This window comes from Anguilla anguilla, chromosome 7 (assembly GCF_013347855.1).
Source record: "Anguilla anguilla isolate fAngAng1 chromosome 7, fAngAng1.pri, whole genome shotgun sequence".
NCBI classification, from domain to species: Eukaryota; Metazoa; Chordata; class Actinopteri; order Anguilliformes; family Anguillidae; genus Anguilla; species Anguilla anguilla.
The window spans coordinates 25,543,455-25,787,247 of record NC_049207.1 but is presented as its reverse complement, the minus strand read 5'-3'; the positions used below and the strand labels follow the sequence as shown (position 1 = coordinate 25,787,247).

General features: G+C 43.1%; 4 protein-coding genes across 13 annotated transcripts; 1 reads left to right on the top strand and 3 right to left on the bottom strand.

Moving 5' to 3' along the window:
* Positions 1-575: 575 nt before the first annotated feature.
* LOC118231043 (DNA damage-inducible transcript 4-like protein) lies at positions 576-3,997 on the bottom strand. Its single transcript, XM_035424471.1, has 3 exons — positions 3,835-3,997; positions 3,366-3,487; positions 576-2,556 (listed from the first exon to the last, which is right to left on the bottom strand). The coding sequence occupies exons 2-3, from the start codon at positions 3,454-3,456 to the stop codon at positions 2,063-2,065; spliced, it is 585 nt and encodes a 194-aa protein (XP_035280362.1). The 5' UTR covers positions 3,457-3,487; positions 3,835-3,997; the 3' UTR covers positions 576-2,062.
* Positions 3,998-15,060: 11,063 nt separating this feature from the next.
* Positions 15,061-32,192, bottom strand: LOC118232383 (mucin-5AC-like). 3 transcript variants are annotated; one of them, XM_035427335.1, is made up of 12 exons: positions 31,890-32,192; positions 27,040-27,153; positions 26,058-26,123; positions 25,404-25,463; positions 24,278-24,361; positions 23,946-24,002; positions 22,659-22,751; positions 21,670-21,738; positions 21,133-21,231; positions 20,820-20,844; positions 18,629-18,711; positions 15,061-17,013 (listed from the first exon to the last, which is right to left on the bottom strand). In XM_035427335.1, the coding sequence occupies exons 1-12, from the start codon at positions 31,948-31,950 to the stop codon at positions 17,003-17,005; spliced, it is 822 nt and encodes a 273-aa protein (XP_035283226.1). In that variant the 5' UTR covers positions 31,951-32,192; the 3' UTR covers positions 15,061-17,002. The 3 variants fall into 3 exon arrangements, with proteins under 3 accessions (XP_035283226.1, XP_035283225.1, XP_035283227.1); XM_035427334.1 differs by having other exon boundaries at positions 15,061-17,016; positions 31,890-32,191; XM_035427336.1 differs by lacking the exon at positions 21,670-21,738 and having other exon boundaries at positions 15,061-17,016; positions 31,890-32,190.
* Positions 32,193-42,103: 9,911 nt separating this feature from the next.
* LOC118231624 (serine/threonine-protein phosphatase 2B catalytic subunit alpha isoform) lies at positions 42,104-163,879 on the bottom strand. Of its 4 annotated transcripts, XM_035425637.1 has the most exons (15): positions 163,567-163,879; positions 97,986-98,186; positions 76,351-76,475; positions 75,773-75,884; positions 74,860-75,005; positions 72,267-72,406; positions 68,084-68,161; positions 66,529-66,623; positions 58,453-58,578; positions 56,795-56,866; positions 55,652-55,678; positions 51,825-51,909; positions 50,927-51,024; positions 47,038-47,067; positions 42,104-43,934 (listed from the first exon to the last, which is right to left on the bottom strand). In XM_035425637.1, exons 1-15 carry the CDS (start codon positions 163,625-163,627, stop codon positions 43,738-43,740), a joined length of 1,593 nt encoding a protein of 530 aa, XP_035281528.1. In that variant the 5' UTR covers positions 163,628-163,879; the 3' UTR covers positions 42,104-43,737. The 4 variants fall into 4 exon arrangements, with proteins under 4 accessions (XP_035281528.1, XP_035281530.1, XP_035281529.1 ...); XM_035425639.1 differs by lacking the exon at positions 47,038-47,067; XM_035425638.1 differs by lacking the exon at positions 55,652-55,678 and having other exon boundaries at positions 163,567-163,878.
* Positions 163,880-185,035: 21,156 nt separating this feature from the next.
* LOC118231226 (B-cell scaffold protein with ankyrin repeats-like) lies at positions 185,036-237,759 on the top strand. 5 transcript variants are annotated; one of them, XM_035424866.1, is made up of 17 exons: positions 185,036-185,119; positions 185,275-185,341; positions 189,875-190,264; positions 196,953-197,089; positions 199,552-199,690; positions 200,009-200,151; positions 202,656-202,770; positions 207,940-208,136; positions 224,521-224,590; positions 225,227-225,457; positions 231,365-231,427; positions 232,479-232,654; positions 233,750-233,813; positions 234,679-234,708; positions 236,487-236,566; positions 236,781-236,812; positions 237,287-237,759. In XM_035424866.1, exons 1-16 carry the CDS (start codon positions 185,117-185,119, stop codon positions 236,808-236,810), a joined length of 1,935 nt encoding a protein of 644 aa, XP_035280757.1. In that variant the 5' UTR covers positions 185,036-185,116; the 3' UTR covers positions 236,811-236,812; positions 237,287-237,759. The 5 variants fall into 5 exon arrangements, with proteins under 5 accessions (XP_035280757.1, XP_035280755.1, XP_035280760.1 ...); XM_035424864.1 differs by having other exon boundaries at positions 189,872-190,264; XM_035424869.1 differs by lacking the exon at positions 236,487-236,566 and having other exon boundaries at positions 189,872-190,264.
* Positions 237,760-243,793: the final 6,034 nt, after the last annotated feature.

Genomic DNA, 243,793 nt, shown 5'->3' with positions numbered 1-243,793 from the left:
ACGCACACACATGCGTACATACACACACACACACACACGCATACACACACACATACACACACATATGCGCATACACACACACATGCACACACACACATACGCGCATACACACACACACACGCATGCATACACACAGGTGAATAGATTTTTCAGTACAGGTTTGCAGCTGTGTTGTGGGCATGGTTGTGCATATGCAAGCCTGGGAGAGGAGTTCTGCAGAGTTCTACTGGGGTTCAAATCAGCACCCCACATCAGTTGACCTACAGTGCAGACAACCCCATACACTAAAGAGTGTGTAAAACTTGTTCTGGTAGGCTATATCTTGTGGGGGTAAGAGATCCCAATCAGACAAGTACTAAGGATCCATTAGACTTCTTGCTAATCCAAGTAGGCTACATTTCCTTCAAGATAAAGAGAAATTCTGAAAAGGCTGTTAAAATTGTGAAACAATCTTTAGCTTTTACCAGCTTGAGTTAAACATTTTTTTTTTTTTTTTTTTTTACTTGCTCATGATAGTGAACATCTCTGAAAAAAATCAAAGCTATAAAATAAAAAATGCAACAATGACCACAAGAGATTGTTTAAAAAATATTTTATTGTCAAATAGACAAGGATTTCCACTTCCTATAACAGGAATTCTCATTAAAAAAAATAACCAACAGTTGCTGATGGACAGCACTGCCGCTTAAGAACATCCAAGAGAGGCATCGCAATGACCAAACATGGAGAAAGAAAATACAAAATGCTTTGATCTCTGCTTTAAGCATTTTAAACTGAACAGACAAACATACGCCAAAACTCCCGTAGTGCAATGATCTCCAACAAAACGAAACAAACGTGCAAAGTGCAAACAGATTAAATAGGCAGATGGAATCCCATTCCTGTTCATATTACAGACTCCGATGTGTGTATACATAGCCAGAAAAGAGAATGGAACCAATCTTGCAAAATGGGCGGAGCTATCATCGCCATCTGTGACTCGCTGATCAGATCCAATTGTAGTTCTGCGGTGGAAGGACCATTTTTGATTGGTTGAAGAGAGTCAATGACTGCTAGCTTAACTATAGCTCCACTCATTATGGGGGTAAAAGGCACTCTTGAGGTGCTGGTTTGACGACCCTTCAAGAGACCCCTGTCCCTCTAATAAAAAGCAGCAGATTTGCTCAGACAGATGTTTCATGGCTAGTTACCAAAAAAATATACACACACACAAGCATTCTTTTGACAGTTCTACTCATCTAAAAATATGGCCCCAAACACCTTCAAATTTGATCCCTCCCCCCAAAAACTGAAAGTGTTAAATAGTTCACAGAACATCAGTGGACAAAAGTGGAACATAACATCCCAAATGTCACAATACAAAACAAAAAAAAAAAAAGCTGGCAATCACATGCCATGGTGTACCTGGTAAATAAGTGTGTAAACTGCAAAATATGATAATTTGCTCATTTTGACTGGAATAAAAGGGAGAAAAATACAACATATGTGCAAGAACACCATCTTTAACTAAAGCAAACACTGGGCCTCAAAATAGATAGGGCTGATTTAAGAGAAACCAAGTATCTGTTGACAGGAATTGTGGGTTTACCAAAATTATCTGAGGGGCTTAAAAAAAATAAAAAAAATAAAAATGGGGACAATATGAACTAGAATGCAAAACTAACATTCAGACATAACACCTGCATCTCTGCCACCAATCCTGAACCTACTGCCCTTTCATCCACTTTCAATAATACCAAATACACAAATCACCTAAACACCTGACCTGCTCTCTACTTTTCCAATAAAAAACAAGCGGACATTCAGTTGGAGTGTTTACATTCAGGTACTGTACAGGTGTAGGAGTGAAGTGCGGCTTGCGCTGAACACCTCACCCAAACCACCCCAGCCCCCCCTTACCCCCCACCCAATGCTCCAATCTCTACTCCTCCACTACATTTACCCAACCCAACCCACCCCTCCCCACCAGTCTCACCTCCTCAGCCACATTCACCCAAACCCCTCCACAACTCTCCAGTCTCCCCTCCTCCGCCACATTCCCCCTCTTCCTCAGTACTCTTCCTCAGTACTCTTCCACGACGGTCCCGGCCGAGGACGAGTACAGCTTCCTCTTGATAAGGCGGAAGCCCGGGCTGAGCTTGAGGGCGTGGCGGAAGCCGGGCGCGAAGCAGGTGCCGATGAGGAAGAAGTCCCGCAGGCTGGGCCAGGCGCTGCCGTCCTGCTTGAAGACCAGCGTCAGCTCGAAGGTGGGCACCACGCTGGGGTCGTAGGCCACGCGCTCCAGCCGCTTGCAGCCGCCCTCGGCCTCCAGGAGCACGTGCAGGACGCAGCCCCGCAGGCCGCAGGGCTCGCCCGCCGACAGCCGCACCACGTCGCGCGCTATCCTTCGCGTCAGCTTCTCCGGGACCAGCACCTCCGAGCAGTTCAGCGTGGTCTTCTTGGCCCGCGACAGGCAGCTCTCCAGCATCTTGACCAGCTGCTGGCACGTCCGGTCCTCGAACACCGCCTCCGTGTTCAACGCCGGCTCGGCCAGGCTGTGGTCCCAGTAGTCCAACTCTGCAACAGGGAAAGAAAGAGAAAGACGCTTGAAACCACGCAGTGTTTTTTCACCGCACGGACACTCAATCACGTCACCGTTAAGGGAAACATCCACATGCGTGGGTTTCATTTCATCTTTGGTGGAGATGCACAGACGGACCGCCTAGTCTCAAATAGTCAAAAGTCATACTAGCCAATTATCTATTCACTAGCTAGTTAATTCATATGAAAATATTTGGGGCGACATGTCTCCCTGACGCCCCCAAACCTACGCCTATGCAACCATCCCAGCATAGCAAGACATTCATGAGCTGACAATTGACATCTCGTCGCTGTAATGCAACATTTTCACATCGGACATCCTCCAATATCCATTTTATAGATCTTCGATGACCCTTTACGACCGAATAACCCGACGTTTGACCCGTGTTTTCCATCGTCACTTCGAGAGAAAAAATTGTTTACGCTCAAATTTCTAATCCAATCACAACAGAATGACTCGCCAAAAGACACAACACGACAACCCGTGTACAAAGACCACGTCTTTATATTCTGGAAAACCGAGCTGGAAGAGAACAAAGACTGAAATTGTAGGATTGCCTACACAAGCCAGCATGCAGCATCTACAGAAGTTAGCTAAGAGATGACTTCATCGCTGTGTTGCTTTCTCCCCCCTCCCACCCCCACATCTATCTGCGCAAGGGCTCTGCACCAAGACTAGCAAATATGCGCTCTTGCACAAAGCCGACGTAGAGACCTCAAGGACAATAACAATATTTTTGTACCACAACAAAATATTTAATATTTAAGTAGGGGAAAACACTTACCATCTTCGATGCAAGCCTGATCATGTCTACGGTCTATCAGTTCCGAGAAACATTCCGTGTTTTTGTTTTTCAGTGTGCTTGTTGCAACCATTGTGCAAATTTCAGTATGATCGTTGTCCTTACTGCAAATATAGAGAGAAACCATTCAAGAACTTTATAAATCAGCTTGTTTGTTTTCGACGTCTATTGCCAGTTAACAATGGTTGTAACAGCTACCGTTAGTAAAATTTGATGCAAGACACCGCTTGTAAAGCTCAGATAAAATAAAAAAAGAAATCCACAAAATATTAGTTAGCCAGCGAACAGGCTGCTTTATACAATTACTCTGAGCCAGTTTAACGTGAACAAATCCTACTTTAAGACAATTTAGATTTTATGGTTGGGTGGCTAGTTCGACAACGTTACTTCAAACCTGCGGTAACTAACATGTAGCTACGTTAAGATGACATTAAAATCATAGGCAGCTTACCTTAAAAAACTGCGTGTGGCCTAAAATAAATAAAGTTTGATGAACGTTTAGTTCAACTTAAACACACACACACACATTCAGAGTTGACCCTTCCACCCTCTTGCATTCGCCCACATTCACACAAAGTGAGGCGACGTCGGCTGCAGCTGTGAAAGTTTATAGTCTCCTCATTCGCAGCTGACTGAGGGAGCTCGACCAATGGCAGCAGGTGTAACATTCTGGAAATTGCTCGAAATTCACCGAGCAACTTGCACAGAACACAACGACTGTTGGATTCAAGACATATGATTGGCTGCTACAGAAAGATTGGTAGCCAATTACTGAAGGGCATTATTTTTGTTGCTATCTAGCCCGATCCCCGAATCTTCTTATTAGAGCTGGATCTCTCTTTGTTATGTTCCAAGAAAATATACACCCAGGTGGCCCGATAATTTATACGTAACCTCCGTTTGTTCGCTTGTGGATGTTTTTTTGTGACAATATAGTATTTCAACCTGTCTGTCTGTTTCACCGGAAAAAGAAAACGAAATGTGGCTGCAATCAGCCACTGGTTGACTGCATAAAATCACCTCACAGATAGAAAACACTTGCATGGATGTGTGAAAATATTTTATTCATCAAATGCCCTCTTTTGTTTTACTAAAAAAATAACTAAACACTGTCGCTCGAACATGGAGGTGGTATCATGGAAAGACAGGACTGCTAATTATTACAAAAACAATGCACATTTTAACTACTGCGTGGATTCCCATCAATAAAAACTAAACATAAATGTCTGGAATGGGCAGTTATGCTTTCCGAATTTAATACAGTACAGGCATAAAACGAGCGTTTTGCACGGTTGTTGTTTTAGACCGAAATGCTTCGGGAATAACTGCGATGGTTCAAAGCCGTATCGAGGCTATTGTCATTTTTAAAGCATCCTTTACATTTTGCTCCTCACATGAACGGATGCAAATGTTCCATGAAAACCACGACAGTAATTTAAAAAAAAGTAATTTAGTTCCTGAAGTTCAGCTGTAGCCTATATCAGAAATTGTCTTTAAAAGGTGAAGGAGAAAAACGTGACTTACATGATATATGCTTTTTGAGTGACAGATAATTGATCCCTAGATAACATGAATCATGTAGCCTGTATCTTAAATATAATACTAAAAATTCAGTGTATATATCATTATCATTTTTGATATGTCTTGAGAAACAGTTAATACCAAAAGTCATGTCACATGCAGAGATTTTATGGCCTTTAGACTGGCTCTGGAAACACAATCTGGACATGTGCCAGTGCCCCCCCCCCCCCCCCCCCCCCCCCCATTTCAGGGAATCACAATGTTTGGGACAGATGTCACATGTTTCTGATTTGTGATGTATTCAGTTGCTTTCTTAGTGCTTGTAAAAGACAATGTTCAGTATCTAGTTTTGATTCTGGCCTTCAGATTTCCTTTGGAGTCTGTTATTGGCATTTGTCAACATGAGAACCAGAGTGGTGCCAATAAAAGTCAAAGAAGCCGTTATGAGGTGGTGAAATAAAAAAATATCATTAAGATGAAAGAGAGCACTGGTGAGCTCAGAATTCATAAAGAGCCTGGTAAGCCAAGGAAGAAAACCTCCTGTTCAACAGATCAGAAACACTCTTCAGGAGGTTGTGTGTTGATGTGTCAGTGAGTACAATCCACAGAAGAGTTCACAAACAGAAATGCAGAGGCTACACTGCAAGGTGCAAACTAGCACTAGTTTGCTGCAAAGACAGGATGGCCAGGTTGCAGTTTGCTTAGAAGCACCTAAAGGAGCCTGCAGAGTTCTGGAAATAGGTCTTGTGGACAAATCAGACCAAGATACACGTGTATCAGAGTGATGGCAAGAGCAAAGTATGGAGGCCAAAACAAACTACCCAAGAATAGATTGGGTTGGGGTGTGGGATATAAAATGCTGCAAAAATAATTACATAATCATTAGATGATGATTCTGCCAGATCATCATTTGTCAAGCATTATAAATATTTTTATTACAGTGACTATGCTGGATACAGTTGTATTCAGTAATATAATTACAAGACAACCAAGATAATTACACCCAGCTCTTATTGGGCTGGTTGATCTCTAATCAAAATTTCTGAGGATCTCTCGATGGCTGGGGTTGCACGAGACACACAGTCACGTGCATTCGCCTGTTTTTGTATGTCTGGGTGCCTGAGTCATGGGGCACAGCTGACATTAAAACCTCCTACAGGAATGAGGCTCACAAGAGCTAGGGTTTCAGCAACACTATAACTAACATACAGGAGAGACACCAACCCATACATGTGCTTCCAAAGTGAACTTTCTCATGATAACTTAACAAGAAAAGTATTTAATGCCCTTAAGCATGTAGCCAATTCAGCCCATTATTAGCCAGATAAAAAGGACCACACGCAGTTCTTTCATGATTTGCTCTCTTTGATTCACATAAGCTGATCTACACAACGTTGTAAGCATTTGTTCGTAAAATGTTTCCCAACCTCTGCTGCAGAAATAAATTCTACAAAAAAGCAATTACATGTGTATGTGTAACATTCGCACAACAGTCTTGAAACTATAATCTGCAATAAAATGAAATAAATATGATAAAACCGATTGTGTGTACTTGCATAGTGCACCTAAGAAATCACCCCAAGTGACACTGGTTCACCCTCATTATAATGGTATAGATCTTGTTTCTTTTCATCTAGTTTAGTTTTTTGTTTCACAGTCTTGGCTGGGAAACAGCATTCTGATGAGCGAACGGGGGTTGGAGTAAAATGGAATTGAGCAGTCTTTGAGATCTGTGGGTGCACTTCTTGACAGATGCCAGCACGTGCATTTGGAAGATGAAGCCAAGTTATTTATAGGAACCAGGGCAATTTTTTCTCAGGTCAGTCAGCTAATTCATCGATGTGAATGAACTACAAAGTAATACCAATCCATACCATGCCAGAGGTAATGCAATAGGAATGCTTATGCTGGTCTGGCTTTGTGTTTCATTGCTGTGGATGTTGTTTGTACTTTTGTAACCCTCAGGGGATAATTGCATTATAAAGCATTTGGATACTCAAATAATTAAACTTTGTGCTGTACAAGTATTTAATGGGAACATTAAATACTTGTACTGGTTGTAAATTTTGATGACCGTGGATGCTATGTGTAACTGTGAAGCTAATAGATGATACTTGTAAAGCATTTTGAACTGTTAAAAATGCAGTAATTGCATATCCTGTACAGTGGGAGTAATCAGAATTTTAATGTTTAAGTCTGTTCACCCCCGGGGAACTGTTCATAATTTTTGTAATTCACTTGTTAACCTTTTCGTGACAGAAACATAAAACAACTCATTAGAATTTCGTAGAGTACCTCTCTCTCCCAATGGAGTTTGCTCCGAGTTCTGTTGGAAGGACTTATGATCATATAAAATATGAGGTGATACACAATCTGTCTGTTATCACCTGGCAACAGCTACTTAAAAACATGAACAAAACCATCCGACTAGAGCAGCACAACTTGTTGGCCCTCCTCTACTCTGCCAACCAATCAGCAGCTGCCCCATGCATATGTGCATGAAGGTGCATAGAACAGCAGGATGACAAAAGAAATTTGAGCTTTGAGCCTCCACAGTTCATTTGACGACAAGAGATGATAGGCTAAGAGTTTACAGCACGGTGGTTGTCACCAAGGAAACTGTGTGGGGCACTGTATGCACGAAGTCACATTCTTAACATTCATTGGTCCGTACTGAGAGAGTAACCCTGTGACACATGGTCCTGCTGCCCAGAGGAAGGTGGAGGTGGCTAGTTCTGTCAGCACAGCATTAGGAAGTTATGCTAGGTTAAAGGGGAATACGGAGGGCCGACAGTGTCAGCGATTTTGCAGTGTGTTTCAGCACTTAAATGTTCAATTTATGATGATGATGATGATGATGATGATTATTATTATTATTATTATTATTATTAATAATAATAATAATAATAATAATAATAATAATAATAATAATAATAATGAGTTATTCAAGCCATTGATTGTCCAGAGATTCCTCAGACCTTCTTTCCAGTGTGTAGTTTGACTGCTGCTTTATAGGAAACCACAAAAACCTTCAGACATCACAACACTACTGGACTCCAAGCACTTCAGACTTCAGCTGTGTCACAAGACCCTCAACTGACCTCAGCTGATGATAACTGCTATGTTCAAAACAAACTGTTCAACCAGTATTTCTGAATCCTGCAGCATTTCCACCATGGGGTACAGATTGGTTTACATTTCCCAGGTTAAATTATTAAACAATTTCCCCCACTTTTTTGTACCCCAGTTTAGGAAACCACTGTTGTGGCTCTTGGGTTTCTTGCTGCTACTGAAGCTCTAACACCCCAGTGACTGGGGCATACCGTGGTGCTTCACATGGTCCTTTCCAGAGAACATTTTACTTGAAGATTCTACCTTATATCAGATAAGTATTATAGAAGTAAACAAGACAGTGAACAATAAAAACCCTGTCTCAGAGATATGAATGCATGGACAAAGGCAGTGTAATATCTTTGTTAAGTCATGTGATGAGTTTGGTTTGGTTATGTGGTAGCTTGGCTTGGTTATGTGATAAGTTTGGTTTGGTTATGGGGAAGCTTGGCTTGGTTATGTGATAAGTTTGGTTTGGTTATGTGGAAGCTTGGCTTGGTTATGTGATAAGTTTGGTTTGGTTCTGTGGTAAGCTTGGTTTGGTTACCTGGATAGTTTGGTTTGGCTATATGGTTAGTTTAGTTTGGTTATGTGGTAAGGTTTGGTTTGGTTATGGATTGGTTTGGTTATGTGGTAATCCACATCCTGGGAACATCTTTTTCTCTGATATGCGGTTCTGGTGGCTTATTGCCAAGAGATTATCATTGTGCATAACACACCAAAGTAACAAGTAACAAGAAAAGAATATCATCCTTTGTCCCCTCCCGGCGAGGTCATTTCACTGTAACTTGGGCCTTCATAAGACTTATGCGCAACGTCCTTGTTTGAGAGGCTGAATCAGAGCAGGTTGTTTTCCTGTAATGGAGGTGTTGTGTCTGCCGCTCCTTTATGGCTTTCTGTTTAATGTCCCAGTGACCCCGGCAGCCCCCTCGCCCCTTCTCTTCTGCACCTTCTCTTTATCTCTGCCTTGGGTTTTCGCCCGGTGTCCCAGGACAGCCCCGTGGGCGATTAGCCCGCGCAAGTTGCCTAGGTAACGCCTCCTACACAGAGAGCTTCAATCCGGCGAGCGATTTCTCCTGTCCACCATTAGGGCCTCTTGGGCCTCCTGCTTTGAATATGCATCCGCGCTCCTTTAACTCCTTTAACCCCTCCTGTATGGGCAGAATGCTAATTTCGCCAGCGCGCGAACGCCCCCCCTTTTCCCAGGTTCGACTGTCGAACAGCTCGAGCAGCGATACGTCAGGCAGGAGGGGGTGGCATAATCCATCTGCTTTTATCTCATCCCCCTCCTCTCTTTCTTAAGTCCTGTTTTTTCCCCCGGTGATGATGGAACTGTATGTTTTGTACTGTGGTTGTTTTCTGAGTCATTGTCGTCATTACCAGAGCACAGGAGATTGGCAGAAGATTGCCAGCCCCGAAGCCCTGACACACTTTCGTATGTGGAGACTGGGAAGAGTATCTGAAAGTGCCCTCCTTATGTAGTTTTCACTTTACTCAGACAGGAGAAAAGCAAAAGGATGGGGCGACAGAAAAGAAATTGCATGGTGGGGAATCAAACCCCCGGCTGCACGGATGAATGGGCTGATATATGAATTTAGAGTTGCCCCCCCCCCCCACGGACTGTGCCATAATCTCTCGTAACCCCTTTGAAGGTTTTCATACTAGGAGACCAAAGAAAAAAAAACAGTAGTTTAATAGTTTAATAGTCAGATGAAATGTGTGTTTGCTGGTGCGTTCTCCAGCAGGGTGGCGGTGTATAGACACTTAATCTGAACTACTTCTGTAAAGTATCCAGCTGTCTAAATGGATTGTATGTAAAAAGACTGCAATGAGTGCATGCTGCTCTGAAAAAGAGAATCTGAAGAGTAGGTTTTTTGAAATGTTTTGTTCAAAATTCTAAGTCAGTGTTCTACAACTCCTTGAATTCTATAGAATTGCTTTCAATTACCAGCAGTGATTGTTACATCAGCATTAGAACGTCCAGTTAAGAACATTCTAATCAAATAATTGTGATTTTACGCCTTAAAGGGTGAAATGCTGGAAAAAACATTTGTAAAATGGCTGCCAGCTGAGTGTAGGCCAGGTGCGAGCACGGAGGGCAGTATCTGTTTCTGACCTTAGGTGAGAGCACCCTCGTTCTCTTACATTGTGATTACCCCCCTGCACGTTTGTACATTCCCCACTTGGGTGGCGGTGTGATAAGGAAGGAGACAGGAGTGAACAAGGTTCTCTTCTTTGTTTGCTATTTGAAGTGCATTGTCCTGTAGCCCTGAGGCGGTGAGGGTTTGCAGTCCCACACCAGTGAGCACAGACAAGGAATGCATTTGTAGGTGTGTGCTGACCACACAGAGGGAGTGGAACTAGAGCGCAGGGTTTGGGGGAACGAAACCAGTATCTGAATAATCATACATATCGTTTCCTTTTTTATTCTCCTCCCCCAATTTTGAATGACCAATCATGTTCACGCTGCAGCACTCCGCAAAGCACCATCTATAGAACTGTGAGAGCCAGGAAGAGCACGCTCTTTTCTCCGAAGCACGACATGTCAGCCGCCGCTTCGCAACACGCCGCAGTTCACAAGTTCACGGCCTCGCATGTGCAGGAGTCGGAGGAAGCCGTTACGCTCAGCAGGCAATGCGTCCCATTGACCAGAGGGGGGCGCTGGTGAATGATGGGATGGTGCAATCCCAGCCGAGTGAAACCCTCCCATCCCTGGCCGACACTGGAGCCAGCTGTGCATCACACTGTTGGGCTGCCGGGCACAGTCGTCACGGTTACAGTCCAGAACCCGTAACACACATGTGGGGCCCGTGCATGCACGAGGGCAGTGCCTTAACAGGATGAGCCATCCTGCTGTCCCTGGTAGAGGACATGGAGGAGAGCCAGACAGCCTCTGAGAGACTTTAATTCTGAAATTACATAAATATTTGGTTGCACCTTGTGGAATCTGTGGGTTCCACTTCTTACAATTGCTCATTTGAGTACATCTATGTGGAGCTGCAATATGGCGTGTAGGTGTGTATCTCTGGAGAGCTTAATTATTCTCATAAATACCTAATATAATTACATAATTATGTATATCAAATGCTTTGGAACAAAGTTTATGCAATACGCATTAAATCGGTTACTTCAGAATGTCAGGTTTTCACCCCACTAATTTTGATTTACATACTCACATATAAACTAAATCATTATTACTTTCCATGCTGAAAGTTGCATGTGCATGTAGGCCAACTCAGCCTGCACACACCTTCTAGTACACACACACACACACACACACATACATTAAATCACTACAATATATAATATCTGATACCTCAAATTCAACAGGACGGAATTTGGAAAAACGAATACATGAATAAATATTGGAGGAAAAATGTAAACTCTTCTCCTCTGTTTATTTGAAAATCAGGTCACTAGGCTAGTGGACATATGGTGGCTGCTCACTCCTCTGCCAGGCGCGCTTGGTGCATAAATCATGACAGCAACACAGTGCCCCCCCCCCCCCCCCCTACCCCATGGACAGAGCTGTCTCAGAGCGCAGATCTGGTGATTTGCTTGGCCCCCGCCCCGCCTCCCCCTAAATCCCAATCCCAGAGTGGCCCCCCACCAACCAGCCAAATTGAAATGTGACACAGAGTGGAAGGCTGCCAACTTCTCCCAGTTAAAAGTTTTCCATCAGCCACTTTTTTTTGCTGGGGGGGGGGGGGTCTTCTTGTTGTTAAATACAAGGACAGTGGTGGTGGTGGTGTGGGGGGGGGGGGGGGGGGGGGGGGGTTGAGGAGTAGGCCGTCTCCTACTCATCCATCCCGGCTGCCCCCCTTCCCTTGTTAAATGGCAAACACATCCACCCTCTTCCATTTCAATGTAAGAAACTATTGGACCACGGCCAGAGGCACAAAAGGTGGGAGAGGCTCATGGCCCTCTCCTCAAGACCAAGGTTGTGATGTACTGTTCTTGGTGTACTGTTCCTGACATCACATGTTCTGACATGAGAGGCAGGTGTTCTGGCACTTCCTGTTTATTTGGCTCAGCACACTATGAGGAGGTACTTTATTTTATTTTACTTATTTGAATTTTTCTGCAAGGATGTTTGTACTTCTAAGTGTTATTGTATGAGTGATAGCTCAGGGGTTAATTTCCATAATATAGATCGTATAGAATCATCAAAATACATAAATAATAGGCTATAAATGCATACACTGTATACAGTGCCCTGAAATACAGTGGCTATATATAAATAGTGCTGTAATTTCTACATGGTGAAACCAAAATTAATAAACATACCCATTAATAAAATCTGAGAATCTGCACTTTAACCACACGTGAATTGTTTTATTACAAATCTAAAATTGTGGAGTACAGACAAAAAAAAGTCCTTGTCCCAAACGTTATGGAGCTCTCTGTATGTGCATGTAATATATAAATGTACAACAACTATTAAGAGACGAGACATAATCACCATTTGCAATGTTGATAAATAAAGGGCGATATAGGAGCGCAGCTCATAGGGGGACCTCCAGTGAAACTGAATACGAAAGTAAAATGGAAGTGCTTTACCGCTGGCCCCGAGCCCACTGGCTTTTTCTGTCAACGCGATTAAAACGCACCCAAATGCATAAACCATCGCCACATCTCATATTTCGAAGGAGACTGAGAAGGCCCTAGGAACTGTGGAATTGAAGAGCACATGACCCAGGGATCGTAGTGAGTCAGATCCTCTCTCTCGCTACGAGGGGTAAACGCAGACCTGTTTTTATCGGTCTGTACTGGATTACTAATTTGCCTTTTAACACTGCGTGCGCTCGAATACATTAAGAAAAATAGTCATTCACCCCTAAACTGCAGCAAGATTCTAAAGAGGCTTCTTGTTAAATACCGCCGTGGGCTAATCGCTTTTTTGCCGCCCTGTTGCCGAGGCTTTTTGGGCATTATATTTATTGAATGGCGACGGCCGCTCAGTCATTTTGTATGGGTGGAAGTAAAGAAAATTACTAAATAAATGCTGAATCAATTAAACTGCAATCAAATATTGAATCAAGTAAGATGCAATGAAATGAAACGGTGCATTAAATAAAATGCAATACAACTGTTAACGCTATTTAATTAAAAATAGTCTACCTCTATGATTAAATGAAATTATTTAAAAAGTAGCCTGCTTTGTTGTTATATCTGATCGCCTTGACATTTATTTATTAACTAGCAGATTAATACATTCGATTCACTGGCATTCCAATCTCCACCACTTTTATATCAATTCACTGCCGCTTCGCTTATCAATTCAAGTGCAGTTTCAATATAAGTCAATCAAATTATCCCACCCACCGACGTAGCCTACATCTATGCACTTGGCACTTGCACCGTTTGGACTATGGACTGCAGCAGAGCTGCCAAATCCGTTCAAAATACGCAAGTTTGGGACTGTTATTTGAAAACATCCGATGTAGCGGGCTGCGGTTTTTTGGGCTTAAAAAAACTGGGTGCTTGTTTGGAAATGTAACGTTTTTTTTCTCATTTAGGGTTAGGCTGCTACTTTTCAGGGGCACTAGCTATCTTATTAATTTAACTATTTCACCTTCCCAGTACACAATCGCAAAACCCAACAACACTGGAAGAAACACGGGTTTTCTATGAGAAATTACACGTTGGAGTGGGTTGTCAACCCTCCATGTGGGATTGCAGTGACTGTGTGTGGACTCGTCCACTGAAATGAAGCAGCGGTCTGAGGAGGTCACGGCAAACACGTGAGAAAGATGAGACCGCATCTGTTATCGGTGTTGCGCTCGCATTGACTCCAGACAAATTACCAAAATTCAAATATGGTTTTCTTTCAGAATTCAGATATGAAAAAAAGAACCGCTTTGCAGCTAGAGCAGCAGCACATGCGTCCGAATATCCGCTTCCCATAAGTGTGGGTGTGTGCGCCACCTACAGGCTAAGGAAAATCTTCCTCAGAGATATTCACTCGTTTTACTGAAGGGTGGTCTTACTCTGAGAGAGTTCCCTAGAGAGATTGAAAGGCTGTGTGTAGTTAAGTTGCTTGATGGATTCTTACCATTCACATTTATTATCAGTTTGCTACTAAATGAGATTCGACGATCAGTAGTTCCATGAATTTCAGTGTGAAACAAACTAACTGCAAACTCTCTGGTGACAGATGCATTGTGACTACAAAAACAAAAAATCAGGTGTAGGACTGGTTAATTATAGGATGCTATGCTCTCTTCATTAGGGGTAATGACAGGATATCCCTCATGCTTTGACCGGGTGCGTATAACGTCAAAGGAATCTAAAGGAACCCGGTCCAATACTTCCATTTGAACCTTGCTGATTGTCACAGCGAAGATTTTGCTATCAATTCTACTGCAATGATAATTTGCTTCTTAATACACAGGGGAGCTCCAAACTCAGACAGGACATAAACATGATGTGCCTTTTTGGTTGCCATTGTTTTGGCAGGGGTCAAACCTGGGGCACATGATTTAGATGACACCAGAATTTTGAAAATGGTCTCAAAAAAGAAGTTGTGGTTCAGGACAGGCACATGACAGAGCTTCCCTTCATCCTGCAAAAGGGAACAAAAAATCAAAAAAACAAAACAAACAAACAAAAAAGAAAAAGGTGCCGGCCTACGAGCTTTATCTAGCTGTTACGTCAAAAACGCAAAATAATCAGATGCACAACATGTCCATCCATTCCAGAAATCTATTTCCTCAAGGATGCAGTCTGGCCTTATCTGTTCCGTTTTTTGAAAAGTAGATAACAAATTCTAGATGTAGCGGTTACATCATGGAAAATGACAGGCAGTTTTTTTGGTAGCCATTTTGGAAATGATATGTGTCCTGTGCGATGTTTTAAATACAATTTTGTTTTTAGTTATATATCCACCTCAGTTTTAGGGTGTGTCATGAATCATCAATTTTATATTTCTGCTTTATGATATACATAGAGATGCCAGGAACTGTATTTCAGAGAGTCTGCAGAATTTGGGATCATTTGCTTTAAGTCACAGTGTGTTGAAAGCAAGTAGACCTTTTGATAATCATAGGAAAAATTATGAGAACTTTAATGAAACATGATTTAAAAAAGAAAAAGATTTGCTGTTTGCACAAAACTGGTTCAAAAACTAAGACAAATATTCACAAATATTCTAAGAATGAAAACACAAAACATCAAAAGCAAAGAAAACAGTGACAAAAACGTTTTAAACCATCTCTTGGGATGGTATAACAAAGTGAATCCAAAAGCAAAAGACTGAATTGATAGGACACCAAAATTTTACCTCATTTCTAAAAGCTTTTCAGTGTGGGGGGAGGGTCAGTTATATTTATTACAATTATTGTCAATTATTTAAAACAGAAGTTCATAAGCTTATTTCTTATTGTTCCTATTGTATGATCAGTTGTGACAGATGATTGTTACGGAGCAATAACTGGAAGGAGGGTTTAATATGGACTGTGGTGTGGAGGTATAGTATGCCATTTTATTTTTAAATTAAACAACAGTCCACAATTCTAACATCAGACATATAAAGTATATGTCCCCTCATTTTCTTTGATTCTAGAATCATTTGATTCTAATGACATTCGGTATTAAAGGAATCCTTTATGCAAACCCAGCAGAGCAGTGCTCAGTACGTTTATGCCTGCTTTTTGCCATCTGAAATATTTCCCTTTGACATATGAAACATTCCACTAAAAAACTTTGCCACAATATTTGGCTCTGGTTCAAGGATTTCACTGGTCACAATTCACAAAACGTTATGAGGAATGAGGGGCTTGGATTGATTTTTCCTTGAGATTACACATACAAACATAATAATAAAATTATCTTTAAGCATATTTGTACAACTACTGAATTTATCAGAAAATGAATATAATATTCTTTATTGCATAGAATGGACAATCAAGACTGATTCTTATAGCCAAATGAAAGGAAAAAACACAACAAAATAAAACAGTGTGTAATCAATCGCCGGCAGAAATTATTTGGCTCAAAAGACTCTTCCTTGTGCAATTTCTAAAAATATACATTTTAACCACTGTGTAACAATCTTTTCAGTGATCTGCTGTTTGTGCATGCACTTGTATGTTTGTTTGCATGTGTGTGTGCATGCATGTGTGTGAGTATGCGTGTGTGTGTTTGTGTGAGTGCGTGTATGTGTGTGCCCATGTGTACGTGTGTGCATGTTAATGCTTTACTTAATTTTTTTACATCTCAAATTTACTAATGTTCCCTATAGGCTTATAACATGTCTTACGTACACATGCAGAAGCTTCCAGAAAGTTCAGCATCATTGTTTGTTTTCACTCAGTGTTCCAATGGCAGCTTCTGTCTCTCAACCCTTGGTTCTGGCCTAGTCTCACTGTACGCAACAGCTTCATTTACCCGTTTAGCCTGTAGCTCACTAGACACATCAGGGTATAAAAGCACTCCGTTGCTTTCCATTCATTTTTTTAAAAAAAGGTCTTTTCTCCATATTTCAAATATTCAACTTCCAGTCTTTTTTTTAAATGACTGCCACATGTCTCTGGATGAGATTCCTTGTTTCTTTTCTTCAGTCAGTGACATCATTTCCTCTTGCACCTGACAGCACATCACTCAGGCAATGTAGTTTGTTTCCAAATAACTGTTTATGTGTAATAGATTTAATGTGACATTTGTAACAATGGGGCAAATGCAATCAACTGAGCAGGAGTTTCAAGTTAAACCTCTAGTCCATATAGAAGTGGAACTTCTGTATAAAAGTGGAATAGCTACTCTCAATCTGAGAATAGTAGTAGCTGTTCCAGTATTAATGCAGTTCTGTGTCCTAGGGGATTAAACATGAGGTTTAAACTCCTGCTAGTCTGGTTGCAGTTGCCCCATTGTGTTTAAGTGTAACAAAAAAAGCCAAATAATCAAACAGTGCAAGACTTGGAACCCTTTTTTCCTGGTCATAGCACTGGCCTGTCTCTTGGTCCACTCAGTAGTATGTTGGTTCTTCCTTATCTTGCAGCTGCTGAGATATAGAAAAAAGGTGGGATAGGGGTGATTTTAAAAATTCCAACAAAGTCAGATACATGCCTTGTCATACTGTGATGCAATACAGCTGAAGTAATGCAACACTGTTAATACATGTGCTGCTAACCCACAATGTGTTGCTCAACTGCAGTACTGGATAGTTACATGGCCTACTGGTTTTTGCTGTTACTCAGTGCTTGATCTAACACTTGAAGCTGATTACACAGTTGACTCAGCTCCGCTCCTTATTTCCGTCTGAACTAGTTCCTGAATTGAGGATGAAAATAAAAACCAGCAGAACCCTTATGACATAAGCGCTGAAGAGTTCATATTTTGACAGTGTAATTGTCCTTATTACCACTAGAGAGCAGTACTGCCCATTAAAAATACTTGTGTGAGCATGAACAGTGCAGAAGGAAAACAAAGTTTAGGTAATTCTATCAACAGTGTCGATCCTGAATTGGTTACGTTGTTTGGATTAGCATTATGTTTGGAGAAGTTATTCCTGGACTAGCCATTGTGGGCAGAAGGATACTTTCAAATGGATTCAACAAAATTTAGTTCTAAACTTCTGAATGATAATCTCATTCTAAACATTTACATTGTGATTTTACTATGCAGTAAAAATATACACAAAGTAATTTAATAATAATAATAACAACAACAACAACAACAACAACAACAACAACAACAACATAATAAGATTAAAGATGCAATATTGATGCAAACGCAACAATACTTGTTGAGCCGACACTAAGGTTATGTTAAACCAAGCATCCAGTTGCCTTTTTCCTTTTCATATTCTTAAACCCTGATGTCATTTCCCAGTGTATGCACAGACAGGCTGATATCAGTCATGGGTGGGGGTGGGGGTAGGGGGGGGTGGCGGGTTGAGATCCTCGCATTCCACTGCCTGTGTTTCTTTTTTTTATTTGTTTATCGCCTGGTCGTAGGACTGTGACATTTCCAAGACCGGGGCACACAATGAGCGCGTTTAAAATAGCCTGTGTTTGTGCAAGGAAGTCTCTATCTTTCGGCTCCTGCTGGCATTTCCAGCGAGGGGGGGAAGGGGGGGGGGGGGGGGGCGGGTGCGCTAAATCGCAGGAAACACCTTCTCTGCAATGGGGGCCATAAGAACCCCAGCACAATGGGGAACATTAAAAGCTGGAATCTTCCCCTCAATGATTGCGAGCCCACGCCTGAGGACCGAGGTGGTCAGCGAATGTTGGAAAACAAAACGTCTCCGGGAAACTCAGGCTGAGTCGACCCGTCAGACCAGATTCAGCTCATTTACTTTAAGTCGTTCAGTCCTTATTTCATTTTACTCAGCTTACGCTAGAATTGTTACGCAAAAAGAAAAGTCCACACAAAACCCGAAAGACAAACCTCTGCATTCCCCTGAAACGCGTGCTCCTGTGTCGCTTTAAATGTTTTACCCCAATACTCTCATTGTCAAAACAGGAGAACATCGCAGCTATATACATGCTGCTTCTGAGCCTTGAGTTATCTCATTTTGTTGGACATCCTTCAGTTTTCTCATTCGAATGAGGTGAACGGGACAGTCAGAAAAGTCGTTTTGTACATTAGAGATGTAAAGAAAGCACACCTACCGTTTCCCTCCCCTTCTGATGTTTTCACCCCCAGAAGCATCACCCCGTCTTTATTGCTCTCAGATCTGCTTTGAAAGGAAGCGCTGCGTTTTCAAGAGAGAGACATTCTTTATTTAACCCTTTCTCCCAAAGCATTTATAAAGGCCATTTTCACCTGGATGCACTACTCTTCAATAAAGCCTTACGATAAAGCTTTGGCAACACACAGCAGGGAGTTTATGGCATTATTTTAAGGGCACATGTGTGCCATCAGGACTATGTCTCAAAATTGAGGAAATATGTGAAGAATTATTCATGGTGAACACATTAATGTACACAAAATTGCAACAAAATTCACATGAGCTAGCATCAAAAGTATTATGCAATGTTCACCCCCAACCTCTTTCCCACCACTGCAAAATTAATTGTGTTGATAACTAAAAGCAGTAAAATTTTGCAAGGGTTTTTTCAATATGTCCCAAAACCTCTCCAAATTGCACATTTTTGATAATGTTTTGAACACATAATTTACACCACAAAAACAAATTTTCTTTTTGGTGAACTATTATCCAAACTTATTAGGTCTTGCTGAAAAGCTGCTGGACAAGTGATGTACAGAATGTTGATGTGGAGTAAGAAGAAATAATAAGGAGAACGCTGAACAGATCCACCATAATTATAAATACATTTTATTGCACAGTGGCTAGTTGTTAGGAGAACTAGCTGGCTTTTTGGTTGCGCATTCACTCACTATCAGGCCATCTTCACGACGCAGAACCCCCAGGCAGTACGCAGTTAGATTACTTGGGAATGGGCTGTACCCATTGCCACCAATGAGGGCTCATTTGAAAGGTTACAGCCTTGTCTAATTCATTCTGTAACTTGATTGACTTAAAACTAAACCTATCGCTGTTCAGATAAGGTACTGTACTAAAAAGAGCATGGGCTGGTCAGATAAACCAGCTGTGTTCTAAACGGATTCCTGTGGATTGACCTGAAAATAGCACCTGACCTAGCTAACAGTGTTAGCCTGCGTACGAGCAGAAGCATTTTGGATTACAGTCACATGTACATAGACAAAGGAGCCAGTATTGTATATCCCGAAAGTAAATGCAATATAAGTACATTACACAAGGACATTTAAAACTTTTTCTGAATGATTTATTTGGTGATCTGAGGGGTATATCTGAATGGGTGTACGACTTTTTTCATGCAAAATTAAATGAGACCTGGTAACTGTAGAAAGTACAGATACTAAGTTTTATGATGTGGGTTACTGTGTAATGAGTGATTGAGGGATGGGGAGGCTCCTTTATTTTATTGCCATTTATTGCCCTGTGTGCTGATAAGGGAATGAGTGGCGTTTTTGGCCAGAAAGGAGTTTGTTGCAGGTGCTGACCTCAAATTTGTGATGTGCTTGTGGCCCATTTTTTAAATAAATTGTGGATATTTGCTTTATCACCATTCTCTGGGTGCTGGCACGCATATCGCTAGGGTGCAGGAGGGATAGTTAATTAGCAGATTTTATTAGCAAAGGCCACAACCTCTGTTAGCTTTAAAAAAAAAAGTTTTTACATATTTTTTCTCCCAGTTTTTATTTCTTCTCAATTTGGAATGCCCCGTGACCAATTTTTCATTGCCCCACCAATTTGGGCGGGCAAATGCAAGCATGCACATATTTGCAAAGTGTGTGCTGCCAGTCACCACCTCTAGGCCTCCACAGTCTGCTAGCGGAGCTTCTTAGCCATTGGGTTGCAGTGTACGCTTTGTGCAGTTTCCCAGCAGGAACCTCATCAGTTTGAGGATGTTGCTTTCATAAGAAATCCAGCGGACCGCAAGACTGGTCTTAAGTTACAATAAATTTTGAACCTGAACTTGATTGCTGTGGTGGTGGCGTATCACAGATGTTCACTCTGAGGGGGTGTTGTGTCACAGCTGCATGAAAATGTAGCGGGGACTTAGCTGGTGGAACAGGAGGGTGTCTGTGACTGTCAAATGACGGTGTTGTGTTCTAATGTGTAATAATAAGCACTAATGTAGGTTAATGTGTAGTAACATGTGCTAACGTGCTTATATAGGCTAACGTGCTAATGAAGGCTAATGTGCGCTAATGGTGGCTAATATGTGCTAATGCGTGCAAATGTGTGGTGTTAGACACTAATGTGTGTCAATGTACGCAAAAAAATAACTGAAATGAAGGCTTCACACTCACTTTTCTGTTCCGTTTTCTGCCGTGCCTGTGGAGTAGAGGACACAACATAGGCAGTGATCAGATTATTTCACATTTCTGTTACATTTTCCATCTGGTTTCTTTCTTTAGCATTTTAAGATATTTTAGCAATGTAATTTTTTGGACACAAGCCCAGTAGAACTTAGTAATAGTCCAAAAACTGCTAGTTGACTATACTATTGGATATGATTTTCTTCATTAAGGCTTCATCTTAGCAGGAGATAATAGAGTAGCACAGATGAAAGTCATGAGTTGGCACAGACTTTCAGCCTACCCATGTATTAGTCACATTTACCTGTGTGTCCGTGGCCCTTCGTGTACTTTTTCAGAACAAAGATGACCCCTGCTACCAGAACCCCCAATACAGGCAACAGAATCCAAAGCATCTTCTTGTCTGTAGGGCAGAGACATTTCACTTTCAGGAGGACTAAGCTTGATATGGCCTGGCCAAATAGAGCTCCCTCACAGACACACATGCTCACACATGCACACAGACACACACACTCACTCAGCGACACACACACACACACACACACACATACACACACACACGCACACATACTCACTCACCGACATACACTCACACACACAGTTACACACACACACTCACAAACATACCATTTTACGTTTAAGGGATTTAAAAGACACACAGCTTACATTCTTTACATACAATCCCTCTATACCAGTTGCTTTTACTGAAGCAATCAAACCTACAGCCTCAAGATTTGCTAGCCTAATGCTACACTGCCACCTGTATATTCAGATATAAAATTCGACCCTCCAGGGCAGTGCACACAGTGTACAGCAGGACTGTATAACATATTGTCTGCACCTTTGGGAGGCTCGGTTGTCGGTCCCTTATGTTTATCGGATCCATTATTCACTATTAATTTTTCTTTATCTGAAAAAATATGTAAAACATATATGATTGTGTTATTGTTTAATGCACACAAAAAACACTGTATGATATAATGTACAAATTAAAATAATTACAATAAAATTACAATAATTAAACAGATGCACAGAAAACCCCCAAAAGCACATAATGGTAAATGGTAATGGTAAATTACAATTAAATATACAGTGAGCTTACCATAATGTTTGGGACCAATGCATTTTTTTTTTCTTGATTTCACTCTGTACAATTTTAGGTTTGTAATCAAAAATTCACATGCATTTCAAGTTCAGATTCTTAGTTCTTATTAAAGGGTGTTTTTAAATACATTTTGGTTTCACCATGAATTGTTTGCACTTTAACCACATGTGAATGTAAACATAAAATTGTGGAGTACAGAGCCAAATCAAGAAAACATAAGCTCACTGTGTTTAATATCTAACATTTTTCTGATAAATAACTATGTAATGTATAGGTGTATGTGAGCATCAGGCAACGACTGAAAATTAACTCAGAAATCGCTATGGAGCATTATGGGAAATTTTCGATGTATTAATTGAATTTCAAATAATTTCCTAACTGAATTGGATTGTTTCTGCAGAGACACAATTTTTGGCCAGGAATAAAGGATAATGATACATAGATGCGGGATAATAAGTTGATGATTTCACACATGATTTGCATGATTTTTGTGGCACACTATGAGCACTATGGTAAGGCCCACATTTACCTGTGTTTACGGGAGGTACATGGTAAATGGTAAATGGACTGCATTTATATAGCGCTTTTATCCAAAGCGCTTTACAATTGATGCCTCTCATTCGCCAGAGCAGTTAGGGGTTAGGTGTCTTGCTCAAGGACACTTCAACATGCCCAGGGCGGGGTTTGAACCGGCAACCCTCCGACTGCCAGACAATCGGTCTTACCTCCTGAGCTCTTTGGCATAGGTACATCTGGCTTTGGTGCAGGTGTGCCTGATATGGCCACTGTCGTGTTTGGAGCTTTTGATGACTTTGGTCCTAGAATAATGAGGTATATAAGAACACAAATCAGTTTTCAGAGATTCCATCTATACTCTGGTGAGCCACTCTACTCATAGAATCTGGTACTTGCCTCCAGAGCACGCCATGCTACCCACAATGTTTTTTATCTCAGCCAAGGTCAGGCCGCAGACACCTGATTGAGCTGGAGAGGTTGCTGGTAAGTGATGGGATGCAGTCATCCCTCCCATCCATGAGGGGTGCTATTCCAACAGTGCAACGTCCTCAGAGACTGGAGACTTCAAAACCAGGCCGTGGGGCCCATCCATTCACTCGAACAGTGCCTCCCAGCTATCCCCATTGAAATGTATTTGAATAATACTTTATCCTCTTTCTTTCTCATTTTTCAGTGTTAAATGAGAACTGTTACACAGTACTATACATAACTATGTTATGTGCATTGCTGATCAGCCCTGTAAGAAATTGTCCCAAGGGGATAAATAAAGTAGTAGCGTATCGTATCATATCGCAAAAATCTTCTTTTTTTGTTACACTGAATGGGTTTTAGAAATGCACCAGTGTTATTTACTTCCTCTTATCCTTTGTAACTGCTGGAATCCTTGGAGTGTATGTGTAATTCACAGTTCAATTAAGAATCAGATTATTGAGGGGGTGATTATTTCTAACTTTAGATTTAAAAAAAAAACAAAACAACAAAAAAAAAAAACAGCAAACATTGTTCCCATAAAGATCTCTAGGACCTTTAAGTCGTAATTAGCAGAAAGTGTTGAAGGTTACTGCAGCTGTTTAGGAAGATCATGAATCACGCATCACTCTGTTCTGCCTTTGTGTATGGGCAGTGAGGTAGCTCATATTCCTGTGGAAAGGACATGAGCTAATTTAACAACTGTGGACAGGCGATATTGGCTTGAGGTCTCAGAAGCTGATGACCTGAGACACCTTTATTTTGCCTCATGCTTTATAATTAAAACACAAGCTTTTTATGCCGACAAAAATCTTCTTTAACTCGAGTTTCATCCCACAGTACAAAGACACATAAATTGTCCTTGGTGTATGTATGAGTGAGTGCATGGTGTGTACACCCTGGGATGGATTGGTGGCCTGTCTAGGGTGTGTGCTCCTGCCTTTCACCCAATGTCAGCTGGGATAGGCACCCCCACTCCACAACCCTGACCAAAAGTAAGCGGTTTATAAAATGGATGGATGGTGTACCTGCCGTAGTGGGTCCTGTCTCCTTTGGCTTGCTGGTGATGGTGGTATCTGGGAGATCTGCGCAAATGAAAACCATTACAGTTGTGCCACGCTTTTGTAAGGAACTTGTACGATTGCTCTTGCAGTTCGGACAGCACGCCCAACGTGTGGATGTGCTGAGCGGGAAAGTCAGCGCCATTCCCATCCCAACCGAAACTTTCACATTTTCATTAAAACTGCGATTTAAAAGTGCATCGAGTGAAATACTGGCCTTCACGTCGAGTGATGCTGTGGTGCAACGGCTAGTTTGCCAAATGTTTTAATCTGACTAAGTAAATAAAAGCTGTTCCTACCTGCTGAATTGGTCATGTTCTCAGTTTGGCCATCATTTCCCTCAATTTGTCCTGTCTCGTTTGCCGAGGGGGTAGTCATAGGTGCTTCAAAGAAACAAGAAATATTGTGTGAAACATGGCAGGACACCCTTTCCTCAGCCGAATTATGCCGTTTCTGGTCACCATAGCAACCTTAACCCCACTGTGTTGGTTTCTGTTTGCAGTAAATAAGAACAATACTTAAGTGTGCTTAACAATATTTAATACATACCTGAATTATGTATGTTTTATTGGCCCAAATCTGTGCCTTTTCAAAAACAATGCCCTACACAATAAATAAGCTTTCCTTGGCTCCTACTACCAACTGCACTGTCTAGCTGTGTTTGTGTCTGAATGTAACTCTTTCTTCTGACTCCTATCTCAGAGCACTGTTGAAATGCATATAATTTGCGCTGCAGTGCTTTTGTATCTTGGTTGCCTGCCTCTCTCTTCGTTTGCATAACCCCTGAATCTACAGACTACCTCGTGTTGCCAAATTCCAGGCTGGAATTATAACCCTCCAAAACACTGGTCCAATAATGCACAATAATCATTATGTAACAGTTATTCATAGCCATGAACACATTAAGTTCAGTTCAGAAAGTAAGCATAGGCTAGGTCAGAAAGTTATGGTAAGTCAAACTGGGCGACCCAACGACAAGCTACAATGTCAAGATAACGCTACAGTATAAGCGCTGGATGGAGATACAAGCATCACATAAAAGTGCTACAGGAACAAATTAGGATTCAAATGATAAGAGCAATTCTTGTTTGATAGTGCCCTGCAGAGTAGTGATAGTTAGTCCAGGTATAGTCTGAAGAGATGCGTCTTCAGACCACGGCGGAAAATGAGCAATGACTGAGTGGTTTGTAGAGGAACCCCTTCCTCCCCATATATTCACTCTAAATTCCCTTGTCTATCACTGACACCTGTATATTTTTACCCTGAAACTTCCCCCCATGATTGTTTATCTACTCAGCTACATTTTGGGGTTGTCAACTATGGCTGTCTGGCAACCTTAAGCATGATGGTGACCTCCTTTGACCCTTGAAGCAGAAGGAGGGATGAACTGCAATGGAAATAGCCTGAAATGTGGTCCCCTCCTACCTGTTTCTAGGGTACTGCCCGGTGCTGAGGTGACTGTGGCTGCATCAGTTGGCTTTGTTTCTGAAATGTGGAAAAACTCTGTATTACCGTGGGGGTGAGATTTGCACAAAAACTGCTGTCGACTAACACTTAGTAGGAAAATTCCAGTGGTTTTGACTTTGACTTATGAAATTGAAAGGCAGTGAATGTGTTCACACTTGTGAGACCCTAAGGAATAGTTTTTGTATTTCAGGTCATCATAACACACCCATGACACACTGGCACTCTAACAGTAAATGCGATCACAATGCTTACTTGTACACATGAGGGTGTTTACAAATGAACAAAGGGGAAAATAAACAAAAATAACATTTCGATCAGGGCTGTCAAACTGAATCCCAAGGGGGCTGCAGTGTCTGTGGGGTTTTGTGGTTTTCTTTCAATCAGCTGCTAATTAAGGCCTAGAGAACAAGGTGTGTGGATTCCTTAGCCAATAAATTACTTAAATGAACCACTGATGCTGGGAACACCCTGAAAACCAGCAGACACTGTAGCCCACCAGGACTGGAGTTTGACACCTGTGATTTAGATCAATGGAACAAATTTAGCCAGAGTTGCCTGACAGGCTTTTATTTAGAAATACACCGAAAATAAGGTCGCGAGAGTTGAACCCACTTGGAGAGTCTTCTTTCGGATTTAGTGTTGATCCTGTTTGGGTTACACTTGAAGTTGCATTTGAATCTGAAAAGATAGTGTCATCCATTAAATTAGTCATTAAATTAGCCTCTCAACACTTACTGTTTGTCTAATGTATACATTGTGAATATTAGCTTGTCTTAAGTAGTGTGTACAGAATGCAAAATAACACAGCGAGAGGCTTGCCTATTAATATCATAAAGTGGCACAACACACTGGAAAATTTGACAAAAAATTCAGGTCACTTCAGCGTGGAGAAAAGCTTTCATTCTTTTTTGTGGCATTATGATTATGGAATCCAAACATAAAGTTGGAACAGGTGGCAATGTGATTCTAGAATCCAAGCTTCAAGTTTAGTTGAAACAGATGACAGTGTGATTCAAGAATCCAAGTTTCAATTTTAGTTAAAATGGATGACCGGGTGATTATAGCATACAAACTTAAATGTTTCATTGAAACAGATGACACTGTGATTCTAGAATTCAAACTTAAATGTTCAGTTGAAACGACATGCAAATGTAATTATAATGAGCCACAGTACTTTGCATGGTCTTAGAATGTACATATTTTAAAAAAAATACTATAGTATGTCTATAAGTTCTTTGAAAAGGCTTTAACAGTTCTTAATATTTATGTGTAGTGCTGGGAACAACTATTTTGAAGGGGTTGTTATAAACCTATGTAGCTAAAAAAACAGATAACAGTTTAATTCCAAACACCACGGCAAAATTCCTAGTGTTAAATCAACTTTCACAAATGTTTTTATTAGTCCAGGGTGAGTAGTTACTCTATTGGAATGAAAAGTACTCTAACTGAGTTTATTTGCCATGAAGTGATAATTGAAAATGTTACTTTTTTGCATTGAGAATCAGGATATAGCGCCAGTATTTTCCTGAATAACTCACTCGTTGGGAATTCTTTGTGAAAGGTCCAAAATAAATGTTTCATTTTCGTGACTCACCTCCGCCTATGTCTGTTGTTGTGTTATTATTTGGAGTTGTTGGAGTTGTTGTTGGGATTGATTGTCCACCTGGTCCTGGAACTGTACTTGGCGACGGATCTGTTGTATTTGATTCTAAACAGGGAACAGAAACAATTTCAATAAAAATGTGAACAGTTAACAACAAAGGAAAGATGTATTGGGGGTCTCGGGGAGAATTGTGAGTGGACTATCATAGATATTTCACATTCCATTTTCGAAGGGGGCATAACAGGAGATTCAAAAAAGGTAAAATTTGCACTGATATTGAGTTGTATCCCTTGCTCAGAGTTGTTGTGTGGAATGTGTGGAACAGCTTGCCAGGTCATGTAGAAGAATCAGAGACATTCTGGCTGTTCAAGTCCAGTTCTGACACAGTGCTGGATCCTCTTTCAATTTGGGGGGGAGGGGTGATATGGTGAGCCTAGATGGGCTGAATAGTCTGTTCTGATTGAACACTCTTCTATTCAAACATTTTTATGCCTGTAATTGTTGGTGTGCATGCTGTTCTGCCCCAGTGGAAGGAAGGCTAGGGGATCACAGAGATGTGCAGTCAGTGTGGGCAGGGACTCCCTGTGGAAGGAAGGCTAACAGATCACAGAGATGTGCAGTCATTGAGTCTTCTCATTTCACTCATTTCGGTGCACAGGGTATATTAACATGTGTACTTATTTACTGAAAAAATACCCTACATGCTGTATCCCACCGCATGTTACTGACATTTATATGACCCAACAACCTTTTATATTACACTTAAAATGTCTTATGTCAAATAATACTTAGCAAACAATAAATGTTAATCTATTGGTTATATATTATTTCAGTTTGGTAAAGTGTTAGCCTTGAATGGGCAAAAATGTGTTTTTTACAAGAAACAAAACATTAATTCAACAAAATGTGTTCATAAACTACAATCAAAATGGTGGATGTATGGGCTGCTTTGCAGGTGCTGAAACAGTGAAATTCAGCAGACACTGTCGCCCTTCAGGAATGTGATATATGTACATTAAATGCATGGCTAGTTCTTCAGTAAATAATCCAGCTGTTTAAACATGGTTATTTATTTTAGCATGTTAATTTTCAAACATAATAATGTGTGGAAATGTGGCCTGCAGGGCTGCAGGCTGACTGAATGGACAGCATAATTCACCCAGTTCTTCTTCACTGTTCTGGTAAGCTGGAGGGGGAACGGTGCCAGGGTACCCACCTCTAACGCTAACGCTGACACTGTGCCGGGGATCCCCTTTTATGTGAGCGAACTTGTGCAAAGCTGTATCCTGTCTGAGCCTTGCTATTGCACCCCCCCCCCCCACGAGGCCGCCCCATCCTAACCAGCCATTAAACCCTTCCTGTTGCTGTCGCTACCGAAGATGAATGCTGCCTCCTCCCTGCCATTTTCCCCTTCCCCTCGGCTGCGTACGAGCGTGTTTGTGTGTGTGTGTGTGTGAGTGGCAGCGGGTGAGGCTGCATACATTCACGTGTGTGCGCATGTGTACCCACAAGAGCCAGAGGCTGCAGTTTTAGCGACAGCACCGGTAATTCCACAGCTGCGCTGTAAACTTAGCAGACCTTTCATTGTTAGCGTATTTTTACATGTCCATGTCAGTATCCGTGGCACGCCAGCCACTAGCATGACCTGAAACATGCAGTCCTGTAAAGTCAATGGGGGAGGGGGGAGCTGATTTCAGATTTGCTGCCAAACTTTTTGTACCTGATAGTGTAATGCATTTAAAAAGCTAATACGCCATAGCATTTTACTAATCAGTAGTTTTTAAACATTTCCCACGTATATCACAAAAAGTAAAGAGGCAAACAAAAAAGTCTAATTCATTCCATCTATGGGTACGCAGTGACTCAGATTTGATGTGACATTGAGCGTTTACTGCCCCAGATTTGTGGGGCGCGGAGTAGTCGAACAGTAATTGTCCGCACTGTGAGAAAGGGGGGCGGTCTGGTTCCCACTGCATATCTCTGGAGAGATCGGTCCTCCAGGCACACACTGCAGTACAATTTTTCTCAGGGCGACGCCCACAGTTAGGAAACATAAACAGATGAAAGCCACTCCTCTTTTACTTTTCCGTGATCCAATCAGAGATCAAATTCTTCTCTGACCATTCAGGGCCTAAACCTGTAGTTGATTCTATTGTCGCCAAATATGTGTTCCCAAAGTTGCTTTGTTCATGTACTTGCATAACATTTAAAAATGATTTAGTACATTCCTTTGCCCCGCATGATAAAATCTGGAGCCATGTTGGTACTAGGCATTAGTCTAACTGACAAACTTACTTACTGACTATCAGTACAGTGAGTTAGAAGAGGTAGTGAAGTCACATTATCACTATAGTTCTATATACACACAAAATAAACTTTGGGAACAAATGTGTTATTTTTCACTTATTTCTGCATATTAACTGCTCAGGTCTGGGTCTGTAATTATCTTCCTTGCTGTTTGGTTCAGCTAGAGAATGCCCTGCATCTGAAAATTCTGTGGGATTAGACAGAATACCCTGTATCACAGAGTTCTATGTGAACAGCACAGTATGCCCTTTGTCTCAATATTCTATGTGAACAGCACAGAATGCCCTTTGTCTCAATATTCTATGTGAACAGCACAGAATGCCATTTGTCTCAATATTCTATGTGAACAGCACAGAATGCCCTGTGTCTTAGTGTCCTATGGGAACAGCACAGAATGCCCTGTCTCTGGGTTCTAGAGGAACAACACATAATTCAATTTATCTCAGTGTTCTATGGGAACAGAACAGAATGCCCTTTGTCTCAGTGTTCTATGGTAACAGCACAGAATTCCCTTTGTCTCAGTGTTCTATGGGAACAGCACAGAATGCTCCATGTCTCAGTGTTCTATGGTAACAGCACATAATTCCCTTTGTCTCATTGTTCTATGGGAACAGCACAGAATGCTCCATGTCTCAGTGTTCTATAGGAACAGCACAGAATGCTCCATGTCTCAGTGTTCTATGGGAACAGCACAGAATGCTCCATGTCTCAGTGTACTACAGGGACAGCACAAAATTCCCTTTGTCTCAGTGTTCTATGGGAACAGCACAGAATGCTCCATGTCTCAGTGTACTACAGGGACAGCACAGAATTCCCTTTGTCTCAGTGTTCTATGGGGACATTTAGAATACCCTGGGTCTCAGTGTTCCATGGGAACAGCACAGAATGCCCCATTTCTAAGTGTTCTATGGGACTATCACTGAGAGCACCAAAAATACACTGTCCAAAAAAGTGCTGTTCATACTGTGAATTCTGTATGTTACTCACAGCCCACTCACAGATGCTGATTTTGGCCTCTTAAGGGCATACACTTAACTTAATAACACACTTAATACGTTTTTTTACAATACATTTTTACAATATAAGCGGGCTGTAGCATACTTTTGTTCTTTTTCCTTTTAGTTTGGAAAGTAATTTGCCATGCCAGTATCACATTTCACGATAGCTTGAGAGCTGAACATTTAAACCTTTTAAAATGACTTACTTACTGTATATCATTAAACAATAAGAAATTGTTTCCATGTGTGTAAACTATTGAGAGATACTGCATGGAACAGCTTATCACTGAAACTTCCATTAAAAGCCATACTTTCCATTCGAAATCATATTCTACAATCATTTTAAGCACACGACATAACAACACCATCAGCCTCTTTCATCTCCTACCCCTGTTTCTTTCCCAGTGAGGGTCTCAACGTGGCAGTACTGTGAAGGAAAAAGCACAGAGCGGAGGGCGAAGCGCAGACACAGAGCAGCAATCTCGCCGCGTTCCACGCAATAAAAAAAAAACACCTCCCAGCGCCAAGCGCCAACTCCTCCGCGAATCAGGCCGGACACAGTCGCCAGAGCCGAAAGGCACCGGCTCCCGAGCACCACTTCGGCCGGCCCGCCTCATCACCGCCCGGGGAATGGTTCGCTACCACTAGATCCGCGCCGGAAAGGCTGCGTGCGCGTAACTCGGGATGCGATGCGGAGAACCCGCGGGACGGAAAGATCGGCGGCTCTCATCGCCAGCTCAAAGCCGCCGCTAACCGCGGAAGGGGCTCGTTTAGTCGTCTTTTGATGCGGCCGAAAGAGCGGTCAGAAAGCCTCTCCGAACTTGCTTTTGTGGTGTTGCTTAAAATGAACATCGATACCGTCACCGCAGATGTGATTTATTGGGGTTCTCGAACCTGTATTGCCAGCTGCTGCTGAACTGCTGGCATCTTACATGCTGTTAAAAAAAATGACTGTGAGCTCAGTTAAAGCACAATCTGGTAAAATGTTCATGTTGTACTGATGTGTTTATCATTCATATGAATGGGCTTTAGAGTCATTAAGAGGACAGTACTATGAAGATAAACTAATCGGAATAAACCAATTAATTATATATTCGATATTGAGTTTATCGAGTTAATTGAGAATATTGGGGTCTACTTCTGAAAAACCAAGCCCACTGCCCCATAAGACCTCTTAGTGCCAGGATTTCAGATATAAAAAGAATAAAAATGCACACAAACACAAACTGTCTGAGACAAGACCTAATATGTAAAATATCCACAACCCCAAATCACGAATAAATGTGCGTATAAAAGTTGGACCACAAAAAGTAAAGAAAAATCCGCTTTGAAGGTAGTGAAACCACAGAAATCCACCCACGCACCCACGTACATGTACCATTACAAAGCACTGTAGACGAGAGGAACCTGGCCTCGTTTCCACTGCAATTGGGGAACACAGAGAGCGGGTTCCCGGTCTGCGAGGTGCACTCTGCGCACATCAGGTCTCCGTTTAGCGGCCGGCGGCAGGGAGGAGGGAGGTAAGCGGAGGAGTACCTGTCCTGATCAGCAGGAGAGAGAGGAGGAGAAGAAGAGAAGGTAGTCCGGCGGTCTTCATGGCGCGGGGCACGGGGGGGACTGCAAGGCTTTTTCGGGAGGGAGGGTCCTGCTCAGAGCTGCTCGCTGCGGTCACTGAGCGAAAGAGGTGTCTGCGGGCGGGCAGGTCACTCCACCCCACCGCCGCAGGCTTGGCGAGACTTCCTCAGATGTGGGAGGGGAGGAAGCCGTCTGGCTCCCGTGGGACGGGCCCAGCCAGTGGGGGCGCTCCTAGGGCTGCCCACAGGAACTCTGTCCCAACAGGCTTCTGGGGTCTGTTTGTGTTCCATTGCAAGATTCTTTCTCTTATTTTTTTCCGTGCCACCCCCAACTCCCCCCACTCCCTCCCCCCCAACCCCCCCAAGCATCCTGCTGCAGAACGTCCCATTTGAGGTCGCAGCCAGAGGCAGTGGCATGGCGCTGAGCTGCAGCAAGCTCAGTGAATTAAGGGATTCGCATTTATAGGCAACGCTAAACCCAGTGCGGAGGGGTCCGTGGTGGCATCCGGAAGCTTCTGGGATCTGGTCCCCAGTGGATCCTGCTACAGTGCCCTGGCAATTGTCCCTTTAAGGCATTGCATGCTACCTGTTGCAAAGCATGCTGCAGAGCTGGAATCATGTGCATCACGGAATGCGGAATGTGGAAGGCATGAGGATTTCAGTTTCCAGATATAACTGCATCATTAAAGTAGAAACATTAAAGCAGCATTATATATTGTCCTGTACATGTTTTTTTTTCTCACATGACCCTAACCCTAACCATAATCCAACCCCCATTCACCCACACCATGCAGAAAAAACACACTCCAGAGTACTTAACGTTGATATAATTATATTTCATAATTATACCAATTACACTTCATGAAACATAGTTTTTCTTCCGTATGAGCTTCTATGCACTTTTGAACACAGGCCCCGTTGATTGTGCAGAGATGGTGAACATCCATAGATGTTACAGGGGTGAGCAGTCTTTCATGTGATGAGTACATCTGCTAAAAATTGCACTGTGTTGTTATTGCTGCTTAACCTAGCAGGGAAAATGTGTGCCAGCAAGCGTTTATTAATGCATCATGCTAAATGCCTAGCTTTGCACAGTCATTTTGTTCAGCATTATTTCTTTCATTATGGTTCAGCGGGATCTGCCTGCTCATCCACAGGCTCTCAAGATGGCAAACCTGTACCCCCAGCAATTTTATATCTCCTATATGTCACACAGAGAGATTTGAGAGCTCGTCCTTGCCCTGCTTGGTCAGGCATAAAAAAAATGAAAGACGAATAACTCCAGGGCAACCGTTTAAATATCAAAATTGCACTCTACATCATGACCTTTTTAGAATGTTATCTTTATTTACTGATACCAATGTCTAATACTGTGACAGCTTCATGATATATGCTACATGAGGCCAGGGAGTGCTAGCAGGTATTGCTGGATGATGTGGCTTAAAAAGCACGACCTTGATTCTTTGATTGCCCTTTCCATTAGCAATCAAGAAGACCTTTCTCCTTTCTTCACATTGTTAGCGCGGCCAACTTCCTGTCCGACCCCGTGTGACAGGAAGGACTGTAAACCCCCCCTTGAAAAACACTCCAGTGATTACAAAGCCAGGTGACTATTGTTCTGAGTTGTTATGCAGCAAAAAAACAAAACAAGAAACAGAATAATAAAGAGAAACAAGAAACAATAAGAAGAACCACCGTGTGCATTCTAAGGAAAGTTAAGAGATAAAAAAACACCTGAGAGAGTGCTGTTGGAGAGAGTGCCTGCACCACTCGACCTCATGAGGTGTTTGCTTTGAACGAGCTAGCACAATTCATGGAAGGAGTGCTTCCCTTCCATACAGCATGACTAGGCAACAGCCGATAAGGCCGTACCCAGCATTGGAATCCTAGTCAACAGGACCCTTATCCATCCATGGACAATGCGTCATGCATTGCATATGATGCATATGATGCATGCATGCATCATAATTGTTTAATTGTGGCACTTCCTGGGCTTTGATTACGGTGGGGGATTTGTGCAGCGAGGTTGGAGACTCGGGGCTGATGATGTGTGTAATCAGAGATTCCGCTGCAGCTGTGATGCTGCAGCCGCGATTGGCTACCCCAGGGATGTGCCAGCTCAACCACTGGTCGGATTACTCGAGGACAGTGTTGAAAGAGCGACATGTTCGGCACGCTCCTCTCACTATTCAGCCACTTCCCTCTGTGTCATAGTTTATGTTTGATTCAGCAGTTTGATTTGCTGGCTTCAGAACAGACCCCGCCTTCTATGAGTTGATGTGATTGGTTAGAAAATATTTACACTGCAGCCTGAGGATGTTTAGTGCTGTACAATGTTCAATGGCTGACTGAACCCCCCCACTAGCATGAGCAGAAACTATGACTGTTTTCAGTTGCAAACCGATGACCTGTGGACCTATGGATGACCATTTGGTCTGAGTCTTGGCTTCTTTGACTTTTAGTTTAAAATTTTAAATGCTCATTCCCTTTCTTTCTGTCGAGTTTGGGTTACCCGATACCCCTTGACTTTTTCTAGCAGTCTTTGCATCTCATCTCAGTAGATTCTATGCCACGCTAGTTGAATAGCTTCACCATGATGGCTGCATCTGGTAACCAAGTCTGAAATGGATTCTAGCTCCTTTTGGAACACTGTTACCGACTATGAAGTGTTGCCTCAGCAAACAAGCATACAGCGGCCTATTAACGGCCCACTGTTAGCAAGGCGTTGGTCAGCCGACATTTTTTAAATAGGCACTACAGCGGCCTGCCAGTAGTCATTTGAGGTCAGGCAGTTGACATGAGGATCAGCTGTTAAGAGAATCAGAAATAGTTGATGAGGGGTCCTGTCCCCAGTAAGCTGCCATAGCGGGGATTTGCAGAACGCTTGCTGACCATCAGTTGGCATCCGGGATGGCACGACACACGCTTGCTAATCAGTACCAGGAGTTACTGCTGCTCTTGGTGAGCCTTTTTTTAAAGAAATACGCTAATGCACTTTGTATTTGTAAGCTGTTCCGGATAAGAGAGTCTGCTAAATGAATGGGATGCATGTGGACACCATGGCAAAGGCTATTTGATAGGCTTTCCTCAGCCCAGCCCCTGTTAGGAGGAGATGGGGCTGTATCTTCGGTGTGCAGCAGCTCAGGAGCTGGAATAAACCACAGAGTAAGAATCACAGTGAGAGGAGAAGCGCCCTCCACCCTGTCTGCATCTGGGAGGACTGCAATGTTCTAAAGGGGAAACGTGAAGATGTAAGAGTGATGGAAACGATACACACGTGTGCGTATGCACATGTGCACACACACACACACACACACACGCACAAACAGCACATATTTAACTCATCCATACACTCAAAAAATGAAAAATCATTACAAGTCAGATTACTTAATTTTTTTCTGTTTGAATTAATTAATATTTATTCTACTGTGTATGTTTCTACTTCTACCTTATTTCCTGGGGGCAGCAAGGTTGGTAGCACTCTGGCACTTGACTTTGACTGATTAAATACATGTAAAAGTATAGTGAATTTCAAGAAGGTGCTGGGTTTGAATCCCGGTCTGGGCCTCTCTGCGTGGATTTCTACCCGTGTCCACGTGGGTTTCCTCCGGGTACTCAACTTTCATGCATGTAGGCTAATCGGAGACTCTAAATTGCCCATAGGTATGAGTATGTGAGTCATTGGTGTAATGGAAGAAGAAGCCACAGCACACGGCTCTTGTAAAGCCCTACAGACTTAGGTAAAAATATCACATTTGCAAATACAAATTACTGGTCTAAATGTAGATTTTCTGTAATTTGCTTCTTAGGTTTCAGCTACATGAAGATATTATTAATGGATAGCCTATTGTTATCGTTTTTATATATTGTGTGGTGTTACCACTCAAGACATGAAATCCATTATTTGAAGCTAATGCTTTGGTTTCGAACGTTCACAAAAAACAAACAGTAGTGTGAAACACATAAATTTTGGATTATTGTATTAATTTAATGAGACATTTATAAGTTATATTCTTCACTAATTATAGAGCTCTTACCATTAATTGTGTAAATGTGTAAACAAAGCATATAGAAATTAAAGGATCAATTGCAGTGTGCTTAGCTGGAGTTTAAACCTCAAGTTTAAACCAACCGCAGAACTGCATTACAATTGGAACGGCTCAACCTCATTTCACAGATTTGGATCATTATTTCAGTAACAGTTTGTCTGTAAAAACAGTTACTTTTTTTTTTTTACAGTGGTACCAAATGTGATTTGCACATTTGCTTATGCAGGCTGCTTACATTTGAAAATATGGGTGCATGCAATATTGTTAAAAAATTTGTACCATGTAGAAATCAGTGTTTTAAACATAGATGAAGTACATTGAACTTACACACAGAGATTAGTTTTGTATTACCTAAAATAAATGTCATTTTTAAGTAATACAAACAACTGAGCATGCTTAATAAAAGCCAGTTTGATCAACAAGAGAAAGTTTAAATAATCTGTTTGAGTCACAAATATTACATGAACACGTTTAATAAAATTGTGTTTTATTAACAAGGGAAGTTGTCTAGTTAATCTGTTGAAGTCACTTACACTTAATATACAAATAATTAATTAAAGTAAATCCAACAATTGATTTTTCAGAGTTTATGTATCACATTCCATGAGTTGAGATTCAGCGCTGGAACAGATCTCTGCTGAGGTGGGGGAAGTGACTTAGCGTTTTTTTACACTCATCCGCACGGAGCTTCCTGAACAATGGTCTCTTCCATTCATGGTCTCCACTCCTGAGCTGAAGATTGGTATCAATACATGGGCTTGCCTCTGACTAATACCTCAGCCATCATGTTTGTGTGTAAACTAATTAAACCGATTCCTCATCAGTCTGAGTCACCAGAAGGAAGGAGGCACTTATGCGATGTGCCACTGACAAATTTCACACATTCCACAGCACGGCCACCAGGGCTCTGCTTATTGTGTAAAAGAGAGATTTATATGGATATAGACTGATTTGCATTTGATTTAGCTTTTATTACCTAACTTATTACTTTGTGTACAATGAGTGTAGGCTGGAAACGAACTGGAGTTTGTTCTTTATGTCGTATAATAAATTGCAATTAAAAAAAAAATTGGAGTTCATATAGGACATCACAATATGGCAAGAAACAAAACAAATTTTTCAAAGGTTCAATTGTCTGTCCATCCATCCATTGTCTATACCCACTTATCCTGGGCATGGTCACGGGGGGTGCTGTAGCCTATCCCAGTGTGCATTGGGCAAGAGGCAGGAATACACCCTGGACAGGCTGCCAATCTATCATAGGGCACACACACCATTCACTGACACACTCATACCTATTGGCAATTTGGAGTCTCCAATTAACCTACCAGCATGTCTTTGGACTGTGGGAGGAAACTGGAGTACCTAGAGGAAACCCACCCAGACACAGGGAGAACATGCAAACTCCACACAGAAAGGTTTTAAACTCAGTACCTCCTTGCTGCGAGGCAACAGTGCTACCCACTGCCCCACCTCCATTGGTGGATGGAGGCTGTCCATGGCTGCGCCATTGGCAGATGAAGCCTATGCCTGGTTGTAGCATTGGCGGAGGGAGGCTGTTCTTGTCTATAGTGTTAGTAGATGGAAGCTGTTCTGGGCAGGGGTTGGTAGGGGGCGGCTATTCTTGACTGTAGTCTTAGTGGATGGAAGCTGTTTTTGACTGTAGTCTTAGTGGATGAAAGCTGTTCTTGACTGTAGTGTTAGTGGATGGAGGCTGTTCCTGACTGTAGTCTTAGTGGATGTAAGCTGTTTTTGACTGTAGTCTTAGTAGATGAAAGCTGTTCTTGACTGTAGTGTTTGTGGATGGAGGCTGTTCCTGACTGTAGTCTTAGTGGATGGAAGCTGTTCTTGACTGTAGTGTTTGTGGATGGAGGCTGTTCCTGACTGTAGTCTTAGTGGATAGAAGCTGTTCTTGACAGGCTTTGGTGGAGGGAGGCTGACTGTTTCAGGTCACTGGAGTGCTAATGTGTGGAGGTCAGGACCAAAGCTTCCTGTCTAATGTACAAAAAAGGCAGGCAGACCGGAGGAGCACTCACCTACAGGAAGGAAGAGTATCTTGTGCGCTTCTATATCGAGTCATACCCAAGAGGATGTGCTGCAGAGGATGTACAGTTGTTCCTCGTGCCCTTTTTTTTTTTTACATTTTACATATGCTAATTCACATTTTTATATTATATTTCACATTTGGTATCACACATAAGGACATATTGTTAATTTTAATAGCAATGGCCTGTAAGCAAAGTTATTTTCTTTTTCATAGGAAGCTTTATGATTATTTATGCTTTTTTATTGAATGTACTTTTGCCTTTGTGTTGTTCTAGTCTATTACTGCTCTGTACTTTGTCATATTTGCATGGTTTTTGAAGACCTTGACAAGCTGCTGTAACAGCCAATGGGGACCCAGCTAAAGAAATATCAATGTGTCACTTCTGGGGTTTATGAGGGAAATCCTCAAACGTACTGATTGAGCAGCTGTTTGAAAGTGAATGCAAACAATTGGCAGACTGCTTCAACGGAGGACAATCTGCTATCTGTTAAGACACTGTTCCAGTGTGTGGATAGGCCCCACGGTTTGGTATCTGTTCAGGCACTGCTCCAGTGTGTGGATAGGCCCCATGATTAGGTATCTGCTAAGGCACTGTTCCAGTGTGTGGATGGGCCCCATGGTCTAGTATCTGCTAATGCACTGTTCCTGTGCGGATGGGTCCCAGCCACACACTCTATTTTGTAGCAGTGAGAGAATTACTTTTGACTGGGAATTTGAAACTGGGAGAAAGTAATCTTTGGACTACAAGTTGTTTTTTTAAAATCTTGTCTGATTGTACTTTAATTGTATAGATAGGTCTACTGTGGACACAACATTGACTTCAAGAGAAACCACACTAAAATGTTTGCTTTCCTTTACTCCCCACATTCTCCTGGCAGGAAGCTTTTAATCAAAATGGAGCGATTTGAATGAGATTGAATTACTAAAAAGACGTAAAGTTGAGCCCTCCGTGGAACTGCAGAAGCCATGGGGAGCCACGGAGATACACAGAATACGTCTCAACCGCTATCTCTGCAGACCTCCGCTTTTTTTTTTTCCTCGCCCGTCCGAGCTGTTTTCATAGGTGTGTCATGCACGCTGATGACCACTCATTGTTTACTTTGGAGTGTTATTGTTAGCAGATTGCGGACATGGAAGTTTACTTCCCCAGGCAAGATTGTGCCAAGCATGTGAAGCTCGCGGAGGTTAAAAAGACGGTCGGACTCTTCAGCGAAGAGCCATTACCAGATGTCACCTCGTCAGCGCCACCCATCTTGTGTTTCGGTAATAAAGGAAAATCGATTTTCACATTTCAGCATAAAAAAAACTATGTGCAGTAATGACTGCATGTACCTGGGTTGCGCTAGCTAATCAGCCCAGGTGCTTAAAGGTGTGTTTCTCTCCGCAGTTCAGGGTCGAGAGCACACACACCGAGAGAGCGTCTGTTTTTGTGTTTCGTTCGGCAGAACACGAAAAGACAAATAAACCGGTCAACTGATAAGTTGGCTAGCAGATCCCAGCAGCGAGCTGAAAAGCTGTGGCTGGGTTTTACATTCTTTGGTCTTTGTTATTTTAGTTGGTTGTTTCAGTTTATTATTTTCGCCTGGAACACGTGAGGGGGAAAGGGTGAAGGTGTTTATGTGTTTTCTTGTTTGTGTGGGTGTGCTCTCTCTCTCCATACGGCAACCAACAATGCACACCCGGAACTGCCGCATCTCCCTCCCAGACGTGTCACACCAGCACGTGACACATATATTCCTTTAAAATCCCCATCTGGCGACCCAGCATGCACTGCTGAGCTTGACTCCCGGACTGTGCAGGAACACACCTTGGTTTGTTCAATATCTCAACTTTCTAGACTTTAAACAAACCATATATATATACATATATCTCTACTTTCTGTAGGTTTTCAGAAAATCAATGGGGAAGCGAACTTCAAAAAGTTCAAATCCCCAGTTTTGTTTGTGCAATGTTTTCCTTTTCTATTTATCAAAAGTTTCGTAATAAGACAAAAGGCTTTTCACAGAGCTAGATTTTGTTATCACGTTTTTTATCATTGTGCACTTATGTACGCTCTTGACTGCAGATAAAATGTCTAGCCTAGTTGGGCTGAATGAGCTGTGGTTGTCACCAAACAATCGCATGCTCATATATGCATTCGATCCCGCGTCGATTTGGCTGTTTGGACAAAGCCTCACCTCTGGAATCTCTCTGGAGAAGTTGGCCCAGCTCCTTCCCAAATGTGGAGGTGCGGAACCTCCCAAAAACAGGATGCGAAACGAACCGCTTCCTTCCAGCAGCCATTGTGATACGTGTACACAGAGCCGCTCGAACGGGACTGGTGACATTTCCTGACAAACACGGCTATGGCTCCCCCCCCCCCCCCCCCCCAGTTTGGACCCCGCCCTGCCAAGAGCTGCCAGGAGCCATGGAACGAGTTCAAGAAAAAATGCGAGAGGGGGCGGCTGGGGTGGGGGGATCTGCAGGGCAGCCCTCTACAGAACGTTTAGAGGAGCTCCTGTGGAAATCTCATAACCTTCCCACAGTCAGTGCATCACGTCTCCGTAAAAGGGGCGCTGCCCAGAAATGTGCCTAAGCGTGGGTTTTGGGGGAAAAACCGACTGCATCCCAGATCGCATTTACCCCGAGTAAGCCGGGGTACGTGACACACAAAGTGCGATCGCCCCAGCGAAACAGGCTTCCTCTGCTGCAAAAAAAAACAAAACTTATCCGCAGTTTACAGTGAAAACAGCAGCGATTTTCCCACACATTCTCTCTTGCTGGCCTGAGGACAAACATAGTCTGGCGCATTTCAGCAGTTAAAGCAGGACTTTTCCACACTACGCAGGAACAAGGCTGATGGCTTTGTAATGTTCAGAAAACCAAATAGCCTGTCCACCAACCACAATTGAGGCGTGGCTCTCAAAAAAATTGACATATATATCTTCATATATGATGAAAACTGACGTCAGCCTGATGCGGTGTGTGTGGATTCAAGGAGCAATGCAAACTAACGGGAGACCAAACACTAAGGATCCTATAAGAAAGTGATTTCTAGAAATGGATTACATTTCTCCAATGTGTATTCACATCTTCCCTAGTTCCTAACCAGAAAAAAAAGACACATTTATCTGAGTTTATTTAATGGCTTTCCCTAAAGGTAGGGTGGGTGTGCCATTGAGAAAAACATCTTCAGAAAATAACAGAAAGTGATTAATTTGTTTGGATAATGTTACACTTGTTTTTCAAGAGGCTATTCAAAGAACCTCTGATTGCGTTCCAATAGAAACATCTCACACTCTAGCACTGCTAATCCTGTTTTCCCCACAGCTGCGATAGCTATTAAGATATTAGACTATAAATCTACAACACTGGAGGTTAAAATAAAGCTTTATCTCAGTCTGCCACAGTGAAAGGGGGCTTTAGCACTGGCCTCTTATAAATGACGTCACTTCTTTTATTTAAAATCATGCCTGACCAATAGCATCGCTACTGAACAAAGACTCCACCTCCCAGCATTGTCTCCTGCAAGGTTTCACCATCAGTTAATGAATTAAGAACATAAAACTACAGACACTGTGGCCCTCCAGGACTGGATTTAAACCTGTAGACACTGTGGCCCTCCAGGACTGCAGTTAAACCAGCAGACACCTCCAGGACTGGAGTTAAACCAGCAGATACTGTTGTCCTCCAGGACTGGAGTTAAACCTGCAGACACTGCAGCCCTCCAGGACTGGAGTAAAACCAAAAGACACTGCGGTGCTCCAGAACTGGAGTTAAACCTGCAGATATAATACTGCAGCTCTACAGGATTGGAATTTAACACCTCTGCAAAACGGGACAACATTTAAAAATCATTAAAGGCATTAATTGTTGCTTAACTCCAGCTGTGTGTACCTTTATTGATAAAATGGTCTTGGTTGAAGGGATGTTTTCCGAGATAGCGTATTTCCCAAGAGAAATATTTCAGAAGAATTAGCACCAGAAGTTGGATCCTACAACATCTTGTCATTTTATTCAGATTTTATTTTCAAGACTGGTGAACTGGGCGTGGGTTGCTTGTGTTTCAGGGGCACAAAAAAGACAACCATTTAGATTGGATATAATTTCATGCACATTTTTATTGAACAGTAATATAAAATACTTTTCATCGCTGCAAGTGCATGCTTTGTCTGCCAACAGTTTTGAAGTCAAATTATAAAAGCAAGGCTTCATGTTGTAGTGAATTACTTGGGCACTTAAACAGGAGTTAAAAAAGATGAATGGAGCTTTTTTCAATTCTATCTTAAAGTATGGAGCAGTTACAAACCTTGTAACTGATATACAAAGCAAGAGATCCAAATAAGAATAATAATCATAGTAATAATAAACTTACACTTTTTTTGTGGCACGTTACGAAACAGAAGGAAAAATGACTAAACCATTATATGACACTAACAGCTATCATGCATTTTGAGTTCCACATGTAACCACAAACTTATCTCACAAGAGTTGCTAAACATGCTAAATCGGACTACGTGTGCAGTTACAAGCTTGTGTTAAAAATATTATGAATCCTCTTCTGTCTTAAATATCTCAATGTTTTACTTACAAAAGAAGGCATGAAGAAATCTCATGGAGCAAATATAGAGAATGCTAGTATACATTTCCAGTATATCTCCACTAAGCCCACTACAGCACCCAAATGGGTCACTGCAGCCACGTTAATTGAATCCATAAATTTACTTAATTTATATTTCATTAATTATAAAACATGCATAGGCAGATTCTTTTAGCTATTCCATTTTCATACAGAATATAGATGCTTTTCCACTGAACCTTTAGTGTTTTTTTTTTGCTCTCTATCTTTAAATGAAAAAAGAGAAAAAGTCGCCACTCATCAATACAGAATTCCAGCAAGCCACAACCGATCATAAAATCTCCCAAAAAAACAAAATGAAACAAAAACAAAATAAATGATAAATGTAAAATTCCAGTTATTAAACTCCAAGAAAGAAAGGTATTCATTGCCAAGCTATTTAGACATTAAACAGAAAAGAGGACCAAAGCACACACCAAATAAACCTGAGGTCAGCATATCTGTACAAAAACCATAAAACTTTCCTTTTTTTTTGGCATTTTAACAATGTTGCAACATTCTTTTAAGACTGCCTAATTTATTTTAGAGCTATTTTCATGATAAGAGTAGCAAAAAAAAAAAGTTATCAATAAATAGTCCTCATTTAGTTTGTACACCCTTATATGTTAAAAACCTTTTTAATGTACTGTCCATTTTTAGTGCTGTATTTTGTAAACGTACAAGTTAGTAAGAAGTTAGACAAAATTTTTCATATCCAGTAACTGAACAAAGGCCTTTGTTACAACAAATCATTTAAGATCTCCCTCTCTCTCCTCTCCCTCTTTCTCCTGGTGCAAATGGATAACCAACCAAATCCCCAACGATTCATAAGAGTTAACCAGCCTTACCTTTTTCTTATTTCTACAAGCATTTTTTTAAAGGCATAACCCAGGGAGACTAGGAAGTGACACATCACCAAATCGTACTTTTTTCATTCATAACCCTAGTCCACGCCATCCTTGTCTCCTTCTCCGTCCTCTCCCACCAAAACCGGATCCCCCCCCCTCCCCCCTCAACCTTGTAGCGAGCTGGGAGGAGGAGAGGACGAGAGCCCCCCACCCCCACCTCCCCCGGGCAGCTTCTCGCTAGCGCCCCCTAGCCTAGCGGCAGGCGCGGATCACTGTATGTTGCTGCTGGGGCCGCCCTTGCCGTCGGTGCCGTTGGTCTCGGAGGACAGGGCCCGGTTGAGCGAGTTCAGGCTGGCGTCGCTGGGCAGGGCATCCCGCCGCGGGGGCATCCGCTCGTTAATGCGATCCAGGCCCTTGGCCTCCTCGAAGCTGCTGATCCGGTGCTGAGGGGAGAAGCCCTTGATGGCTGGAGGAGGAGTGGTGGAGGGGTGGGGCAAGGGGGGCAGAGAGACAGACAGATGGAACAGGGCGTTAAAAAACAATCTCTCGAAACCCACTTTTGTACCCAACTGCCTGCCTGCTCATCTCTGTGGCACTTGTTGCTGAGAGTTTGTTGGGCACAAAACCAAGAAGGAGTGAGGGCTGGGGGGGTGGGTGTGGTTGTTGCTTTGGATGGATCAATGGGAATCACTCTAAGGGTATCAATAATTTTGAGCAAATGCAAACAACGTGTGTAAACTGAAGGCCGTTTTAAATGTAAGTGTCCAAACAACATGTGTAAACGGAAGGCCGTTTTAAATGGGGGGGGGGGGGGGGGGGGGTTGTTCATTAATCAAACAATGTTAATAATACAAAATAATAGACTTTAAACCCATGAGTAAAAATATGAATACATCCTGTGAGTTGAAGTTTCTGTTCTTCCTCTACTAAGCGGTCCACCATTATAAAGCCTCCCTTTCCTAATTACGGGACAGTCTTCAGCATGCAACTCCACTGGGGCCAGGAAATCCAGGAGGGAAAAATAGAGCAAAAAAGAAAGGGAGAGAGAGAAAGAGAGCAGAGCAGCCCTTCAGCTCTGAGGGAATGTACTGTAAGAAGAAGACCTTTCCTTCTCCCCCATCAAATATAGCTTAGCTCTTCCACTGACATCAGCCACTTGTAGAAACAGCACATGAGCTGCATAGAAGTATCATGTCTTACGAGGGTATTTAAAGTTTTAAGAACGATTTAAAGATCCTGCATAGTCATTTTCTATTTGCATTTGAAGTGTTTGTTTAGCCACCAGGTAAAGCTGCATGCTTACTTTTTCCAAATCTATAAATGGGGGAAAAATAAAAATGTCGTTTTGATATCATTTTTAAAACTTGAGCGGGAGGACTGACATGGTGTGTCTGTTCTGTAATGGATATTCACTTCCGATTGGCAGCCCACTAAACAGACAAACTACCGATCGGTTAAATTGTTATGTTGTGAGACCTTCAAGATAAAAAAAAAAAACCTCTGTTAAAATCGCAACTTAATAAGCTTAATATCATAGTATTTATTTTCTGTATTTGTTTATATATATATATATACAACATTCCAAAATTATGATTTTGATTGCAAAGGAAGAAAGATCTGGAGTGACTGTGTGCACACTGATCTTCTTAAATCCTGACGTCTGCATCTTAAAACAGACCAAGAGTACATGATAAACTGCTCTCAGTAAAGTCCAAGAAAACCTCCTAATCTAAATTAATTACTCCATGACTATTATCATCAGATTTAAACAGGCTAAAGGTTACTAAACAGACCTATAAAATATCCACATTATAACAAAAAGCAAAGAAGATCAAGCTAAGGCAAAACATGTTGATGGGATTTTATACAAATCTCTCATAATAAATGAAAAACACAACACCACCATCACCAGCATATTTACCGCAATTATATATCCCGACTGAAGAGGGGATTACATAATTCTTTGCTAAACAAAAGCAGTACGGAAAAACGGAGGGAAAAAAAACAACAACAAATACCAAACATGTAAAGTAAACAGAGGAGACCACTGATACAGAGCACACAGATAAGAGTACTTTCACATAATGACTGAGCTGCTACACCAGCAGCATGGAGAACAGGACGGACGGGCTGGGTGCTAACCACTTGTTAGCCTGCTTGGAGCATGCAGCAAACCACTGGAGATAAGCGACGGATTCTGGAGATCACTCTTTTTCTGGATCTGCCCATTTTGACTTTTATGCAGTTATCCGTTTTTTTTTTTGCCCCCAGTCACAAATTGGTGTCTTAGACCTAATGAAAAGTCATAAGAGGGGTGGAGAGGAGTGTGTTGCTGCATAGCGCCGGTCAGAGACAGGTTATTAGCAGCTCACGATAGAGAACACCACACAGCAGAAGTCACATGACCCACATGGAAAAGCCAAAAACAAAAAAAAAAAGAAAAGAAAAGAAATGTCCAACACGAATGCACACTGTCCGTCAGAGTCGGTTAGGAGGATTTCACCAATTCTAAGGTAAATAGCAGAGCTCTTCCACTGCTATTTAGTGTGCATTTGATGTTGTTCTTGCAGATTCTTTTTATTATTTGGGGAGGGGGGGGGGTTAAATTCTTTCTTTATTTTTTCCATCCAATTGGAATTTTGCCAGGCCAATCATTGACTATATGCAAATATTTGTCCAATAAACACTTTCTTTCCTACCGGACTTGTATTTTCGTGCGAAAACAAAGAACAACTGTTGTGTCTTTTGTTTTAAAAGGGAACAATTTTGAGCGTTTCACGGGCAAATCATGGGTGTGTGTGAATATGTGGTGTGAGCGCTATAGGTTGAAGCTGCGTTCATGTGACACGCTGAACATGTCCCCAGATGAGTGTAATAGTACTAGTGGACGTTGAGAGAGAAGTAAAACTCAATCAATACCTTTAAGAGCCACAGGAACTGTGATAACCTGTGAAGTTTGAAGGTTAAACCATACAGGCTCACATAGCCATTGGATAGCTAGCAGTATAATAATAATTATTAATAATAATAATAATAATAATAATAATAATAATAATAATAATAATAATAATAATAATACACATGTGCACTCATTGGGCTGGAAGTCAGCAAACAGGAGCCTAATGTATTACTTCTGACTGGATGTTGTACATGTTGAGAAGCTTCAGGTTGGATGTGGTGCACGTAGTGAAGTTCTGATTGGATGTGCTGCACATCCTGAAGCGTTCTCTTAGATGTGATGCATGTAGTGAAGCAGGTGGGTCGGCCTTGTTAGCTCTGAAGGGAGGGAGAGACACACGGCTGCCATCTGTCATCGACCCATCTGTTTCCGTGCTGAGACTACATGTCCCTGGCCCGCCACCAAAACTGTTCCCCCATAAAACAAGCACAGCCTTTTCTTTTACATGTTTCTGTTTTTTTTCTCAAAAATGTGATTAATGCTATGGCGCATTTCAGTTAGCCCAACACCCACACACTCTGTACAAGCTACGGCAAAGGAAATGAACGAACCCAGTGGAGCCCTTGTCTATTGCCAAAAAAGCAAAAGAAAGGGAGACTGGCCTATTTACCTTCGTCAGCCTCAATAGCTTCAACAGTAGCTGAAGAGAAGAAGAGGGGTAGCAAAACGAGTGAGAAGAGTAAACAGAGGAATTCAGTTTCGGAGAACAAAGTCAACCAACAGCAAGAGAGCTAATGCAGACCCACGATACACACTCTCCACACTCTGACACACAGGGACACACATGAATGTTAGTTGGAGAAGAAACAGCAGTTGTGAGGCGGGGGGACTGTAGCTAAACATGAGTTGAGATAGACCCCCTGTAAAACAAAATGATTTTGCAGTTGAACTGGGTGCAGAAGCAGAGGTACTTGGTGTTCATTAAAAACATGTTTGGAACTTTAGCCTCTTAGCCTTTTTTGAGTAAAAAAAAAAAAAAAAACTAAAACCTAAAACAAAAAACACAATGTTTGGCATACAAAGATGAAGCAAGTTGTGACTGACAGGCAGCAGTACCTGAAGGAGGTTCAACTGAAGATGTGATCGTTAAAAAGTAGGCTTCTGGAATGTTTTTCTAAATTCTAAATCAGTGTTCTAGAACTCTGTTGCTTTCAATTACCAGTAGTGATTGTGACATCAGTGTTAGAACGTTCAGTTAAGAACATTCTAATCACATATTTGCGAAGAAACTGCCTGCCAGTTCTATTCTATACATCTGTCTTTGGGTTGACTTATTGCAGGTAGAAGCACAACCAGAAGCAATAAATCACGCATGGTGAGCGAGATGTGACACCAGGAAACAAAGTCAAAATTTGTGAGAAAACACAATAGAAGGTAACGCCAAGAACTCCAGAACCCCAAGAGTTCCAAAGTGCAAGTTTCATTCCAATGAATGAGAACTTGATAGCAGCACGGACAAAAAAACAGGAACAAGAGCCCTCACAATTTCCAAAGGAGAAAGAGTAGCTCCATAGAACAATTGCTTATTAGTTATATAATGCCCTTAATCCACACATCATTGGTCTCTATCAGTAATCCACAGCACTGAAGAAGCTATAGCACCTCAAGATAACAAGTACCTTCTTGCACACAAAATGTACCTTTGGGACACTTACCGTATGGAGATTGCTATTGAATGTAATGACTGAGTAACTAGGAATATATATCTTTATTCTACATAAACAAGAATATTAAAACTGTGGCCAAATGTTTTACCCATACATATACATATATCCTCATATATACTGCATATACAGTGAGCCCCATAATGTTTGGGACAAAGACACATTTAAAAAAAAATCGATTTGGTTCTGTACTCCACAATTTTAGATTGGTTATCAAACAATTCATATGTACACATTCTCAGCTTTTATTTAAGGGCACTGTTATACATTTTGATTTCACCATGTATAAATTACAACACATTTTATAAATATTCCCTCTATTTCAGGGCACAATAATGTTCGGGATCACAGGTGTTTCTGTTTCCTTAGTGCAGGTACAAGAGAGCTTTCAGAATGTGATTTGCTTTCTAGGCTTTTGATTGCCTTTGGAGTCTATTATTGGCGTTTGTCAACATGAGGACCTGAGTGGTGCCAATGAAAGTCAAGAAAGCCATTATGATGCTTAAAAAGAAGAAATAATTGAGACATACTGCAGGCCAAACCGTAGGCTACCCAAAAGCAACATTATTATGAAGAAAGAGAGCACTGGTTAGCTCAGAAATCACAGAGCCTGGCAAGCCAAGGAAGACAATGTATAAAAGTATAAAAAGTGCTGTAATTCCTACATGGTGAGACCAAAATGTATAAAAGATACAGTTAAATGAAAGCTGAGAAGGTGCACTTTAACCACACGTGAAGTGTTTGATTACAAATCTAAAATCATGGAGCACATAGCCAAATCACGAAAACATGTCTTCATCCCAAACGTTCTGGAGCTCTATAAACACAAATATTGAGCAGCTAGCCCTCCACGAGACAAAACGCCTTCCATCACAAGGGAAAGCGAAACACAACACGGGAGCACGCACAAAAATAAAATGAAATAATCAAAATAATAAGAAAAGGGCAATGGCGGAGGGTGCAACATTGTCATAGAAACACGTCGGTGTGTGTAGGCGGAGAGCCTGCAGCCAGCGCCAAGCCCCCCTGTGATTCTACCAATGTTGCAACAGTAATCTCAGTAACGTCACCCCCCTCCCCTCAGACATGCTTCCAGTCCCGGGCTACCGGCTAAAGGGGGATTCGTTTAGCACCTTACACTGTGGACAGGGCACCAAATTTCTTCTGCATATATCAGCTGCATAAAAAGATGCTATGTGTAAATTGCTCTAGATAAGAGTGTAATGCCTGTAATGTTTTCCCTGTTAAATGTTAATAAATGAGCAAGCCAAAGAATTTAGTAGCTTTCAGTGGAAGGCGCCAGTCCCATTGTCTATTCCTTAAAAACAGAGGATGGGAGGGGGGGAGGGCAAAAGCATGTCATTAGGAGAGTGATGTTATTCTGATTTCTGTCCAGTTTTTGTGGATGGTGAGGTGAACTCAGGTTATCCCCTTTCATACACAGTTTATGTCAGATACAAATTCAGGAGCTGATTGGGGGTACAGACCCCTTGCCTTGACAGAAGCTAAAAATTCAAAACTGGAATTTAAAAAATGCATCAAAATAAAAAAGATTGCATAAAAGAGGCATTTCATGCTACAGAATATTACTACAGTTCTAGTGTAATTTCTTGCCTCTTTCTTCCCTCTAGAGAGATTTTTTCCGGATCCAAAAGAGAAATAAAAACTCGCAGACACTACTCTGTGATGTAAAGGAGATAGAATGTGAACTCCAGGAGCATCAGTAATTTGACATGGGAGGGGAAAATCTACATTTGTCTCACAAAACACATCTGAGAGAATACTTGCGGAAGAGATTATACCTGCAGTTTCCAGAGAGAAAGGAGAAGGGAAGGAAACAGATAGTATTTGAGATAACCAAATGACTGCAGAGACTGAAAACATAGAGTGGACAGAGAGAGAGAGAGAGAGACAGAGAGAACTAGACAGAGAGAGAGTTTGGTACAATTGGACAGCTTCATAAGTCAACAGCACCACAAAAACACATACAGTGTGCTTTGTCACTGAAACAATGGTCTGAACTTTACGGACTGTGAAAACAGAGGAGAAAATAGCTGACAGAAAAGGCAGCTAAGGTAAATAAAACATAAAACACGCTAGGAGAGAAAACAGCCCAAATGTTAATATTACATACACAGATGGGGGTCTCACAGTTCAATAGATCTGTACACAGGCAGTACTGTCCATTAATATAAACAATGTAATAAAGTAATATAGTGTCCACAGTTATCACATTAAAAAATAGTTTTCAGCTTGTGTAATAAGATTTTAAAGGTTTCTGAAGTAAAATAATTAGTAGGATATTCCATTAACTCCACATACAGGAGGGGCTCTAAACTGTCCGAATGGTTTGTGGACTGTTAATGTTACCCTTCAGTAAATATGGTAAGCCTGACTTTTCAATGCGCTTACGGTGCAGCGCAGTTTTCACAGTCGGCCCAAATGTGCTGCTCTAGCCTTGATGAACATCATTTAAAATGGCAGTTCTCATCCCTTTGGATGCCATGAGTCACAACGCAATGTGAAGTGGGCCACATTTAAGAAAAATCAGCACTCAAAACGTTTCCCACAAAACAGCAGGTCATCTCAATTTCGATCTCCGACATTTCAGTTGTACACGTGTATGCGTCTACTGACATTTGTTCCAAAAAAATAAATGATCTACAAACGAAATGCATTCATGAAATTTTTCTGTGCACTGAGATCTGAGCCCCACAATTAAGGAGGTTGGGTTGCAGGTTCAGAGACAGTAAAAAGTAAACTGGCTGCCATGGTAACGGAGATTGAGTGACAGGGAGACTGAAGGGCGGGGCTCAGGGGAGGCACGGTTCTTACCGTTCTGCAGTTTCTCCTTCCCTCCGGACAGCACTCCGCTGGGGAGCATCCCGGTGGGGGTCAGTCCCTTCAGGGTCAGCACGCTCTCACTCTCCTCTCTGGTCAATACATGAGGCGGGGGGGGGGGGGGAGAGTTACAGTGGTCAGCTCCAGGGACAGGAAAATAACCCTTCGCCATGCCTGAAATTACTTCAAAGAGCTGCATTAAAACAAAAACAAATGAGCTGAAACTGTCAGATTCCAAGGTAAGACCAGGAATGTGACCTTTCGCTATATAACAAGTTAAACACCTGAAATGACAAAAAATGTATAGAAAATGGGAAAGGTGTTCAAACTGCCAAATTCCATGACGTGGCCAGGGATGTTAGATCTTTCCGCACAACTGGCTGAACACCTGAAGAGATTACAGACGCGCCGAGACTAGCGGAGACGGAGCACAGAGCAAGGCTACGAGGCAGGACCTGAAATCCCACCCAGCCTTCCCTGTGCGGCGCACTGGGCCGAGAGATCTGAGGGGTGACCCTCCAGGTCAAACAGAACTTCCCGAGGAAAGTCACGTTTTTCTGTCTCCAGCAGAGCTCTGCATTTCCAGCATTGTAAATGAAACATTGTTCAGAGAGGAAACAACACACGAACCCTAAAAATATCAGGCATGTGATTAAAAAAAAAAAAAAAAACGGACAGACGAACTCTCCAGCAGCCTTTGTGAGGGAGGAGGGGGTGTTTTTCCCTCTTTTGAAAATAAAAGGAAAAAAGACATTCATTGTGCCTTGAAGGAAAATAGCTTCTGTGGGTCACAACAAGCCGTGCATGGTGTGTCCGGTGCGGCTATGCACTCAAGCCCCACCAACACACAGTAATCACATTAACGTGCAACACTGCAACGTGCAACACTTACCTGAGGACTGAGAACACCCTGGCCATCTTACCAATGGCTCTGATCTTGTTCCGGATCACCTCTTTGCGTGCGGAGGCAGTGGCACCTGTGTGGATGGGAGGGGCAGAGGAACAGAGTGAAGCGGCAGGGCCTGACATCATCACACGTCTAGCCTACTGTCACACAACACCCTTATGGCCTACTGTGACTTCATCCTGATAGCCAACTGTGACTCAACAAGCCTAAGACCTACTGTCACACAACACCCTTATGGCCTACCGTGACTTCATCCTGATAGCCTACTGTGACTCAACAAGACTAAGACCGACAGTCACACAATACTTTCATGCCCTACTGTGACATTGTCCCTATGGCCTTAATCAAGCTGTGATTCATGTAGGTTTTTTCTTTGTCTCAGAAATATAGAGAAGACTGTGGGGTTACGTAGGTAACCTCGGTCAACACGCCACTGCATGGGTCATCCTTGCCGAGAGATTGAGCTACTAGGAGACAGCCACCACTACGGGGCAGACAAGACATCACGCAAGAAGCATTGCCACCTGTCCACCTCCAAACCCTCTTTTTGCCTCTTCAAGACAGGCAAGAGCTCTGAGACCGACTGAGTCCTGCTTTTGCACATGTATCACCACGGCTCTTGTTTCCAGACTTTGCCCTAAACTCCCGCCCACCGAGCAGAGCCTCTTCTCCTGATAAGGAGAGGCAGTTTTCACTCCCACGCAGTGATACCGCATTGGTTGTTGTGATTCATCTGCTGACTGAAAGCACACCTTCACATACAGTATCTGGTTGTTTAAAGCAGTCTTCTGCAATGTCCTTTTGGAATTATAGTAGTTTTATTACTGATATTTTTATATTTTGAGTACATAAATATAATACCGTTTCCTCTTGGCAAGGATGGCCCATGCAGCGGCATGTTGACCTGATGAAATGGAACAATCCTAAAACAGGTCCTTATTAAGCGTGACTTTAGTCTGGTTCCAAATTAAGCAAAGCGACTACAGAGATAATGCCTGAACAGTATGGCCACTCTCAGTGTATGTTGCATCGTCCAAAACAGAATCCTCCCTGCCTCAATGACCTGCGCTCTGAGCTTTGTAAGCTTTCTTACAAAGGTCTTCACTGTACTTGGCCACTACCTAAAGCTTAAATGGTTCAGTAAAAAAACAGCAATGCTGGATTCAGTGTTTTCTGTTATGTGCTTGGACTTGACGAACAGATACGGTTCCAAGGCAGTCTGAGTTCAGGCTGATGTGAAAAGCATGCGGATCTAATGCAAATGATAAAAACACACTTTAGCCTGTGCAGTGCTGCATACTGTGCATACCTCACAATATCATTTTATTTAAACAATAAAATGCTACTCATGTCTACTGATAAATCAGAAACATGTCACTGACTATCACTGATCTCATTGGTCATTCCAAATCACTTCACAATGGACTTTTTCCAGATTTGCTCTATTATTGCATATGTTTCACACTAAACGGTTTCACATCTTTAGACACAATGTAATATTAGACAAAGGGGACTTGAGTAAACACAAAACACATTTAAAAAATGATTTCATTTAATTAAAAAAGTTGTCAAACACCTATATCACCCATGTGAAAAGGTCATTGCCCCCTTGAACCTAATAACTGGTTGCACCACCTTCAGCAGCAATAACTGCAACCAAAAGCTTCCTATAATTTGTTATCTTTCACATCACTGTGGAGGAATTTTATCCCACTCTTTTTTACAGAACTGCTTTAATTCAGACAAATTGGTAGGTCTTTGAACATGAATTGGTTGTTTCAGGTCTTGCCACAGCAGCTCTATTGGGTTCACGTCAGTGACTTGGCCACTCCAAAACTTTTATTTTGTTTCTTTTCATCCAGTCAGATGTGGACTTGCTTTTATGTTTAGGATCATTGTCTTGCTGGATAACCCAATTATGCTTCAGCTTCAGCTCATGGACAGATGACTGAACATTCTCTTAAATAGTTTTCTGGTGCAGAGCTGAATTCATGGTTCCTTAAATAATGGCAAGCCGTACTGGTCCACACCATCACACTACAACCACAATGTTTGACCGTTTGACAGTATGATGTCCTTAATGTGAAATGCTGCATTTTCTTTTACGCCAGACATAATTGGACCTGCGTTGTCCAAAAAGTTCCACTTTTGACTCATCTGTCTGTAGAAAATTATCGCAATAATCATCCAAGCATTTTTTTTCATGTGAGATAAGCATTGATGTTTCTCTTGGTTAGCAATGGTTTTCACCTCGTTACTCTCCTATGAATCCCATTTTTTCCCAGTCTCTTTCTTATTGTGGAGTCATGAACACTGACCTTAGCTGAGGCCAGAGAGCCCTGAAGTTCTTTGGATGTTCTTCTGGGATCTACTGTGACTTCCTGGATGAGTTGTTACTCTGCCCTTGGAGAAATTTTGGCAGGCCGGCCACACCTGGTAAGATTCACCACTGTTCCAAGTGTTCTCCGTTTTGAGAAAATGGCTCTCACTGCGGTTTGATGAAGTCCCAGAGCCTTAGAAATGGCTTTGTAATTCTTTCCGGATTGATACAACTTTTTTTCTAATCTTCTTGAATTTGCTTTCATAATGGCATAATGTTGTGGCGACTGCTTCACTCTGATGGTAAGATTCAATATGAGTGAGCTCATATTTAACAGGGCTGGTTGCAATCAAGCCTGGCTGTGTTTAATAAAATCAACTGCACCTAATTACTAATTAAATGTGGTTAATTGGTTGATTGAGTAACAAAGGGGGAAATTACTTTTTCACATGGGTGATATGGGTGTTTGATTACATTTTCTATTAAATAACTGAAATATTAATTTTAAAAAAATGTGTTTTGCGTTTACTCAGTTTCCCTTTGCTAATATTACATTTTGTCTAAAGATCTGAAACCATTCAGTGTGACAATAATAGGGAAAATCAGCAACGGGGCAAACATTTTTTCACGGCACTGTGTTTAGATTGTCACAGATTGTGTTTAATAGTATTAATGACAGTATAATTACCACTAATATTATATATACCCATGAGTCTATATCCCTATTATACATAACAGGTTTGTCAATAGCAGTTTTTAGATACAGTGCCACAGAGGTGAAAAGAAGTGCACAGAGATGGAGATGAATGAGAAGTACAGCCTCATGGCAAATGTACTGCAGAGGGCAACAAACGCTAACAAGGCAAGGTCCAGGCAACTGCATACTGGTGATTGGCCCCACACTATCTGACATGCACTCTGCCGGCTGATCTTTCAGCTAGGCTTCTTCTCCAGAGACCACTGTTGTGCTCAGTAACATTAATATTTTGTTTGGTAACGCTAATGTTCCGTTCAGCAATATTAACATTCCACTCTCTAACATTAACGTTTCTGGTCAGTAATATTACAGTCTCGCTCAGTAACCTCAGTAATATGAATGCTCTGTTACATTAACGTTCTGTTCAGTAACATTAATGTTCCGCTCTGTAGCATTAACGTTCCACTCAGTGACGTTAATGTTCTGCTTAGCAACGTCAACATTCTGCTCCGCAACATTAATTTTTCACTCATATTACAGGTCCAAATATTACAGGTCCTGACAGTTAGTACAGTACTTATTAGTAGCACTGCAAGAAGCCAAGAGAGGTCAGTCACACAGTTTGTTACTCCCCTCAAATTGATTTACATCTTACAGGACAGTCAATGCAAACACCAGACCATCACTGCTTTCATGTGCCTTGCATTATCCAGCTGCTTTCAGATGGTTACGTGTGCGGGGTTAAGCACTGTTGTGCATACTGTAGTACATTCAGTGGCAGTTTGGTAGCTGTACCTTTCTTAGGGGGATAAATTAGCTGTCCTTCTCAAGAAAATCCCAGAAGAGAAAAACAAAAGAAAGATCAGAAGATGGTTGAATGATGGAAAGCAGAAAAGCAGAGGAGAGAGAGAAAGAGAGAGAGAAGCAAATGTACACCCCATGGAAAAGAAAAGCAATGCCTAAATGAAATAAGAAACAAAGAAACCAATTAGACAGTGGCATCCACAGCGAGAAAAGAGCAGAGAGACAGAGCAGATTACAATAGCACAATGGAAATGGAATCAACATAATCGGAGTGAAACAGAAGGGAGGAAATAAGCAAAAACAGAGGAAATGACATCATGAGATGTTAGTGTGCTAATGTTAGATGAAAGGCTAAGACACAGAGGCTAATTTCCACCGTGCATTTTCAGTGCGGTCCCACAGGAAGTTTCTGCTAAGGGTGACACTCCAGTTGCTGTGGGGTGAGCAAGTTCGCCCACCACATGCCTTGATCAAACACGAGGAAGCATGTTTTTCTCTTTCGTTACACGACAGCGCAAGATCGTGTTGTACGGTCTGGATTCTGCTTCCAGTAAGAAGAGGCAAAAACGGTCTTGAGGCAAGCAAACGGCTGCTTCAATATCTCTGTTGCAGTACAGGAGCTGGTGGGGCTGAGCATTTCCTGCAAGGGTGCGCCACCAGAGCTCAGCCTCTAGAGGGCAGCATCGCCTCATAGGCCAAATGAGTCGACGTCCGCTCGGCAGCTCCCTGGCGCTCAGAGTGCTTTTCCAGGAGCAGCAGGTGAGGTGCAGTCTGACGGGCAGTGGCTCATTTTACTCAGTTACCCATGGAGGCATGGGTAGGGGGACTCCTCTCGATCCCAGGAAATATTTTTAGTAAACAGTCATAGTGCCCTCCCCCTGGCCCCACAGCAAGGATGACTAAGCGGGTAGTTCCTGGCTATACTGCTGGGTGAGGCCTTAGTGACATTCGCTAACTCTTGCATACTTTTGATGTAAACCGTGCCCCCTTGTGGAACACTACAGTAACTATTATTTCAAGTTTCGAGCATTCAAGCATTGCCCCTATATTCCTAACGTTACGACTGTATGTGTGCGAGTAGCAGCGAGCCCTTATAGCGGTGACTCGGCGTGCCGGAGACGACGGCTCCCTTACCGTCAATCTCCTCGTCCGTCATCAGCTCGTCGTTGGAACAGATGCTTAAGACGTTGACCAGCATCTCGGTCACTGTGAGGACAGAGGCGAGAGAGGGGCTTGAGAGGCCAGCGACCGTACCCCGATACTCGGGGTCACACAGATTTCTGAAACACTTTTAACCCTGTACATGCTGGTGAAATCAGAAAACACAGACAATCTCTGAGGGTGATTAATGAAACATTACTGACCAATTACACGAAAGATCTTTCTGAGTACCGGTGGTAGCTGAAGTTTTACAATGACAGTATTTCAAATAGTAGAAATATAAATATATTACATGACCCAGGAGTCTTTGCATTGGCATTTATGCATTATGCATAAATTAAATAAATCAATTGAAAAAACAGGGATCTCATTCTCAAAGCAGAGGTAGCACAGAAAAGCATTTTATGTCAGGCAGATAAAGAATTTAAAAACTGAACGGACCACAGAGAGATAGTAAGTGAGTGAGGGAGAAAGAGAGAGGGAGAAGAAGAAGAAGGTAGAGAAAGAGAGAGACATTGGCATACACTGTGACAGGCAATTCCCTGGGGGGGTGGGGGTATGGAGGACATAGGGTTATACCCCACAGCCCCCTCCCCACCTTGCGAGAGAGGACTCCTCTTAATTAACCTGGGCATCCATGAATAGAACACAGAACCTGAGACACCTCAGTGGGGAGTTTCAGCAGGCTGCCGTGGCAACAGGGGAAGGACCACCCTCTTCTAATTGCCAGCCTTTTCTGCATCCACACATAAAATATTCATGAGGGGGAGGAGCCCTGGCAAAACGAAGCAGCCGGTGGTGACCAAAGAGGCCAGGTATCAGGTGTTACAAAGACAACATTGACAACACAAAGACGTTAAGCTCTCCATAAATATTTGGAAGGTGCCGTCCGGCATCTTTGCCAGGCTGGAGGTACGAACGCGGGCTCATGGATGAACGTGCGATCCTCACGACCGGGAAACCGTAGGTTAAGGTTACAGTGAAACGCCATTGGTGCAGGGGTCCTCGCACCTGCGTCTCACACCTGCCCTTTGGGCTATGCCCACGCTCACCTTCTCAAGCTTTAAACTTTAAACTGTAAACTTTCCTAGTGCAACGCAGTTACAAACAGACTGTATATCTTTCAATACAGTAACACTTGCTACTTAAATCAGTACATTTGCAATCTGCTGCTAGCTCATATTGTAGCTTTTAACTTTATGTTGCAGACTTAAATGATGACAGCAGATATTAGCACTGACACACAGGACTTAGCATCCTCTCTCTTCATTGCCTAAACCGTTATGTCTGCACTTTTGTAAGTTGCTCTGGATAAGAGCGCCAGCCAAATGCCTAAAATGTAAAGACCTTTTTTTAAATGGATGCACTTTTGCCAGTAAATTGGCTAGCTTCTCCTAGTTGCGGGGGGAGAAACACTGATGATTATGCACTTTTTCTAACTCGATTACATTTGGGTAGACTTGATTGGTAATGTACCAGTGTAACAATAGTCTGCCACATTAGTAACATTTTTATTGTCAGAATTCCATCTGATGGCCTTGCATGCATTGGCAGATATCGAATGGGCTTCCTCCTCATGGGGAAGTGCAGCCTACTCTCCTGTAGGCTCTGTGCATTCAGGTAAACCTCACCTTTCTCTCCAACAAACGGCAAAGACCAGGTGAAGACGTCCATGAAGTTTGGGAGCCAGTAGGGGTGGGGGGAGCAGTTGAACTGTCGGATATTCATTACGTTGTTCTCATATTTCAGTACGGCAGCTGTGTGGGGGTGGGGGTGGGGTGGGGGAGGAGGAGCCACAGAGAGTGAGAGGGGAGGGAAAACAGAAGGAGCTTTATTGTATCACCCACTCACTGAGAATCAGCATCATCATACTTCCAAGCAAGACCTGGAAAAACAATAGAAAAATCCTCTCTGCACACCACTGCAGGCACAAAACTTCTAAGAAACTTTGAAAAGCAAAAAAGCATTTTAAACAGTCATCACTCACTCCTCTGCGGGAGACCCGCGTATTGATCACAGTCCGCCTCTGCAGCCGCGGCGCCCAAAAAACTACGCCCCCCCCCGAATGATTTAAGAGGAATTCAGAAACATAAAACACCTGGCTCAGCATGTGGGTCCGATAAGGCCTGCTACTTCTGTCACTGGCACGAGAAACACCGGCTCATGGGGGTTTGTGGGGGGGGGGGGGGGTATGGGCGGGGGCAGAACGCTGGCCTATCGATCAGAAAACCCCAGCGAGTAAAAACATTTCCGTGGATGTTTAACTGCCCTGGTTTCCCCGGAGGTTGTTTTATTAGAACAGAACAGGCAGTAAATCCCATTCAAAGTTCCTAAAGAAATGAGAGAAGGCCGTATATACTGAAAGCTGTCCAATATGCTCCAGCATTACCCAGCATCCTCAGGGGCAGGAGGTTCCCCTTAAGTGTCAAACATGGGTCTCCTATCAACAACCGGGCAATCTTTTTGGCTTGGGAATTCAACATTTTTGGACAGGGTTTCTTATAAACTACTGCAACAAGGCAATAGTAATAACCCTACTTTATAATTACAGATATGTCACATTCTGTCAAAAAACTAAATTTAAAAATGCCCATGTCCCTTAAAATTTTGCCTGCAGGACATTGTTCAAAGAGGGAAAATCCGCTCCTTTCCCACAGCTGTGAGAGAGAGAGAGATTATTCTAGGATAGCACCTGGACTAATGTATGCACACTGGGGTTTTATTGCTTTTCCGGACTCTGGGCCCCACAGAGCCATGCTGGGGAGAATCTTTCCCGCTGTACCGTATCGCGACGATCTTTCCCGCTGTACTCTACCGTGAGGGTCTCTCCCACTGTACTCCACTGCGAGGGTCTTTCCCACTGTACTCTACTGTGAGGGTCTTTCCCACTGTACTCTACCGTGAGGGTCTCTCCCACTGTACTTCACTGCGAGGGTCTTTCCCACTGTACTCTATTGCGAGGGTCTTTCCCGCTGTACTCTACTGCGAGGGTCTTTCCCGCTGTACTCTACTGTGAGGGTCTTTCCCACTGTACTCTACCGCGAGGGTCTTTCCCACTGTACTCTACTGCGAAGGTCTTTCCCACTGTACTCTACCGCGAGGGTCTCTCCCGCTGTACTCCACTGCAAGGGTCTTTCCCACTGTGCTCTACCGCAAGGATCTTTCCCACTGTACTCTACTGCCAGGGTCTTTCCCACTGAGCTCTACTGCGAGGATCTTTCCTTCCACATTCCGTCTCTTCGTGAGCTGTGAAGGGGCAGAGCCACCATAACCACTGCAGGAGCAGCCCACCGCTCGTAAATCCAGCTCCAGCGCTGCATTCCACTGCAGCTTGGCCCTGCGGAGTAAGCAAGGCCCCCCCCCCCCCCGCACCCACCCCCACCCCCCAACCCGCTCCGATAGCGAGATAAAACACCAGCCCACACACGCCTGGGACGAGGCGTCCGCTCCTGGCAGCCTGTAATCTTCCCAGCGCGAAAAAAGCCCCCGTTACGCTTTCTGCTTCTGTTGGAACAACAGATTTCATGGGGGGGGGGGGACAAACAAAAGCGTAGAAGGTGGCGGGCGACCCTTACGACTGAACGCGGAGAACACGACCGCTCAGCAGACCACGCCCTTTACCGCCAGGCAACGGCAGCGATGTATCTCATCGGTCAGACGGTCATCAATGTGTGGAGAGGCCTTACACGTCATGCACCAGAGGCAGAGAACCTCAGGGGTTTCAAGCCCAGGCTTGATGCAGTGCTGGACACTCTCTTAGACAACAGGTAAATGGTCAGCTAAGAAGGGCCAAGCCTGTTTGGTCCATGATGCATTCTTTCGCATCTTGTCACGCGGATGAGCACGCACCTTAGTTTTCCCTTTTGTAGCACGGCAAATTCACCTTCAGGAATAATGAAGTTTGTTTTATATATTGTTTAAGGAGACAGCATAGGTACATTTGCTGCATTGCAATATGGGAGAGATTAACAGGAAAGGGTGCATGTAGTCAAGTGCAGAATCACTAGCAATCTGCCGATCTATGGTACAAAAAAGAAAACAGAGGTGTGTTCTTTACCGTGTGGAAGTTGTAATGTGACCATAGAGACTGTCACTAATTTGGCCTCAGAGAACAGAATCATCTTTGTCTGACCGAAACAGTCTTTGTCACTGTCACTTAAGACAAAAGTTCACCTCAGTCAGAAAGAGTCCTATCACTCATCTGTCTATCCTGCCATTCATCTATCTGTCTATCCTGCCATTCGTCTATCTGTCTATCCTGCCACTCATCTATCTTTCTATCCTGTCATTCATCTATCTGTCAATCATTTATCCATCTATCCTGCCATTCATTGATCCATCTATCCTGTTATTCATTGATCCATCAATCCTGTCATTCATTAATCCATGTATCCTGTCACTCATCTATCTGTCTATACTGGCAATAATCTATCTGTCTATCTTATCACTCATCTGTCTATCCTGGCAATCATCTATCTGTATCCTGTCAATCATCTATTCATCTGTCCTTTCATTCACTCTGCAGCTGCTCTGGCCTCAGATGATGTCACAAGAAGGAAATCGAAAGGAAACAGATCGCGTGCCCCTGCCGACCTTTGACTCAGGGGTCGACCGGCTGCCTCCCTCTGATATACCGCCAGTACGAGTGGTGGGGTCTTGGGGGCGGGGGCGAGGGGGGGGGGGGGGGGGGGGGGGGGTCGGGGATTGAGAGTGAGAGGTTTTCGAGGACCCCAGAGATGGACGGGACAGGAAGATGCCAAACAATAACTCCTGCACTTTCCCACAGCCTTCCTCCCGCCATTGGCAACGGCAGAGTTCCATCAGGCTCAGCGTTCACGGAGAGGGGAAATGGGGTGGAGGAGCGCGATAAGAGGAAACGCACCGCGCAAAAGGATGACTAGCGCCGCCGCTGCTCCCTGGAGGGATAGACAGACGTACGGATGGACGGGCTTCGCTCCACCTCAGACACAGCTTAAAGGCCGCGGGAATTTTACTGCTAACTGGTCACGTGGTATCGGGAAAAGTTTAAACTGTGGGATGGAACCCGGGGAAACCTCCTTCCCAGGGGTTTAAAGTGAGCTGGAAAAGAAACGAACGCAGCCGTTGTTAACTTCCATTTTCAAGAGAGAGAGAAAAAACAAAAAAAAACTAAAAGAGCTCTGAGCTCACACACACAAAGTAAAAACACTGAGCCCTTCCGCGGGGGGTGGAGGGGGGGGGGCAAGAATTCTTGTGGCGACTTGAAGCTCGTTTGAAGTCGTAGATCGACAGGTTGATGGATGGATGAAGGGGGAGGCCGTGTCGTGTGTTCAGGGAGTCTCAAATGACATCATGCTTAATGTAGGAGGGAGGGAGGTGCTGTTGACTGGGCCTGCTGGCTTTCATCCAGCACATCTCCCCAGGCCTTCAGTCAACACATGGAGCATGTGGATAGCCCAGTGGTGATCCCCTTTCCTGCCTCAGGGCATGCTGGCAGCTGTAGTTCTAAGCTGGAGGCAGGACACTACTGTGGAGGCTCATATACCAGATGCCGTATATATATATATACAAGTATATTTCCACTCCCACTGCACAGAAAGGCAGTGTCGGGCTATGAGAGCCCTATGCTGGACACAGCTGTGTACTGGTCAAGAGCTCCCAAACCCTGGTCCTGGAAAACCTCGGGATTGCTATATTAACACCCTCATGGCTGGATAAACACCATACCAGATGTATAAACACCAAGTATGACCATGATGGGATTCATTCCTGGATGACAATTAAGACACCCTGAATACTGTTTTAATGCCCTAATGGCAGTATAAATTGTCTGATTATAGTAAATGATTTAGTCACATTAGACACAATATTAAGTTTGGCGAGACGACAATGAGGGTCTGAGGGACGGAAGTAGCCCATCCAACATGTTGTGTTGTTGTGTACATGGGTGTCGGCCGTCGGAAACCATGAGAAACACATCTTTATACATGATGCCGGTGGATAAACATGGATTGTGAAAATTAGACAGGACTTAGAAGGAGCCAGATTTCCAGGTAGGAACACCGAAATGCCTCAATTTCGTATCGCGAAATTTAGTATGCCGGCTAAGCGTATATATACCCTAACTGCAGTCTTAATGCCCTAATATCTGCATAAATGGTCTGACTGTAGTACTGTATACAGTATGTGCCCTAACTGCAGTCTTAATTCTCTAATATCTGTATAAAGGTCTGTTTGTAGTATACACAGTATACCCTAACTGCAGTCTTAATGCCCAAATATCTGCATAAATGGTCTGTTTGTATTATATACAGTATACCCTAACTGCAGTCTTAATGCCCTAATATCTGTATAAATGGTCTGTTTGTAGTATATACAGTATACCCTAACTGCAGTCTTAATGCCCTAATATCTGTATAAATGGTCTGTTTGTAGTATATACAGTATACCCTAACTGCAGTCTTAATGCCCTAATATCTGTATAAAGGTCTGTTTGTAGTATACACAGTATACCCTAACTGCAGTCTTAATGCCCTAATATCTGTATAAAGGTCTGTTTGTAGTATACACAGTATACCCTAACTGCAGTCTTAATGCCCTAATATCTGTATAAATGGTCTGTTTGTAGTATATACAGTATACCCTAACTGCAGTCTTAATGCCCTAATATCTGTATAAATGGTCTGTTTGTAGTATATACAGTATACCCTAACTGCAGTCTTAATGCCCTAATATCTGTATAAAGGTCTGTTTGTAGTATACACAGTATACCCTAACTGCAGTCTTAATGCCCTAATATCTGTATAAAGGTCTGTTTGTAGTATACACAGTATACCCTAACCGCAGTCGTAATGCCCTAATATCTGTATAAATGGTCTGTTTGTAGTATACACAGTATACCCTAACTGCAGTCTTAATGCCCTAATATCTGTATAAAGGTCTGTTTGTAGTATATACAGTATACCCTAACCAAAGTCTTCATGCCCAAATATCTGTATAAATGGTCTGTTTGTAGTATACACAGTATACCCTAACCGCAGTCTTAATGCCCTAATATCTGTATAAATGGTCTGTTTGTAATATATACAGTATACCCTAACTGCAGTCTTAATGCCCTAATATAAAGTGCTGTATTAACACTCAGATGAGATCTGGCACACTTGCCAGTTTCTCTGGACTCCTGGAGCTGCAGAAACAAACAGATCTGTTATCGGTTTGATTAATAAGACGCTTCCTGATTAATGTAAAGGAAAACAAAAAAAAACTAAATAAACAAACAAACAAAAAAAAAGACCAGCGTTTCCCCTCCCCCCTCTCCCTTCGGATTTCGGTCGTGACTGCGGCCGGAAGCCAGAGAGCGAGAGACGCTCGCTCAGATCACCCGACTCAGCGAGATCGGTAATATCTGTTATCCATTTATTTATTTTTTCGCTGACCCATGTAAATTAGATTTCCTGGCAACCCCCTCCTCCCCCACAGTAAAGGCCTGAAGGGGTTCTTTTTTTAAATTTTATACTGGCATTCTGCAGTACTGCAAGCTGGTGGCCTCATCAGTGACTACAGAGCAAGATTGATATCTCTCATTCAGGACCGCGCTCCGAAAGGCGCATCGATCTGAGGCTGTCCGAAGGGCTTAATTCAGAGCCCCAGAACCTCAATAAATAAAGCGCGGAAGTGTCGGGGAGCGCGGGCCCGCCGTAAATCCAGCGCATGAACACTTCGTGCGCTCGCTCCCGAGAAACACGCGACCGGCGCTCAGGCTAAAATAAAGCGCGGCTCGCTGCAGCGCCGCAGCTGAATCTAGGCACGGGAACCCGGACTGTAGGACACGCGTAATCGCAGCAAAATGACGGAATGTAATTGGCTTATTTCTCTCGTTCAGCCAGGGGAGTTATTTTAAGCTCTTTACCCTTGAAGTGCAGGCCAGCCTGTGCGGGATTTTGATCAGATATTAAACCGCTGGGAGATCAGAAAATGAGGGGAAAAAAATTGAATTCCCCAAGTGATAAAAATGCCGGGACAGCAGCTTTAATCATATGCTCATCAAAACACAAGGTAGAAAAAAAAACAACGTGTCAGTCAGAATGCTGCAATTTATTTTGTGTGTTATCCTTTTTCAGAAAATAAAAGCATTCTTGAGCTCTTGCATAACAGTTCTAATCACTTTGCACTGCAGCACTGTAGCATAACAAATCCCTATAATAAGTAAGCATATATTTTTCTACGATATCTGCATCTGTGATTTCTTTGTACTTTTTTTGGGGGGGGGAGGGGGGGCAGGGGTCCCTTTTTGAGTTAAGTGGTCAGCGTGAGAATGTTTTTTTTTTTATCTTGAGGACTCCGCATGCGGTGCTGAGAAATTAACCACTGTATGCAATGTGCCTCTACATGTACACACTACGAACCTGAAATATTAGGCCCCACCCCGTCCTAAGCTGGAGGGAGGCAGTTGAGGAGGCGCAAAGAGGAGGGAGAAGGAGTTACTCCTGACTGGGCAGAGGGTCCCTCTCCAGTCTCCTACCGTAGCAGTTGTAGGAGATAAAAGGACGCTATAAATGTAGGCTAGCCGAGCTCCTTGCTGTAGGGCAGACTCATTAAACGGGGTTGGACTTAACTGGGACACTCGGTGATTGTTCCTGTGCTCAGATGTGCTCAGAGACTGCGCTGATAGGCTGTCTCAGCTTAAGTATCATCGGCTTCACCAGAGCCTGAACAGTTTGCGTATCTTGGAGTTTGGATGTGTGCTCATTCTGCTAGCTTCACAGCTGCTAACAAGTTTCAGCCAGAGAGTTGGCTAAGTTGGCTAAATTCATTCGGCAAGTGAATTTACCGATGCATCCGCCAGATCATTTTCTGGTCAGAAATGCTGCATCCAGGTGCAGTTCCACCTAGAGGGAGATTCTGATTCACCAGAACAAGAAGCAGACCGTTATTTAATTAGCAAAGCACATCCCCAGAATTCACACTGATCTCATACCAGAGCGCCAACCTTGTTAAGCTCACAGTACCACAAGGTTATGAACCTGACAAATGTGGCTATCACCCAAGACCTTCTGGGATTCACAGCCTTTCACTTAACAAACATACTGCAACATGTACTGGGACTGCTGTTGTAGAGCTGAAATATCTTGCTGCGAAAGAAGCTAAACTGTCGCAATCACAACAATGGTGAAGATAAGCAGTACTGGCGTTGGCACTGAGCGAGTTCCCCAGTGGAGCATGCGGACCCAGGGGAAGAGCAGCGAGGGGGAACGTTGCTGAGGGAAAGCCAGGCTGGTCACGGTTTAATGATTCACCACCCTGCTCCCAGGCCTACTGAGAGAGGCTGACATATGCATCTGCTGATCAAGCATACACGCACACACACATTCACACACACACACACACACACACACTCACGCACGCACACACACACAGACACACATACCTCACGCACAGGGCTGCAGCTATGAATTCTCAGGCCCAGGACTAAATATATTGGGAGCCCCCCCCCCCCTATATACTCTGTAGCAGATTAAAAATAGTTACATCCCTTATCTTGGGCCCCCCTAGGGCCTAGGACACGGCGTCCCAGTTGCCCCCCCCAACTGCGGCCCTGCACACATAAGCAAGCATACACACACAGACACACGCTCACACTCAAGCACACGCACACGCACTCACACTTACACCAACACCTACACTCACACTCACACACACACACAATGTACAGCTGTTAGAAGGCTTACCTTTGTTATTATACACGTCTAGGTAGTTGGGCGCTGAAAAGATGGTGATTAGTGAAGGGAACCCAGTGGTCTGGCTCTTCCTGTACATGCGATATCTGCAATGACAGATCACAGCAGGAGAAATGACTGACCGCGGGCAACAGCCCAGGCCCCCGGAACCCGGAGCAGCCGTCTGATTTACAAATGTCTTTTTAATGGAAAACTCCCCTCGCATTCCACCTCCTCGGCTACGTTCTTTGAGCCGCGGGGGGCCCGCAGTGCATAATAATACCCATAATGCACACGGGCTATTTAATCTCAGTAATGGAAGTTGGACTGCTTGTGCTGACGCCCGGGCCTTTCCTTCGGGAAAAGATATTCTGAGAGACAATTTCACCATTACGTGGAGAGACAGAACATTAATACTCAGCACAGGGCCTCAGAAATAATACCGTAAATCATCGCATGCAAATAAAGATGTTTATTGAGAAAACTGCTGGTGGCAGTTCCCTTTGTGTGGGTAATCGGAGGAGGCGGGAGAAGGGGAGTGGAGCGACATCTTCGTCTTAATGAACTGCTTGTTTCTGGCCAAGCAGGAAGTCGCGGGGAGCTGGGACTCTGAAGTGCCCACGGATGTAAAACCGAGGCCCTGCCCTCCCTGCACCATTGGCCCTCGGCTGGTCTGAGATTAGACTTTGGGTTCCTCTCCGCCCACTTTTTCTCCCAGAATTCCTCACAGCTGATGACACTCCTGAGAGAGGGGTTTGAGCTCACAATGACCCCCAGTCTAATCGGCTGTTCCCTACCCAGATGGATTAAAGGGTCTTACACGTGAAACCACAGCATTCAAACAACCCCCCTTCTGCTCCGAATGTGGACACCAGGGGTAATGGGAAAAGCCAATCCAGGGCACAGCGATGTGGGCTTGGGAAAGAACTCTATACAGAACGATTCCTGGGCAGGAAGTAATTTGCTGTCCTTTACTTTCTACATTAAATTTTCCACAGAATCAATGCCCTACAGTTACCCTTTAGAGTAAAACAAAATGAGGTTTATTATCTTGTTTTGGTCTGGAAAGAACTCAAAAACTGCAATGTTTGTGTTTAGTGAGCTCTTCTTTCCTGCATCCCACCATTTTCCACAATCCTGTTAAGGGATCAGGAGACACATTTTCCGGTTTTGCCCAAATTGCATCAGTTGGGATTTTATCTGCCCAAGCATTTCTGATTCCATCTGGAAAACACCATGTGACAGCCTGTTTGTCAATTCCCCTATGCAAAAACAAATACACACTAAAATAATGCTTCACTGGATATAACTGAAATTCAATTTGTTAGGTTTTCTCAAATGAAAAATTTTAGGGTCATATTTTTTTCTGTGTGCATAGACTGATAGATTGAAATGACTGATTGATTAAACATGCTCAGCCAATGAGCTGATTGATTGATTGATTAAACATGCTCAGCCAGAGCTCCCTCTGAAGCATGTCAAAGGTGCAGAAGCCTCGCTGGAGATTTTCCCCGTGGCACTGTCCTGTCGAAAGCTCCGATCGCCCTGGCTGAGCGGTCATCCTTACCCAGCGTCCTGCGCTTCGTGTGCCCGGATCACCGATAACAAGTTATTGTGCTGCAGGAAGTCACAGACGGCAGGGTAACTGCAGAGAGAGGAGAGGGGACAGCTCAGTACCTCAGAGGCCAGCCAGAACAAGAATGGCTGTGCGCTTTCTGCTGTTAGCTAATAAACCTGTAATAACAATTCATACACGTGTAATAACGACATAGCTCTTCTGTGCATGTACATTTGTACTGCATGTTTATACATCAAGAGTGCCAAGTTGGTGAGTGTGTGTGTGTGTGTGTGTGTGTGTGTGTGTACGTGTGTGCATGTGTGTGTATGCTGTTAGAGAGAGAATGTGTGTGTGTGTGTGTGTGTGAGTATAATTCATCACAGATTTTTCTATTCACAATGGGAGGAGTAGAGAAGGAAATCTCACCTCTGATGAGATCAGACCAGGAATGAAGAGGCCAAAAAATTCCCTGTCACCATTTCAAGGCTGTAACGTTTACAGGTTTTCCACGCGGTAACCTTTCCTCTACTTTTTCAGAGGAATCAAGCAGAATATAATTTTCCGATATTATCTAATTGCCCCAGCACCGGGCACAAGGTTTGAGGTCTCCAAGGGTTCATCAAAGCCAGACAACCCAGCCTCAATGGCTGTTCAGATTTTAAAAAGTCATGTGGCTTTGGTGATCTGCTAGTCTGGATTTCCATGGCAGCTCCAAGGCAATTGTAGACCACAGTGTGCCTTCCGTCCAGCAAAACAGAGCTAAAATGATGTCACAGCTTTAACTTTTCACAACTGACACAACACTAGCCAAGAGAGGATGGTCACCCCCGCTATTACCTCTATCATTGAGGGTTTCCTTACTGTTTGAGGGTTCTTTTTTTCTTCCCACTGGGGAGTTTTTTTTTAATTTTTTTACCTCAATTACTAGTTTTTTCAAGTGTGGTTTTCCCAATATTTTCCCAAGTGAACGACCGCGCAGAAAGGTCTGTCTCAGTTGGGGCGTGCGGCTGAGTCATCTTGGGTTCAAGCCCCAGTTACTGTCATTATCCTATAACTATGACTGGGAATTGGTACCACAGCTACGGTATAAGACCGGTGTCTTCCCTGGAGAGACAGGGTGGGTTTAAATTGGCCACCGCGCCTCAGACTATTGCTACATTAGTTCCTCTCAGCAATGTGCCAGACCCTCCCTCAGGCCACTAAACTGACCGCATCCCCAAAGCCTTTCTCAAAGCAGCTTTTGGACGTTTCTGCTATGAATTACATGGATCCATTTGTGTGCGTACATGTTTTTTTTCTTTAATAAGGAGCACCACATCTGTAACTTCCACTGGGTAATGATATGAACACCCCATGCCACAGCTAACAATGGCACTGCGGAGCTCACAGTCCTGCGTGAACTGGGTCAGAGATTTCAGGTCAGGATTCATTAATCAGAACCTGCAAAGAGCTACACTATTATAGAGGCCTACTGTGTCATCTCTGATTCTGTACGTATCCCATTCTATCAACTTTCTCCTCATTGTCTTTTCCTAGGGTCTGGAAATCATTTTGTTCCAGCTGTTCCCCAAACCCTCCCCCCTTCCAGTTTTTGCAGACTGCAGAGTTTTTGTTCCCCCTCCCCACTTCCCCCTGAATAGAAAGCTCCCGTCCAGGGCTGTAATGGTACAGTTGTGAAAATGCACCATGGCGAGTGAATTTTGATTGATTGACTGGCTAATTTAGGTCAAAGGGAAACGCCTGCCACTCATTCCAGTTCCCGCCAGATGAGGACAGTGCTCTCACTCAATGCACACTCAACACGTTCAACGGATCGTCCCTGAAGTGTCAGGTAGAGCAAGCGGACCAATCACGTAATATTTTGGCGGTTCGTAGGACTACACAGCCTCTTACACCCTCTTAAGTTACCTCTTACCCCATTCAATATAGATGCATATACTAAAGGGCCTGAAGGATTGAGTGTGGAGACCATGTGACAGCATTTAGACAATAAAGCCTTCCACTGGCTGAAGCCCATCACTAATCAGCCACTCACACTGCATATTTCCTCAGGTAATTATCTAAAACCATTCCCATGGCCTCACCCGGATCACAAACCCTGCTGTCGCCATTTGGGTCCCTTCAAAATGGCGGCAATTACACGCCTCGACTGCGCCTGTAATAGAGTACTGAGGGATCCCGCCATTCTAGGAGTCGGGTGGCAGTAGCAAACTCTGAGGTTCGGACCGCTCTCTCAGGGAGCTGCGGCACGTTCCCTCATGAAAGCCAGCGCGCTAGCGTGTCTGTCGTCATGAACAGCCGGGCACGGACACACACACACACACACACACACACATGTCCGCTGTGACGCAGTGTGACATCCACAACTGTATGAGAGAGGGCATGTGAGCAAGAAAAGGAAGAGGGAGTGAAGCAGAGGAAGTAGGAAGACACACCAGATGCTCAGGAGCTAAAGACCGTAGCATGTTTGTATGCGTCTGTGCTCAATTTAAATAAAAGCATTAAAACAGTAACCATGCAACATGATTAAAACCAATGCAAGCTGTCCTACACAAGCTACAAGCTGTGCATAGAAACATATGTATGAACACTAATAGTGAATGCAGACACACTATCATGACAAGCTTACGCAATGGGTTAAACTCATCATGACATTACAACAAGATGCAAAATCTAAACTGTCTCGTCATGACAAACACATGCACTGGGTCAAACCTGGGTCATGTACTGGGTCAAACATGTACTGGATCAAACATGATAGCCAAATACCTGTCTCAACATGAAAAAACACAAGTACTACGTCAAACGTGTGAAGACATTGACAAAACAGCACTGGAGTCACTTTCTCAACATCTAGGCATTTGATGGCGGTTAAAATCCCGCTATATGTCATGTGGTCTTGATGTAAATGGGTGTCCTCCAGGACTGATGCAAGCCCTTTGGCTATGTTTTCTCCATTTCTTGATCGTACACGACCGCATTTAAATCCAAATGCCAACGTACCCGTAGCCTGTCTTTCCAGTGTTTCGCGGCCGAGATTATTTCCCTTACTACAGGCATGTGATGTACTGTCTCCCTGAGGCCAACGGGAATACATGAATCCATAAAATGTAGGATTAAAAAAAATGTGGAAAGACCTCATGGCAACCAGGAGGGGGCGGGAAATGGAATCCACTGGGGAGATAGCAACGGCGTGCGCTGATACCGCCCATCTTTTTCCAATTATATGATATGGATTCATCCATTTATCAACCCACCCGACAAAAGAGCCTGGAGGTCACGATGAAAAATCTGCTGTACTGGTTGCCTATTTACCCAGAATTCATTTTTGTTCTGAGAAGGGTACATGTATCCCCTCTTACAGATGCCCTATGTCCACAGACACTTCTAAGCCCCCTTATCAACCCACATAGATCTTTAAGTGGTTATCTAAAATAACCGCTGACACCAGAAGTGTTTGCAAGCAGCAAGCACATATAAATTCAGCAGGTGGGGGTGTTGGGGGGGTGGGTAACATTTGACGTCAATTATCAGCAGTGGCCACAAAAAAAAATCTCCCCACTGTGAGAGAACTACAGTACAAAGCATAAAGCAGAACTCCATCGAACCGCTAACTTATGTTCTTCAGAGATGCTGGTAATCGCCCACATCCACGTTCCTCACCCCTCAGTCCCACCCCCCCCACGGGGATAATTTATGGGGTTGTCCAGTGCCTCCACCTCGGCACGCGGCCAGATCCATTACACGAAAAGGTCACGAGGGCTCAACCGCCAACGCCTCACCTTGGCCAGAGGTAAATCACCATCGATCCGCCACAGATGGCCAAAGGACACCCCAGCCCACAGGGGGGATGTTATGGTCGCAAGCACCAATTAAGGGACCGGACAAATGTTTACTGCAGTAGCAAGGGGAACCTATTCGGTCATCATAATGATTCCATAGATCTTTGGGAGTAATGGATGATAACTGGGTAACAGCCCAGTCAGATTCAGGCTATATCATTACTAACCATCCTAGGTCATGCAGAAACAGTCTGGTCTGAGCAATTAGCCAATCGTCTCGAACTGCAGACGTGACATCCTGCCACATTCCGCTGTGAGTGCTCTAACGAGGTCATTTGCCATGCAGGTGATGGGTGAAGGATGAGGGCGCCAGGTGCGCTGCGTTGGCATGGTAACGGGAAGCAGCCTACCTGTAGAAGTAGGAGCAGCCTCGCACAGTGTTGTGGGTGAAGTGTTCCTGGGTTTTCTCATTCCCGAAATCCTCCAGGGGGTCAGACCATAGGAGGTCGCACATGGGACCGTACGCGGGTGGCTCTTTGAACCTGTCTAACTGGAGGGGGATAGGGTGGACAAAGAGGCGGACGGACAGACGGAGGGAAGGTATTAGGCCCATGTTTCTCAGTGATGATTGGATGCGAGCAGGTTTTTTTTTGAAGAACAGGTGGTTAACCAAATCCAGCCTGGTTATCTGCTGCCATTGTCAGTCACAATGGCTTGGACTCAATTCAACACTTGACTAACAAATAAAGGCGAGTGTTACTTACACATACACAACATTTGTCTCATTAATTCCGATCTGGGGAAAATGCATTTGAGAATTTCTTGTGCTTGTCACAGTTTCAGGTTTGCCTGCGGCTTTATCGATTTACTAGGTCTATAGTGGTTCTTCTTGCCTTTGTATTTGTGCTTGCTTGTGAGTCATTTCAGATAAGAGCATGTCCTCCGTTTCTATAGGTACGAATGTAAATGCATTTATCTTTCATTGGCAGATTCTCTCCTGAAGACACAGCTTGCAGGAACAGCCCGGTATAAGCATGTGCTATAGATTCTTTAAGTCCCGCCCACGACAAAAAAACGACTGGACCTAGGAAGTGGTTTGGCACTATTGGATTTCCCAAAGAGGAAAACTTCATATAAAAATCATATCTTCTCCTCAGCAAACAATTACACAATCACTTGCTCCAAATGACGTTTTTCACATATCGGTTGATTGTAAAAAAAATATATATATTTAAAAAATGTGATCCTATCCATCTTATTTTTTGTTGGACAAAACAACAGTCTGAGGAAAGTGGGTTTTCCGGATATTTTGCGATAAATCAATCACAGACCCGCACAACCAGTCAGTCAGCGCTGTCTCCTCCTTTGATATGAAATCGATGTGTCGCTCAATCTGTTGTGATGGGTTAGCGAAAGGAAAGCTCCCCTGCCGGCGTCTGACGCGCACGCTAAGCGCTCAGCGAGTCGGAGGCCCGAGGCGCCGGGAACGTGAGCGAACAGCAGATTACGCTCTTTTGCCAGCAGTCCTGTGCCGGAGAGGGGCGCGTACCGCCATCCGCTAAATAAGAGCATTTCCTGCGTCCCCTCCCAAACCCTTTCATGCCCAAATCTCACATTCTAAAAGCGGAAAACAGTTATCTCATCCTTAAACGCGAAAAACACTGTCACATGAAAAAAACTTTCATCCTTCCATCCTTTCCTCACAACCCATCCTGCAATTCCCTAGACGAACAGTGGCCTTGTCAGCTATGCGTAAAATAGTTCAACGTGTGCGTTTATTTAAGCTTCTTAAAGTTTGTAAAGGTTTAAAAATATATTCACACGAGCAATTTCTAAGCAAAACATTTTTCTTTCATTTCTGAAGGAAGGAATAAAAATAATTCTAATGAAAACAAGTGTACGCTCAAAATTGCCCCAAGGGATCCCTGTCAGGGACAGCATAATGCCCAGTGATACTGACCATATTCAATTAGAAAGGCTCCGTAATTGCAGTGGCCAAATCCAATTTGCTTTATTGAATTCAGGGGACTGCGAAACCTGACTCTCACGCATTTCATTTATTTCTTTCTTTAAACGGCAAAGGACCGAATCCCTCTCGGATCCGCACGCTGGCATTCTTCCTGTGCCTCAGCTGGCCCAGTTTAATAACCAAGCTCAATGTTTACAAAGGAAATATTTGAAGGGAAATAAACTCCTCCATTTCAGCTGCCAGCAAAAAGGGACGATGAGGGAAAAAATATGCATATATTCCACAATATAGTGAATTCTTGACTACATTACTGTATTCCTCTTTAACAGTTTCAAATCCTTGTCAAATAAATCGTTCAGCAGAATATAAAACAATGCACGATTTGTCATTCAGTGATCAGACCTGTGATAAAAAGAAAGAAAATGGGACTGCGGGCTGCAGCTGCGGTGTTTCGCAAATTAGCATTTTGATTCAAACGAAAGGAAAACAAAACAGCTCATTACTGTAAAAATAAAATCACTTCTTAAATCGCTTCTTAAAACGTTTTGTCTCCTGTCTAGAACAGATAAAGAGTCCTGAAATTAAACTGCCATTATTGTAGAGGCTAAGGTTCAATTCAAAGTACACAACTGAATTTAAATTGAAATATTTGGGAAAAGGTTCCAAATGAGATTCAAAGAGAGAGAACAAAACTTATCATATAAGGATGGGACGGCACCCACAAAGCCATCCACTTCAGATTTAGATTTTTTTTAAGTTAAATGAATTGTGGGAATACAGCCTACTACGAATAACCTGGGCAGTGGTGCCCCCTGGCTGTATGCAGAGTACACATGGGGTGTACCCCAGCTACATTCAAATTTTGAAAATCAACTTCCACATAAAAAATAAAAAACTGTCAATGTCTAAGCATGCCAACAAAACAAAAACTCAAATACCTTGATTTCATTGGTTACGGATGAGCCTAACTGTACAAACCTGGGTGTGAGTACTAACACTGGGAGATCGGGGACAGGTTTTGGGGTGACACATACTTTCCTTATGTCTTCGAGGTTTGTTATTTCTGGGGACAGTCCTCCGTGTACGCACAGGAACTGTTGGTTCATGAGGGCAGCCAGGGGAAGGCAGTCGAAGGCGTCCATACAGGCGTCATACACCCTCTCCGAATACTTAATTCTACCTGCCGGGGACAGACAAGCGACACCGCAGCGCTCAGCTAACGAGCTAACGAGCTACCAAGCTAACGGACCAAGCCAAACATCGCTCCCTCCCTTATTCACTCACACTCGTCTCAAGACAGGCTGAGTGGGAGATGCTGCATTTTATGTACATCACTTTTCATTTGCAACGATGGCCTTCTAAAATAAGCGCCTCATTGTCGATAAAAAATATATTTTACTTTTATTTGGGGAAGGGGGGGTATGTTAGTTCAAGCAAACTTTGTACTTCTATTGGACAGTTCTATGGACAGATTAGTCAAAAGTCTCAAAAAAACTTTTTGGACGACACAGGTTCCATTATGTTTGCAGGCAGCTGATTTAATAAACTTTTTTATTAAATGAAATAACAATTAAACATTTGTTTTGTGTTTAATCAGGTTCCCTTTTGTCCGATATTACATTTTGTAACAAAGTGTGCAAATCAGGAATAAACATTAGCAGGGTGAAAAACTTAAATATGACATCCAGAAAAATCTTTACATCTAAAATTACACATATCTTCAACCTAGGTTTTTTCAGTATGTAAAATGCACAAAACAAAACTCCCCTGCGGTCTACTTAAACATGCACTGGCACAATGGCTCCTGTGTATCCATTTCCTTTTCATAAACCATGCACACAAATATCAAACATTCGCATTATTAGATTGAGCCATTTCTTTGCACATTTCTCATAACACAGGATCACTCTAAAGCACACAAGCACACCAGTCAAGAGCCATACTTACATTCCTGTTTAAAGGTGAAATACTCTGTTAAGTGTCTACATTCATGGTTCCCACGGAGCAGAAACAGTGTTTTGGGATAAAGGATTTTTAAGGCCCATAGGTACAGCACACACTAGAATGGAATGAAACAGAACAGAGTCAGACACACACGGCAATTCACCGAGCGGTTCTAAGAGGGGTTTTCCCCTTGCTTACAGTACACTAACGCAAAACGTCTGTCCGCACTGCCATGAGACACACAGGGTTTGAGATAAACTTCCGCAGAGTGTTGACAGCTCTGTGGTCGACTGATTGATTAATCTGTGCATGACAGAAAGCTATCACGGTATGAAAAAACATATTTTATTAAAAATAGCCTTAAACAAAAACAAACCACTAGCTTATTCTACTGAGCCTAGGGACAGAATGTGCTGAAAGTGTTCTGGAATTTTCCTTGCAACAGATAATTGCACAAAAAGATACATTCACGTTCCAAAAGGAACCAGTAATGTTCCACTTGTGGATTACGAACAGGGGTAAACAATACAAGATGACGCTGTCAACGGAACAGAAGAAGTGGGAGAATGGTGCGCACTTACTTCAATGCTAAAATAGCCTCTGTCCACATAATCCCCTAAAAAAAGGTAGCGCGTGCTGGCTGGAGATCCGCCCACTTCGAAGAGCTTCATCAGGTCGAAGAACTGCCCGTGGATGTCCCCACAAACTGCAGGGATCACACACAGAGAAATGGTTTTCAAACATAGGGACACAGATACAAGACACTACTCTATCTACAGATACACACACGCAACATACACAGACACACACACACACACACATACATGCGCAGACACACAAGGACACGCACACACATGTCATAATGTTCACAGATGAGTTACAGCTCACAGTGTACATATAGCAAATATGCCTTTATTTTCAAAAGCGAGCTGAATAAAAAAGAACATAATAGCACTTATACTAGCGTGGCTGTACAGCGAAACATGCTATTAACCAAAACAGCAATCATGGGAAAGAGGAATTTAGTTTCGAATACAGGGGAAGAAAATGAATCCTTCTTTTAAAAATGTCATTGAACTGCACAGTATTACTGGTATCTATAGGGCTAAAGTAATTATTTGACCCAGGTCGTTTACTGAAAAAAAACAAAAAAATGTATTCCATACTTTATTCTGCTCAAACAGAAGCCTACAGATGACCAATGATAACGCCCTTCTGCCAGAAATCTGAGTGAATGAGGGTATGCTTCACGATTAAGGATGTTCTGTACACAACCAAAACCTGCCCACTGTCTTTCAACTCAACATCAGCACCCACCAACCAGGAAACAGAGGCATGGCCTGGCTGCTGTATGAATAATTAATGAAATGGTGTGTTATTACACTGTACTCTGTGTGTGCAGCCATAACACTGTGTGTGTGTGTGTGTACGTGAGAGCATGTGTGTGTGTACATGAGAGCATGTGTGCGTGTGTGTGTGTGAGAGAGTTAGCATGTGTGCATGTGTGTGTGTGAGAGAGAGAGAGATAGCATGTGTGTGTGTGTGCGAGTGTGAGAGAGAGAGCATGTGTGTGTGTGAGAGACAGCATGTGAGTGTGTATGTGAGACAGCATGTGTGTGTGTGAGAGAAAGCATGTGAGCGTGTGTGTGTGAGAGAGAGCATGTGTGTGTGTGTGAGAGCGTGTGTGTGACAGAGTGTGTGCGTGCGTGTGTGTGTGAAAAAGAGCATGTGTGTGTGTGAGCGTGTGTGTGAGAGAGCATGTGCGTGTGTGTGAGAGAGTGTGCGTGTGTGAGAGAGAGAGCATGTGTGTGTGTGTTTGTGTGTGCGTGTGTGAGCACGTTTGTGTGAGTGAGAGCATGTGTGTGTGTGTTTGTGTGTGTGTGAGAGAGAGCATGTGTGTGTGTCTGTGTGAGCGTATGTGTGCGTGAGAGACAGCATGTGTGTGTGTGTTTGTATGTGTGTGCATGTGTGAGTGTGTGTGTATGTGTGTGAGTGAGAGCATGTGTGTGTGTGTGTGTGTGTGTGTGTGCGTGTGTGTGTGTGTGAGCGTATGTGTGTGCATGTGTATGTACCCAGGATGTGGTGTTAATGGGATGAAAGTGATGGGCAGGGGAGTAACAGCACTGAAGTTGTGCTCTGCTCTGCTGAATTCAGCTCACATCCAGCAGAGCTGCCCCAGAAAATCAATGGCTGCTCTACGCGTATGGATCGCTGACAGCGCCGGACGCCACGCCCGGGCCACCACGCGCGCATCATTTCCTGTCTGAGGCCAAAACAAACAAGCGAGACTCGCTTCTAGTGACAAGAATGCGCTCATCGCTCAAATCATCAAACCATAAAACCATAAAACCATAAAACCATAAATGAGTAAAGCATGGCCCTCTCCAGCAGGTAAGGGTTGTGAAAATAACACTAATATTCTCTCTGACTGTACAGTAAGTCTCCATTATTTTATCGGTTAATGCCCTTGCAATGTGTACACAGATTTAGCACATGCCTCTCCAGCTGACAGCTTTTAAAGGGTTGCTTCGTCTTGGAGAAGGCGAGCCAGTCCTTTTTAATTTATTTTGGCGTTTTCACTGCCTTCCCAAATGTTCCTATAGTTTTCAATTTAGTCATTTGGCAGAAGCTTTTAGCCAGAATGACTTACAGGAGTGCCTTTAACCGGGTAAGCAAAGAGCAGCAGACAGAGATAGTCTAAGCTACAGTGAAATAAATGGCACCATCAGGGTGCGTGACTCAAGACATGCCACATAAAAGGATAGTTATTTTCAGAGCAACACAGCGTCACTGTCTCCACAACAAAACTTTAAAAGACCATTGAAATGCGTCTCAGACACAAGTACACAAGCACGCACGCACACGCACGCACGCACACACACGCCCTGTGGTCCCAGGACAGCCAGTCCTCCAGGCCCGATCTGCGTGCCACGCACACAGAAGTTCAGTCCGAACAGCACACGAGGCGAAACCATCGAGTGAGTCACGCGCAGCTCCACACCACTGGGTCTCGGTGCGCAGGGGAAACAAAACATAAATAATAAAAAAACAGATCTCACGCGCACATTGTATACGGTCACGGCGACCTTTTTCTCCTCTCCAAACGGAACTTTCGTTCACCGCTACGCCGTAATGTTTACCGCAGACCCCCCCCCCCCCCCACATAAAGGCACTGTTAATAATGCCTTTATGTATTTACATTGGCTTTCCCGTCCAAACGTCAGCACGCACTCGCTCCGTAGGCTTTCGCTAGCTAGCCTCTGGACAGCACATCACTCAACCTGTCTGTGGCACCGCAGCTCGGCGCTCCCCCTTCATTTGGTATTCATAGAATGGTAATTGGATTCTTTGAAAAGGGACTTCGCCCATTACAGCTCAATACTTATTTTCAAGTTTTGATCTTTTAAGCTACGGCCATTTTTACATTGGACTCGCACAGACATTACTAGATTAGCTGATAAATCGAGCACCCTCCAGCCACCGTTATCGCACACTTCATGGAAATTTCCCTCGGTGCCCACAGAATGCAGCGCGGTGACATCACGCCGTATCGAACACATATGACTGCATATCGCACCCGGGTCTTTTTTCACATCAATCCTATTCTGTGGACAGGGTGCTCAATCTCTGATTCGCCAGGACCGAAATGACAACGTCCTCTGCACTGCTTGTCCTCCGCTAGTACTGAGTAGCGGTGGAAGTGAAACGACATCTGAATCCTTGTCTCCTTATATGAAACCTATCTATCTGACTGCCATATGTAATGATGTGGACCCTTCTCCACTTCCTCTGTATTTGAGAGGTGAAATGGAACCATCTCCAGAAACCGTCAATGGCAAAACGATGATGTCGGCAATGGCGACAGGATCACGCTCTCCCTTTACCAAGACACCACATCAGGGAAACAGAGCCTGTTTCAGCATCCATGATGGGGGGGCTCCCATCTCCGCCTGGATTCAGCCCAAAAGCTGCCCTCTCCGGCTCTTAATCCTTAAGAAAAAAAAATCCTCTTAATTTTTTAGTTATCAAGGTGTGGAACAGCTTCCATCTCATGTAGTAGTGGCAAAAAATCTTCAGAGTGTTCAAGTGTAAGCTGGATATTGAGCTGGATACTCTCCAGTTTGTAGGTAAAGAATCAGCCTAGGTGGGCTGAATGGCCTGTTCTTCTCATTGTATCTTCTTACGTTCTTATGTTTGCATGTTCTTAAAGTAGGCTTGCATGAGCATGACCGGGCTGCAATACCAAGCACTTTACCCCGAAACCTCAAGCCTGTGTAACAAGGTACAAGAGAGTACAACCCCATTACTTCCTGTTAGTCCAGCAACTGCTAGCAATGCTTATGAAATATTAATTCACACAGACTCCCCCATTCTTACTCCTGACCTTGAATTGGAACTATTATCGCGTTCCCCTGGATCCGAGCGCTGGGCTCTTTCAAATCTCAAACCCGCCGTGATTTGAAAAGGGGGGGGAGGGAGGATTTGGAAGAAATTGCACGAGGGAACATCATTCAGGGACCCAAAAACAGGGAGCCCGCTCCGAGGCTCCACCAGGAAACAATTAGCGGAGCTATTAGCCTCCCGGGACGGCCTTTGACTGCGAATCTGCTCGCCACAAACGGAACGCGCAGTCCGGCACAATCCTACGCTAAGCCTGTGATTTATCTCTCTGCTTTAAACTCACTTCACAAGTGACTCATTTATTGTTAAGTACTTAGTCCCCTGAACACCCTGCCCCCCTTCCTCCGCCGCCACCCCCCCCCTCTGCATTTTGATGCATGGTGTGTAATTGGGATGCATTCGCAACATGATTAAAAGGTTCTGCTTCTCTGTGCGCTAAAGTGTGTTTGCTGGGGGGGGGGGGGGGGGGGAGGGAGGGAGTAAGGGGAGGGGGGGGGCTGCGTCAGTCCATTATTGAGTCATTTGTCATCCAGAAAACAACCAAACAGTTGTCACCAACAGAGCCTGGAACACCAGTAATTAGTTGCAACTGCATTAGGGAGAGGAAGACCACGCTCACGCAGGGCCTACAGGTTCTGGGTGCGCTGACAGACAGAGAGAGAGAGAGAGAGAGAGAGAGAGAACCAGGGAGAGAGAGAGAGAGAAAGCAAGAGAACCAGAGAGAGAGAGAGAGAGAGAGAGAGAGAACCAGGGAGAGAGAGAAAGCAAGAGAACCAGGGAGAGAGAGAAAGCAAGAGAACCAGGGAGAGAGAGAGCGAGTGAGCGAGGGAGGGCGAGGGAGGAAAAGAAAAAGAAAGATTTTCAGAGTGGGGGAGGCTGAACTGACAGTATGGAGGCAGGATGTTTTTGGAATTTACTTTACCCACGCTGAAGTTACAGGGACTGAGATACACAGGCGTATTAGCTCAAACCCGACTCATTATCAGTGGAATAACCCATATGGAAATAGAATATATGGCACTATTTGGCAAATATATAGACACTTTCGAAAAATATTGATAAATATATTTTTCCGCAGTGCATTGCAAAAACAATATATACTGCAATATCAAAAAGTTGATATCATTTGCATTTCCCCATATACTGTGCATCATTCCTATAATTCAATAATATACTTAATTTCCAAATATTTACAGTATGTTCCAATTCTAAGCAACTTTAATCTGTGCTATTGACATTGTGAAGATGGTCGAGTCACAGGATGGACAATCATGATGTATATGTTTTTGGGAAGGAAGGAGGGTGGTTTTACTCGATTGGAAAGTTTGAATAAATAGACCAGTGATCTACAGGATACAGCGCAGTAGTACGTTCACCAATGGCCCCCCATGACAAAGGTGCACGTGCCGGCGGTTGACCATCGCCATGGAAACCTGGAACACTGGCATGGAAACAGGATTCTCAAGGACAGTGGACTGCATATGACTAGTGGGGTAGCTGGCGGGATTTCGACATGGCATGAGGAGGGCGCGGGTATTGGTTAGCTGAAGAAGGACAGGGGGTGGGGGGTGGGGGGGGGGGGTCATGGGTCTGTGGAGCTCCACTGTGGAGGCCATCCCACACTGTGCCCCCAGAATCTCGTCTGTGCTCAACAGATCCGCACGAAAATAGCAGCATTTCAGAAATAGTTAAAGATAGCCCTTCATACCAGACACTGCAATGCTACGTAATCTGACTTGCCTAAACAGGGACAGGGATTGTAAATTAGCCTTGGCTGTAAAGCACTGATGTACCACATTGGTATCTTGTTTTTTTAAGTACATTACAATGTCCCTAAAAGAATAAATTAATAAAATGAATGCATAAGGTTTATTACTACAGGCTTAGTGTTTTATGTCTACATTTTTTGTTTTTATGTTGTGACCTATGATTAGGCTTTACAATTAATAGCCCATTAGGGACAATATCAAAATGTAGAAAAAAAGATTTATTGATGGATGGGTTGGTTGATTGTTTTATTGATTGGTTGCCTGGTTGATCTGCTGATACACTGACTGACTGATTGATAGGATGGATGGTTGTTTTACTGATTGATTGGTTGCTTAGTGGGCTGATTGTCTGATACATTGATTGACTGATTGATTGATTAATTAGTAGAGAGACATAGACACACAGACAGGACGATAGATAGACAGATAGACACAGACCGATAGAGAGATATAGATAGATAGATAGATAGATACATACATACATATATACATAAATACTTACATATAGGTTTACTGAATGACTGATACATTGATTGATTGGCTGACTGACAGACGGAGCAGCAATGGGCCTTACCCATGTAGAGCTGTCATTAGTATAACTAATACAGTAGGCAGGACGGGGGAGTGTGGGGGGAGGGGGGGGGGGATGGTTCACCAAACGCTCAGCAAAAAGGTCACTGAATTATTCAAATAACCGACCGTAAAACCTGTTGGGCTCTGTCAGGTATTAACTGACAGGAAGTGCAGGAGATCCCTCCCCCGTCTCATCGCACACAGGTGTCTGGTGACAGGGCGTCACACACACACACACACACACACGCAGTCTCACCGCGTTACACCTGCCTTCACGCTGGCGCGACATCTCCTGGGACGACAGCCCGCCCCCTTCGATTTAAAAGGTTATTTCTGATCGTACGTGTGGGCAGGCTAACGCTCTTCTGCAGTTGGAATGGAGTTGTAGCCTTCGGTGGCTCTTCTGCCCTCCAACAACGCGGTCCGTTTTTAACCTGCCTCAGACGGCCCGCGCGTACGAAACGTCACGTCAGGAGAGACGCCGAAGCACGATTCCTTTCCTGGCATCCGCAGATGGTAAAACGCAAACCAAGGCTTATGTGCTGTAAGTACTTCAGTTATACCGCTCACTGTGTGTTACCCAGGTGGGGGGTTACACGTTGGTGGTGAATGAGGTGAGCCCCACTCCATTCCCCATGATCTAAATAACTTTTAGATTAAGAGACGAAAGGCGCAATGCTTTATTTTCAATGCCATCGTCACCATCATCAACAGTGTGGTTTCCCAAGCGGCATACACTGATAAGAAACAATTTATAAGCACTGCACAGTGTCATATCCTCCCAGCAATACCGAGCAATTAATGTTTCAGGACATAATCTCAAGAACCATATATTCTACTATACTGAAAACCACACACTACAGGGAACATTAAATTTAAATTTTAAAAATACATATTTTTGAAAACATTTTCACAGCAGCATGTTTTTTTCATTCCACCTGTATTATGCCAAAAAGATTTTATACTTCTAATTTTCTTCCGCTGGGTCTCCCTAGGGGAATATCACCAGGGGGATTATTTCACCCTGTTTGCACAAATCCAACATTAAAAACAATAAGCAGTTTACAGGAAACGAGGACGCATGAATAATACTTTCAAGTAATGATGTGCTGTCGGTAAAAACCCCCCTTCCGCTATGGAAGTAGATTAGCCTTTAGCCTCAGTCTGGAAGGAAACTGCCATTAGCTTGCTGTATGTACACCCAGCGCCAGCCAAAAAGCCCATGGGGGGGTTGCAGTAAAGTGATGAAATGCACAAACAATTACAGGGAGAAGGCAGGAAAATAAGAAAGGAAAAATAAAAGAGAAAAAGCACAGGGTTTATTGAGCGGGACGGTCTGCCAGCGCTAAACGCCTGCTCTTTCTGCAAGATTCTGCCATCAATTTAAGGCAAACCGAACAGCACTGAGTGCACAGTGAATTTTTAACAGAACGGTCTGGCCAATAAATCCTTTTGTAAAAACATCACCTTGAAACATCTTGGGTTTTTTTTTTGTTTTTTTTTTTTGCAGTAATTCTAAGTGAAGCAACTGAAAGAGGATCTTGGGATGGCGTCCATAATATTGCATTACTTCTGAAAACCGCAGCGCGAGTCTTGGCTGAGGCTTGGCTACGACAGTTAAACGCAAGGGTAAGATCTGAAGGCACAGTCGGCTGGAGGGTTACGGTGGCCCTAAACAAGAATCCTGTGGCCCCAAAGTGCTCCAACATAAATCACACCCATCACTTGAATTGTGTGGCCCAGGGATGGATGTGCTCCTTAACAACTGCATAGAGCGTTTATGGCAGTGACAAGCTCAGTGTAAAGGTCTTAAAGATGAACTGGGCCTGTATTTATAAAGCATCTTAGAGAAGGAATACTGACCTAGGATCAGTTTTGCCTTTTAGCACAAAATGTATAAGGTTAGGATACGGACAGGGAGAAACCTGAACCTAGATCAGCTCTCCTACTCTGAGAAGCTTCAGGAACACACGCCCCGTTTAGCAGGTAGATTTGACATGCTTTTGAAGGTGCGGATAGAGAGGTGGTGGTGTGGGTCGAGGGGGGGCTGACTGGGGTCGACTGCCAAGAGCAGCGAAGACGGCAGTGCGGACCGCCACTCTTTACTGGATTACAGCGTGTTCAGAGGGGAGCGGCTCTGAGCACAGCTGCTCCCTCTCACAGGCACCGGCGCGTTCCACCGCGATGCGTTTGTGAGCGGGACCAGCGGATCACTCAACACGCCAGGCCATGGTTTTCCGTCCGCAGATCTGCAATTAACTGCGACAACGTGTGTGTGTGTGTGTGTGTGAGAGAGAGAGAGAGAGAGAAAGCATTTCTATAGCGATAGCATAAACTGCCCCACATCCATCTCCTTGGGGCAATTTGAGCTATTTGTCCCAGCTTTGATATCAACAGTTTTTAACCCCCCCGGGTTCACTTCCTGGAAGGAGCGAGTGACACATCTCTCCTGACTCCAGTGCATTCTCCTGCACTCTCTCCTGACACATCGCTAATGAAGCGCGCAGAAAACAAACGGTGGGCGCTGGGTTCCAGACAATGACAGGGGGGCTCAATTTGGGGCTTCGCCCACTAACGAAGGCTGCGCCTGGTGGTTAATTACCCACCCGCTTATGTCGCGGGGAAGATAAGGGTGGAGAGTGAGAGAGAGGGGGGGGAGAGAGAGAGAGAGAGAGAGAGAGATGGGAATATAGAAAGGACAGAAAAAGCAGGAGAGGAAGGGGAGAAAGCAAGAGAGATGGGGAGAGAGACAGAGAAAGTGTGTGTGTGAGAGAGAGAGCAGTCTCATAAATAAATAATTGTACAACCAGTGTATTCCTTCTGGTGTGCTTCTGTCTCCAGTCCTCTCAGAAAGAACAGTGCGCACCTGAACGCTCACAAACGACGATCGAAGCTGATGCGGGATGTAGGGGGGAGTCAGTGTGTGAGAGTCACGGTCAAGGCGCTGGAGAGAGAGACGTTGGCCAGTGTTTATAACAGCGCTCTGGAAAACTGAACAGCCGAGGGGAAATGTTAATCTGCCTTACGACGGTGTTCCACTGGAAACTTTCCCCTGCGCTTCCAGCACGGCCAATCAGAGCCCAAGCCTGCAGCTGTGGTGTAACAAACGACAAAATAAAGGTCAACCCGAAAGCTTCAGTTTCCAAAGTCAGCACCGTGATATCAATCTACTACAACAAAAAAAAAAAACAACTTAAAAACACGGTTCAATAGCTTCACACCAGCAGGGAAATGAACGAAACGCAGCCAAAAACGCAGGCGAACGTCGTGGCGCCGGGCCACTTTCAGACTCTCAACGCGGCTCTGAAAACGCTAGCGCTGACAGGCGAGTACCCGCAGAGCTGCGCCGGGCGCGAGCGCGGAGAACAAACAAACGCCAGGGAAACCGTTAAAGGAAAAGGAACACATAATATCTGGAGGTGTATCAGAGCGGCCTACGCGCGATGAACTGGTGGGAATACATTATCTGGAGTGCGCTGGCAATCGATCAAACCCGCGGCGGTGGCGGAGTTATCTTCCTGCGCGGATAGACGCGAGGATGGGGGGCGGGGGGGATGGGGGGGGGGAGAGGGGCGTTAGGCAGGGGAGTGGGCGACCGTGTTACACGACTGCGATCCCTCGCCCACGCGGGGTCAGGCCGGAACGAGGACGGGGGGGACGCAGAGGCTACCGACCGCACGGCCGTCCGAACCCCTGGGCTTTTCCGGCAAACGCTCTGGCAGGACCGTTTCACTGGGCAAAAAGTGGTGGACAGGATCCCGCTTCGCAAGCTCTTCCTGTTTTGCTTCTGTGCTCACACGATGTAGCGCACCCCTCCAGTTCTACTCAGACACATTTAGCTAATCAGGCTCATTTACTGCATCGGGCTGCAATTGTGTCTTATCGTTTTTTTGGTTTTGCCACCTTTTTCCTCACAATTTGGATGCGAATCGTACTGGCCAGCCATGGTGTCAGTGTGAGAGAGTGCGGTCCAAGGCACAAGCTGAGTGGGCTTCCCTGGTAGACTGTGGGTACCCGAACTGACTGGCAGGGGACAACAGTGAGCGATGTGACACGGCCATCCTGCACGAACTAAATTGCTCCCTCCCTACCGGCAGTTATGTGTTGCCCTGTGGGCCAGTTGGCCACACACTGGAACTGTGCTTTAACAGATACCAGACCATGGGGCCCATCCACACATTGGAACAGTGCCTTAACAGATACCAGAATGTGTGGCCCATCCACACACGGGAAAAGTGCCTTAACATATACCAGACTATGGGGCCCATCCACACACTGGAACTGTGCTTTAACAGATACCAGACCATGGGGCCCATCCACACACTGGAACTGTGCTTTAACAGATACCAGACCATGGGGCCCATCCACACACTGGAACTGTGCCTTAACAGATAGCAGAATGTGTGGCCCAACCACACACTGGAACAGTGCCTTAACAGATACCAGAATGTGTGGCCCATCCACACACGGGAAAAGTGCCTTAACAGATACCAGACTATGGGGCCCATCCACACACTGAAACAGTGCCTTAACATATACCAGACTATGGGGCCCATCCACACACTGGAACTGTGCTTTAACAGATACCAGAATGTGTGGCCCATCCATACACTGGAACAGTGCTTTAACACATCCACACACTGAAACAGTGCCTTAACAGATACCAGAATGTGTGGCCCATCCATACACTGGAACATTGCCTTAACATATACCAGACTATGGGGCCCATCCACACACTGGAACTGTGCTTTAACAGATACCAGAATGTGTGGCCCATCCATACACTGGAACAGTGCTTTAACACATCCACACATTGGAACAGTGCCTTAACAGATCAAGCCCCAGCAGCACATTCCGTCAGTCACAGTGATGCAGCTGCTTGAAATGCAATAGCTTGAGGCCTTTGCATTAGGGGCACAGATGAGGGGAGGGGCTCGACTTCCAAACAGTAATCAATTACATTTGGTGAACTATCTGGTAGAGACCTTCCTGTTACTATGGTAAATAAATGCAAACGATGTGCCGTCTAGTAGGGCAGCAGAGCACACCGTGGGCTTAACGCATGCAGCGCGAGCGGGGAGTAGGTGGCGAGCGACGAGGCGCACGCGCTCTTCACTCAACGCAGGTGAAACAGCACTGCTGCGGCGCTTCACTGGCTCTTCCCACAGCGTGCGCAAACACAGCAGTCCCCGGAGAAGGCCACTCTTCCGTCAGGGAGGTAGCTGTTATACGTGCGAAGAGTAAATGAAAAAACACCCTTCTCACAGCCATAAAACAGCTCCCAAACACAGCTCTCACTCACCCTGTATCATTTCCTTTGAGTGCAGTTTTAACATGGTTGCCCGTATCAAGAAAAATGAGTTTTTGCTAATAATTTATAAGTAACAAAAATGCCATATGAACAAGCGGACAGCTGGCTATGAACACAATCTATGATTAATTCAACAAACCAGAGTGTGGGGCACACTCCCCTCTTTCTCCAAGTACAGACGCAAACCCACTGCTGTCGGTATAGCACCGTCTGTAGCCATGGCTACCTTTTTTCTGTGCCAGTTTGGTATCAGTTGCTGATTGACGAATGGGCAATTTTAGTTTTGGTGATAACAACAGTATGTGGTTACGAGAAGTGGGCTGGAGCAAAAGGGGGGGGGGGGGGGATGAGCAGATCCTGAGGGGTGTCCTGTCGTCCTCCCCCACTCCACCCCTCGTGAGTCTCCATCTGTCCCACTAGCCCCATGTGCCAGCTGGGTGTGTATGTGTGTGTGTGTGTGTGATGGGGGGGGGGGGGGGCAGGAATCTTCAGTGTGCCCAGAACTGTAGTCTGTAGCATCTCATTGTCAAGGGGGTCCTATAGTCCAAGGGGGTCCTTGGTGTGCCCAGACTGGATAATGTCCCACATATTCTCTCCAAAAAAGGCTAAAATAAACAACATTTCTTCTCTCCGCCCCACGCATGCCCACAAAACACTTAAGAATTAATAACAACTTTATAGTTCATCACTCAGCTCACACAGCACTTAATTATACTCTATAATAAATACTATGGAGGGCACAGTTACCCTGGGCCATAGCAGAGCCTGCCCATGCCTCACAAGAGAGACCCCAGGAGGCCACCTAGAACATGTGTGAGTGTGTGTGTGTGTGTGTGTGTGCACGTATGTGTGAGAAAATGTGTGTGTGTGTCTATGCATGCACGTGTGAGTGAGATAATGAGTGTATGTGCGTATGTGTGTGTGTGTGTGTGTGTATGAGCATGTGTGTACTTCTTGGTGTGTGGGCATGTACAGTTAAGAAAAAAAGTATTGGGAGAGCGGCAAAATTATTGTTCTTTTGACTTTGTACTCCAGCACATTGGATTTGAAATAAAACAAGGAATATGAGGTAAAAGTGTAGAGTCAGCTTTTCATTTGAGGGCATTTACATCAATATTGGGTGATTCATGTAGGTCCCCCCATTTTAGGGGTAATTGGCTGCTCAGCTGTTTCTAGGCCAGCTGTGTGCCTTTGAATCCTTAGTCCATGCACAATAAAGCTAAGAGTTGATTCTAGGTGTGGAATATACATTTGGAGTTGGTTGCTGTGGTCTGATGAGGCCCAAATACTTACCATTGCCAGTAAAGGTCGTCATGAGGCTGAGAAATCAAAATAAATCGATCATAGAGACATAGATGCAACATTTGGTGCCTCAAAATCTACTGTTCGACACATTGTGAGGACAGAAGAACGCACAGGTGAGCTCAACAATAGCAAATAACCTGGTAAACCATGGGACCCCACTATAGTGGATGGCTGAAGAATACTTTCAATTATGAAGAGAAACCTCTTTTCAACTGTTGAACGGATCAGGAACATTCTCCAGGATGTAGGCACAAATGAGTCACAGACTACCACAAAGAGAAGTCTGCATCAGCATAGCCTCAGGGGTTCACTGCAAGACGCACGGCACTGGGAAAGCCTCAAGAACAGAGTGGTCAGGTTAGAGTTTTCATTAAAAAAGCTCATTTTAAAAACTGTAGAGTTCTGCAAAAAAAATTTTCTGGACAGACAAGTATTAATCTGTACCAAAATGATGTAATGAGGAAAGTGTGGAGAAATAAAGGAAGTGCTCACAATCCAAAGCACCCCCCTCATCTGTGAAGTGCGGTGGAGGCAGTGTTATTGCCACTGGAACTGGTTCAATTGTAATTCCGATGATGTAACTGCTGACGGCAGCAGCAGGATGAATTCTGAAGTGCACAGGAACAGCTTATCTGTGCAGATCCAACCAAATTCCTCAAAACCCACTGGACAGCACATCATCTTGCAGCAGGAAATGTCCTTACACATACTGCTAAATCAACCAAGTTCTTCAGGGCCAAAAAGTGGCCTCATTCCAAGGTTTGAGATTGCTGTGACTCCCCAAGTGAGTCCTCTCTTACCTAGGCTTTCTGTGTGCTGTGACTCCCTGAGTGAGTTTTTTCTTACCCACAGACACTCTCTGTGATGTGACTCCCTTTATGAGTCCTCTCTTTCTGATAACTCTGGGCAGTGTAAAAGCCCTTCTAATGAGCAGTTTTCAACTTTTGCCCAATTCTCCTGAGCTGGACCGGTGTGCGTTACAGGGTCAGTGGAGCCTTGCAAACAGACAGACAGACACACAGACACACACACAAACACACAGCCTGAATTTCAAAGATGCCTTGCAGCCCAACTGCTTAGTTTCCCAATTCAATTCTCTGCACTCCATTAAGCCCCATGCAAGTTTAATGCCACGGAAATGAGAGAGAAGGCAGAATTTGCGAAACAGGCAAACAAAACACCGCCTTTGTTTCTGGCCTAAGGGAATGTTGCCGAATATTCTCAAAATGTTTATCGTATCGACAGACGCCATAAAAGATTACCAGAAATTAGAAACTGACACTCCTTTAGTAATAATTAACATCTCCCCTGCAGTCGCTAGACTCACTCATGTGGTCTCTCTGCTTCCCTCTCATAACCTCCTTAACTTCCTACATCAGAGCCGTATATTATGTTATGTACATACCCAGCATATGTATTTGAATAAATTACATCAGCGATTGTCTTGACAGTAATGGTCATTTTAACAGTGACGGTCCTTCTAAGGCCCTTTTCCAGATTTGGTTAGGCTGGTCACTCGGTTTCATTCTCACTTTTACAATGATGAATCATTTCATCTTTCGATCCAAAGCATTAGGTATTATTAGTTGTTAGACAACAGTTGTGTAGAAATCTCTAAATAATCTGTTGTATTTAATAAATTGTATGTAAATAGAGGTCTGAGAGATGGCAACTCTTCGACAGGCAGCAGAGGTAGTAGCAGCAGTCACTGAAAAACCCCACCTTACAGCAATAAAGACAGATAAAGGGGAGGAGTTTCATGCACATCTTGGTCTTCCCAAACTGTATTTTTTATAGGCCATTCATTAACAGTCAGAGTGGGGGGGGGGGGGGCAAGTTGTGATGGCAGACAATCTTCCCATCTGTGCCTTTTGTATAACTAATTAAAAATTAATGAAACCTTGATCTGGAAAAGAAAAGAAGCATGGGGTGGGGGGTGGAGGGGGCGGGGGGGGAGTTGATGGTTCCAAGCCGTCACAGAGCAGGACAGATGAGGCTCGGCTAACTTGGCAAAGTTCTCCGAAGCAGGTCTGCGATTCAAACTGGGCTCGCGCCGCGCGAACCGCCCGGCCTCTTCTGACAGATAAAAATGGCCGCACATGACTGCTGGGCTGACTGATTGGCTCCCCAGCGGCCTGTCCTGCTGATGGAATGGGGTTTCTGCCAGCAGTAGCTACAGTATGGCCTGGAGTACTATGGAGCAGCCCTTCCAAAAAAGGAATACACTGAAATATGATTAAATATATGGGTTTTTAAAGACAAACATATTTATTAGAAATGCATTTAAATACACACACACACACATATATATATATATATATATATATATATATATATATATATATATATACTTTATTATATAATCATAATAATTTTCTTGCCCATATATTGTGAAAAATACGGTCCTGATCTAGAAAATGAATGTAATTTGGATGTAGAGCAGTAGTCCATGTCTATAAGGGGTTGCGTAATCGGCCAGTGTCACTCTGTCAGGAAGGGCTTAATTCGGCAGGGCATCCCCTGTGACGTTGCTCAGTAGTGCCCCCTGTGGCGGACTTGTGGACTAACTGCACCGGCTGCACCAGGTAGACTTGCTGACACTCGAAGGGACAGGCCAGTGAGTCTGGGTCCCTATTCATAAAGCGCTGATCCAGGATCAGTTTTGCGGTCAGGATACAGAAAGCGGAAATGCAAAATTATTCTTTCTTTTCTCTCTCAGAGTGACAGGGGACGGAGGTTTGAAAAAAAAAAAATCTAAATCTAATTTGCAACTTGAAACAGGTTCTCCCAGTTCTCGCCATTTGGATTTAGAACAGGCTGCGCTGATAAGCTTTCGGCAGTACATTACTATTATTACGAAGCTCTTGAGGCTAGGAGAGGCTAATGGGTAAAATATAATGACCTGATTCTGAACCAGAAAAACTAATGGTGTCAGTCAAGCTGTTGTGCGTAAGCCCTGCTTAACGGTAACGGAGGAGTCAGAACAACACGACGATGATTACCGCTACGTGCGTTCGCTCAGGACGGGCATGCGGGGGATTATGGGAGCGCTGTCACCGACGGGCAGAGAGAAAAGCACGGCAATTCTGTGGCTCGGCATCCCTGAGACCGGGGTTGCCGATTTAGGCCAGTCTATTTTTAATGTTCTCTCTTCAACGCCAAATCCATCTACGCTTCCAATAAATGCGCTGCACTGCCTGACATGAAAAATAGGTATGATTTCAATTATTTAAATATATTTGTATGTTGTATTTGGCTATTGCACATGAAACACTGATCATTAAGAATGGCTTCCTCACGATCAGGTAGAGGCCCGTGTCTGTCTGTCCTTTCACCATATAATTACCGTCATGTTATAGAAGACCCTTCCGGAAAAGCAGCCTAACCTGTGCATATGCAGACATACTTTACACAACAGCATCTGTGCCATGGGCAAACAGGCTCTGGAATAAATGGGAGGAGTAGGATCTGTATGGAACACTAAATTATTATGATTATATGTTCAATGCGTATGCTATTACTGTTTATAAATATGATAATGCATTACCACAGTGTATAAACAGAGTATAATACAATATCATATGATAAGAATATTATAATATAATGAGGTAAAATTCTGAGCAGTAGCGAGGACCAATGAGAGTGCAGGCACACAGCATCCAACCAATTGCAGGCTGTTACTGGCCAGCAGCAAGCCAATAAAAGGGGCACTTAAATAGAGAGCTGAGGAGGGCTGTTTATGGGCACTGAAGGCTAATGGCCAACTATGCCTGACAGTAAGCTGTCTATCCTGACAGACTATGTACACTGTGACAAAGGGAAGGGTTTGATTGGAATATGAGAGTTCAGCTTAGTCTAGTTCCAGGCCATAAAATCAGGCCAGAAACAGGTCAGAAATGACCCTTAATCTGGCCTGATGTAGTGCAGCACACACACACACACACACACAAAGACATAAAAAAAGATTTTAAAAAGTACAGTCAGACTAAACTGTAGATGGTACAAACTGACATGTATTAAAAAACACAGAAGCCACAAACTCATAAGAAACATCTTTTTTTGAAAGTCATAAAAACCCTGGGCTGCAGCGATGTTGCAGCCTTCCCATGCCAGTCACTGGGGCTGAATCCAGTGATGGTCTGTAAACTTGGCCAAAGTCCCGACAGTCCTGAGAAAGCCCAGCTGTACAAACAGCGAGCAACAGAAACGAGTCAGATGGCAGTTACAAAACAATGGCATTCATAATGGAAGGAGTAAGAGCAAGACCGGCGTAGGGCAGCACCTGGGATGGGATGGCTGAATGGAAGACGAAAGCACCCCACCCAATTTAACCCCCCACCCCCCCCCCCCCCTTTCAATTAATCAGAGAAAATACTGAACAAAAATTCTGCCCTTTGTGCAATGAAGAATACAGCCTACTGCACAGGAGTGGGAAGAACTCCCACCCCAACACGCAAGAGAGTAAGTAAAACGTTGTGGGATTTCAGGCGCGTTTTAAAGTGTTTTCTGCGTGCTGCTCAGACGCAAAGTCTATGCAACAAAAACCATGATTGAATATGTAAGAAAACATGATTGCGTTTATTCAATCTCCTTGTTCATGAAATGTGACAATACACACCCAGAGACACCAGTAGGGTTCAGCGTGTTGAACACGACCGAGGAAAATCAGGTTAGGTAGAAACGTCCGCGATTGGCTGATCTGCACACACCTACAGTCCGCACCTGAGGACCGAGCCGCAGCCGAGGTGAATGAGATGAATAATGTGTGGGACTGTCAACTGGTGTGTAAAACTAAATCACTCATTCTAGCCTGCGCTCTGCCCAACTGACACATGATCGGACAGGTCTGTAGAAAAGGCAAGGCATTCCGGTAATGGGGTATAAAAATATGCTTAAAAAACAAATGTGCAGCGATTATTATTTTAAACATTTTTTTTTTATTTTTACAGGCATCAGTGGATGATCAGTTTTGATAAATTAAAAGGGGGGATTTTTTACTGCCGAAATTCATGTTAAAAATTGCACATTGTCCCCAACAAATAAACTGAAAGAAGAAAGATTAAAAAAAGCACTACGTGAGGAAGAAGAAACAAGTGTGGGGCAGAAAAGGATATAAAGGGTGACTGTAATGGATTCCAATTTATATGGTGAAAGGAAAAATAAGGTTTCTGAACTGAAACATGGCTAATTTTAAAAAAGTAGCTCTGATCACTGTGCCCTGAGTAAGGAAACAAAAAAATCACGGATCCCAATATCAAAAACCCACAATGATCCACTGCCACTGGCATGTTCTGGTAGCATGTGGCCTTTTTTCTGTTGATCTGGTCCATTATTAACGATAGTAGTCTATGTGTACTGTATGTGGATGCGCTTAGTTTCGCTTTCTGCACCAGCCGGCATCATTGTCTTTTGTGTTTGGCCTTGTTAAGTGACCTAGGTCCCCAGAAAGGTACTTAAAACAACATTTATCATCATTATTATTATAATTACATCCTGAATATTGATTGACAGGCACTAGTCAGGTAAGATAATTAGAGATGGAGACAGCCAAACTCTCTCCCATCAAAAAAGAAGCCTGTTACAGTAAAGATCTTCACATTTTGAAACCATTTCCCGGAGCAAAACAGGTTTTACTCCCATTCTGGGTCATGCTATGACTCAATCCCATTACAGAACAATCAAATTTTGTGTAAATTGTGAAACACCAAAGCAAAATAATTGCAATCTTGATAGGATTTTTTAAAATGTGGTGAATAAAAGAAGATTGAATACAGCTCACTGAGCGGTCTTCTAGTGCAGGGGCAGGGTGCCAGATTGGAAAACAGTCAACCTACTCAAATCAAGGCCTGAAACTTGAAATCTTGAAAAAATAGCTAAAAAATATGAAAAAAATTACACATATGTAAAGTCTTGGATAGAAAAGGCAGCACTTTTTATACATACTCCCCATTTCAGGGCACCATAATGTATGGGACAAATGGCTTCACAGGTTCTGAATAGTTTCTGTTCAATTGCTTCTTTCTGCAAGTATAAGAGAGTTTTCAGTATCTAGTCTTGATTCTAGGCTTTTGATTGCCCTTGGAGTCTGTTATTGCCATTTGTCAGCATAAGGACCAGAGTTGTGCCAATGAAAATAAAGGAAACCATTATGAGGCCTAGAAATACAAAAAAAAAAAACCAAAAAAAAACAGCCAGAGACATGGGCCAAATCTTAGACTTACCAAAATCAACATTGGAAACATCATTAAGAAGAAAGAGAGCACTGGTGAGTGTAGTAATCATAAAGGGCACAGTAGGCCAAGGATCAGTTTATGACTGATCCTTATGTTGACAAATTCCAGTAACAGACTCCAAAGGCAATCAAAAGCCTATAATCAAGACTAGATACTGAACGCGCTCTTATACTTGTAGTAAATAAGCAAGAGAACACACCTAATCAGAAACACCTGTGAAGCCATTTGTCATGAATATTATGGCACCCTGAATGGGAGCCAAAACATAAAGTGCTGCTATTTCTACACGGTGAAACCAAACTGTATAAAAATACTCTTTAGTAAAAGCTGATAATCTGCACTTTAAACACATATGAATTGTTTGACTAGACACACAAACACACATTTTAATTCTTTATTTAGGCATTTATAAAATACAGCATAAAGGCCCAAATATATTTCAGTTGCTGTCTGATGTCCTTCACTTGAGTTGCAGAAAGCATACCAGTAGGGATAAAGCAAACAAAATGCAGGTTAGACATTTGCATCCCAATTGCACCGACAGGAAACATTATGGGTACAAGAACACATACACACACACACACACACACACACATATATATATTCTATATGCACAAGCTTTGCACTAGCCTAAACCAAAGACATGGCAGCCAACACCGCAGGCTTTGCATTCAGTAATAGGCCTTCATCTTTTCCATGCTCGGTATTATGCATTCGAAGATAAAATACATGGTGGTGAGCAGCCTCTTTAACAGGGAAGTTTTGATAAATCCACCATCTGATGATAAATGGAGCCACTATCTGACAAGCTTCAGGTACAATGACAACCGAGGAACAGGCGGAAGAGGGACAAACTGCACCAGCGCCAAAGAATGTAAATGATTGGCAGAAAGAGGTAGATTAAAAAACCACCCAGTATAGCAAAAAATAGCCCAAATTATGACAAGTCGCCCAAAGCCATTTTTCCCCACACAATAGCGTAAAAAATAGCCCAACTGGGCGGGAAAACACCCAATCTGGCAACACGGTGCAGGGGTCTCAACCGTTATTGAACCAGGGACTCCCCCACCTCCCAAGCTCAAAGGCACCCAGGGAACCCTCATACATCATAAGTTAAAAAGGGTTATGAAGGGGTTTGAAATACACTACATGGCCAACAGTATGTGCACACCTGACATCCAACATCTCATCCTAAATTACGGGCATTAATACGGAGTTGGTCCACCCTTTGCTGCTATAACAACCTCCACTCTTCTGGGAAGACTTCATACTAGATTTTGGAGCATTGCTGCAGGGAATTGCTTCCATTCAGCCAGAAGCGCATTGGTCGGGTCGGGAACTGATTTGGAGATTAGGCCTGGCTCGCAGTTGGCTTTTCAGCTGATACCAAAGGTGTTGGATGAGGTTGAGGTCAGGGCTCTGTGCAGGCCAGTCAAGTTCTTCCACACTGTTCTCGACAAAACCATTTCTATATGAACCTCACTGTGTGCCCGGGGGCATTGTCATACTGAAACAGGACTTCCCCAAACTGTTGTCATCTAGCTGTAGCATTAAGACTTAAGACACTGGAACTAAGGGGCCCAGCCCAAACCATGAAAAACTGCTCCAAACCAAGGGGTGTCCAGATACTTTTGGACTTTTAGCCATATGGTTTATTTTCCCAAAACTATGTATAGTCATTACATATCAAGTCCGCCTAGGGTACCCCTACAGGTCCTTCAAGGACCCCCAGGGGTCTGTGGACCCCCTGTTGAAAACCTATGCACTTTCCAGCACAGCAAGTGTTTTGTGTAAAATCATCTCTAATAGAGCACATAGTGCCCCTAATGGACTCCAATAAACTCTGTTAGAGTTGATTTAGTACTGACAATTTTACCTTTACACTACAAACTGCAAAGTGCACAATCATAAAATGCACAGATGAAGTGGGGGCGCATTGTGTGTATCTGAATGTGTGTGTGTGTGTGTCTGCTCAAAAGAAGTCTGATTGAGCCTTGCAGTGCAGTACAGAGCAGGAAATACAGACGAGGTTAGGGTTGGGGTTAAGTCTAAAAAAAATAAAAGGGAGTGAGTCAGGCAGGGGGACCGTGTCCTGCTCCATCAATCTCTACCCGTGGGATGCTTATCGACCCCGCTGGGACCTGCATGCCTATGCCTGGTGACTCATAGCCGGGAGTGTGTGTGTGTGTGTCATGCATGTGTGTGTGTGTGTGTGTGTGTGTGTGTGTGTGCGTGTGTGTGTGTGTATGTGCGTATGTGTGTGTGTGTGTGTGTGTGTGCGTGTGTGTGTGTGAATGTGTGTGTGTGTGGGGGGGGGGGGGTACATGACACAGTGGGTAACTCACAACCACAGAGGACAGAGATGAGGGGGTATAGGGGGATGTTGGGGTGGAGGCAGTGACAGTGACTCAGGCTGACCTGTGATGGGGAGGATAACGGGGGGAAGGGAGTGGAGGGGAGAGGGGAGTAATGGGAGAATGGGGTGGGATACGGGGGGCAGTGACTCGGCCTGACCTGTGGTGGGGAGGGTAAGAGGTGGGATGGGAGTGGAGGGGAGATGGGAGAATGGGGTGTGACACGGGGGGCTGTTGGGGTGGAGGCAGCGAGCAGCGACTCGGCCTGACCTGTGACGGGCGCATCGATGTCCAGCAGGTTCTTCTCGGCGCGCAAGATGGCCGCCCCGTCGCCGATGAGCCGCAGGGCCACGCCTTCCTCCACGCGCCCCTCCTTGGTCAGGTGGGCCTTCAGCACGTCCACTCTGGGCTTCCCCTCGCTGTCGAACAGCTCCTTGACGGTCAGCTTGTGGCTCGGCGGGAAGGGGACGGCTGCGGGGAGGAGAACATCGCTGTGACTCCTGCAGCACAGTCGGCCTGTAATGCCCTCCCTCCCATACAGAAGAACGCCGCGTTTCCGTCACAACGCATTACTAACACATCTCCTATGGACACAGCGGAGGGCGTTGGATGGCACGTTTCCACAGAAGAACGGCTCTGCGTTGGACCCAGAGAGATGTCCACTACATAGTACCGTAGGAGGCTGCAAATCCCAGACATTGGGGGTGTCTCGTGGCTTGGCCTAGTGCAGGACAGTCCACATGCTCATTGCGAGCTGCGATGTTGGCGGTTCAAATCATACCACGCAACCTTTGCCGCATGTCTCCCTCTCTCTCCCCATTATTCCTGTATCGCTGTATCGCTATACACTGTCCTATACAATAAAGCTGAAAAAGCCCATATACGGTATATATTTTAAAACCCAGATGTTGTATTTTGTGTGCATATATGCATGCCTGCACACACAATCCGAATGGCAGACTGTTGCAGTAAATAATGATTCCTAAACTGTGCACATCGTGGCCACTTCTGCCACATCTGTGGAGGGGATGTGTAGCGTTCACATGGCAACGCTTGGCAAAACGCCCCTCTCTGACCCCCGGAAAGCACTGCCTGCCACTGCATTTATACTCAATTAGTTTAATTAGGCTTCTGAAAAGGACTTATTTTGCGTTCATTAAATTTGAGAAATGCTGTCGCCTCGGGGAACAATCAGAGCACTCTATCCTTTTTTCGTTGCCATGATTTCATCTGGATGCTGTCCCCCTGCTCTGAATGGTTAGCTTTCAAACCCCCCCCCCCCCCCCCCCATGTCTGCTTAATAAACACACCATGGAAAACCAATGTGTATAGGAAATATAGGTTTGGGCTTTTAGAAAAATTTATAAAAAATGTACTGATCTTCGTGGCTGAAGTGTAAAAGAATAAAATAATTGAAGTTAAAAATGCCTTTAAAAATTTGTACTGTCAGATACACGCTCTTAGACATAAAACCCCAATAGAATATAATTTAGCTTTATAAAAGGACACTGCTTCAAGAAATAGCAAATATTTATCTTTGTTAGGATGGAAATGAGAACGTATTAATACTTTATGGAAGCATACAACTGTACTGCACATAAACTACCAGTTTGTAACAGAAATTAATTAGCACTCAGGATTTGGAGGATTTGACATGGCAATTTAGCTCAAAGTGAGGATATCGATTATACTCCCATACCTAAGAGTGCATATCAGACTTCCAGTAATTGCAAAGACAGTTTAGCATCTGGTTCCAAATTTTAAATGGGGCTGTTGTCTCCACCACCAAATTAATGTACACAGAATCTATTCAAACTGATCTCTGGGTAGCCTTTGTGCATATGGAGTGGCTAATGCTACAATATGTTCCTGAGCTAACGTTCTGAGCTAATGGAGTTGATTTCTCTTTGAAGTTCTGGGCACACCGTTTCATGTTTTTAGCCAAGCTGACATCACGATACGGATCCTATTTAATGAGTGCATACAATGCATTCTTAGTGGCCATCTCTGAACTGCTTGACAGCGGACAGCAATGACAGGAAGGCTGACGGGATCACCCCAAATTGACATTGCTGAGTCTGTAGTTCTTTCCCCCTATCTATGGGCATGTGTTGGTGATTGACATGTGCAAAGCTTGTCACCTCTTGTCTTCTTTAGTTTTACAAGCAACCCTCAGGACCTGTCAGCCATGCCCTCATTCACATCTCCTCCAGGCTTTGTGTGAAGAAGCAGCACCTTCTCACACAGCATGCACTTTTCAGCACTCCCCCCCCCCCAAGCTCCTATTGGCCAAACCTCTGACAACAGCCTGCTCAGCTCAGCCACGCCTTTGCGTACCGATTATACAGCTATGGCCTGAAGGTTGATTGGCTGCCGCTTCAGCGGTAACTCACAGGGTCCTCAGCACTTACAACGGGCTACTTGACAAACATCTCCTACTTTCGATAAGTCACCCATGTATTATTCAGATTTGGTCAACTTTTAAATAACATGTTATTTTGCTGAAGGTCTTTGTCTACCATTCATGATCAAATACCGAAGAAGGACACACATCCTTGTATCACTGGAGACATGATGAGAAGGAGAAATGGAAGGAGTAAAGAAATAAGTAATCCTGCATGCAGACATCTTGTTCTCACATTATATTCACAGGACATTCTTTCAGTTATTGCTGGCTTTCAAAATCACACTCTGAAAACTGGGAAGAATGAGAATTTATTAGGTATTAACAGCCTCACAGTCATTCTCAGAAAATTAAATCTGAAGGCATATTTCTCAGGATTATGACCAATACTTCAGAGTGATACTTTGATACTGATGTGGATTGAGCCGATATCTGCCAGGCGAAAGAAAGAGCTCAGAGCGATGCTTCATCCTGGAAAATATGCACTAATGGCCACACTTCTCAAACAACAAATCTCAAGGACTTCAAAAGAGGTATTCCCGTGACATCACACTTCAGACTGAAATATGAACTTGGAAACCTCTTGCTCTGCAGAATGGCTGCTGACCAAAGTCAGTCTCTGTCTCCCAACCTGGCTCTGTCTGCTCATTTCTTGAGCAGGAGTTCTGGGGGTCTTAACACTTATGGAGGGCCGCCCAACCTGGGTCTGGGATCTATCTTGGGGTCCTCATTCCAACTGAAAATGCAATTCTCCAATTAAACCAAGACTTGGGTGAATTAGTCAGTTTAAGATGAGCTGCCCTCAAAGACCCTCAAGTCTTATGTATAACTGTGATATAACGCATCTATTCAAAGTTCACACTGCAATAAATCGGGTAAGTTTTCGGGTTACCAAAGCGATGTTCTCCGTGGCCAGACTGACAGCTTTGACTGACAGACACGATTAGAATAATGTCCTAAACACTGAGAGTGGGGGTAGATGCGTGGTCACGGAAACCAACAGGAGCAATCAAAGTGTTTTTGCAAAACCGTGAAATGTAAGCTCTGTGTGTTCCACACGGCAGGGCCCAGTGCATGCGAGTACGCGGTGTGGTCACTTGAATTTTTGACCATTCGGGGAGAGTGGAATGTGGCATTCAAAGGTCCGGAAACTAACCCAGAATTAACAGGAAAACCCAGTTCCAACAGGCCTGGAACAAATGCTTGACCTAAGTACCTTTATATCTTTCTGCACCACTAAAACTCTTATAGAATAAAAACTGTCTGCTTAAAAGAGAAACATTTACTTTCACCAGTATTCAGAATGGAATTCTTCTTTTGTGTGTACAGATTTCATCAAATGTTTTCAAGGCCAGCTGAGCTGCTGTGGAATGTCAGTGGCATCTGAAGAGGTAAAGTATTCCAAAATGAGCATTTGACCCAGGCCTGGCCTCCAGAAGCCTTCACACCTCTGAAACCCGCCAGTGGAGAACCCTATGGAGCGGACCATTCTGAGCAACTGGGCGTAAGACCCCCGAAAATCCATCCCTCCCCAGCCCTGCCCCAGGTTCAAGGCTTGAGCGCCGATGCACGCCAGTGACCTTGCTCCCGCGGTTTACACGGCTGGTTCCCGTGGCGATACGCTGTGACTCCCGGGGCTTCACACGTGAGGTAGAAGTGGAAAAACTGAGGACCGTTTCCTGAGGCAGATTTTTTTCAAAGGGTGATTTTCATTTCTCTCTCGCTCTCTCGCTCGCTCTCGCTCTCCGTCTATTTAGTCTACACTACTCCTCCCTGGGCAAACACGTGTGGTCATTAAGAATATAAAAAAACTATAATAAATTTGAGAAAGGGTTTGACTGCATGAATTCACAGTCTCTAACGACTGCAATCCATTCTGAGGCAAACTGATGTTTTCCCATCTTGCTTCTGTGCCAGACTGCCTGCCTAAGAGTTGATTTGCCTGTAGAGAAAATGACAAAAACACCACCTAAACTGACCCAAACTTTTGCGATTATAACAAATTTATAAATCCTGAAAACTTTTAATGGTGTTTGTGTGTGTGCGTCTGTGCGACCACACTGATCTGAACATGCTTATATAAAAGAGAGGCAGCAGAAGGAGAGTGAGAGAAGGGGATTGTAGGGTTTGTAAGGTGTAAGGCATGGCTTCATGAGACATGTTTCCAAAACTTGCCAGTATCTGGAAGCAGAGTGTGGAGGTAGAACCACACAAACCAATGGCTGCCTGTCACAACCAGAAAGTAAAGCAATCGTTTGCTGAGGATGGGAAAGCATTTTGATTGGTTCAAAAAGTCAGTAGTCGACATCATGGCCCCACCTTCCATCCTCAGGAAGCAGGCATACCTAGCCAATACTTCAGTGAGAGGGGTTCCAGACTTCAACATGTAGCTTGTGCAAAACATAGAAAAAATAACTTGCTTGCATAAGTGACAGTGGCAACCATCTGGCAAAGTGGGTAAGGGGTATGTAGCAGCTAAACAGAAGTATTAACCTCAAGTGGGAGAGAGATATCATTCCCTACTTGGATCATGGATAAGATTCAGCCATTTTTTCCTGCTGCCAACAAAGTTTTAGACAAAATGTAAAAACACATATCCCAATATAAATGGAAGGCTAGCAAAACACACTGTACATACTGTAGTTATTCTATCTAAGCCAAAGCCATTTGCTTTAGCAACTTACAGTAAAAATGATAGATTATTTGGATCTGATGCTTTCTCAGTCCTAAACATGCCAAATTAATAGCTAAAAGGAAACATTTTTCCCTTGCTAACTGACTATGAGGAAATGGGTATGTGTTGATGGGATCTCATTATTTCACAAATGGAGACAATGATAAAAGGATTTTAAAGTAATATAATAATTTCAGTATGCCATGCTGTGAAATATATTTATTATATTCTGAATCGGTTACTGCAGTTACAGTGAAGCAGTGCTTCTTAAACTATGGATCGGGACCCAACAGGGGTCGTGAGAGATTATTAGGTCGGTCCCAGAGTCGGTAGTCCACTAGGCTAAGTGTATCTGAAGGGTCCCTGAATGGTACGACATCTCTAACTTGGGTTCCAATATTAAAAGATATCTCTTATTTGCATCCCAATATTAAAAAGTTCATGAACTAGTGCTGTAAAAGGTACCTTGTTTGTGTTTTAAAGACTACAAGCAAGTAGAGCCTAATTACTCTGTGACTAAAGCACAGGGCTCTGTTAGCAGACAGCCATTATACGAAAATTAGCCTCCCCAGCCTCGCAGGTGTAAACTTGGTGGGCAAAGAGGACAGCCACAGAAGTCGAAGTCTGAACCTTCCATCTGTGTAGATGCAGCGAGTTCGGACACACCCATAGAGGGAGTTCCCTTTCTCCAAACGAGGACGCAAGGCGCTCTGATGAGGTGGTTTTCAACGAAAATGCTCCGAAACTGTCAAGATGCCACCAGCCTCCTTATGTTCCGGCGGGTGCATTCAGGGAGAGTCCCTGGCTCCCTGGCAATGTCTCTGATTCTCCGAGGGAGGAGATGGGCTATGAGCCGGAATGACTGACAAAAGAGACAACTAAAACTGCCTTTTTATTGGAGATGGATGGGGCCTCAGATTTAATGTCATCGCAGCTCCGAATAATGTCGGGGGGGCGGTGGGGAGGCACAAAATGGTTTTGCTCCCATCCTGTCACAGAGGAGAGGGGAATACAGCAGAGATGCTGATAATAAAAGAAAAGCAATAAAAACTTTGGCTGCCTGAGATTCCACTGATTTGATTAGGGGAAGCGGAGCACCTGGCAGCTGAATCCACTGCATGGCTGTGCCTGGAGAGGAATGAACGCTGCCTCTCTCTCTTACACGAAGGGGGTTTATTATGAAGGCAAAGGGTGTTTTGGGGGTGCTCTGTATCCAAAATCCATTCTACTTGCCCAGTGTTTATCTCTACATGAAACCGCATGAAAAACACTAAAAAATATGCAAAAATTTTTTTAAGATTGGCTAGGTGACAAGTGACAGTGAACCTATCATAAAGCTAACAAGAATTTAAAACCCGGTTTCAGAGGGTCTTTGAAAGATACACTGTCTGTCTACAGTACGTGACCGCACCATTTTAAGGTGAATTTGATTGAGTTGTTGTTTTTTTTACTTTTTAAAAATAATGTAATGACCAAAATTGGTACTAATTGTATGGTATAATACGAGAAGGAACTATTTTTTCTTGATAGAATCATTGTTTTCATAGAATTAACGACCAGAGGTTTTTGAATAGCAACGGTCCAAATAGAACTACCAACGAGAGTTTTGCTTGACAACGTTAAATTAATATGCCCAAACGGCCACGGAAGAATATTTCACTTTCAGCTGATTAAGTTGATAAAAATCAATTCGCCTCGGCCGCATCACCACCCCCGTCGTACATTATTTTCCAATAACGGGACAGCCCGTTGTGGTTTATTCCTTACATATTGTATTAGTACAGTTATGAAGAGTAAGTGTGGTATTGGATTCTACTGGCTGATTGGCTGTAAGAATTCTGTTGTCAAAACATGATGAAGGAGGTGATGGAGCAGACAGCTTCATGTTTGAAAAAAACCTTAACCCTTTCAGACACCACAAAAATTTCTACACTTGACTTACAATTTTCAAAAGACATGCAGAAAATTTCAGTTTGTGGTTACATTATAGGCATTTAGCAGACGCTCTTATCCAGAGCGACGTACAACAAGTGCATAGGTTTCATGATGTAGAGGCGCAAAAGAAACACTAGAGTAAAGTAAGGATCGTAGTGCCAGAAGTGACCACATCGATCAGGACTCCAACCCTGTAGAGTAAGCTTGTTCAGCAAGCAAGAATCCTACCAAGTACAAACTAGCACTGGAATCACACCTAATCATACAAAAACAATCCTGCCAGATACACTAACATAATCAAATTATCCTAGCTAGATACAGTGAGCTGAACTATAGGCTAGAGAGGGGTGGGGAGAGGTGCAGCCTGAAGAGATGAGTCTTCAGTCTGCGTTTGAAAGTGGTGAGATTCTCTGCTGTTCTGACCGTCACGGGGAGGTCATTCCACCAGCGAGGGGCCAGGACAGACAGCAGACGGGAGCGGGAAGTGCAGACGCGGAGAGGGGGAGGTGCCAAGCGTCCAGAGGTGGCCGAACGGAGAGGTCTGGCTGGTGTGTAGGGTCTGATGATCCTCTGAATGTACCCTGGTGCTGACCCCTTAGCTGCCTGGTATGCAAGCACCAAGGACTTAAATTTGATGCGAGCCATAACAGGCAGCCAGTGGAGGTCAGTGAGCAGGGGGGTGACATGGGAATGTCTGGGGAGGTTGTAGACCAGACGCGCTGCAGCATTCTGGATGAGCTGCAGGGGTCTGATGGCGGATGCTGGCAGACCAGCCAGTAGCGAGTTGCAGTAGTCCAAGCGGGACAGGACCATCGCTTGAACCAGGAGCTGGGTTGCGTAGGTGGTGAGGAAGGGGCGGATTCTCCGGATGTTGTACAGGAAGAACCTGCACGTTCGACTCACCGCCGTGATGTTCTGGGAGAGGGACAGTCTGTTGTCCATCACCACTCCAAGGTTTTTTGCGGTGGGTGATGATGACACCACAGTGTCCCCCAGGGAAATAGAAAAGTCGAGAAGGTTAGAGGATGGAGCAGGGATGAAGATCATCTCCGTCTTGCCTGGGTTCAGCTTAAGATGGTGGTTATCCATCCAGCTCTGGATGTCCCTCAGGCAAGCAGAGATGCGAGCAGAGACCCGAGTGTCAGAGGGCGGGAAGGAGAGAAAGAGTTGGGTGTCATCGGCATAACAATGATAGGACAACCCATGGGCAGAGATTACAGGACCAAGAGATTGGGTGTACAGGGAGAATAGGAGGGGACCAAGGACAGAGCCCTGGGGCTTGGGCTAGGGTTAGTAACATGGTTCATTAAAAGTTCTCAAGGATCTAAAGCAGTGGTATCAATGGAAATGACACTTCATCGTGCTTGGCCACGGAGAGCATTACCTATTGACCGGCCAGTAACGGCAAGAGATTGGTAGGCTCCACCCACTGTGTTAAGATGAGGAAGTCTCCAACAGCTAGCCAATGCACAGATATGAAGCCACGCCAAACCTGAGACTTACATCAATGCCTAATGAGATCGGGGAGGGGGCTGGATGAGAAAAAATAAAATCAATCTGTTGCAGCTAATCCTCTCATTTGCAGAAATGAGGTCACAAGTTGATGTATTGTTATATAAAGGGATTTTTTCTAGGTCCCGAGGGGCCAAAGAGAGGGTAAGAGTGATTGTACTGAGAGAGTGTTAGCCCAAGGCACAGGACACTCTTCACTTCACTTCTTCAGCAAAATGGCTTCCGTTTCCTTCCATTTATACGCCACATTTGTCTCCAATGACAATAAGAACAAAAGCTGCCCACAGCCCACAACATTCCAAAAACATTTCTTCAGAACATTGCCATCACATGTCCTTAACAAAGTTAATAAATTTGTTTAAGCTGCACCAGGAGGGTCAGTGTAGTGACTGAGCGAGTCTATCTCACCATTAAATTGTTATTCTTAGAATGAGAGAAAGCATAATTTAATAGGTAGAGATTTGGTGAATCAGTTTAGGGTGCTCTATTTATAGTGAAGACAATATTTTTAGTAAATACGTCATTTAATTGAGGGGAGACAGGAAACTTTCTATTTCACACAACAAAAAATGGCCTTTTAAAAAATTTTATAAATAATAATAACTCTTAACCAAGCCAATTACTGTAGGTGAATATAAGACAGCTAAGCTAACACGGTCTCCTTAATTGTTAGAAGGTGAGAACTAAAGACAGAGGGTCCTTTCGCATGGCCTATTTTTGTTCATGTAACCTGAGGACAGCTTGTTTCACACAGCAGAGTGTCGCACATCTCTGAAAACCACCCCTTTAACAGGACAAGACTGTTCACATGGAGTACAGCAGAGGGGTACCTTTCTTTTAATGAAAGAAGAATGGACACTGAAATTAGCCCTACAGACGCAGAAAAGACCAGGAAACAAGGCACCTCTTCCTCCCTCCTGTCAGTGGTGCCAGATGGCACTAACAGGAACTCAATTGCTCTTGTCAAACCTATATGTTCTTGTCTGGTGTTCTATTGTGCAACATTAGCTGATGGTCATTTAAAAACCTAAAAGGGACTGTTCGGGTGTGGGAGCAGGGGGAAGGGGGGGGGGGCAGGTCGGGAGAATCTGCATTCAATCTAGTCTTTTTTTCTTTTGACAACTGCTTTCGATTCAGGGCTGTTAGTGAGCATCCACAGTAAATCAAAACCTGCACTTTGCAAAAGAAACCCGGTTACTGATAAAGGTAACTCTGTGAGCTCTTGAGCTCTTTTCTGGAAGCAGGGCACCATTAATAACTACAGTTGCATCAGACAAATTAGGAGTTTGGAAGACCTACTGCATTAAACCACACTGAACTACATTTAACCAGACTGAGCCAGGTTGAACCAGATAAAACCAGGCTGAACTATTACATTACATTACCTTTATTTGGCAGAAAATAATGAATAATGAACCAGGTTTTACTGGGCTTAACCAGACGGAACCAGGTACAGAGCCAGGCTGAAGTAAATGGACATAACAGGGTTCAGAAGAGGCTGTGCTGTGCTGGATTACTTTTACACTCCAGTTCACAAATTTTTCTCCAATTGTTCCTGCAAGAAAGAAAAATTGGTGGACATTTTGGTGGGAAATTGGCTTCCTATACTGCCAAAATAAGCACTCCTATATGTCTGACACTGATCTTACAATTCAGAAGGTACATTTTCTTTAATGTTGTCCTGCTCTTGTGTGACAGCTAGATGGTATAGCCCATGGCTTTCCAGGGAAGCAAAGCTAATTTGTTTAGCCAAAATTCTGATGCCATAGTGCACCAATCCAGAACAACAGTGCTCACCATCGTCAATGCCCATCCCACTTCCTCACAGGGGGAACAATTTATCTGTATTTTGTAAAATGGAGAGAAATGTCAGGAATTCCTCCATGAACTTTAACTTGAATTAACACTCTGGAGGTTGTGACGAGGATGACATTTCTGTTATTACTATTATTATTGTTATTTTTCCTTTTCTTTTGTGTAACTCGTACAAACAATTTGAGCTGTTGTCCTAAATAGGCAGTTCCCTCATGACTGCAGAATTAACTGGCTCAGAGATGGCGTTCCCCAAGACCTTTCTGATCAAAACAAGAAAATTAAAAACAAATGTAAAACACAGTCAAATCTCTTTCTAAAAAAAGAAAAAAAGTGGCTGTCCGACAGCAACATTACGCAACTGGAGTCGCCATTCGTGGGGCTGCGACAGGAACCCGAAGATGAAAGGAGTTCACACCAGCCTGTGGTCTTTAACACAAAAGGTCAATTACACAGAGCTGGGCTTACACGGCTACACGCATGCTGTCCAGGGGAAAAACAGTAAAAAGCAGGACTTTCTTGAACAGTTCTTCAAGCATAGCAAATGCTTGTGTGGTGAGGTTGTCTTTTTGCTTTTATAATGGCATGTTTTAAAATAAGACATGGTTATTAACACTAGCAGTGCTACACGGACAGCTAATTGCAGATTTGTTCTTTTATTTGGGGGGATAAAGAGAAAAAAAATGTTAATTTCTTGAATGTTAAATGATGGATTATGTGAATTTCTGGAATGGCTGGGTGCTGTTTCAGAATCAGGGGAGGAAGCCTCTCATGCCCCTTTTCCACCAAGACATCTCGAGGGCCGGTTCGGAGCCGGTGCCGAATCGCGAACCAGTTCTTCCGTTTTCGACAGTAAAAGAACCGGCTCTCAGCCGGGAAAACTGGTTCCAAAGCGGCACTAACTCTTAGCTGGTCTAGAACCAAGAACCGCATACGTCAGGGGCTGGGGGCGGGATTATCGTGACCAAATGAGACCAACTAAAACTTTGTGACCGCCAGGTAGAGTGAGACCACCAACGTTAGACAGACACGAAAACGTAAACTGATTTGCAACTATATATAAAATAGGCGAAATATCGGTAACAACATGTACCTAGTTATGTAGGAAAAAATGTCCTTGTTATCCTCAGTGATTATTTTTTCAGTACTTTCACGGTTTTTTTCTGTGCCGGCAAATAAGTCAGAGGTGGTCCAGCGCTATAGCTTTTGGTTGCTAAGGGGACGTGTATCGACCTCCCCATATAAATGAATGGAACTTTACATAAATTTGCTAGCATACAGTTTAAGTGTCCTGTCTTGCGATGTGGTCGCCATCAGTATGTCTAGGAATCTGATATTCACTGTTGTAACCCAAGTCGCAGGATGCAAAATAGCCGTTAGGAAAGCAGTTTGAAATTATGAAGCAACGTCTGTGCCATTGGATTTAATGGGTCGTGATGAGATAATTGCCGAGAGTGTTGCTTGTCTTAAAGTTGATATAGTAAATAAGAGGTCCCTTCAGTTTTTCGCAATTCAGAATTTTCTGAATTCAACTTAAACAAAATGCTGCATTTTTCCCGACGATGCATAATTTCTAAAACGGCTAATTATTTTTACAAATTATGCAGCGATGGGGAAAATGCGGCATTTTGATGTTGTGTTGAATTCCGAAAATTCCGAATCGCGAAAAACTGGAGCGACTAAATAAGTCTGTAATAATATAACAATGTATATGTATTAAGTTTTTTTTTTTTACATTTAGACAGTTTACTATGTGTATTTTTACATGACATACATTTTAATAGGTAGCAATGTTGCTGGGAAAGCGGAGACATATTCAGATGTATACAGTGACGTGATGTAACCTGTGGAAAAGCAAACCGGTTCTTAGAAGGTTCGCAAGTTGAACCAACTGCGAACCGGCACTAGCACCAGCCCAGAACCAGAGCTAGGTTCGCGTGGGTGGAAAAGAGGCATCTGTGACTGACAAGTACAGCCAGAGGGGCTGATGGGAAGGAGTGGGCTTTGCTTTTGGCCCAGAGATTCAGCCTTTGAACTCCCAGACTGAAGAAATTTGATTGTCTTCAAATCACCCCACTCTTTAGAAGCCCTGACTAAATACTTTCATTTTGATATCAGAAGATTTGGAAATTCTGAAATGAAGACTTTGGCCTGTATTCAATCAACGGTTCATTTACAAAAACACATGGTGTTGTCAGGTGCTTCTATTCACACCGCAGGCTATAGCTGAGTTTGCATCGAGTGGATTCAGAGAAATAATATTCATATGCAGCTTTAATATGCAGTCCACTGGTGGCCAAATGACTGACAGGGGTAGCAGTGACGATAGCAATGAACGCGGTCTCCTATCCGTCTGAACCCTCCCATACCCTGGGTAATGCTATCGCAAATTGCACATTGTCTTAGGAAGCTACTGACCACAGTTGGCACTGGCACGGTCCGGAATTTGATCCCAGGCTTTGAGGCTCATCTATGCACTACAGCATGATTCCTTAACCATATGAGTCACCCAGAAGCCCCTGCAGACTCTTAATTACTGTGACTGACTGACCATTATTTCATATTGGATAGAAAGAGACTACAACACCCATGATGCAACTGTCCACAAAGGCACAGCAGTGGCTTAAAAGGATATGAGCGTGCTACTCATATCCCATTACTCAACTGTGCTTGCACGTGGCAGCCATTAACCACGGGCTGGTGAAAGGTTGGAGGCCTGTGGTTAAAAGCTGAAAACCACAGAAAAAATAAAAGCATAATCTGGGCCAATTCAGGATTTAGTACACCATTTGCGTCTGACCCACTGGGTTAGTACTGAGATGGGGTTTGCAGTGTGCTCTTAGTGTGCTGGCCTCTATTAGCAGAACCTTGGTGAATTTTTCATTGAGGTGGCTCGGCTCGGGGTCCTCCACAGGTCTTTGTGAACATGAAGATGTCAAGGAGACATTTACAAAGAAGCCCCACGGGAATTGGAAGGTAAATGGGACCTTTGGCCTTTGAGATTTCTCTAAAGCTGTGGGGGTTGGTCCTCATTACATGCACTTCAAAGAAAAATCCTGAGTGCCAGGCAACCCCGTTAGGCTCACAATTCTGTAGCACTATGAGTCTGAGATGAGTCCACTCAAACACCAGGGATGCGCTTTGGCAATAAGCCAAAGTTCAGTCACTACTTCTGAGGAAGGACTTTAATAGATGAGACTCCAAATGCAGGTGTCAATTCAAGCACAAGCATTTACCCCACAACAGAACAATGAAGAAATACCGGTAGAATGAATCAAATAATGATTATAAAAACCCCAGAAACTTTCATTTCTGTTGAAATAGAAGCAATAAATAAAAAGTACTTTTAAAGAAATCAACTCCCTTTTCTTGACTATAAGTAGGGGAGTACAGGGCTGGCTAGTCATCCAGGAACACCACAGTCTCTCAGGCATTTACAGTAAGACACAAAATGTGATCTTCACTATCCTACAATGACAGCACCTGTCACTGTACTCACCCAGCCGTGTGGGGAAAGGAAGGATTTGGCTCTACTGCTTATGTTCCAAAGCCATTCACAAAATTTAACCAAGTTAAAAAACAGTTAAGGGGCCACGTCTCTTCAGTGAGAATGTTCAAAGGCCAAAAGCTGTAAATGGAGGTCAATGGGGGTGCCCATTGAAAAAGAGGGTGTGTGTGTGACCCTGCCTGAGCAGCTAACAGCTTCATTAAGACTGAGAACTTGCTCTAGCAGCCCATGACTAATGAGACTAAAGGTGAGTTGGGCAGCTCTATGGTGACATGGGGACCAGAAGGATAACAAGCTCATTGAAGGAGGCGCCCATATTAAGAAAGCAGCAAAATGCGCCCAGCCACAAGTTGGTATAGTTCACAATTCATACATTTTCAACCAGTAGCTGATATATTAAAACAATAAGAATAGTAAAAGCTTCAATGCTCCATCCAATCGGGAATCTAAAGACTAACAAAGAAAGGAATGGAATTATTCATAAATCCCAGAGGATCACCTGTGACCTCCATTTGCTTTAGATGGGGAATCAAAGCCAGGACTGAATTTTGAGGTCCCTCCTCCCTTGTGGCTCTGGGAGGGCCATTTGGACTTCTTAGGGGGCTTACAGAACAGAAGAAGGCACATATTAAACACACTAAAGGCCCTCCCACTGTTTTCCCAGTTCACACAGAACCCTGGCTTTCACTGGGAAAAAACTGAATAAATCCACTACAGTATTTTAGTTTCTCCGAAGAGAGACAGAGATGAAACAGATGCATGAGGGCTGAACGGGTGAAGCACAGCTCAGTCCACGACTACCTGTGCATTTTAAGATGTTCGCCAAGACGACCTCATCTGATGTTTTTACCGCCACAATCAAATTCAATAACCAATTCAGACCCACGAAAGTAAGTAAGGTGATTAACAGCATAGTCCACTGCTTTAACTTGATGGATTTTGAACTGAGGAGCAAGGAGAAAGCATTGCCATTGGGTCTGCTGCCATTGAAAGCAGCAGACCCTGTGACTCTCTGGGACCAAGGTGTAGGAGCACTGCTCCAAGGTTGTAAACCTTGTTGTTACCTTTAAAATGAAATAAAAAGGTTTTTATATCCTATACTTCTCCACATTAAGAGTTATGCCAATGTGAATTATATTAAATTGTGAAATATAGAACACGAGCATGCATAGTATCTGCCCCTCTCCTTCAGATAGCTGTAGAACTGTGAGATTTGGGGAAATGAAAGGAGCTGTGTGTGCCTTCTGTAAAGGACAGAAACCAGAGGATTGACCTCTTACACACAGTTTGAGGAAGGGTTGCTCTAAGAAAAAGAGGGAATGAAAGAGGGAGAAGGAGAAGGAGACACTGCAGGCAGACACAGTGGGAGTGAAAGAAAGTGAGAGTGACAGATGTGGAGAGCAATGAAGACTTTTTTTTTTACATCTAATGTGTCTTTATGATCAATCGGGAAAATAAATCTACAATATTAGACAAGACCACACAATATGAACAAAACTGAGAAAGAGACAGCGAGAGAGAGAGAGAGAGAGAGAGAGAGAGAGCCTGCAGAGGGAAACAAGCAGACAACAAGAGAGAAACCACTAAAAAACAGCAGCACACTTACCTGTCAAGACAAGTGATAATAGCCACAGGAGACAAGTGAGACAAGGGGGGGGGGGGGGGAGACAAGAAAAAAAAAACATCATTAGCAACAAATCTCAGCTTTCCATAAAGCTAATCACTAAGTGTTTTAAGCATAGAAAAGGTATTAGACATCGGAAATAGTAACCTCTTTCATTCAGAGAAATGACCCCATCACACAAAGGACAGCATCGCAGGCAGCATTAATCGTCAAGCAAGTGCTCTTTTGCACAACCTGTCAGTGTATTCAAGCTGGTCTTAAAGACATTTTCTCAGATGAGAAGGAAAAAATGAATCCTTTGTCCAACAGGACAGCAATTTCACTCCCAATGAGGTTCAGCCGCAGTTGTGGATGCACAGCCTTCCCGAAAGGCTCAAAATAAAGGGCCTAATCATCAAATATCAAAGACCGCCACATAAATGATTTCACATTTGATACTTTGTCTACTTTTCCCTGTTGGTTTGCATGAGGTGAACAACCTTATCTATCACTGGAAACATGGCTGTAACCAATCAACTTTGCTTTACAAATTAGAATTAAACATGGCATTAAACATGGCATGAACGGACAAAAGACAAGGTTCAAATACATTACCTGTAAATACATTAATGAGACATTTGTCAGTACATAAAGTAGAACTACTTTCTAACATGGTGGTTCTAAACCTAGGAAAAGGCTGGTTTGGTTCATCTTATCCACATTTTACGCTGGACGTACTGAAATTGCTTCTCTGCGAATAATCCAATAAACCAGGGAGTTATAAACCACTTACTTTCTACAAAACAAAACTTCTTCCCTGTTGTTCCAGTTCCATGGTAAATGGAGGGGATGGCAACAAACGTGTTTTAACCAATCACAGGGGAACACATTTACTAGCTCCTCCCATTTTCAGTTCCATGAACCCTCCAACCGCTATTGATACATCGCAGAGCGGTACCTTAAATTCCGTTTTTCTACTTTCAAAAGGAACCACTGTGCAGTTTCAAGGAATTATGAACATACTCATTCCAGCCCTGATATAGCTGGCCTAATCCCTGCTATAACAGACAGCCTGTTCCTCTTTAGGGGAGTCAGGGTGCGTGATACCAATCTTTATTGCACAACAGATCCCCTCACCCTATCTCTGGTCCCCTGTTGGCAGGGGACTGCAATCCTGGTCCTGGAGAGCAGCAGGGTCAGCTGGTTTTTGTTTTTGCCAAATCTGCAACCGATTCAGATTCAAAAACCCAGGAATTGTGACCAACACACCCCCGTGGCTCTTTGGACCCCAGCAGACCCTGCAGCTCTTCAGGACCAGGGTTTGGGAACCCCACACACGAATCACTAGACTACCATCTCCCCCACGCCCTCCTCTCCAGCCCACCACGCCTCCCCAGAACCGCCATCAGCAGGTGCTTTGATATCATCAAGCACTCCACAACTAACAAGATGGGGCTTCTCACAAATTCTGGTTCCTCCAAAATTCTTCTGACATGCCAAAAGGACGTTTCCCGGCCATTGTCCTGTTTGGCATGCTTTTCCGGAGGGCTTCAGGCCAGAAATTCTTTGTAAAATGTGCTGAACAAATGGTAAAATCTAAAATATTAATTTTGATTGGATTTAAGGTGACAGGCTGTCCCTGCATTGGGGGTAAATATTGCTCCCGTGGGTGAACGACGGGCAAAAAAGACACCCATTTCTCCCAGCCGACTGAACAGAATGATTCATGTTTACTTTTCGACTGAATTGCAGAAGGGACAGAATATTTAACCACCTGCAGTATGTACTTCTGCTTAATGACCGGTTTCCTACAGTCATATAAGTATTTTTTTTATTTGAGGTGTTCGCACCCTTTATTTTAGCAGCCTTCTGCCAAGGACGACTTAAAGATCGGAGCAACCGATTGGAGCAGGTGGAGAACCTGTTTACTATAACTCAACATTACAATATTTCCATGATTTCATCAAATTAGGAGGTCACATAAAAATTTATTTCAAGGGGAAGAACTCTGCAATGGTTAATACTACAAAAACATTAGAGGAACATACTGCATAAAAGAGGCAGTCATATTCCAAGACTGGGTAGAAATATCCCTCAGACTTGGGGTGACCAGATGTCCAGTCACATGTCCCGACATTCAGAGAAAATCAAGATTTGTTCCGTATTTCAGTCATAACTTTTTTCAATGGCTTTTCTGAGTGTAGCTTCCATTGATTTAGGTTCTCATTGCGTTAAGTACGCAGTCTGCAGAGGAATCTGGTTACCCTACTCAAACTGCTCATGTAAGGGACACTACCTACATTTCAAAAGCAAAGTAAAATCATAGGTGTATCACAGTTTAGGCGTATCAGCAGCACTTTTACTCTGACAAAATCCAAATGCGAGTTTTAAAAATTTAGTTACCACTAAATTCAATTTTTGTTACCACTAAACTGGGTGTGTGTGTTTGCACGTGCGTGCATACAAGTCCATGCATGTGTGTGTGTGTTTGTGTGTGAAAATGTGTGCACGACAGCACCATTAGATGAATCACTCCTGCCAAGTCAGAGAGTTGACTGACAGGGTCAGGGTAAGCAGCATGGTTGGGTTGCCGTGGTGACAGTCTAGGGGTCTGAAAGCCAGGGAAATGCCAGTGAGCTGACAGAGTCAGACTGCAGAGCAGGTAAGGTACGCTGAACAACTGCACTTCTGTGCTGTTATGCTATGTTAAAACCAGCACTTCTGGGCTTCACAGCCATGCTACGCTAAACAACTGTGCTTCTGTGCTGTGTTTAAATGCTGTTGAAACCAGCACTTCTGGGCTACACAGCTATGCTATTCTAAACAACTGTGCTTCTGTGCTGTGTTATACTGTTAAAACCAGCACTTCTGGGCTGCACAGCTATGCTATTCTAAACAACTGTGCTTCTGTGCTGTGTTTAAATGCTGTTGAAACCAGCACTTCTGGGCTACACAGCTATGCTATTCTAAACAACTGTGCTTCTGTGCTGTGTTATACTGTTAAAACCAGCACTTCTGGGCTGCACAGCTATGCTATTCTAAACAACTGTGCTTCTGTGCTGTGTTATACTGTTAAAACCAGCACTTCTGGGCTACACAGCCATGCTATTCTAAACAACTGTGCTTCTGTGCTGTGTTATGCTGCTAAAACCAGCACTTCTGGGCTACACAGCTATGCTATTCTAAACAACTGTGCTTCTGTGCTGTGTTATGCTGTTAAAACCAGCACTTCTGGGCTACACAGCCATGCTATTCTAAACAACTGTGCTTCTGTGCTGTGTTATGCTGCTAAAACCAGCACTTCTGGGCTACACAGCCATGCTATTCTAAACAACTGTGCTTCTGTGCTGTGTTATGCTGTTAAAACCAGCACTTCTGGGCTACACAGCCATGCTATTCTAAACAACTGTGCTTCTGTGCTGTGTTATGCTGTTAAAACCAGCACTTCTGGGCTACACAGCTACGCTATGCTGAACAGCCGTGCTTCTGTGCTATGATCTCCGAGGCTGGCAGACTACACTTTGCTCTAGTTTTTTTTAATTGCTCTGCAGCAAAAACCAAAGAAACACAGTTCATTAGAACCAATACTTTACATCCCTGACCCAGAAATCACTGCCAGACACACACACACGCGCACCCGCGCACACACACACACACACATATCTGACAGAAGAAAAAAACAGACACCTCCAGCACACAGCGAGTGCAGCACGACGTCTTCCTCCACAACGCGTCGACTCAAGGACAAAAGATAATAAATATCCCACATTGCGAAGCAATTAAAAGACAATTAAAGAACGGTGAATGAATATCTAATACAAATTCCCAGAGACTCCCTGGAAAATTGAGCCATTTTAAAATTAGGTGGGGTGGGGAAGAGAAGTATGAAAGCAGAGATTAAACATTATGCCTCTATTCTTTTGTTTTTGTAATCCTTGAGGCAGTAAATGTAGTCTCTCTGTCTCCTCAGAGAGAATAGCGTTGGTCCACAGAACAGTTCAGCCTGGCGATTACATAACCAAATATCATTTAGGAGAACACATGAGAAAATGGGTGATAAGAGTAAAATACAGTCGCTGACACTTTCCTTTGCTTTCATGCAAACACTCCACCACTGGGCCACAGAAATCATTGAATTGTAGTATTACTGGCCTTCTTTTCTACCTGATAGTTAGTTGACTTATAAATGTCACTGATTGGCCAAGAGTTCACGCACACCTGGCGCCCCAGGTGTGAATCAGTTTCTGATTTAGAGAGGGGAAGAACTGGAAACCAGCAATGCCACTGACCTTGTGTATTGATGGCAGTACAGACAATTGACAACAGTAATGGCTGTGGATGGCGGTATTTGTCTGTGGATGGCAGTACTAGGCGACGGATGGTGGTACTGACCGATGGACAACAACACTGGGCTACAGATGGCAGGACTAGTCACTAAAAGGCAGTGCTGGGCTATGGCTGGTGGTATTAGCCTTTGGGTAGCAGTAATTGTCTATGGATGGCGGTACTGTGCTACGGATAGTGGTACTTGTCTATGGAAGGCAGTACTCTCTTATGGACAGCTCTACATGCAGCAGTACATGGATGGGTTAATTCCACTAAGAGAAAAAGCAGCAGTTTCTCTCCCACTGTAAAGCTGCCAACAGACTGAACTCCTGTGATGGTCTCTGCAGCGAGCCTGAAACCCTGTGATACATCTATTTAGCAGAGCCCTCTTATCCAGAACGACTCATAAAAACAGAGCACATGAGTGCGTTTGATAGGTTTATGCACTTCAGCAGGTTCAAACATTATTACAACACACACACACACACACAAATACAAATGCAAAATACAGAAACAAGCACACACGCACAAACTCTCAGCTAAGGAATTTAAGATGTCACTTCAGTGACTAGCGACATCATGTAGAAGTGCCAAAAGCAGGTGTGAGCTTGGTTAGCACTTAGATGGGAGACTTTCTGGAAAAAAGAGTTTCTTGCGAATTCACAAAAATTCCCATTAAGTTTTGGCTCACTGCCTTGCAAAATAATAAATATATTACAGTAATAAATTAATATAAACTGTGAAAAAGAAACTGTTCAGATGTAAAGAATGAGCTCTCATTCATCAACCGGTGTCAAAAAACACCATCTCCTTAGAGAGGCATCTGTCTTGGATACCCTGCTCATTATCCTCGGTGTTCAACCAGTTCATTTTATTATTGACAAATTCCAAATGAACACCCTGGCAAATTAAAATTCCTAACAACTACAGCCGAGTCGAAATTTCTTCTACTTTAAAATGCAGAGGAAGGTTTGTGCTTGTGGCTGCTCACTCCCCCGCAGCTTGATTGAAAAGCCAATCTGATGTCACAGTTATCAAATGGAAATCTGATTGGATCTGCTCAGATCAATAATGAACCGGGGCACTGTCAGGAGTGCTGGCCCTGGTAATAAGGAAAATGCATCTGATTGATTGTGTAATTATCTCCAGCAAAATCTACGGCTGACTGTGGCTACAGTACGATGTGCACGGAGAAATGCCATAATGGACTTCTCATCATCCAGCAGCAGGGTTATCCATGGCAGGGAAATAAAAAAGGAAAAGTAAACAGTTCCCATTTAAATCTTGAATCCGCCTCTGCTTTGCTGCTGGTGTGCGGAATGTGGAAGACGAGGGGCGATAACAAGGACTCGCGGGTCCCAGACAATGGCGATTCATCAACCGCCGACAAGTCCCATCCATCGACCTGAGGCGCCCGCAAATTACTGCTAAAGATGAGCGCCTCGCAGAGCTAATTATTTACATGCTTCGTCACCTGCCAGCACGGGCTGTGCCCCATAAACAGTTTGACACCGAGCGCTATCAAATTAGCGCGGGCCCCGTGCCGTGCGCTTAGCGTGCAGGAAGGCCCATCCACGTGCCTAATAACCAGGAAGATGGATGAGAGCAGTCTCCCTCCCTCGGTGCCCAGGTGTCTGGAACATAGCTTACCTGTGGAGGACTAGGGGTGCTCCAACAGGCTTGCATTAACCCAGGACATTCCCTATTTCAACCAACAATCGTTCGTCCATGTAAGGTACGGCTGCTCAACCCTCTTCCCGGAGATCTGCCATCCTGTAGGCCATCATTTCAACCATAAGCGCACCTGATTCTACTAATTAGCAGCTCAACGAGATCTCTAGCTGTTGCGTGAGGTCTTCTTTTTTAGACCTGGAATGAAAACTTACAGGATGGTAGATGTCTAGGAACAGGGTTGGGCAGCCCTGACTCACGGGGTGCTCTTTATCCACTATTTTCCAACATCCTGCCAATTTCACTTGCTATCAATAAAATTCTGTGACATGCACTGAATAAAAAATAGGTGACTGAAAAGCCAAATTGCTAGATTGCGCCCTTGTGAATAATGTAGCAAATACAGGTTGCTGTATCATTGAAAATAGAATTAATTTCAAAATAATCACCCAGCCTCCCATCCCACCCCGTTGTGCTCTTGCCCTGTGTCCTGCGTTCGACTGAACATTGCCAAAGATACATGGGGACTCACCCTCAGTCCTCTCTAGTCACAAATATTTAACTGTCAGAGTGAACAGTGTGTTTACACAATAGGTTTGGTGTCTCTAATGGAGTGAGGAGGTGTGTGTGTGTATGTGTATGTGTGTGTGTGTGGGTGTGGGTGTGTGTGTCAGCCACAGCTTAAGCCTCAACAAATCCTGCTTAACAGCTCACAACTGAAAAAGCTAAATCATGATGTACACTTCAAAAGAGTGCAAAATGAGCACAAACACAGCAAGGACAAAACAGGAGATTATCTGAAAGGTGGGGGATAGGGGTGATAGGGCCAGAGTGCTTACAGCTCCTGAGCGCAATTACTCTTGTAAAAAGTACACGTGGACCAGGGCTGCTGCATGACTCATCCTGTTAGACCACTGTCCCAGTGCACGGTTGGGCTTGGCCTATTCACATACACACAAATAGGCTTGGTCTGTTCACATACACATGGACGGGCCTGGTCTATTCACATACATCCAGTTGCCCTTGAATATGCCTAGCATTTCCCTGTATTATGACAGACTATGTACACAGCTCAGATAAGTGAAAGGACAGAAATGTTGTGCATGCAGAGATGAGTGCCGGTCAGATGGATGACATCCCACAGTTGATCGGTACCATTGGTAGGTCATGGGTTTAGCAGCTGATGGTAAGCCTGGGAATGCTAGTAAATTCATTTGAAAGATCCCATTGCAGCCACGTGATGGACACACTGCAGAAAGTCCTGCGGTTAGCCACTGGACCGGAGTCGTTTGATGCTTCAAACACGCAGTGCCCTCTGCTTGCCTCAGAATTCCATATATTGTACAGTGATTTATAATGATCAAATCCTTTGGGACAAACCTTTTGAAAAATGCTCCTCTCCAATCCCGAAGAACAACTGCCTAGCGACAGTCCACCAATAGGAATGCCATTCTGACAGCGGAAGCAGCCTGTACTCTGAAGGTACACAGCGTGCTACTTTAATACAGTTAATGCATTTTGCAAAGGTGTTCACCCAATGTACGCTCCATATTCACAAAGAACAAATGCCCTCCCTCCTCCTGACGGTCTAACGGTGCAGCCATCTTTGCTGCGGTGAAGCTTTTAAAGTAGCGTTGACAAAAACTAACATCGCTCAGCAGTTTCCCATTACCCGCCTGTCACAGTCACTTCCGGCAGTCGGGCTCGTGCTCGACGCACCAGCTGCCTCTAACGCCAATCGTACTGCGGGCCATTGATCGTATCACAAAGGCCATGCATGTCCATCCCAAAGACTTTTACACAAGGAATTACAACGACTGGACTTTCATACCCTTAGGCTAGATTTTTGTTTTAGCCCAGCACTGTGACACCTGATCCAACTTATTTATTAATAATGGTCTTCAATCAGGACCTTGAAAAGTAGATTCAGATGTGTGAATGCTGGGCAAAAACAAAAACCTATGCCAACACCGGCACTTTTCAGGCATCCCTGATTTAGATACAATGAGATAATATCTGACTAAGCCATGCGCTTCTGCTCCAGACTGGATGTGTATCCCAGGTGAAAATGTTATCCTGTGACCTGACACAGCAGAGGACCTACACTGATGTACATAGCCGTTCTGACAATTAAGCTAGAATAACTGGTTGGAACAAAAACCAACACAAGAACCAGCCCTGCAGGAACGGAGTTGTGTGCCCCTGAGATATGTACACAGGTGACAGTGCTGGAATTGTAGTGGGGTGCCTATTGTACTCCTTTTTTGTTGGAACATGTCAGGTTCAAGCATGAAGCGCAGACTTATTTTCTTTCTTGAACATCTTCCTCTCACTTAATTAATCTCACTTAATTTCTGTGCTTGCGATCGCACAGAAAAAACCAGCATAAACGCCTCTGAAAATGCCTCGCTCGCATGCACAGGTACGCTTCAGCACATCGTTCTAACAACACTCATCACCTGCCATGTTTAAAGTACAGAACTATTAACACAAAAATACAAAGTAAAAAAAGTAGTATTTTAAAATGAGTGAGATGTAGAAAAAAAAAAGAAATAATGTGATCGTGCGAACGTGCAGAGAATAGATTTTACCATTTAAGTCTCTTTTGTATTTTTTCAAATACATCAGAAGAAACTACCATTTTGAAGGAACAGAGAGAGTGATTTTTTGCTCTCCCTGGAGAGTTTGCATCTCACACACAGGAAAACCTCTCTTTGTCCTTCCACTTCAACCGTCCTCTTCCTTTTTATTTCTTTCTTAGAGGAGGGGGGTGAGCATGGAATTAACAACATGCAAAATAAGCAACGTGAGTCAATCCAGCGGTGAATGCCTGGCAGATGTATTCAAACATTAATTAGCATAGACAGCGGACTCATTCCAATCTATGGCATCCTTTCCTCGCTTCTTAGCTCAACCCAATGGAGGCCACGAGGAAGAGATGCAAGGATGAGATATGAGGACGGGCCGGAATCCAGGTAACATGTATTAGGTAAATGGAGCATCCGTGCTTTTTCAAGCGTCAGTTTGAAGCCACATCATTTATAGAGGAGGATCCACAGGTTGATAATTTATATATCACGTGTTCAGAAAAAAGACTTCTGAAAAGGCTGCACTCGTGTATCCTCGCTGAAGTATCCTTCAGGAGCCTCCTCACTCCTCCAAGGAACATTCAACAGATTGGAATGTCCTTAAAATAATTGGACCTCGATTGATTTCCGGGTCACGTGAGCACTGAAGAGAAGAGGATGGATAAAATAAGCAACTGGAATGAGCACAGTGACACAACTGCATTGCACTGGAATCCCCACACACACTTGTAGGAACAGGAATAGGGATAGGGTGATTCTGAGAGCTGCTCTTGGATGCTGGGTACTGTAGTTCAGTACAGCAACTATGTCAGCAATGTTGCATAATGGTTAGGGAACCGGGCTTGTAACATATAGGCTGCAGGATTGATTCCAGTCGTACATCTGAGCTACTGAACTGAACTTCTCTGGGGAAAGACTACTTCTCTGGGGAAAAACATGCAAAATTGTGTAAGTCAATCTAGCGCGGAGTGCCTGCCAAATGCTAATAATGAAATTCCACACAACTCAATGGCAGTGAAAGGACAGCATCTAACCTCTTGTGAAACCAAACAAATTGCTCGCAATTCCTTTGCTCCTGTCCTCATCCTCAGAAGGTGACAGAATAAAAACAGAATTAGCCAAATGTGAAACTGATCCATTTTATGCATTTATAGTATAAAGATAACAAAGTGCCACAAAAAGCTACTAGCGTAGCGTTCCACTGTGTAGCTGCATATGCAGGCCATGCCCTCTGTTGAACATAACCAAATTGCTAATAGGACATCAGTCACCTACATACAGGTCAGTCCATCTGACCATGCCAAGAAATAATGTAGAGAATGTTTGACTGCCCAGTAGAGCAGTCAAACATTATCCGTGTTATTTCTTGGCATGGGCTTGAAGAATGAGTGACATTGCCCTTGTTATTGCAGCTCTTATGACATGAACACTATGTGTGTTGCCATAGCGGCCTTTTAAGATGCTCTGAAAGAGAGCACCTGTCTGATGAATAAGTAATAACTATACGTTTTCCAATAAAACACTGCGATGGTGGCCAGGTCTGAATGTAGGGGGTAACTCACCATTCCGACTCAGCTTGTTTTTTTTTCCTAAAAGGTATTAACCTGCCAATCAAAACTATGAATCAGCATTCCGAATGGAAACACACTTTCCTTTCCACAAGTCTTTCACCGTATGAGCTTTGGGTATTTCTCCCTGCACATGTGAAGGCTACATTAAATGTCTTGTGGCTGACTTGCAATCTGCAAAGATTGGACATCCATGGTTAATGTCTGCTGGGTTCATTTAGGATATAGTGGAATAAAATGATAGGGTTGAAATATATGAAGAGCCACACACAATGCAGGTGACCCATCTAGGCATTGGGTCACACTGAGAGAAACCCACAGGATTTTTGACATGATCCCTGGGATTTCCCCCCATCATCTGGCACACAAGAGCCAAGAGGCTTTAAAATACAGCATTTTAACCATTTCAATTAAGCAGGTTACAAACAATGGTTCATCATCTTGGCGTCCTTTCCGCACACCCTTACCCTACACACAACTGCACCTTTTTAACAATACCATACACAACTATACAGTAAAAAACCAGTGTATGTTTCCTGATGCTCATTGCATGCCTAATCCTTGACTTTTTTATACGCCATTGTTCGTATATAAATATAAGACTTTTATAGTAAAATATAATAAATTTAAGACTTAAAACATTTAAATGATGCCAAAGCTCATCAGCTTATTTAGTGATGTTGATGCACACGCTTCCAATCTGATGAAAAACCTTTTTCTTTGCCAGTATTAGTAGGCCTACATCGATCTGCCGTTGCTTCTCAGTCCGTCTGGAGCGTGTGCAAACTCTGGCGGGACTGCAATTAGACACCACAATAGTATTCAGAAAAACATTTAAAATCTCTAAAAGGATGTTTGAAATGAAAACCTCACAATTCAAAACGTCATAAATATTGCACAAAGCTTATTAAATATTCATCAAGCTCAACAAAGCCACAAACAAGATAATGTCACAGATACAAAATTGACTGAAAAAACGCGGTTGTTCAGAACAGAATAAAAGAGAAGGTGAGAGAAATGTCAAAACGGCTGTCCTGTGCCGACAGATGCTGATCCCACAGTAAAATGTTCAATAATCATTTAATTCTCACAGTTCATATGAGTTCAAGGCTGCAGTCAGACTGAAAATAAAAGTGGCCCTTGTGTGACATAGTTCAGATTTTAAAAGTGTGAACAGCAAAATAAATAAATGTATTTTGCTGTGAGTGCGATATTTTACAAAGTAACAACTTAACAACAATTTAACTTAAGGCTGGAGAATAAGATTCCAATCCACCTCTCTGCTCTTATCGGCTAGCTAGCTATTGTTAGCTATCTAATCCTATAAGGCAGGTATTTTTTCCAGATATTACTGCAGGTTGACTACTACAGACCAGTATGCTTGAACAGAGACACATTGCATTTTTAAATAAACACATATCATAGGTGAATGTGTGGTCTAGTGCCTTGGTTACCACGGCTATCAACTGGTAGGCCACAGCCTGAAGATCTTCTAGGCTACTTCCCCAAAGGGGGATGGCAGCCTCCCATAGAGCTATGCAGCAGGAGAGGCAGAACAACTTTTCTGGAATAGATACACAAAGTTAGACTAAGTAAAGATGGAAAAAAAAAAAAAAATCGAGAATTAATTGATATGTTTATGAATATGCATGCTTATGTTACAGCATTTTGCCATGCTTCCAGGAAGACTAGAGCAGAATGAAACTCCCCGCTGCTGTGGTAGCAGTGGTTAGCGTAGGTCCATTCCATCACCACTAAGGTTCAGCTAGCTACCCCGTAACTGTCCTGCACATGTCAGGAAAATATTTTGTGTTATCTGATATGTCAGTCGAGAATTTTGGCATACTCGTGACTACATGACTGGCATGAATGCAGTTATTGCTGTAGTTTTGAAACAGATGTGATTCCAACAGTCAGCAACACGACATTATAAAGCAACTGACTTTGTTAGCCAGAGCAAAATATCTAGTTGTTGACATTTCGTCATCTTGGGGGTGTAGGCGTGGTTCAGATCCTAAGAGGAGATATTTTTGATTGTAAACACAAAGGCAAAGCAGGAAAAGACATTCTGCATAGTATGTCTTTTAATGTCTGTAGTCTGAATATAACCCAAGAGCGATTCTATTGGTAACATACACTCCTATCAGTTGACTTAACACTTAACATTCTTCTGCACAGGAACTGCACATCCAAGATGCACACCCTACAATAACAATTAGCTACTGCAGATGCCACACATGTAGTACTAAAAAAAAGTCTGTGTCAACCAGGGTCTCCCCTGGGGGGGTGGGGGTTGGGGATGGTTAGATTGTGATTGGTGGATATTTCTTACCACCCTTTTATGTTAGGGAGGTCGGGGATGGTTAGATTGTGATTGGTGGTTTTCTTATCACCCTTTTATGTGGTCCTGGTCATAACTGTAGAATATCTAGTTACTAATGCACCCCCGGATGCAATGGAATAACAGCTGTAATAATGGTTACCCCAATCAGACCTCTGTACTGAACCCATTGAATATACTGTAATTTCTATAATTTAGCATATTATTCACAGCACTGGTCTGACTTCAGCAGCAGTTGCTAAGCTCACCTGTAGAAGCGGAGCACTAATTAAATAAACAGGGTTCTTTGGACTCCTCTTGGTCTGCTGATGAGTAATCATTCTCATCAGAATTAATTACTACTCCTGAATATGCAAGCTCACTCAATCATTCACTCACTCACACACACACAAACACACACACACACACACACACACACACAAACACACACACACACACGCACTCTCTCACACACACACACACACACACACACACACACACACAAACACACATACAGGTTGGTGCGTTTGTGTGAACCCATGAGTTTTTTCATTCAAACTCTGCTAATCAACTCAAAAGCTCTTGCAACACAGTTAATATTTCCTGGCACAACCAAAGCTAAATTTCTACGAGAATCACTTACGGCATGGAGGGAGAAACATCACATTCCAAACAGCCCAGGATCACCAGAACATGAAAAACAGTGATGGAGATACAATACTGTAGGAGATGCCATTTTTCTTTTGATATGTTACACTGAGGTTCTGACTCACATGCTGTGGGGTTTATCGTGAAGCGAGGTTCTCAGTCTGGCCACCTGCTTATCCCCAGTTTTAACAGACTCATCAATTCCTTCCCTCTCCACCTCAGCTGAGGTTTGGCAAGTGTTTTGTGGGAAAATGGCAGCTGTACATTACCCAGGTGAGTGCTGCACATTGGGGGTGGGAGGCGAGCACCCTGACTCTCTTCACTGTAAAGCACCTTGAGATCATTAGATGAAAGGTGCTATATACACACAGACCTCGTTAATCGTTGCTGCCAAAGACAGCTTGAATTTATGGAGCAGCGGGTACGTCTGTATGAAAGGGGCCTGTGCTCTGTGGATGCGGCTCGCTCTCCTGGGCTGCGAACACGGAGCGAAAGCAGCTCTCCTCGCTTCAGAAGGGACGCTGCTTCCAGGCAAGCCAGCGCGGGTCACTCCGGCGCTGGAGCGCGCCTCTTTAGCATGCGCTAGTGGGCGGGAAAGCTGGCAGCAGGGAGACGTTCAGCTCCGGCGGCTTTGAAGCTCCTGCCTTTGAGTGCTAATCGGGGGTCTGAGCCGGAAAAGGAGGAAGAAGAAGAGGTTCTCTGAAAGGACTCCCCGAATTGAGAAGCTCGCGGGGGGGTGGGAGGTCAAGGATTTAAAAGGGACTGGAAACACAAAGTGGTACCGTGCCAAAGAAGCAGCCTACGCGTTTGGTCCCCATGGTTAGCTAAGGACCCAAAGGGGGGGTCAGGGGGGTTTGGAGGCTGTGGGGGTGGTGGAGAATGTGAAGGAGAAAGAGAAAAGGACAGTAAAAATGACCCGCTTTTGTCCATGCACTCGCTTTCTTCAGCGCTCGATGGCACCGCGGTCTAAAGAGGCCCTTTTCTGATCACACGGGTCAGGCTACAGGTTTCTCAAACGATCCAGCCAGCGCTTCAAAGACCACCCCACTTCACTGCTGCGGTTTTATTTTGTTCTTGTCCTTGTGGTAAAATAACCCTCCTTATCCAACATTTTATTGAGAGGAAGAAAGAGAGAGGGTGACTTTAAATTCATTTACAGGCTCACGTGGGAGGTGACACCTCAACTCAAATTATCATATTAAGCCACAGTTCATTTACATACCATGCGACTATAAAGGCAAAAGTTTTGATTTGATTCCCATCTTTGGTACTTCATACCGTAGAGACATTAAAGCCAGGACACTTTTTATTTAACGCCTCTGTATTGTGGCATGTACCCTTTTTAAAATGCATTATACTTTAATAGAGGTGCCCTGTGTGTTTGTGTTGCGGGCTATGAGAAAATGTTGTCAAATGTAAGGAGTTGCCAAGGAAACAGGGCTGTGAAAACCACAAACCTTTTGTCAACCATACTGAGATATTAGAAGCAAAAAACTACAGTGCACCAGAGCGGTCAGTACAAGCGGTCTTTGAGTAAACTATCAGTGCATATTGCATCTGCCGTTTCTGGTTGTCACAGCTCACCAAACCCTGCTGAGGTATTATGATGTATGACTGGAGTCTGCAAGGCTCCCTCAGCACTAGCAGAAGCGTTTACCCTGTATCGCTGAAGTCTGCAAGGTTTCCTCAGCACTAGCAGAAGCGTTTACCCTGTATCACTAGAGTGTGCGTGGCTTCCCCGGCACTAGAAGAAGCGATTATGCAGTTCTGGCTGTGCAGAGAGAGTCTCCCCATGGGAAATAAGACGATCTCCGAGAGGAGCAGAATGGATCTGCTGAGAAGAGCACACATGCCAGGACCCGGCAAGACCAGATCAATCAACCCCCGGCAAGACCGGATCAATCAACCCCCGCCGCAACATTCAGACTCCTTCCCAGACGGCGAAGCCCGGCTCTATAACAAGTGCGCGCCCCACGGACCCGCTACGACCCGCTTTAAGGGGAGAAGGGCACGGCCAGGGGAGGGGGTACGCAATTGGCGATGCGTTCTCATCGGTCACGGACGGATCTTTTCAGAAATGCTCTCAGCTTAGTGCAACGAGCAGGGAGGTTAGCCAGAGCCAGACGTTAACAAAAGGTCCCGCGGAGCCACACAAAGCACTGTTACTTCCTGAAAGAAGGAGGTCCGCGCCACGGTTGGTTCTGAATCGAGGATGGTCATTTGACACAGCCCCTCCTACGCCTGAGCTACAGCCCACGCATTAGACCCCCTGGTTTTACTGCGTGCCTTTTATCACTCCTGCTCTTCCCAAAATGTACTGTGACAGGACCCTTCCACCGTCTCCAGACGAGAAAAGGTGGAATAGACTCGGCGGTTCCCCAGGGTACCCAAACCTGTTAGTGTGTACCTGCATCCCCCAGGGTCAGAAATCAAATATGCTAAATACTGCGAATGTAAGCAGAGTGTGACTAATGCCTACAGCACAGCCGAAGAGTGACAGAGAGAACATGAGCATGCTCTCTGGGAGTTCTGCCTCAGTGACCAGCCTGTGGTCTCCCCAGTGTGGTGTGTGTGTGTGTGTGTGTGTGTGTGTACACATGTGTGTGTACAATCCCGCTACAGCTCTCAGACCTGTGGGGGCTGGGGAATGAATCACAGACCAACGCTGCAGCAGGAGCCGTAACCACGGCGATACATCACAGGGGGACATCAGTATGCTGGGGAGCACAGAGAGCCAACCAACCACCCCCCCACCAGCTCCAACCCCCCTCTGACTCCCACGCAACACACACACACACAGACACAGACACACACACACACACACGGCAGGGAATCCAGCACACAAGCACAAGGTACAGACTCTACCCCGGCCTCAGGAACGGCCCAGATAATAATGCCTTTTGATCAGCCTTTTCTTTTACTTTCTTCACAGCTCATTCTCGTCGCACTTTTTTGTAATCGGACCTGAAATTTCCATGAATTACACAGCAGTGTATATCTCACCGGCAGTCTCTGAGCATTCAGCATGCTCAGCCGTGGCGTAGGGCGAGCAGCAGGGCCCAGATTACGAGCACAGCTTACCGATACCTCCTGTCGGTCCAGATTTGAGGATGTCCACATGCAATTCCTGAAAATGAGCGACGTTTTGGGGCGCCTGTGTAGCCTGTGTGCCTCACTGGGCTCCAGGGAAACCAACAGGGGGGAAAGGTCTTATGAAATAACAGGGGTGTGACAGCTCCTGATTTTGTACATTTTATTCTTTATTTTTTTGCAGCATAATCGATAAATAGCCTTTTTTCAGATCATAAATGTCTCGTGTCATTAATATTTGGCTTTATGGCTTAACGCTAGAAAAGCCGCATTTTTATTCTTGTCAAGCATTACAGCATCAATGTGTGCACCCACAGCGTCGCATTGTCCGTTTCCTCTTACCTCAAACCGCACACAAATTGGTTGCACTTCACGCAGCCGTCTTCAGCCTTATTCCGACTGCATTTTCCAACCTGACACCTGAATTTATTCAAAGGCTAAGATTCAGTGAAAAACTGAACACGTGTGAGGCGTCATCCCCACGGAGTTATAGATCTGTCATTTTGATAACTACAACTCCCACAATTATTAGTTCCCACCCAAAGGTCTGCTTCACCTTATCACACAATTGCAATGAATGAATATTGAGTAATTATGCAACAATAGTTTTGATAGCACTTGATCGAGCAATTTGTATCAACGCATCGGTTATTCAGTTGCTGAATAGCTTGCCGGAGGAGAGAGTGACACATTCACACCTGGGTACCAACACCTGTGGCCTATTGCCTGGCAGGGGGGTTTTTGCGAAGAAAATGGCCCAGACTGCCTGTATTTCTTTACTGAGTGGCATCTAACAATTTTTAAAATTTAAGAACAGTTGTTTTAAGCCAAAATATTAAGGAAAGGTCGTGGAAGGAGGGTGCAGCATTTATGACGTTGAAGTTATTTTAATGGAGTCATTCTAAACGCCTGACGGTGTTGCCTCTGGCCTTTCTAGAGTTAATGTTCTCTGCTTCTTTCGGTTATCTGAGAGTACACAAGGTCTTCAGTTGTTGTGGGTAAAACACAACCTTGATCCTCTGCATCTGGCTGAGACATTCAAGGTCTGAAAAAAAAAATCAGTGTTCCCTAATTAATCAGACAAAACTAGGAACAATCACAGCCTTGAATTAGGTATTGGTACATCCTCAGAACAAGATCTCACGAGCTTCAGAGCCTGGATCACTTTGACCATGTGGTAGGTGTGATAATACCACGTTTTAACAGCATACACATAGAAAGTCTGATTGCATAGCGCATACATTCCACTCAGCAAGGAGGCATCACATTTCATAAGAGCACAAATGTTAGAGTAGGTACTTCATTAGAGCACTGGTATTTCAGAGCATGGATGTTTCATTAGTGAATGGATGTTTCAGTACAGCATGGGTGCTTCATTAGAGCATGGGTGTGTCATTAGAGAATGGATGTTTCATTAGTGTGGGTGCTTCATTAGAGCATGGGTGTGTCATTAGAGAATGGATGTTTCATTAGTGTGGGTGCTTCATTAGAGCGTGGGTGTTTTATTAGAGCGTGGGTGTTTCATTAGATCATGATGTTTCATTAGATCATGGATGTTTCATTAGAACATGGGTTCTTCATTAGAGCATGGGTATTTTATTAGCGTGTGGGCATTTCATTAGATTATGGATGTTTCATTAGAGCATGGGTGCTTCATTAGAGCGCTTCATTAGAGCATGGGTGCTTCATTAGAGCACTTCATTAGAGCATGGGTGTTTCATTAGATCATGGATGTTTTATTAGAGCATGGGTGCTTCATTAGAGCACTTCATTAGAGCATGGGTGCTTCATTAGAGCACTTCATTAGAGCATGGGTATTTCATTAGATCATGGATGTTTTATTAGAGCATGGGTGCTTCATTAGAGCATGGACACCATGAGCAGAACAGTGTGCCTATGACTTAACACATGATGGGGTTTCTCTGGGGGGTAGGGACAGAGTACAGAGACCTTGTCATGCCCTGCCTCTCTGACCCACTAAGCTACACTTACTCAACCGAGAGCTTAATACTGAACAATGCTAATAGAATATGGCTAAAGGCAGTTATGCCATCATCTTTAATTCAGAGCAGAGCTCCACCAATCATGGAGCACCTTCCAAACAACTAACAGAACAATGCCGATGGTGACTGGTGGATGCTTCCTGGTCATACTCCCTGGATTTATGTAGGGGTTAACCAGGAAGTAGCCAGAATTACTACACCATTACGCACCAGTCATTACTGCTGTTGATCAATCAGTTAAAAGCCAAGTCTGCGATTGGTGGAGCTCTTCTCCAATTTTTAGATGTAAGGTGATATTAGAACAGCCTTATCCCTATTTTATCATTCCAGATTCTAATTAGAAACACAGGCCACACAAACAAAGCAGCACTGCCCAATAGACAGTTCATTGTGTACCATGTCTAAAAGAAATGGTAGAGATTACCAAATGATACTCACAGTATCAGATACTTGCTCAGGAGCTTATGTTGCAGTGTATGTGATGTAGCGCTTCGTTCAAGCGGAGACGGCCTTTGTGCAAGTGTGGGAAGGGAAAACAGAGCAGTGCATGCTGGGAACCCTTATTCCTTTCAGAGGGAAACAGCCAGTAGCGCACTTCGCCAAAGACTCCACTTTCAAGCAAAATAACATCACCAAGTCACCATGTCTCCGGTGATAGCAGAATATGGCTTTATTGCTCAATGTTCTCTCCATGTGTGTGTGTGTCGTGTGTGTGTGTGTGTGTATGCTTAGGAAACGCCCAAGTCCTCGGCTTCTCTCGTTCACACCCTCTGAAAAAAAAACGGTGACCCTCGAGAGCCCGTGTGCATACAGGAACTGTGCCTGGAGATCCCCCTCTGCCGGGCTGCCAGCTCGGCCTCCCACCACACTGGGTCATAGGGGTATTTCCCATTATGCCCCCCCCCCCCCAGCCCTGAGCCCTGGCCTTTCCCTCTGTGTGCACAATGGCGGTATTGCGGCTGACCCACATTACGCTGCGGCCCGTGCATGGATTAAATTCAGCAGAATAAAGGTTCATGGTTCAGGGCCAGTGAATGGGGCAGTATAATGCCATCTAAGAGCTTAAGAAATGAATTAAAAGCCATTATCACAGCCGGATGCTGTATAAGGGCCACTGCACGGGACAGCAGTCAGACCGGGCGTGCGTAGAGCCACAGTGCCAACGTAAACCTGCCTTCAAAACTTGATCCGCTAGAGCAAGCCGGTCACACATACACACACACACATACACAAACACACATTCTCACACTTGCATTCACACACACACACACACACACACACACACACACACCTGTTCCTCCCCACCTGCTGCCACATGTTCGGTGATTGCGGTAAACGCCAAGGCTAGTTTATTATTATCAATCACGTGACGTTCTCTCCCAGCGACACGGTGGCATCTAACGAGCTCCTGCCAGTATCACAATGTAAACTGAAGGCTACAGTAACACGCGGTCGCACAAATCCCCCAGGCCCACCATCGCCATGCCGACCCACAGCCCCCCGTGACCCCCAGGAATTTATGTCCACATTTACGAGAGAGGAAAGGATTTATTAGGCAAGGCCCTCCTAATCGCCATCTTTCTCTAGCAAAGCCTGAGTCAACAGGAGATGGCATTCTTCCTAGCCACAGAATGAGCCGGAAGGGCGGGTGTGGGGTGTGGGGTGTGGGGTGGGGTTGGGGGTGTAGGTAATGCTGGCATTCTTGGAACGAACACAGGGACAGGTGGCCAGACCCACAGGAGGGAACAACTCTCCTGCTCAGACAAGACCCCCCTTTGCACCCCCCGCCGGTTCCAAAAAACCAGCCGACTGCCAGATCAAGCAGGCCCCTAAAATGTAACGTGGCATCCAGTCACCTCCCGGATCACGCTCTGCTGACCCCGCGCCCTTCCCCCATGTGACACCTACACCACAGCTATTCTGGACAGGGCCCAATCCAGAACCCCCCCCCCCACCCCACCCCACTCTGGGTATTTTAAGGGAAGTGATGAAATACGGGGGGGGTTGCCCACCCTTATGATGTCATGTTTTATTTCTAATATTACATTTAAATCATCTGCTTGTTACTGGGCTGTGTTAATGGCAGGTGGGCCCTGGTCGCTTGAGAACGTGTTTCACCGGAAGGGTCTGACCTGCATTTGGGTCGGATAGAACCAGCCAGGCTGGTGTTGGACTCGTGCTGCCAATTGCACCCCGCTTTCCCCCTAGTGTTGCTGTAGCTCTGGGCGCCCTTCCACAGGGGCAGCGTCAGTGTCAAGGCACAAAAAAGGGGGCAGCCGGCGGAGGACAATCCCGCGCTGACGCACGGAGAGCCGCTCCGCTTTCCTTCAAACAAAACCGCTGTGGCTGTTTGTTTGTCGGGAAGACAGGAAACAGGAAGTTGTGTGAACATGGAGCCAGAAAACCCTCGCCCCTCGGGGATGGGGCACATGCAGGATGGGTGGCGGGGGGCCCTCAGGCACAAATACAGAGCCTCTTTGTTGAAGCACCTGTGGCGGGCAGCTTCACGATGGCGGGGGGGCCTTTGTCTGTATATGAGCAGGTGGCAGATCGCCATCGGGGCCTTCCTGGGGGCCTGTTCGATTTTAGAGGGGGTGGGGGGTGTGGGGGGGGGGTTGCTAGGGTTGTTGTCCCTGGCGTTTTGCAGCCTCTTCTATTTAACGGTGGGATAGATTTACCAAAAGGCCAGGAAGGGATGGGGAGTGTTATTCGTTGGCCCGGGATACGTCCAGCACGGCAGCAGCTTCTCCAGGACGACCGCTATCCCATCCCAATCCCCCAAGCCTGCCCACCCCCCTCGCCTGCACCCACTGCCCCATCGGGACTCTGGGTAGCGTAAAAGTAGGTCACCAGGCGACACACAGAGACAGACTTGGAGGTGATCTTTGCAAGCAAGAATCTGCCATCCAGATTGCTGTTGTGGGGCAGGGGGTATCATTTTACCTATGCCACCCCCCCACCCCCACCCCCACACAGCTGAGCCAGTACCCCTTCATGCCCTCCGATACCCCATAAAGGGGACCAGGAACTGCTTGTTGTCATTACCCAAAAATACTCCTCGCTCCCAGCAGGAGGGGCACCCAGTCCTGGGCCTTGGAGGGGGTGGGGGGGAAGAGGGGACAGAACCTGTCATCATGCATGCACGCACACAGACACGCACGCATACACGCACGCATACACGCACGCTACAGCAGTGGTATCCAAACATGTTCCAGGAGGTCGACTGTCCTGTAGGGTTTTCACTCCAACCCTAAAAAAGCTCACCTCATTCAACAGCCAGAGATCTTATTGAGCTGCTAATTAGTAGAGTCAGGTGTGCCAAATTATGGTTGAAATGAAAACCTACAGGATTGGTTACCACTGCACTACAAAATACAGGCTTGAAGGGCTGTAAGAACCATTATGGAAACGGAATGCACAGTAGTACATAGTAAATATGTGGACATTTTTTGTAAAAAAAAAAAAAATTTAAGTAATATAAAAGTAAATTCATGGCAATGAATATATTAAAGCTGTAATAATTTGGACGATCTGTCCCTATATTATGTGTAGGTGTTGCAGTATCTTGATAATTGTATTTCAATATGCTGCAGGCTAGTCATTTTAATAACAGGGGCCAAAGAATGACGCATGGATTCTTCCTATCACACACAGTCAGGGGAAGGCAGCAATGAAATGCATGTAACCGAAAGAGCATTTTTCAAACATGTTTTGGGTATGGTTTCAACCTCTGGCCAGCAACTTACTGCTCCGACATTTTGATTTTTATATAGCATTTAGCTGTAAAGCATTCTGCATTTTGTAACATGATACAGTGTAGAATATTCTACTGTGTATTCCTCCTCCCCGCTCACAGCTGACTGATATTTCACATAGAAACTGAAGTCTCCATTTCCGAAACGCTGTCACAGGAAAAGCGGGGGAGATAAAAAGCAGGGTCCTCCTTTCCCCAAGAGCTGCTTCTGCACTGTAAGTATTTCCCAAAATGCTCCCCTGAAACTCTTTAGTGTCAAAGCAGCTCCTGATTTGCTCCACACCTCGATAAAACGCTCTCCCGACGACCGGCTCTTACGGTGAAAATCTTCATCCGGCAGAGAGCGCCGCAATATTTCAAGCTCAAAGGTGATTTCTTTTTGGGATGGAGGTGGAAGGTAATGTTTTTGCCCGTGAAATAATAGCACGCCTGTCCTCATCTGAGGGTTTTACCGTATTAGTATGTCTGGAACCTTCTATCGTTTCCTACCTCACACACACGCTTTACTGGGTTGTAGTTTTCCTCAACAGAGGCTCGTGTTTTCAGCCTCAAATGAAATAATAACCCAGTGGAGACATGGGCTGCAGATCAGACTACGAGAGACACAATCTCTTCGCCACGGTAATTACACTTTCAGCATTTTAATATCCGAACTATGCAGCTGAAAAGCTCATCAGCAAACACTCCCATGCAGTAATTATATTTTTATGCATTGTTTATTGTTTACAATCCATTATTGAAAACCAATAGTAAACCTACTCCTCACAATGCTGGAAAATGTCATTTGGTTTCATTTCCAGAAGCGCTAGAGAAATATAGATCCGCAGCACTTCAAAAATATTTTCATGACGTCAGATCGTTGTTGTTGAGTTATGTCCAAGCGTAAGGTTTTCAAACAACCAGACAGTATTAGAACATCTCCTCTTAAACCCAGAGCACCCCCTAATCTGGCCATATAATCAGTCTTACATGGCTCTCCAGTAAGACAAGGAACTGAATTTAATCTAAACCACATCGCACTTGGTCTTTAATGATTAATAGCAGCTAAGCAATTGTTCCGATTCTCCTAGCGTTCTTCTTCTTTTTTTTAGGTCAACACCAGCAACCACCCAATGTTAAGTGTCCATTCTTGTTAGCAACTAAATACACTTACTGAACCTCGGCCTGAACATCAACCGATGGCCAAAAACAGCACATTTAAACCATTCCGAAAAAAACTGCAGCGAGCCCGCAAACCGACACTCCATTTTAAAGAGACGTCATAACGGCGTGCCACGATACCAAACTTTTCCCTCCCGCCGCGCACGGCAACGTGAGCAGAAACAGCGGCGGGCGCGTCAGGGTTACGTGGCCGTCACGTGGCCGACCGCACGCAGCCGAGCGCAACGCGCGCGTTTCAAAGGGCTCGCGCGCTCCCGTTCGATCGCCCCGGCGACCGTTCGACAGCCACGCTACCTTAGAGCCGGCGATCACGCGTTTGAACACAAATACAAAAAAAAAAAAGATTATGACAGAACAAAAAAAAACCCTGGCGGAGTGACGTTCCCCTGCGGTGTTGTGTCCTTTCTGAAAGACACGGTGTGTTCTAAAGATGTCGTTTTGCATGCGTTTTGTTAACACAGCGGGGCGGAATAAAAGAAAGTAAATAAAGAGCAAATGAGCAGATGCGCCACTGGCGCGGGAGTCGGCCGTGTGCACAGGGCGTTTCTTTATATGGAGTGAAGGAGTGAACCTGACAAATCCACAGGGAAACTCTGTTTGCACACCGTACACCAGTGACATTCAGATCTGACCCTGTGCAGTGCAGCAGTGCAGTTGGATTTCATTCTTCCCCGCTAATCAGAACTCATTTAGAGCTGAGATCTCTGGCCAATCGGTGACATGCATCAATCAATTAATTATCAGGTAGAAACGAAAAGCACCCAGTTATACACATTAAACAGATAATAAGAAGAAAAAAGAAGGAGAGTAAAGTATTCTGTTATGTATCAATGCATTTATTTATGAAGAACTTTTAATATACCCAAAGTGCAAGAAGTGCTTGCTTGCATGCTTTTTTCTGCATGCAATAAGGCCCGGTTTTCCTTTTTGGAGTGCCTGGTCTGCTAAGAGCACATTTAGCTATCAGGCAACAAAAGCAATTTCCTGGGGCCCTGTCAGCTGGCTAAAATAATATTCGATCAATCAATAAGCTGGTCTGTATCTCCTCCTATGATATCTGAAATTTTCTTTAAAAATAAAAAAACGTTATGATCTGAATCAAACGTGTTCAAACTTGCTACACGCACTGGCAGTGATAGTAATAATAGTAATGACACCATTAAAAGCTTCTGCTTGTGAGCAAAAGCGATGAGGCTCTGAGAAGGGCTTCCACACCGGCTGGGAACCTGCAAAAAGCACGGCACTCTTCCCATGAGGCCGTGCAGGGCTCCCGCGAATCCGTATGGCCGAGCATACGAGCCCACAGCCGCCATCAGAGCGGAGACGGGAACGCGGCCAAGAGGCTGCTCAGCGCTCAAAACCGCTAAATAACTGCGCTGCCAGTTACAGTAACCTCCACACCCGACAAGTATACCCACTCAAAACTGCATAATTACTGTACTGCCAGTTACAGTAACCTCCACACCCAACAAGTATACCCACTAAAAACAGCATAATTACTGTACTGCCAGTTACAGTAACCTCCACACCCAACAAGTATACCCACTCAAAACAGCATAATTACTGTACTGCCAGTTACAGTAACCTCCACACCCAACAAGTATACCCACTCAAAACAGCATAATTACTGTACTGCCAGTTACAGTAACCTCCACACCCAACAAGTATACCCACTCAAAACAGCATAATTACTGTACTGCCAGTTACAGTAACCTCCATACCCAACAAGTATACCCACTCAAAACTGCATAATTACTGTACTGCCAGTTACAGTAACCTCCATACCCAACAAGTATACATGCTCAAAACTGAATAATAACTGTACTGCCACTTACAGTAACCTCTATACCCAACAAGTATACACGCTCAAAACTGAATAATAACTGTACCACCAGTAACCTCTATACCCAACATGTATACCCACTCAAAACTGCATAATTACTGTGCTGCCAGTTACAGTAACCTCCATACCCAATAAGTATACCCACTCAAAGCAGCATAATTACTGTACTGCCAGTTACAGTAACCTCCATACCCAACAAGCATGCCCACCCCCTTGCGTATGCGCAGACACACACAAACACACGCACACGCGCACACACGAACAGGAAAACACAGACGAACATACGCACACACAAAAGCACACAGATGAAAGAAACACTCCTCACAGTAAATGAATGCAAATGATTGACAGTAGGGAAGAGAAGTGCGTTCTCATCTCCCCACTCTCCGCAGTGAGAGCGCTCTGGGGCTCTGTCAGTTTGAGTTCACCTCGAGAGGAGCGGCAGCGAGAATTCGCAGAAGGAGGTTCTTAACATCGCAGCGCTGATCCGTGTTAAATGGCAGAGTGAATTATTACCGCACTCGCTTACTGCGCTCGACTCAAGACAATACCTCAGAAACTCAGCAAGTCATCTACACCAAACAGGCATTTTTACAGGGTTTATGGACACACTATCATGGTCAGGACAACAGACAGCTTCTCTGGGTTCATGAACCACCGCCAGTGTTAATAGGTCTTCCACGGCAAACAGACACCTTCCCTGGGTTTGGCGACACATTCCATTATAGCCTGTGGTGTCCTCTGCCCTGTGTCCTGACAATTTCTTCCTGCCCTCCATCACACAGGGTGTGGCAAGGGGATGTGGCAGGGCGAGTGCCTGGTATGGGGGTATTTCTGCACCACCAGAGCAGGAAGTCCACAAGTCTTCGGGACATTCCTCCAAAACCGTGTGCGGTACGGGATTGTGGAACGTACGCACCCCGCCCTGCCGGGGCCATAGGAAGCTGGGCTCTGCCCTCTGTTCACCCCCTACAAAACCTGGGCCAGAGTCCTCAACACCTGCACTGAACACCTCACATGCTGCTGCAGGGGCCTCACAGGCACACACGCATACACCCACGTCTGCACAGGGTTTCCATTTGGCCGAGCCCCACCCCGCTCTCCTGGTGAAGTACAGGCAGCAGTGTTCTGTACAGGGCAGCTGCCAAGCGTGGGAGGGCAGTATGAAATGGCCAACTATACAGCAGGATCAGCTCTCGCTTCAGCAGAGTCTCACTCACACACACACACACACACACACACTGCACACGCATGCACAAATGTACAAACACACACAAACACACAGCTCCAAAAGCAACGCTCCCAGTAATCCTTTAAAAAAGCCAGTGCAAGCATCATTCAAATGATTATTTCCAAATCATATGAGATCATCTTTCAGAACACAAATGATTCCACAGTAACTAAAAGTCAACCTTCATATAAACAAATCAAGTCTGCATCAGTGTGTTTATACACACTATGGCTGAAAACACCCATTATCATGAATTTGATACTGCCAGGGCATTGTCCTGTTCACAAGTGTGTGACTATTTCTGTGTGTGTGTGTGTGTGTGTGTGTGTGTGCACGCGTGTGTGCATGCACACGTGCGTGTGTGTGTGACACACTGCTGCATGCAAGACAGCTTAACTAAGACCCCCTCTGGTCTCAAACAAAAATGAGACCCAAACATGTGCTGTACATTCTCCAAACACTGTTTTTCACCAGAACAGATGTAGGAAATCAGTTGTTCCTTTTTTTTTTTTTAAATAAAAAAGGGCGTATTTACTGAGATTCAGCTCCTGCTGGAAAAACACGAGGCGAACGACAAATGACGAGTGTGTGTTGTTGGGGCCGGCAGCCCAAAACCGCGCCGGCGACCGCATTGCCGTGGTTACGGATCACGGTCAGGTGGAAAGGTGATCTGTGGTAAAGCACATTTTCCAAAAGGTGCCCCTTTTCCAAGGAGGAAATCTTAACCGGCTGTGTCGTCTGTCAGTCCGAGCAGGTACAGCAGGACGGACCCCCAAACCGTACCGTACCCCTAACAGGAAATGACATCCACATGACCGAATGGAAATGGTGAAGGGCCTCAAGCCAAACCCCAAATTCAATTAAGCCAATCCAAGACACACCCGTTCACAAAAAAAAACACCCGAGTATTTTTCCCTTCCGTTTAGAGCCAGAAAAACATAAAAGGGAACCGGAGAAAAATGTTTTTGGAAAAGCCTATAATTCGGCTGGGGGGAGGAGGGTTCCTGGAAGTACAAGCAGAAGAAAGTAAAGAATAAAAGAAGACTGCTTAAAGTCTTCATTCTACAGGATTTAGCTAAAGTGAGACGAGAGTAATGCATAACTGAATGGTCTCTTTCGGGATCTCTATTATGATTGGCTGATATACGGAAACGTGGTACAGTCCATAGGGTGTCCGACTCCATACTGTATACACTATAGGACAAAAAGTATCTGGACACCCCTTGGTGCGGGTTTTGGGCTCGGCCCCTTGGTTCCAGTGAAGGCAAATCTAAATGCTACAATATACAATCACATTCTAGACGATTCTATGCTTCTCCAACAGTTTGAGGAAGGCCCTTTGTTGTTTCAGCATGACAATGGCCCCAGTTGGAAAGAAAAATCTCCCAATCAGTGCCTCACTAATGCTCTTCTGGCTGAATTGAAGCAAATCCTTGAAACAATCTAGTATAAAGCATTCACAAAAGAGTGGAGGTTGCTATAGCAGCAACAGGTGGACCAAGTCCATATTAATGCATATAATTTTGGATGAGATGTAGGATGTCAGGTGTCCACATACTTTTGGCCATGTAGTAGGACTGTACGAGTCGCCCATGTGGTCGGGGGTTCAATCCCCCACTTGAGGCAGCTTTTGAGTTCTGGTCCCGTCTCTATCGGTTACCCTCTCTGCTTTTCCCCTGTCTGAATACAGCAAATAACACAAACAGACGGTGGACTGTCCACCCTCCTTTCATGAAAACTTAAAATTTAATTAAATGCACAGCTCTGCTCAGCCTTTTCCTTCCCATGATGCACTTAGGAGTCAATTTAAGAGTCTGCAACTATGTTCCCAGTCCGGTAATTGCCTGCTGCTTTGCACATGACAACAGAAAAGTTCTTGCATTTTTTTGTCCAGTAGCTAATGCAAAGAAACCAGCTGAGAAACTGACAGTCTGATAGCACTTATTATTTGCAGAACTACATTGAGATTTAACATGGAATAAAACAATGCACACAAAGGGAAGCATATATGAGTCAAATAGTTAATCTCTCATATCAGTGGTAATTGAAACCCCAGATTTTGCCTGTTAATTCAGACACTCAAGGTATAGGAACACACTGAACTAGCTCACTGCATAAATGCACAGCCTTCATGTCAGATGAATATCCCTTTCTAAGATTAAAAAAAGAATTTAATAAATAAATACGATGCTAGGCTTAATACACAAAGCTTTCGTGGGTGGATTTGTATTTGGTTCGGATGGTCATTTGTGATTAGCAGTGAATTACCTGTTGGAAAATAAGCCTGGACTAGATTTAATTAAAGAGCGGTTATGTGAAGAATGATTAAACAAGCACTTTAAAAGCCAGGGCACACACACCATTCATATCTATGGGCAGTTCAGAGATGCATGTCTTTTTACTACTAACATGCCAATTATTACTACCCACTGCAGCATCATGCGGTTGCTAAATTATTTTCTTTACGTTAATTTCCATTTCAAGACTTGGTCCCGGTCACAGTGCAGGTTTGAAACAGGGGCGCAAGAACTGTCCGTGGCAACTGCAGTTTTGGAACAGGAGGTAGGCAGGGTCACAACAATTATTTGTAACTTCATACTGAGCATATTCTTTAGGTACCAAGTTACCTGACAATGTTTTTAGCAATATTTGCGGAGATTTCTCCTGCTTATACCAGGAAGACCTCTACAATATACGGGAAAGCTGCTAATAACAGCTTTCCCATATAATTCTATCATTCTCAAGCTTCCAATACGAGCCATGCTAAATCAAACAAATGAACGAAGTGTGGTCTCAGTTTCAACACTCAAAGCCTACTACCGTCTCTAATTCACAAGAACTCTCATACTCTCATTTTGTATGACTTGAGCAGCAAATCTTGGCCTGTATGTAAAACATGTAAATCCGCAGGTTTATGGGGAAACTTCTGATACACTCTACAGAAGACTGTGAGGACAACAATGTGCAGAACAGTGTTCTTCATCTTTTTCTTTGGGGAAGGCCAGCATTTCTGCCATTTTTTCAGCTGCAGTTCATTGCATTAGATAACAGTACAGCGGCTTGTTTCTCAACCACAGTCGTTCATGCCCAAGAGGACTGCTTTAAGCATGCAGTGCTTTCTTTAGGTACTGTAGAATTTGTGAAACTCCAGAATTAGAGTAAAATGCTCAAGTACAAAGATTACACGTCACGTTGGAAGTGGAGACACAGGCTTTGTTGGCATTCAGTGGCATCTTTGGTTGTCACTGTGTGATCTAAAGCCTGCAATTTTTTAAATGGTGAACTGATTTCTCTGAACAAATGATTTAATCCTCAGTGCGTTGTCAGTGACGCCATGCATGCGAGCAAGCAAAGATTCTTTGTCATTCATTCAGATCTCATTGACCATTATGGTGAAGAGCTTATTTTTTTAAATGGACTGCATTTTATATAGCGCTTTTATCCAAAGCGCTTTACAATTGATGCCTCTCATTCGCCAGAGCAGTTAGGGGTTAGGGGTTAGGTGTCTTGCCCAAGGACACTTCGACACGCCCAGGGCGGGGTTTGAACCGGCAACCCTCCGACTGCCAGACAATCGGTCTTACCTCCTGAGTTATGTCGCCCGAGAAAGCCACTTTATTATCAATGTAAAAATACCCCCCAACATAAAAGCAGAGTTCTTACGCAGGCTGGGTAAAAATACAAATGTGCAGGTTTAAAGGCACTGAGAGGTCATACAGTAGCACCGAGCTATTAATCCAACACCACTCAACACTGCAAAAATCCTGTTTTGCAAAGGAACTGCCTAAGAAAGGTTAAACAAGGAGAGATTTGAGAAAAGGTTAAATGGGGGAAATCATCGCTCAGCATTGATTTAGATCAATCTGGCAACCGTATCAAGCATTCAACACATGGATCTTGGTTTCAAGTTTTGATTTCAAGACTGTAATGTTCACTGGGAAGAATTTAAACCCAGTTTTACATATTTATTTCAGAATAAAACCGTAAATGGGAGTATAAAAATGCTTTCAAACAAACTGCGTAAGAATTCATAGGGAATGCTGGAAGGTTACTGTGAGAAATAAAAATTTCAGTGCACGCTTGTGCGCAGTTTGCTACATTGACGTTAAATATCATTTTCTTCAGATTATGATAACAGTTTGCATAAAATCCATTATGGGAGCTATATTAAGTCCCAGCTTTCAGCAACGCCTATGTTCACAAACTCTGTGATCTGAATAACAATGGAGCCATTCCTATATTGCGTGACATATGGAAATGTTTCATCAGTGTTAATGTACAATTCATGATTTCTTTTGACGTATTCATTATTCTTTTTTATTTCAGTGTCTTACACGCATAATGCGTCAAGCCTATATCGTACAGGCTTATAACATGATTTTCAAGTGGCTCGCACTTGAAACCCGCAAGCATCTCCAAAACATTTTAAATGAGAAAAACACAAATTAATGCTCCTAAACAAAACATATTCTGCCACAGACAAAAGTCATTATCAGACATAAAATGTGGTGTTCCTCCTCTTTATGACCACTATTTGAATAAAACTATAAAGTTGTAATCTTAAGCACTATTTAAACTGAAATTTTGATTTGGTTTCTGAGTCATCATGAAACAAAATCTAATCACTTGGCAACAATTGTTAACAACAAGTCAGGCTATTTGTTTGACCGATGCATAACTGAAACCAATTACTGCTACTAATAAATACAGCAACAATATGATTTCGGTTTCTGCCATCATCTCTAAGGCATCTTCATGTCCAGGGCAATATATATTGAAACCTTCAGGATCCTTTTGATTCCAAAGGAATAGTGTGTCAGTGGCTCGGCCCAATAAGTCCTCGGTCTTCTCCTTGACTGGATTTGCCATAGTGATACCTTTACATTTCATTATATACATTTAGCAAATCTCACATACATGCTTGTTTGACTTATAACAGAAGTTCATTCTCCTGATATAATGTACATAAATCAGAACTGGATAACAACATTCCCAAACCAGTGGGTGTATATGCTAACCATGAACCAAAGCACAAATTCTGAATACATACTGCATCTCCTACAGCACAGTGAGGACACTGTGCTGTAGGGGATGCCGTCTTTCGGATGAGAAGTTAAACCGAGGTCCTGACTCACTGTGGTCATTAAAGATCCCATGACACCAGGGGGTTCCCCGGTGTCCTGGCTAAAATCCCAGATCTGGCTCTCACAAAAACTTGCCACCTAATCATCCCCTGATTTAATTGGCTAAAAAATGTTCTCTCCCTCCAGTGGAGCTGCTCAGTGGCCAACAACAGAGGATTGTGGTTGTACTGGGCAGCTCCCAGGTGTGAATGTGTATGAGTGTGAAGCAGGGCGTTGCTGCAAAAGAGCATCCGTGCTCAGTGAACCTACACTGGGTAAATAAAGGTTAAATAAAAATAAATAAATAAATAAATAAATAAATAAATAAATAAATAAATAAATATTGTACCAATAAGAAACCCCCAGACAGTGGTTCCCAACCCTGATGTTCCTGTAGGTTTTCACTCAAAGCCTAATAAAGCACACCTCATTCAACAGCTAGAGATCTCATTCAGCTGCTAATTAGTAGAATCATGTGTGCCCAATTAGGGTTGAAATGAAAACCTTCAGCATGGTAGATGTCTAGGAACAGGGTTGGGAACCACTGCCCTAAGAGAAACGTAAAACCTTAAAAGGGATATTTCCCTTCGGTATGACACAAAATATTTTGTGGAGCCTATCCCATTGTACTTGCATAACTGTCCCTGTTGACTGTTAACAGCATCGCCGTTCCAATTGTCCAAGCTCCCGACGAACAGTTCTTGTACTTGTGTTGCTTCCAGAGGCAGTCTGGAACTCGGTAGTGAGTGTTGTAATCAAGGACAGGGAAGTTTTACACGCTACGTGCTTCAGCACTCGGCAGTCCCATTCTGTGAGCTTGTGTGGCCGACCACTTCACAGCTGAGCTATTGTTGCTCCTAGACATTTCCACTTCACAACAACAGCACTTACAGTTGATCGGGGAACAGTGCCATGCTGAAAGTAACTGAGCTCTTCGGTACAACCCATTCTATTGCCAATGTTTTCCAATGGAGATTGCATGGCTGTATGCTTGATGTTATGCACCCATTAGCACTGGGTGTGGCTGAAATAGCCAAAACCACTCACTAGAAGGGTGTCCACATACTTTTGACCATGTAGTTAAGATGCTTATGTACACTTCAGAATTAATTGTGCCGCTTCCATCGGCATTTGCATCATCAATGAAGAGAAGTGAACCAGTACCTGTGGCAGCCATACATGGCCAAACTATAACACCACCACAAACATGTTTCACAGATGAGGGGGGATCTTGGGCTGTTCCTTTTGGCCTCCACACTTTGCTCTTGCCATCACTCTGATACAAGTGAACCTTGGTCTCATCTGCCCACAAGACCTGTTTCCAGAACTCTGCAGGCTCTTTTAGCTACTTCTTAGCAAACTATAACCTGGCTATCTTGGTTTTGTATCTTGCAGTGTAGCTTCTGTAGTTCTGTTTGTGAAGTCTTCTGTGGACAGTGATCACTGTCAAAGCCATCCAAGCCTGCCTCCTGAAGAGTGTTTCTGGTTTGTTGGACAGGTATTTGGGGGTATTTCTTCATTATGGTGAAAATTCGTAGGTCATCAATTGTAGAGGTCTTCCTTAGTCTACAAGGCCCTGCGCATTACTGAGCTCACCACTATTCTGTGTCTTCTTAATCATGTTCCAAACAGTTTATTTTGGCGTGTTTGGTCTATGTCTCTGACTGTTTTTTTTAAATTATAACCTCACAACAGTGTCCTTGACTTTCATTTGCACAACTCTGGTTCTCATGTTGACAAACACCAATATCAGACTCCAAAGGCAATCAAAAACCTAGAATCAAGTTTAGATACTGAAAGCTCTCTTATATTTATATTAAGGAAGCAATTGAACACACCTGATTAATCAGAAAGACCTGTGAAGCCATTTGTCCCAAACGTTGGGACCTGAAATTGGGGAACTACGTATAAAGACTGCTGTAATTCCTATGGTGAAACCAAAATGTATAAATAAAACCTGAAAATCTGCACTTTAACCATGTGTGAAGTGTTTGACTACAAATCTAAAATTGTGAAGTACAGAGCCAAATCAAGAAAAATGCCTTTGTCCAAAACATTATGGAGCTCAACATTTATAAACGGAATAATTTTGTAAATAATAATACTAACGTGACACCATATTCATAATTTTCATAAAGTCATTTATAAACATTTTCCCCGGTGAATTTTACTTGACTGGGCCCTTGATGTGCAAGCTAGATTTCTGGATCGTTTTGGTTTTAACAGGGAGCAATACATTCATCAGAAACAGACTTCCACAGCACTGTGCTTCATAATGAAGGTCTGAATTTCCCCATAATGAAATAAAGTTAAATACAATTAAATACATCAACATGTCCGATACCTCTCCAGTGTTTGATCTATCCAGACTGAATGCTGCTCAGATCTTGAAGAATTGGGAAAGCATGCCAAACTTTTTAAAGAACTCGAGAATGTGAACCACACCTCAAAGGCTGCCAGTTTCAACTCTCCCAGCATGCTTTTCAACTCTCCCAGCATGCTCTCCCTGCCTGGCACCTTTGTTTCTCAGTAAACTGCTTTTTACTACAAAAGCAGCGATGACATATCTGACAGATTGTGACAAGAATGTCATATTCCCATCAATTCCATCACAAACAACAAAGTCTGATGGTATTTATTTATTGGTTTATTTTTGTCCAACATCTACCTCACTTTTTTGTTTAGTAAGTGAAAAAATCATTTCCGCTGAGACCGATTTTGGGCACATCAAAGAGTTTCTGTTTGTTCCATTAACTTTGTTGTAGAAGGAATGAGTTTACAGCCCACAGACTGGATGAAGAAACACTCAAACATGCAAACCTGAAAAAGGCCAAGAAAGCCTTGCATTAAAAAAAAATGTATTTGCATTTATGCCAAGAAAGCCTCGCATTTAAGCTTTAACCAAGAACTTTTTTCATTGTATTTACCTTTATGTTTTTCCTGGTTGTATGTATATTCAACCTTGGATAAGAGAAAAGCAATGGTGGGTGGGGTGTTCCCCTTCAGGTTCATGGAAGCTGGGAGACAAAGCACGGAATGTGTGCTCAGTAAAGGCCACATTAATTTACAAAGCCTTACAAATGTTTGTTTCAAAGATGAGACCTATTAGGAGCCAAACACCAACAGTACATAGGCACCTACTGTAATAGTAAGAATTTTTCACTATTATAGTTTCCACCATGGGAGTCTATGGCAGTCCATAAAATTGCTTGGTGGATTTTTGTGAAATCTGGACCGGCCAAGATATCCAGACACCAATTTTGGGGTCAATTCATCCACCCTTCTAACATCACCAACAGAGACTTAAACCAAACTTTGTGTGGAAGACTGCAGTGAATGATCCTAAAAGGCAAATCATATACCCTTGGTGTCAGCTATATCAGCTATATTCGATTTTGTCAAAACCCATTTAGACATCTCCGACTAAAGTTATCACCCAATCCAGCCACAATTTATGGAGCTATGCGGTCAAACAATATGACCACACTATAGACTGACATATTTGGCAGCATGGGCACCATAAAGGAAAAGTAGCCATACATCTGCAACCTTTTTGTCGATAGGCATCAAACTTGGTACACATGTTTACCACGAGGCCTGAAATTAAGCCACTTGGGGGTACTATACCAAAAAACAGGTTAAAATGCTAAATTAAAGCATAGCTTTCAAGTCAATTTTGAGAGGAACAGTAACGGGCACGAACTGGGCTACAACAGAATAGGTTACATGGAGGTACTAGCACTTGGCCCCTTCATTACTGCTTGCAGCTATTATTATTATTATTAGTAGTAGTAGTATTATTATTATTGCCACTGGCTGTAATAAAAACCCTTTGCTGAGGCAGATGTTGATTTTCCAACAGCTGCAGTTGCCAGGCACAGAGTGGTGGGGGGAGGAGTAGGATGCAGCTTTCATCTTTTTCATACATGTTTGTTTTTGTTTGGGCAAAACACCTGTCACTCAGTCCCCCCTGTTAGGCAGTGCAAACATGTGACAAAACATTAAGGCATTTAGCATATGCGCTTATGCACAGTGACTTACAGTCTTTTTTTGAACACATTACATTTATACAGCTGGATAATTTACTGAAGACATTCAAGGTAAGCACCATTGTTGAAAGTTACAAGGGTAGTGCCCCATGTGGAATCAAACCTGCAACCTCTGAGCTACATATCCTCGACCACTATACTATACTGGGGCTGTTGTCATGCTGTAGAAACACTGCAGCAATGTCAGTGACATCACAACACTGGTGCCAAAATGTTTCAGCTGTTCTAGGCACAGTTGGCAGCTTACTGATGGATGAACTGGCCAATCATGGCCCACGCACTTGCTGCCATGCAAGGGACAAGGCTGCGGAACCCCTGAAACCAAAGCACATCTCTTCTGCACCAAAGTGCATCTCTCCTGCACCAAAGCATGTCTCTTCAGCACCAAAGTGAGTCTCTCCTGCACCAAAGCACGCCTCTCCTGCACCAAAGTGCATCTCTCCTGCACCAAAGCATGTCTCTTCTGCACCAAAGTGCATCTCTCCTGCACCAAAGCACGCCTCTCCTGCACCATGAACAAGGCCATGTTCAGTGTGGGCTGTGTTGTTAGGAAACCTCCACTTTGCCTGGCAACCGTGTCTGTGAGAAAACCAACATATGTCGACCCCTACATTTTCCTCAAACGATAGCAAGAGAGAGACAGGTCCTCAGGACACACCTGCCAATACCAATGACTGTTCACATGCTGCACATGGGTTGCCTGTTCAGCTGAAAAAACACAGACAGTGTTCATCAATCAATCAGTCAATCAATCAATCTCGGTCTTTGTACAGCACCATTCACAAACAAATTGTTTCAAACAAATTTGTTTCAGGCATTAGTTTAACAACATCAAGGCTAAAGTATAATATAGATTCGTACTGCAGGGGGCAGGCGTTTAATGAATCGCTGAAAAGGCAGCATTTGAGTCCTGATTTGAAGACTCAAGGCCAGAATGGACTCAGAACTTGTTTTCAGTAAAGCCCAGCGGCCCTGCTGCACACCACAACGTGGAGATGTGGTGTGCTAATGACTTGTTTAAAAAGGGCAGAGCTTTCTCCCGTTAATCCACTGCTTACAGAGAGCACACAGCTGGCTTCCCAACACATTCGACACATCTGAAAGCAAACCATAATCATACGGTCGTCCGTCACTCTGAAGCCGAACTCCAGCCTTGTTTGAACACGCCATGCGGTTTTGCTTGCACATGTTCCGTCAATCAGTCACATCCAAGAATGAGAGCACTGACTGCCGGTCGACAGCTTGATATCACACCAACGTGTTTCGGTACATTTAAAGGACCAAAACACAACTGTGTGGTCCCGTTCAAGGCAGAATGGCTTTTATTTGAAAAAATAAATAAATTCAGCACTAATTACAGGAACCCCCACAGCCTCGCTGCCAAAAGGCTTTTGTTTGGTTTTGTGTCACGGCGAGAGCATAAACCAGACATGCAAACCCGCATTTAGCAAACAGAAATCCTAATTAATACTGAGGCGGGATACTCTGTGCCTCCAGGAGAGTTTAAAGACACAAAGATACAAAGTGTTCCAATGCCAAACCTGCAAGCAACAATGTCATCAGTCATTTAACACAAACAGAGAGGGGAGACAAAATGCGCCAAACGTAACCCCTTCTTTTCCCATAATATTGCTTTGAAAGATTCCTCATCCTGTCTCTTGCCCATGTGCCTGGGCAAGTATTTAAAAAAAAACTCCAGACACAGCTCATCTGGAATTACCGTCCGTTCCGCCATCTTGCCACGGTCACGCTCAACGTTCTGTAAACAATAGGGAAATGCACTACCGCGGAAACGAGACAGGCGCACCCGAGAAGGGTTTAGAGCCGCACATCAGACCTTGCAATCCTGATGATGCAGAGAAGGACTGCCATGGTCCACAGATTAACCCATTATGTCTTTGAGTCAGCAGTAGAGAGGTGTGCTGGGGGATGCAGTAATGGTATTGCACAATGGTTAGCTTTGGAACTAGGCTTTGGAACTCCAGAAGTTGCAGGTTCGATTCCCAGGTGAGACACAGTCATTGTACCCGTGAACGTGGCGCTAAACCTGAATTCCTCGAGTAAAGCATGTAGATGTATAAAGGATTGTAGGTAAAACCATGTAAGCAAGAGAAAGTGCCTTAGCATGTGAGTATTTGCTAAAGCTCAGAAATATAAATGTGAATGGGAATGACGACTGCTAAATTAAATAGACACCAAGGGTGTGTTTCTTTAGCAACCATTTACATCCGTACCACTGACTGTGCTAACACCTGGCACACATGGGCTGGGTAGTGTCGCACCAGCCAAAACTAACGTCAAATAACAAATGTAACCTTCAGAGCACCACCCTGCACCTTCAACGATGAACCTGCATTAAATTTCAGCTAGACTGTGCCAACACACATGCACATGGAGCATGTACGTGTTCTTGATCTCAGTTAGTATGACTGAATGCAGGGAATTCAGAGCCTGAACACATTTAACCACAGAATTCAGAGTTCAAACGCATTTAACCACAGAATTCAGAGCTCAAACGCATTTAACCACAGAATTCAGAGCTCAAATGCATTTAACCACAGAATTCAAAGCTCAAATGCATTTAACCACAGAATTCAGAGTTCAAACGCATTTAACCACAGAATTCAGAGTTCAAACGCATTTAACCACAGAATTCAGAGCTCAAACACATTTAACCACAGAATTCAGAGCTCAAACACATTTAACCACAGAATTCAGAGCTCAAACGCATTTAACCACAGAATTCAGAGCTCAAATGCATTTAACCACAGAATTCAAAGCTCAAATGCATTTAACCACAGAATTCAGAGCCTAACTCCATTTGACTACAGGATTAAGAGCCTTACTGCATTTGACTACAATAATCAGAATGTCAACGTGGAATGGTCATGCTGTCTAACAGCAAGAAAATACTGAGTTCAAATTCCAGCTGAGGGCCTTTGTGGAGTTTGAATGTTCTACCCTTGTGTGCATTGGTTTCCTTTGGGAGTTTCCTCCTACAGTTCAAGGACAAAACGATTAGGTTAATTGTAGAGTCTGATTTGCCCTTGAGGTATGAATGTGTGAGCGAATGGTGTGTGGGCCCTGCGATGGATTGGTGACATGTCCAGGGAGTAATTCCTGCTTTTAACCGCAGAATTCACAGAAGTCTTGCAACATTTGACGACAGAATGGAACCATAAACCTGTTTTCCCCTCCAGAGAATGGGCATTGGAATTAGAGCTAAGCCATAATAAATTGGGAGGAACTTGACTGAAGACCCTCTGCTAAACAAAGATCTAGAGATGCACTGACTCTGGGCCACATCACTGACTGTGGGGAGTGAATTCCATTTGTGCTCATTCAATCCAGTGTGAAAGTCCCTTAATTCCATACCATCAATGTGTGTTCAAAATACAACCCTGTGTCCATTATTCCACCAATATTCCTCAGTATCCCCCCAATTGTTTTAGAAAAGATTTTCCCACGTCTGAGAATTATTATTTCAAGAATGATTAAAATTTAAATAGAATTTGACATTACTCCTCTTTGTTAGTGAACAAATTCTCAGGTTGTAGATCTTGGGGAATGGCGAGGCACCAAAAAATGTTCTTCAGGCACTTTTACCTCGAGGCAAAGACCATCTGTCATTCCTTTATCAAGAGCATGACTATAACAGGTTTCTTCCACTGACAGATTGTTCTTGGTACAGCACAGAGATGTTTTGCAAGACTGCCTCCAAATAGTAGAAGGACAGACAGGGAGAGCAGGCGACGAGGAGTGAACTGTATTTTAAAATACCTGAAAGAGCTTCGAAAAAAAGAGCCAAAGAGTCTTACATCATCACACACATATGCGTCTGTCACCCAGCAGCCTTTTTCTCTTTTTTTTTTCATTTTTCTGCAAAAGGTAGCAGCTGGTAAAAACAAAGAACAGGAGCTCTTTCTCTGACAGATTTCCAGCCACGGGCCCCGTGCGCGACTTTCAGCCTTTTGACGAGAAGACGCATCTGGCAGCCCGTTTTGTTCTAACAGCGCAGCCTCCCGAGTAAGGAGAGAAGGCAACCCGCGCGAAAATGAAAGCCATGTCGTAACGCCGACCTCGCAGGTCCTGAAACACGGTTGAGTAAATGTTTACACTGCAAGCACGGCTGGCGAAAGGGCCGAGTTGCCGTGGTGACCAAGCTCGCTCAATGTGACGCTGTACATAAGGTAAGCAGACTGCGCTCCGTTTCAGTATGAGAAGGAAAAAAGTAAAGAAAAAAACAAAACACTGCGGCCTTAGTCACTGGCTCCACATATGGGAGCCAGTATTTACCCGGTAAAGAGGGTGCCTTCATCTGGCACATTTTCTTTTTACAGTAATTATTCATCCCTCAGTTTTTTTTAAACTAGAGCAAACTAGTTTCAAACTAGTCTGTGCACACTTTCAAAACAAACCAGCCAATGCTGGGAAATAACCCATATCTGTTAGAACAGCAGCAGGCATTTGTAATTATTTTTCAAACAGGCTAACGTTGTGAACACAATCAAAGGAAGAGTACAATAGTTTAATTATGCATGGTAGTGATGAGCAAGCATCTCTTTCTAACGATAGCCAACCACCAGACACCACAATTTGTGACCACAATTATGATAAAAGAAAAAGGATAATTACAAATACAAAATATCAACCTAAAGGCAAGGTAAGATCTGTAAGTAAGAAACGTGATGTCTTCTTTACTGCTGGCTCCCACTCATGTATACCGGTGCACTTAAAAAATATCAATTGGACCACTGCTCCAGAAGAATCATGAGGAACATGCAGCTAGTCATCATACAGGAAATCATTCCACTCACAAAACAGCAAACAGAAGGAAAAAAATGATTTAAAAAATGTTTTTTAATTAAAAAATAAAGAAAAAAGTATTACCACCTTTCCATTATATATGTCCAGCTCCTAAACACAAGCAGCATGAATAAAATTCCTCAATATTTGGTTAAAAAAAAAAAAAAAAATCTTCAGAAACACAGGCCTAAGGCTGCTGTGTCACTCAGTCTTAGAACAGAATGCCTTTAATAATTGCACGCAGACTTTCAAATCATCGTTAAATAATATATGGGAGCACATTAAAAATGAATATGATAAATTAACAGCCTAAAAGCCGTGAGCACGGACAAAGACCGGGTGGGATGCAATATTCCATTAACTGCAATCAATGTACTGCACTGGTGTAATGAGAAACGGGACTGTAGATGTGTGCCATAATAATAATAACAATAATAACAATAATAATAATGCAAAGTTAATTGCTTTTCATTCACCCACGATGCTGTACAGACTAATAAATAAAAAGCACAACACAAAGACTAATGGAACGGCTAGCCATACTTTCACAGAGAATCAGGAGGTGTGTTTTTTTTCTTCTTAATGCTTTCTTTTCTAAGGTCACAAATATGTGATTACAATGTCCTTAACAGAACATTCTAATGCCGATGTAACAGCTGAAATCAAAGGAGTTATAGAACACTGACTCAGAATTTTGAGAAAAGATTTTTAAAAAACCTACTCTTCAAATCAAGGGGTCAATTCTGTGTTTTACTGGGAGCCAGTGCAGGCCTTCATGAAAGGAGTGTGATGAGAGTCCTCTGCTGAGACAGGTCTGCAGTGCACAGAACTCACAAGTGAAGAACAGAAGAACGCATCATTCTGTAAGAAACCTTAAAATCTTGTGCAAAACATAAACTGCCCTCCTTAGAAGAAGTCACCCTCAGCGCAAAGAAGCCTTCACTGTTTTCCCATCTCAGAAGGAGGGGAAGCAAGCAGTAGAATAAAGAGATTACACACTTAGGCATTTAGCAGATGCTCTTATCTACAGCGACTAATTCAGTTACTTTTTTTTCTTTTAACATGCAATCTGTTTATACAGCTGGATATTTCACTGAAGAAATTCATGATAAGCAGCTTAGCTCAAGTGTACAATGGATCTGCGTAAATAAAGACCAGTTTCAGTTGAAGCAATGTGTTGGAAATTTTCCTGGCATTTTACAGACCAGTCTGGTTGGTAGAGGGTTTTGCGCCACAAGCAACAGCAACCAAAATGGACCCACTTCCCTATTCCACATCAACATGGAAGCATGCTGTGCTGTGGGTGATGCACAGAGTCAAATGAGTCTCCCTAACATCAAGCCTTCCTCATCCACTCATATCGATCTTAATCTGTCTGAGTTTAACGAGTTTACTTTGTAGGAAATCCACTAATTCCTGAATAATCCAGTCAGCACAGCAGACCAAGGGTGTATGCACTGTTTAAGATCTTTTGGTCATGGGCAAGCACCTCATTAGAGATATTTAAATTCTTAAAACAAAGTGAACCCTTTCTGAGAGACAAGATGCAAAGGCATACCAATATGAAATATGAAAGACCTTTAAAAAAATCCATATGAAATATTCTGGAAATTAGTTATCTTTATTTGCACTGGTATTCAGGCCAGCACTGGTGCTACTATCCAAGATTAGGTTTCAGGTAGGGTCACCTCCCTCTGCCTGATAGGGGGGCATCACTGTGAAACCCAAAGCCAAAAGTTTGGGGCCAATTCCATTCCAGTTCAGTCAATTCAAGAAATGACCCAAAATTCCACATATGAAGCGAAAAGTGTCCATGGAGTTCTATGAGGATTTGCCAACTAAATCAACTTATTTTCAATTAATTCCCTGAACTGACTGAATTTAAATGGACCTGACCACAAGCGCTGGCTTCCCTGTGCTAGGAGTCTACCACCAATGTACAGAGCAGAGTGGATCAGGCCGTCTGTTTGAGCAGAAAGACAAAAAACAAAACAGTCTAGAAAAGTTATGGGCAGGATTATGACCACCGCAAGGTGACACTGACACTACAGACAAAAATACACCCCCCACCCCCACACTGCTTACGCACACTCGAGGGACGTCTTTGTCGAATATTCTAATGAATGTTAGCATGCGAATCACAAGATATAAACATCTGCTGCATTGCAAAATCCCCATTTCTGGCATGCAACGAGGCGAGGTCTAAAGATATCCAGAGGCCACATGCAACGGCACAAATCACAACACGCCAGGTTCTCCTGTGAGCCGTCTGTCAGAAGCCAAAGATGTCCAACAGAAACGGCTCATTTTAACTACCCCAGAGTTTGGAGATCATTCCATTCTGATTCAGCCAGTTTGAGAAAAAATCAAAAATTCAATTCATGAATTGAAAACTGGCCTGTAATATTTCTCCAATTAAGAATTAAGTTGAATTTAATTGAATTTCAATTAATTTCCTGAATTGATTGAATTTTTGGAGCTAATCTAACTTTACTTGAGGTGCAGACTACGTCTGAATGTGAAACTCAACCAGTTTCACCGGATCAAAATTCCTGGTTACCAAAAGATCATCATATCATTATCATATAAAACAGAAGATCAAGTCCATTTGTTGATGAAAGGCAGGCAGTCAAACACTGAATCATGTTGTAAATTTTATTGGGTTTAGGCCTATAATGAGGTTTATCAGAGGGTGGAAAAAGACAATGTTTCACGGAAAAAAGGAAACAACTGAAAGTTTGTTCTTGGCGGCATTACAGAGAGAGCAAACAAAGCCAGTGTCCTGTTTAAAGAAATCTAGCCTAGTCTTTGTTCCAGGGTGTTCTTATTTATTTTAGCATGGCGCTCTGCCCTTGTAGATGTTTATATTCTTTAGCATGTTTACCCACTCTACTACTAACAGCTCCTGCTAAGCTTCACTGCCAGACAGAATGACAGGTGAAGAAAAACAACCAACACTCCACCAGGCCACAATCGCAGAACAGTCTGGAGAGATACTAAACAAAGGCTTAAACTACGGTTTTCCCACCTCCATAAAGCAGGTTTTTAGCCACTGATGCACAGACAAGCATCACTTTGTGGACGCTGTTCTACTCTGCCAGCAACCAATGTCTCTGGTCAGGTATGGGAATGCAGAAAGCTGTGTGAATGACAAGCCTGCGTAGCCCATGTGCTCAGGCCACTCATATTGTCTTAAAATGAGGGACGAGATGCTGACTTCAGACCAGAGAAAATATCCCCAGAACTGCAGAGAACACTGCACACAACCCCCCAACAAAATGAACATATGTGTACAATCTCTGCTTTACTAAACATAACACCATAGCAGTTCATTTATCCTGCTCTTACCTATGGGCGGTCTTATATTTTTAATCCAATCCTAACATATACAGTAAAACAACCAAAGCATTGGTGTTTCCTTTTTATAACGACAGTCCATTTTGGCTGAAATTCTGTGCGTATATTCTGAATAAGCCAATGGAACAGTAGTTATGCTCAGGATCTACAAGCTCTCAAATCAGCCCTCATTTCTCAAAGATTCCAGAGGACCCATCCAAGCCCGACCTTCAATTAGGCACGCACTTCTGCACTATAGTCCTATAGTGCCTCTTTTGATTGGTTAATTTTTGGAGTCACATCTGTTGTCCCACTCACTTCAGAGCTTTGCACCCGAATGCTCTACTCCCTGCCCTTTCCAGGGACTACACTGTCCAGCGTGCCATTCTGCAGGACTTCAAAAACTTCTACGCAGAAGTGACTCAGTGCGGCATGACAACCTGGAAGCAAACGGCACAATTTTATCGAGCGACTGACTGAGCGAATTGTAATTATTTTCATTTTAACTATGAGCACTCACATTACCCTTCATTCTTCATTCAACTTGAGCACTGAGAGCTACAGCAGTAAGTGACTGTGCGCATGATGACTACCTGCTGGTGAATGCTGCCATTTGATTGAGCGATTGACCGAGTGACCAGCTGTTATAAAATGACCCGGTTTGATCTGCACTTTCAGCAACAATGGCTTAGGAGACCCATGTTTTCACTTTGGCAATTTTCACTGTTTGTCCCCCCCCCCCATCCATCCATCCATCCATCCATCTATCCACCCATTATCTATACGCGCTTATCCTGAGCAGCCCCCCCCCCAGTCAGACCTTCCCATTTATTAAGTCCTTTTTTTTTTTTTTTTACTAAGCTGGAATAATATTTTTTGTCACACTACCTTGAGTTTTTTTTTCTCAGATTGCTCAGTTGGCTTGGTCTCAGCAGTTTCTTTCAAAAGTAAGATGGTAGGAAAGGTCAATATCATAACACAGCCAGCCATCATCAAAAAGCATAATCTCTCGTCTTGGCATTAAATGCCCGCACTGTAACTTCAACCTTACAAAAAGTGATTTTTCATAGACGGATGTAAGAAAAAAAACCATCTTCTTTAAAAACTCCAGTTTATTCAGTTGTGGTTTCCTCACGTAGCTTTTACAAACATTATCTGTGATGCATGTGATATCCTTTGAAAGTGTTTTTTTTATTACCAGTGGAGAACATGCCAAGTAATACATCCATTAGAAACAGTCCAAGTGTTCTCAGTAAGGCTGCAAGACTGGACAGTTTAAATTTCAGTCACAAAGCGCTCAGTGGGCACATCAACCAACCCTTTGCCGAAACCATAAAAGTCACTGCACGTAGCTCCCTTTCTGAACCATGGCAGAAAGCAGACACTCATCCTATTTGAGGAAAAGGAGAATAGACGTCTCGGAGTCTGAACAGCCAGTACTTACTTAGAGTGTTGAAACAATACCAACACCCCCCCCCCCCAACCCCAAATAAGAGACAGAATTTATACACCAATCCTGGAAATACAGTTGACATAAACTTTGAAGATGATGACCAATGTGTTTGCCACCCCTGGAAAAAATGAAGTGTGGTACTAGGGGAAGACTGTGTGGCTGTGCCACTTCTGAAGGCCTCTCCATCTGACAGACCGGGAACCAGCCGCCTACAGCCGCCATCGGGCATCTTTCGACCGTCGACTGCCGGCTGATTAAGGAGCACTCCTGTTGCCCTCATGTCTAGCACATCCCAGAGAATGAATAAACCTTATTCTTCCTCTGCTCAGATCATTCCACTGACAGAACCAGGACGCTGGAGGCTGTGCTGTCATATTAGCTCCCATCTCTCGAAAAATTCAAAAAAGGACAAAACGCCATTGTCCTGCCCAGGGAAGAAAATGTCCACCTCCTTGCATCTATCGAGTGGGGACAGGTTCCCCCCCCCCATTCAATTCAGGATGGACACAAGGTTCTGAGCTCTGAGTGTGCAGAGAGCTCTCTGTGTGTGAGCGGATTTACGCCTCCCTCCGTGTCTCAGTCAGCGAAAGAATCGCAGCTCTCTCACCCTGATAGCCTCGGCGTGCTCGTCACCGCACAGGTTACCATGACAAAAATTACGGTTGGGGACAGTTCCATTTCAATTCAGGAAGTGAACTGAAATTCACTTTATGAATTGCGTGATGTCTGCTGAGCATGCCGGGCACTTCAAGACATTTCCTGAACTGACGTGAAATTGATACCAACCCTTGATGAAAACACTGGATTTCATAAAGGCCAGCATCTAGCATAACTCGCAACTGGTGTCACTCGGGTAAAACAGCGAGAAGCTACAGGTGCTATAACTCGAATATCGAAATTATTTAAACATACAGGATCAAAAACAGAAGGGAATAAAAAGAAAGACAGCATAAATAATAAAGAAAACGGCAACATATACCAAGTTTGATGACAAACTAATGAATAAAATAAAGAGCAAATATGTGTGCATTGGCTAATTTAACATTTTTACATCAGTGTGTGGAATCATTGCACATGTAAGGGAATGTCTAAAGAGGGTGACATGAAATATGGAATCTTGGGTACCAATAGAACACTGTGTGATACAGATCACCCCCTGGGGATGAGGTACCTAAAACATGATCTCTAAGACACCTTATCTTGCACAGTGACAATTGAGCACATTTACCTAGACCCCCCTCCCCCCTAACACCCCCTTGGGAGGGCGCAGGAGGAGTTATGTAAAGCCTGTGTGAAGTATGTGACGTTACTTAATGTCCAGTTCTAAAAATGACTCTGTCAGCCAGCTGAGAAGGAGACCCCGCCGGGACGGGACCCCCCGCGGCCCCCAGCAGGGGTCCAGTCGAAAGGTTGAATGCCAGATCCTATCGGCCCAGCTGAATGAAAACCCTGCTCCAAACAACAGTCTTGAGTGCTTCAGATCTTGCAGGAGACAGATCCTCCCTGACAATTACAACCAACACATACATACCTCAGTACAAAAAGGGCTCACCTAACATATGCATAAAATGGGCAGCAATTCCTATAAGGTTCACCCCAAAATGTATGCAAATACCCACAAATTAAAGCTGACAGTGTTCACATTAACCTCAAATGCATTGTTTCATTTCAAATCTAATGCGCTGGAGTATAGAGTCAAAAAAACAAAAATGGTGTCACTGTCTGAACACTAACAGAGTGAACTCTAGGTGTACCACAAAAACATGTGGACAAATTAGAAACACACCCTTCTATTTTAAAAAAGACATATTTGTAAACAGAAGAATGTCCAAAGGCTTTCACTGGTCTCGATTCTCCCTCAGGCTAACCTCTGTGCCTTTTAAAAATGAATACATAATAGCAATGACCATTTCCTAAAGGCTCATCCAGTGAACTCTAGGAGAAATGAATGTGACCTCGTTTCCAAAGCTTCCACTTAAGGGAAGCTTTACATTAAGAGATTTATGAGCGTTTTCAGCCTCCGCTAAGTGATAAAGCCACTCATGGCGCTACAACCAAAATGGTTGGTGCCTTAAAAGCAAGCCAGCGTCTCACGACACGACCCAGTAAGCCAACTGCAGGATGAACCTGAACATCTGGTGTGGAATCCCAAGCTCATACCCCTCTTTAACAGCCCATGACAGTTAACTGCTCGCGAGTAACCAAATCCGCGCTCGTTCCGTTTTAGGGTTTGTTTTTTTCTCCCACCAATAGGAAGAGCAGGCCTGATTCTGGATATCACCGTTTGGAGATATGTATGCCAGTACACACCATGCTGTGTGTTCTGCTTGGCCTACATGTACACATTGAAAACATACCCCATCACAAAGCAAGGCTTTGGAATGTGTGTTCAGAATGGCGACTGCAACAGCAGAAGACTATGTGTGACACTGCAGGTTCAAATCCCAGGTGGGAAACTGCGGTTGTACCCTTGAGTGAAGTACTTAACCTGAATTTCTTTAATAAAATATCCAGCTGAATATAAATGGATGATACATAAGCCATGTAGGTCACTCAGGATAAGAGTTAGGGGAAATGTATAAAAAATAAATAAAATCATGTCTTATTTAAAATGGCCACATCCCACTGAAGTGCACATACCTGAGAGGTGAGGTGGGAATATGGGCTAATTTAAAGCAGATTAAGAAAAGAGGCACTTAGCAGAATTTCTGTGAAATAATGTTCTCAGTAAAATATTTTAATAATGGAGGCATGCATGGGACCCATTTCTATTCAAGATGACTTCCATTTCAAATATACAAAAGAAATACTCAATCACATCTATCAATATATATTCAAATTCACACTAGATTTTCTGTGATTAAAGCCAATACTGCAGGTAATTTAAATTACATGGCGCAGAGTAGTGGGAACATAAATCCTGTGTGGTCGACCCAAGGGGGTCGTGCCCTGATTTAAAGGGACAGAACACACATAAAAGGTATTTAATTCAAGGACTGAACTGGTCAGGGTCTGAGTCACATTAGCATAGAGATAAGATTGCATTCGCAGTCCACTGCCATGCCCATGAGAGGGAAAGATCGGCATCACATAAAATCAGGGGCAGGATTTTCCCCTCTCCACTTGGTATGAGGAAGAGGGAGAGGCAACAAAAAAAAATCACAGAAAAAGCAAGAATGTGTACATGGAATCATGCTTTCGGGGGTACTATTCTGTCAAAACATTGCCTCTGGCTCAGCAATGAAGAATTACAATAGCCTCAGCCCAAGGTCTTTTCTGAAACACTGAGAATTTTAGGAACACAGCAAAACTGCAAACGCTGCAATATTGTTCTGCCCTGAAAATACTCTAAAAATAGCTCACGCAAAGCCAAAACAGATGGAAAAACACACACATAAATGACTTTGTATAACAGTCTGCCCCTAGAAATGAACACAGCGTTTGTACAGATCTTGGCCATGTCATCATAAAAATGAGACCAGAACGGGACACTATCACTGCCATTACTGACATAACTAGACAAAGGCCACCGAACCAACAGCAAATAAAGTGATTTCATAAAGTGTTTAATAAATTGTTGCAATATCAGTCATTTCAGACAGGTAACTGCATATGTGTAAACTGGTCAGGTATAGGGCCTCAGAACAAGAAGGTACCAAGTTCGAATTCTAACTAAGGGTCTTTCGGTGTGAAGTTTGCATGTTTCCCATGTCCATGTGTGCTTCCGTTGAGCTTCGGTTTCCTCCCACAGTCCAAAGACATGCAGGTTAGGTTTATAGGAGATCCTAAATTGTCTGTGGAGTATGAATGTGTGAACGAAATGTGTGTGGGCGATTGGTGACCAGTGTGTACTCCTGCCTCTTGACCAAGGCATAGCATGACTCTGACTAGGACTATTTTTTACAAAATGGATGGACAGTCAGGTGTGCAAAGCTGGAGCCCACGAGTAGCAAGTGATTTTTTCTCCAACAGAAGTGACCATATTATGCTGATTTCATCAATCAAGCTGCTGTTTTGCCAAGTTCTCTTAAAATATTTATGAAAAACAACAAAAATGATCTCGTGTTCGAATGCGCTCCCAGCGCTCCAGCACTGCTTGTACTTTTTGCAACAGCAAGGAAACGCACAGCACGCAAATTGAAAAATGCGCTAAAATGGGTAAATTTATTTGGACATGCCTAAGGTGTCACATTTCCATGTCTGTGCATTGAGTCATGGCACAAGACTGGCTTTGCAAAATGCGAGCGGCCAAAAGTTAAAGTACTCTGATTTAACAAATGTAGAAACAGATTATGTGCATACATACATACATACATAAAAATTCGCGAGACTTAGTCTACAAATCCTTTAATTGCACGGAAAAGTTGTCAAATTACTTTGGAGGACCCGAGACTGCACTGAAATCCGATGAAATTGGTCCAAAACGCTATTGCGAGGGAGGGGACGCCAGGTGCCAAGCTGAATATGAGACCACTGCTTCCGCAAAGCAGTGGATTATATCAGTACAGGCTGGATCCGATGTGTAAAGACGGTGGGCAAAACAGTTTGGTGCCGAGATCACCAGCAGCATAGTAACCAAACTGACACACGAGCGCAGTGCCCTTATTTAGGTCTAGTCGCCTATTATTAAACCGCACTTGCACATTTTGACATAGACTTGCTATAGGCCGATACACGTACACAAAATAACCGTAGCCTTTGCAAGCGTATTCGTTATCTAAGCTACTTTAAATCATCGTTAAAACGAGCTCGATTTCTAAAGCAAAAAAAGATCTAAAAATAAGATAAATTCTCTAAACTTAAAGAAAATTCGATACTGTTAAAATACACAAGATAAAGCGTGGCTTAAAAAAAAGTTATTCAGTGTTATACAAGACAGTGAGTTCAAAATCTCTTCTCCCGCAACTGAAACGCTCACTGTTAAAATAACAATTGCGCAATATTTTTATAGTGCAATGAAATGACAGGGAATTCAAATGTGGCAAGTGTGACTAGGTGGTGTGGACCGTGCACTAAGTGACTCGATTATGAGACTGGCTGTGCAGTACGCAACAGTAAAAAAAAAAAAAAAAGCTACAGTAACAGAAGGGAGACCGACGTAGGAAGTGAGATTGCGTTTAATGTAAACACTGATCGCGAATATTAGCAAGAACACGTACACTACAACAGTACAGACAGACCAAGAAAATGGAAAGCTATAGAACTGACATGTCACAAACTCATGAACTAATTGCCTTTACTTTCTACTTATGCATATACAGATAACACCCTTTCTCTGCAATCCGATTCTAAATTTTTTGGCAGTGCTGTAAAAGTACTACCGACTGTGTGCTGTTTGAAGTCACAATTGCTGGAGGTCGCAAAACACGATTGTCTTTAAAATGCACTAATGACTTCCTCCAAAAGGCAACGGCAACAATGGTTACCACTTACATTTCACCGCTCTGTCCGTCGTTGACAACTTCGGATCATCATTTGGCTTGGTTTCGGACATTTCCAGGCTGATATTTACACTGCTAGATTTCTATTAAATATGAAACTGTGCCTGAATACAACCCGTTGTAGTCCTCGCTCAACCACTCGACTCTTCCCAGAATGGGAAACCGCTGTGGTTTCACGTGCCTCTCTACCGTCTCCAAAAATACTTGCAAGTGTTACAAATTTCTACACAGTAAGGTCCCCCTGATTTACTGCTGTGCTATATCAATTTCTGTCTCCAAAAACTGAGCGCAACCTAGTTTAAAGTTTGGATAGATCCGCCTTCTGTCCAAGCTGGACTGCCTATTGGTGATGTTCACTTCCTGTTTCGATTGTTCCTTCACTCCGTACGGACGAACGTCTTGTCAATATCAGTGGTCTGTGTAAAATTCTGCCTTGATTACGCCGTTCGCTCTCTAACAAGTGTGGGGACATTATTTCATGTTGGTGATTGCTGCAGAACACATATAGTGGCTATGCTGGCTGGAGCAGCGATGGATAGCCTAATTTCGCGTGTACATGGAGTCTGATCTTCGACATACAGTGGGGTGGGGGATTTCATTTGGATGTCAGCTGGGTGTAGGAATTATTATAAACGACTCTCACTTAAACTAAGACACCCAGACTCGATAAAACCCCAGTATTCAATGCAGTGTGCTAAAAGAGAAAAGCGAAGGTAGAGATTCTGTGACATTTATCTTTGAGTCTAAACATTCGTGCTATAGTTTCAATTAATTTGTGAACGCATTTAATCCCTTCCAATTTGTGGCAAAAAACGCACAGTGGTATACACGTTTGAAAATACATTATTGCGTAACTAATAAAATCTACTGATGTTCAAGGATGGAGTAACCTGTAATTTTTTTATTTATCGGAAATTCATTTTTCAGCGAGGTTACGAAAATGTTTTGTGCACAGATGAGTTGAGAGAGGTGCAGCTCCCTCGCATTTCTGTGTTTAAAATTGTAGCGCGTGCAGGCGTGCTACTGAAACACGCCCTCTAATGCATATCAGAAAGATAGTGGGCTATGTGGTCCTGGGGCTAGCTGGTTCTATCAAACATTACCCCTTTACTCAGTTGAGCTTTAATTGACTTGTTTTCCTGCCAGAGAATGATGAGGATACCTACAACTGTCGGAGATTATTTGTTTCTGTCAGGTCACTCAGTTGAAGGCTGCTCCTGATTACCGTCTCTTGGGGAACCTGTTGACCGCTATCTGTTTCCGCAGGCTGTGATTACAGTAAGGTGTCGGCATTAGGTGAGCTCTCCGGCCAGTGCGCTCTCGTTGTTAAATTCCGCCCGAAATGAAGCGGACGTCACCACCAGCAGCTTTTGCACTGTTTTTTTTTTTTTTTCCTCAAGGAAATTCATTACATTGGACCTACTGACATACAAATTGCCCATATTTCACACAAAACGGCGTGGAAACAGATGGATTGTGAGATAGAATAAATGCACGAATTCTAATGGAGAAATTAGGCTACCGTATTTTGTCAAGGGGAATTAATACTCCCATTACTACTCATGTTTAATATAGGCCTAATGGTTATTTCAACAATAATTATTATAATTACAGTTTGCATTATTATAAATACTAAATGCACATACATAATAGGGGACTGGTTGGCAAGTTGATTAAGAACACAATTGAAGTGATGGCAAAAGCTGAAAGTAGATGTAAGGGGATAAACATGCATTTATCTCTTGTATTCTTTTGGAATATGTAGCCTTGGTTCACAAAAATCACAAAAAGAGCAAAGTTCAGAGAATCTACTTGCCTACCGGTGCTGCAGGTAGGCTCGATGCTTTTAGTGAACAAAATACCAGAAAACGTCTGCAATAATGGCAGCCACATTAATCACAAAGAGGAGATTACGGAGACGCACGCCGAGAGAAAGAACGGCCAAGCCCCCGTATAAGTCTGGCACATCGCTAAACTTCATTTCTCAACTGCTGACGTTACGATACAAACCCCATTTAGTTTGATCAATGCTCATGCAAGTGCTTAGATTCGTTTTTCCTTTATTAATGTAATAATTACCGCGACTCCAGCAACCCTTGAGAAACTTATCCTAAGGGGTAGTTCTAAATGACTTAACATGTTTGCACACCCACACGTATGCACGCGCGATCGTACAAACACAGAGGCGCTCACAAAACGCAAACATGCTGTTACGTTATTCGTTAGCTTTTAAAACATGTGTGGTACAATTATATTCCAAATGCATGTGTTTATATACTACATACAGTCAACAATTATACCTTTTCAGGTTTTCAGGCCTGTAATTTTCTTTGAAAACGTACAGTACATCTCACATGTTCATGTTTACTGAAAGTTGTCTTCCCTCAACTCCTGAGATTCACCTTTTGAAAGTTTAGCTTCCTATGGGTTTCAATAAAAGTACCTGTTTGGCCATTTGAGGGTTTTTAAAAAATTCACATTTACTGTAATTTGGCAGTGGAACACTGATATTATTAGATTAGAAGAGAAATGCCAAACACTTGTCAATCTTTTACTGTAGAGGGCACTGTCTCAGTCATAAGAATCACGAAAGGCCAGTATCCAGTGAAAAGAAACAAGATAGCGCACTCTTTATTCCATAATTCTTTTGACAAAGTATAGCCAAAAATTTTGCACTGTGCACCTTTGTTAGTTTTTTCATCCATGAAATCTTCTTTCTTGTGAAGGCTTATCTGTTGTTGATATGTGCCTCAGGTGTGTGTTTTCTCCTTTACAAAAGAAGTCCAGTATCCAGTGAATGTAAAAAAAAAAAAAAGAAGGATATTTGGAAACGAATCACAGGAAATGTGATTTTCATCCTCCTGTGGCAAATTCAGTAGTCCGACATTACACAACATTTTGCAGCAGTCCCAGTGGAAGGAGAGGTACATTGTTACTGCTAAGTTATGAAGTACTGTTTTTAACTGCTTTTATGTTTTTAACTGCTATAGTGCAGCCTGGCCTTAGCTACTCAGTGGCAGCTCAGTAGCTGTAGAAGTTATATAATGCATATTGAGCCGATCCTAAATGAATGGCAATTTCCACACCGATATGATGTGCAGCCAAACACCTTAATTAAAAAACCTTAATTAGTCACACAGGGGGTGCATCCCAATACTAGAAAAACGCATGCTCCTTTCCTCAACTACCACCTCGTCTCCCCCGTGTTCCGGAAACCGATCTTTGTGTCCTTCCTCCCACCAGTGTCCTAATATTGGAGGAGCCAAGTGAAGCGCTCAGAACTGTATTGGCGAAGTGGCTTCAAACGCATCTCCATTCTCCCGCCCTCCTTTCCTCCACATAACTCCGAGTAGGAGACGAGTGGTAGTGGGGGACTGGAGGAAAGGAGGGGAGGTGTGAAAAGTAATGGGACACACCCAGAGCATTCCCTAGTGCTGCCTATGTGACATAGAACTGGAAAATTTTACACCGCATGAAAAATGCATTTTGGTATGCATTATGTAATTAATAATTGCTTACAAATGTGGCTTGGGGCTGTCTATAAATACGGCCGACAATTTGTGGGTTCTTTGTAGTGGAATGATATTTCATTCATGTAGATTATTAGATGATACAACTTCTAATTTACATGTATCTTTAATTTAATCTGTAATCTTGCTTACTTTGTATTTACAACTTTTATATAAACTATATCAGTGTGCTACAATAGAGCCAGGCATATAATTGAATAGCTTACCCATTTTATTTATTTTGAATTTAAAGGGCTGATAGAATGCATTTGCTGAGCAGAAAATGGCTATTAAGTTAATTAAATTAATTAGATTTTTTCAGGCAGTTTGTGAAGTTTGTATTGTGTAAATTAGTCACTGTTGCATGTTCAATGCTGTGGAATCCCCTGTCTGTAACAATGGGGATTCTGAACTGTGCACTCTGAGCTCCCTCTAATTTCTTCCAAAAAAATAAAATAAAAAATGAGGGTGAAGCAATGTTTGTATTCCTATGAGCATGTAACCCCAGAGATGTGGGTCAGCTGTAAACCTCCCTAGTTGATTTCCCAGTGGTCTTTGTTAATGCAGCAATAATCATTAAGAAAACGTAAGGCTGGTGGAGATGTTTGGTCTGCTGTTAACAGTGAGCAGTTATAAAAAGTGTCAGGACATCTGGTTAGAAAATGAATTCTGTAACGCAACAGACTCTGGAATACTCCATTATTGTCATTCCATACTTCTGAAACAGTGATGACACCACTATCGGAGTAGAGGTACTAAAAAAAATACTAGAGAGGACTTTTAATTTCTGAACTTGGATTTTTAACCTCTGCCTTTGACCATTCTTTTGTCTCTCTTCCAGGACATTTTCCAATAAGAATTAATTTTATATTTTATACATATTCATTAAATAGTCATTCTGGAAATTAGAACCATCCTTCTTCTTTTCCGTCTTTTTCTGGCCAGATAGGATGTTGGGAAATCAAAGTGCTGAACTAGTGCCCATTTTCAACTAATTTATGTGCATTTTTTTATTTTAGGTATTACAGAAAAGCTGATTAAAGTATATATCTGCTTTTAAGAGGACCATCTTTCCCCACATTGCCACCTGAACGTGAATTATATCCTGGTCATTAGGAAGGAAGTTTTTTTTTTTTTTTTTAAAGAAAACCTTCCAAGCCTACTGTAACATTGCCATAATTAGCTGCAAGCATGTTGCTTAATACTTTTACTAATAATACTAGTAATGACACCAGTCAGCATCTCTGATTGTGAGTTCTTCCATTTGAAAGTTGTGTTTATCGGCAAGAAAAGGAGCTTGAGGACTGCATCCTTGCAGAAGCTGGCCCTCGGGTTTTGGTGGCCCTAAACAAGAATGTTGTTGTGGCCCCAAAGTGTTCCAACATAATTCACAATATCACATTAAAAAAACTTGAATTATGTTCCCCGGGGGTGGTTGTGGCCCTAAATGACAGCGTAGAGTGTTCATGCCAGTGGCCGACTTTGGTCTCTCCTGACCGTATTGTTTGCGCTCAACACTCATGTTATCATTGATAGTTGTGTTTGTGAACAAACTAGCAACGGCAGCAAGAGCTGCTGTTTGTTGTATCGGCAGTTTTAAAGCCGGAAGAGGTGTGTGTGTGTGTGTGTGTGTGTGAGGGAGGGAGAGAGACAGGAGAGACAGAGAGATGGAGAGAAATGCCAGAATGGTAGTGAGAACTGTCACTATAGAAACTGGCAGGGAGCTGTGCTCTGGTCCCCTCTGATGATTCAGTAGCTAATGCAGGTAAAGCAGTTCATTAACTGTAAGACAACCTTTGGGCCACCACAGAATTACCGCTAAAGCTGGAGAAGGTATCCACGGTGACCTCGGCGGGAAGAGAGGCGGAGAGCCAAGGCCAGTGGAAGCCGACTGTGTGCCATGCACGTTGATGACGAGGGCCGCGGGTCATGTTATTTACCTGTGTTTTACATGTTTCTCTCTCTACTACTGATGAAATGCATAAGAAAAGAAAATCAGATTTCAGGAAATTCTACTGGGCTGTTGTAAACATGCACATACCTCTCTGTTACTGTGCATTGAACCAAATCATTAAATTCTGGCAAAGTAACAGGACTGTCAGTCTCTAATTGATTTTGCTTCATTTTTGACTGAATGACAGAGAGGAGCTCCACCAATCACAGAGTTCGTAGCAGTCATTTGTTAGCGTCTGTGTTGAAGCTTTGCCAGTGAAGGGCTGCGCGGTGTTCTCTTGTCCGTCTGCACATCTCTCCCTGCCCAGCTGTGACTGCTTCTTGACTCGCTGCCCATGAGCAGGGCTGTTACCGTGGCAGCAGAAGGAGACGTGCAGCAACGCCCCCAACACCCCCCGCCCCTCCCGCCCCGGTTAGCAGAGGGCCAGGGAAAGCACTGATAACAAGCAGTATTGTCAAGGAGGGCCGTGTTTTCGTCTAGAGCCCCCAAAGTGATCATTACCGCGATCTGACAGAACACTTGTTAACTGCGGCAGCAATTATCACAAACCGGCTACTGTCATACAACACCAACGATAGAGGGAGAGAGGGAGGGGAATTGGGCGCCCACTTGACTGGCAGTGGATGGTCCTTGCAGTGTGTGTATGTGTGTGTGTGTCTGTGTGTCTGTGCGTGCATGTGTCTGTGTGCGTGCGTGCGTGCACATGAGTGTGTGCTTGTTTGTGCACGTGTGTGTGTGTATCTGCATTTGTGTGAGTGCGTGCATGTGTGCTTTTTTGTGCCCATGTGTGCATGTGTGTATATGCATGTGTGTGTGCTTGTTTGTGCACATATTTGCACATATGCTTGTGTGTATCTGTGTGTGCACACACATGTGCATGCTTGTATCTGTGTATGCATGCCTCAGATACCCAAACAACCTCTGATGTTGCTGTTGAGATGAGAGCCCCCCCTTGCATCATCACTGGCTTGGTTACAGTCAGGATCACTGGCCTGGTTACGGTCAGGATCACAGGCTTGGTTACGGTCAGGATCACAGGCTTGGTTACGGTCAGGATCACAGGCTTGGTTACGGTCAGGATCACTGGCCTGGTTACGGTCAGGATCACAGGCCTGGTTACGGTCAGGATCACTGGCCTGGTTACGGTCAGGATCACTGGCCTGGTTACGGTCAGGATCACTGGTCTGGTTACGGTCAGGATCACTGGCTGGGTTACGGTCAGGATCACTGGCCTGGTTACGGTCAGGATCACTGGCTGGGTTACAGTCAGGATCACTGGCCTGGTTATGGTCAGGATCACAGGCTTGGTTACGGTCAGGATTTGGACCTAGACCACAGTGTATTGATTCATATAAACATACGACTGATTTGCTTACATGACATAATCTCAACAGCAGCTGTGGATAAGAGTTAATGGTTACATGTTTACAACAATATCATACGGAGGAGAGCTTAGAAACTCAAGGGATATCAACCTCAAACCACCCCCATTATTTTATATTAACCCAAAATCTATTGTTAATAGCACTTTCGTTTTGGAGCAGAAAATCTCACAGGAGCAAGTCGTTGTCCTTAGAGGAAAGATACCATGGAGAGTGGACTGTGTGGAGACAGCCAAGCCAGTGCACTCCAAGTGAACCCAGTCATGGCTTCTTCCTGGGTCTGGTGCTATGAAGATGGATCATTTGCACAGAAACCACCAATCATCCACTTGCAGGGATCAGAAGGGAAAAGCCATTAATGCAGGGAAAACATCAGTGCGGCTTGGGTTGGCAGTGGGCGCCAAGACCAACTCAACCCTTTCCACAGGAGAAGACTGCTCACATCATTTCTAGTCCGTATGCCACTTGTAAAAACATCAGCAGACCTTCAGAGAATGGGCCACTCAGCCCATCTTGGTCCGTCAATAATCTGCTAAGTAAAGAGAATCCATCACTGCATCAAGCCTGGATTTGGGGTTCATTTTCAGTTCACTAGGTTCACAAAATGAATTGAAATTCATGAACTAAAAACAAATAGAACCGAGGTTTTCAACAGGGACCCCTGGGGATCCTGAAGGTGCTGTAGATGGTCCCAGGCCAGACTTGATGTGCAGTAACTGTTTATAGATTTGGGAAAATGTTTTTAAAATATAACCCTTTTAAACTTATGATATGGGTCACCTGGATGCTTTTGAGCCTAAGTGAGGTTCCCTGGATCAGAAAAGGTTCCTGTCATACAACATTGTTGGCATTTTTCAGTTTATGAACCTACTCTACACTGACTGCATATCCCCGGATATAATGTGTAGATCCCAGCCTTTAAATCTTTCATCGGTAACCCAGTTTCTCTGGTGACCTTCTCTAAAATGGTCTGATCTTGACATTTAAAACACTTTGGCTGCTGTCTTGTCATGGGCAAAGTATCTTACAGTACATATGGTAAGGTATCCTACAAAGGGTAATGGGTTTTTAGGGCTTTTAAAAATTTTTTTATTTAAAGCCCTTTGCATCCTGTCCCGTGGATTGTGTTGGGTTGGGTTGGGTAGAGTAGAGTAGGGTAGGATCCTTTACTCTACTCTACTCTATCTGTTGGGTACTCGGAGTGTAAAGTAGTCATTTAAAGTCATTTAATCAGCAGAGTTTAGGTGTGTGAAAACTGGCTGGCTGTTATGGAGAATGCCCCAAATCTCACCTGACTGGGTCTTGCGTTGGGGAGTGCACAAATCTGTGTGTGTATGCATGTCCTGATGTATGTGTGTGTGTCTGTCTGTTTCACTGCTGTAAACACTAATTTTCATTGACCCTCCTCCACTCTTTCCCTACAACCCAGCACCCAGCACTCTTGTTGTAGCAGGTATTGTGTTGCCAAAATGTTTTTCCCCTTCGCCCACACACAGACCCCCCTAAGTGCTCTTGCCTTTGGGAGAAGGCCAACATGTTTCTGATCTGCCAGGATTGAAATCAAACTCACTGGCTCCTGTGTAGTTTTTTTCTCTCTGCATTCCATCAACACTGAGAGGGTTTTTGTATTAGCTTAACCTTCTATGAGTATGAGCTTTTGTTATATTTGATTGACAACATGGCCAGGTATGAAATGAAATGCAATTCACCGGGCTCTCTATAGACCTTTTCCTGCATTATAAAGACACTCATCCCTCGGCCCTTACCTGTGAACCATAGATGGTTCTCCCTGTAACGAAAGAGGTTATTATATTAGCATAACCTCCGGTGACTGCTGGGTTTGTTATATTTGATTGACAGCGTGGCCAGGTGTGTAATTAAATTTTCTTTGCCCCTATAGGCTTTTCCTTATGTTACAAAGGCGCTCTCCCTGGACTTGGGTTGGACCAACACTGTGACCCCACTAGCACCCCATAGGAGATACTTCCTTGCAATCAATTGGTTATTGCATCAGCTGGCTCTAGCAATGAGTGCTGGTTTTTCTCATATGTGTCTGACGATGTCAGAATCAGAATAGGTTTACCAGTGTAATGTCCCCTTCTGGATGCCAAGCATTATATTCTCTTGCCCCTGTTGTGCTGGTCTGTCGAGCAGTTAAGTGGTGTGGCATTTGAAATGACGCACATAATAAATCTTAGAGAGTCTGTGTCTCGTTATGGAAACAACATGCTCATTTTCTGCTTCTGTGCTCCTCAGCACTGTAGCTGGGGTGAAAGTATTATGCTGGCCAAACAGCATCAGACCAGCGCGGTCGTGTCCATCGTTAGCGACACTCACAATCTGGCAACCTGGCCACCCTACCGCCTGTATCTAAATACTGCTGGAATTGAAACCAAAATTGTTTCTGGACGAACATCGAGCCTGTAACATACGTGATAAGAAATTGTGTGTGTGGGGGGGGGGGGCAGTAATAAAATAGGAAAAAGAGAAGTCACCTTGCTGATAGAATACAGAGACGAACTCCACCAATCATAAAGTACATTGACAACCAACAGAACAACTAATACAATTCCCTGTGGGAATAACCTGGAAGTAGCCAGAAAGTATCCACCAATCACCATCGGTATTGTTCAATTAGATGCTGCCAATGGACTCTATAATTGGAATGGGAAGAGCTCCTCAATTAGTGTTTGGTGAGGACATAGCCATCTTTATTTTATTATGCCTGACAGACTGCAGACTCTCTATCTCGTAAATAGGAGATATACTAGTAAATATGCTAGACCCTCAGCTTTTTACATAAAGCCAATGTTAGTGTTTTGTGGGAAAACTCAAGGATTTTCGAATTCTTTACTTTATATTTTTATAACTGCCTTTTTTAAGAGTGCATCGAGTGGAGAGGAGGTTCTGTTCGTACTGTATATTTCGTTTTGATTTCACAAAATCAAAAAAAGTTCCATTTTAGCATAACTATAGAAAAGGATATGGTTCATTTCCCCCAGCTTAGTGGAAACTTAAATGTTTCATTAGGCATTATAGAACCAATTGTTTATGGATTTATGCTTTTTCTTATGGAATAATGTTTCTGCAAATCTGGACTTTAAGTATTTTAAAGGTTTAAGAAAAGCCTATTGCTGATGATCAACAAGATGTAATTTTAAATGGAATGAAACTACATACAATATGCAGCTAAAGTCATTTATCTTAAAGGCTTTGGAGGTCTGTACACTAATACAATGTGAGTGACTTCATGTGTAAGTGCAAGAATTTATTAATTGTATACTATAGTGTCATGCACTGCGACACACCCCTTTTGTTGACAGAAGAGTTGGACACAGGGAGATGGGAATTTCAGAACTTTATTTAAATGCTTTTCTTTAGAATGGAAAATGAAACAAAACGTCTTCGCCCTTCACCCTCACGGGATCCAGGTAAAAACAACAAAGGAACGCAACAAACTAAAATAACAAAGACAAAACACACAACCAGCCTACAGCAGCTTTCCAGATCCTCCTTGGTGCAGCTCTCTCTTTCTCGCTTTTTCTCGCTCTTGGCCTATGATTTCCCCGGTCACAGCCACCTACTGGGAAAAGAACACACTTTAAATACCTGGACTAATTGGTAATGCACCCTCGGTGCATGTGCCCACTTAACCTGTGGTCCTTTGATTGCCCTGAACCTCTCCCACAGACCGAGCCATGCCACATACAGATTATCCATTATACCATATTTGTGGGGAAGACATCTTCAGTTCAGGCAACTCACGGTTCATTTTCCTCTTCCCCTCTGCAATCAGTAAAATACTCTTGGAATACGCTACATGACTAAAAGTATTTGGACATCTGACATCCAACATATCATTATTATGGGCATGAATATAGAGTTGGTCCACCCTTTGCTGCTATAACAACTTCACTCTTCTGGGAAGGCTTTATACTAAATGTTGGAGCATTGCTGCAGGGATTTTCTTACATTCAGCCAGAAAAGAATTAGTGAGGCTGGACATTGATAGGCCTGGCTCACAGTTGGCTTTCCAATTGACTCTAGATGTTGGATGGGGTTGAGGTCAGGGCTCTATGCTGGCCAGTCAAGTACTTCCACACCGATCTCGTCAAAAAATAATTTCTAGATGGACCTCACTGGTCACAATGCCCTGGGGCATTGTCATTCTGAAACAGGAAAGGGCCTTCCCCAAAGTTTGAAGCACAGAACCATCTAGAATGTCATTGCATTAAGATTTGCCCTCGCTGGAAGTAAGGGGCCTAGCCCAAACCATGAAAATAAGCCCCAGACCAAGGGGTGTCCTTATACTTTTGGTCACAGTGTATACTGAACCAGTTCTGGTAGAGTTTCTCAGAAAAGAATAAAACTGCAATGTTATTTCCCCATAAAGAATAGACTCACATAATCAGCAGGAATGAAAGTTCCATAAATTCCATGTTGAATATTTCAGAGGCAAAGGAAAGAGAAGATATTGGAATCCCACCAAACTCAGCCCACCAGGTGGTGTAAATAATGTCAGCCAGATCACGCCACTATTCCAATATCACAGCATTCCAATATTCAAAATCTTATCCACTCTTACTCAATAAAAAAAAGATTAAGGGAAAGTATTTTTATTGTGGTTTCTATAGCAACCACATGTGCATGTCAAGCCAGCGAATGCCTCTTATATTCTTGTGCATGTCTTTGTATCTTCATGGGAGAGGCCATGAATCTGCTGGTGATAGATCAGGTCCTCCAGTTCATGCCAAACTCAGTAGTCTGCCTTCCCACAACCCCCTTCCCTCTGGTCTCCATCTGTCTCTGAAGAGCTTTCAGCTCATCTAGTGAGATCCCCCAGCCTTTCTAACGTCTAGACTCCGAGCATCTCAAGCTCAGTAGGCTGGGGTATACTGTACCAGTGATCTTACCATCATAATTATCACCTCTGTCATTGCCAATATCATTGAAATCAATCTTGTCATTATCGTCATAATCATCATTACCCCCTTACTCATCGCTGACATCAAAATCTTAATCATCACCATTATCATCATCATCATCATCACCTTTGTCATTTCTAGTACTAATAGCATGATGAGCTTCATCATGATCACTATCACAATCAACCATTATCGTTTTCTTTACTGTCATCACCTTTCCACCTTTGTCATTACTAACTCCATGATCGAATCATCATTGCCAACATAATTTGTCACAACTATCATTATCTTCATCTTCATTATCATCTTTGTTATTACTAACTTCTTCATAAGCCCCTGTGTTGTCCTAATAATAATCTCTTTGTCATCACAATAATTTTATTTTATTTCTAGTGCTTTTCACACAAAACGTACTCCACACAAAACAGAATAGCCCTGGTTGTTTTACATTGCATTTTGCAGTTTTGGAAATTCCTGTGTGCTGTGTCTGTCTGCAACAGTGCTATTGCCCTCAGGGTCTGATGTGATAGGAATGCATGTCAATTATCTGTGGGTGGGTGAAGGCCCTGTTGAAGCTCCCTGGTGTAGCTCACCGTGATTGCTGTCCCATTTGATTCGATTAGTGTACTTTGCCAGTTGCATAAACCAAGTCAGAATTAATCTATTAAAAGGGAGTCCACAGGCTCCACAGAGACTACTACCTGTTCAGGATGGGGGGGGGGGGGGGGGGGAGGATTTATGTACAAATGCATCCATACTGTTTCAATGCAAACAAGCGTGTTGTGAATCTTTCATTCATGAATGGGATTTGTTTCATAATGTTGACGCTGGCAGGGTTCTCCCTGGAAATGGATAATTGGCAGGCTGACATGATGAGTCTGGCCCTGAGCTGTGCTCTGACTCGTTTTTATGACATCACTGTCAGCCCTGTCCATCACAGAGCTTTCATCTAATACACACTCTCTGACAGCCCTTGATGGTTCGTGTGCATGCCTCGCCATTCACACACATAAAGCCTGCTTTTTGCAAGATGCAAAAATGGATGGCAGAGAGAAAATAAGAATATATTTTCAGTCCATTTTAAGGATTTACCAGCCTAAAGCTGATTTTACTGGGTTAGGACTTCTTTCCCACCATTGCACCTCCTATTAAGTGTACAGGAACCTTCATGTCACATCTCACTCTCAGCAGTCCCCGCTCTCTGACACCCCCTGTTGACAGCTGATTTATTGGACCACCCAGTTATAAAAAATGTATAAACCTGCAAATGTGATTTTTCTGTCCGTCTGCAGGTCAGAAGAGTTTTTGGGGAGCAGTTGTTTTATGGGTGGAAGGATCTGAAAACACATTTCAGTGTGTTATTGATTAAGAGGAGAGAAAATATTTTTCAATAATTTGGTTAATTTTTCTTGTTCATTGCAATGGAGGTAACTTCTAAAATAAAGCAGTCAACTGATTCAGCTCACCTGTTTCGCCTTTCAGGAGCCCCACCTGTGTGGATGCACCATCTTTCAATGTACTTTGCATCCCTCATTTTATCAATTTGCTCTCATATGGCCCCCACATCTGGAATAGTCTCCCACCCGCTCTAAGGGCAGCTGAAATGGTAGAGATTTTTTAATGTCAACGTCAAGACCCATATTCTTAGCCTTGCTTTTACCTAGAAACATTCATTGACAGGTTCTCCCTTTATTTATTTATTTACTTACTTGCTGTCTCTGTCATTCTTTTATCACATTGTTTTATTCATTTTTATTGTTTTATCACATGTATTGCTTTTATTGATTTGTATTGATTTTTCCCAATGTAAAGTGCATTGCATTACATTCAGTTGTATGAAATAAGCTATGCAAATGAAGATCAATTGATTGATTGATTGATTGAATTGTTTTATTTTTATTTTGGCAGTTACCTGTGCTTCACTGATTTTTTTTTTACTATTCAGTAGAACAGTTGTTCAGTTAAGACAGTTTACAGTGTATCACCCATGTGCAGTTCCAGAATATTATCCTTGAGGAATCAATACTTATTTTACCAAATAAAGAAATAACTTCCGCACTTTGTTTGTCTCTGCCTCACTTGGTTAGTGTATTGACTTGGATGATGACTTTAGCTTGAAAATTCAGTGTAAATGACCACTTGTATGCACATTATGTTTATTTTTAAGCAAATGTTCAGGAAGGTGTTGTTTTGAATCCAAGTCCTAGTTTATTGCTTTTTGCTTCATTTGCAGAGTGCAGACCCTGAATCTTTCAATCAATAGCCAATTATGTCACAATGCATTTTAGAATCCTGATCGCATCCTTCTAGAATTGCTGCAGTGAATACCTTTGAATGGGTTCTGTTTGCTTGTGCTGGGTGGCTTCACTCTTGCATTAACTGCCGAATCAGAGCTGAAAAATTGCAACAACAGCTTTTTTTTTGATTAAGATCAAATGGGCCTGATCAAAGGCTGGCTTATAAAGATGCCAAATGAGTGCTGTTATAGCATATTTATCAAGTAAATGCACTGTAATTACTGCGATTAGGATGAGGCAGTTTGAAAATGATCCTACATGCACCTGGATGTACCCGTTTTGTGTAATAATTAGTAATGTTTTGGACAATATTTATGCCTTTCTAATGTGCTTTCAAAGCCTAAACCATCCTGAAATGACATAAATAAAAACATGACCACTGCTTCATTTCCAGCTGCAACCACAAGTCTCAACCAATATTAAGACTAAATGTATTTCTTGTCCTTACTGAGACCTGCACATGTCCTCGAATGACTGCCACTATAAAAACAGTGCCATGGGCATAACAAGTGTAATTAACCTCATGCCTCATTATTTTACATTTTCTCGGGGAGTAGGACATGTGACTAATAGCCACACTGAACAAAATCTATCTCACACATTTTCAGCACTGAAAGGGGAGACACATAAACCAGAAAGGCTCATTTGCAAACCCGGTATGTTGGCAATGCACGTTTAGTTTTTCTTATATTTATGCAAATAAGTTAACCCCCCCCCCCCCCCCCCCCCCCCCCAGTTCAGGTCAATTCAATTTCATTTGTAAAGCACTTTTTACAGAGATTCCATCACACACGTTTTAAAAGGAAACGCAAAATAAGACTGAATGTCAACCAACAGAAAACCAGGCAGTGAAGTAATAAAAAATAATTTTTTATTACTTCACTGTGTTGTAGTGGTGTTCTTTTTCAGTTGCTAGTGATTTGTGTATTGTTTACACTGTTGTGTTCTTGCTTGGTAGGCATAGATGCTAGTAAAATATGGATTTTTGGATTGAAGCTGTATCAGTGCACATGAGAACATAGTTGCATAGTGAGGGCAATGGGCCACTCAGACCATCTAGAACAGGGGTGCCACAGGGTCTGCTGATTTTTGTTTTCACCTTAAATACAACAATCATTTAGACCAAAGAAACCAGGTGAGTTAACTGTGTAATCGACTACATTAATTGATCAGTTAAGTGCTGAGTAAGAACAAAAACCAACAGACCCTGTGGCTCTCCAGGACCTGGGTTGGCCACCTCTGATCTAGAACCCTGTTACTGTACTCAAATAACCACCCTTAAGGACCAACAACTGCTGGTTTTCTATCCTCTCTTTACCTGGAAGTCAGGTGTGAAGACAGCCTGGCAAATCAGAAGCAGTAATGGTTTGGTTAATTACCTGAGAGAACAGAAAACCAGGGCCGGATTTGGAGTTGCGGGCCAGATTTCAGTATCATGATATAAAACATAAGAATACATAATGAGGAGGAAAGGCCATTCTGTCCATCTAAGACAGTGGAGGACAAGGTGGGCCATACCTTCTGCTCTTAATTTAATTACCACAATCATTTAGTAATTGATATGTTCGCTACATTTCTTGATATGTTCATGAAATTTTGAAACATCTTAAACCACCGTAAGTGTATCCGGCTAATTCGTTAATGTGGCCGGTGTAATTAGTGACAATGAACACCTGCATACACAGAAGAATACATAATGAGAAAAACAGACCATTATGTCTATCTAGAACACAAGAACGTAAGAATTTATAAAGATGAGAACTGGCCCTTTAGCTCACCTGGAACATAAGATTATATAGCAGCGCAGAACTATACCTCCTTCCTGCTTTAAGCGTGAGCAGTTCTGTGCATCTCCAATAAAGTGTTTTTCTGGCTGGGATTCAGGGTCTTGGATTAGGGCTGGCCTTTAATGGCTGAATTCAAAATTAAGTAAGAGAGACGACGGGTGCTATTAATTGGGGTCTTTGGAATGCGGACACAGGGGAGGGGATCATTTGTAATCCTGCCAGTGGTCTTAGTCAGAGTGAATTCTTTAGCACGTAGCGGATCTATTTGTTCCAGCTTAAATTGTTTTGCTTTTTAAAAAATTGACTTCTGAATTTAAAGCTTGTGGAGAAAGGCAACCGTACTTTGTCATGTTTATTAAAGCAATGGCCGATCTTTTCCTGATCTTATGAAAGGGATTGTTAAGCTCTGTGTGAAAGGATAGGGGAGTCTGAGGCTTAAGGTGTAGGGCTTTGTGTATAAATGGCCAGTCAAGCTTTTCAGGAAGAATAATGCTTCCTGTATGCCAGGTGCTGCAGCATCGTACCTCTTCTCTCTCCTCACTAACCAGCAGAAAGTGATGACAGGAAAATACTAAATGTCTTTCCAATTAGGAGGGCCATTTTTCCCCCACTCTGGGAAAAAGTAAAACAGCTTTAATGAGGTTGCTTCAGCAAGAAATGGATTATGTAAATTAAAAAGGAGGCTTCGGGGAAAGCATTTTTCCCTGAGAATGCAGGAAAATCAATCTCTGTGGCGTGTGCATGAAACAGATGTGAGGCAAAGTTAATGGAATGTAAAAGGAGAATTTGCCAATTGCCCACTGTACCTGTAAAAATCCCGCTCTACTTCTCCAATTCTTATTATTTTTTTCTTGCCCTTGTTGCTGCTTTTTGCAATTAATACTCCCTGGATTCTGCACATGAATTCCATCTCATTTTCTTTTGCATCTGTGCACCATTGAAATGTACAATCCATTCTTCCAAATGAGCCCTCTCTTTTTTCCTGAGCAATTATGAATTTGCTGATTATTTATTGAATTGGACATTATTTGAATTCGATGGCAATTCAAATAAGTATTCATGAAGGTAAAGCCTGCCACTTCCTTACATTTGAATAGGCTCAGGGCAGAGGTTAAATGCATTTTGCCATCTTGATAGTTTTTATTCTACCAAGACTGTATACTGACCACACAATCGTATAGTTACCATTGTCTATTTGCAGGCCTATGTGTAGGCCGCAGTGCTTGGACCTTCTCTTATAGTGAGATTGGAAGATTATTGTGAAATGGCTTTAACATCATGATTCTGTCTTCTAAGTGTACTGGAGGGACATGTGTACTAGGGCAGTGGTGTGGTTAGGGATGATTAGAAAACTGAGATTATAGTTCAAAGGTTGTGGGTTTAATGCCCGGATTAGACGATGCTGTTGTACCCTTGAAGATACTACTTAACCTGAATTGCTTCTGTAAAATGCCCAGCTGTATGAATGGGCTTTATGTAGAACAAACATAATCTGTGTAAATCCCTCTGGATAAGAGCATCTGCTAAATGGTGAAATGACAATGTATGTGGCCCGCAATAGAAAACAAGTACTGTGATGATGTTGCTTAAGCATCATTAACCAACATTAGTCATGTTCGGTTCTTTCGGCTTGCATAGAGGCCTTCAACCTGGTCCTGGAGAACCATGCCATCTTCTGGATATTGTTGTTACTCAACGCTTAATCGATCAATTAAAGCAGTATGTATGATTTCTACATGGCGAAATCGAAATGTATTAAAATACCCTTTAATAAAATCTGAGAATGTGCACTTTAACCCTGTGAATGGTTTGATTACAAATCTAAAATGATGGAGTGCAAAGCCAAATAATGAAAAAAATATGACTTTGATCCAAACATTATGGTGCTCACTGTATATATTATTTTACCAAGTGTTCTGAAATATACAACTAGAAAAATAAAAAAAATGATAATTATCTTTTTATTTGTGCAGAACATAAATTAAAATCAGACAAGAAGGAATATACTGTACTGTACTTTAAAACCTTTTGTAAAGACTGACTTTTACAGACATGACCTGGCCATTGCATAGAACAGAAAGTACACGCAATAGTTTATAGCATGTGAAGTACCTTTCCTTCTTCTCTACTCTGGAGTTCCCCTTGCTCTGGAGATTTACCCAAAGAAAAAATAACTTTTGAAAATGTGACACAGGAAATGACACAGGACACAGGATGTGACTTATGACAACAGAAACTCTAACAAGAGTAATATATACATGTGAATAAAACCAGCATCATTTCAGCGGTATAACCATTAGTGAAAGTTTTCCCTTTCCTCTGTGATTTCCTGGGTATTTCATTGTAGCAACATCCACTTATTTTGTTACCTTGGATACTGCAAATACAAGGTAGGTCAAAGGTTCAGAGCTGATTCTTTAAAAGTATAAAGCATTCGCTCTCATAGCGCCTTTTATTGCAATGGCCATTTGACCGATCGATTAATTATGCAACAATCAAGATTTAACAGCGCCATTTCAAATAGCATATTCAGATATCGATTCTCTGTGGATATTCTCCTGAGGGAATAACAGTCCTGCTCCCTCTGAATGGAAAAAAAATCCCAAAAAAAAGATTTTAGGAAAATTAAAGATGGAGCTGCTAGATTGGCCCCATGGTCTGGTATCTGTTAAGCCACTGTTCCAGTGTGTGGATGGGCCCCTTGGTCTGGTATCTTTAAAAATAGTATTCCAGTGTGTGGTTCGGCTCCATGATCTGGCATCTGATAAGACACTGTTCCAGTGTGTGGATCGGCCCCTTGGTCTGATATCTTTAAAAATAGTGTTCCAGTGTGTGGATGGGCTCCATGGTCTGGTATCTGTTAAAGCACTGTGCCAAGGTGTGGATGGGCCTCCCAGTCTGCTATCTGTTAAGGCTCTGTTCCAGTGTACTTATGGACCCCATGTTCTGGTATCTGTTAAAGCACTGTTCCAGTGTGTGAATGGGCCTCCCAGGCTGGCATCTGTTAGGGCTCTGTTCCAGTGTACTTATGGACCCCATGGTCTGGTATCTGTTAAGGCACTGTTCGAGTGTGTGGATGGGCCTCACAGTCTGGTATCTGTTAAGGCATTGTTCCAGGGTATGATTGGGTCTCCACTGTCTGGCATGCAGGGAGGTCCATGTCTCATTGTGCACCAGCGCCCCCCCCCCTTCCCCCCGGCCTACAGTGTGCCTGCACAAGCTGCACATGACATGTCCTCCTGTGGCTGTGAGTGTCTGAGCAGAGCTTAACTGGAGGGCTGCGGAAGGGAAAAGAAATAAAGCAATTTGTCGGCCGTTGTTTAACACATCAGTCAGATCGGAGGGAATGGAATGACAGAGGTTGTAACAAGGAGATAGCCCTTCCCATTCTGATCCTACTTGTGATAACAATACCATTCAGCAAACAATGCCCCCATCCCAAGCAGTATTTTTCATTTGATTGGAACACCTAAAATAATTTAAAATGAGAAAAAGCAGTGTATTGTAGTGTATAACTCAAAATATTTTTTCCAGGTGGGCACCACTCTGTAATCATGATATCATAATAATGTTGCATTACAAAGCAATTACCAGAGTATTCTGAATTCCACTGAACGCATCATTGTATCGTTACATGCCAATTGTAGGATGTAGCCACGTCTTAATTGCACTATTCAAAAATATCCTTTTAAAAATTGTTTGTCTATTTATTGTGAAATGTAAAAATAAATATCCTGCATCAGCAATAATAGTTTAACACTCTTGCAGCAAGAAGAAAATGTGAATTATTAATGCCCTTTTCCATCATGGGTATTATTATTATTACTTTTTAATTCACTTATTTTTCATCAGTAATGGATAAGTCCTAGTCATGCATTTTATGGTGGGGTGGGAGGGACAGGAGTAAGGCAGTTTTGTCCAGATTTGGTTGCTAACCTGACGCAGAAACTTGGACAAGGAAAAATGAACGGCAGGAAGGAAATGATGATGGGAGGAAAAGAGAATAGAAGTTCCTCCATCAATCATCCATCATCATTCATTATCAGGCTATAAAGCAGGAATACATAAAAAGGTAAATGCACACAGTACAGGTACTAGAAAAAAATGCGTTCAGGCGCAGCATGGTTAAGTATATATGGTGGTGCTGAGTTCCGGTGACTCAGACTACGGTGAGCAGGCCCATTCAGGCATAACAACGGCCACTACTCACACAGTCATGCATATCATCTAGACTTCTGGCGTATATGCAAATAAAAGGTGAGCTTGTTCCATGGTGAAACAATAGCCCGCATTTTCAGAGTTATTTATTTGCTTGTGTGCTACATGAAGCTCTGTGTCAAGGGTTCCCAGACTGGAAAATATATGTAATATCTATGGTAATAATAAATGGTAATAATTTGTGAATCTGGTAATAGGCTATATTGTGAAGTGTTAAAATGTGATACAAATTTTAATAAACCTCTTTAATGACACTCTTAAAAAAGTGAATTCACTCTCGCCTGTGTAATGAAACACCTGCCATGTTTTTGGTAAGAATTTGTCTTGCTATGCTTCTTTTAACAACTCCAGTTCATCGAAAGTATATGTTATTGCTGTTGATTTGTTTTAATGTGTGTGAATGCATTGTGTTAATGTATTTTAAAATATTGAGCTTCCTTCACATATGAAAGTGACCCTGTACTTCCTATTCACCAGTTCCTGATACCCGATATCTGTTTTTGCATAACAGACACAAGTCAGTTATCGACTAAGCGCAACTCTCTTCACATGGAGCCTATCTGGTAAACACAAGCTTTGCCAAAGTAACACCATGATTTACAAAACAAAACAAATGGCGGCGAATGAAATGCTTGTCATCCTCTCATCTGTGATGATCAGGGGCATGGGCGTAACTTTAGTTGTAAATTTGGGGGGGTTAAAATGTATAGATACCGGAAACCGGAACCCTGTAGTGGGGTGGGGTCGCCCCAATAAATTTTTTTAAGAATAGCTGTGTAATGTTCATTTCTGGTGAATTCTAAGGGGAAAATACTTGGGACCACTGAACAGTATATACCAATCACAACATGAAATTCCCACCTTTATTATATGAAATGTTTTTTCTCTTCATGCTACATTATTGGGGTGCTACTTGGTCTGTTTCATAAAATTGGGGAGGAGGCGGGGGTTGTAACCCCCTATCCCCCCATAAATGACGCCCTTGTCCAAGAGGGTGTACGAATGGAGACACTGTGACATGCACGGAGAACTGTGGGCGGGTTCTAGCGGAACGAGCCTCAAACCGCAGTGCTGTGATTGGGTGGGGAAACTAAACGCGGCTGATTGGCGCATGGCCCAGCCGACCGCATCGCCTACGAGGGGTTCCCCTCGATCGTGAGCTGTGCTCACAGGTGGTCGCAGATGCAATAGGAAGTGAGAACATGCATGAGTGCACACAGCCTGTTGCCTTATCAGAGTTATTTTTGAGCTTAAACCTATGCAAACTGGCCTACACTCTTATCACGCTCTTACCTCATTTCCGTCTTGTGTTTCATTCAGGGCACCCATACAGATGAATAGCATGTCTCAAAAAAAAAGAAAAAATACCCATTAAATGTTCGTTTTAATGTAATGTATATCTTACTTGTTTTTTAATGTAATGTTTTTCAATTTCATGTTTTCTGAAAAAAAGGGTTCCATCCCTTTCAAATGGTGAGTGGGGGGGATATGGGCGGATGGGGGGGGCGGGGGGAGGGGGGGGCAATTTGTTCTTGGCTCTGAAATGTCTGTGACATCTCTCTGTTTAAACTCGAGCGGTGAGTGACATATGAGCTCATTTGTTCACGACTGCTTTTCCTGTCCCTGAGAGCGAGCGAGAGACAGAAAGAGAGAGTGAGACATCACCAAAGAAAACCTGCAACATGAACAGCACAGGTCAGCTCTGCTTCCACTTGTTCATCTCCATTTCTCCTTCTCTCGCCTCTGTCTATGTTCATAAGCTGGTTGAGGATATTTGTTCTACCACACTCACTTTGTTCTTGCATTTTTACGAGAATACGTAGCACTGCAGGGTTTTGTATTATTGATAAAAAGCTTTTGACAGAATGTTTGTGTTCATAGCTGTTTGTTTTTTTTTTTGGACATTGGCTATCTGGTAACAGATAAAATGCATACATGCTTTTATAGACAGTATATTGCAGGAATGTGTAAGCCAGGCTTTGAGGTTTTACCATTTCTTTCACTTTTTCATTTATCTCACTGCTGAACTTGGCAAACTGTGTCAATGAAAATATAACCTAACACTTGCAGTTGTGCTGCCAAAAGGGCAAACATTGATTGAATCTTGGCCAAATAAATAGTTAGTAAAATATCTCAACATGTAAAATTGAAAATGAAACTTTTCCCGATAAACCCTTGAGCCATTTTAAATAATATTTTTCACGTTCATTTATTTTTAATTTCACAATAATTTCACTAAATTAATTTGCCAGAAGTTGAGAAAAAAGGACTGTTAAGTGGATTGATAGCCTGCTGTTATGAATCATAGTCAGTTTTATTACTACTCTGTGATGGTTTATGTGTTTTCATCTCGGTATGCCTGGTTAGTGCATTATTTTGAGGATGTAAAGACTTCTGAAGACAAATCATGGATTGTCTGGATAGTGTATTAGTGTATTGTTATGACTATACACATAGATACATAGAGACTGTTGAAGGGACATCAGGGTTTGGTTACTACAATAACCCAGGATTTCTGGGACACAATAGGCTGTGTGGCTAATGTGTCCTTATGCAGACTTTGAGATTGTTAAAGGGCAGCATGGTCTGTCTGGGTGGAATATGCTATTATGGTCTCTCTGGTAAGTGTATTATTACGGGACTGTTGGAGGGACATCTTTGTCCATCGGTTTAGTTTGGGTCATTATGGGAACATAAGAACTATTGAAAGAACTGTTGAAACACTCTGGTTATTGTGTTATGACAGGACTTTCAGACTGTTGAAAGGGCAAAGCCTGGTTGCTGTACAGTTACTGGCATTACTGCATGGGCACTGTGGTCTGTCCAGGTAGTGTGTTTTTACAAGGAACTACACAGATAAATATTGGGTGTTAATTCATTTGTATATATCTGTACATCTCTACTGAAATAAAAAAAAATTATTAGGGTTTATTAGGGTTTACACTGAACAATTTACCATGGAGAAATTGTGGAAAGGGCATTCTGGTCCATGCAATTAGTGTGTCGCTGTGGGGACATGGAGACAGTTGCCATGGCAGTGGGTCTCTCTCTCTCTCTCTCTCTCTCTCTCTATGACAGGCTGAAATGAACTGTGCCGCAATTGGGGCTGTTGTTCCTTCCCCAAGAAGAATTGCACAATTTTCTTCTTTAGAGATGAAATTAAAATTATTTATAATTTGGGATAATTTGTAGAAATACATTATTTTCTAATTTGTAAATATTTTGGGCAAGTAAGGAGAAACTGCATCTCCTGTCTTACAGTTACCACATATTCGCTCTTCTTTTGGTACCCATTTTTTTTTGTGCCTTCCTTTTTCAATTGCTAAGGTGTGATCACTGAGCCTGTACTTGGTCAGGATTTGTCTCTGCTTTGTATCACTGACAGAGATACTCTGCCAAATTGCTTTCTCGGTTTAGGGCCAAGTAGCAATTAAGTTTGTCTTGTGTTTGGTTTCATTATTCCAATGTTCCAGATAGGCATCTTTTGTTTGTTTAATTATTTGGTTTACTCTAATTTCTGGTTGTAAAGCAGTGCTGGTCTGAGTTTGGTCAGTGTTTGGTTTTAGTTGGTTAGTGAGTCTCATGTCCAGCTGATTGAGAGGACTCTTTTTGGGGTTCAGGTTTTCAGTGCTTGAAATTACATTGTGTCTTGGGGACTTGATTTGAGGTGCATCCAAAATGTAAGTGCTCTTTTTTAATGTTAATTATCAATGGGTATCTGCCTAATTCTGCCCTGCATGCATTGGTGGGTGTTTTGCTTTGGGTGTTTAGTATTATTCGGCAAATTTCTGCATGCAGGGCCTCTATAGGATGCTTGTCCCACCTAGTGTAGTTGTGATAACTGAGTGGACCCCATACTTCACTTCCATATAAGGCAATTGGTTGGATTACACTGTCAAAGATTTTAAGCCAAATTCTAATTGGTATGTCTATTTTGCGAAATGTATTTCTAATTGCATGAAAGGCTCTGCAGGTTTTTTCTTTCAGTGTATTCACTGCCAGACCAAAGTTTCCTGAGGCGCTTATTTTGAGCCCCAGGTAGTCTAGCAAATCCAAATGTTGCTATAGCCCTTGTTCTGTGGGCGACAGCAACACCAGGTCATCCGCATAGAGCAAGAATCTAACTTACTTGTTGTTTAGGTTAGGCCAGGGGTAGCAGATTGTTCCGACAGCACCGCTAACTCATTACTATAGATATTAAAGAGAGTTGGTGACAAGCTGCATCCCTGAAAAACACTTGAGTGAAAAAAATCTGTTATTTTATTCCCAATTTTTACTCATTTATTATTGACATAAATAGATTTTATGTCATACACTTTACCCCCTATACCACTTTGGAGAATTTTATAATATAAAATATATAATATCTTGCCAAATAGAATCAAAAGCCTTTTTAAAATCAATAAAGCATGCAAAAACTTTACCTTTGCTTTTTTGGTGTACATGTTGATTAATTAGGGTGTGTAGGATGTAAACATGATCAGTTGTGCGATGGTTTGGTAGAAAGCCAATTTGTCCTTTGCTCAAGACATTGTGTTTGATAAGAAAGGCTATCATTCTGGCATTGATAATACTGCAGAAAATCTTCCCCAGATTGCTACTCACACAGATGCCTCGGTAGTTATCAGGGTCAAATTTGTTTCCACTTTTGTAAATTGGGGAAATAAGCCCCTGATTCCAGATATCAGGAAAGCAGCCAGCTTGGAAAACAAGATTGAACAATTTGAGCAGGGCCTGTCGCAGCTCAGGGGTGCTGTGTTTAAGCATCTCTGTCCCGATGCTGTCAGGTCCACATGCTTTTCCAGGATTTAGCTTTTTAATGTTGTCTTCTAATTCTTTCATTGTAATTTGATAGTCAAGTGGGTTCTGAGTTTTCGATAGTTGCTTCAAGGATTTGCAACTTTTCTTGGATTTGTTTTTGTTCATAATTTAGATTATTAGTTTGCTCATAACGTTTTTCAAAATAATTTTTCCGAATGTTGCAATTTTGTAAGGCCAAATTGTCTGGTTTTATTTTTTGCTCAATTTGTTCCATTTTTTCCAGAACTGATTATGATTAACAGAGTCTTCAATTTCTGGTAGTTTTTTTATTATAATGTATCCTTTTCTTTTCTTTTAGGGTCTTTTTGTACTTTCTTAGTTTTTCAACATAATTTTGTCGCATTTCTGTGTTGAGTGGCTGACAGTGTTTTTGATTGGATAACAGTCTTAATTCCTTCCTGATATTTCTGCAGTCCTCATCAAACCACTTTTCGTTTTTCAGTCTTTGTTTGGATGCAGAGATGTTTTTAGTAAGACCTGCTTTATTGGCTGATTTCTGATATATATTATTAATTTTTTTACAGCCATATTTATGCCTAATTGGCTTTGTATAAACTCTGTTGAGAGAAAGGTATTAATAATGTAAGTAGTTTCAGGTGAACTTATTACACTTTTGAATTTGACTTCACTATCAGGAGCCCATCGATATGACTTGTTTAATCTGTATAGTGGCTCAGACTCTGCTATTTGTTCTATAATTCTTTTTAGATATACATTTATCTGACAGTGATCTGTTAGTGGTGTTTGTGGTCTGACAGTGAATGCACTAATATAGGAGGGGTCCATGTCAGTAATGGCATAGTCAACTACACTAGTCCCAAGAGCTGAACAATATGTGAACCTCCCTAAAGTGTCCCCTTTGATCCTACTAGTAAGCATGTACAGACCGAGGGAGCGACAGAGGTGCACTAACTCTTTCCCATTTTTGTTACAAATATCAGGATTAGGTCCGGATTATTTCTGGGAATAACGGTAGGGGTGAAGTATAGAGAGGGCTGTCTGAAGATATAACTATTGCCAATAGAATCTACTATGTCAGGCTCAGATCCTGTTCTGGGATTCAAATCTCCGATCAATAGGACATTACCCTGGGCCTGGTAATGTGTAATCTGTTTATGGAGATTTTCAAAAATGTTTTCATTGTAGTAAGTTGACTCCAAAGGGGGAATGTAGGCCACACATATATAAGTCATTATCACATTTTATAATATTTTAATTTAATTTTAGCCAGATGTGTGTTATTGCCTTTTTAATTTGTCCTAATTCTAATCTCTCTCTCTCTCTCTCTCTCTCTCTCTCTCTCTCTCTCTCTCTCTCTTTCTCTTTCTCTCTCTCTCTCTCTCTCTCTCTCTCTCTCTCTCTCTCTCTCTCTCTCTCTCCCTCTCCCTCCCTCCCTCCCTCCAGCGGAGGACCTGCTGATCATCTACGAGACAGATGCTGAGCAATGGGCCTCCTACCTACGCTCCGTCTTGGTGGGACCCGTCCCGGAGGGCGGGGTGTGTTGCTATGACATCGCCACGGTGTCCAGCAGGCGGGAGGACTTCCTGTCGCTGGTGCGGTACCGGTGCAAGCTGCTGGTCCTGAGCAAGGGGATGCTGGAGGGCCTGTGCCAGATGCGCCGGTTCTTCCTGGCGCGGGTCCTGCGGCCGGCCGGCAGTGTGGTGGTGCTCCTGTGTGGGGTGGAGAGCGTGACGCCGCTGCTGCAGATGGTGCCTCTGGAGGAGGGCTGCCTGGAGATCTCCAGCGAGCAGGACGCTCAAGAGTACCTGAGCATTGTCACTGAGATTGTGCAGAGAGGTACAGGTGGACTGGGGGGGGGCACTGCATGTGTGTGTGTATGTGTCTGTGTGTGTGAACTTGTAATACTATCTTTGTGGGAACCAAATGTCTTCACAAGGATAGAAAGATGAGGAAAATGTATTGTAGCAAGCTGAGTGCCACCGCTCGGTTAAGAGACGAGAGAGACGAGAGTTTATTTCTGGACGCGAATGCGTCTTTTTATTTTCACGGCCGCCACGCGGCTTTCTGTTCGGTACAAAACACAATTGTCGCTGCTGACTCTCTGTCAGCACTTCCTCCGTCTCCAGTCCGTTTTCTTCTGCCTCCGTGGACCGGCTTTTAAGCGTCCAGGCTCACTGTCGAGGTAATCAGCACATTGTCCATCAATCAAACAATTAACCATCGGTGCTGATTAATAATCCCCAACAGCTGTGGCGCAGAGTTCCGAGAGCTGCCCCGCCCACTCTCTCTCTCTGCAGCCAACGCAAAACCACGCCCACCCTACCACATGTATCTTTGTGGAGACCTTTTGCTGATCCCCACAAGGTCAAGAGGCTGTTTTAGGGTTAGGACTTAGGGTTACAATTAGGCTAAGGTTAAGGTTAAGGTTAGGCATGTAGTGGTTAGAGTTAGGATTAGGGTTAGAGGCTGCAGAATGAATGTAGTCAATGGGAAGTCCTCATATGGATAGCAGTACGGGACTGAGTGCACAAGCACATGCACACACACATGAGTGTGTGTGTGTGTGTGTGTGTGAGTGTTTGTATGAGCGTGTGTGTGTGTGTGTGTGTGTGTTAGGGAAGCTCTTTCTCTCACAGGTACTCCAGGGGCAGCATCCCATTGACAGCAGGTGTGAAGCCGTGTTACTGTACAGGGAGTGCAGTGTTTCACCTGGCAACGCCGCATGCTATCCTGAGCTGTCACTGAGACAAAGACCCGCGTGACCCTGAGTCACCTGGAAACCTCGGGCAGAGATGGACAGCCAGGCGCTCTTGTCTGTAGTGCTAATGTCAAAAGTGGCTGTTCCTGATGGAGGAGGACTGATCTGAATTTTCAGTGGCAGGGGGATGAGACAGAAATGCTTTGTATAACTCTGCAACACCAGCCCTGATGATCATAGAATGTTTATTTCCTAATTATTTTTTTATTTATCCAATACCCCACTGAGATGAAAGAAAATATCGCTTTTTGGCAACAAAGCCCTCAAGAGGTTGCAGCGCATTTCATAAAATATAACACAACACAGTTCATTGAAAAGCAACATCCATGCAACTGAAATGGCTTTAATGATGCTACAGGTCAACGTTATGGTACATTCTTCACAGCATGAACGTATATCAGCTTTAATGGCTTTTAATAAACTCTTAAAAACGAATAAATCGACGTACTGCAGCTTTTGGAGAAAGCTACGCACAGTAACTTAAAGCCATCTCCCCCAAATTCAGAGGAAGAGCGAAGCACAGTCAGAGGCAGCGGGTTGTTAAGAGAGGTGATTTTAGTCACATGAATTTCAGGCAAAAGTAATGAAATGTGTCGCAAATGTTTTTTTGAAAACAATTATAAATGAATACGTTAATGTATTTTTTTCTGCGTTCTGAAAGCGAGCGCAGTCAGGTGAAACGGCGCCGGCGGCGGTGCTCCACGCCCGCCATGTTTGCTCTGGCGGCGCGTTCTCATGCAGCTCCGTGCCCGGAGAGCCACGCTCCGGGGAACGTTGCGAGCGCGTGCGTATGGGCAATGAAGACATCGGTTCTGGGAGACGGGCGCGCGGCCAGAAGCCCTGAATGAAAGAACAAGCGTATGAGAAAGCGTTCTTCTTTAGCCGTCCCTTTGTCGCCGCTGTCGTCCTCCCCGGCGCCGAGCCGGCGGCGTGTAATCCTCTGTAGTCTCCCGGAACGCGCGGCAGCGCGGCGGTAGCTTTTGTTCGTCGGACAATGGCGCACAGAGCTCTTTGGAATGTAGGTGATGGGGCTGAGCGGGAGGAATTTAAGGGTTTTTAGCTCCGCGGGAAGGGAGCGCTGGTCACCCGGAACGCTCGAGAGGTCCCGTCTGTTCCCGCCTCGCTCTCGCGTTTCAATGGCGATGGACAGAGCCACGCTTTGTTTAACCTGTCCCAGAGACCGAGAAATAGCTCAATTTAGGCGGAGTGAGGCATCTTCGGAGGACAGTCACGCAGAGCTTTAAAAATTTCATATCATTCTTCACTTCATATATTCCATACACCGACAAACATTTATATTAACCCCTTCGTGCAGATTCCAAATCTGGCCAATCTTCGCCCGATTAGGTAGTGTTCTATTTAGAGCTTTATAACTCCAGATGTGAGCATCACAGAGACTTGGAAAATGGCTTACTGTAAATAAAGCAAGACTCTTGTACCATTTACAATACCGACTTACATTAGTTTAAATTCATAATTTAAGTAGAAATAAAGTTCCATAAATGCAACTATCTTGGCAAAAATCTAAACGTTTTTTTTGCAAAGCTTTTCTCCTTTAGTTTGAAATGAAATACTGAGATCCACATAATGTAATACACACACTCATAAACGCTCCTTGACAAGTGTGTAAAATCTGAGGGTGATGCAGAATTACTGAAGACCTATGAAGCAAAATGTAAATAGTGTATCCTGATGTCCTTCAGTGTCCCCAAATCTATCCAAAATGCACTGCGGTAGATCATAACATAATCATATATGTCACTACAAGTCAACTCACTTCTGCATCGTTTTCAAGTGGGAATTACTTATTTTCTTAAGTGTATCAGCAAGAGATATCTAGCGGTCCAAAAACTATTCCAAAATGTCACCAAAAATAAATAAAATGCTTTTAGTCCATTATAAAGCATAGAAATTTGCCCCTTACGACAGTTTAAGATGAAACATTGATATCACATTGAAAAATAATGCAGAAACATTGTGACACACTGTGGTACACATACCATAACATGTAATCATTCACTCTTGTATGTTTTTCTGTACTCTGGGGTATAGGGATGGAGTGACATTTTACAATTTTTTGCAATCATTCCAAGAGAAGTTTTGTGTTCATCTAGCACATGTGAGCACGCAGTAAAAATTTCAATTCCCTAAGTGACACGTATAGCCCATAGAGATACTAATACCTCACCTTATGTTCAATAAAATTACAATAAACTATTCCACCATCAGAAAAATATTAGTGAAGTTCTAGTTTCATGTCAAACCGATGCATCAAACATAATACATAACTGAGCCACCTGTGAATGCTTACACTACAGTATGTGAAATGCCCGCATTAGAGAATAGTGCAAGCCTCATGAAAGACACTCAATTTAATTGTGTGACATGAATTCTAACAAAGCTGGCCACTACGCTAACACTGCCCTGGGTACACTAACAATGCCCCATATACTAACAGCCATTAACTAGCCCCCAATACAAATATGCTGAGCACTATTAGCAAAGGTTGATAGTTTCTTATTATGACCAGTGTGAATATAACAGTATCAAAATATGATGCAATTGAAATGTTACAACCAGTAATACATACATCTTTGCAATGTTCATATGTATCCTAGCTAGACTTCATGCTTCCCTCTCCTCTTCTGACCCACTCCCAAATCCATGGCAAGAATTTGCATAAGCCATACTGATGACCTGGCAAAATGAGTTAAATCTGCCAAAGACCGAAGGGAAACAACAATTACACTTAAACGAGTGCTTGTATATTACTGCATAAGGTTATGGTTGACTGCACACACTGTGCTGAAGCAGCCATTCATGCTGTTACGCTCAACTCTCAATCATTGTTATAAACGCCCCATGAGATGTGCCATAAACCATTGGAAAGTGTATAATGTTCTCTACTGGACAAAACAGTCATGTATTAAACCAGAATGAACTGTAAAGAGTGGCAATGGTGTAAAATGCAAGTGGGGTTTTGCGCGTGGCTGATGTAAATATTGTACCTACCTCTGCTTTCTATTTGCATGTTTATTTCTAAAACAGATTGTTCAAGTTAACACTGAATCTAGAAAGGAACATCTTTATATGTAATACCAATGGTAAGATTGTATATTTATTCCACATTTAGTCACAGATAATGATGATGTAAAATGACGTGGAATAATTACACAAGAATTCCTCTTGTTCATTTTGCTATTCAGTGAGGAGCATATTTTACCGCTGTATTGATAAATGGTAAATGGACTGCATTTATATAGTGCTTTTATCCAAAGCGCTTTACAATTGATGCCTCTCATTCGCCAGAGCAGTTAGGGGTTAGGTGTCTTGCTCAAGGACACTTCAACACGCCCAGGGTGGGATTGAATCGGCAACCCTCTGACTGCCAGACAACCGCTCTTACCTCCTGAGCTATGTCGCCCCATATTGGCATACCTTTGGGCTACTCTTGGCTTTATCTTGTTGCTATGATTGAGTATTAATGCTTGATTATGAAATAATACTTTTATGAAGTCCCTAATAGATGCTATTGTCCAATATGTCACGTTAGTTGCAGATGAGACTGGGAGGGGACAAATTAAATGGTTAAATGGGCAAAGGAAGCAACAATGGTGGCACTTTGGTAGAAACTTTGCATTTGGCACAGTTGTCGTGCATTGTCTACCAATAAAACTAGAACACAGTTTGTTGTTTCCACTCATAGTAAGGTAGGAACATTGAATGTCTGAGTGGAGCAATCTCAGGATGCCTGCCTCCTAGCCACTAGGGGGCTTGCGCGTAGGGGTTAAATGTATTGTAAAATCATAAACATGGTAAATTTTGTTCCATTGATGAAGTGTTTTGCAAAGATATAGGACTCACAGTGGACATCGTGATTGAGAAAAAGATGAGCGTGAAAAGTAATTTAAGTTCCAGTCATGCCCACAATTTCTTAATTGGGAAATTTAATTGAAAGTTAAGTAAAGATTATTTTATGCTCAGTTGGCTATTGTATGGCAATTGGTATTCAGAGACATAAGTAATTCTATGCCTCAGGTACAAATAAAAGCAACAGACTAAATGTGTCTATACTGTATACCCCTTGTGAATCACACTAGGAAATGTCTTGCTTAAAGATCAAAGCCAAGGTATACTTGAGACTTAAACCTGCACCATTCTGATGACTTGACTATCGCACTATACTGCATCAGTGAGATGTTCTAATATGTCTCTATCATCAGTGTTATCTCTATCATAAGTGTCTGTATCACAAGTGCTCACTTTATTTAAAAAGCCTGTGAATATCAATTTGTGCAAAATAACATATTTCCAGTATCATATTAATTTTCTGAAATGGCAAAAAAGAAAAAAGCACTCTTGAGCCACATTTATGGAACATTTTTATTTGCTGAGGTGGGAGCAATCAGTACATAGAGCCAATATGCATAAAAACAGTAAAATGAATATATGAGGCTAATGCATGTTGCCAATGATATGAAAATGGGATGGCACGAATCAGACTAATGTAACTGTTTCTGGAAAAAAAAGGTGTTTCAAACCAAAGCTGCAATACTACAGTCGCTACAATGCAATGCATTTACATTAAATTTACATTTGCTAATCATCATCAAAAGACGTTTCCTGTTAGCTAGAATGAATGCTGTGCAAAATGACTTGTCACAGCAGGGCTGAATGAACATAATCAGGTTTCTGTTTTTGTGATCTGAATTTCTATGGCAACCTTACAGCTGTGCAGGTTTGCAGCATACTGGTATTAAATCATTGGTATTAATTGTGTGTGTGTGTGTGTGTGTATGAAGGCCTGTGTGTGGGCTTGTGTTTTATGTTGCTCATTAAGAGTATGACCTGTCACAGTCTCCTTCCTTTTAGTAGTTAAATGTGAGCTATTAGCTCTAGTCTTTCTCCTGCGTCAGTATTCTAATAAAGAATGTATAATTTACAAAGTGGAGAAGAATTTGAGTTTTTTTAAAAAAACTAATTCTGAGTAATCTGAGTGCAGAAAAGCAGCCTCTCTGGGGGCAGATGTCAGTGAGAGGTGCATTGCTGCTCTGGGGCAGCGGATAGCAAATCGCATGCAAATCGCACGCTCTTCCTCATGTGCCACTGCACCGTTTTACTATCGCACATGCAAATCCATCTGTTCCCTCTGTCCAGCTGGCCAACGAATTGCAGGCAGCAGCCATAAATGTATTGATTCTCAATCAAAAGGCCCCTTCTAATCACAAACAGCAGGTTGTGCATTGCCAGGTTATTTTTGTGGATAACAAGCTGAGGGAATAATGAGGAAACATGGAAGGTCATGTTTCTCAGCATAAAATTTGAATACATTTCTTTCGTTTTATATTTTTTGGGGGGAACAGTGCACATCATCAAAAAACAAACATCCTGTTCATTCGAACATGTTTATCCCATGTGAATTTCCAACCCTTATGTGCCCAAAGATTGCTGGTACCACTTAAGTAAATTTTGGAAATAATTCATTCAACATAAATTAATTAATTGGAAAAAAATGCCCTAAATGCTCACTCAGGATTGCTCAAATAAAGAAGGGAATTAATTTACTGAACTGACTAAATTGAAATTGGAATTTGATCATTTCATCTCTGATTTGAAGAAATGCATGAATCTGAATATGTGTTTGAAACCAAGCAGAACCTTGTATATTAAAAAAAAAAACAAAAAAAAAAACTTTTCTTCACCCTTTTCCTTGTTTTCATATAGATGTATGAAAATGAACTGTGCTCTCTGATTGGCTCTCGTAAGGTCCCCAGACTGTGACGGATGTTGGTGCCCTCACGACACGAGTGGCGGGACTGGAACTGAAGGATAAGAAGCTTCCAGCCATGGCTCCGCCTACCAGACCCCCCTTGATAGTGCTGCCCGCCAGGGTACCCTGTGAGGTGAGGGGATAGCGTGTATCTACCAATCATCACACAGAGCAGGATACCCTACACCAATCAGCACACAGAGCAAGATACCCTACACCAATCAGTGCACACAGACATGTCAGGTGAGAGGATACTGTTCACCAGTCAGTATGAGCAGGATAGCCCACTTTGTATGAATGAAAACCTAATAAGCGTATCTGCCAACTACATTTCTATAAATGATTATAGTTAAAATATGTTCTATTTGTAAACATTTTTATTAAGTGAACATTATGTCGTTGTAAAATGACAAAATTAGCAGAACTTATTGAAAGAATGCAACATTTTAGCTGCAAAGCGGGTTACTGCCATTCATCTCTGTTTTGTTCTTTAACTTAGCTCTGCTGGCACAGTAAAGGCAGTCACAGAGGGGTGGAATCAGCTACACTGCTGGTTAGACAGAGATTCCTTGGTATGAGATGAAATAAGAGGTTAGATAACTAGCTGTCTATTGCTAACATTTGTTTATGACAGCTTCAAAGCTACAGTTACAGTAACAGAAATTATTTTAAATGGGGTGTATTCTACACTAGAGCTGGTTGAAAAATCAAGACCACAAGGATTAGGACGGGGTTGGACAAGCTCCATAGATTGTATTGGTGTTTTGAATGAAATCATTCACCATAAGCAGAATTTAAGAAAAAGCCACTACAGCAGTATCTAATGTAAAATCAGTGAAGTGATCGTATTTCAAGGAAAACATTAGTGCAGTCGGTGAAGGAGTTATCCAGTAAATTGTGAGGTGTGTGTGCATTTTTCAGATTGACTCTGAGCTCGTCCCTGCTCCCTGTGCTGGCCGTGCCTACTGCTTGTTAATGATCACAGACAGTGCTGTCCAGCGAACGGCCTCATTTACATTATGTGACTAAAAGTACAGTTGAGTTTTAAGAAGCGCGCTGCTTTCAGACTCTGGACGATAATTAATCCCCACAGCTTGCTATGTAAAGAAATGGGAAGACAAGCAATGCCCTATTGGCCCATGGAAAGCTCTGGACCTGGGCTCAGGTGATTGGCCTAAGCGGATGGGGAGGGGCCAAACTTTGGGAAGCCTTTCAGTCCAATCAATCCGGGAAAAACTAGGTTCTATTTCAGAACTTTTCAATGAATGGATTCATATTTAATTTCTTGCATTTGCCGATTGAATTAAACTGCAGCGCATTTAACCCCAGGTTCGGCCTGTCAGCTCACTCCTCTTTACAGGGTGATGGTTCACACTGACAGGGAAGTGATGAGGGCTACGTGCTGTCTACATGGAGATGCCCCTCCCCCAGAGAGGTGTGCCATTGCGGTGGAGATGACTGGGTCTAAAAGCAGAGAAATTTGTCTGCCGTCATGTGCTTTCTCAGACAGCTAAGACCCAACGCAGTGTGGCACACCTGTGCACAGGCATTGTTTCACCCCTGGTGTCTTGTCAAGCACATCCAGTGTGCTATGGCTAGCACAGCTAAACTGGACCCCAAACAGATGTCATTCAAGCGGGATAGATGGCACATAACAAGTCCTCACATGAAAGACCTCAAATTGTAGAAAATGTAAAAACAATGAATACACATTCAAATAAAATTTGTTTATCGTGGGGACATATTTCAGAGGGTTTCTTTCTTCAGTTTTTTAGCTTTTGTAATAAGTGGTTTTCTTTGTGTGTGTGATTTTTTTTTACCCCAGTGCAATAGCAGAAATGAGGGTTTGATTTAAGCAAATCTTATTCCTAATGAGCTTTTTCCAAACTTAAGATCCAGAGCAAAATTGTAGTTCTCCCGGGGTAGCGGGGGAGTGAAGTTCTGCATCATGGGCAGATTCAATCCCTCCGTGAATTAATTAAAATCGGCAGTCAGCTGTCACATCGGTTCTTAGAAATTGAGCGTTTCTTGAAAGTAACAGTCAGCCCGGGCACACCTTCACAGGCTGCGCTGGGATGCGCCGTGCAGTAGTTGAACTGTAATAAGTGTACTTAAATTGTAATACGTGTGTAATTACACCCTTATAATGAGCAGTGACAGTGCATTGAACACAGGGAAGAGGTCCAAGGCTGTATCTGTTGTGCTGTGTTGTAACTGTGCTGTGTTGCGTTTGCGGTTCACTTGCTCTGTTTGTTGTGTGGTGTTTGCTGCATTGTTTTTGCAGGTTTTGTTTGTGGCGTTGCATTGACATTTTGTAGTTGTTGTGTTGTGTTCTGTGGAACCCAGGAGAGGTGTAAACTGTGTGTGTGTGTGTGTTGTGCAAACCACAAGAAAGGTGTATAATCAGGGGGCGACATAGCTCAGGAGGATCCCCTGCCCTGGGCGTGTTGAAGTGTCCCTGAGCAAGACACCTAACCCCTAATTGCTCTGGTGAATGAGAGGCATCAATTGTAAAGCGCTTTGGATAAAAGCGCTACATAAATGCAGTCCATTTACCATTTATCATAATTTGTGTGTGTGTGCTATGTTTCTTAGGACCCAGGAGAGGTGTATATTCTGCTGCAGGATGCTGTGAACAGTAATGATGTGGAGGTGGAGTTTCAAGGCAAGAAGGAGAGGACACGAGTAAAACCTGTACTCTGGAATGAACAAACGCTCTGTGTGAAAGCTGCAGGTAAGAATCACCGGACTCGCCATAGCAACAGTACACTCACCTGCACCAGCCCACCTGCAGCATAGCAACAGGACAACCACCTGTATCAGCTCACCTGCAGAATAACAAATGTAAACTCACCAGTACCAGCCAACTTGCAGCACAGCAACTGTGCCAGCCCATTGTTAGCAGGTCTAATAAAAGATGTGCTAATAGGTGTGATTTGAGGTATGATAGTAGATGTGCTAACAGGTGTGATAAAAGGTTTGGTAATAGATGTGCTAACAGGTGTGATGAAAGGTGTGACAGTGTGAAGGGTGTGTTGGTGGGGTGTTGCAGACTTCCCTGCAGGTGTGGTGGATGTGACGCTGTACTGTGGCGGGACGGCAAGGGGGAAGGCGACGCTGCAGTACTACTCCACCATGGGCGAGGTGGCGCTGCTCCTCCAGAAAGCGGCAGACCCCCTGGAGTTCATGCTGCAGGTGAGAGACAGGGGTGAATAAATCACCCCTCACTGTTTTTATGCTTTCAACCAGGGCTACCAAACCCTGTTCCTGGAGATCTTCTGTCCTGTAGGTTTTCGCTTCAACCCCAACAAAGCACACCTTATTCAATAGTTAAAGATCTTGTTGAGCTGCTAATTGGTAGAATCAAGTATGCCAACTTAGGGTTGAAATGAAAACCTACAGGATGGTAGATCTCCCAGAAAAGGGTTGAGCAGCCATACTTTATATTGTCAGCATTACATTTACGATATTTATAACAAACAGTGGGAGAAATGATATTGAAGTTCTTTACCTATGCTGAATTGCAGTTGTACTCCAGTTGTTCTTGGCACTGTGTGTCTCTGGAGGGCCACCGTAGCTTGGGGTTGAGGAAGAGTGCGTGGGAGAGAGAATGGAGTTGTTTGGGCAGAGATGAGACGCTGACCGTGATAGTGCTGATAGGGTGTCGGTCTGTGGAACAGTCCTGATCTTGTCTTGATCCTTCTGGCCAATCGAGTGCCTTGTGGTTTGAGCCAGCTATGCATGAATTCGCACCCACATGGTGCAATGACTGCACAGAGAAAAGATGCAGGAACAAAGCTAAGGACTATGGAGCAGCTTTCTGCACATATTTCATAGGAGAGCACATGACCAAGGGTGGACTCAATGAGGCAACCCTACAAACACAGCCAGTCATTCCAAAATGAGAGAACGTTTAAAAAACAGGTTTAAAAATAGTTGTTTTTTTATCAAAGTTAAAAAAAAATTAGTAACTTTAGTTTTCAAAATATCAGTATGGTCTTTGAAGACCTTACATATCAAGTGCCTCTCAAATCAGTGAAATCACAGTACTGCATGTAACCCCTACAGATCTGCAGTCTTCAATTAGCCAATCAGCTGTTGAAAGCCTTTAATCAACAACAGGCATACTGTATAGAAATAGGCATCTGTGTAATCCTGTTAAATGCATGATCTATACCCCCATTATGTCATATCAACTCTGTTTCCCTCGTGCTACATACATCAAGGGCTGCACTGAAGAACATGACATTTTACCTCAGCGTTTCAGTGCCAGCATCACTGCATACAAAACAGCTTGGCCGTCGACATCAAACAATGGGCATACTGTCCATTGCCGGGGCAGCAGTATTTGCATTTCAAAAACTCTGCTAGGTGTCACCACGCAGACTGTCCCCACCCATTTCATAGGGAGAAAAACTCATCCATCAGTCAGGAAGAGGGCTTTTCTGTTTATGAGAGCATTTCGGTTAGTAATGAAGTTAACACATTCTTTGCCCTGACCAGGGAAAGGTACCATTTTTTTTTAAATTTAATATTCTTGAGTTTATTTGAAAATGGAGTATTTGCACATACCCGAGGTTCAGGAGTGGAGTGATTGTAAAGCTGGAATTTTATAAGGTGTAACCTGATTTGTTTTAATTTTTTTTTTGTTGCTGAAGTTGCAAGGTCTTTTTCAAGTACACAAAATTTTTCTTCTCTCTCAGATACGCAAATCCAGACAGAATGTAATGTACCAGAAATGTCCCATATGCTCACTCTGTGTTTAATTACTGGAAACGCATCCATTGGATTAGTTCAGATAGTGATTTTTGCGTACACTTTACTTGAATCCTTTGACATAAGGGTGACATAACACTGTCATACACATGACATAACGGCTGTCACAAGATGATATAACAGATGATGTCAGTTCATGTCAAATGACATAAAACTGTCATACTTTTATAGATAAATGTCATTACAGATGTTACTGTTAAATTCATATGTAACATGCTGGTCCACACCCAGTTTAGTGGGGGTATCACAAGAGTGCTATGTACATAAGTGCATACATATGGTTTATGCAATGAACTGTGTATGCTGCTCTGTCATCAGGATCTCAACCAATAGTCATATCAATCCATACTCTAATCTCACAACATAAGGTTAAACACCATAGCAAGTTCAAGAGATAAATGGAGAATGTAGTGATAGGAAGAAAATGGAATATAGCTTTATATTTAGTATGGGCATGGCTAGCAAACCCATGTGACTTGTATTGAGTTCAGCGTTAAGTAAGCCAGGCCGCAGTTTAAATTGTTATGTCGTCAGTCTGTGGCAGAAGATGAACTGGAACTCAATTAATCCCCATACACCTTTGAAGGGGTAAGAATCATTGTTAATGAGAACTCGTTAAAGTCATATTCACTTAGAGGAGACGCATCTGCTAATTTGGAAAGAAGCAATTATTTGAGTGAATGACCTGGAGACTGCTTCAAGGGCTAGCGTGACCATTGCAAGTGCAACTATGGTAATCAAGACTGTATTCTTTAAGCATTCATGGACATTCATTACAGTGTCTAGGACATATAATCATGTGTCTTTGTTTTATATATAAATACAACAATGGGGAAAAAATGAAATGGGGGGGAAGGGGGGGTTGCAGGGTTAATACCTGTACTGGTAAAGCTTCTCCTGTGCTCATGTTCCTGCAATTCCAGGCCTTCCAGGTGTCCACACCCAAGCTGCTGGACCAAGTGCTGTCCTCGGCCCTGATGAAGCAGATGCCAGCAGGAGGGTTCCAGAGCTTGCAGTGGGATGCAGACCAGGAGGGCGGTGAGTCTCCGCCCATACACAAATCACTGGTCTGCCATAGGGTGGCATCGACTCCTCCCACAGGGCTCCCACCACTCAATTCCCGCATGACTTCTATGTGCCCCGGATTGGGAGGGGCTGACTCAGTTTAAGCCAATCGCTGATGTTTTGGTATGGAAAGTCAGTGTTTTTGATTGGTTTAAGGAAGTCCTCCCATTCTGTGGTTCCCATTCAATGCCTTACTTGCCTTTTATTACCATAGAAACAGAATGTCTTCCAAGGAGTGGTGCAGTAACGGCTGTGCAAGTCTCTCTTACGTACGATTTCAGTTTTTTCCAAGGGTAGAACCCACATTAGAGGTTGTAAAAAAAACATGTCTATTATGATCCCACAAATAAATAATTAAACAAACAAATGAACAAATAAGCAAGAAAATCTCTGTAATGTTAGTTATTGTAAAGACCATTCTAGAGACAGTGTCTGTGTTTAAACAGTGCTATTGCTTATGCTGCTGTCATCTGCAGCATAAATACTGCACATGAGCTTTAAACCAAAACTGTATTATTTGTCATATCTAAAGCTAATGGTAATTAATCACAAGAGTGAAAAGTTCAACTGCCAAGCACTAGCAGGCCGAAAACCTCAGACGGAATTTCATCCGCAACATCTTCACTGCAATAAATAATGCATACAAATAGTTTTATTTCCCTTGTCTATCAAAACAAATATGGCAAGCCTCAACCGTCATAATAAGTTTAGTCGCTGTACTTTTTCACAGTAACGTGTTAATTGTTGAAAATGTAGTCTGTTCACTTCCAGAGTATCATCTGAATTTCACATAAGAGTAATTATTTCCTCCGGCAAGGAGGTTGCGTAGTGACATCCGTCTGTCTGTCCCGTTTGTTTTACCATTTGTGACAGACATATCTGGAAAAGTGATGGCTTAATAGCAAATTTTATGGCAATCAAGCCATTATTTTTCCCGATATATCGTTCACAAATTGGAAGTTTGGCCTGATGGTGGCGCAAGAGGAAGGGTGATGAGGTCACCAAAATCAAAAGGTTTCTTCCTCTTGAGACGTGAATGTCTCACAGCAAATTTCACAGCACTCTGTCTGGTACTTTCCCTGAAGCCTATTGATTTTGATGACCCCATGACTTTTTCCTCTAGCGCCACCATCAGACCAAACTTCCAGTTTGTGATCGGCACATCTGGAAAAGTAATGGCTTGGGTGTCATGAAATTTGCGGTGCATATTTATCATCCCAAGAGGAAGAAATTGATTGATTTTGGTCAAATCAGGCCAAATTTATCTCGAAAAGTAATGACTGGATTGCCAAGACATTTGCTGTGCATATTCATGTGAGCGGAGATTGTTGTGCCTAGTGCATACATTCTTTCTAGTTAAGTGCTGAATTATATAGCTGTCACCTTATGCAGTCCATACACTAGGCCATGGCGCCAATAGGGACTGTGGCCTTGTTCAGAAACCTGCTTAGACTTGTTACAGCACTTTAAACAGGCTGCTGAGTAATGCATCCCCGTAATACAGTATTGCTTGTTACTTGGTGTTGGAAAAAATGTTATGGCAACAAGTTTTGTGCAATTAATTATTCCAGAAAGAGAATATAGAATAACCACTCAAAATTATGGACGAAGGAACAACTCTGGAGTCATACCAGTTTTAATTTGACCTTTGGTTCCAGGTGAATGTTGTACTCAATAGCTCTGCTGTGTGAGAGACGAACACTTCCCTAATATGAGCTAATACATATTCCACATCTTATAATAACGATGGCTGTGTGACTTGTGTGTTAAAATGCAGTCTATTACATGCAGTTAATTAGACCAACTGATTAACCGGATACCAATGCAGTTACAAAATTTATTTTATCTTTATATTTCCGGAAAGTTATGGTATAAATTCACACCAGGTACCTTTTTCAGCAAACATACTTACATTCAGGGAACTCTTAAAATGTGTATGACAAATATCCTTTCATTCCTTTCACTGATAGGATGACCATCACCCATTTCACCACAGATGCTGATTAATGACATGCATGTTAAACAAGCACTTTTCATGGGCCTCAAGTATCAATTTTTGTGTGTTACAGTTTGTATTGTTCTGCAATTTCAATTGTTTTCACGCTGAACTGAGAGAGCCAGAAAAGGTCCATAAGGTCCAGAGTACTGGGAGCACCCAATAAACAATGTATTTAGTACAAGACTTTGTAGTACAAGAAAATTAAAGGCAACACATGCTCTGAAGCCTCTACCAATACCCCAGAACAATATTATTGACTGGCCAGCGACACCTTGTGCAACAGAGGAAGTTGAGGTTGAAGTTGAGGTAACCAAATTTCTGTTAATTTCTTGTGGTGAGTTTACAGTAAACTGAAGGAGGGGGTTATGGGGACCTTATAATCATCAAACACAACACAGTCTGTAGAGCAGATCTACTCCCATTCCAGTTTTTTTTTCTGTTATGGGTCTACATTTAGGTTGTGACAACAAACATTACAGTAATAATGCTGGAGGATGCACAGTATGCACAACCATCACTGTGACCCTATTATAAACAGTCTGTTTAAAACACTCCTGGTGTTAAACTTACAGCCTGTCATTTAAGCCGCCATTATCAGCCTCAAAAGGCTGCTTAATTAATGAAACTGGTATTTAATGACATTTTGACATTTCAATGCCCGGTTCAATTTTATCACCCTTCCTGCTCCTTGGACAGACAGGGCAATAGACTGTCACAGGCTGAAATTATGACACTCATTTAAAGGGGGATGTCTTTCAAATGGAGCTGCAAGTGAATTGGTCAGCTTTACTTAATAGACGTGTCAGATGTTGAGCCCAGCTTAGGGTTGGGAAGAATTCTTCTCTCGTGATAACATCATGCAGACACTGGCCCTGTGGTGGAAATGGCTTCCCCACCCTTAAAATGAAAACATTCTGAATTAGTCAGATAAAGTTATAATAAACAAATAATTTTGTAGAAAGAGCTTTTTGGGCCACAGGTAAAAAAAATTTCTTAACAGAATAGAACTCAATAAAACAACACGTAATAAAAAAGGCAGAGAACAACATATGTTAAGAACTTATGAGAACTTCTCAAAACAATGAAGAATAAAATAAATAAAAAACTGTCAATAAAAATAAGAAATTGTGAAATTAAGTACTAAAACACTGTTTTTGAAGAAATACCTTTAAAAGTGACATTTACTTGAAAATGTACTTTGTGACATGGTGCCGTAAGATGGTCTTGTCTGCATATTTTAGTTACCAAGCAGCTCAAGGTTCTCACACTGGTATTAAAAGATGGTACAAAAATAAGGGTTAAATGCATACAAACTAAAACAAGTGCAGAAAAACAAAACAGAAAAGTGTAAAACTAGTTAAAAAGGTCAAGTGTGTTTTCAGCTGAAACCTTTAAATCACAATGCAATGCTGAAAGTGTAAACCATTGCAGAGAGATATAACATATTCATTCAAAACCAGATGGTCTGCTTTGCAGTATTTTAAACAAAATTCTAAATATGAGAAATAGCATATTGTTATAATCATTTTAGCTGGAGGCATCGTAATTATTGATTGCCTGAGCTGGAGGGCACTCCTAGTTATTCATTTCACTCTATGGTCAATCAGCAGCTGTTTGCATTGGGATCATCAGTCAGTACGATGGAGAAAGAATGCTTTTCTTTTCAGAAAACTACACAAAACAGATTCTGCCTTTAGGCCTCTGGCTTTCGGACAATCGCTCATCTTTTGTTTGTTTTGTTAATGACATGCTTTCACCATTCTGTTAGCTCAACGCATGCTTGGCCCTGTTTCTCATTCAAGAACTTGTTGAACTGCATATCCTTGTTTGTTTTGCTCCACAGAACCAGCATACAGGGTATAAAAGAAGGGTCAACCCAACCCCCTCCTTAGAATGCATTCTGCATAAACAGAGGGTGCTCTATGTGTTATGGTTTTCATCTGCAGAACATGATCTAACTCCCTTTATTCACACAAACAGAACAATTTACTCAGTACATACAAGAACAATTGAGATACAAAGTGGTCACGCCTTTCTCCATGAGTAGCTATACAAGTAAAGTGCCTGTAAAGTTCCTGTGCCACTTTCATGTTACATGTGCCTGTACCATGTTTCATGTTACATCCAGAACTTATATTGTACTTTGTATCATTATCTTGATGTTGTATCTTGTCATGCCTCCTAGTTTGACTTAGGTCTGATAGATAGGTCTAGCATAGATTAGGTCTGAGAGTAATGTTTACTGTGTGAACTGGACTTAATGTGTTCATGGCTATGAACAAATGTTAAAAAATGAGTATTGTACCTTATCGGACCTGTGTTTTGTAGTTGTTCCAATGACCTTCATTATGCACATATTGTTCATCGCTTTGGATAAAAGCATCTGCCAAATAAATGTAATGTAATGTAAAGTCAGTAGTACAATTCACAAGGATACAGTACTGATCTGTTAATATTTGAATAGCATGCTTGGGCATCACAGACTATAATATAGTCTGTATGAATTCTAGATTTGTGTTTTGGTTCTTGGTTCGCATAATTCATTTGCATTTCTGCTTTTAGTGTTGATACATATGCACTCACTGGTCTGTGAATGATGTTAACCTGGCCTGGTGCCATTGTTCACGAAACCAGAGTAATTTTGGTTCTTGTTTTGTGCTGCTCATCGTCTGTATTTGCTTTATTGTAGTTCAAAACAATAAATAAAACATTAAATATCAATAATCTACTTCATGAAAAAAACCTTTCACAGATTAACATGATTCTGTATAGTGGATTTTTAAATATTTAAATCTTTATCACAAAATAGAATGAGACTTTCACTGTTAAATCTAGAGGTGAATGGCAAACATTAAGAAAACCATATACAGTATATTGTTTATATTGTTTGGAATTGAGATAATTTGCAGTAAGTATTCAGCAGAAATGCTATATGTGTATTCCTTTAAAATCCCAGTAATGTCCAGGGTCTCTTTGACTTGGGCTAACAGTTTCACAGGTGCTAATAAGGGTCAATAAAGGTTGTGTGTGTATGAAGATGTGTACAATTCACTTATTGTACGTCGCTTTGGATAAAAGCGTCTGCCAAATGTAATGTATGTAAGGTACATAAACCCAAGATAAATAATCGGCTCTCTTTTTAGAGGGACATTCTGAGGATCTTCCCACCCTGCTGCACTTTGTGGCCCAGAACGGCCTGTTGGGCGTGGCCAGTGTGCTCCTGCAGTGCCCGGGGGCAGAGCACGCCCTCAGCATCGCCAATCGCCAAGGGGAAACGCCCCTGAAGCTCGCCGAGAGGCACGGCCACACCCAGCTCCAGATCTTCCTGCAGGAAACTCTGGTAAGTCCCCGCCCCTTTCCCCCATGAGCCCCGCCCACTTTGGGCAATTCATTTCGACTTAATTTCAGGAGGTCTGGATGATTACCATGTATAAATTGCATCTCAGTTAATTTAATGCTGGGCTCTGAGCATTTATCATTATCAATGGGTCTGCTACCACTGCCATGTTGAAAACTACAGTATAACCCCAAAGCGAATGTTTCTTAAACTATGGGTTGGGACCTGAAATGGGACGTAGGAGTATATGAGGTGGGTCGTGGAATGAGTCTGTATTCCACTACGCTATGGTATGTGTATTTCTCCTTGTAATATCTTCTGAGCTGCCCTCCTGGCCAGGTATCCCTTGTAAAATAGATTCTGTCTCAATGGGACTCTCTTGGTAAAATAAAGGTTAAATGAGATTTGGTGGGCCCCTGAGAGGTACTACATTTCTAATTTGGGTCCCAGTATTAAAATGTTTAAGTGCTCAGTGCTCAAACCCATTTGCTGCTTCAAGATCTTCATTCTCAGCCTCCCTCCTCCACCTACTGTGGGTATTAGCTTCATACTGTAGGTCAGGGGTCCTCAATCTTACCCAGAAAGGGCCGGTGTGGGTGCAGGCTTTCGTTCCAACTAAGCAGGTACACACCTGATTCTACTAATCAACCACAATAGTCTTTGCTAAGGGCCTTGATTAATAGGATCAGCTGTGTAGCTGCTTGGTTGGAACGAAAACCTGCACCCACATTGGCCCTTTCTGGATAAGATTGAGGACCCCCTGCTGTAGGTGCATTTATGAGCTGCTGTTCTTTGTGGCCTGCGCCTTTTTCTATGCACTTACGTATGCAGTCTCTCCGGAGAAGGGCATTTGCTAAATGCCTAAATGTAACACGTGTGATGTAATGTGTCTGCAAGAAGCCATGCCGAGGCTGGCCTCTTTCAATCACATTAAAAGCGAGTGCAAGAGAGAGAAGAGGCACCACCCCGCGGGACGCTCCGGAGAAGCTAATGTTATCTTCGCACCGGCTGCGGGAGTGCTGTAGGAGAGGGTAATTATCCCCAGTGTGGGTCTGTGTGAGATCACGGAGCGCTGGCAGTAAGTGCCTCTGCGGCCCACAGAGGCCAATGGGGGGGGGGGGGGGGGGATTAGAGACTCTTTCAATTTAAGATTCAAGTTGATTGTTCATTGCCGGGGATTAATGAATGTGAATTTAAAGAATGAACAAATTAATCAGGTCATCGGGTCATTGCCCGATTCTGTAAAGATCCGTGAGTGTGTGGTAGTTGTTGTTGTTGTTGTTGCTTTTAAAATAAGAAATGACTTAGTATGCCCCTGTATAAAGGAAAGCAGAAATGGTTTTTATTCTGCTTGGTTACAGTTGGTTTGGGTTTGGTTTTGCTTTGTCTATAGTTCTGATAGGTCAGAAAGTAATGGTCCTGAGGTGTTGTTGAGGCTATTTTTAGTTAGACAGTGCTGACAAATTGCTTGCTTTGTAAAACAAATCATTTCGAAGCCTCAAGAGGCGTGGGCCAGCTGTACAGTCAACGCATGCAAATGCAACTGACTGCACTGTACAGCACGGGACAGTAGCTGCAACACTGCCAGTTTCCTGCAAGTCACCACGCACAAACTGCCACTAACGCTAATATTGAGAGAGGCAGGGGGAGAAAGAGAGGGAGAGAGGAGAAAGAGAAGGAGAAAGAGAGGGGGATGCACAGTTTGAGAGATATATCTGCATGAAATACGCGGTAGCGTGGTGCATCAGGCAGTAGCGTGCTGGGGAGAGACGTGGGGGCGGCCTGTCTTTCGGCGCTGAGTCTGTTCCAGACGGCGGGCGGGACAGGAATCCCCCGTATATTTCACAGCCATGGCTCTTCCCGGTGCTCCCGGCCCTGAAGCAGATGTGTGCCATTCATCAAGTGAGCACAGACCTGGGGACCGGGCTGGGTTTACCCATCCGCATAGGGGGGGGGGGGGGGGGGGTCCAGGGGGACTGTCTGTCACAGGCTGCCGGGGGGTGGGGGAAGCACTGTGGCAAGGCGTCTGTGTGGGTGAATTCAACCGAAAATTGCCAAACAGGATGGGGGGGGGGGGGCAGTGTTAACATTTGGTGGTAAATACACAAAAAGAGATTCTCTAAAATGGGCAGATCCCAGTAAACATACTGCTGTATTATTATTATTATTATTATTATTATTATTATTATTATTATTATTATTATTATTATTATTATTATATTGTTATATTGTGTTTGTTTTTCACTTTCACAACTTGGGTGAGGTTGTCACAGGCTCATCGGTTGGTTGGTTGCGTTCTGTAGCTGGGTCTTTGTTGATTGGTTCATTATGGAGAAGTAATTATATCTGATCATATCTTTGCAAACAGGCCTTTGAGTTCTGAGACAGCAGGTGTAGTGGCTTCGTATTTTAAAACTGTAGCCACTTCTGACCTGGGATAGCCGTTAAGTCTACGCGCATCCTTCCCAATGAAGAGTTCCGTCCCGAAAGTAAAATGAAACGATCACTCTCTCCCCTCTCCAAAAGGAATGTGTACTGAAATACATGTCTCTGTTCTCCAAAGCTATGTCTGAAATAATTCCTACAGGAATGCGTATATCTGTGCTTTAAAGTTGCTGCCCTGGTGACATGCTCTTAAAAGATTTAGGCGCTACCTGCGCAGATTGTTATTCTCCACCCTGAGACATCTGAGTTGTATTTGCGCATTGCTGCTTTATGTGCTATAGAATACGACAAATGCACTCCCTGCAACAAATGATGTCATTAATATCACATCCAAGGGCAAATGTTGTTTTGTCTCATTACTGTGTGTGAGTGTTTGCATGTGTGTGCATGTGTTTGTGCATATGTGTGCGTGCATGTATGTGTGTCTGTGTGTGTGTGCATTCATGTGTGCGTGCATGCGTTTGTGTGCATGTGTGCGCGTGCATTCGTGTGTGCTTGTGTTCATGCGTTTGTGTGTGCATGCGTTCGTCTGTGTGCACACTCGTGTGTGTGTGCATTTGTGAGTGTGCATGCGTGTATGTGAATGTTCTAAGTTCTAAGTCCTAAGTCTCTGCTGAGTTGGTTTCATTACCAGCTCTCTCATTACTGCAGTCCGGTCCCCTGCTCCCTCTAAATGGATCAGGTCCTGATTTACAGTCTGTGCGAGGTCTCATCTGGAGACCCTGCCAATACCCTGCCTGCCGACTGATAACAGGACATCTATAACAGAGGAAGGTGTGCGGCTGACCTCTGTCTGACCTTTCTAAGCATCATTTGGAGTGCCTATTCACTGCAGCAGGTTTCTACAGATACACCATAGGTACTCACAGGAAAATGGCATGCACTGCAATATATAAGAAGTTTGTGGACTTTTTTTTTTTTTTTGGAAGGTACAATAACAAATGTTTCGCAGCAGTGTGATATATTACAGTCCCTTAAACCTGCAGTGATCTGCGCAGTTGCCCATGTATTTTCGAACTTTGCAGTATTTCGATGCTGTATTTTAATTTGGTGTAGTTGTCCTTATCTCTGTGTATACGGGTGAGTCTGGCAACATAATTAATGCCTTCAAATTTTAGTTCCAATGTACTGCCTACATCGGACATTTTACAATGTCTTCTTTTCTCAAACTTTCCCAGATATCGTTAAGAAGAGACTGGGTCTGAACTGTCAGGTCAGATGAGGGTAATCACTTTCCTGCTGTAGTCATGCAGCAGGCATATTAGTGAACTAACCTGGCTCTTCTTTCGACACGGTGCAGAAAAGCTGAACGAGCCCGTGTGGCGCACAGCTTCACAGCCGCAGAGGTCCGTCCTGTGAGCCACAATGTCTCAGGCTGGCAGTTCCTGGCAGTGAAATGATTACTTTCCTCAGCCCAGCGGAACCCTTTGTCCATCCAATTAAAACAGGCGAGCTCTCTGAGCAGCAGCAAGGATTACGAAGCGAGGTGGAAATTTAATTAGGATGTCATTATACTAATAGCACCAGGCCAGCATTTGCTAAATGCACTTCCCCTTTTGCTGTATGGGTATTTGACAAGTGACCCTTTTATTCTTTTGTGAAATACTGTTTCTCTGTTTGTATTGGGTGGAATGCTGTTTTGCTCTTTGCATTCGGTGAAATACTGTTTGCACTGGGTGAAATGCTGTTTCACTGTTTGCTGTGGGTGGAATGCTGTTTTACTTTGCTGTGGGAGTTCTCACTCCGGGTTATTAGTATTCATTCCATTGCCATCATCGGCCTGATGACAGAAGGTGTGGTGGTTCTGGTTCTGGAAGTACGTGAAATATGCATGATGGACAGGTCATGTATCATGTGGTATGAAAAAGTGGAATGTGATTGGTTACCCGCTGGGCCGGGTTCAGAATTCTGGAACTTTCCATGCAGACTATTAGAAGGAAGCCAAGTGTGTGCTCAACATGTTACCCCTCGTCTACTACAGTTCTTTTTCAAATAAACCCTGGTCATGAATCTAAACATACATGCACTATGGAATTGCTTGCGTATTGCGTGTTTTATTTTTTTGATCCATATCCTCCATACATAAATGTAATACATTGGAATATACACTACATCGTATATATTTGAGCCAGTACAATTGCCATTATGTATTCTGCCAAACCCAGATCCGTCTGTCAGACTGCCTGTCTGTCAGATAGTGAAGCTATACGCCACTCCAGCTGATGCTTGGCATTGCGGATGGCGATCTCAGGCTTGTTTACGGCTGCTCGCCCATGGAAACCAATTTCATGAAGCTCTTGATGAACAGGTCTTGTGCTGTCGTTGTTTCCAGAGGTAGTTTGGAACTCTGTGGTGAGTGTTGCAACCGAGGACAGACGATTTTTACACGCTGCACGCTTCAGCACTTGGCGGTCCCGTTATCTGAGCTTGTGTAGCCGCTGAGCTGTTGTTGCTCCTATACGTTTCCACTTCACAATAACAGCACTTACAGTCCACTGAAGCAGCTCTAGCAGGGCATAAATTAGACTAACTGGAAGGTGGCATCCTATGACAGTGCCACGTTGAAAGTCACTGAGCTCTTCGGTAAGACCCATTCTACTGTCAATGTTTGTCAATGGAGATTGCATGGCTTGATATTATGCACCTGTTAGCAATGGGTGTGGCTGAAATAGCTGAGTCCACTAATAAGAAGGGGTGTCCACATACTTTTGGAAATGTAGTGTACTTGCTACATGTTCATTTTTGTAAAAATGTAATGATAAGCATATTTCACTGTTGTGTATTATATTGCAATGATGGTGACAATAATATGTACCCATTTGGCCATATATTATGAATTGTTGGGCGTGTTGAACTAATTTCTGTAAGGGGTTTCGTGCTGGTGAAGTAGGACATGGTTGTAGTTTTGTTTCCACTGTAAGCGGTGGGGCGCTCTGTGCAACGCTCCTGGCAGGACACCTGCTCGTCTGAGGGGAGAGGAGCAAGGGGGGGGGCGTGATTTAGGGAGTCCTTCAGGAGGCCCGACGGGGAGGCAGCGGTAAATCTGGCCGCCTGGCAGGGGCCGCGTCATCACGTCACATCGATCGATCCGCAGGCTCATTGATCGATTCCTGTACTGGGGAGTAACCGTAGGGGATGGGAGCCCGTAGGGAATGGGAAACACCCCCCTCCCCCAATCATCCCTCCCACCCTTCCATCCCAATTTACCACTGAGCCATTCAGCAGACGATTGTAGCCAAAGCAACTTGCATAAGGTTAGCATGCTTGGAAGCCACCACTAGAGCTTAGAGATGCACAAAGCTACAATCAAATCGGTACCTTTGTAGAAAGGCAGTCCACCAAACCTGCAAAATAAATGGTTAGGTTTCTTATTTCCGATGTCTCTTGCAGAAAAACAACCGGGTCCTTCAAGATTTTGTGGTGGAGGTCGTAACCACACCCCTGTGGCCCCAGAGTGATTTCTGTGGCTCCCCGGTTATGGAAAACCACGGAGCTGAGTAATGCAATATCCACTTAGAGACTGAGAGCCTCTTCTTCTGTGGTTTCTATTATAATGTGACTCATGCCCGATGGGTCTTTCTATCCTGCACAAGCTTCTGGGATTTTGACTGCACTTTTTGGCCAACAGGTTTCTTCTGTCACACACACTCTTCGCCCGTTAAAAGCCCAGTTTCCACTGGAAATGGTAATTACACTATAATGGTAACTCTAAATGGTTGCTGAAACTATTAGGATAACCGCAAGTCCAATAAGTCCTTCTGGATAACAGCATCTGCTAAATGAATATAGTGCAATGCAATGTAATGTGATGAACTGCAAATCATTCTCTAGTGTATACACCAGAAAAAAACAGTTATTATTGTACATACAATGCCAGTCAACACGGATGGGGCTCCAGCAGGTACAAACAGTGCATAGCAGTGATTGGACAGATTTAGAGAATGGCAAATTACTTCTTTAGCCTCACAGTTCTCCGTTATTTCCATTTCTCAAGGCTGGCATTAGACATCTATTTCTTTGAGCACCTGCAGTTATCTATGGAGAACAACATTCCCGTGAAAGCTAGTTGCACGGTCGTGTTTTTTACAGGAAACTTCACAGAACGGTCGCCCTGGCAGAATGCTCATCGTTCCTAGCCTTTTTACAGCAGGGGCACTTGATTCCTGATGTAATGGACCAGGCAATGATAGATCCTGCTGTGGTTATGACTCCCACCCCTACAATATCTTTAAGATCTGCCGCCCTGACCAAGACCCCATTACAGTATGTTTCCCACCATGACCCATCAACAAAAAAATGAAAGCCACGCGTTGATATAAAAATTGGCGACATGTGCCCACGGCGTCCCGTAACGGCGTCGTCACGGCTACCTGCGCCTCTGAAGGGTCGGAGAGGCGGCCCGGCGAAGCCAAAGGGCCAAGGTGAAGGGTCAAGGGGAACATCGCGTGGGCTAGATCAGCCCATGGAGGGGCCGAGACGTCGCCACGGTCCGCCTCTGCTAGCGGTTTCGCACATTAAGGGCAGGAGCGGGGACCTGATTAAAGGCAGATTGCACACAGGCAGCGCAGTCTGCTGCAGGTGGACGGTTCAGACAGCTGGATCCCCCACAACCAATCTAATGACTTCATGAAGCAAGACTGGCAGGGCCACTAACAGCATATGGGAACATGATGTTTCTGCTTGTCATATTCATACCAATCCAATCATAAAATGAACTCACACTGCGGCTCGACAGCTGCTCACAGACACACACACACACGCACACACACACACACGCTCAGGCCCCACAGGGAAATGGTAAACATCTTGTTACCCCATGTGATTTTTTAAAATACTAAGCCTTTTCCTTTTATTGTAAGATTGTAATATAAATAACCCAGTCATCTGGGCAGGTTCTGCGTGATGCAAAATTCATGTAAATGATATGCAAATTAGCTCAGTCAGCAGGTGCTCCAGCCCAACCCTCAGATTCTTTTGTAGCAGGTAACAGCCTGAAAAATAACATTTTCTCAAATTGTGGGCATGCTACGCATTTATGTTGATTCAACTCTAATGCTGGTGATTTGACTGTTTCCATTATTGACAGCCATTAAATGTGTGTAATCCCATAATATATACTCTTATCTGCAGTAAGCATAGTACAAACAATAGGCTTAATGAGCACCATTCGTGGTGTTTTCTTGCTCTATCTGGTTACTACATATAGTTTCATTAAACTTGGTCTCATTACATTATAGCCATTTAGCAGATACTCTTATCCGAAAGCGATTTACCCAATTTTAGCTTTTACATTGGATCCATTTATACAGCTGGCTGTGTACTGAAGTAGTTCTGGTTAAGTACCTTGCTCAAGGGTACTATGGCAGTGCCATACCTTTAGGATACAAGCACAGTTCCCTAACCCATTGTACTACACTGCCGCCTTGTGTGATAAGATGTTTACTTGCAGTTGTGCCTGATGGAAATGAATCTTGGCTACTGCAGTTTTCGGAGTCCTCCAGGTTCTCTGGAGATGTGCCTCTGTAAAAGCAGTGCTCCCATTCTGCTCAGCAGTTAGTCGTATCACACCTGCGTTCTACACTCACATTATCATGCAAATGGCCTCCTTGCCTACAGATGGTGCTGCGCATGTTCACAGTGATTTACATGCTCCCCACCGGAGAGTCCGATGCAAATTATGTATCCGCCCAATCAAAGACACTGTCAATTTGCATGCTGTAGTGATTATCAACTGTAATACAAGCCCTGAAATTGTGTCATTCATACTCTTGCTTTTGGATACTTGATTCAATCCAGGGGTGCACAACTCTGGTCCTGGAGGGCAAGTCTGTGTTCTGGTTTTTGTTCCAACAAATTACCTTACCAATAACCAATTTGAGTTTTCTAATATATAAACAATGCTGGTTCACTCCTGTACTTCAGCACAGTAAAATCTACTGCTTTTATGAAAGTCAGATCAAGATATGATTGAGCTAGGGGTTGCTGGGTAGCTCACTCAGTAAAAGCGCTGCTTGTAGCGCATGAGTGAGCACCACAGTCTCTGATCAAATTCAGACCGGGATTGGCGGGCATAGCAGTCTACATTTGTCGAGCGTCCTCTGTTGGCTGCCAGGGTGCTTATGGCTGGCTCTCTGCCCATGCGTATGATTGGGTCTCCTCCGCCCCCACCCTGCGCATTTGTAGCTTGTGGCTCCGGTGTGAAAAGAAGCAGTTGGCTTGCACTGCGTGTTTTGGAGGAGAACTGCTGGCAGCAGGTGGCGGATAATGAGCATGCTTGTACAGTTTCCAAATTGGACATTCCAAATTTGGGTGGGACTGGAAATGGCAAATAAAAATAAAAAAAAGATTGAGCTGATTAATAAATAAGAGCAGAAATTGGCATAAAATCCCGAAACAGATTGGCCCTTTTTGTGAACCCCTACTTTAGGCAAACAGCCGAACTACTGAAAGCGCTCTAGTTAGAACTAAAGAGCCATGTCTGCAGGGTAATAAACCAACTTTTTGTATAAACCAACTGCAGTGCATCTGAGATTAATGCGCTCAAAGCTGTGGCATTTGAATTGCAGCCCATAATGAAAATGCATCAACAAGCCGCATCCAGGGAAGCACAATTCAATGGAGCATCATCGTGTCTGTGACATCACTTTTTCCAGATCGGGATCTTGCTGATGAGCCTGTGGCACTCCCACCTAAATCCCAGACCCCCCCCACACGTGTGCCATCCCTGCCTCAAACCCCCCATCAGTACCTTCTCTCTCATGCAGCTGCTGACATGTGGCAGTGTGTCTCCTTCCCATTGGGGCTGCATGATATATCAAATCAATATTTTAGTTAGCGTAATAAGAATAGCCACTACCATGGGGTATATAGGCAATCTTGTAAGGCCTTGCTGCTGATTGGCTGTCTTATCAGCACCCAAAAGATATCAGGAATGTTTTTTTTTTCCCCCGGAAGCATTTCACATTGGCATCTGATGTTTGGTTGGTTATTACCGCATCAGGGATGGCTAAACAAAAAAGAGGAAAGATTGTCTATATGCCCTATGGTGGCAGCTATTCTTATTATGATTTTTAAAATGTGATATATCGATATATCATGCAGCCCTACTTCACAGATTGGCTCGTCAGAAGACCGCAGTCATGTGACTCCAGTGAAGCTGATGGCACTTGGTGAAAAGGTGCCCTCAGAAGATTTAATTGGCTTGATTGCACGTTTCATATTTAAATGCACTCAATGCAAGGTCCGCCTCCTAGCAGTAGCAAACTTGTCAATATGTCAATATGTCAATAAGTAATTAACGATGGACGCATTGATGAGCTATATTCCCTGGGAGTGGGGAGGGGCTTTGTGCTAATCCATTTAAAGTTAACTGGAGGTCAAAGGCAGATTCTTCTGAAAGTAATGGAGGAGCTTTCTCCCCAGTCTGGAATGCCCAAACGTATTCATTTACTGTAAGCACTCATTTGTGTAACCAGCTCTATCGATTTGAGAGAATGCAGAGAAGCATGTGATGTCCTCCAGAACACGCAATCTCAGCCACCATCGCAACACCGTTTACAAGTCAGACTCACGTAGATGTTGGAGCCAGACGAAAACACTCGATGTGCAGCTTACCTGGCGGACTTGCAGGCACCTGATTGACGAGTGAGGATCACTTGTGCGCAGTGAGATGCTTTTTAACAGACATGAGCTCGACTGTGCCACAGCCACCACAGAAGAAGAAGAAGAAGAAGAAAAATAATTTGGATAGGGGAGGCTTCCTACAGTCCTCAAACCAGACCATTACATTAGTGCAGCTGAAAATCTGGAATTTTCTTTTTCTCACGGGAACATGCAATTGGCTATCAAACTGTTGATGTGATGACTGGTTAATCAGATTGCGTGGTGGGGGAGTTGTGATGCCTCTCACTAGGAAGGGATGTGATTGGGCAGTGTCTTTGTTTTGTAATAAAAAGCTTTGATTTGTTTGATAAAAAAAAAAAAATAGGCAGTCTAATCAGCATGAGGCCCAGCTGTTTTTTTATTGATCCAACAACCAACCAGTCTACAGGAACAAATATAGACTGGTTGGTCAATGCTAGCTTGCTAACCGTATGGCTAATAATCTGAGCATCAGTCTACTGTTTAAAGGTCTTTTAAATTCACAGCAAAATTGTCTTTGGTCAGTCAAAATATCCAATCTGAGGGGCACATTTGGATGAGCATATGGGGTGTACTGGGTGTCATGCATTTGCAAATGCTTGCACATTAGCTTTCTTTTTGCTTGTTTCTGCCACTCCTGTGCGATGCAAAAGTTTTTTCAGGTTTGCATGGCGATTTTCATGCAACGGTCAGTCGGTGACATCAGCCAGTGTTAGTGGATTTGCTTGTAATTTGAATAGTGCTGTTCTGGTTTATAGCTAATTGCCCTTTCCCCTTCCATCTGGGACAATGTGTCTTTCAGCCTCTGTGTGATAGGAAAATGGAATGCCTTTGGCTTTTGTGACCTCTTCATGGGCTGCATGCTAACTGCGCTACTTCTATGAATGGCTGCAGACGGAAGCAATGTTAGCTCTGCTAAGTGAAGTGAAGGAACTACAGTAGACGTGTATCACAGACTGTAAACTTGCACTTCCATTGCACTCCCACTACCACTCCATCTGCAACCAATAGTCCTGCGTACCTGGAAACTGGTTAGCAACTAATCACTGTTCCTAGTGGATGGATACATGGTTATTTGTCAAGTATAGTTCTGAATGTATCTGACTGACAACTAATGTTTTACTTGTGATAAACACACTAGAGTAATAATCTTTTGGAGGTGCTGTAACGTGTTTTTCCATCACTAATTTGCAAAGCTAACATTGCTTCCGTCTGCAGCCATTCATCGATATAGCACTGTTAGCATGCAGACCGTAGATATTGTGTAATATCTTTGTGCTAGATGCACAGGGATGCAATTGGTATCGATCTAATCGTTTAACTATGGGTAAGATCTATCCCTTCAGGCCAAATGCAGTCAAAGCTGTACCCTGCTTCCTTCAAAATAAGGAGTTGCGCTCCCACTACTGCCTCATTTTTAACTCAGTTTCAATAGGTATCATTTGCTGCAGTTCTGTCTATGACATGTAAAAAGGCTTTAAAAAGGCTATTAAGTGTTTAAGTGGACATGATAATAAGCTAGCAGATGCAGCTAGCATATTATGGAAATTAAACTAATTTTAGTATCATTGATGCATTTGGGTTACATTTAGACTGTCATATCTGGTCCTCTTCTGATTTTTTTCACGTCAGACGTCAGTTTTTCTCTGACTATCCACACTCACAGGTGACTTGTATGTGACCCTGCGTGTTGAGACACACTACACTTAAGGCACAAATTGAAGAAACAAATGCTGGTAGAGCGACGTGATGTAAGCAAAATGTACTTGACCCCAAAGAAATGCGATCTTTGAGTCCACAAAGAGGTCACATCCAGAGAATTTGGAATAAATCAGGGTTGCTTGTTACATATGAATGTGGTTAACTGACATATGTGAGGATTCATGCTTTTTTTCGTTTTTGCTGTTGTTACAAACCTAATTCATAATAATCTCAATGCGGCCATGAAAGCAAAATAGTTTTACAGTTTTCACAGTTTAATTGAATTGAAAAGTTTACCTTGATGAAGATGGGACCTCCATATTCACAGTATTCAAACCTCCAAAGGCCTTCAGTCAAGGGCAGCACACCCCTTTTACAGCTCATGTGAATTAAACGCATTGAGATGTTTTTCTAGGTTTTGCATCCTTCCAGACATTCAAGGCATGAAGGTCTTGCTTCATTTTAAGCAGGTAGTTTAAGCAGGAAGTACAATATAATGACATGATGAACTACTTCTACATATGAAAAAGCATTAAATGTGGGACGTAGGCTTGTCATTTATATGGTTGTGACGCATCCAAAAAAAAAGAGAATATGATCTCATTAACCTCTATACCTTTATCCTACCCATTTATGTGACTGCACAAATATGCACTGCAAATCCACAGCAGTTTTAATAATATTTATGTGCAACTATAGTACACATTTCAAGGATTTACGTGTAATTTATAATCTATATGTTGCTAAGAAGATTTTTTGATATATTTTCTCAAAAAATTTTCTCAGGGTTTCTCAAAATCTGGAAGTAATTTTTAAGTCTTTAAAATTGAATTTAATTATAATGAACAATAGAGGAACAAAATGCTGCAATGCTGGAATTTTATTACGAGCAGGGATGCAATGAAAGTTTTTTTTTTTCAGTATTATGAGCCTGTATATTGCGTCTGAGTAAAACGGCTCCTTTTGCAGTGAATGGTGTGAGGAAATGGGCGCTGCTCACAAAGATGTCAGGGCTGCAAACAGACTGCAACTGACAAAGATCAGTCACAGGGCCTCATAACTGTACGAAAACATGAATGGAAATGGGATTTGATGAACGCCATTTTTCTAATCTCTTTTACCCCAGCAAAAACAGCACGTTCCCTCTTCTAGCCCCGGAATCCTATTACAATCTCCAGCATGCTGAGCTTTTCTGCCACAAGGAGAAGGAAAAAGAAGCAATACAATCAAAATGCAGGAAAGGGGTCCGCTGTACATGTTGGATGAAATCATTTCATATCGCTGTGTCCTTGGCCATTCTCTTGGTTAGCTGAATGTGAATAATTATTGCCTGAATAAACATACATACCACATTCATACGGGCGGGAGCCAATAGAAAAGGAGAGGTTTTGAATTTCTTGAATCGTAGTAAGAAGAAGAATGCATGGGCTGTAACCAGCACCGTATGATGGGAGCATTCATCGCAAGCACTGTCTTACAGGACCTCAGCATTGAGCAAGATGGCAGTTTTATGCTAGTTCACTGGCTGTGTGGTTACGCATGTGGAATGGATGTCATAAATGTGCAGGATGAGTAGTTTTAGCCTAGTTCACTGACTGTGTGGATTCACATGTGGAATGGATGTGATAATAAAGCTGGATACTTGTTTTAGGCTAGTTTTCTGGCTGTGTGAATTCACATGTGGAATGGATGTGATAATGGAGCTGGATACTCGTTTTAGGCTAGTTTGCTGACTGTGTTGATGCACATGTGGAATGGCTATGGTAGATGTGCAGGATGCCAGTTTTAGGCTAGTTTACCGACTGTGTGGATACACATGTGAAATGGATTTTAAAAGCATTGCAGGGGTCTGCAGCTGGCACCTGGAGAAGGCGCTAGCTCTCCTGGTTTTCAGTGTTGTCTAGCACTTGATTGGTCAATTAAACAGGGTGTTTGCGTAATCAAGTTACCTCGCCTGGATTCTTCGGACCAAATTGGATGCTGATTTTATGGTGAGAGCAAAAAGCAGCAGACCCTATGGCTCTCTGGGACCAGGGCTGTGGAACCCTGTAATGCGGTGTAAAACCTTCCCTGGGGGGTGAGTCAGCCACTGTCCTGTCAACTGATGCTTCTCTTGGCCTGTTCTGGTATATTCCCACGCGCCATGGGTGGCCACTGACCACATTTAGATTATGCGGAACTTCCATGGTCTGTATTGCTGTGGGGCTAGCTGAAAACACTCTTTTCACTGGTGACTCCCATGCTTCTCAGGGGTGTTGTACTCCAGTCTGAATGGGCCACAGTATCTACAGGCTTTTGTATTTTTGTTTGAATCAGGAGCCATTTTTGGCCTTGGGTATGTGGTGTATATCTAAGCAATGACATCTATTGAGAAATCAACCTCTTTGTTTAGTTTTTGATTTTGACTTTATTCAACCAACTGCATCAGGTAAATCGAGATTCTCAGTTCTCTTCCACTGGCTGCAGTAGCGACCAATAAAATGAAAGTGGAGAGGGAATTTAGCCAATCATATGTAGGGGGGGATGATGTTGTGTGTCCTCAGGGCTTTACCAGTATGACCTCTGCAGGTGTGGTGTACTTTCTGTCATTGCAGACCTTGTTTGTAGCGTATTTAAAATCTGTTGTCAATGCGCATTCAGAGAAATATGCTAAAATTAAACCAGCCCAGGAAAGAAAATGGAGCCCACCATAATCATTATTTTCCATTAATGGAATAATTACAGGACCACATAATTCATCATTGAAAGAGATCGCGTGTGGACACCCAATATTGTGCTAATGTCGAACATCAAAGTTTTTTTTGTTTTTGTATCCTTGACTGTGGTGTGGAGCATTAGTGCGTCTTCTGAGTTGCTCAGCACCCCCTTTTCTGCTTTGAATATTTTAATTTGACAGAATACATAATGTGCAACATTAACATTGAAGACAAAGGTAGGGGCTATTATTATTATTGAATCAGTGTTGCTAAGTTACAACACAAAAAGAATAACAGAGGCTTTTTTTCAGGGCGGACGTGTTTGTGTGTGAAGTGCAGTGCTGGTTTTCAGGGCTGTCAAGGAGATTAGGCTGAATTGAAAACATGGCGTTCAAATGCTTCCTTTTGTATGAATGGTCAATATGGCTAAAAATAAATGGAAAACTACAGCATCTGAAAAACTTTTTTGTTTTTTTTTATTGAATCATTTTTTTCCTCTTTATAGTGAATATAGGAAAATACTATTATAATAATATTTTGGGGAGAAGTTTGGGTCACTGCTTCTTTAGGAATAATTTTATTTATATTTATTCAGGAAATTGGGGATATCTATTTTCCCTGTCATAAACCTGCCTGCAGCGGGTTTTCATATGTGCTAACTGACAGGTTTGGATAAATATTTTGAGTCCTAACTGTAAGCCTTGATCCGTTTCCCTTTGGAAAGTCTGTGCCAAGGATTCAATCAACATTTGGCCTTAACTTTGACTGCCAATTAAAGTGAAGTTTTTTCTCCACAAACACAGTTTGTTGAGTTCAGTGATCACTAAAACGGACCCACCAAACTGAGTCTGTGAAGAGAATGCTTGCGTTTACTTGTAAGTGAAAGTTATTCACAAATGTTTATTTGTGTTTGATACCCTCTGTCTGTTTCCTATGGAAGGTGTTCAGAATGCATGCCAGTAACGAACCCCCTCACCTGTCCTTGATGTAAGAATATACGGACACAAGACAAGAATGGGGCATTCAGCTCATCTAGGCTTGCCATTTACCTGCTAACTAGAGTATCCTGCCATGGATCAAGTCTAAGTTTGAGCACTCCGAGGGTTTCTGCCTCTACTAAATGAGCTGGCTAGCTATTCCATACCATGACACCTCTGTTGTACTGACGGAACTCAGCCTAAAAAAAATCAATTATAATTTACTTTAAACCCCTTTTTTTCCTAAATTGAATATCCTCAATGAAATTCCTCCCTTTTCCCCTCCTGCTTAGGCTGAAGCCATCACGTCTTTCTTCATTAATTTTACATTTAACATATTTCCTTTTTTTCTTGTATTTTGGTGCCCCGAACAGTACCCTTAAGATTTATAATCACTGCATTTTCATACATACCCCAGCATCATATTGGCATTTGCTGAAGCACGATTCCTATGCTTTGATAGGCTTTGATGAACTATTACTCCCATCTTGTCTACATTCTACAAGCACCCTTGGTAATGGCATTTCATTCATTCATATTCATGTTTTCCATTATATCAAATGTGTTAGCATGAATGTATTCTCTATGATTTCAGCTTTATGTAACTGTCTTCTCATGTAAATTCTATTTTCCTGTTGTCACATGATCTTGTAATGCTTGATTTCAGCATAGTTTATTACTGTCTACCCAATTATTCAAAAAATTGTGGGGTTGTGCTCCAGTCAGGGAAGTGCTGAAGCATCTACATTAGGCCAGATGCTCCAGGCTTGTTTGATGGTACGTCTGGCCCTGTGTACGAGAAATGCAAGAGTATTCTCCTTTAAGCTGTATGGAAAGATGTTTGCTTGCAGGTAAAGTAATATGCTATACAAGACAGCCCAGCTCCGGTAGATGTGCTGTACTCAAGGGTTGCATGCACCTTTGCAGAACTTGTCCAAGGGCGTCACAAGGGAGGACGGCGAAGACACAGATATTTACGAGAAGATGGGGTCTGCAGGTCAGTAGGTAAAACTGGTATCTCAAGAGTTTGCAAGTTCTAATCCCAAACTGAGTCTCTGCCACTGGAGAACGGCACCTGAATCTGAATGAGCTATTATGGTAAAAACTAGTCAAGCTGTTGAATACATAATGTGTAAAACCTATAACCTGGGCCTGCTTAAGGAATAAATGATAAAAAATGAATAAAGTATTTGACATTCTTTAACCCTTTAGACAGCAGTAAAAGTTCTGTATATTACTGAAGATTTTAAAAGGCTTTATTTTCACCAATATTAAGAACACGTTTGTCATATGATTTTACTTTCTGTTAAGCAATATGTTTGATTATTTCAAATAGGTATTTGACAATTGGCCTGTTGTGAAACAGTGGTCCAGTCGTCAGATTAGATGACAGGGGGAAAGTTTGGGAAAAATTCTCATACACATGTATCATACAGATGTTTGAACCCTCATTGATTGGATCTTACTCCAAGAAGCTGTAGTATTTTTTGGTTGCATGGTTTCCAGTTCTGCAAGTGTTAACTGTCCCCTTTCTGTAGTGCTGTAACTGCCTTTGTATAAGAGCATCTGCTATAGGGCTATAATGTAAAAATCGCAGCGTAGAATCTGATTTCTCATTGGTTATGATCATCAGCTAACGCCCAGATCGAAGACATCCACGGGGGAGGGTGCAGTGACGAGGGAGGGGCCCAGGAAGAGGAGGAAGAGGAGGAAGAGGACCCTTACACACCTGTCAGTGTTCATGAAGAAGAGTACGACACAATTGTGGCCTCCAGCAAAGCCATGATAATTGCCAATCGGCCCCCCGTCCCGATCCCCAGACCTGAGACCACGAAAGAGGACAGTACACCTTACATCACACAAGGTTAGAGCACGGCAGTCTGGACGCTCCGCTCTCCTTCCTCTCTATCTGATTCCACATAAATCTTTACCTCAGCGATTTCAAACTCCAGCCCTGGAGGGTTTCGGCATCTGCAGGCTTGTGCTGTGTTTCATCATTTAAGTTCTCAATCCCAACGATTGGCTGAGGAATCCGCACACCTACTTTCCAAGCCCTGTTTTCAGGCAGCTGATTGGAAGAAAAGCTACAAAAAACCTGCAGGCACCACAGCTTTCCAGCCATGGAGTTTGAGGTCCCTGATGTAGCATTAGTATACAAGTTATTATTCTATTACACTGGTTATTACACTATTATGTATGCTGTCGCTTATAAAGGTTTTTATAAAGTGTTAATATGGTGGTGGGTTGGACTAGGTACAGGCACACCCTTAAGTTGATCTGCTGTTCGAAGTTTTGCGGCATTTCTTAGTCTCTTTCTGGAAACCCTGGCTCAGAAATCGGCAGATCCATATATCCTGGCAGTTTTCATCATTGGCTGAGGCTCCTTAAATGTTCAATTTCAGCGTCGTAAATAATTTAGTAAGATTAAGGCGCAGAGCGAGCGGTATTGTTCGGGACCATGAATGATTCACGCAGTTCTGGTTCCCTTCCTCCTGCGCGGTTCTGCCAGGACCGTTCCTTCTCTTCGCTCCTATCTCTCAACGGGAGGCAGACGGGGGGAAAGAGCGAAAGAGAGAGCGCTCCAGAAACCTCGGTCTGAACCCGCCACGGCTTCCAGAGTTCTTCGCGGCCTCGCAGAGAATCAGACGAATAACTTTCGTAGCTTTATTTTTCAAGACAGTTTTTTTTGTGCTTGCTGGTGCTTCGTAAGATTCGCAAGAATTTTAAAAGAGTAAAATTCTGTATACAGGGCAAATACAGATTATGTGAGGTGATGGAGGAAATTTCAATAATAAATTACAAATTAATAAAATAATAATTACAGGTAAAAGGTTGCATAGGTTGCAAAACTGGGGCCTCATTTATAAAATGGACTTATGATCAATTTTGATCTTAAGTCTGACTTACGCAGAAAACCACGTGTAAGTAGTTATTTATGAAACTTTACTGTGACGTGGAAATGATCTTATCTCTACGCACCAAAAAGTTTGCTTTTCTCTTTTTGCCAGGTCAGGTGCCGTCAATTTTAAGTTAATTTGATATTTATAGATCACAGGTGCGTAAGTTACAGATGGGCTTCTTAGAACCTGCGTAAGCAATGTATTTTATGCTCAGTATCTTTTATGAATCGAACGTAAGCACACCGTCGGAAATGATCTTAAGACTAAGTTCAAGTATAAATCTAAGAACATTTTTATAAATGAGGCCCCAGGTTTTTAATGTGTTTATAAATTGAATGTGCTTATAAAGGGGTTTTAAATGAAAACACAGGCAATGCTGGTCTGACCCCTTTGGAGAGACCAAAATGGAAGGGGAAGAATAACGTGTGTGCTGTATTCGTAGTGATGGCAATAATTTTATTTATTCAGCATTTCTCTTGAAGGCAAGCAAAGTGCCTTGCAGACATTTTACAACAACGTGAAACAGTAACTTAAATGTCTAAAATAAAAAGTGAGAAATGGGGAACAACAGCGATCATAACCAATAGAAGCAAACAAAATCACGATAAAATATATCACAACCACAGTGATGGGAATGATGTTGCTGATAGTTTTATTGCTCCCGTCTTCTAGAACGCCTTCCTCTTTTCCTCTGCCTGATAAGAAAGAAGAATAAGCCCGCCGTCGTGACTCTCAAAGATCATGCAGGAGACAGAGAGCGCTGACTGGCACAATAAACACATCCGCTCACGGACTGCGTTTCACACCCGTCTGCTTTTTGCAGGCTTATAAATAACTGCCGTTTTCACCAGGTTGGCCTGAATGAATTCAGATTAATAACGCTCCTCACAGGTACGAGCGCTTTTTTGCTTAACGTCTCAGCGTGTACTAACAGACGAGCGCGTTTCAGTGCTACTCCCACGACACATTTATTGCGCTGAAGCTAATCGACTAGCTGGCGCTGCGCTGAGAGTTGATATCATTTGATACAAAGTAGACGGTGATTTAATGGCGTTGCTGTTGCTGTCACGCAATCTGATATGCGACATTTCAGCGCTCAAAAAAATGCACAGACCCTCACTGAAGAACCCACCTCCTTTTAATGCTCTTTTTTTTTTGTATTATAACTCTCTGGAAATGGAACATTGTCCTATCCTATGTTTCAGCCTGGCGTGCAAATCGAATTGTGCGGGTATCTGTTGAACATGTTATTAATTTCACCTCTGAGAAAGTATTTATATGAAATATGAATACACCATTTCAGAAGACCTGGCAGCTCCATAAAAATGTGAGTGTCATTTATGACTGTTTGCTCCGGCAGCAGCATTAGCTGGAGCGAGTTTCCTCCCAGACAGGCAAACAGGAGCTCATTTTACACCTTTATAAGGTTCATACACTTGCGTCTACTTCCCCTTACTCAAAGAAAGAAAAGAACCAGTATATGATGTCTGGGCCTCTTCAAGTAAAGGGTGAAAGAATAAAAGGAATGGAAGAACCGTTCACTGTAATATCATATTAAAGAGCTTGCACACCGACCTGTGGTGTCTTTACCATGTTCAGGCTGGATGGCTGATGATACCATATTTGGAAAATGGCACTGGTGAAACATTTCTTGGAAGCCCACCACACCAATGAACATTGCTAACAGTTGTAAAAGATGAGAAAGGAGTTTGCTGTTGTTGTAGATCAGGATCATGGTGTCCTAGATAATAATGAGTGACAGACCAGTGTGAAGCCAGGGGTAGCTATTGGAGTATATCCCAATCTCTTCTGAGAATAACACGTGTGTTTACTGATAAATGTATTTACTGCTAATTTGGCCTGCTTTTTAAGAAATATAAATTCTAAGATCCCATTCTGCTGATATTTTATTGGTTAATGAGCAGGTGGCATTGCATTATGAGTTGTTCATGTATTATGACTTCAATCCCTTATTGTGATTTTACCATGATTCTTCTTCCCAAGCAGGATATTTCCCATATTCTGTTCCCAAACAGGGTTTTACCACGATTCTATTACCATAAAGTTTATTTTATGCTCCAAGCATATCTACCATTTTTTATTTTTTCCAAATTTCATATCTACCTGGGATCCCTATCTTTCAGGTTAGAATAACCACATTTAAGATAAGTCATTGTATAAATTGAATCATATTGATTACATATAGATTTGTTTTGATTTCAGTTTAGATTCCTAGCAACTGGTAAGTCATCCATCTTAATAGACAAATCACATATTTAAGATGACAGAGTATTTTACTTTTTGGGCCGAAGACGTCTTAGAGACGTGCCAGGAAAACAAGGGATTACATAGTCTGTGGGGGCTTGAGAATGGAGGTGATGAAGTGACCAGATGCTGACGGAGGGTTTTTGGGGAAGACCTGAGTTTATTTGCATTGGACTGAACAAGGTGAGAGAGGGGGGCTCAGTCTCGGCCTTTGACAGAAATTGTCTGCAGCAGAATCCGAACCAATTTCATTCCACAGATTTACACCCCTGTGATTCATTGGCTAGTGCAGTGCACGCACCACAACAGAGATTCAGACCCCCTTAATGTTCCTAAGGGATAATCTTCTGCCTTAAGCAGCTTTTCAGTTCTTGAAATGACATCATCTCTTTCACCATATTTAAATCAGTGTGTTGGGGGAATACAGGGTTATGTCCTGATTTTGGATCTTTTATTTTTTTTCTGGCAAAAAATGCCATGCTAGTAGTTTGGTCTTTTCAGGGACAGCCGCAAGCCAGCAAGCCAGGAGGCTATTGGATTAATTTATTATGGGCCTGGCAACAAGTCAGAAGGACTGTCCTTAAAAAGAACTTTTACAGAATTTTTTTTCCGCTAGTGTGTGTTACGCTGCAGTGACAGATGTGTTGAGACGGAGGGAGAGAAACATCACTTAAATAAAATTGAGCTTTTAGAATTCCTGACCCCTTAACACACAGGCAGAGTTAAAGGTCAGAATGGTGCTCCTGTCTGGGCCTGGGAGGCCTCGTAACAGCGTGTAATAGCACTAAATGATGATGCACGGCAAATGAAGCAACAATTGCCCTTTAAGATGGGGGTTCAGATCTCGGACCAGCAGCCACCCTCTCCTGCAACTCCTCCCACCAGCGTGCAATCATCAAATGCTTCTATCTTCTTCTCTCTCTCTCTCTCTCTCTGTCTCTTTTCTCTATCTATTCTCTCTGCCTGTGGTTAGTTTTTTTGGGTTTTTTTTGGTAGTTTTTTTTGGTAGTACAGTAATTTCTGTGGTTGAACGATGTCCCAATAAAAGGGTTTTTAAATCTCTCTCTCTCTCTCTCTCGCTCTCTCTCTCTCTCACTCTCACTTTCTGTCTCCCTCCCTCTCTCTCTCTCTCTCTCCCTCTCTCTCTTTCTCTCTTTCTGCCCACATTGTCAGGGGGCTGATTTACAGTATTGCTGCACTTCAGCTTTCTAATGCATCAGTGTAGGCATGTGCTTTACATCCTCCTGCATACCACTGGATGGTGTGTGGGAAGAGTGAAATCCCCCCCCCCCACACACGCACACACCCTCATATAGGCAGACACATGCACACGCACACGCGCACACACACACACACAGACACGCACACCCTCATGCTGGCAAACAGGCAGATACACACACACACACCTGCGTACACACACACTCGCGTACGCACGCCTCCACACTCGTGGGGCCGCGTCTCCGCACGCGGCGTCAGCCTCCGCTCGGGGCGGGACTGGAAGCCGAGCGAGGCGAGGAGCCGTCAAGGTCCGCTTCTCCCCGCGCGCGCCACCGCCGCCGCCGCCGCCGTTTCGAAAACAGAAGCCAAGGCTTCGTCTCCACATCTGCAACAAATCAACGGACGTCCGCGGCCAAGCCGGCTTGCATCATCCATTACACGTGTTTTCCATCAGTTATGTGCCCTGACATGAATCAACCGCCTTCCCTCATGCACGGGAGGCTGAGGCTTCCACGCAACAATGCAGCGGCTCTCCCAACCGCGTAATGGTCGAGTCTCACGTCCGTCAATGGTCGAGTCTCATTTAAACAGAGGGATGTGTCAGAAAGAGGCCCCGCCAATGCACTGAATAGATGAGGTGAAATTCACTCTGCACAAAAAAAACAAACTCCCAGAAATCACTTCGCTTAAAAACCTCAAGGCCCTCTGACGTCTCACTCTTGGAATACGAGCTGGCAGTTTTGGAAGGAGGCTGGACGGCGTTTAAAATGCGAACGAGGAGGAAATTAGATGGATGGCATTAGAACGGTTCCTCATTTCGGATGGCTGCTCGATGTGGAATAGTGCCACGGTCAGCGAAACCAGCCTGCCTGTCGTTTAAAGTACTTACCACTGAATCGATGGCAGTATTGAGCGTATCCTTCATTCATCTTCAGTTTATCCTCCCCATTGATGGCCTATTATGAGCGTGTTTATCTATAATATCTGCCTTTTTTTTGAAGGTGGTAATTTGGATTTCTTGAACGATTACCAGCTTCCATAGGCGTGAGGAGGACCTACCGTATGTTTATAACTCCATCTGGTGTAAAAACTAGGAACTACATCTGTCTTACAATTACAATTACAAGGCCTTGCAATTCAATTCTGTTTTTTTTTTTGGGTTGATTTGGAATTTTGGATTGGTTTAAAAACTGAAAAGTGTTTTTATTTATTTATTTATTTGTTTGTTTGTTTGTTTGTTTATTTATTTATTTATTTATTTATTTATTTATTTATTCATAAAATCCGGAGTAATTGCTGAAGCTCCCGACGGGTTGAATCCCAACTAGGCTACATGGTACTTCAGGATTGGAACAATCAAACCCCATTAAGAGTGCTTTTTTCTACAGTTTTCCAGAAGAAGATGTCTCAAGGAGAACCCAACATGTTTTATTCTCTATCCACTAAACAAGGTAAGCAAAAACACCTCATTGTTTGTCTTGAGTAATAATTGTCCCACTATCCCAAATAAGGATCTATCCAACACTGACACACTCCACAGGTTGGCATTTATTTTGACCCTTTGGTTTTGTGCATGGCTGAAAACCCCGGCTGTGGAAATCTGTCTTTCCTTTATGACTTAAATCGTAGAGGGGCGTTTGCATTTAAACACCAGGGTTGTGGATCATTTCCGCACGACCTGATCTTCTATTCAATGAGAAATACTATACGGTAGTCTACATAAGAAATTTTGAACAAAGACAAAACTTAGCAAGTGGTTTAAAACAGAAAAATGTAAATAAGAAGAGCGGTTTCGTTAGGGTTTGTGTTTTAACAACGTGTAGTTAAGGTGCGGCTTCAAAAGGCACTGTCAATAGTTGGGGAGACAACATTCTCTGACCGGAATTACGAAATTAAAAATCTTGCTAAAACAGTTAATCAGTTAGCAGGGAACACAGCAAAAGGGAAAAAACCCTACCCAGTTACCATTCTTCTTACATTTAAAGTGCTGATTAAGCCACAGCATAAATATGTATAGTTCATTCTTCCCAATTTAAAACTAAACTGACACCACTGAATGTCAAGTCAAGTCAAGTCAAGTCAAGTTTATTTATAAAGCACATTTAAAAACAACAGAAGTTGTGCTGTACAATGAAAAATAAAAAGATGCATAAAATAAATAAATAAATAAATAAATAAAAGGGTGAAAAGTAAATTGGCATGTTTCTTACATTGGTCTCAAAAAGACCAATACTTACTAAATCCTTCAGTAATGGGCAATATAAGAGCTTTAATGATTTTTGGAGAAAAACACATATTAAAACTCAAAACAATAAAACAGGCTTTTTTTGTATTTCTCTTCTTAGGCTCATGATGTAACTGTGGAGAAATGATGGTTTTATTTGCCGAAGGTCTTTATCAGCATCATTAGAGATGTTCTGTTAGCCCGCCCGTCTCAGGCATGTTACAGCGTTACAGTTTTCAGAAGGCAGTGGTAACGTCTCTTTGGAATCTGGCCTCTAGCCCGCGGGAGCATCCCCTCCACCTACGACACGATGGCGCCCAGCCAGCCGCCGGGCCTGCAGGAGCTCATCGAGCTGCAGGAGCAGGTGAAGCAGGGCTCGCTCTCCATGGACGAAGCCCTGGAGCGCTTCAGCGACTGGCAGCGCGAGCAGAAGGGCCTGGACTCCATACAGCAGGTGACGCGCGACAGACAGCCGTCCGTCACGGATGCGTCACGCACTTCCGCGAATTAGATTTACGCTGTCGGTAGTGCTGGCGAAACAACGATTCGGAAGCGCAGAATTTAAAGTTGTCTTGGTGTAATGCACATGAATAGTTTCATTTAAGAAAATGTTCACGTTTAGGATAAACCGCAAACGACTGATTATGTTAACACCAGCAGCAACGGTTACTGTTATGACCCAAATACTTCAAGCAACCAATGGCCCAACCACAGAAGTTCTGTGGGGAAACATTCATGGAGTGTGTCCTATACAACTTACAGCTGGACTGAAATTATGTTGTGTTAATCGGGAACGTGGTAGACGTGTATTGGGTTTGATGAATAAATTTGTAGCATATGGAGAAAGACACTAATTGGAAAGCCGGAGAAATTGATTAGAAATAATTTGGAACTGGCCTCCTTGCTTTCACGCCCTCTGACATGCCCCTCAGGTATATTGACTGGTTGTATCCTTCTAATCCTTCCTTAAACTTCTATTCTAGACTTCCACCCTGGTACACTCTCATCCACAGCTGGGCTCCCCTCCTCTAAACCCCCCAGTGGTACATTACCTTCACCTTCAACAGGAGGCAGGCTCTGAATGTGTGATGGCATCACCTCTGGCTTGGCCTAATCCCCTCCCTTACCTCACTTACTTTATTTTTTGCTTTGGCACAATTGCCAAATTCTGTGTTTTCTCACTCCCCACCTGTGTCAGGTGCAGTTGAGCTTCACCTGTTTATGCCCAGTTCTACCCCTCTGATTCTGCTCAAAACTCAGTCTTCCTCTCCTCCGCGCCACTTCAGTCTCCATCGCTCCCACACCTCCTCCTGACTCCTCCATTCTCAGGGTCTGGGTCCTCAGACCACATTCAGGTCACCTTTTGTAGGGGAGGCACACTTCTCACTTCTCATCTATGTTGTACATACAGCACTGTGTTCTGACTGTGAAGATGTGTTGAGTGCCTACCGCTCCTGTCATTTGAGGCATGAAGGCTGTATGGGCCCGCCCAGATGAAAAGACTGAAATTTGAGGCGAAGGAAGATGTGACGTCTGATCTCATTTGCAGGAGAAACTCCGTCAGCTGAGGGCAAGCATCATCAACAACAGAGAGGATGATGAAAACGTCTATGGTAAAGTTCACAAGTTATAAGAAAAGACCTGCCCTTATGCTGAACTTCTCTCTTCAAGGCTTCTCTTTAGAACACTTAACTAAGAATGTGTGTGATGTGGTTTTAATGACTTAAGAATGTTCACCAGTCACATGATGGAGTTTCAGATCAGACCAGTATGTCTTTCAGTAATCCATGGGGCGTCTCCACTCTGATCAATGAGGACAAATCCTGCTAACCTTGCTCGCATAATAAATTTAGATCATTGATTATTTCAGAAATTAGGTGTCTGGCTATTGGCTGGGCTCATGTACTTTTAAAGGCAAAAAAAAAAATCATATTTTATTTAGATTTTTACCAGTCAGTGTCTTGAGTCAAAACTAGCAATTTGGAATCAAACCATGTTCTTAAAGCATGTATGTGATGTATACATATAAATAAAAGAAGGTCCTGTCTGCCTACAGCAAAACAGAAATATGAACAAATAAAAATAATTCCTAAAATTACAAGAAGAGGTTTCATAATGTATCTGATAGCTCACATCATGAAACAAGAATAGTACATATTGAAAGTGACAGAAAAGCGTGGTAGACTTGTGCAGACAGCGCCTTCTGCTGTTCACATAGTGTATTACAGGAAATACACTCACCTCTGTGGTGCTGAAGCAGGACTTCTGTAAAAGAGGGAGCCACTGGTCATTATGAGCAGGCACAAACCAACTGGATGAACCATTCAGACTATTCAGATATCAGTGTGCCTGCTCTGCTTTCTGATGACTTTGGACGTCCTCTTAACAGATAAGAACCACAGGACCTGCATTGCAGAGTTAGCCAGCTTCTTTTTTTCTCATTTCTAATTATTTCTTTGCCTTTTTTCTCCCCGACAGATAAAATCAGCATCATTCATCACACACCAGGTGAGTCGTTCCTCAAAATGGCCTCCTTCAGAGACGTCCCTCACAGGACCCATCCTCTTTCTTATTCTTTGGCATTTCATGTGTCCTTGGAGATTTGGAGTCTCAGGGGGACTTTAAGTATGCATTTTCCTTTCTGACATACCTTCCCAAGTCTCCCCTGGGAAGCCATGTTAGAACCTGCTGTTCTCTGGCTTGTCTGCGGAGGCTCAGTGGCACAGAGGAGCTTGCAGTGTACTAAAACGATCTCAATTCAGCCTCGTTTGTAAAGCACTTTACAGAGATGGTTTACAGTAGGAAGGGAAACCAAAATAAACCAGGGAGCCCATCCTCTGCTGGCTGGCCCAATGTAGTAGTTAAGATGGAATGAATGGGAACAGAAATAATTTCCCTCCTTTCATCTACATTACCAGAGTTACTCTTTCTAAATTGCACTTTCTCCTCTTTTCTACACTCCAGTGCTCCTATGTTCAGTGTTAATATTTACAGCTTTATACTGCAGGGACCCACATGCTAAAGAAACATTTTACTGAAGGCTAATACCGTCTTATACCAATGCACTGGCTTCACTTGGAAGACAGTGGACATTTTGTATTTAAAAATACAATTAACTCTGTGATTGTGACATCCTGGATGGAATGAATTTAATTGTGCAGTAGGATGCCTTACACATATGACCTGTAGCCATTCCTTAAGCTGTTTGTCAGTGATTCTGTTATGTGCCTTTGCACTTCTGTGTATTTGTGTTGATTGCGGGGCCTAATGTATTTGTTGCTGTTTTGTCTCTGTAACTTTATTCGCTAATGCTTGTCAGTGCAGTGCTGGTTGTCAACAGAAGCTTCTTTTTTGCATTTAGTGTCTCTCTCTCTTTCACGACTGTTCACCCAACTTTTAGGGTATTACTGCAGTGTGCAATTCTGTTTGTGTAGTTTATTACTCTGGATAAAAAAATGTAAAAAAAAACCAAATAGCCTTATAAATTCAGTTAACAACTGCAAGTTTATTGAATGTTAAAATATAACAAAGAGTTAATAGAATAAATGTGTATACTTTATTTGTAGGCTGACTATACCTACTGTAATGTGCAATGCTGGCTATTTACTGAGCCATGATAAGTATACTGTACACTCTCAGAACAAATGGCATGAAAAAGTGTCAAAAAACGTACAAAGGCTGGTCACTGAGGTGCTGCCCTATAGGTACATACAATTGTGACCCTAGCCAGCAATACGTCATTAAATTCCCCTTTTTTGCTTCTAAAAGGTGCTTCTTATTATTACTAAATAGAATGGTATTGCAGGTTACATTGGGGAAATTTGTTTCTTAAAGAAGAAAAATGTATCTCCACTGTATCTTTATTTCTGAGTGTGGACCTTGCTCAATGGAACAACATAAGCAATATCAGGGATTTGAACCTACATTTCTTTGGTCAAATTACATCCCCAATCCAGACACGATCTCCTTACATTTATTGCAAATCTATTGCTTGCTTTAACATTGAAAAAATGGTTTTCGTATATAAGCTGAGGAAGTTTAATCAACAGCTACACTGAACGCCAATTCTACCAAAGGTTTATATGCAACTGGGAACACCATGTGAGCCGTAATGGCTGGATTGGGCGCATTTATTTAACCACCAAGTCACAATGCCGTAATTTCAAAAGAAGAAATGAAACATTATATTAAAATAATGCACATATTTAAGATTATAAGTGCAGTTTCAGTTTTGTTCTGAATATTTTGGTGCTGGTTGCTGATGTTTTGCACCGGTACCTGTGTAGATGTGAGCAAATGTGATGAGAGAAGGAGGAGTTGCCCTGTTGCGACAGATTTCTACAGCAAGCCACTGAAAGGACAACATGTGAGTCTGGAAATAGAGATGCCTCCGGTTGTGCATTTTAATATTTCAGCTGATAATATTTTGGTTGACTTTTAAATATTTTTTTTCCTTTTGCTTTAATGAGGCTTCATGTTGAAAGATTTCACATGCTAGTAATTCCCTTTTGTTGAATTTGTCAAACTTAAAAAAAAATTTGCAGAAATTTGTTTTGATGTTTTGTGTCTCTATTTTACAGTCTAACCTTAAGAAGGCGGACAAGCAGTAGACGTAAGTACTGTATTCCTGAAGTTTGGTTTTGCTACCTTTGACATGGTTGTCATGGTCCCTGTCTATCACAGACTCACTGGTGTACCACAAGTCAGTATTGGCACCCTACAAAATTTGGGGCTCGTGGGCTTGGTGCCACACATTGTAATTACCATTAGTGCTACATCCACACGTTTTAACTCCTCACATGGCACACTCCATGGATCCTTTTTTCATTAACACGACTGTTGTAATTATAGTTTTTGGGTTCTCTGTTCAGTCATTTTGTTCCCTCAGACCTCAATTCACCTATTGCTAAGTCCCACCCCTCTTGGTTACTGTTGCTAACGTGAACAAACAATTGATTTCATGTCAGAACTTTACAGTGTAAACAATGGCCTCAGACTTCTACTGCTTGCAGACTGTCAGTAACATTAATTAATGTCGATGTCTCTGCACGACTCCTTCACCCTTCTCATTTGCTTCTTTTCACAGGTTTTTGTCTCTGTCTCTATTATCTGCTCAGCTGCATTGCTTGGTTGCTCTGCTGCTTGGAGGAACACTGAAAAGAGACATATCTATCATCTAATATGTCCTGTAGCTTCCTCCCTTTTGTCCTTTTTGTAGTTCTTGATGTTTTGACTACAATAACTACTAATAACTTATCTACGAATAACAAATTTAATACCTTGTTTAGTTTTAAATTATTTTTGTTGTCTTTTTCACAGTAATTTTATTCTATTGCCTCTATTAAGACCTTTTTAGTTGGTTGCCTGAACTGCTTGTGAGTACAGTTAGGCAGCACTTATAAAGCTCTTCCATGTAGATTGCTCTTGATTGCTCTTGTGAGCTTTCTTGCTTTTGTAAGTGGTTATTTGAGCTTAATTTGTAGTAAACGTGTAACCTGGATGAAACATGCACAATGTTAAAAAAAATAAATGGAAAAAATAAATGTTATCAAGGATGTATTTTAGACCTTCAAGTTAATATTCCTAACATTGTGGTGAAGTTGTTCACTAGGTACATGTTAGGTTGGTTAAAATCAGGTTGTCTGTCTTTTTGCTCAGGGTCTGGGTCTTGTGACAGCAACTTATCATTTTTGAACAACAAATTATTGAATTATTATTATTATTCAAATAGAGATGTGCTTTCAGTGAGCAGCACAAAAATACAGTGTGGTGTCATAATGCAAATTTTCAATATAAGGTGCATTACATTTTACCTGAAGTGAGAATTGTTTAGCATTCAAAACACAAGTGGTGCATCACGTTTTATAACTGTTGTCATTAGAGTTACAGTATAACAATCACATAGATGAAGCACAGACCTAGCTATAATGGAGAATGTCGAGAATATCAACGTCCAAATGTATTCGGTTTTAATTGAATTCAAAATGATGAACTATGAGCGTTTGATGCGTTTAAACCCAACTTTGGGTTTTACTGTATTTGCCCACAATGACAACATCAATGCATCATTGGATGACTTTCAGAATAATTTCAGCTTTCATTTCAGAATAATTTCATGTTTAGCAAGTTTTTACGAAACATTAGGGAAAAATCTATGTATACATACACATTGGCCTTATTTACTCAAGGAAAAAAGAGATGCAAATTCGGCATTAGATTCAAAGCTCTTTAAATCGACTGCAAGAGCTCTAATCTGTCCTGCAGCTGTCTGTTTTACATGTAATCCTACCACTTCCACCATCTTCTATCAAATTTTAATGCAAACAGATGTCGCCGTCAATTTAAATTTAACCTAAATCCATTTGGATTTGAAGCCTAAAAGACAAAAAAGTATTTATTTTACTAGGCTTCTCTCCCTGTGGCCATTAAGAAATAGACTAAATTTAGTTGGTGGATCAGTTTGTGAACCTTTAGTGAAGTATGATTGAAATGTGTTTAGAAATACTATTTCAAGATGACTAATTCATTTTAAGTATTTAATATATCTTAGAAAATAGATTATGAAATATATTTTAGAAAATGTAAACATTGTAGGCCTGTTAAAAGCCAAAATTGCAAAGATGGAATAATCTACTGCTTATGCTGGGGGTCATTTTCTACTTTGGAGAAGATTTCATGACGACAATGTCAAGTCCATTATCTCTTTAAATGAAAGAGAGAAAATCATCGAAAAACATGCTGTAAAATGACTTTTGAATGAATTATGAGGTCATAATTTTATGCAGTTTAACTGTGGTGAAAAAAACGAAGATCTTGTGTAACCTCCAGGGTTACACTAGGGTGAAGGGATGAAGTTGAGCACTAGGGGGTGCTGCAGTACTTCCTGTGGTGGAAAGTGGCACGGCGTTGAGAGCGCGGTATGGAAAAAAGATGAGAGAGGGGCTGAAGTGGAACCTGTTCCTAACCGTTCCGTGGATGCTGCGCTCGGCCCCTCATCAGCGGCCCTCAGGTGAATGTGTCGGGGGGGGGGGGGGGGGGGGTGGCTTCGGTGTTGGGTTTTTTGGAACGGCGGGAGAATCGGAACCAAGCGAGGCTGCGTGTGGAGCGTGGCACGGATAGAGCCGGGGGAGGCCCAGTTCACCGCAGGAGGAGAATCCGGGCATGCGCTCCACGCATTTGCATGATCGATCCCCTCGCTCTTTGTGAATAATACGCGCCTAAATCCTGTTTGCCGTGTGGTGGTGCCAGTTAGCCAAAGAAGGAGCTGGTGGCATTTTCACTTTCAACACTGTCCTGTTCCTCACCCCCTGAGAGGGAAAAACCAAGGCCAAAATCCCAGTCTCTTATTCTCCCCCTTTAAAGCAGAAAGCTCAGGTCAGGTTTAAAAAAATATATTTTTCTTCTCAGAAGCCACGTTCGTTTGGGGAGAAATTAAAACGTTGGGCCCGGAAGTCTCCGGAACCGCAGCAGAAAGTATTTACGAGCAGTTATGTGCAGGGAGGGGGGGGGGGGGGAGTGGTGGCAGGCTCAGGAGAAGTGGGCCTTTTGAGTACGAACACCCCCTCCCCAATCAACAGTCGTCGAATCCCCCACTCCCCCCCCCCACCCGCCTCATCTTCTCTCCTCTCTCTGGCCAGGCAGTAAGATTACCAATTCCACACAGCTGCGTTCGTCCTCTCCGATAAAAATCGCACAATTTCACAGTCGGCGGCATTCTCTCATGCAGTAATCCCCACGACGCGTACAGCGTGTACGTACCCGGGGCCCGTGAGCCGGAACATTCCGCCGACGCCACCGACGCCACCCAAGGACTTTGATACGGGGTCTTTTTCAGTTTCCTCCTTTTTCATTTAAAAAAATTTTTAAATAAACAAGCTGCTGTTTATTTACGCGCTCTACTTCCAGGAGCGTTCTGCCTGGCAGGGGCTCAACAGGACGGACTGACAGCCTACTCCACCTGCAGCTAGAGAGCTTATGTTCAGAGCTGTAGGCCAGGCTGGAACTCCAGCATCTTTATCGTACTTACCAACATCAATAACATTGCAATTTTTTCTTTGCAAACTTGTTTAATAGATGCGTCTTGCTGATAACCATTAGGGAAAATTTATTATGAAGATTTTGCAACCCTTTATAAATATATGGGTGAATATATAAACTATTTCCTCTTTCAGATATGCAATATGGTTTTCATAAACACAACTGCTGTGTAATATATTTTTCGTATATTTACAATATGTTGCAGCATATTCGATTTTTTATTTGATTTTGGATTTCATACAGTGAAAGAGAGAAAAAGAATCATGATTAATGTGATGACATTATAAAGTAAAATAATCAGAGAATCATTCATGTCTAAAGTAGAGGAAATATGGCCAGTAAAATTAATATTTTGGGCTGGTTTGGACACACAGGTGCAGTGTTGGGTTCAAAGTGGACGTGAGGGGTTTAGCCACAGTAGGACACATCTGTGATTTCACTGTTTGATATTTACAGAAGGCCCTTTCTACGGGAAACAATGTTTACTCAGGACCTGCTGTCTTCCTCTACTTGCTGAAGCCTAGCGCAATATGAACAGGATTTTTCAAAGTCTCATGTGGACGGTTTGGGTCAAAAGTTTGTCATATTACAAAATGTTAGGATGCAAAGGAGACACATCAAGTGCTAATTATCTCTTCTCTCTCTCTGCTCATTATATCAGACTCAGAATGCATACAAACCACGCTTTCTTATTTCCACTTTGAGAGCAACAGCATACATATATAGAAATGATAAAAGTTTGTCACATGCCGTATGTATAAGTATGCACGTGTGTGTCACGGTTTCTGTGCAGGTAGATCATTTTTCTGTGCCTGCACCGGCTCAGTGGTTAGCATTCCGATTAGCCACTCGGCTAATCGTTATTTTGGTTTGTGGGGACGATTAGTTCGAGCTTGCAGATTAGCCACTCGGCTAATCGTTATTTTTGGTTCCTGTGGGAGGATTGTTCCTGCTTGAACATTCCATGCATTCCTGCAGGGTTACCTCTGATCGGTTTCACCTGGGGGTTGCTCACACCTCCCGCTGATTACCAGCCACACCTGTGGCTGGGTATTTAAAGCGTCAGTAGGCAGTGGAACGGTGCTTGAGTGTAACGTGTTTTGCTCTAGCCAGTTCCCTGTCGTATTCCTGAGCAAGGTATAAGGAATTTAAGAACAAAGAGATTTAAAAAAGAATTCTGACTTCAGTTTGTTTGTTTTTTTGGAAAAAGGTATTAGGACGGTATAGGTCCAGATTCTGAGGCCGGTGGTTTTAAGGGGTTATGGTGTCACCGTTGGGGCACAAACCTTTCTACCCTTTACTAACCAGTTTTTCCCCCTGGTTTTAGTTGGCCTCAGAACTTCTTCTGTTTGTTTTTGAAAAGACATTTTCTTTTTCTCAGCTTCGGTTCGAAGTTGTTTATTTTTTTCATTTCTCTTTTCCCTATTCCTTTATTTTCCTTATATACTCCTTCTTCCTCAGTTACCTGTTTAGGGGTTTATTATTCATTATTTGGGATACGTCCCCTAGGAGTATAGCACCCCCTTATTTCGTCTCTCACGAGACTCAGTGGTTACTGGAGTGCCCTTTGGTAACTTATAGATCCCCTGTTTGGTCGCGTCTGGTCTTCACCCTTCCCCGCCCTCACAGAACACTCAAGCCAAATGGAAGTACCAGCGACCATCGGCCTGGATCAGGCTGTTACGGCTCAACAAGCCATCCTGACGGCCCATACAGAGGGGCTACAAATGTTGCACAGTCAACAAGTGAACACCACTACACAACAGGCAGAGCTGTGCGAGCGTTTGGCCCTACAAGAGGAGGCGTCACGCCGCCAGGAAGCTACACTGACCGGCCTGCTAGAGATTATGGGTCGCCAGCAGGTGGCTTCCGAGGAGTTTAGGCGAGGTTTCGAGGAACACCGGGTCCGGGTAGAGGAGGAGCGACGTCTTGAACGCGAGGAGACAAGGCGTTTCCAAACTGAGTTTCTTCGGAGACTCGATGCTCGCGCTCCCAGTACTCAAGCACAATCCTTTCCTCCCCAGACATACACACCACCACTCTCGAGTAATCAGGAACCTAAACTTCAGCTCCCTGCTCCGTTCGAAGGTGAATCCGGCAAATGCCGGGGGTTCATAACACAATGTTTTATACAGTTTCGAGCTCACCCTTCACGATATGCTACGGACGAATCAAGGGTGGCGTTTATTGTTAGTCTCCTTAAGGGCCAAGCCCTGGCCTGGGCTGACCCACTTTTTCGTTCAAACTCGCCCATAATGACAAGTTCAGACCGCCTCATTGAGGAGATGGAAAGGGTGTTTGACCACGATGTTACGGGCAGCGAGGCGGCCACTAGGTTAACCCGTCTTCGGCAGGGAAGGAATAGTGTTGCAGAATTCTCTATAGCATTCCGATCGTTAGCCGGCGAATCAGGCTGGCCCGAACTACCGCTTATGACACTATTCACCAACGCCCTGTCAGATCCGGTCAGGGATGCACTGGCTGCGAGTGAGCCACCCGCTACTTTCGAGGCATTGGTTGCGAGAGCGATCCGCATTGATCACCGGGTTAGGGAACGAGAGAGAGAGAAGGATGAAAGGAGAGGTCGAACGACCCCTTACATCGCACCTCTCTTGGGTACGCCCATTTTCTCCACTCGTTCCCAAGACTCAGGAATCAGGTCAGAACCTATGCAGGTGGACAGTGTGGATGTTCGCAGGGATGCTGATTTTCGATCAAGAACCAAGAGATGCAGCTATTGCAAACAGATAGGGCACCGCATAAAGAGTTGTCCAGTGCTAGCAGCAAAAGATCAGTCTCGTCGGTGAAGCGTAAGCCACTGGCGAGACGTGAGTTATCAGTCTTTCGCACCTGTATCCCCGTTGAACTCTCCTGGGATAAACAGATCATTAACACTAACGCATTTTTAGATTCAGGCGCAGTGGATTGTTTTATGGACACAAAATGGGCAAAGAAACGCGGATTACCTGTGCGTCTATTGCCACAGCCTCGGGTGATTACTGCGCTTGATGGTCGTCCCTTAGGCACAGGCCTAGTGGAAAGAACCACCGCTTTTATTCAGATGCGCGTCCCTTTTGGCGAACATGTGGAGCATATCAGATTTTTTTTGGTGGAATCGCCTACCTTTCCCCTTGTGTTGGGGCATTCCTGGTTGGTTAGGCATAAACCTTACATCAACTGGGGCGGGACTGGGGAGGCCATCCTTCAGTGGGGTTTGGAATGCATGTCTCACTGTCAGCAGGAGACTACGCAGGCTCCTGGGGTTGGTTCTAGTTCCCAGCCCAGTTTTGATTACTGTGATGAGGAGACCGTTACTCCCATCAGTCAGTTTGCGGCATCGCCCTCTTCAGGTAGGGAGGAGAGCCTAGTCTGGGATCCGTGTTTTGACTCTTTCTCTCCTTGCGATTACGCCACAGAGGAATTCTCAGGTGAGGGGTGTTCTTTTAAAAGCCATAGCGAACAAGATACGGAAGATGAAATGGAATATCCTTATTCCGCCAGTATGGAGGATCTGGTTACAGTGGGTACGGTCACTATTCCATTACCAGTCAATGTC

Coding starts and splice junctions, on each gene's coding strand:
- LOC118231226 (XM_035424864.1), top strand. Junction 208,137..224,520: donor TCTTCCTGCAGGAAACTCTG/GTAAGTCCCCGC, acceptor GCACCTTTGCAG/AACTTGTCCAAGGGCGTCAC. Junction 234,709..236,486: donor CATCATTCATCACACACCAG/GTGAGTCGTTCC, acceptor GTACCTGTGTAG/ATGTGAGCAAATGTGATGAG.
- LOC118231624 (XM_035425637.1), bottom strand. CDS start 163,627: ATGTCCGAAACCAAGCCAAATGATGATCCGAAGTTGTCAACGACGGAC. Junction 76,476..97,985: donor CATCGATGCGCCCGTCACAG/GTCAGGCCGAGT, acceptor TGATCCCTGCAG/TTTGTGGGGACATCCACGGG. Junction 72,407..74,859: donor ACCTCGAAGACATAAGGAAA/GTATGTGTCACC, acceptor ATCCCCCTCCAG/TTAGACAGGTTCAAAGAGCC.
- LOC118231043 (XM_035424471.1), bottom strand. CDS start 3,456: ATGGTTGCAACAAGCACACTGAAAAACAAAAACACGGAATGTTTCTCG. Junction 2,557..3,365: donor TCAGGCTTGCATCGAAGATG/GTAAGTGTTTTC, acceptor TCCCTGTTGCAG/AGTTGGACTACTGGGACCAC.
- LOC118232383 (XM_035427334.1), bottom strand. CDS start 31,950: ATGAAGACCGCCGGACTACCTTCTCTTCTTCTCCTCCTCTCTCTCCTG. Junction 25,464..26,057: donor TCCGAAAGAAGACTCTCCAA/GTGGGTTCAACT, acceptor TCCACATTTCAG/AAACAAAGCCAACTGATGCA. Junction 18,712..20,819: donor GCAGAAAACGGAACAGAAAA/GTGAGTGTGAAG, acceptor TTGAAAACGCAG/CGCTTCCTTTCAAAGCAGAT.